General features: G+C 37.8%; 1 protein-coding gene and 1 long non-coding RNA gene across 17 annotated transcripts; one reads left to right on the top strand and one right to left on the bottom strand.

The window, feature by feature from the left end:
- Window positions 1-77,331: 77,331 nt before the first annotated feature.
- On the bottom strand, window positions 77,332-205,643 carry BIN1 (bridging integrator 1). Of its 16 annotated transcripts, XM_051985696.1 has the most exons (20): window positions 205,112-205,642; window positions 137,720-137,800; window positions 122,025-122,079; window positions 121,455-121,549; window positions 117,090-117,185; window positions 113,073-113,180; window positions 111,756-111,848; window positions 103,216-103,301; window positions 102,624-102,699; window positions 101,177-101,259; window positions 98,222-98,266; window positions 95,573-95,720; window positions 92,957-93,085; window positions 87,896-88,003; window positions 87,052-87,075; window positions 84,274-84,396; window positions 83,312-83,398; window positions 82,884-82,994; window positions 80,501-80,602; window positions 77,332-77,554 (listed from the first exon to the last, which is right to left on the bottom strand). In XM_051985696.1, the coding sequence occupies exons 1-20, from the start codon at window positions 205,193-205,195 to the stop codon at window positions 77,447-77,449; spliced, it is 1,842 nt and encodes a 613-aa protein (XP_051841656.1). In that variant the 5' UTR covers window positions 205,196-205,642; the 3' UTR covers window positions 77,332-77,446. The 16 variants fall into 16 exon arrangements, with proteins under 16 accessions (XP_051841656.1, XP_051841657.1, XP_051841658.1 ...); XM_051985697.1 differs by lacking the exon at window positions 98,222-98,266; XM_051985698.1 differs by lacking the exon at window positions 111,756-111,848.
- Window positions 155,506-169,915, top strand: LOC127554299 (uncharacterized). Its single transcript, XR_007951942.1, has 2 exons — window positions 155,506-155,737; window positions 169,699-169,915. It is a non-coding gene; the product is annotated as an uncharacterized LOC127554299 (long non-coding RNA).
- Window positions 205,644-288,358: the final 82,715 nt, after the last annotated feature.

Genomic DNA, 288,358 nt, shown 5'->3' with positions numbered 1-288,358 from the left:
ACAAAAGAAAGAGAAAGACAGAGAAACAAAGGCAGAGACAGAGGGAGGGAGGAACAAAGACAGACTATAGGAACCACAGAAACACGGTAAGAATCTATCCCTGTTCCTCTAGATTCAAAGATAAAAGTTCAGGAAAAGCCTTCTGAGAAATGGAACAATGGGCAAAACAAAGGATCCAGGGGGCCAAAGGTAGGATTGGGATGAGGGCTGAAAGTTGAAGAGGGAAAAACTGAGACCACAGCAAAGTCCACAATTTTTTCTTCCAATAATTCCCTCACCCTATATCCCGTGGCCTTGGTCTTAACAATTCATCAAAAGAGGTAAGATATGCAAAGTGTTTTCCAACCTTTATGGCATTATATAAATGCTAATTTGTTGTTATCTTCCATTCCTCCTCAGTCCCAGATGAGAGCAAATTGGGTCACCCCAATTAACTTTGGGCTTCTCACTGCTATATACCTCACTAACCTCATCTCCTTCTTTTCCTCAAATTCCCTAATTCTACATAACCTCAGTGGCAAAAGCACCAGATGTTACATCTGAGAACATAAGTTCATATCCTAACTATGATACTCTTGGATACCTGCGTTCTAATCCTACCCCTACCGCTAAATTCCTTTGAACCTGAGGATGTCATTTTAATTCTGGATCTGTTTCCATTTTTTTATAAAATAAGGAAGTTGAACTCAATAATCTTTAAAGTCCCTTTCAGCTCTCAATTTATGATCCTATCTTTCCTCTGAGCCCTAATTTCCTCATTAGTAACATTCAAAAGTACACATATTAAGCATATACTATGTGCAAGACACATTTCCTCATCTATAAAGTGGAGATAGCCCAATGTCACAAACTTCTTATAAGATTCAAGAGATGATGTAAGTAAAAATTTTTGAAAACCTTAGACTCTATACAAGTATATTATTATTCAATGATACTAAATTTGTTGATATATAAAATGTGGGTGATAATAATGCCAACTCTGCATATCACACAAGGTTGTTGAGAGAATTAAATGAGGAGATGTATTTAGAAACACTATCTAAGCTGCAGAGCACTCTACATATATAAGTGATCATTATTATTAAAATTAGAAAGCCTTTAGTAAGGGGTGGTTCATGGGACCACATAGGACAAATTAGAAGTCGTAACTCTCTAAAACTCACCCTTCGTCACACTATTTCAGAATTTCATGGGCACTTTATATTCCCCTTAAAGTTTCTATCATTATTCTTTACACATATTAGGAGACCTGTAAATAGTTTTTGAATTAATGAATGAATTTTTAAATCTTCCTACCTGCCTATCTTGGCAGCTGAGCAACACAATGGATAGATGGCTGAGCCTGGAGAAAGATGCATCTTCCTGAGTTCATATTGGACCTCAGACACTTACTAGCTGTGTGACCCTAGTTAAGCCACTTAAACCTATTTATCTCAAGTTTTCTCTTCTGCAAAATGTACTGGAAAAGGAAATGGCAAACCACTCCAGCATCTTTGCCAAAAAAAAAAAAAAAAAAAAACCCCACAGGGGCTCATAAAAAGTCAGACACAAATGAAACAATTGAACAATAATAACAACAAATTACCCTGTTCTGTATTAGGCACAGAGGGAGGATATAAAGAAATACAAGTTGCAGTTCTCATCCTCAAGGAGTTGGCAATCTGCACAGGACCATAAGATGCACATGCAAAATAAATAACTATTAGTTACATATAATCCCTTTCAGAAACGTAAATGCTGATTGCAAGTGACTGGTAGTGCTCTTGGCACAAAGAAGGCAAAAGCACCATGGGCTCTAGTTGATCTGGGAAGGCTTCATGTAAGAGGAAGAACCTAATATGGATAAGATTCAATTTAGTGAAGAAGAGAAAAGGCAGCAAAGAGAAATTAATCCTCCTGCTCTCTAACCTAACCTTTCTTACTACAAGGAGCAGAAAGATGTAGATGCCACTGAAAAACTGAATGGCAAAAAGGGGAAAGAAATTCACATTAGGCATGGAAGCAAGAGACAGCAAGTGTTTATTGCTGCATCAGCTAATGCTGAGAAAAGGTAAGGGCAGCCAAAGACTGGAGCAAGTTAATGGTTGCCAAAGGGATTCCAGAGAATAGCTGGGGGAACTTTTCTTAATAAATCAGGGGCTAGAGGAGAGGAAACAAGCCCAGAAATGACTGGAGAAGGACACATCAATGTGAAAGATGACTTTGAGAAAACGGGGAGGGAAGGAGCTCAATCCTTAAGTCTGCTTTAATTGAAAACAACAAAGGAGGAAGCTTGGCAAACAGAAAGCAATCTCACCAACATCCATCCAATATGTCACTGTGATAGTCCTGGTTGTGGCCCCTGAATAGAGGTATAGCTTTGGAAGCTAATGTGTGGCCAGCTGCCTGGCTACAACCATTCATCATTGCTGTAAATTTAAACCCTGACCCCCTAAAAAAAACATTCCCAGAAAAAGATCTCATTTCCCTTTGTCAGTTGTACAATTGATTCTCAACAGAGATGATACCTCTTATTCTGTGCTCCTCAGAATGCCTGCAGGTGCTTCTTGGGTAGTGTTTCCGAAAGAGAAAAAGGGATTTTAGTCATGGGCAAAGGCTGGTCTCCCTGAGTCCTGCTCTTGCTTTCTCTTCAAAGCTTTTGCCTCTTGCCTCAGGCATACTAGAGCTCTGTGAGGAAGTAACTCCCTAACAATCCAAACTAGTGGGCATTTTCTGCAAGCCTACAAGGTGTTGTACATCTAGGGTCATCTCCAATCATCCCAGTCTATATCTTGCCACTGGACCCAGACAGCTCAGGGGGAGGGAGGGAAGCAAGGCAAGTGAGCTCGTATAGCCCTCCCTCATTTAAATCCAGTACACTTGCATGTCATGGTATCACCTCCCTAATGTTATGGTCCTCTTCCAGAACAAAGGACAAACAACAAGAGGATCTTGCTAAAGTGGACACACTGTGTGATGGCATTTTAAAGTAGGAATCTAGGGAGGCTAAGGGAGCCATCTAGAAATGAACTTTATGGTGTCAACTATGGCTGTGAGTGATTCAGAAACTGCCATCAAGCTGTCTTCCAAGCAAACTTCTGGTCCTTTCCTAAACTAAAGATATTATAAATCAGAGTACCTATCAAGAGAAAGTGTCTTAGTAGGGAGAATTGACTGACTTAGGCATAGAGTAACAAAACCTGGGAAACCAAGGCAAACTCAAGGGGGAGGTAAAAAGAATTTATTATGTTATGTGTCAAGTCCTGTGCCAGGTGCTTTACAAATATTATTTCATTTGATCCTCACAACAACTATGATGGTTTTGTTGTTGTTCAGTCATTTTCAATCATGCTGATTCTTTGTGACTCTGGGTTTTTCTTAGAGACACTGGAATGCTTTGCCATTTCTTTCTCTAGCTCATTTAACATATGAAGAAACTGAAGCAAATAGGGTTACATGACTTACTTAGAATCACTTAACTAGTTTTGAACTCAGAAAGACTCATCTTTTTCATCCAGGCTCACCTAGATGCACTAGATGCTATTATTTTTCCTATTTTACAGAAGGAATTGTGACCCAAAAAAATGTCTTGCTCAAGGTCACAAGCCAGATTTGAACTGAGGTCTTTCCTAACTCTGGGTCCATTGCAGTATTCACTGTAGCCACTGTACCTGGCTACCTCTTTTAAAATCCCCAACAGTAAACAAGATCTAGTAAAATTTCTGGACCAGAAATTCCAAGATCAAAGAATGTGGTGCTCATAAAGGTTTCCCCTCCTTCCTTGGGGAGGTCAATATTTCTAGAGTAATGAAGGATAAGGTCTGTGGACTAGACAACTCAACTACTAAAGCTGGAAGGGACTTTGGAGATCATCTAAGGCAGTATCCTCATTTTACTATTATTTAGCTAAAACAAACAAACAAACAAACAAAAAATCCTGAGGCTAAAAGAACAGCAATGACCTATCCAGGATCAAATAGGAAGTTAATGATAGGGCCAGTTTTTCTCTAAATCCAGAGCTATTCTCTTTACATCATGCATGCCTCTTCTGAAAGAGAAGTGCCAATACCTTTAAGATCTATGTATCTTGAGCATTAAAGAGATTGGAGGCTGAAGAGCTGACTTGAATGATATCTAAGGAGACATTGAACAATTGACAGGCCAATAATTCAAAATGGGACTGCAACAAAGACGAAAAGAAATTATTTTTCCTGATTGAAACGGCCCCATTAAGAATGAAAAGGAAAAATTGAAAAATAGAGATTGTAAGCTGAGTGTCAAGAAAATGGGCCATTAAATAGAGAATTGTGATCAGCTTTTTTCCATATCCACAAAGGACATGGGGAAGGGAGGGACAGACGAGAGAAATCTAAGAAAGTTATAAGGGACAATATGTTGACTATGAGTTTCATTATTTCATTAAGCAAGTCTCTATTAGATACCTATTATGTGCCTAATCAGTGCAAGGCAGAGTAAGGAGTTCAAGAAAAAGAAATGTAATTCCTGCCTTCAAAAAACTTATTTATATCTAGCTGGGGAAATAGGACTAATTCACATGAAATATTACAGGCAAAGTCCAAAAGTAATCAGATTCTGTTAATTGAAAGTGTGAGAGGTGATGCCTTGTGGTTCATTGTCTAGATGTGGCTTCTTGGGGAGAATGAATAAATAATATTTCAAGAATCCTTTCAGCTCACTTTTCTCCAAAGGAAACTTTGATTCCAGCAAGAGGGGAGTAGGAAGTTGGGCCAGACACTAGTTACTCTGCTTTCCCCAGAGAAAAGTTCTACAAGGATAGAATTATATTTATGTTCCCCTAAAATATTGTTTGTTTAGGAGAAATAATTTTTAGCTTCAAACTGAGCTCCTGATCACTATCCCTTAATGTGGAAGAAATGCAACATACATCGAAGATTTGACTCCCTTCTCACCAAATGCCAGTTACACAAATAACACATATATTGAATAGCAAATAAATCCATTTATCCAAAAAGATATCAAGTGAAAATAAGAGAAAGCATAGAGATGAGAATATATAACAAACAATATATAGGGGGTAAAAATGAGCTCTCCCATAGGGAGGGAAATATCTCAGCTCAACCATATTTTACCGAAATGGGAAAAGGTCATAATTGAGATGCCAACTTTTCTACAAGTCACCTTCTTCCAAGAGTCTTTCTCTTCCTTAAAAGAGGACCTAAAAAGGGATCCTAGAGGAATCTGGAACCCTCTCTTTTCTCAAAAAAATTAAAGCCAAATGACCAGGATTTTCTTTTCATAAGCTCTTGAGACACTGCCCCTCAAATAGGCTTGGAGCATTGACTAATCAATTTCCACCAATGAGAAGAGTCTTATGCAAATGGATTTTAAGGTCTGGATTACAATAAGAAATGTCTAAAAGCTACAGTGTCACCAGTGCTAACATCTACTAATTCCATCTTAAGTACCTCAGATAGCCACATGCATTCAGGAAACATAATCATGAGGCAGTCTAAATCCCTGATGTGTCAAAAGAGCCCTGGAAGTCAAGAGATTTGGTTTTTATTTCTAGCTCTACCACTTAGTAGCCGTTTGATCTTTGGCAAATTACTTTGCCTCTCTCTGAGACTCTTTCTTTAAATTATATTAATGACCTCTACCCTTTATTCCAACTCTAAAATCTTATGATTCCAATACACATTTGTTCGTGCTTAGGTGCAGGTCCATTTCAAATAAGAAAGCATCCTACTCCTTTCTGTACTTTTTCCTGCTATTCTAGAAAATTTCCTTGTAAGATAAGAAAACTTAATTTGCTATATTCAGTGCCATTCTATCTTTTTTTGGTGGGGAGAGCACTTAGAGCTCTTCTGTGGAAATCAGGACATAATGTTATTTCTCTATTTTTCCAATTTTTGGGGGGTGGGTTGAGGCAATGGGGTTAAGTGACTTGCCCAGGGTCACATAGCTAGGAAACATTAAGTGTCTGAGGCTAGATTTGAACTCAGGTCCTCCTGACTTCAGGGCTGCCACTCTATCCTTTAGCTGTCCTGCCATTCTATCGTTAAATCTGTTTAGAAGACTTCAAATATGATGACACAGTGATCATGCCATGAAATAGGAGGATTATGATATGGTTAGCCAAAAAAAAGAGGAAACTTGGGGAGAAATGACATAGGAAATAATATGCTGCAAGGGAATGAATTTAAAATTAAGGAACCTGGGATCAGGTTCTCTCATTTGTATAAACAAGATTTCTCTGGTCCTTAAATTTCCTCATCTGTTCAATGAGAAGTTTAGACTAAATGACCTTAAAGATTCTTCTAGCTCTAAGTCTGTGATCCTATAAACATATACAAAGCAAACTATATATTTCATCTAAATTATAAATATGCATGAAAAAATAATGTATTCACACAAGTTGTCATGTGTCTGAACACAATTAAAGGTTTTTAAAAGTGCAAAAAACTATATTTGAATATTAGAAAAGTTGTCACATTGCACAGGAATTAAATTTGTTCTCCTTGGCCCCGTGAGCACTGAATGAAAGCTACTTTTAGATTGCTATTCAGTATAAAAAAAGATTCCTAACAAGTGAGTTATCCAACAAAGGACTGGACTACCTTGAGAGGGAGGCAGTTCCATATCTCCAAAGGTTTTTATCCAGAAGTTCAACAGGGGTCAAGGATATTACAGAGGGTCCGTGTTCAGTTCACTGAGATTCTATGATCATAAAGCAATATCTCTTCTAGTTAAGGTCCAGGGCTCTGTCTAACTTCCAAAAAACATCAATGCTAGCAATAAAACAGGAGTAAATAAAACACTATGACATGAATGCAACATGAAATAGAGATTCAGGAGTAAAGTATATGGGATCGACCATAAAGCATGGCTGATAATTAAAGGCATGAGAATCTGAATCAACTCCAATGCTAAGGAACAACTAGCTAAGATGGTGGTTGATTGTGTTATTCAGAAATATGGATAGGAAAGAGAGAGTCACCCATATGATTGGAGCTGAAAAACTAGTCTTTTACCAAAGAACAGGATGAAGAAAGCTATAAAGCACTGGCGTTGGAGGCAGCCTAATGAAAGCATGTTGGGACAAAATAAGGTTTTTAAAATTCAGTAAGGGAGGCTTCCACAGCAAGGAGACTATGGCAATAGTTTTTCCTGATGCAGGCCCTCTTGTCCCCAAATGGAAATATATATAGAAGGATATAGTGAGGCACACAGTGACTAATGTAGCTTTTAGATATCAACCACTCCTGCAACCAGATTTTTTAGGCTTTTAGGTGACCAGGAAGCTGAATCTGAAAACCCTGTGGTCAATCAGGTTCCCAGCAACCTTTTCTTCTTTTAGGGAAAGCTAATTCCTCGTTGGGGCAGGGAGGGGAGGAAGAGCATTAGGAAAAAAAGGAAGAGACTGGGGGAGGGAAGGGGAAGGAGACACATCAGGAAAATGCTGTCCCTATCACAAGTATAGAACTCAGAACCCTATCCAAATATACTGCCCTCACTAATAACCTAACCCAACTTTCAAGAATGGATGAATAACTAGCACTGAGAGTGTGGCTTATTAAAGAAGGAAATTTCTTCTCAGAGGCAGAGAGAATCTTACACTTCCTAGGAAGTAAGGGAAGTGTAAGTCTCCTCAAGTTGGAAGGAAGAGACCCAATTAAGAGGTTTTAACTAGAGAGATTAACTCAAAGTACTAAGTATAACCATCAAATGGCACTAGTAACCAATAATCTGATTCATCAGGAAGGATTAGGGACTGGGTGAATCCCACATCCACCTCACAGTTCTAACAGAAATGCTGGGAAAGCACCAAACTCTTTGTTTTAATTCCAAGACCCAGATCTTCAAGTCGAATCTTTCTTGGTATCCATATTAATTTGCTCTCTTCCTAGGAATTCTGGATTAGCATGAATTTATCCTATCAGAAGCAGCTCCCAAGCCCCCTGCTCTAGCAAATTTCCCCTGTTCCTTGAACTTGCTCTAGTCACATGATGTAGCCATAATTGAGTTAACTCTCCTAGGAATAGACAGGCATGATTGAATATATTTCCAGTGTTTTACTCTTTACACCAAATCAATAAAAGCAATACAACAATACATAATAGAGCCAAAAATAATACATAATAAAACCTCTTTTTTCTAGCTGCCAAGTGATTTGAATGCTGGTCTTCTAAGTCAAGAGCCAGTGGTTTTGCCATCATGACATCATGTTTCCCTACAGTAGCTTTTTCCTTCACACATAAAGTGTTCCCTGAGACAGAGACAGCATCATTCATCTGTCTTCTTCATCAGAGTAGGATACCTAATAAAGGCAACTAGGTGTTACAGTGGATAGAGATTTAAAAAAAAAATCTTCTTGAGTTTAAATCCAGCCTCAAACACTTACTAGCTGTATGATCCTGGGCAAATCATTAACTTTTCCTAAATTTCCTCATCTGTAAAATTAGTTGGAGAAGGAAATAGTAAACTATTCCAGTATGAAGAGTAGAACACAAATGTAACAACTGAACAACAACCAAAGGAGACTTACCTAATATATGCAGATTTTGTTGGTCTATTTCTATTAAAACAAAACTTCCATTAACCAATGTTCAGGATATCTAAGATTATGGTGAATTGGAGTCTCTCCTTCCTTTTTATTTTTATTTTTTGCTTCTTCAATTGCTAAAAATCTCTCATAATCTGTAGCACTGAGATAATTACTAAATAGCATTCAGTGTAATTGAAGAATTGGAAAAAATATGAAAAAATAACTAGCAATACAAAACAAAATGCACATGATATAATTTTGGAGTTTAGGGGAGGGAGGAACTGTTGTGAGCTGGGGAGATAAGAGAAATCTTCCAGGATATCAGCATCTAGGGTAAATAAAGTCACAGAGGAATTAGTAAAAGGCACAATCCTTGTATAATCATAGCAATATCATATCAAGACAAAGAATGCATATGCAAATAGCAATAACACTCAGAATAGCTGAGGCCTCTACCTCTAAAAAAAAGCATCTAAGGGATGCAAATGTTCTGCCTCAGTTCCTTTAATTGTTCTGTCTCAGTTTCCCTTAATTGTTCTGCCTCAGTTCCCCTGCTTGCAACCCCCCCATTCCTTTTATTAGAACTGAGATAATTAAGGCTGTAGAGATCTGGCATTCCAAAAGATAAAACTCCAGATGTCCTATCTCAGATACCTGATTGGCATCCTCTACTTCTGTCTCTCCAGACTTCTGTCTCTAGCTGACTACCACTTTCACTCCCAATTTATCAGAATTTACAGTCCTACCCCCAACCTGTCAAAACCAAATTGATGGTCCCTGCCTGGAAATTCCCGCTCACTAGTGTTCTGACACCACCCTTGCCTTTGTCTCCCCTGATCACTAGAGTCCTATAAAAATCCTTGGAATCTCACATTTGATTCTGAATTCTTTGAGAGGAAAGTTCAATTCAGCCCTGGGGGAAAATGGATTCTGATCTGCCCCCCATCTCTCACTCTCAGAAACTCAAATAAAATATTTAAAACTCTCTAATCTCTATCTTGCCTCAGTTTCTCTGACATTACACCAAAAAACCAAGACGTTCTTCTGTTGCTTGTGATCTGGTCAGTTGCACTAGCATGAGCAAGGGTAAAGTTATTTTATATATTTTTCTACAATACTCCAGAAATTACTGTACCTCTGGTGGTCAGGAGTTTTTGACTCTGCTCCCCAGTGTATGAATTTATAGATCTCCTGAGGTTTTCACCCATAGGTGAAAGGAGATGTTTTCTGTTTCTAGTGCAAAGCTCTGAGTAAAGTCCATTGATCGGTATTCATTTGTACATAGATTACAGGAACCAGGGAAACAGTCTGGACTAATCAGGACAAACCCTTGATGAGATCTAATCTGCAAAACTACTGGGTAAGTATGTGACTGATGGTCTGAGGGCATCCTATAGTCTCATTCTTAAGAAACATTCTCATGGTTGGAAGTACTTTACAATGGAGAAATACGAGTTTGGCCTTAAAAGGATAGGATTTTATATTTTAGACCAGACTTATACACTCAAGGTGTTGGGAATTTCTTAAGTGGAAATTCCCTACAGCAATGTAGATCAGCAATTCATCTGTAACTTGTCGTCTTAGAGGGTCTTCTAGAAGTACTGAATTAAGTGATTTATTCATGGGTACATGACAAATATAGGAAAGACCTAACCCTAGTCTTCCTCATTCCAATGTCAGCCCTCTCTCTATTGTACTGCACTGTAAGAAACCTCTGAAATAAGCCAAGAAATAAAATGAATGTATTCCAAATGATCACATTTGGATAGAATAGAATAGAATTACTATTCTAATGATGTGAGCTAAAGAAGGGAAGCAATAATACAGTGAAGACAAGGAAAGGTTAAGGGTACATTAAAGTAGAAGGACAGTAATGAGGCGATACAAGCAAAGAGGGAATAGGAGGTAAGACTAGAAAAACCAGATGAGACCATTATATTACAGAGTAATGAATGTTTGGCAAGGAAAGACCTTTCCTCTATTGGTAGTGGAAAGCAACCAAACATTTTTTTGAGGCAAGAAATCACATGTACTAATGTTTTAGGAACAGAAAATGACAGTCACATACAGGATAGCATCTTTATATGTGCTTAGGACAATCTATTCTAATGACCATAGTTTACTCACTCTTTGCTGATAGAAAATCTTGAAAAACTTCTATAATCATTCTGTGGTCATTTTCTTCCAAAACACTTAGTAAAAATGAAGAAGGCATAGACAAGACTGAATATAGCCTGAATTCTATATACAGCATAGAAGCTGCTTTTTCTTTTTTTTTTTGGTAGTGTCATATTTTTGTCATTTTTCTTATTTCCCTTAAAGTCTGTTGCTAAGAGAAGGAAAAGAATGCTTCTATTGTCAAATGCAAATCAGTAAATATTCATTAAGCACTTTAATAAAAAGCACATTTCTACCATGCATTGTGTTTAGTACTGGGAATATAAAAACAAATGAAATAATCCCTACCCTCAAAGAGCTTAAATCTATTGTAAAATGCAAATGTGTACACAAATAATTAAATACAAGGTAATTTGAGGAGGAAGATTACACCAGCAACTAAGGGAAATGATTCCTTTCCCATCCAAATAGTTACTAGAATCGTGAGGGAAATAGTTCTCAATAACATAAAGTTCTGGACTTAAGAAATACTTGATTTGAATTCTGGTAAGGCGGCTTCTCATTAACCAAGGTGAACAAGAAGAAGGAAGAGGAAGAGGAGGAGGAAGGGAAAAAGAGGAGGGGGAAAGAGGAGGAGGATACAAAGGACAGGACAAAGAACAAGAAGGAAAAAGAAGAAAAAAAGGAATACCTGACGTTAAAATAGCACATTAAGGTTTCCAAAGCACTTTCAGTATATTAAATGAATGGTTGTTGCAGAATCGCCAAATACAAATATAATTTTCTCCATTTTACAAATGAGAAGGTGAAGACGCAGAGACTAAAATTACCTTTCAACGTTTCTAATAAGTGATAGAGCTAGCTCCCAAATATTGTATCCACACTTACATGACATGAATATAATAATTAGTAGAAGGAGATTTGATCAGGGGAGCCTTTAATCAATTTGATGAGTTCTCCAATCAGCTTAGTGAGATTGTCTGAAGTCCATCCTTCAGAAGTAGGGATATACTCTGATACTTTGCCAAAAGAATAGAGACAATTTCTTCGGTTGGTTCCCAGTGACTGTGGGGTGATTTGTGACTCCAAGATGATTTGTGACTAAGAGCTTGGAGAGATGGGACTTCTGTGCAAATAATCACCCTTCTCATATGTTTGAGAATGGCATATAGTTGAGCAGAATTTTAGTTGAGGTAGTGAGGATAAAATTCTTCCTTTCCCTCCTCACCCAAATCAAAAACCATAATAACTAGCAAGAGGAGTACAGAATAGTGATGGGTATACTTCTCTACAATCTGTGAGGGAAGTTGAAAGACAACTTGAACCTTCTTGAACCTCAGCCTACTGTGTGAAGGCATCAGAATGGGTCTATTTTGAATTACCTAAGCAGAGTGATCCAAAATCTAGCCTTCTAGAAAAGGAAGATTTCCTAAAGAGCACCAGTTTTCAAAGTTAAGAATCCAAATTTGAGAACTCTTAATTTCAAGAGTTCAAGCATGGCAAGGTCTGACATCCCGTGGGTAGTGGGAATTCCAATAAACCTTCAGGTCTCCAGGATTTTATATGCCTCAGGTGACAATGAAGCCACATCAATAAATACTTTAAGCCCTAAACCAACCAAACCCCAATAATGATTCCCTTGCTACCTTATTGGGAAAGCAGCCCAGCTCTCCCTGCTATTGCCATGAGTTGCTGTATAGACAGTATAGGTCCAAGGTGAAGAGGAATGCTTATTCAGCAACCTCAAAAATGTCCTTACCCTGTAGGGGAAGTCTCGTGGTCTGTTTGTGTGTTTTGTATTTTTGTATCTATTCATGGGATCCTATGAATCCCTTGCAGCTTATGAATTTTGAGAAGGGAAAACTTCAAGGTTATCCCAGCCTCAATACCCATATTAAACATCGGGTGTCTTACAGGATATTGAGATCACAGATTTAGAGAGTGAAGGAACATCAGGGAATTATTTAGTCCAAACCCTCATTCTGTCAATAAGAAAACTGATTTATATTCTAAGTGTCTGAGGTAGAATTTGAACTCAGATTCCAGTTCTCTATCCATCATGGGGAACTTAGCCAAAAGCCATAGATAAGCTTTGTTTTGGTGAGTTATCCAAAATAAAACTCTGATAGGTCTGGGATAGGTCAAAGAGAGAAACCAACCCTTTTTAGGTCAGTCCTCTAAAGGTCAGCCTTGGTCCTAAAAGACCCTGGTGAGATCTTGGGTTATATCTGTATGATAGCAGAAAAATGTCTACATTTCTCTCATATTTATTTAGTGCTCCTCAAGAGCACTGAGAGAAGTAGCAACCATAGCTGGAGAGAGCTGGGGGTGGGGGATGGGGTCACCTCAACGATAATTTACAGAATATCATTTCAGGACAGTCTGTTTCCAGTATTATGTGCTAAGTTACCCTATTCTTTCCCAGTCACTGCCCACCAAAAAATAGGGGAATGGGGACAGAGTCTGATAAAGTGAACAAGGGAATCAGTGAAGCCGATTTGTATGACCTGAATGAGACTTAGACCTTGGAGTAATGAGGAGGGAACACTCCCTCCTCTCCCCTCCTCTCCACAGTGCCTCATTTGACTGAAATTTAATTAGAGTGTAATGTAAGCAAGAATGAGTGAAGACTCTTAATTGAAAATTACACTTCCAACTCAATCAAAGCTCACAGCCATGATGCTATTAAAGGAGCTTTAAAAATAGCTGAATACCAGGCTAGTTTTAGAATATTAAGTGTGCCCCCTCCCCATTCCAAAGCCTGTACTCTGCAGACATATCACCCACTCAGGGAGAAGGGGCTGAAAGGACAATTAATATTTAGTAGTAGTCCTTCCATAGGATTAAGGTGGGACAGTTTCAGGATATATTAGGCCATAAGACCAGCTTTCAAGCACAATTCAGGCAGATTACAAATTGCAGCATTTATTAAAAAGAATTCCATTCTCTCCATCTGATATCTAGCTGAGAGGACTTGTTGATCTAGAAATCTCTATTGTACATAGTCACAACTACCTCTCCAAGAGAATAGAATACAGTGAAAAGAACACTGACCTGAGTTCAAATGCTGATTGCTACTTGCTTCCTGTGTCACCTTGGACAATACTCACTGTATGCCTTAAAAGTTTTTGCTCATTCTTGTTTACATTATCCCTTGCACTCACTTCTATTAAGATTTTTCCCCTTCCTCCCTCCACCCCCTCCCCAAGATGGCAAATCTTGTTAAATAGGTTACAGTATATCCTAGATACAATATATGTGTGCAGAACCAAACAGTTCTCTTGTTGCACAAGGAGAATTGGATTCAGAAGGTAGAAATAACCCAGGAAGAAAAACAAAAATGCAGTTTACATTCATTTCCCAGTGTCCTTTCTTTGGGTGTAGCTGCTTCTGTCCATCCTTGATCAACTGAAATTGAGTTAGATCTCTTTGTTGAAGAAATCCACTTCCATCAGAATACATCCTCAAACAGTATCGTTGTTGAAGTGTATAATGATCTCCTGGTTCTGCTTATTTCACTCAGCATTAGTTCATGTAAGTCTCTTCAGGCTTTTCTGAAATCTTCTTGCTGGTCATTTCTTACAGAACAATAATATTCTATAACGTTCATATACCACAATTTACCCAGCCATTCTCCAATTGATGGGCATCCATTCATTTTCCAGTTTCTAGCCACTACAATCAGGGCTGCCACAAACATTTTGGCACATACAGGTCCCTTTCCCTTCTTTAGTATCTCTTTGGGGTAAAAGCCCAGTAATAGCACTGCTGGATCAAAGGTTATGCACAGTTTGATAACTTTTTGAGCACAGTTCCAAATTCTAAGCTAAGATCTTTAACAAGTTTCAGTTTGATTGAAGTAACTGCCCATTCAATGAATAAGGTTAGGTAAGAAAGAAAGCAAGCAAAGAATGACCTTTTTACCTAATAAAAATGCAAAAAAAGAATTAATTTAGAAAAGGAAAATCCTTGGGGTTTTGGCCAAAATAGCAATAATTGCTATTTACATTTACTCTGAGCTAATCAGGGCCTAAACAAGGACCAAGTTGGGCTTTTGTGATCTTTTGTTGGCCAAACAATGAAAGCCAAAGTGATTTGGGTTTAAGACATGGTTCTTAAAAAAGAGCCCCAAGATATGAAGGAAATAAAGGGAAAGGAAAGAGAGATGAGGGGAAAGGAAGAGGGAAGGAAGGAAGGAAGGAAAGAAGGAAGGAAGGAAGGAAGGAAGGAAGGAAGGAAGGAAGGAAGGAAGGAAGGAAGGAAGGAAGGAAGGAAAGGAGAGAGAGAAGAAAAGAAAGAGGGAGAGAGAAAGGAAGGAAGAAAGAAAGGAAGGAAGGAAGGAAGGAAGGAAGGAAGGAAGGAAGGAAGGAAGGAAGGAAGGAAGGAAGGAAGGAAGGAAAAGGAGGTATGTCTGATCCTCACTGTGGCCAGAAGTTGTGGCTGTCCTTTGTTCTCAAAGAGAACCCTGACATCAGGGATATCACTTATACTCTAAATTTCAGTCAAATGATGAGAGGAGAGAGTGCTCCCACCTCATTATCCGAAGATCTTGTTCAGGCCACACAAATAGGTCAACAAACTATGCTAAGTATTTTACAAATAGTTCCTTTGATCCTCACAAGAACCTTGTGGGTGGGATAGGTGCTAGACCCCTTACCCAAAGTGACTACTCAGAGGTACTTTCTGAGAGTACAAAGAGGAAACATTTATTGGTACTTGCAAGGCAGGCCCAAGCACTCCAGCTGAGCAGACCCAGAGCCTCTCAGCTCCCATTTCCTAGCATTGGGCCTGGCCTACTGAGCGGGAAATAGTGAATTCGCTTCAATAGCAAAAGACCCAAATCTTTTCATCAGATGGACTGAAAAACCATTGACCAATAGATAGCAGTGCTGTCTTCTTCTTGTGGGTCACTTCACTTCCTGGAATTTAGGCCTTGGGTCTGACCTTTCCTGCCCTACAGACCTCTGGGAATGGGGATCATGTGATTTAGTGTAGTGTTTTTCTTCTTTAAAATAATCGTTCTCTCTGGGAGAAAGCAGGTTTCTCAGGGAGGTTTTCTGGAGGCAGCCTTAGTTGCAGTTGAAAGTAATAATCACCCAAATGCAGCCAGGCAATAAAAATGCCAACATTTATTTTCTCCTTCCAAAATAGCCCGGTTAGTTGAGGCCTATCTCTCTGCTTGGTTCTAAGAGCTCTTGCAGCTTTGTCCTTTGCTTCTGCCTCTGCTTTCTTCAGTCTCCAGCCAGCACTAATGTGGAATGAATCTCCTCCAAGAGTGGGCTTGTGGGCTTCCTCCCAGAGTGCTCCTCTCTCAATCTAATTCAGCTGGGCTCACTGAAGCTCTATTTATGCTCCTTCTTCAAGAGAGAGGGATTGTGGGATGTGAGAAAATGGGATTATGGGTTTCCTCCCAGAGTGCTGTCTGGCCCTAAGAGCTTCAAGAGAGGTGTGAATTCAGATATCTCATACTAAACCCTGAAATCTCCCAAATGTGTGAACTCCAATGAGTAAAGGTGTGAACACAAGCATTGTATCAATTAGTTCTACTTAGTACCTTGTTTCAGGTTCTGGCCCAAAACATCTCCTTGTAAGATCAGATCAATCATACTGAACCATGCTAAATTAGATAATTATTGTTCTATCAGCTATAATGACTTAACAGTTTGTAAAGATTCCAACAATTTAGGTCTAGGGCCTACCCTAATCCATCTCATAGATTTTTTGGGAAATCTTCACCTGGTCCCATACACTTGGGAATATTATTCTCATTTTATACATAAGGAAACTGAGACAGAGTTGCTTTGCCCAAGGTTAAATGGCATTCACAGAGCTAGTGAATGTCTGAATCTGGATTTGAACTCAGAACTTTGTGGCTCCAGGCCCAGATGAGAAAATTTTTACCATAATCCATATGAGAAGTAACAATGTAAATTCATCTATATCTGCCATTATTCTTTGCATCATTCATTTATTCATTTTGCTGAATCCACATTTGTTAAGCATCTACTATGTACAAAGCATTCTATTAAAGGCACTGGAGATGTGCAAAGTTTAGATGCCACAATTTCTTCCCTCATAGAAATTAGAACATGGTAAAAAAAAAAAAAAAATCCACCTATAGTGCTATCTAACAGGAGCTCAATAAATATTTTCTGAATTGGCCATGTGATACTGGATGAGATGGTGATGTTAGTAATGGTTATATAGCGCTGATAATTTTGTTTTCTTCCTTTAATCAAATTAGCTAATGGCTTATCTATTTTATTAGGTTGTTGCTGTTGTTTTTGTAAAAGCAGCTCCCAGTTTTATTTATTAATTCAATGATTTTTTTGTTTTTTCTCCAATCTTATTAATCTCTCTCGATTTTTCAGGATTTCTATATAGTGTTAAATTGAGGGGTTTTTATTTATTTTTCTAGGTCTTTTTTGTTGTTGTTGCATGCCCAATTTACTGATCTGTTCTTTCTCTACTTAATAATCATTTTGTGGAAATGGCAAGTGACAATAATAATGACAGCACTAATGGTGATAATAACCATGAGTATGGTAATTATTGAGTATTGTAACAAGGTAATAATATTGATGGTAAGGCTGGTGTTGGTGACAGATATAAAATCAGAAGCTATGAATCAGATACAAAATCAGAAGCTATGAACCAGAAGTCATTCCTTTATTCTCTTTAAAAGCCGCTTTGACTCCATAAGCCTCAGATGAATCTCTTCCATTTGTCAGTGCATATCTCCTTTTTTCTTTCCTCTTGAACTGAGTTCAGCTGAGAGTCATCATACACTATCCTAGGAAGGTGAATGAGAGTCCATCATTTGTCCTCTGCCTCTTTGAAGCCACTAGTAATGAAATGTTGTCTTTCTTGCCCTTGCAATGTTCAGATAAACTCACCAGCACTCTAAGGGGAGCAGCAGGAAGGGGAGCACAGCAGAGATGGAGCTAAACAATGTCTGCTCAATAGCCAAGTTATTTCTATCATGCTTAGAGATCCTTGGTATTAAAACATCTCATAAAATAGAATTAGAATGTGAAATCCACTCTTTCTGATGGCAGGGAAATAAAACTCCAAATGTGCATAGGAATTACCCAAAAAATCTTATCCAAATGCAAAAGCTATATGGAATATTTACCCAGGCAAGGAAGCAAAAGGAATAAAAGAAACATCAATCAATTGATATCATGCACCTTTTACTAATTAATCAATTAATAAATATCCATTGAGTGCCTACTATATCCCAAGAACTGTGCCAGATCCTGGGGATAAAACAAGAAGACAGTTTCTATTCTCAAAAAGCTTACCTTCTATTAGGGAAAATATTTGCATAAAAGTAAATATAAAATATATACTAAGTGACACAAAGTATATAAATTACATAGGGAATGTACCTATGATTTTATTTGATACAGGGAACTCCCAGATGAGAAAACTCCCTCTACCAAAGAAGGTCAGCAGCACCTGGAGAGCTGAGAAGCTACACAAGGTTAAAAAGTTTGCTTGTTGTGAGAGGCTAGGCTTAAACTTATGTTGTCTTTCTGACTCTGAGACCAACTTGATAACCATACCATGACCCTGTCCTAAAATACATAGAAAGTAATTTCAGGTTTTTCAGAAACTGAAGAAAACAGGAAGAAATGGAACTTGAAAACCAGAGAAAATTGGAAAGGAGAAAGCGATGACTCCAGCTATTAAAAAGAGAGGCAAAAAAGGCCTCAGTTAACATCTCTGATGCATAATTTTGCCTACCCAACCTTTTCTTCTGCTCACTGTTCCCCAACTCTAACTTTCCACTTCAGACAAGAAGCTCTCTTTGCTGTCCCTGATACATAATAAATGACTGACAGACCCATACTCATACTTCTTTTCTCTTCTGCTCCTTCATGTATCTGGTGTTCCTTAAATGAAAAATCCTCTCTCCTCCCGCCAGTCCTCCCACCAAAAAAAAATTCTGGTTATATTCTACTGACCTTTAAAACTAAATTTAACAGGCATTTTTTCTATGAAGGCTTTCTTGACCTCCCTCAATTCACAGCAATGTTTCTTTTCTCTGAATTCCTATCATACCTCCTCTAGTATCCTCACTTGGCATTTAGCATATGTTGCTTTGTGTTTTTCTGCTTTATATTTGGGAGATGAGTATGAATTAATGCTCTAGATGAATTCTAAACCATTGAAATACAGGAGCCATGCTTTCTGTATCACCTCCAGAGACATTAGGACTGAGCTGTTTAGTAGGTATTTAGTAATCATAAGATCTAGAGCTGAGAGGACCTAAGTTCAGTCCAACATTCCTATTCACTTTACAGTTAAGAAAAATGAAGCCTAAATAATAAATGGTTTTTTCAAAGTCACACATAAGTTAATTTTGTGGGGAAAGAAATGGGGCATGGAATTCTTTTTTTATGTTCGTGATTATTTATTTACAAGTGACATGTAAAACATTTCTATATTAGTCATTAAGAAAGACTTGAATAAAAAAATGAAAGAAAGAAAGTAGCATGCTTCAGTCTATATTCAAACAATATCAGTTCTTTCTCTAGGAGGTAGATAATATGATTCATTATTAGTCCTTTGGGATTGTCTTGGATCATTGTATTGCAGTGAATAGCTAAGTCATTCACAATTCTTCATCAAACAATATTGTCACTGCTTATAACATTATTCTGGTTCTGTTCACTTTGCATCAATTCATATACAGCTTTTCAGGTTTTTCTGAACCTTGTCATTTCTTATAGCACAATAATGTTCCATTACAGTCATATATTGCAACGTGTTTAGCAATTCCCTGATTGATAGATATCTTTGATTTGCCATTCTTAGCCACCACAAAAAGAACTTATATTTTTGTAGATCCTTTCTCTACCCCACTTCTTTATTTCCTTCTTTCTTTTTCTTTCTTTCCTTCCTTCCTCCCTCTCTTCCTTCCTTCTTCCCTCTCTTCCTTTCTTCCTTCTTTCTTCCTTCCTTTCTTTATTCCTTTTTTTTTTTTTAACATCTTTGGAAAATAGACCTAGGAGTGATATTGCTGAATCAGAGAGTATGCAGTTTTGTAGCCCTTTGGACAGAGTTCCAAATTGTTCTCCAGAATGATTGAATTAGTTCACAACTCCTTTAGCAGTATATTAATAGGTCAGTTAAGTGGCACAGTGGATAGAGCACCAATCCTGAAGTCAGAAAGACCTGAGTTCTCAGACACCTGCTAGGTGTGTGACCTTGAACAAGTCACTTAACCCAGTTGACTAAAACAATACATTAGCATTCCACTTTTCCAACAGCCATCATTTTTCTTTTGTACCATGTCAGTCAATCTGCCAGGTGTGAGGTGGTACCTCAGAGTTGTTTTAATTTTTATTTCTCTAAACAAGTTTTTTAAATCATTTTTTCATGTGAAAAAGTCATGTTTCTGAACAAATTGCAAAGATTTTGTTGTACTCATAGAGGTCTGAACTGCCTCAAGTGAGGAGGCTCAGTGAGTGTGCTCAGGTACTTGATTAGAAAGGAAGAGAATGGACTATTAGACAGTGTCAGGAGCATGGCAGTTCATGCATTATCTCACGTAACATGCTAGCTTGTGTGAGACTAGGAGTCAGTTGCCTTTTTGCAAGATCATTTCTTCAGCTGGCTCAGTTTGTTCTTCCTTGTGCAACCTGGTGGGATTAACTTCACCAGAGCAGGAAGGAGCATGGCCTCTAGGAAGGGAGATAGTGGAGATCCAGGGTGGATGCTATTGATAGGATGATTAAAGGGAGCTTCCACAACTTCTTCGTTTATTTTAAAAACTCTTTCAAAAAGTAGCATCCTTATCTTATGTTCCAAGAGCAAACAGTTCCAAGTACCAAGTCTGAAGTCAAACATATATATACACACATACATAATAAAATGCCCTCCTTTGAGTCAGTCCAGGGCAGCACTCTGCCTCGTGGTGATGAGGTTTAGGAGAGCACAAATGTTGAGGTTTGGTCATGTGAAGAATTAGCAATGGCCATTCTCCGTGACAAAAGATGGATTTATTAGGAGAAAGAGCTGTAGACAAAATGAAGAATATAATAGATGCCATGAATGGTAAATGTGAAATAAGAATTGAGAGAGCATATAGTTAGAAGAGGGGGGGAAAAGTAAAAAAGTTCCCCAGAGAAACTTTTCACAATTAACAAGAAGAGAAATATTCTATGAGGTGGGAGAAAGCCATTGCCTAGTAGATTAGATTAACTAGAATTAGATAGAGCTAAGGAAAATGGCACCAAGATAGAGTAAGGAAGGCACCAAGAGGGAGAAAAAGAAAGAAACTCACAGTGAGCTTAGTCCTGAAGTGAACTCAGCCTTGGAGTTCTTCAGAATGAGAGAAAGCAATCCCAAAGAGAAAGGGGCAGAAACCCTAAGGAATTCAAAAGGTAAATGATGGACATAGATACAATAATCAGCCATACCTAATTATTACAAAGTCACTCTAAATGAATGACAAATCTAAATTGGTAACATTTTTAGAGAAGTACAGTGCTTCTTTTTTCAAGGACAGGCTGTATTCATAACTCATAACTGGGTTAAATCAGTACCTCAGTCTATTTTAATGAAGAGGAAAAGACTACTAAATATTTGATCACTTCTAATGGCATTCTAACTAGATGCTAAAAGCCTTCCTTTCTTTTCTAGGTAAGTTCAAATTCACCCATGTAATGTCATTCAAGCACATTATCCATTTGCTCAGTGAGGTTATTATTTGTGAACAAAGAAAAATGAATTGTAGCCCAACTGACGTATAATAGTATAGTAGAAAATTCTCTAGAGTTAGGAGAACTGGGCTCTAGTCAGGGGTTGTCTGAAACAAGTTTATATGAGCTAGAGTCAAGTATTAAATTTTCAGTGTGGATATTATGCGGAAATTAGCAAATACTACAGATCAGTACTTGATTTATCATTTTATTGATTATCCAAACTTAAGAAACTGAGAGAGAAAAATGTTAATGACACAAGTTAAATTGCATAATTTTGCGTGGTTATGTATATTGGTTTTTGAAGAATCAATTGTTAAATACATTTCTAGCTCTAGTCCTAAATCTTCCAATACTTATTGTTCATTTTCCCCCACTTAATAGTATTTTATTTTTTCCAAGTACATTTAAAGATAGCTTTCAATATTCATTTTTGTAAGATTTTGAATTCCACATTTTTCTCTCTCCCTCCCTTTTCTCTATCTTTCCCAAGATAGCAAGCAATCTGGTATAGGTTATATATGTACAATCATGTTAAACATATTTCTGCATTAGTCATGTTGTGAAAGAAGAATCAGAACAAAAGTGAGAAACCTTGAGAAACAAAAAAAGTGAAAACAATAGGCCTTTATCTGCATTCAGACTCCATAGCTCTTTTTCTGAATGTGGATAGCATTTTCTATCAGAAGTCTTTTGAAATTCTCTTGGATCATTGTATTTCTGAGAAGAGCAAGGTCAATCAAACAGTTGATCATCACACAATGTTGCTTCTACTGTGTACAACATTCTCCTAGTTCTGCTCACTTCACTCAGCATCAACTTATGTAAGCCTTCCAACTTTTTCTGAAATTCGTCTGTTCATTGTTTCTTATAAACACAATAGTATTCCATCACATTCATATACTATAGCTTGTTCAGTCATTCCCCAATTGGTGGGCATCCCCTTCAATTTCCAATTCTTTGCCAACACAAAAAGAGCTGCTATAAATATTTTTGTAAACGTGATTCTTTTTTCCTTTTTATGATCTCTTTGGGATATAGATCAAGTGGTGGTTTTATTGTATCAAAGGGTAAATTTGGTTGCCCTTTGAATGTAAAATACTAAGTTTCTCTCCAAAATGAATGAGTCAGTTCACAACTCCAACAATGAATTGGTGTTCTGATTTTCCCATATCTTCTCCAACATTTATCATTTTCATTTTCTGTCATATTAGCCAATCTGAGAGTTGAGAGGTGATGTTGCTGTGTATTTTAAGAAAATTATTTGCATTCTCTGCTCCTCAACTGCCTCATCTGTCCTTCCTTGCTTGCTTCACAAGACAGTCATTTTTAAGGCTCAAATGACATCATGAAAGTAAACATCTTTTACTCAATATAAATTGCCATAAAGATTTTTTTTTTTGTTTAAGCAATTGGGATTAAGTGACTTGCCCAAGGTCACACAGCCAGGAAGTTTTAAGTATCTGAGATCAAATTTGAACTCAGGTCCTCCTAACTTCAGGGCTGGTGCTCTATCCACTGCTCCATCTAGCTGCTCTGCCAAACAGATTTGAGGTTAGTATATAAAGATGACTAGTAATATGATCTATGCAATTGATGTATTCCTAAAAAAACTAAGAATTAACCAAATGATGTTTAACACACTTATTGAACCAAAAGAATATTGCATAAAGTAATAATAATATTGTTTTAAGAACTTTGAGTGACCAAGTCATTTTCACTATTATATAATACCCAGATTAACTTCAAAATAGGAGCTGAAAATATTATAAGCAGCAAAATAAAAAATGAAAAACTAAAATATTTGTGTATATGTGGTATGTTTACATTTCCATTAGTGCTGTTAAGTATTACACTACTTCCCAGGCTGCAATCAATTGTATCTGAAAGAGGTACTGCTGACTATAATTCACCTGGATAAGATGAAAAATAAAATTATTGGCTGCTAAAATCACTTCAATATATTGCTTCCAGAAACTTTCAGATGCACGCTGAGAGTAGCTGGGACTCCATGTGTCTATCCCTTCTCATCATGGGGAACACTGGGGATTTCTGCCCTTTTGAGAAGCCTGAAAAAACTTGAGAGCAAACTACAGAAGATAAAATGAAAATATAGCCATCAGAAGAAGCCAAGGGACTTTAGAGAGTCAGTTTCTAATCCTTAACCTTGACCCTGAATCAGAGGGATACATAAGGCCCTTTTGTCCTACATTTTTTTCCAACTCTGGAATTGGAAGCCAACCTCCCTTGCAGCACTACATGCATGAGAACTGATAAAGAAACTGGGCTGAGACCATAGGAAAGTGAGCAGAATGGATAACAGGAAGCCATGCTATTCAAGGATCAAGGGAAGGAACTGAAGATGTTTAGCCTGGAGAAAGGAAGATTTTAGGGAGAAAATAATTATTTTCTTCAAGTATTTGAAGAATTAGCCTCATTCTGCAGAGCCTGGAGGATAAAACCTAAAACAGGTGTAAATTATGAGAAGTAAATTGGGTTTACTTTAACAGAAAACTTCCAAACAATTAGCACTGTATTCCCTGGGGAGGTACCAGCCTCACCCCCACCCCCAGCCTCCCACTAGCTCTTCGAGAGGAGGCTGAATGATAACTGGACTAGATTGCCTTTGAGCTCCTTCCTGACTCAGATTTTAAGATTCTATTAAATCAAAGGTTGTCTGTCTTATCAGCTTTAGTCACAGATACTAAGACTTCCTTCAAAAGTCTGCCCCTGAGAAGTCTTTCTTGATAAATTCCTACATCTCTCATTCCATTTTGCACTGGCATCCCTTCAGTTCTTTGTACAATTGGGAAGGACTACATTTTTGCTGTCTTGATACTTTAGATCTTGAATTCCGCCACATTTGCTAGTTTTAAATCCTTCATAGATTGTAAAATATAAGTGACAATTGGTGGTGAAGTGGAAGAATGCTGGACTTGGTACCAGAAAGATCTGAGTTCATAGTCTGCCTCAAATACCTACTGACTACGTGGTATTAGGCAAGGTCTCAAGCTAACCTATCTAGCCTCAGTTTCCTAATCTATAATATGGGAATAATAACAGAATCTAACTCAAAACCCCACATGGGATCACAAAGAGTCAGACGCAACTGAAAAGACAACAAGTACTTTGCAAACCATAAAATACTTTATAAATGCTAGCTATTATTATCTTGCATTATTATCACTGTTATTGTTATTATTATCTTGCATTTGTCACAACTTCTGGCACAGGATTGCATATAGTTGCTTCATTAATGCTGATAGGACAGATAGTCAATAAATGAGTGAATAATTGAAAAGAAAATGAATGAATTAAGTGAATAAGTGTCATATCGGTCATCCTTTATCCACTATGTTCCTTGTGTTTTGTAAGAGCCTACTGCCTTAGGGCAGTCCTCTTGAAAGGCAAGAAGTTTCTTTTTCATCCTGAAATCATCCTGGATTTTGTGCCTTCTCTGCTTGAATGGAAAAGAAAGGGGCAGGAGGGAGGGACTGACCATTCATGGAAAGGATGACTCTGCAATGATGCTGGATGAGCTAACTCTGCCCTGTTTTCCTAGGGCTGTTTGAGAGAATGCCCCTCAGTAATGTTTCCTGAGAAGTATGTCTTTTCTCTGACCCTTACTGTAAGGAAATGTTAGCCCCTCTAATAAATAAAATAAAGAAACAAATAAACAAAAAAAATAAATAAAATCCTATGAGGATTTATTCTTCTTTATGCCCTTCACACAGTAGGGCACGAGAAAGGTTCTTTACATGTAATAGATATTTAATAACTATCATATGATTACTTGATTATTATGAATCTAGACTGAACTTAACCCTGAACAGAGACTATTCAACAAATCACAACAAATAATCCAAAAGATCTAGCCTTTAGCAAAATTCCAAATTAGGTAAGATTTTTCTTCAGTGCCCTCCCAGTTCTCTTCCTGGGCCTCTACTATTTTTTGATTAACTCCCTCTTCCTCTCTACTCGTCCATAGAATACTCATGGACTTCTTACTCTTATAACCTCCTTTGCCATGCTAGTTCTCTTTCATTGGGCCATAATAATAATTCACGTTTTAATAGCACCTTAAGGTTTCACAAAGTGCTTTTCTCACAATAGTATCAGATTGGGAGTTGTCATAATATCTTTTTTTCAAGCAATCAGAGTTAATTCAGAGTCACACACAGCTAGTAAATACCTGAGGCCAGATTTGAACTCAGGTGTCCTTGAGGCCATAACCAGTGAACCACCTAGCTGTCCCAACTTGCATAGTGTCTTAGAAAGAGCCCTGGCTCCAGAGCAGGGGTGGGACAGATTTTCTTGACAAGGGCCATTTGGATAACATCATTTGCAAGCCACACAAAATATCAAGTTATACAACTTAAGCAAAAGGAGGTTGTTGTACTAGTTTTCAGCTCATCACCTGCAGTGATGTTAGCAAATGATTTTGCACACTTTATACAGCCTATTGGTTGGATATTTCCCTCCCTTGCTCTAGAGTAGATAACCTGGGTTCAAATGCTGCCTTTGTCACACAGAGTTCCCTGTGTGTCCTTAGGCAACTTAAGCTCCCTGGGCCTCAGTTTACTCATCTGTAATACAAAAGGGTTGGACCAAATATAAACTTGAAGTTTCATTTCCACGTCTACATTTGTGAACCAATGAGAAAGGCAAGAGGAGTATTATTATCCTCACTTTGCAAGTGAGAAAATGTTGCACATAGAAATTATCACTTACCCACTCTCATAGCTAATAAATATGGAGTCTAAGAATAAAATTCAAATCTCCAATGTTCTTTCCATTACACTATAAGGTTGATGTTAATTGAGAGCTGATAAACTATAAGCAGTTAAAATATCAGAAATAAGATTTAACAATCTAGGAAAGGGAATTTCAGGTTGGAGAATGCAAAGCCTGAAACAAATAAGGATATAGAAAAATTCAGCATATACCATTTCAGTTCTCCAAAGATACATCTCACTGTTTCACTTCCTCTAAAAATTACCAAAGAACTCAAGTCCCTCCTGTGCTTCACTGAGTTTCTTGAGAAAATGATAATGATCCTCTATACAAAGATCACATCTAGAGTATTCTACAGCCCCCATTTTAGGGAGGGCATTTACTTAATTAAAGCATGTTAAGGGTAGAATGGCCAAGTTGATGAGGAAACTGGAAAGCATGACATACTTTAGAACTACAAGTCTAGATTTACACAGATCAGATTCAATCTTAGAGACTTTGCAACAATCATGCTCTTCGGCTTGTGCCCCTATCAAGGCATCCTCTGAAATTATCAGCATCTTTTTTATGTTAATAGTTTCAAAAATAACAACAAAAAGGTTTTGGATCCCATGCATTCACTCAGACTGACAAGTGATTTTTTTTTTAATTAGGCTTATCCAACTCTTTGTGACCCCATTTGGAGTTTTCTTCTCAAAGATACTGGAACAATTTGTCATTTTCTTCTCACTCATTTTACAGATGAGAAAACTGAGGTAAACAAGGTTAAATGACTTACCCAGGGTCACATAGCAAGTAAGAATCTGAGCTCAGATTTGAATTCAGGAAGATGAGTTTACCTGACTCCAGGCCCATCATTTGATAGTATATGCTCTCTATCTGCTCTATAATTGAAATACAGGATAGACTTTCTATTTCATCCATAAAACATTCATACACCTATAATAATAAACAGTCAAAACAATTTTCTTTACCTCTCAAATGAACTCCTATCACCCAAGGACCTACATGAATCTAAGGCAAAGAACTTGAATCAACAGAAAATTGAATTCTTTCTCTCCAACCTATCCAGTCTATGAACTAAGTACTATTGAAGATTCAAGTTCATACCTTCCTTGGGATTTTGTGAGTCACTGATCCTCAGTTCTAACTCCAAGAAATTCAGAAATTTCTATTCTCGGTCCAGGAACTCTTCTGTGAGATCCAGAAGGCATAGTCCGAGAACTCCTCTATTTATTCCCTTTGCTCTCATTCCTGAAGGGCCATATGGATTGCAGACATCCTTCCAAGGAACCCTGTCAGAGTTTTTATTTCGTTCCTTTCCCCATCCCTATTTGTCTCCAGTTTCCAGGAATCCATATGTCAGCCCCTTTCAAAGGTCAAGCCTAAAAAATGCTCAGCTATAAGAACTAGCTGCGCTTTTTAAATTATTAATCTCCACTGTCAATAGGATATAATGGGAAAATAAGAACCAAGGATGGAGCAAAGAATTACCACCTTATCAAAGCCAGAACAGAAGCTTCCTTGGGAGGGGGTGAGAGAAATCAAAGACTTTATACCTTGCCAAGGAGATACCATCTAAGGCAGGAAAAAAGGCTGCTTCAATAGAGTCTTGACATAGCAATCAATGAGGACTTAAACTGATAACTGAGTATACCAGCAAAGACCCCAAGGGGACATAAAAGAATGTCTTTAAGTATTTAAGGGAACTCTTATAGAAGAAGGGTTTTATTTATTTGTTTGGTCCCAATAGGTAGAACAAGGAGCAATGGGGAGAAATGAGAGATATACAGAATTGGCTGAATATAAAGGAAAACTTCTTGATCAGTAGGTGTGTCTTGAAGTACTCAAGAAGGGAGTGCTTCCAAATACTCTTAAGTCTATATAGCAATAGATGACCTTCAGTTAGAAAGGTTTTAGAAGGGATCTCTGTTTCAAGGAGAAGTTGGACCAGATGACTTCTGAGTTCCCTTGCAACCAGTAGTTGGGGCTGTAGGGGCTGGCAAGAGCCTGTGTAGGGGATGACAAGGCTAATTGTTAAATTTTCAGTATGAGCATGTACATCTTGTAAATTGGCAAATGCTACAAATAAGGATTTATTTTTTTATTTTACATTATTATAATAAATAATGATTTATTGTTTTGTTGATTGTCTAGACCTAAGAAAATGGTGGTGTAGAAAGTGTTAGTAATACAGTCTAAACTTTAAAGTGTGTTAAGCATAAAGTTTTTCCTCTAAGAAGTGCTGCTTGTTAAACATTTACCTGTGCATCCTGCTTCCAACCAACTGATTCTGTAGTCTGTATTTTTAAATACTCTATGATGCATTTCTTCACACATACTCAAATCCTATACAGAATTCATTCTAATTTCTTCCCATCTAAACAACTCATAGTCATTAAAATTCATACTAATTAATGCAGTAAACTGAAAACAAATCTAACACCTGCAAGCTAGAAAGTTTCAGCAATTAGCGTAATTCCTGCAGCCCCTCTGAAACAGGGCCAACACTTTAATAAATGAAGTTATATGTTAGAGCATGTATATACACATGCATACATTTCCGAGCTAAAGCCCCCAAAAATATTTTGGCTAGCTTCCTTTTCTTCAATTAGCTTTGACACATTACTCTCTTTCATTCTCTATATCCAGTCAGTCAACAAATCCTGAAAATTCTTCATCTGAAATGACTCTTATTTGAGTCTTTTCTTTATTCCCATGGCTAACTCCATCATTTCACATCTGAATCATAGCAATATTCAAGCTACTTGTTTTCTAACGGTGTTCAAGACTCTTCTAATCTGTCCTGAATATCACCATCAGTGGATTAATCTTCTTAATTTATAGATTTCATCATATTCTGCTCTTGTTCAAAATTTTAAATGACTCCCTATTTGTAACCCCCTGATGTCTAAAACTCTTCTGCTTAATTGTAAGTACTGCCCATATTCAGCCATCTTACCCATCCAGCCTTAACTTCATCTTGTAATTCTCCCCAATATGCACCTTTCACTACAGTCAGACTGATCTCCTCCCTGTCTATAACACTGTACCACTTTGTGCCATTCCCTTCCACCTGAAATGTTGCCCACTTTTCCCTCTACCTTGCTAAATCCTACTCATCCTGCCAAGTCCAGATCAAGGATTTTGGCCATAGCCTGGTCAAAGACACTAAACTCTAACATCACAAAGTTGGCATTGGTTGTTCAACCTCCCTTATGGATCATCTCATTACTTGACTTATTCCCACATTTAATCTTCTCATTCTAAACACTATAATAATTCAGTGATTAGTTTGATTATATTCTTATTAATGAATTGCATTAATTATCTCAATACAGTTGCAGATTCTTTCTCAATATTGTTGACTCAACATCCTACCCATCCCTGGTTGTCAAATATTACTTACTAAATGACCTGAATAAACCTCCTTTCATAATAGTAACTACTCATATCTCTACACATATATTAAATCTCTTAATCTTTTATGACTAAATTTTGGAATTATTAAATATATAATTTTAAATTAATATTAAAATATATATATAATTAATTATAATAATAGTTGCAAATATTTATATACCTTTAGGATTTATAAAACATCTTTCCTAGGTCAAATCTTAATGTCACTTTAAACCCTATAATTTAAAAAATCTTAATAATAAAAATAAATATAAATACATATAATTACCAATTATCAATCTTCAGAGGTCACCTTTGAGACACCAGCTCAACAGGACTCATCAGACATCAATGCTATGTTTTGACATGAACTTAGTTGTATCAATGATATATAGGAATTCAGCTAAGTTATGACCTTAATATCCATGCCTATAGAGACTTATCTGGCATAAAAGGATGGGGTGAAATTATGTTATCAAAGTAGAATTAAGAAAATGCTTGTATGTTTATTCTTGCTTTATCTGTGAAATAGGCATCCTTTGTAAAAGCTGTCACAATCCCTCAGATTAACACCATAAAACCCAGCTTTTTCAATTGTGGATCGTCATCCCATATAGGGGTCTTATAATTGAATGTGGGGATTGTGAAATTTATAATTTATTATCAGTAATTATTTGATTTGCATATCTATTTTATATATCTATATAACTAGGGTCACATAAAATTTCTTAGGCAAAAAAGAGTCATAAGTGGAAAAAGTTTGAGCTCTACATAGAACTCCTAGGGAAAAGATACAACTTGTCTGGCTCTGAAAAATTGGGATTAGAGCATGCTTGTTATGAAATATAAGAGTTAAAAACAATTCTCTTAAGAAGTTTCCTCTTAGAAATGAAAATGATAATTATTCTGAAGTTTTATATCACATGCAACAAATTAGCAAAGACAAAAAATAGTTCATCTTTGAGGGCCTACAGAATGACAGTTATACTGATGCCCCTCTGGTTAAATATAAACTTGTCTAATATTCAAGAAAGTAATTTAGAATTATGTTGGAATCCTTACTAACTGCTAAGTAATTAGAGTTGATCTAATCTTACAAGAAGTTGTTTTGGCCAGAACCTGAAACAAGGTACTAAGTAGAACTAATCAAGACAAGGCTTGTGTTCCCACCTTTACTCAAAGTCCACACCTTAAAGCTCTTTGGGCCAGAGAGCACTATGGGAGAAAACCCATAATCCCATTCTCTCAGAAGGTTCAGATATAAGGCGAGACAGCCATTCCAGAATACATTTTTTCCTCTTGGCTGGCTGATTGCGCTAGACTCGAGAGAAACGACTCTGCTGCAGAGAACACTTTTGACGGACTTCAGTGGAGCTACGCCAGAAGCCCTCTCTCCGCGGCAAATTGGTGGCTGGGCCCCCCAGAAGGAGATAAGAGAGATCTTCCATCTCTGTTGGAGGCAGAAGAAGGCAGAGGCAGAGGCTGAAGGACAGAACCTTTGGATTTGGAGACATCCGAAGGGCTCTAAGCCTCTAAACCGGCTGTCCTCTGAGAACAAACTCCAACATTTGAACTCTAACATTTGGCGCCCAAGCGTGGGAACCAAGGACCCTACTTTCACTGAAGAAGTCTCCAGTGACCAGGAACTGAGTGAGTACAACCTTTTTTGGCTGAAATGGGACAGATCCTAGGTAAAGATTCTCCATCCCCCACCCCAACCCCCCCAATCCCAGCCCCACCCAGGAGTGGTGCTATAGAAAGCCTGCTTAAGCTGATAGAAGATCAAGGGCTACTTGTAACTTGGGGACAGACAGCTAGACTTCTGGCTACATTAAAACGCACCTCCCCTTGGTTCTTAGAGGAAAAGCAAATCTCTCTAAAAAACTGGGCATTGGTTGGTCAACAGATGTCTGCATATAACAATGAAAACAGTCCTCATTCAGTTTCCATTGCAGTGTTCTATTTATACAATACAATACAGATGGCCTTAAAATACCAGGATATCCAAAGGGGGAAGCCTGAGATAAAGGAGGAAGACAAAGAACAGATTAATGGCCATATCCCCACAGGGCAGGGAGACTTAAGTGAGGCTCAAGGGTGGGGTGAATCTGAGGCAGCCTCAGCCCCACCTGAGGAGCAGGTAATTGACTCTCCTTCATCAACTCCACCCTCCGGGATGGAGGGAGGAGGGGTAGTGGGGGGGGGCAGTGACAGCACCAGCACCTCCCCCCCAGCATCTAGCACCTTCCCCCCAGCATCCAGCACCTCCTCCCCAGCATCCAGCACCTCCCCCCCGGCATCCAGCACCTCCCCCCCAGCATCCAGCTGCTCCTTTGAGTAGATTGCAAAAGGGACTAATTAAGGCCAGAGAAGAAGGGAAAAATGTATTAGAATTTCAACACCACATTTTTCCTGTAATTCAACAGTTTAATTCTTCAGGTCAAGAAAGTAGAAGATACTCACCTTTTGATATAGAAATCCTCAAAGACCTGAAAAAAGCTTGCACTCTTTATGGGGCTACATCAGCTTATGTTAAGATGCTATTGCAAAATTTGTCTTTTGAAATCTTGACCCCTAATGACTGGAAATCGATAGCAAAAATATGCCTAGAACCTGGACAGAACTACTTGTGGCTTTCTGAATATAGTGAGCTCTGTAGGATACAAGCCCAACAAAATATTCAAAGTGGAGTTCATACTGCAATCACCTGTGACCTACTAACAGGTACAGGTCCTTATGCAGATGTCGCAGCACAAATTGGTTATTCTGTAGCAGCATATCAGCAAATTGCTGATAATGCTATCAAAGCATGGGCTTCTCTTCACAATAAAGACGACAAAGGGGGGGCCTTCACAAAAATAACACAAGGGCCAAATGAACCCTTCGCTGACTTTGTGGGACGCTTGCAGACAGCTATCATAAGAACAAATGGAGAAAATGCAATAACAGACATCTTGATAAGGCAACTTGCTAAGGAAAATGCTAATGAGGTTTGCAGAAGAATTATACTAGGACTGCGCAAGGATGCTCCTTTAGAGGAACTCATAAGACGCTGTGCCACAGTGGACACAGGTGCCTTTTATAGCCAGGCTATGATGCAGACTTCCCAAAATCCAAACATGGGAAGACAGAGTCCCTCTTGGCAAGGGACTTCCAGAGAGACTCGTAGATGCTTTCAGTGTGGAAAAGTAGGACATCTGAAAGCTCAATGTTGGTATAGAGATAGAATGGGAAGACAAGGTGGGAGAACAAGACCACAAACCCCATGTCCAAAATGCAACAGAGGCTTCCATTGGGCCTCAGAATGCAGACAGATTCAGGGAAACGGGATGAGGGGCCCAGCCCCAGGGCCCAAGGCAAAAAACACTTGGGGCATGATGGCAGCCAATGGTGCACCCAGAGAGTGCCTAGAAGTCCAGTACCCAGACATGACCAATCAACCAGAAAGCCATATGATGGGAGAAGGGGATTACACAGTCAACCAGCCAGGAAGCAACCTGATGGCAGAAGGGAATTACAATTGGGGAGAATAGAGCTGTATGCAGCTGGGACAACTGAGATACCCCCTGGAGAGGTGAAATCTGTTCCTCTCCAGCCTATGGATCCCTTACCTCCAGGCACAGTAGGCTTGACCATTTCACCTCCTTGTATGTACAAAACAGTGTCCATCCACACACTGATGTGGGAAACTGGGGAATGTGTAGATAATATCCCAGTCACTAATACAGGTAGTCAATGTGTGACTTATCACCCAGGAGACGTAGTAGCATCAGGTTTACTCATACAGGATCCTAATAAGCAGCCTCGTGATAGTCACCCAGGTTCTGACTCCAGACCACAAAAACCAGAAATATATTGGACAGCAGCAGTAACGGCTGACTGACCTATGCTCACTATCTATATAAATGGCCTACCATTGGAAGGATTGGTAGACACAGGTGCGGATCGTACAGTTATTAGAGGTGCCAGTTGGCCCAGTCACTGGCCAAAGATTAAAGCAGATACCTATATGTCTGGAGTAGGAGGATCAATAGCAGCTGAAGTTAGTGCTGCCCCTATGAGATGGACTTTTGAAGGCAAAACAGGAGTTTTTACTCCTTTTATAGTTGAAAAAATCCCCATCAATCTGTGGGGAAGAGACATTTTACAACAATTGGGGTTAAAAATGAGTACTTCGGTTTTTTAAGCAGGGCTGCTGTTGAAGGCCTGCCAACACTTTCACCTATTCCTATCCAATGGAAAACTGATACACCAGTGTGGATAGAACAGTGGCCCTTAAGTAGCGATAAAATTCAGGCCTTATTAGATATAGTACAGGAGCAGCTTGAACAAGGGCATTTACAACCTTCTCTAAGTCCTTGGAATTCACCAGTGTTCGTTGTAAAAAAGAAATCAGGAAAATGGAGGATGCTCACTGATTTAAGAAAAGTGAACGAACAGATGGAAACTATGGGAACTCTTCAGCCTGGACTTCCATCTCCTACTCAGCTTCCTAAAGAATGGCCTCTTTGGGTTATAGACATCAAGGATTGTTTCTATTCCATTCCTCTGGATAAGGAGGATATGAAGAGATTTGCCTTTTCGGTGCCCAGTGTCAATTTAGCTGAGCCTTATAAAAGATATGAATGGACGGTTTTGCCACAGGGTATGAAGAACAGCCCCACTATGTGTCAAATGTATGTTGCTGCTGCTCTTGCTCCAATAAGAAAAGCATTTCCAAAAGTTATGCTATTACATTATATGGATGATATATTGGGTTGTGCACCTGAGGAACAAATTCTAGAAGCATGTCTACAAAAAACCATAGAAACACTAAGATACTACAAACTTCATATCGCTACAGAAAAAATTCAAAGACATGCTCCTTTTCAATATTTAGGATATGAAATATATCCTAAGGCACTTACACTACAAAAACTGTCTTTAAGAACAGAGAGGTTGAACACCTTAAATGATTTCCAAAAATTAATAGGAGATATCCAATGGATGCGTCCAGTATTAGGTTTAACTACCAATCAATTGCAACCCCTATATGACATTTTAAGGGGAGACACTGCTTTAAATTCACCACGCCGGCTTACAAAAGAAGCTCAAGAGACCTTGAGAGAAGTTGAACTGGCTTTATCCAATGTAGTTGAGAGAGTAACTCAAAAACCCTTGGAAATATCAGTTTTTGCTACGAAAGAAGCACCCACAGCAGTCCTTCATCAAGGAGACAGTGTGATAGAGTGGGTGAACCTCCCAGCACAACCAGAACAAAGCCTTACGCCTTACCCAGTGCTTGTGGCTAGAATTCTATTAAAGGCCATTAAGCGAGCAGTACAATTATCTGGGACAAGACCTGACAAGATATATACCTTCTATACAAATGCACAAATTAATGTATGCTGTGAAACCATCCCAGAGTGGCAGATTTTATTGGCCATGGCTCCAAATTTTGCACATGGATCTCCATTAAAGATAACCAGACTACTGCATAATTGGCAATGGATTTTTGAGGAGAAGGTTTCTAAGGTTCCTCTTGAAGGACCAACCATTTTTACAGACGCAGCCAAACAAAATATTTGTGCTGTATACTCTCATGATCTAACTGTAAAAAGAGTAGTCAGAACTCCTTTTCAGTCCACTCAGCAGAACGAATTATATGCGATCATGCTAGCTCTCACTTATTACCCAGGCGACATAAATATAATATCTGATTCAGCCTATTCAGTAGGTGTGGTACAAAGAATTGCCACAGCCCAAATAAAATTTGCAGCTTCTAATATATATCAGCTCTTTAAGGAACTTCAAGAGCAAGTGAGAAAGCATCCAGGAAAGATTTATATCTTGCATGTCCATTCACATAGTGGACTTCCAGGTCCTATTTTTGATGGAAATTCAAAGGCAGATAGCCTTTTAACTATGTTGGCCAGTACGCCTTTATTTCAGGAGGCCCAGGAATCCCATTCTAAATACCATCAGGCTGCTCGAGCTTTGCGTTTACAGTTTGGGATTACAAAAGAAGAAGCTAGGAGCATAGTGAAAAGCTGTACAGCTTGCCTTCCCTTCCACGCTCCTACACTGCCTCCAGGGAAGAACCCTTGTGGTTTGAGACCCAATGAAATCTGGCAAATGGATGTGACTCATTATAAATCTTTTGGTCGTCTGTCTTTTATCCACGTTGTGGTAGACACCTTTTCAGGATTCACTTTTGCCATACCAGCAGCAAAAGAGACAGCCCGAGTGGTCACTGAATTCCTCATTCAAGCATTCGCAATTATGGGTGTGCCACAAGAAATAAAAACAGATAATGGACCGGCATATACCTCCAAACATTTTGAACACTTTTGTGCACAATATAAGATTCTACACACTACTGGCATACCCTTCAATCCTCAAGGTCAAGCAATAGTAGAAAGAAGAAACAGAGACATTAAGACACTCCTCCAAAAACAAAAGAAAGGAGGAGCCACGGGTAACCCTAGAGAACTTCTAAATTTAGTTCTCTATACCATTAATTTTTTAATTTTTGATAAAGATGCACTGGCTCCAGCAGACAGGTTTTATAACCCACCAGAAGAGCAGTGTCCAGTGCGAGCAGCTCCACTATCTTTAGATAATCGCCAGGTGATGTGGAGAGACCCAGAAAGTGGTGAATGGAAGGGACCAGATAGACTAACTGCTTGGGGGAGAGGATTTGCTTGCATCTCTACAGGTGGAGAAGGAATCAGATGGGTGCCTACGAGCCGCATTCGCCTTGTCCATCGCAGAAAGATGGAGCAGACCCTTGAAACAAAGGAGAAGACCCAAGAAATATCGGGTGGTTCTGTTGCTGATTGTGCTCATAAGAATTATTAGATTCCTGGCACATGAACTAATGGACAATGGAATCCTATTGGACTGTTTCTAGGACTTATGGACATGTGTAAATTTTCAGATTGATTCTTGTTATTTGTTACATTACTACTAGCCTGTGTTATATTGCTATGTGCTCATGTAAATTATGTATAATGCCTCCCATATTGATGGATTTATGTATACCATGTATATCTGTTACAAAGTTCTGGCCCATATTGATGGATTTATGTGTACCCCCTCAGAAACCCCCTATGTTTTAAAACAAAAGAAAGGGGGAGATGTTGGAATCCTTACTAACTGCTAAGTAATTAGAGTTGATCTAATCTTACAAGAAGTTGTTTTGGCCAGAACCTGAAACAAGGTACTAAGTAGAACTAATCAAGACAAGGCTTGTGTTCCCACCTTTACTCAAAGTCCACACCTTAAAGCTCTTTGGGCCAGAGAGCACTATGGGAGAAAACCCATAATCCCATTCTCTCAGAAGGTTCAGATATAAGGCGAGACAGCCATTCCAGAATACATTTTTTCCTCTTGGCTGGCTGATTGCGCTAGACTCGAGAGAAACGACTCTGCTGCAGAGAACACTTTTGACGGACTTCAGTGGAGCTACGCCAGAAGCCCTCTCTCCGCGGCAAATTGGTGGCTGGGCCCCCCAGAAGGAGATAAGAGAGATCTTCCATCTCTGTTGGAGGCAGAAGAAGGCAGAGGCAGAGGCTGAAGGACAGAACCTTTGGATTTGGAGACATCCGAAGGGCTCTAAGCCTCTAAACCGGCTGTCCTCTGAGAACAAACTCCAACATTTGAACTCTAACAGAATTATACTTTTAAAAATAAATAAGTAAATAACTATAATATCCTATCCTCTGACTCATAGAATCCCTGAAGATTTCTGACAAAAAAGTTAAATAGATACCAACATATTTATGCCAACAGAAGAAAAACTGAAAAGAAGTATACAGTACATAAATATAACAATATTGTTGATCCATTAAAAAATACTGACTTTGAAAATTTCATAGAAAGGTAAGAAAACATGAACTGTTGAAGAATGAAATAAAACAAAATAAGAAAACAATGTACACAATAATCACAAAATTTTAAGTGGAAAGTGTAAAATGATAGGGAGGCTTGTGTAATGGGACTGTAGAGGTCCCAGTTGGAGACTAAATTATGATACTATGACATGGGTAAATTTATTAAACTTTTTTTCTTTTTCCCAATCTTTAATTAAAGATATAAATGGTTGAATGGGGAAGATATATTACAGAAGAGAGAAATATATTATGAAATGAATGTCAATAAAACAGAAATATGGTAGTTGGAGAAAAAAAAAGAAATTTCCTCTTAACTTCTTTCTCTTTCTTTACCATACTTTATCTCATTGATCCTCAAAGATAAAAGAAAAGAAAAAGAGAATCACCTCATAGCAAAAACATTTATAAAGCACCTACTATGTTCCATGACAGCTGTTAGGTGGCACGATGGATAGAAGGTTGGACTTGAAATCCAAGACCTGAGTTCAAAATCTACCTCAGATGCTTATTAGCTGGATGACCCTGAGCAAGTCACTTAACTCTGTTTGCCTCAGTTCCCTCGAGGAGCTAGAGAAGGAAAGGGAAAAGCACTCCAGTATCTTTACTAAGAAAATTCCAAAGAAGGATCACAGAGTCAGACACACCTGAAAAAAGCAACAATAATGTTCCAGATATTGTACTAGAGAGTAGAGAAAAAGACAACATTGAATTCCTGAATGTGGGATAACCTTTGATGATTTGACAGTCATTCTGATGGTCCCAGATAATAGCAAATAATGCTATAGAATGGCTGACAATTCAGACACTGGTCTCAGACCTGTATGGCTGTAGGAAAGGGAGAGACACAGTCTGTTACCTTCTTCAATAGAAAATTAATTCCTAGTGAATGCAGAAAAGTAATCTAAGAGTTGTCAAACCCTTATCTATGGGTGTAATGCTTCAACTCTGCTCCAAGATCATAGAAAGACTAGAGCCATGATTTCATTAGTATAAGGAAGCCCTGGATAAGAAAAGTTCCTCTTCCAACTAATAGTCAACTTCTCTGTATAACAGTGCCCATCTTGGTCCCCAGTGCCTAGAAGTCAAGTACATTGGGCATTACTGCCCATGGGTTCTCCACTACCCTTAAAAGGGTTGGCACAAAGTAGGATGAGAGAGACAGTGTCTAGTCTCCTTGCTATAGTTTGAACCCTGCTGATTGTGTTTCTCAATCTGAGGGGTCTTCTGCAATTAAACTTGGATCATCCTGGCTCAGAGCCCAGCTCTCTGCCCATTTTACCTTGCCGCACCTCTAATTAGTTATTAAATATTAAAACAGATTATTTTGTTTGCTAGGTTTTCATCCATCAACAAGAATTTATTTAATGTGCCTGGCCCTGATCTAAGCATGTCTGTTTCTCTCTTGGTTTGGGGATTTTTTTGAGATGAGTAGAATGTCCAGATTATGATTTCAATGAATGAAAACAACTCAAAAGGTTGAAACTCCATTCTGCCAATAAGGATCCCCAGCTCACCCATGACTGACTTTTAAGAGTTCTGTCTGTGCACATAAATGATTAAATGACTTACTTCTGGCTACCAGTTGATATTTAGCAGAGACTCCTACCCCAAATCTTCATGATTTTTCACAAGTCTATGTTCTCCTTGAGGGGTAAATGTGTTCTGTTCGTGGGGGAAAACTAGAGAGCTTGAAATTTTCTGACTTACTCCACCATCTTCCCAGAATCTTCCCCCACACTCACAATATATAATCAACTATGTACATATGATCTCTATTTAGAATAGATAGAAAGTAATCTCAGAAAGGAAGGTATTAGTGGTGGGAAGGATCAAGAAAGGGTCCTGCAGAAGGTGGGATCTGAGTTGTCTTGGAGGAAGCCTGGGAAACCAGGAGACAGCGAAGAAGAACAAGAAGCTTTATATTAATATGAGGAATAGAGACTTTGAACTGCAGGGATACACCTGGATAATCAAAGACCTAAAATGGAAATTGATATTCTTAGGGTCAAGAGGAACATCCATAGATGCTCTTCACAAAAAGTAAAGAAACATTCCAGATTTGCATTATAGACAATTCTGCAAAGTTCTCTCCCTCTCTTTTTGTTTTGTTTTATTATATAATCCTCTTAAGTTAACATAGTATTGTACTCCAACAATCCTGTGAAGTAAGCAAAGAACATTCATTAAATTCTTATAATGTTCTAGATATGAACTAGGCACTGAGGATTCAAAGACAAAAGTGAAAGATCCTATTGTCATAAAATTCACATTCTAAAAGAAAATTATAGAAAATCTTTTTTGAGAAGGGCTATATCCACTGAGCCACCCACCTGCTTCTATCACTCTCTTCATTTCTTTTAAATATTCAAACTGCTGTTGTGTTTGTTTAGATCAGAAATTGTTAAATCATTAAGTGTCATGGATCCCTCTGCTATTCTGGCAAAGCCTATGAACCCCTTCTCAAAATGTTTTTAAATTCATAATATAAAACACATAGAATTAAAAAGAAAACCTATTGCATTGGAAATATAGTTATCAAAATATTTTTAAAACAATTTCAAGGAATTAAGAAGAGGAAGATTCTCTTTGGAGAAGGGAGATAGAGTCTGAATAACCTTAGTTGTTGTTTGTCCTTCATTCTTGAAAAGGACCATGACATCAGAGAGTTCATGCCATGACAGGATTTAAGTGAGAAAGGGAGGTGCAAGATAACTTGCTTCACTTTCCCTTTCAAAGCCACTTGGGTCCAATAACTAGATATAGATCAGGACAATTTCCAATCGTCCTGGATACAATGGGAGATCTTTTTAAGCTAAAGTTTTCAACAGATCTCAGTCAAACTGAGATCAGTCAGTGATTAAGGCTAGGTAGCAATTGAGACAAAGAATGGCCTCTTTGGCTTAGTCAAAAAAAAAAAAAAAACTAAATAAATAAATTAATCTGGGAGGGGAAGATCTTCAGAGTTTCTGGCCAAAGCAGAAATGACTGCTATTTACATTCAATTTGAGTCGATCAGGACTCAAAGATGATCAAATGGGGCTTTCTGGCCACTTCAGTGGGAAACCAACTGCACAGTCAGAGAAAGAGGTAGAGACTAGATCCTGATGATGGAAGTGAATCACACTAGTTACTGATCACCCTGCTGTTCCCCCAGTTTAAAGTATCACTTTTCTCCCACCTTTCCACTTCTGGATGCTAAGATTTTTTTCGTACCTTTATCTCCACCACAGCTTTGGGCTGCCCACAGTGAAGAGAGGAGTTGCTAATCCATTACTTTAAGAACTGTACTTAAGCTCTCTCCAAGTGTTACTGTTCACACTTAGGAAGCATTTTATTTTTGGCTCCTCTCCAAATTTCAAATGGAAAACAAAACCCAGGAGGTAGAGATTTGGTCACATTCCAGCAGCCAGATTGTCTCTTCTGCAATCAGGAATAACCTGGCACTCGTGGGAATGAATCTGCTTCTGCTACTCTGTGAATCCTGTCTTTCTTGAGGCATTTGGTGCAATGGATAGAGATTGGGTCGTGGAGTCAAAAAGACCCAAGTTTCTGAACTTATTTTTTGAACTAATATAATCTCAGACACATAAAGTGTGACAACCCCCACCCCACCCAATTTATTTATTCTCTATTTGCCTTGGTTTCCTCACCTGTGAAATGGAAATAATAATAGCAAAAGATTATCCAGATCTCTTGACATTGTATAAACACCAGGGAAGCATGGAGGCTGTCCACTGGCTATCCTTCCTAATTTTTTTTCCATTCATGCATCTCTCCATTGAAAACTTCTGTATTATTTTTTCACTTGTAATATATTGCATCCCTATTACACTCATCCCATATCATCCCATTGCCCATTAGATAAGGGTGACATACAACTTACATTCTTCAGAGAATGTGGTGACCTTTCATCATCACAAAACATCACTGAAAGAATATCATTGCTATTTTTTAAAAAGGCTTTAATTTCAGGGAGAAGCTTGGGATCATTAAAAGCTCTGCATGGAGGTTTCATACAGAATCCTCCTCTTTTTGTGTTCTGTTAGTGTATAGAAATATTCTGTTTTACATATTTAAGTTCAGAATGAAATGCAATTTTTAATTTTTAATAATGGCACAATTTCCTGATAGCAGCCCAAGCTGTTCTACTCTTCTATTTAATTCTAAGCCCAGCTGCAATTTCTACCAAAGATTTGTCACTGGTAGTCTGGCCCTTTGAGTTGTCTATTCAACTACATAAAATTATATGTTTGATTATCATCCTTCATCAATCTAGTTTTGCTTATGTAGATACCTGGGTCAAACTCTTTTGAGTGATTATGAATAATAACAATTAAAAAAGGATGTTGGGACCACTACAAATGATTGCTATTTATGGGCCTTCATTTTTTCCCCTTGAATCATTTTTCAGTCTTATCTGACTCATCATGAGTCCATTTGGGATTTTCATGGCAAATATACTAGAATGATATGCCATTGCCTTTCCTCATTTTACAAATGAGGAAACTGAGGCAAACTGGGTTAAGTTACTTGCCTAGGGTCACACAGCTAGTAGGTATCTGAGGTCAGATTTGAATTCAGAAAGTGAGTCTTCCTGACTCCAAACTTTGTGCACTAGCTGCACTTTGCTCTTCATGGTAGTCTTTTCATTTATCTCTGATTGACTCCATAAACTTTCTAAACCTGAATTCTGAATTCTTCTAATAGACTTATAAACCTTCTGTCTCATTAAACCCTGATTTGTTCTCAAGGTCCTTTCACAGCAAATGCTCTCAGCTCTTACTTTCCTGAGAAAGTATTCTAAAGTTTCTTCATCACCCTTCTGTACCTTAAAACTTCTTCATCATATTCATTCATCTTTTTTATCCTTTGTTCTAGTCTTAGCAAATAAGTTGTACTAATGAAGTCAACTTCTTGTGCCCAAGGATAAGACTCTAAATTTATCCCCGTTCAGTCTCATTCTATTTGGTCCAATCCTAAGAAGATGAGATAAAATACAAATTCTAACTCAGTATTTCAGTCCTTCCACAGTTTAACTCCTCTCTACCTCAGCAGCTTCATTTCACACCACTCTTCTACTTACTTTCTAAGCTTCTGACAAACTGGAACTCTAGCTCTTCTTTATTCTGACTATCCTATCTTCACACATCCCCTAAACCTGAACTATCTTCCTCCTTATCTCTCTCTTTTCAAATTCTTTCCCTCTCTTCAGACTCCTCTCAGCCCCTAACTCCTCCAGAAAACCTTTCCTCATGATTTCAGATAAAAATGATCCTTTCTACAAAAATGAATCGGGATCTCTCCCCTGATTTTTTTCTTTTTTGGCCTTATTTTTGATCCCCAATGTTTAGCATAATGTTTAGCCTGGCACATAGTAAGTGCTTAATAAATGCTTAATTTACCTGACTTACTACTATCAAATTCCCTTTAGTATTCTTCTTTGTATATGCTCCCTATTTTCCTTAGTAGATTATTAAGTCCTTGAGAGCAGATGCTATCATTTTTTAATCCTTATATCCCACTCACCTAGCATAGCATATTGCACATAGTGGGCATCTAATGCTAGCAAATTCATAATTTTCTGGAATTGAATTGAATTTTTCTCATTCTCTTGTATCATCCCCTGTATCCCTCCCACTCCATATCATGTAGCACAGGGCAGACCACAATTCAGTGCAATGTGACTCTACAAAGACTCAATAAATACAGGTTGACATGACTTGAGCCTACAAATCCCAGGAGTATTTGGTATTCAGAGTTTTGTCTTCTGAAGCTGAAGAGCTTGACCCAAGCTGACCCATTTCCCATCTGAGTTTCATTAGGCGTAATAAAATGGTAAGTCAACCTGAACGAAAAGTAATTGAGGAAGCCTTGGGGAAAAAGGAAAGAGAGAGGAGAAATAGCTTCCTTAGGAACACATGATTGTGAAGGAAATAACACCCAATGCAAATGAGTGGCCAGTTGTTGATTTGAGTCTTGATCACTAGTCTTGAAGGTATTAGCTTCAAAGAGCTAATATTTGTAATCGGCAGACACTGTGATCACATTAAAGTATGTAATTTAACAGCTTCCAAAAACACATCCTCTCTTTGTCTGCTGTTATCTAAGGAGCTGAAATAATCCCACTGTGGGGAAAAGGAATGAATAGCCACATACCCGTTTACAAATTCATTGCAGATTCTACACACAAACCAAGGGCGTTACCTTTTATCTCTGCAATTATTTGTGCAATCAAAGGTGGATGTTACAGTGGCTAATGTTCACAGCACTGGAGAAATCAAAGAAAGAAAGCTGAAGCAAGATTTGTGATCAGCAAGAAGAAGGAGGCTGTTTTGAGGGGCACAAAGAGAAGACTCCATTTCTTGAAGGAGACTAGGCAGAGGACAGGTATGGCACCATGACTATGCAGAAAATGTGCCTTATTTACAGAGATGTGAAGGATGGGATGTGCCCAGGTTCTAAGAACAACTTAAGGACAATTTAGTTCAAAAAGAGATTAATGCAGATAATCAAGTTATTTCTGATTAGAGCTAAATGAATAAACAAACCATCCAGTTATACTAACAGATCTAAATCTAGAAGGATTTTATATATGATTTTTATATATGAAAAAACTGAGTCCCATAGGGAGAGAATTGACTTATCCAAGATCATTTAGGTTGTAGCAAAGTTGTTTTCTAATGCCAAATCCTATGTTCTTTCCACCATCCCAGCACTTGTGAAACAAAGACTGAAGGATTTGCCAGTGTTTAATGTTTACGTATGGCTCCTTGAGGTTTCTTTTACATTTTATATTTTAGTTTTTAATTTTATTTTATATGAATTTATTAATATATATTTATTATTATTGTTATACAAATGCTTCCCTCACAATCCCCTGTGATATTGTAGTGAGCCTGGTCTGATTCTGGTCTATCCCAGAGTTCAGGTATAAGATTAGACTAAGAGGATTCACTCAGACCATCTGACAATTAAGAGAGTGTTACTTAACAATAGCATGGAAAAGACATGCAACAATGCATGTTGCTCAATGCTCAGAGGTCTGAGGGCTGTGACCCCTTCTAAACTTCCTTTTGTCTTTAGACTACCTGGAAGTAACTTTATGGGCTTAAGCCTTAGATTCCTGGACCAATTAAGTCTATAAAATACTTTTACTACTTTTGAAGGGAAAAACTAGTCTAATCTATGTAACATAAATGGTATTCCTTTTTTTTTTTTCATAACTGGTATTCCTACAACATCCTACCCCTTGGTGACAAGATCCTAAAGGTCTTAGAGACTCTTTCACCACTTTTATGGACTTAGGGCTATAACTTGACAACCTATAAATATTTTTACCCATGTAGTCCTTTTCCCTTTTTCATAATCTCTTTGGGATATAGACCTAGTAGTGGTGTTGCTGGATCCAAAAGTATGCACAGTTTGGTGCAAAAAGTATGCACTCCAGAATGGTTAGATCATTTTACAACTCCACCAACAATGCATTAATGTCCCAATTTTCCTATATCCTCTCCAATATTTATTTATCACTTTCCTTTTTTTGTCATATTGGTCAATCTGATAGGTATGAGGTGGTACCTCAGAGTTGTTTTTATTTGCATTTTTCTTAATCAGAAGTGATTTAGAATAATTCTTCATATGCTTATAGATAGCTTTGATTTCTTTCTCTGAAAACTGCCTGTTTGTATCCTTTGATCATTTGTCAACTTGGGAATGGCTTATATTCCTATAAATTTGACTCCATTCTCCATATATTTGAGAAATAAGACCCTTATCAGATATTGATATAAAGATTGTTTCCCACCTTTCCTGCTTTCCTTCTAATCTTTGTTGCATTAGTTTTATTTGTGTAAAAGTTTTTTTTAATTTAGTATTATCAAAATTATATTTTACATTTCATGTTTTCTATCGCTTGTTTAGTCATGAATCTGTAATTCACTTCTCTTTTAAAAATTTGAATACTATACCACTGGTGCATATATGTTTAGTATTGATATTACTTCATTGTCTATGGTACCTTTTAACAAGATGTAGTTTTCTTCTTTATCTCCTTTATTTAGGTCTATTTTTGCTTTTATTTTGTCTGAAGTCAGACCTGCTTTTGCTACCTCTGCTTTTTTTTAATTCAACTGAAGCCTAATATATTTTGTTCCAGCCCTTTACCTTTTATTCTGTGTATCTCTCTGCTCTATGTTTCTTGTAAACAACATAATGTAGAATACTGCCCTCTCTTCTGTCATTTTCAACCACTACCCCTTACTCCTGCTGCCTTTCCTTAATTTCTTCCTTTCCTACTTGCCTGTTCAGTAAAAAAGATTTCTATATTCAATTGATTGTGTATGTTATTCCCTCTTTGAGCCAATACTGATAAAAGTAAGATTCAAGTGAGGCTTGTATCCCACCTTCCATCTTCTCTTCTACTGTGAGACAGAGGATATGGGATATAAGGTGAATTTGATGGAATAACATAAAAAAATTAAGAAAGGAGAAAGAGAAGTATACCTGGGAGCAGAAGGAAGGGAGAGGTAGAATAGGGTAAATTATTTCACACGAAGAGGCACAATAAAAAGTGAATTGGGCATGGAGTTAGAAAGACTCAACTTTCTGAGTTCAAATTTGGCCTCAGACATTTATTACCTGTGTGAGACCTCAGGAAATCACTTAACTCAAACAACAAAGTAAGTGCTTTAAAGACATTATTTCATTTGATCCTACTAACAACTCAAGGAAGTAGTTATTATTTTATCCTCATTTTACAGATGAGGAAACTGAGGTTTAGAGAGGTCATGACTTGCTCAGCATCACATACTTATTAGGTGTCTGGGGCAGAATTCAAACTCAAGTCTTCCTAGCTCATTGACTAGCATCCTATTAGTCAAGTCAACAAGCATTGACTCAGTAGCTACCATGTGCCAGCCTCTAAGCTAAGCACTGGCCATACCAAGAAAGGCAAAAAACACACTCCCTACCCTCAAGGAACTCATCTTCCCTTGGACAAGACAACATGTAAATGACCATGCTGAAATAAGATATAGATGTTATAAATTGGAGATAATGTATAGAGGAAAGGCACTAGCATTGAGGAGTATCAAGAAAGGCCTCTTGTAAAAGGTGAGGCCTTGGTTGGAACCTAAAGAAAGTCAGTTAGCTGAGGGATTGGACTTGATGAGGGAGAGCATTCCAGGCGTGGTAGACAGCAAATGAAAATCTCTAGAAGAAAAAGTGATGATGTCTTGAGAGAAGAGCAGCAAGAGCAGAAGGACGCTGGATTGAAGAGTCTGTAAAGGGGAGAAAAGCTTAAGAAGACTGAAACCAAGAGTTTTGCATTTGATCCTTGAGGTAATAGGGAATCACTGCAATTTATTGAGTAGTTGAGGGATAACATGATCAGACCCACTTTAGGAAGATCAATTTGAAAGTTGAGTGGAGGATGAACTGAAGTAGGAAGAGACTTGAAGCAGATAAACCAAATATCAAGTTATTGAAATAATCAAGAATGAAGTAATGAGGATCTGCGCTAGGGTAGTGGTAATGTGTATACTCTGTGCTTGATGATTTGATAATATAATTTTTAAAATATTTAACTCAGTTCTATAACCTCAAAGATACACAAAGCTTTATTTTTCATACCTTTGTGATGGCTTTTTACTTTATAGACATTTATCCTTTTTTGCTATTTATTTTTAAAAGTTTCTAGAGTTTTCACAATTTTCTTCAAACCTGGATTGAAGTATCATAATTCATATTATCACAAAATTCTTTTTAATGTGTTACCCATTCTAATTGTGCTAAACTATACATCCATTTACAAGGAATCTGTCACAATGAAAATAAAAACTAAGCCAATCACACTACCAATTCAATGTGCTTAGAAACTACTATTAAGTCTTTTCCATAATTATTTCTTAACCCATTTTACTCCCCAGACATTTCTTAGCCAATAACCTTGCCTTCAGGTCCAGCGTCCATGTCCTAGATGATTTAACTTCATGTCCAGATCTTCTGTGCCAAAGCTATGTTATTCAGATTAACTATCCTAGAGAGGCTACAATTTCAGATCAAGCGCCTTCAGTCACACCCTCATTTTTATTTCCTGACTACCTTCTTACCAGTGGCTTTGCCAACTTGTACATATACTCATGGTGACCTCATCCCCTTTCCAATCCTGGAATCAAAAGCAAATCTATGCTGTTATCACTATTATAAAGGGTATGTCAGATTACTCCCCTATGACTCCATTCATCCCTGTAGCTTTCCAAACCAGAGTATGTTTCCTTAACCACCATTTCCCTGTTTATGTTGTCTTCCCTATTTGAATTTAAGTTCCTCAAGGACAAAGTCTCTGTTCACTTTTGCATTTGTATCCATGGCACTTAATTAATGCTTATTCAATAATTTACTTATTCTATTCACTGTATCAGAATGCCTTTATGTCATCGCATCTTATCCTACTGATAATACACTAGGACCTAGCAAGGTTATATATATAGCATTTAAAAAGGTTCAAGAGACATAACTTCTGGGAAATTTAAACATTTTATTAATAATGCCAAATAATAAAAGGATGGTCATTTGGCTGTCTCTCAGACCAAAGACAATCATGGTAGGTGGATTTAGTTGTTATATCCTTCTGGAAGGGGAGTGTTCAAAAGGATGGCAGTCAACTGTGATTGGCTGACAATGAATGAGAGGTGGACTTTGTAAAGAAAGGTTAGTCTACTCCAAGAGGGACTGAAAGTGATTTCCTATCACCCTTGGACAGAAAGACAATCTCTTTATTCAGATCATCCCCAGCCTTGAGCAGTTTAGAGAAAAAGCCCTGTCTCCACCAAGTTTGATTAAATAGAAGTCACCCTGGACTAGACATTCCTTCTAAGGTTTGGTGGGGTCAGGATGTGAGGATCCACAGTAAAGATCCCAAAATATTGGGATTCCATATTAGCATCATGAGATGTCACAAAAGAATTTGCAGGCTCAGATCTATCTTCTAATCAAAGGGCAAAGTTTATTATAATTGTAACTCCAATTAAAGTAGGATAAATTCCAAAAGAAATTAGCAAAGAACCAGGAGCAAGAAGCTAAATTTATAGGGAAAAGTTAGAGAAACTAAATGTTTCATGTCACTGATATGTTAATTTTATGGCTGGGGAGTGAAAGGACAGAGGTTGGAACTTCGAACTTTCTGGAGGTGTGTTTTTAGGCCTTAAATATCATTAAGTCAAGTGGCAGACACCCAATTTTGTTCTATGCTTGCATCAACTTCAAGCACCTCATTACAATTGCTCATTAGTCTCAGAAACCCTGTTATCACTGACCAATAGGCTGTTATCTGACAGCCAGCAATATTTAAAGGCTTAGCATCCTAGTCATTTAAAGCAAACTGGGGCAAATTAGCCTAAGGAAAGAAATACATCATTTCTAACTACACTGCCAAGGTGCTAAGGATTTAGGGTTATTGCCACACCTTCCTAAGGGATGCACCACATCAAGGATAGAGGAAAGCTCCTTAATCTGTGGATCAAGTAACTGAATGTGGGGAATCTCAATAATCTGGCAACAGCAAAAGGTATCAAATATTCTACTAAGATTCAATTCTTTATGTAACAATAAATAAGCAATCTGTCTCATTAGCATGCAAATTTGCTTTCCTCTTTAATAAATGGTCAAATTATGTGTATACCAAAGAATTGTTTTAAAATAAATTTCTTTATGATTCAGTATCAGTTAATGTTTGATTTATATACTTAAATACCTGGGCTCCTATAAAAGTTTCATAAGTGAAAAGGGATCACAAGTTTAAGAAGCCCTGAGATAGAGAAGGCCAGCCAAATCTCCAAAGACTGATGTCTTGAAAAGAGGATAGAGATAAGAGGGAACTCTTTCAATAATCATTTCTCTGATATAGCTTTCCCAAATAGTTTAGTTACAAAGTTAGAACTAAATTCAGGGCAGAGTTCTTTGCACTATATCATAAAATTGTACTTTTCCACCCTGAGTGTCAATAAAGCAAAAACAGAAAAAAAAATTGGGGGGGGGGAGACAATGTTCCTTTATTTCTCAGCAAGATTTTATCTCCTTGATTGATGCCAGTTCTAATGATCTTGTGATGAAGAGAGCCATCTGCACCCAGAGAGAGGACTGTGGGAACTGAATGTGGATCACAACACAACATTCTCACTCTTTTTGTTGTTATTCACTTGCATTTTGCTTTTTTACTCATTTTCTTTCCTTTTTGATCTGATTTTTCATGTGCAGCAAGATAATTGTATAAATATGTTTACACATATTGGATTTAACATATTTTAACACATTTAACATATATTGGATTGCTTGCCTGATAGCGAAGGGCATGGCGAGAAGGAGAGGAAAATCTGAAATACAAGGCTATGCAAGGGTCAATGTTGAAAAATTATCCATGCATATGTTTTGAAAATAAAAAAAAACTTTTAATTTTTTTTAAAAGACTGCATCTCTTGATTTTTTAATGTCACCAGAGACAAGTGGGAGAAATGAAAACTATGACTGAGTTGTTAAAAAAATAAAACAACAACAACAACAACACTTGGGTCCCTACACTATGAAGAGAGGTGAGTTTTGATGCTCAGAGACTCAAATATCTCAAACCCTTCATGAACATGTTCCCTCAACTATTTGTTGTTACGATAAGCTGGGCCATGGTGAAACTAGATTTCGGGCATGTTTGTTTAAAAGTGGTTGAAGAAGAAGATGGAAGCTTCCAAATGGCCCTAAATAGATCTCCCCAAAGTGAGATTGTCTGACTAATTGTTAAGAGTTATAGAAGAAATTAATTTCTCAGCTTCCCTCCATCTCTCTGAGGTTCCATAATTGAATCTTTCATTGTCATCTGATACCTATTTTCTCCCACTCTCAGGCAGGATCCCAACACTGATTGGTATTGAAGCTTTAATCAGTTCCATTTTTCCTACTTGAACTGGTTTATCCTCCCTTCAGCAGCCTGATGGACCTCCGGGTGAGGATGGGAAAGAAGATGTGGCTATCATATTAGTGCTGGACTTTGTACAGACACTTAATCAGTTCGCCTTACTGTAACTCAGAATTCCCTCACTGAAGAGATCTGCCAGCCAAAGATGAGAGTTGGGATTACAGCTGTATACTATCATTTTCTCCTAGGTAAGAAATCTTAAGAAAAAGTAAAGAGATTAGTAAGAAACATTTCTTAGCCAAATTCTACCACAATGCTTCTGCTCTTCAGCCTTTGCCTTATGGTTTCCCATCTAATCCCTCAACTAAAATTGCTCTCACCAAAGTAACCAATGACCTTACCAATCTGGTCAGCCAGGCTCTAGGCCAGAACTTTTGGAGATAAAAGAGTAAAATCTCCAGAGCATGGACTCTGGTTCAGAAAGCAAGGCTTCAGGCCAAGAGATGTCTGTGGAATTTAAAAATGTTTGTGGAAAAGTAGTACTTAACAATTGCCAAATCTCATGTCCTTTTCTCAATTCTCATTCTTTGTGGTTCCCAGTCAATAGAAAGATGCTTATATTGTTTCCAGTTCTTTGCTACCCCAAAAAGAACTGCTCTAAACATTTTGTCATAGGCTGGCTTAGTGTATATGCCTATAGCAGTGGAATCTCAGTGTTAAAAGGAACATGTGTCTACTTTCTCACCACCCACTTTCTCCTCAGCTCTTTATAACCTAATTTCCTATTTGGCCAAACAAATTGTGGTACATGAATGTAATGGAATTTTACTGTGCTGTAAGAAATGATGAATATAATGACTACAGTGAAAGACCCAAACTACTTACATGAACTGATTCAAAATGAAGTAAATGGAACCAGGAAAATAATATACACAATGACTACCACAATGTGAAATGGAAGGAATAGCAACAGCAAAACAATCAAAACTGAATGCTACAAAATGATAATAACCAAAGTTGATTCCAAAGAAGTTTTATCCTGCTAGTCCTTTGAATTTTATGAGGGATTTTTTTTGTTTATTTGTTTTGCTGAAATTTTTTCTTCCCTTTTAAAAATTCTTTATCATAAAGAATGTTCTCTAGAAAGCAGTTAGGGACAATGGGAAATTTAAGAGATATAAAAACAAAAACACCAATAAAACTTTCCTTTTTAAGTGTTTTTTTTAAAGTTGCAGCATAGATAATATATGGCTCTTTCTAAAAGTTTAACAGAGTGAGGAGAGGGTTCAGGACAGAAATTTAAGGTAATGTCAAGGTTTGATTTGGGGGTTTTATTTTTATTCTTTAATGAGGCATTTGCACTTGATAGTAAGAGAGCCAGTAAAGGTGGAGAAATTTAAGGTGTTAGTAAGGTGATGATGCGTGAAATAAGCTCTAGAAGAAGACAGGTAAGAAGCATGGAGAGCAGCTATCGAAGGGTTAGCCATGGGAAAAAAAAAGAAAAAGAAAAAGGACTTGCCTCATCCTCAGAAACTAGTGCAAAGGAAGAAGAATGAGGAAAAAATGGAGAAGGCCTGCATAAATAGTAAAACAAGTGCTAGAATCATTCTCAAACCAACTCTGTGTGACTTTGGACGTGTCACTTCACCTCAATTTTCTCATCTATAAAATGAAATCAAATGGACTCTGAGGTCCCAGTTCTAAATCTGTGAACCTATGAGGTATGAAGGATAGGAAGTGAGAGATCTCATATTGAATTATCTTAATCTTCTCAGTAATTAAGGAAACAGGATTATTTGATTGGAGGATTGGATTGTGGATTTAAGAAAAGAAAAAGAAGTTTGAGCCATTGTAGAGAATATGATATCAATTCAATCGGAAATGTAGAAAAAATTTCTATGAAGTGGCAAAAAGCCAATTAAGTTTGATAAGAATTGTGCCTGGATCAGATTACAATTTCTGGGGATCCAAAAGCTTCCTGACTTCTGCCAGAAGCGTTTGGTAATTTAGGAATAGAAGTGAAGAAGTCAGAACTACTGAATGTCAAGATAACCATGGGTCAATATTTGGAAAGAAGATAAAGCCTGCATAGGGGTTATGAATAAGAAAACAGAAGGAGAGAATGGAAGATAAAGCAAATGATGAAGACAAAGAGCATGCACAAGAAGAGTGGGACAGTGGAAAAGGGAAAAGAGCAAGAAATTCTGATGGAATTCCAGAGTTCATGATCAACTGGGAATGCATTTGGAAGTAATAGTGAAGTCTAATATGGGAGCGCCCTTATTAAGGCAGGTTGCAATTAGTGGTGATCAGGGTTGAGAAGAATGATGAACTGAAAGCCCAGAGTGACAGGAAATATCATCAATATGTGTATTGAAGTCACTCAATAAGGTAGGTGAGTGATTTAGATGTCATTAGATCATGACTACAAGAAACTGAAAAGATTGATAGATTTTGAGGTCTGTGAGTCATTTATTTTTCTGCATGCTATAAAACACCAGATCAATTAAACATTTGATATGATTAAAAGAAGAAGATAGGATTTTAGCTGGGACTTACAGGAAGCACAGAAGCAAGAGATGATGAGGAAGAAAATTTCAAGCAGAAAAGACAGCCAGAATTGCCCAAATTAGGAAACTGTACCTTATGGGAAAAACAGCAAGGAAATCATCAATGTCACTGAACCCAAAAGTATGCTTTGGGGTATAAAGCATAAGAAGATTGGCAAGGTTGGAGCTGGAAGAGATTATGAAGGACGTGGAATAAAACTAAGGATTTTATATTTGATCCTGAAGGTAATAGGAAGCTGCTAGAGCTTATTGAAAAGAGAATGACATAAATCTGCATTTTAGTAAAATCATTTTGACTGCTGAATGGGGAATAGATTGGAATGGGGACAGACTTGAGGTAAGGAGGCCAACTAGCAGGCTATTGCAATATTACAGATATGAGGTGATGACTGCCTACATTAGGCAAAAGAGAGAAAGTTTTGTAGCCAGTAAAATCAACAGGCTTTGGCAACTGGATATAACAGGTGAGAATGACAAGTGGATTTTGAGCCAGGGATAGGTAAATTAGAAAGAAGGGAGAGAGAGACATATGGAAGAATCATGAGTTCAGTTTTGGATATGCTGACATCCAATTCCAGGTGTTTAATAGGTATTTGGATATGTCAAGGGATAGTAGAATGTTCAGGGTGAAACCAGTGTTAGGAGATGAAAGGTTTTGAAAGAAAAGAGCTCAAGAATTAAGGGAAGTTTGTTAACAAGGCAGTCCAAGAGATGAAAAGACACATCCAGTCTGAGATAGCAGTGGAATATCCAGACAGAGAGATGCTTGGAGCAATTAATGGTACAAGTGTGAAGCTTGGGGAAAAATTCAGATGTATATATTGAAATTTGAAAGTCTGCAACATAGTGGTGATAGCTGAATCACAAAAATAGATTAAAAATGCCAAAGAAATTAGTATAGTATGAAAACAGAAAAAGGCCAAAAGCAGAATCCTGAGAGTAAAAGCCAACATTAAGTGACTGGAAAGAAAATGAAAAGCTAGAAAAAGAAACATAAAAAGTGGCTAGAATGCTAGGAGAAGAATCAAGCAAACATAGTATCTAGGAAGCTAAAGAAAGAGATACTGTAGTCAATAGTTCTGAAGAATTTCTTCAGAATCCTCCTTTTCTTCACCTGCCACATTGATCCCTTGAGAAATCTCAGCTCTAGAGCCCTTCTTTTCTCACCTGTTACTTTCTCCTTGTGACCAACAGTTTAGAAAGGATCCCAACCATGCTTCACCATACTCATGACTGAACTCTCTCCAGAATTATTCTTCTGCTTTCTTCCTTCTCTTTCTCTTTCTTTCCCTTCTTGTTTACACTACTCCTCCTTTGCAGTTTCCCTTTATGTCTCTGTTAGAACTTAAGCTTTCTGAAGGACTATTTGTATCCCCAGCACTTAGCACAGTGAAAGGAAATTCTTCTTTGGAGTTTAACCTTGATTAATGAGACAAAACTCAGGACAAAGAGAATTAAAAGGATTTTATCATAAATACATTAAGTTAGCAACATACTGATAGGCTGATTACTGAAGATCAGCCATGGCTTCAAGGTGATAACTTTAAAATAATCCAGATAGGTCTCCACAAAAGAGATTGGGACAAGGCAACTCAGTTTCATGAGGCAAATCAACCTCATGATTTTTTGCTGTTGCTCTGCAGATCTGAAATTCACTACCTGTCAATAGGCGTTCTTGGAAAATCACTATCATCTGACCCTTCCTTTCCTACCTTCCATTTACTGAGGAAAATTATGAACTCTGGCTACTATAAACTTATTGTGAGAAACTCCAGTTATATCCCTGCTGCTACTCTACAACCTCTGTTTATTCCTTATCTCATTTTCCAAAGAGAAATTTTGCAAGTCTTATCCTTTGTTTCCAAGTCCCTTAGATGTTCCCAGCATCCATGAGAGGATTGAGACCATTTGAAATCCTTTTTAGTTCTCTTACTCCACTACTGAAAAATTCTCTTCTCTTGCCTCATAAAAAGGCACCAACCTTATATTCCTCACTAAGGTTGCTGAACTCACCAAGGAAATAGAGAGTGTGAATTGGAGATTCATAAATAAGAAAAGGTAGTGTAGGAGAAAGAAGGGTGGAAATGGCCCAAATGAGAAAATTTATGTCAAGCACTTAATTTTTTTTGTTTATATCACTGAAAATCCAGGATGCCACTGAAAACCCTGTGATTGGCTGTCTTTCACCTATTCCCCAGCCCTTCTGTACACAAAGAAATGTCCATAGGGAGCATTTCATTCAAAGGGAAGCAAAAAGGGGGACAAGGATTGTAGAGGCCAACTGAAAAAGACAGAAGACAATGAGTGAATTGCTTTCCATTTACCTCTGAAACTTTTGACTATAAAAGCAACAGGAGTGACAGGAGCAGCAGGTTTAACTACCAGGCCCCATGCCTGAGTTCAAGCAGCTTCCAGTGGTTAAGAGCAAGTTGGCAGCTCTCTATTAAGGTAAATTTAAAAGGAATAAAAAAAGGAGAAGCTATGGAAGTTTAGTGGCCTCTATAAAGATGCCTGGAAAATATTTTTCTTTCATTTGCTTATAGAATCAAAAGTTTGATTAGCATGCATGCTGGTTATTTGAAAAATTCATTTTACTTAGAACAAAAGTAGTTGCACTGAGTAGACGCGTCCCTAATCTCCCCACCCCCTGGAGAGATGCTGGGACCACCTGGTTATGTTAACTAATGTGACAACATTGCCATCTAGTGATGACTGCCCCAAATTAAAATCATAGAGTGACCCAGATCAGTACTCATTCGTCTCACCCAGACAGTACAGCTAGAAAACCTCTCTACAGAGACAGTTTTGATATCTGTAAACCAAGGAGAGCAAAATTAGAGAGAGGGAGCAGGTCATAAACACATTTATTCCCTTATTTGCCAAATATCTATGGAACATCTACTGTGGGCAAGGCACTTTACTATTATCTTGTTGACACTGGCATCTTTGCCATTTCATGAGCAAAACATTCAATCTTTACTCAAAGCGTTTCCTTAGGTTCCCCTCCACCTGGAATGCTCTTCCACTCATCTCCACTTCCTGGCTTCCCTGTTCCTTCACGTTCCAACTAAAATCCTACCTTCTACTTGAAACCTTTCCCAATTCTAATGCTTTCCTTTTCTTAATTATTTCCTATTTTTCCTGAACATAGCTTCTTTGTACCCCATTGATTATGGGGTTTCCCCATAGATGAGGAGTTCCTAAATCTCTTTCACCTTTGTATTTCCAGAATTTAGTACAATGTATGATACAAAGTGGGGACTTGGTAAATGCCTATTGATTGACCAATTGTCTATATGTCTATCTTCCTACTAGACTAGAAGCTCACTGAGGGCAGGCACTGTATTGTATGTACACTTATGTGTAGTTAGTACTTTCCTTCTCACCTGATTCTGTGCTGTGCACAGAGCAGATCCTTAATAATCATTCTGATTGAATTGAATCTATTGAAAAGGAACATATCCATATAAACCCCATCAAAGGCTCTCCTTTACCCTAATTGAAAACTATTTGGTTACCCTAAAGCACTCCCAAAGCTCAGAGGAAAAAGAATGCTCTAAGCATATTAGCTAAATATTTACCCACTGAAACAATCCCTTTCCTTCAGTGTTAGATTCTTCAAATACTCCATTCCTTTGTATTTGCTCAGCCAAATTAATATTTCCTCTCCATCCATCCCCTTGGCTCCTTAAGCCCTTCTGTATCTCTACTCTGAACTCCCTCCTGTTCTATCCTCCTATCTAAACTACACGCAAAGGACCAGCAGAGGAATTCCAGGCATTTCCCCTTCAAACCAGACTCTGTGACCACAGGAAAGCTCTTCAGCTCATCCAACCCCCTTCCTCCAGAGAGACTGTGTCCAGAGAATCCCCACAAGCTAGGCAGAAGTTATTAGTCAGTATCCCGAGTAACAAGATTCCTGGTGGGTTTTTCTCATTACAAAGGGCTAGAACAGACCTTCTTTGTTTCCAGAAGGGGTAGGGTCCATGTACATAGAGACAACTAGATTGACAATAAATATCCAGAAGTGCAAACTAATTTCAAAAGATTCCTTCCCATTTTTTGATTTAAACTCATCTGATTCACTCATGATGGGTGCACTGGTGAGAAGAGCCATTCCAGCATCTCACCAACCATAAAACTGCACAGTCCCTGAAATCCACAAGCCAAATGTAGTCAAACTATCTCTGCCTGGATAACACTTGCCAGCCTCCCAGGAACTGTTACATATACAATGTAGCCAAACAAATATGGTATAAGGACTATAGCAGCCTCACCAACTCTGGAAAGCCCAGAAATCCCTACAAGGGAAATGGAATCACCCTGTCAGAATAAGACCAAAAGTAAAAAGCTCAAAGCCCCTTTTTCCTCTGCTGGAAGTTGAAATATTGCTGTCATTATTCAGTCATGTCCAACTCTTCATGATCCCATTTGGAGCTTTCTAGGCAAAGATACTGGAGTGACTCATTTTACAAATGAGGAAACTGAGATAAACAGAGTTAAGTAATTTGCCCAGGATCACATAGCTAATAAGTGTCTGTGGCTGGATTTGAACTCAGATCATCCTGACTCCCGACATGGCATGGAATAATCTCCACTACCCCAGAAGCCTACCTTCCACCAGCATGAACTAGAACCAGTTCCCAGGTTCAGACTCCCTCCTCCCTTTCCCCAATGCTTGGTCCTTCTTCACATTCAGATAAAAGCCCTATAAAAACCCACTAGACAAATCAGTGGTTTGGGAGATGGTTCTTTTTTGCATGAAGGCAGGCCCACTTCCAGCAGGTGTCCAGCACACCTGAATCTATCATTCTCCCTGACTGCTCTTTGACTTGTATCTCCCCCCTAATAAAATTGGTCTGTTTTGTTGTCTTGTGGTAAGCTCCACATTTCTTTATACTGAGCCTTTGGTATGTTCAACCTTCCTAAGTCTGTGTTAGGACAGGTGGCTACTCAGTGGGTGAGAATCAAACAGACCAAAGTTGTGTACGCGTCTTCTCATATCCCTGTTGTATGAAGGAGAAGTCTAGGTGGTCTGTACATTGTCCGATAAACCCTGTAGTTAGATTGATGTGATATGAGGCTTTGTGTATGTTCCTTGACAGAATGAACCTGACTAGCACAGGTATTTGCAAATGGAACTTATCTAATAGGCTTTTAGAAATGATCCGTGGAGAGAGAAGAGTAATTTGCAAATACCTACACTATGCAACTTTCATTTAGATTCCTTTTCTCCTGACTAATTGGTTATATGAGCTCTGCACTGATTAGCTCAGGAAAATGCATTTGCATGTCACTAGTTTCATGCAAATGCCTCACTTTAAGTAAAACTGATTTGGAGATAGCAAAATTTATGAAGGGAAAATAAATTTGGCATTATTTAATTTTCAAAATATTTTAAAATTATTTTTAATGACTTACTGAACGCTCAGAGAAGAGCTCCCTCTACCAATGTAAATTGGCACTTCTCTATAGTTTTAAAGACTTGCCAGAGGCACTGAGCTTAAGTGATTTGGCAAGAGTCAAACAGCGAGAATGTGTCAAAAGAGAGACTAGAACCCAATTCTTACTGATTGAGGCTATCTCTCTAACCACCACTGACTCTCACAAAAGGATTCTCCACTTAATGTAACTAGAGGCCTCTATGAAATTGAAAAGGTCCCAAGTATATTCAAAATATAATTTGATCTGTCAAAACTTGATTTGCAAATAGCCTTTCAGGAACATAGAAGAAAATGAAAGATAGCTATATTTCATTTCAGGAAGTCAGGTGCAGTAATAGACATTCTAGACATACCCATACTTGGGTAAATCAACCATTTCTTAGTAATTGAATCTTTGAGAAGATTAGCCCCACTGCTGCCTCAAGTGTCTGGTTCAATTCTCTTTTCTCTCTAGGTAGGATTCTATTTATCAAAGTCAGCTTATTACTGATAGAAAGTAACTTTAATTATTCTCTTAGGTGGGATCTATTTTTTAACTTGATCACCTACCTAATTCATTAGATGATTTTGCTTGTTTCCAGAAATGAAGATTTTTCTATCATTGGCAGTATTAAACCAAAATCCTATGTCAGTGGCCCTGAAGGTAATTACAAAAGAAAAGTTCAGTTAGAACCAGTGTTCAGTCTCCTAAGGTGACTACTTTGAAAAGATAAGACATCCATTTGTATTTTTAAGTTATGGTGCATTTATTTTATAAAAGTTACAAAACTTGATAATCACAATTCAACAGATGGGGTCCTGGTCCTTAAGAATAGAAATAGGAATAGGAAAGAGGAAATGGGTCTTAAATCTGAGGATCTGCAATCAAAGCTTACTACTATTATTTGTAATCTAAACCTCATTTTTTTTTTCATCAGTAACATGAGGGAGGTTATACTAAATCAGGGCTTCTTAAACTTTTTCCACTTGTGGCATCTTTTCACCCAAGAAATTTTTACATGACTCTAGGTATATAAAAGAGATATACAAATAAAACATTTACAGATAATAATTGACTTATAATACTGATAATAAATCTTAATTTCATGACTCCCACATTTAGTTACAAAACTCCTTGTGGGATTGCAACCTACAATTTAATAAGGGCTCTAGAGATTAGATTCTATGGCCTGAGACTACATTTCCAGGAAACCTGAAGAAAAAGAGATGCCATAAATACAGTCATTATTTGAGGGGAAAAGGATAATCATATGCAAATTTGTCAAATTTGTCATTTATTTTCTTTGGCCTTTCACTAGTTGGTCCATTTACTAGGCCCTAGGATACAAAGATAAACATAACCCAATCCCAGTTCTCAGGGGGCTTTTTTTTTTTCTCCTAGGAGGATACAACATAAAAGAAAGGGAGTAAATGCAAAATAGATATGCATTAATACAAAGTAGTTTTGAGACAAAGTGTTAAGAACTGTGGAGAAAAAGAAAAGGCCTCACATAGGAAGGGGCAACCAAGACAACCAAGAGCACACAGCAGGCATTCAAATAAGACCTGCTGGAGATAATTAACAACTGTAAGAAAAAATTTTAAATGCTTCAAATCACTAATAAATGGAAAAATGCAAATTATTACCTCCATAAAGTTTTTGCCTTACCCTCAAAATGCCAAAGATTATGAAAGCTAGAAATAGTCAATGTTAAAGGAGCTATGGGAAGAAAAGTATCCTTATATATGGTTGGTAGAACCTTTTCAGAAGACAATTGGTAATTAGGCAAAAAAAAAAAAAAATGCATATCCTGAGAGCCATGGAGCCCACTTCCAAGTATAGGTTTCAATGATACAAAGATCTCATATACATCCCAATATTCTTAGAAGTATTTTTGTGACAGTCAAAAACTAGAAACCAGGTGGGTGCCTACTGAAAAGGAAATAAATGGCTGAACCAAATGGGGTATTAAAATATAACAATCCTATTATGCCAAAGGGATAAAGACTGGACCTGTGATCTCATTAATATAATGAACTCTTAAGTGAGAGGACAACCTTCACCAATGAATATCAGGCACCTTCTCTGCAATTTGGGAGTCCTAGAGAATTGCTAATAGGTTAAATGACATGCCCAAGATCACACAGCTAGCATATATCAAAGGAAAGACTTTTTTAAAAAGTGTTTCTAGATGGCTCCCTATCTGTTATAACAAACTGCCTCTTAATTATGCAATAAGAAAAAAATAAATATGAAGAATTTAGAGAAACAAGGAAAAGCCTGTAAGAACTGATGCAAAGCAAAAATAAAAGCAAAAAAAAAAAAAAAAAAACCAGAACTGGAAGCAAATGAAGGTGGTCTAGCTGTACCAGATCCAAAACTATATTAAAGCAGTGGTCATCAAAACTGTTTGGTATTGGCTAAGAAAAAGAGCAGTTGATTAGTGTAATAGATTAGATTCATAGGACAAAATAGTCAATGACTATAGCTGTCTAGTATTTGGCAATCCCAAAGACCCCAGCTTTTTGGATAAGAATTCACTATTTGACAAAAACTGCTGGGAAAATTGGAAATTAGTATGACAGAAACTAGGCATTGACACACACTTAAAACCTTATACCAAGATAAGGTCAAAATGGATTCATGATCTAGACATAAAGAATGGTGTTATAAACAAATTAGAAGAACACAGGATAGTTTACCTCTCAGACCTGTGGAGAAGGAAGGAATTTATGAACAAAGAAGAACTAGAGATCATTACTGTTCACAAAATAGATAATTTTGATTATATTATGTTTAGAAGTTTTGTACAAACAGAACTAATGCAAACAAGATGAGAAGGGAAATAATAAACTGGGGAAAACATTCAAAGGTTCTGATAAAGACCTCACTTCTAAAATATATAGAGAATTAACTCAAATTTATAAGAATTCAAGCCATTCTCCAATTGACAAATAGTCAAAGGATGTGAACAGATGATTTTCAGATGAAGAAATTGAAACTATTTCTATTCATATGAAAAGGTGCTCCAAATCACTATTGATCAGAGAAATGCAAATTAAGATAACTCTGACACACCTGTCAGATTGGCTAAGATGACAGGAAAAAATAATGACGAATGTTGGAAGGGATGCGGGAAAACTGGGACACTGATGCATTATTGGTGGAGTTGTGAATGGATCCAAAGATTGTGGAGAGCAATATGGAACTGTGCTCAAAAAGTTATCAAACTGTGCATACCCTTTGATCCAGCAGTGTTACTACTGGGCTTCTATCCTAAAGAGATCTTAAAGGAGGGAAAGGGACCCATATGTGCAAAAATGTTTGTGGCAGCCCTCTTTGTAATGGCAAGAAACTGGGAACTGAGTTGTTATAGACCAGATCTTGAAACAAGGTACTAAGTGGAATTGATGAGACAATGCTTATGTAGTTTAGCATAGTTCAGTATGACTGATTTAATCTACAGCAAATAATGGTTTCCTAGTGATATAATGATTGGTTTATACTCAGTGTAGAGCAAATAAGCTGGGAGTGTCAGACAGGATTCTTTTGGAGAGATTCAGAGGGCAGAGAAGGAGGCAGGAGCTCAAACTCTCAGAACAAAGGAAAGAGATAGGCTTCTAAGAAACCTAACTAGACCCCAGGAAAAGAGACAAGACTTTGAAGGAGACAGTAAAGGATTTGGATTTTAACACCTGGCTGCACTTGTGGCGATTACTGAACTGACACGAAGTCTGCTCCCAGAGATCTCCAGAAAACCAAATCAAAAGAGAACATTACACTGAGTGGATGCCCATCAGTTGGAAAATGGCTGAAGAAGTTATAATATGTGAAGGTTATAGAATATTATTGTTCTGTAAGAAACGACCAGCAGGATGATTTCAGAAAGGCCTGGAAAGACTTACATGAACTGATGCTGAATGAAATAAGCAGAACCAGGAGATCATTATACACAACAACAAGAAGACTATATGATGAACAATTCCGATGTATGTGGCCTTCTTCAACATTGAGATGATTCAAACCAGTTCTAATTCTTCAGTGATGAAGAGAGCCATCTACACCCAGAGAGAGGCCTGTGGGAACTGAATGTATACCACAAGATAGCATTTTCACACTTTCTGTTGACGTTTGCTTGCATTTTTTTTCCTTCTCAGGTTTTTTTTCTAGATCCTATTTTTCTTGTGCTGCAATATGACTGCATAAATATGTGTATATATATATATGTACATATATATATATACACATATATATACACACATATATATAGGATTTAACATATATTTTAACATATTTAACATGTATTGGACTACCTGCCATCTAGGTGAGGGAGGAGGGGAAAGGAGGGAAAAATTTGGAACAGAAAGTTTTGCAAGGGTCAGTGGTGAAAAATTATCCATGCATATGTTTTATAAATAAAAAGCTTTAATAAAAAAATAAATAAATAACCCAGAAAACAGTGTTCGTGACTATGGAGGGGGAGCCCCCACTGGTATTAACCTTGACTCTTTTCCACTACTATCCTCCTACTCTAGCAGATGAGAACATATCTCAATCAGATATTAGATTAAGTTCAGAAATTATTGAATGAACTGGAGTAAATGATGACAAGAAGTCTGTTTCCAAATTGGTGAAGGAGTTGTTCACAACCTGGAGGCTTGAATAAAACAAGAACTAGTTCAGAACCCAAGGCTTTTTAACAGATTTATCAGACAGAAGAGAATAGTTTTGGCCAAAAACCTAAGAAGGAGTTGTTTAGAGAAGGGGAAAAAAAGTGAGCCTCTTCAATGGCTTTGGTCTCCCCACCCCCCTCAATAAGAGAAGGGCCTTATAAACTTCATAATATTGGAGAATTTTGACTTTTTCATCAGTATTCTAGTTCCACCAATATCCCCAATAGAACTAATAAAACTTCTGCCTTTGGAGCCCAGAGAAAACTAGACATGATGAAGAAAAGTAGCTTCAAGATTCCACAAGGAACTCAGCAAAGAAATTACACCATTTCTTAAGGTGGAAGAGGTCTTAAGTACCTCATGAAAGGGAGCAGAAAGGACATCCAAAAACTATGATTTACCCCTTTGCCACACATGGGTTCCCTAAACTAGAGTCCACTTTCCTTAGGATTCCAAATACTTTTGGGAACTTATACTTCCAATTTGGGGAGACATTTTATACTATACTATGGAAGCAAATATACATTTCTAAAAGCTGATTAAAGCTGACTAATTGATATCAACTGATAATCATGAAGGAAGGACTGAGATGAGCTGTAGTATCAGAAGGATGCCACCCAATTCTTCAAGGCTACCCCTGGACCCCAAAGAAACAAATAGCCCCTGAGATCTAGAGACCTAAACTGCTAGTGAGAGTGACCGTAAGCAAGTAAATGCAGGATTTTATGGGTGTTACAACTATAATAATGAAATTGAAAATAACCTTAAAAGATGTCAGAATTCAAATTAAATGCAGTTAACAACGTTAGCTCCAGAGAATTAGTGACAAAACACGTTTCTTCACTAAGTGGACAAAGAAGAGACTATAGGTACAGAATGTTATGAATGTGCCCACGTTCTTTTAGTTAATTGGTTTTCTTTGTAATAAGGAAGGGTTTGATTTGAGAAGAGGAATTATTAGAAAATGACTGTGGTGTAAAAAATAAAAGGCATGAATAAAACTTTATTTTTAAATAGTGAGCTGCTTATTGAGTGAGTATCCAGGTGTGAGAAGCTTAAGAAAAATGGAAGTAAGAAACAGAGGGAGTTTTAATGGTTTGGGGGTGGGAAAACAAGATTAGAACTTAGGAAATGAATAGATTCTTTCAGAAACCAGTAAAAGGGACATATCTCAGAGGGCTGAGTAAGGGCTTGAATAATGAAATAAATTATTTCTTCCTATCCTTTTGGAGCTCTGCATAAAGACAATAAGAGACAAAGAGATGTACAGAGAAAAACACACAGAAGAGACATAGCAAGTAATAAACTTAAAGAAATATGCAGAGATCTGAGCTAAATGAAATTCTGTGTCTCTGTCTCTCTGTCTCTGTCTGTCTTCTTTCTCTGTCTGTCTCATTCTTTGTGTCTCTGTCTCTCTGTATATGCATGTGTCTCTCTATCTCTGTATCTCTTTCTGTCTCTCTGTCTGTTACTCTCTCATTCTCTTCCTCTGTCTCTATGTGTGTGTCTCTCTGTGTCTATCTCTGTTTTTCTCTGTCTCTTTCTGTCTCTGTGTGTTTGTGTGTATCTCTCTGTATCTCTGTGTGTCTCTGTCTCTGTCTCTGTCTCTCTCTCGGCCTCATTCTCTGTCTCTGTCTCTCTCCGTGTGTGTGTGTGTGTGTGTGTGTGTGTGTGTCTTTTTTCTCTCTATCTCTGTCTCTCCTTCTCTCTCTCTTTGTCTCTTCTCTCTCTCTCTCTCTTTCTCCCCCTCTCTGTCTCTCTCTTCTCTATCTCTCTCTCTGTCTCTCTCTCTGTCTCTGGCTCTCTCTCTCCCTCTCTCTGTCTTTCTCTGTCTCTCTTAGTCTTCTCTCTGTCTCTGTGTGTGTGTGTGTGTGTGTGTCTCTGTCTCTCTGTGTCTCTCTCTCACTCTTCTGTCTGTCTCTCTTTGTCTCTCTTTCTCTGTGTGTGTGTCTTTCCATCTCTATCTCTCTCTGTCTCTCTCCTCTCTTCTCTCTGTCTCTCTTCTTTCTCTCTCTCTTCTATCTCTCTGGCTCTGTCTCTCTTTCTGTGTCTCTGTGTGTCTCTCTCTATCTCTGTCTCTGTCTCTCTCTTCTCTCTCTTTCTCCTCATCTCTGTCTCTCTCTCTGTCTCTCTCTCTTCTCTGTCTCTGTCTCTCTCTCTTTGTTCTTTTGTGTGTCTGTCTGTCTCTGTCTGTCTGTCTCTCTCTTTCTCTCTATCTGTCTCTGGCTCTCTCTCTCTCCTTCTCTCTCTGTATCTCTCTTTCTCTCTGTGTCTCTCTGTGTCTCTGTGTGTGTCTCTCTGTCTCTGTCTCTGTGTCTCTCTCTCTCTCACTCTCCTGTCTCTCTTTGTCTCTCTCTCTCTGTCTCTCTCTCTCTTCTCTCTCTCTCTGTCTCTCTCTGTCTCTGTCTCTCTCTCTGTGTGTGTCTCTCTCTCTGTGTGTGTGTGTGTGTGTGTGTGTGTGTATGTGTGTCTCTCTCCTCTCTCCTCTCTGTCTCTCTTCTTTCTCTCTCTCTTTCTTCTGTCTCTCTGGTTCTGTCTCTCTTTCTGTGTGTCTTCACTGTGTCTCTCTGTCTGTCTCTCTCTGTGTCTCTCTCCCTCTTCCTTTTCTCTCTCTCTGTCTCTCTTCCCCCCCTCTCTGTCTCTGTCTCTGTCTTTCTGTGTATCTCTTTCTCCTCTCTCTCCCTCTTCTCTCTCTCTCTGTCTCTCTCTCTGTCTCTGTCTCCCCCGCCTCTCTCTGTCTCTCTGTGTGTCTCTTTCTCTTCTCTCTTCTCTCCTCTCTTCTCTCTCTCTTTCTCTCTCTCTTTCTCTCTCTGTATTTATGCAGCCTTTGATGTTTATGAAGCACTTCTTGCTGCTATCTCATTAGATCTTCACAAGAAGCCTAGAAGGTAGGAGATATTATTAATTCCATTTTACAGAAGAGGTCATGATAGAAATTAAATTACTTAGCCAGGGGCACAGCAGTTCACTAGCATGCATCTGAAACAAGAGTTTGAATTCAGACCTTGCTGACTTCAAATCCAATGATCTGTTAAGTTCCCTGAACCAGTCAGGTAGTACAGTGGGTAGAGCCATGGTCCTGGGGTCAGAAAGACCTAAGCACAAATCTAGCCTCAGACACCCAGTAGCTGTGTGACCCTGAGCAAGAACTTAACCTCTATCTTGTTTCCTCAATTTGTAAAAGGGAATAATAATAATAGCACCTACTTCACAGGGTTGTTGGGAGTATAAAGTAAGATAATATTTGTGGAGTTCTCACTACAAAGCCTGGCACATAATAGCTTTTTAACAAATGCTTCTTTCCTTGCTTTCTACTTTAAAATCTGTAGCTGAGACTGAACTACCATGAAAGCCTCAGGTTGAATTTTAGCCAGAGAACCAGCAAATGAAGAGCATCTCATTAGCCACAATGGCCTCTGTAACCTGAGGGCTACATACACAATCTTCTCCTTAGAGACATCTAAGTGGCACAGTGGATGAAGCACTGGGCCTGCAGTCAGAAAGAAAGGAATATAACTCCTATCTGAGACCCTTATTGGCTGTGCAACATTGAGCAATTCATTTAAACTGCTTGCCTCAGTTTCTTCCACTGTAAAATGGAGATAATAACGAGATTGTGTTAGAATAAAATAATATTATGACTGCCAGATAATAGGCCCTACATAAATGCTAGCTATTATTATCAATAATTAGTTATTATTATTATCCTCTATATAAATTGGCGAGTTTGTTCCTGTAATGTGATTGGATGTGCCCTATTCCTTTTTTATAGCTTCAAGTTATAATAAGCTCTCTCCAATTCTTGACTAGAAAAAAAGGAGGAAAAATAACAGCTTTGAATTTCAAAAAGGACAAAGTGTATCCCAGAAAGTATGGAATTCCATGCTGAAGATCTCTAGACCCTAGGACATGGAAGCTTTAAAATTTAAGTTTCTATAGTCTCTTATATGCTAACTGAGTTGAGGGAAGTCACAGAAATAGCATAAAGACCAAGAATGGACTTTATTTTTTTTTTAGGATTTGTAATCCAATTATTAAATTGCCCTATAATTTTGTGCATTGATGTATAGAAATATAAATGTTTTTGAAATATAAATACATAGTTTTTTCACAAGATCATATAGTTTTAGAATTGAAAGATTATCTAATCCGATCATGGAAGCCATTCTACTGGTTCTGAATTTATTCAATTTCAATATTAATTATTATAATGAATATTCTACATTGAGGAAGAAACAGAGAGGGAGCAGAGAGGGAGGGTGAGAATCTACAACATAAATTATTTGAGGATGCCCTCTGCTGGGCATTTGAGCTTAATAACTAAATCGTGAATGCAGAGAATATAGGACAAAAATGAGAAATGTCTGTGTATATACATATATGGGTGTATGTATATATACATATATGTATATGTATTACAGATATATGTGGGTATATACATATATATGTCTAGATATATAAATATATATAATGTATCAATATAGAAAAATAATACTGATTAAAAACTATACTCAGTTCTTTTATACAAGAGACAGTACAGTGTACATTCAGATTTTTGCTTAATTAAAGGTACTTTGGTACTTAATTTGCCTAATTAAAGGAATTTTCTTTCTTTGGGGCTCTCAGCAATGTTCCAGATAAAGAATTCTGCTAAAGTGACCTCTAACTTCTTCAATGTTGCTCTAAATTCAGTATGAATAAAAAGGGTTTTTTATTCCTGTACCTTACCTGGGTCTGCCCTACCTAAAAACCATTTGCTCCAGGACTTTCCTTTTTTTCTATTTCAAAATACACCTGTCTCTTGGCTATTTTCTTAGGACTTTCTTGGACTAATGGTCAATAATGAGTTAATAGGAAACCTCTAAAGGATATTTGTCTTTTAAGAAAGTGGGGAAATACAGCATCTTAACCTAGTAGGACTATAATAAGTGAGCAGAGGAGTTCTTTTTGAGCTGAGGTTCGTGCCACAGTGTCCCTTTTTCTGTTTATTCACAGGACCATCTCACCTCAGCTCAACCTCACAAGGTGTTCACATCCTTGATCTTGCCATCATTCACAAATGCACCACTTTTATCATTCCACTGATCCTTCTCTCCACAGTTACTAACAATCTCTTAGTTATCAAACCCAGTGGCCTTTTTTCAGTCTTCTTTTTCCTTGACTTTTCTACGGCTTTTGGCGCTGTTGCTCACCTTCTCCTCCTTGATCTCCTTTGCTTATTACATCAGATCACATCAGGGATCTTTCTGAACCTTCTTCTCTTCTCCTATATTACTACTCATCAGCTCCCATGAATTTAATTGCCATCACTACACTGACGATTTTCAAGTATATCTTTCCTATCCCAGTCTCTCTGCTGACCTCCAAATCTTGCATCTCCAATTGCTTTTTAGACATCTAGAACTGGATGTCTAGAAGATATCTTAAACTTAAAAAATAGAATTCATCATCTTTTCCCTTAAACCTTTCCTGCCTCCTATTTGTAGACAAAGAATAACACCACCTTCCCCATTCCTTGGGCAAGCAACATAGGAGTCATCCTGGATTCCTTACTATTTCTCATTCCCCAAAGCCTGTCAAATTTTACCTTTGCAACATCTTTTATAAAGGGCCCCTTCTCTCCATTGACACTGCTATCACTAATGATGCTAAGAGAAGTGAGTAGACCAAGAGAACATTGTACACAGAGACAACAAGATTTTAATGATCAAATCTGATGGATATGGCTCTTTTCAAAAGCAAAGTGATTCAGGCCAGTTCCAATGGCTTTGTGATGGAGAGAGCCATCTGTACTCAGAGACAGAACTATGGGGACTAAGTGTATATATCATAACACAGTATTTTCAAAAAATACTTTTGTTGTTTCTTGCATTTTGTTTCTTTCTCATTTTTTCCTTTTTGATCTTATTTTTCTTGTGCAGCATGATAATTGTGGAAATATGTATAGACGAATTACACATATTTAACACATATTGAATTTCTTACCATGTAAGGAAGAAGTAGAGGAAAAGGAGGGAGAAAAAAAAATTGGAACACAAAGTTTTGCAAGGATGAATGCTGAAAATTATCTATGCATGTTTTGAAAATTAAAAGCTTTAAAAAAAAAAGAAAGAAAGAAAGAAAAGGTCTGATCATAATACATTCTCAATATAACTTCCTATTGTCTCCAGGATCAAATACAAAATGCTCTTTTTGGAATTCAAAGCTCTTCTTAATCTAGCCCTTTCTTACCTTTCTATATACCTCCTACACTTTATTCCTAGACATATACTCTTGGATACATGAATACTGATCTCTTGATATTCAATCTCTGGGCTCTAAACACCTTCTCTGGCTGTCCCTCATTCTTGGAATACTTTGCCCTTCCTCTACTCCAGTTAATGACCTTCTCAGCTTTCCTTGTTGTTCAGTCACTCTACCCAGTGAGCTACTTAAAGCTCTTTAGGTTTCCTCTAAGTAAGTTCCAGTTAAAATTCAACCTTCTACAGAATGCCTTTCTCAAACTGTCTTAATTCTAGTGCTTTCTCTCTGTTAATTTTTCCTATATACCCTTTTTCTTTTGTTTGCATGTTTGTCTCCCCTATTGGATTGTAAACTCCTTGAGGGCAGGGATATCAACTCTTTTTGTATCTTGAATATCTGGCACATAGTAATCATTTGATTAATGTTTATTGACTGACTGACTTACTGACTGACTGCCCACATGAATGGACAAAAAGGGGCAAAGCCAGATTTGTCCTCAGTTTAATACCACTTCTCATCAGGGAACTTGAAGAGAGAGAAAATGTAGAACGTAAATGATGATGTGTCTAAAATGACAAAATGTATAAAGCAAGACTACCTGAATACGAAATACAATTGCAATGTATAATGTAAAAAACACCAGTTCTCATACAGAGAATCTGAATTTAAATCTTTTCTTACACTTATTATCTATGTGACTTGAGCAAATTATTTAACTTCCCTAGTTCTCAGGGCCTTCTCTTTCATCATAAAATTGGTTAGGCTGAGTTTAATGACCTTTCAGGTCCCTTCTAGCTCTGTATATGACCTTATGACTATTGACTAAAATGTGTTCAACAAGGATCCTGCATAGGATATAAAATGTGTAAGACAAGGGGCATCTGAGTTTCATCAGCCCTTGTGTCATCCTTCCTAGATTCTCACAGGAAGAGTAGAAGGGACTTTGGACTTTGGATAAGAAGAGATCCCACCAAATCCTACTATTATATGACAACTAGCAAGTCACCACCACTCAGAGACAGTTTTCTCATCTGTAAAATGGGTTAAAAAAAAAAGTGATACAAATCTCAGAAAGTTGTAAGAATCAAACAACATAAGGCATATAGCTATAGAAACATCAAGTTTTATTATTTTCTTCAAAAGAATACTCCACTCACCATTCCTTCTTCCTGGAAAATCCCCTAAAGAGATCAGTTTTCATTACAGAATGAAGATCAAAATGATATTGTAAAGGGTGGATCAGTTCAAAACCACTTTGGGACATTTACTCAGATACAAATACACAGAAATACACGTTTGCCAAATATAGACAGTCACAATCATGCTATGATTTCAGAGACATACACTGATCCTTCTCTGTCCCCAATCCTTGATTCATGTCTGGCCCTATCAAACTCCCCAATCTCTCTCCCTTCCCCCACCAATTACTCTACCTGCTTAGAGACTGGAAGCCAGAATCCATGGAGTCCAAGAGCTGGACCCACAGAACTAAAACTCCTATCCAATAGGAGTGGCTCAATTCTGGGGTTAACAGTTCCCTTGTAGATCATTATGGAAGTTACCTGCCTTTCTCTTTTCCAATATGGAGTGGGATGAAATCAAGGAGAAAGAGCGGAGACTTAAATGTATATCTTATGTATAAATGTGTATATTTGTATACATATACTTGTGCATATACTTGTATGTAAAGACTTGTGTAAACATGTGTAGTCTGCCTGAGTGTTTCTTGTCCATTGATGGAAATAGATAGGAGAGGTGAACTAAGCCTTTGAAAAATATATTCTTTTGCACGTGTTTAATTTATATTGGATTACTTGCTGTCTAGAGAAGGGAAGAGGTAGGGAGGGAGGGAGAAAAATTTAGAATACAAGGTTTTGCAAAGGTAAATGTTGAAAACTATTTTTGTATGTATTTTGAAAAATAAAGAGTTATTTCTAAAAAAGGAGGGGGGGAGGAAATATGTATTCTTGAGTAAAATAGAGAAAATAATCAGGGAAACTTAGCAGGTAGGAATGTATCTGTAGGAGAAATAACTGTGAGTACATCAAGGATCAGTTCTCACTAAGGTTCTCTGATCTTTCCTTTAGGAGAAAGATTAAACATATTACATCCTGATCTCTTTATTTGGGGATAGCTAGGTGGTAAAATGGATAGAGTACTGGGCTTGGAATCAGGAAGACTCATCTTTCATGCATCCAAATCTGGCCTCAGACACTTACTAGCTCTCTGACCATAAACAAGTCACCCAATCCCTTTTGCCTCAGTTTCCTCATCTGTAAAATGAGTTGGAAAAGGAAATGTCAAACCACTCCAGTATCTCTTCCAAGAAAACCCCAAATGGGATCATGATAACTGAGCAACCTGTCAATCTATTATCATTCATTCATGGATGTAGTCTACAGCCATTGGCTATTCCTAGTCTTTCTGGTGCTGTCAAGATCAGGTTCAGAGCAGTGAATAATGGCTTTCATAGCCCAATAGTTGGAGAAGAAATATCTCCATTCCCTGTTAAGTTTAGCTGTTACCTTTGAGGTGTAAACTCCAAGAAATCATAGTTCTCTGCATTCAAACTAAGTGTGGAAAGAGTGCTATTTGGAGAGACAGAATACATAAATTCAAATCATGTTTCTGATCTTTACTGTTTTATGTGAATTTTGGAAAGCTGGCTAATTTTCCTGGATCTCAGTTTCCTCTTCTGTAAAATGAAGGGTGAAGGGATAAAGGTAAAGGATTGGAATAGATGGCCTCTAAAGTCCAGATCTAGATCTATGATCTCAAGTTATATGAGTAAACGTAGGACTTTGAGCCAAGGACAGGAAAAGATGGTGAATGTTACCTTAATAAGAAGATAAGGCTAGAAAAGTCTGAAAAATTCAAATGAATGACAAGATATTGTAGAATTATAGAATGAGGCAAAAATAATACTATAGTATTCACATTAGGAAAGAGTGACAAATTTGAATATGTTTGTCTAGAGGTCCATGAGGATACTGTGGAATAAAGGACATTTGGCTTGGAAAAGAGCAAACTTGGAAGGGAATGATATCGAAAATGTTCCTATGTGGAAAGAGATTAGATTTCTATGTTGCTGACAGAACAATAAATGGAAGTTTTAGAGAGATGTTTCAAGTTAATATAAGGAAGACTACAGTTGGTCCTAAGTGACCCATCACTAGAAAGGCTAGATAAGCATATGGCAGGAATATTATCCTACTTGACCAGGTAGGACTCGGTCCTCTAAGGAAAACAGAGGTTTTATGTTTTGCTCCAGCTTGTATAATTCTTGACAGGACCAGGACTAGGACCTGAAGCCTTTTGACCTGAGTCCTATTATCTATATAAAACCCCTAATTATTGCACTCTTTTTGTGTGGGAGGGGGACAAAAGAGATAGAATGAGGAAGAGACAAAGACAGAGAGAAAATGGTAGTGATGAATAGGGAGAGGTGTCCAGAAGTTAGGGACAACTCACCTAACCTGCTACATCTAGCTGGGCCCAGACTAGTCCATGCTTTCCATCCTCTCCAAAAGTCTTGGTCTTCATGCAAACTGGCCCTGCTTCCACCCATTAAACTCATTCCTTTTCTCCTGCTGTTTTGAATAAATAATCAAAGCTGTACTATTGCTTCTGGAAAGCCCCTAAGGAACAGGAACATTCCTGTGGCTTATCAAAACCAAGCTCCTTTTCCTGCTCGCAACTTCCTTCATATTGATTTCACTTAGTAGAATGTAAGTTCCTTGAGGGGAGGTAGAATCTTGTTTTGTTTTAGGGTTGTTTTTTTTTTTTTTCATATTTCCAGTGCTTAATCTGTGCCTAGCACACAGCAAGTGCTTAATACATGCTTCTTGATTTATGTATTCACTCATTCATTCATTCTAGGAAGAAAGATGGCTCAGTGGATACAGAGCCTGGAGTCAGGAAGCTCTGAATTCAAATCCACTCTCAAACTCTTCTTAGCTGTATCACTTAATCTCTGTCCTCAATTGTAAAAGAGGGATAATGATGGTGTATCCCAGACAAGGCTGTTGTGAGGTTTAAATGAAATAAGATTTGTAAAAAGCTTAGCACAGCTCCTAACATATAGCAGGAGTTTAATACATGCTTATTCCTTTCCTTCATTGATTGAAAGAGCTACATATATAATAATTACTCCCACATTTGGAGGGTTTTTTTTAATCAAATATCATTTGTTATATGAGAAATATCAAAAACAAGAAGAGCGCTGCTCTGATAGGATTTATCATTTAGTTTAATGCAGATACTATTTAGCAAGATGATCAAACACACCAAAAAAGTCACACAAGAAATTTGAGGAATCTGGGAGAAGGGAATGATGTCTGGTCATATTTCTCTAGCATTGATATGCAGTAACAAAGCATTTTCCTTAGGACATCCTGTGCAGGGGGCAGTCAAAATAACTCCTATTTCACATAAGTTTTGAGAGGCAAAGTGATTTCCCCAATGTGTCAGAGTTCAAAAGACTCATAGAGGACATAGTATTTGAGTTAAGCTTTGAAGTACAGGCAGTGTGAATGAGCATAACAGGAATGGCCTTAAGGGAAGGATAACACAGTTGAACAAATACGGGGTGGCAGGAGAAATATAAGGTATGCTCTGGCAATCATCCATGGTGAGTTCTTCTAATCTTTGTCCTGTTCCCCATCATACAACTACCATGTGGACTCCAGAAAAACTTTAAAAACTGTTGTTTGTTACTCTCCCCTACATATTGCTTCCCACTTCCAAGACACATATCTTAACAAAAACATGTTCTGACACCAAAAATACTTGCATTTATGTTAAAAAAAAATAGTTAAGATGTCTCTTGTGTTCCTTCAGACTAATGCTGCCCTTGGGGCTTCTGCCTCTGGATGAGATTCCTTTTTGAGAATGGATTTTTGGTACCCTGTGATCTAGGAAACTCCTATTAATTAAGTCTAAAACAGACCTAATTTTATAATGAATTCCCTAACACAGGGAAGAGTGTTGAATATAAGAAAGCAGTAGGGTATCCACAAGAAGACAACAGTTGTGATTCCCCCTTTAACTTAAGGAAATCAATCCTTGGTGAAATAGGGTTGCTTGCTATTGGAGCTTTGAGGGCATCTCACATTTTGTCTCCTATGATTAACACATCATAGGTGCTAAATATTTATTCAATTATCAGGATAACCTGAAAATAAAGCCTTTCACCCAATCCTTCTTATACCAAGTTCACTACCACCACCCTCAAGCAACAGTCTTGACCAGGAAAGCTTGACCCAGCTTTCTATTATTAGCATTTACTTTCCATATAGATTTCTTTCAAGCTGTTGTTAGATTGATTAGAGTGGAAAGGACCCCAGAGACTAAATCTTTCAACTCCTCATCCTTACAGATGAGGAAACTGTGCTTCAAGGAGGGCAAATCACTTGCCCAAAGTCACACAGAGATGGGCTTCATCCCACTGGCAACTCTTCGGAACATATGACCCAGAAAGAAATGGCATATGGGGGAAAAAACTGTTCTTTTTAGAGACCCAGTGACCCATAGCACTGGAGTGAAAGCTACTGGGAAGTGTCAGCTCCTTCTTATCTCAATTCCTCATGCACTGATGGTTCTTTGTTGTAGATAGAGCTAATTGTGTGCTCATCATAGTATCCCAACTATATACTTTAAGCTTTTTCTTTTATTTATTTATTTTTTTAATATCCACCACAGGGACAGGAGCAGAAGAGGAACTCAATGTTTATTGAATGAAAGAAATTTGATTATTTGGTTTCCATTCTGGAAATAACTTAAAAATTAAAAAAAAAAAACCAAAACATTTCCCCAACCCCCCCCACCAAGGGTCTCTCTGTTTGACTGTCTACAGCAATATGTACTGCACAAAGATTTGCTGAAGTGCCAACCAAACAAATAACCCCAGGAGAATACTCAGAGGATGAAACTATAATCCTGCTATCTTTTTAAAAAAAAAAGTCATAAATTTTGCATAAAAATAAACAAATTTAAGCTAAAATTCTGGCATTAACCCAATTCACTTGCTTTACTCTGTTATATATTTATGTAGATATATATTTTAAAACATTGCTCTGAGAAGATTCAACCAGGTTTACAAATGCATAAAAATAGAGTTTCACATGGATCGATCAATACATTGTTCAGATTTTCCAAAAGAGAAACCAACATCACTACTTTTTTTTTCAACTAACAAGGCAAACACACTGTAACATTCTAGGGAATGACCATCACATAACTAAGTCAGCCTTGCAGATAAAGTACCCAAACCAGCCGCCCATAGAGTTTTCCCAGCCCACCCTCCCTGAGAACCCTGGGGCATACCACCCAAAGAAGCTGCTTCCACAAGCCTGACAGTTTGCTGGCCTTTGTCCCTGGGCAAGTTGGGGGGAGGGAGAGGTGGCTATTTGCAAGACTGCCTTACTGCTGGATACTCAAGTCATCACAAGGTGTTCCAGCCAGAGGCAAGCTATGAAGGCCATCCATGAAAAAGTAGAGAAGAAAAATCATACACACCACATACACACACATACATACACACACATACACGACAATGGAGTACAGGTTTTTGTTTCATTTTGTTGTGTTTTTCATTTAAAAAATAAAACACTGAGCAAAATGCAGAAGATGACTCTTTCAAGTGAAATCAATCCACCCTAGAACACAAGGCCGGCTCCAGGATCTCCTCCTCCCACCCCAATACCCCTACTCATCATCGGAGCAAGGACAATAGCTCTACCTGCAGCCCCTGGAAGCTGTTTCTGCCTGTGTAGGCAAAATGTGCTATTTTGTTCAGACTGGCTGAAGCCTGAGCATGGAGGCCCCATATGTTCTAAATGGAGTTTTCCCAAGAGAAGAGAGAATGAGGGGAGAGGGAAAGAGAAAAACCAGGAGAGAGAACAGGAGGGAGAAATGGTATTGGTTGGTTTCTATCTATGTTCAAGTATCCTTAGTTATGACTAACACAAATCCCTTCCCTTCTGTAGAAGCCAGAGCAAAGTCATGGAGAAATGGGAATGCCTGCATTCTCACACCTTTCACCTCTTCCAAAAATCCCCTTCTTCTCTGAAAGCTCCTCTCCCCCAACGGGATAAGAACACCATGAGCAATATTAAATAGAGTTTTAAAAAGCTCACATGGCTCTGACCCTAGCCAACAACAGGGAAAGGAAGGGAGCTCTAACACTAGCCAGTCTGCAGAATTCTCCATGGAAAAAAAGTCAACCATTCAATACCAACAAATAAAGGGCACATCAGTGTTCCCAAGGGCTGCACTCTGCTACTAATAAAAAGGTACAATTTTGAAAGGTTATTTAATTTTAAGAAAACAGGCTGCCTCCATCTCCAGTTTTGCCTCCTTTTCCTCAGCACGTTTTCTGCTCCTTTTTTTCAATCAGTGGTCATTTTCACATTAATTTGTCCCCACTCAGAGGGCAAAACCACCAAGTGTCAAGCTTCAAATGGGAGAAGGAAGGTTTCCCTCTGATTAAATGTAGGCCTTAAGTAAACTTGCTTTAACTTTTCCTTCATCACAGTTTAAAATCTCAAATCACAGTCAACTTACACTTATTTGGGGAAGAAAGAGGGAGAGGAGAAAAAAGAAACGTACAATTTGTTTTGGGTTTAGTTGGTTTGCTTTTTTTCTTGTAGTTTTATGGTGGCATTTTTGTTTGTTTGTTTTCATTTAACACTGTATACTAAGTTTATAATCAAACAGCACAACAAATGTCCTGGTCACTGGGGTTGGAGAAAGATCTTTGGAGCCAAGATTAGGAGGGGCTGCCTGTAAACACCCACGCCAACAGCAGCTGCTGGGAAAATGGGTGCATGGTGTTCACCCACAGTGGCTCGCAAGATAATGGTCTGGGTATGCCCTGTGGAGTGTCTCCAACAAGGTTACTCTCCCCTCCAAGTGGGTGTTCCCTAATCAGGGCTCACATGCTACTGAAAACTGAACAGGGGTAGCTCAGCCCTGGAACTCAACTATAGAGATACATCAGCTGCAAAATAACACTTTTAAAACATCATTCTGACAAATTAAAATTCTGGTTGTCATCCATTTTGTTTTGCGGCTTCTGTTCTTCCTCTTCTTTCTCCTTGTTTTTTTTTTTTTTTCCTATGTTTTCACCAACAGCAAAAAAAAAAAAAAAAAGAAAGAAAGAAAGAAAGAAAGAAAAAAGAAAAAAGAAAAAAAAAAAAAAAAAAAAAAGCCCAGAAAGACATAATTTTTTTGGAGGGGGGGAAGGGGGCGTCACTCCCCTTGAAAGAAGAATGATGACTCCAGCTCTCACTGGACTTTCTCCGTGAAGTTCTCAGGGAAAACACCTCGGCATTTCTCCAGCTCCTTATGCTGGTGCCAGTCACTTTCCTTCACACCCATCAGCCAGCCTTCATCCTAGGAAAAAAAAGCAGAGTTAAGTGTTTTAGGTCCTAAGGCAGGTGATCCAGAGATTCTCCCCAGCTCTAACTCTTTTTCTAGCTTTTGGGAAAATTTCATTCCCTCTACCACCACTGCTTAGGCCAGTCTTACCTGTTTTTCAAGGCCTGAATCAAATCCCACCATTTCTAGGAAACTTCCCTGATTGTTTCCTCCCCAGATGATGTCTGACCAATTGTGATTCTGTCTTTGTATAAAAGTGGGTAACAACACACTTACCTAGATTGAGAATTTAAGGTGAGAGAGAGATAGACAGGCAGAAAGAAATAGAGAGAGATAGAAAAACAGAACAGAGAGACAGATAATGAGAGAAACAGAGACAGAGAGAAAGAAAAAGAGACAGAGGCAGAGACAGAGAGAAACAGAGAGAGACAATGAGATAAACAGAGACAGAGAGAGAAAGAGACCGAAAGAAACACAGAGAAAGAGAGAAACAGAGGCAGAGACAGGAAGAAACAGAGACAGAGAAAGGGACAGAGAGAGACAATGAGAGAAACAGAGACAGAGAAAGAGACAGAGACAATGAGAGAAGCAGAGACAGAGAAAGAGACAGACAGAAATAGAGACAGAGACAATGAGAGAAACAGAGAGACAGAGAAACAGAGACAATGAGAGAAACAGAGAGACAGAGAAACAGAGACAATGAGAGTAACAGGGAGACAGAGAAAGAGACAGAGAGAGACAATGAGAGAAACAGAGAGACAGAGAAAGAGACAGAGACAATGAGAGAAACAGAGACAGACAAAGAGACAGAGAGAAACAGAGACAGAGAAACAGAGACAATGAGAGAAACAGAGACAGAGAGAGACAATGAGAGAAACAGAGACAGACAGAGAAAGAGACAGAGAGAAATAGAGAGGCAGAGAAGCAGAACAGAGAAAGACAAAGAGAAATAGAGACAGAGAAAGAGACAAAGAAACAGAGGAAGAAACAGTGAGAGAAACAGAGACAGAGACAATGAGAGAAACAGAGACAGAGACAATGAGAGACAGAGAAACAGAGCCAATGAGAGAAACAGAGACAGAGAGAAACAGAGACAGAGAGAAAGAAAAAGAGACAGAGAGAAATAGAGAGGCAGAGAAACAGAACAGAGAGAGACAAAGAGAAACAGAGACAGAGAAAGAGAGCCAATGAGAGAAACAGAGACAGACAGAGAAAGAGACAGAGAGAAATAGAGAGGCAGAGAAACAGAGACAATGAGAGAAACAGGGAGACAGAAAAAGAGACAGAGAGAAACAGAGACAGAGACAATGAGGGAAACAGAGAGACAAAGAAACAAAGCCAATGAGAGAAACAGAGAAACAGAGCCAATGAGAGAAACAGAGAGACAGAGACAATGAGAGAAACAGGGAGACAGAGAAACAGAGACAATGAGAGAAACAGAGAGACAGAGAAACAGAGACAATGAGAGAAACAGGGAGACAGAGAAACAGAGACAATGAGAGAAACAAGGAGACAGAGAAACAGAGACAATGAGAGAAACAGAGAGACAGAGAAACAGAGACAATGAGAGAAACAGGGAGACAGAGAAACAGAGACAATGAGAGAAACAGAGACAATGAGAGAAACAGGGAGACAGAGAAACAGAGACAATGAGAGAAACAGAGACAATGAGAGAAACAGGGAGACAGAGAAAGAGACAGAGGGAGAGAAACAGAACAGAGAGAGAGAATGAGAGAAAGACAATGAGAGAAACAGAGAAACAGAGACAGAGACAATGAGAGAAACAGAGAGACAGAAACAGTGAGAGAAACAGAGACAGAGACAATGAGAGAAACAGAGACAGAGACAATGAGAGACAGAGAAACAGAGCCAATGAGAGAAACAGAGACAGAGAGAAACAGACACAGACAGAGAAAGAGACAGAGAGAAATAGAGAGGCAGAGAAACAGAACAGAGAGAGACAAAGAGAAATAGAGACAGAGAAAGAGAGCCAATGAGAGAAACAGAGACAGACAGAGAAAGAGACAGAGAGAAATAGAGAGGCAGAGAAACAGAGACAATGAGAGAAACAGGGAGACAGAAAAAGAGACAGAGAGAAACAGAGACAGAGACAATGAGGGAAACAGAGAGACAAAGAAACAGAGCCAATGAGAGAAACAGAGAAACAGAGACAATGAGAGAAACAGAGAGACAGAGACAATGAGAGAAACAGGGAGACAGAGAAACAGAGACAATGAGAGAAACAGAGAGACAGAGACAATGAGAGAAACAGGGAGACAGAGAAACAGAGACAATGAGAGAAACAGGGAGACAGAGAAACAGAGACAATGAGAGAAACAGAGAAACAGAGACAATGAGAGAAACAGGGAGACAGAGAAACAGAGACAATGAGAGAAACAGAGACAATGAGAGAAACAGGGAGACAGAGAAACAGAGACAATGAGAGAAACAGAGACAATGAGAGAAACAGGGAGACAGAGAAAGAGACAGAGGGAGAGAAACAGAACAGAGAGAGAGAATGAGAGAAAGACAATGAGAGAAACTGAGACAGAAATAGAGAGATGGACAAATTATCTTTTTGTCTTTTGAGACAAAGAAGGGAGCAAGAAGGAGACTAGAAGTAAGAAAAGAGTGGTTGTGGGGAAACCTATAAAAGAGGGGAAATGAACGACAGCAAGAACTTTTTAAGCTCCAGGCACTGTGGAAGTGCCGGAGATATAAAGTCAAGAGAGAAAAGGAGAGACGGGAAAGAAAGGAAAGGGGGGGGAGAAGAAAGTAAAGTGGAAAGGAGGGAGAAGAGAAAGACAAGGGGAGAAAAGGCGCGAGGAACAGGAGGCGGCAGTCCTTCGCTCCCACGGCGCCCTTCTCCCTCAGGCTCTCGGGCTCGCTTTCCCGGGCCTGTGCTGCCCCCTTGTGGCCGCGCTGCCCCACAGCCCGAGCCGCCCGACGGCCGCATCTCACCTGCTCCTCCGGGTTCTCGAAGGGAATCACCAGCACCACGTCGCCCGCCTTCAGCTGCAGCTCATCGCTGTCGGTGGCGGTGTAGTCGTGCTGCGCCTGGACCTGCGGCGGGAGAGAGCGTGGGTGAGCCGCGCGGCCTGCGGAGCGGCGCGGTACGGCCGGAGAGTTTGCGGGGAGGGGGAGGGGAAAGGCTGTTTTTAATCCCGCCGTAACCAAAGGCTCGCCGGTGGGGCATTCTAATTAGTCTTTGTTCTTTCTTCTTTTTGGAGGGAAAGGGGGGCAGGAAGGGCTCTTGTGCCTGGACTTGAAGAAGGGGCTTTCTCTGGATAGTACGGCCGGACTTTCTCAATTCAAAACCGCCCCATCTCTTTTTAATGACAGGACCTTCTAAGATGGTCATATCGAGTTTGGAAACCAGAGAACATGTGTGTACATGCATGGGCTTATACACGCGTACATATGTACACATACATTTGCGTGTGCGCGTTTACGTGCATGTTTTCGCCTCCAGCCCTCAGACTCCCTGTCAGGAGATGAGAGTACTCTTTAAAAACTGCCGCTTTAGTGGCTGTGTAGCAGAAGCTGCATCTCTTTCTCCCTTGCCACATATACACCTAAGTGGTAAACTCACAGAGGTCCCAGGAGAGAGTTCACAAATTAGACTTCTGAGCTGAACTAGAAGGAACCCTTCAGGCTGCCTAATTCTTGAGTTAATAATCTAATTCATTCTTTACACAGGAATACTTGTATCCGGACGTCTTGATTTGCTCAAAATGATCTCAATTTATTGAAATTATTTTTTAAAACAGATTTATTTGCATGTTTGTATTGAGAAAGAAATGTCCTTGAAAGGGGATAGGATTAACAAGTCCTCTCCAAACATTAACCCCTTCTTTTTCTTCAGAATTGTGATAGTATTTTATTTTTCCAAATATATGCAAAGATAGTTTTCAATATTCACCCTTATAAAACCTTGTATTCCAAATTTTTCTCTCTCTCTCCTCCATTTCCCTTCCCAAAACAGCAAGCAATATATATGAGCATTAATCCCTTTTTTGTTAACAGAACCTGCAAGATAATCATCTTTGCCTATTGACTTTCCTGGCTTCTTTTAAGTATCAACTAAAATTTTATCTTCTTTTTTTTCCCCTTGATCATATTTCCTCATTTATCATGCTGCACAAGAAAAATCAGATCAAAAGGGAGAGAAAGGAATGAGAAAAAAAAAAAAAAATCAAGCAAGCAAACAACAACAACAACAACAAAGGTGAATATATGTTATAATCCACATTCATTCCTGATAGACCTCTCTCTCTGGGTGCAGAGGGCTCTCTCCCTCATAAATCTATTGGAATTGGCCTGAATCACCTCATTGTTGAAAAAAGCCAGGTCTATCACAGATGATCACACAATCTTGTTGTTGCTGTGTATAATGATCTCTCATTTCACTCAGCATCAGTTCATGTACGTCTCCCCAAGCCTTTCCAAAATCATCCTGCTAATTATTTCTTACAGAACAATTATATTCCATAATATTCATATACCACAATTTATTCAACCATTCTCTAACTGAGGGGCATCCACTCAATTTCCAGTTCCTTGTCACTACAAAGAGGGCTGCCACAAACATTTTTGCACATGTGGGTCCCTTTGCCTCCTTTAAGATCTCTTTGGGATATAGACCCAGCGGTAACATTGTTGCATCAAAGGATATGCACAGCTTGATAACTTTTTGAGCATAGTTCCAAACTGCTCTCCAGAATGCTTGGATCACTTCACAATTCCACCAACAATGTATCAGTGTCCCAGTTTTCCCACATCCCCTCCAACATTTGTTATCTTTTCCTGTCATCTTAGCCTTTTTGAGAGGTATGAAGTGATACCAAAGAGTTGTCTTAATTTGCATTTTTCTAATCAATAATTAAAATTCTATCTTCTACAGGAAGCCTTTTCTAGTACCTTAAATCTAGTACCTTCCTTCTGTTATTTCTTGTTTGTTATATATTTATTTGCAAGTTGTCTCATTCACTAGATTGTAAGCTCCTTGAGGACAGCGACTCTTTTGCCTCTTTTTGTATCCTCAGGACTTAACATAATGTCAGGCACAAAAGAGGAGTTTAAGAAATGTTTACTGACTGATTGATTGTTTTGTTAAATGAGGTTCAACCCAGTATAAGGCTCCATTGGCTTTTTCCTAAGAGATTCCAAGACTTTTTCCACTGGGAAAGGAATCCCTTGCTGGGGAGTTAGTGGAGAATGTAGAGGGCTGTTGACCATGTCAGATATCCTGTAAGCACTTTCCTCAGAAAAAAACTAGTCCCTTATTACAGTTTTTTAAGCTAGGTACTTAGGAGATAAAGGGCTTCTTCCCCCTCTCTCTCACCTTGAACATGAATCCTGGAGGCAAGTCAGACCTCTTAGAGGGAGTACTGCCCTCCACAGTTCCGTTCACAGTGGCTGGGAAGGTCTCGACCACCACAGCAGGCAGGGAGCTCTAAGAGAGGAAGAGATGAGAGGGTCAGGGAGTTGCTGTGGAAGGCTGACCGGACAATTGAGGCAGGGGTAACAGAAGACAGCCCCAGAATCCACCTTGGCGGTCAGTGAGGGTCACAGGCTGGCCCATCCAGGATCCTCACTGGCACCGGTGTGTGGGTCTGGCTTATGGGGCAAAGGGCTCAAAGCACTGGACTGGGGTTAAGCCTTAAATATTCACACGCCAGGGTGGAGTTGGGAAAAGAAAGACAGAGACAAAAGCAAAGAGAAAAAGACAGAAACAGACAGAAAAAAGGTCTGTCTTCCCTGTGGTCTTACAGAGGCCCCGTCACTTGCCGCCGTCTCATTGGCTCCTTCAGCTACTGCCACTGGTTTCGTCCCTCCAGCCTCTGTCACATCTCCTGGCTGCAACATAAATCCCAGAGCCAGGTCAGATCCTGGCCTAGCCCCAATATATAGGAACAGGCGGTTGCTTCCCTCCCAAAGAAGAATACATCAGACCAGAATCAGCTGATACTTCCCCATCACCATCAATACCCCCCAAAAGGGCCATCATCTTCCCCCCCTTCTTTACCACAGTATGTAGGCGCCTACCTCTTAGAACCTTCTCTCTTTTACTCTCCCTTCTTCCTTGATAACCTTAGTTCCTCCAGAATTCACACTTAAAAACCATAGGCTACGGCGTAAAGAACATAGACTAAGAGCCAAGGACTGACTCAATCACTCTTCCTCCACTTGATCCCAGGCAAAGGCACCTAAACTCAATGGATCTTAGTTTCTTCATTCATCAAAGGGTGATGCTAGCCTTGGTTTCCCTATCAGAGAGTCATTGTGGAATCAAATGAAATAATGGATGTCAAAGTGCTTTGAAAACCATGCAGGTGAAAATTATGTTACTATAGAGTCCTCAGAAGGATGAATAAGAAGTCAAGGTCATAAACAGACCTGAAGAGCTGCTTTGCCCTCAGTCTGCAGAGCACTCCTGCTGCTCCCCTTCCCTGGTCCTTTGGATGCAGCCCTAGAAGGACTGTTAGGACATAATTCATTCCCACCAGAAACAAGTGAGTACTGTTAGGTTAAAGGCATCAACAAGTTCAGGAGGCAAGTGACCTTGCCTACAGTCTGACCTTGAGAACCACCGAGCTCCCCCAAAGAAAGGGCAATGAGTGCGCTCTCTCTCTCTCTCTCTCTCCTTAACTCAGTGTTCCAGCTTCTCCTCCTCCTTTTCTCCTCCATGTGGAGGGCACAAGGACAAGTTGGGGAGTGGGGTGGGCACTTACTTGGGCTGGCCCAGGCTCTGAGGTCTGGCTGGGCCAGACCACGGGAAATGCGCCCTCTCCGATGGCGCTATCAGCAGGGCCCTGCTCCACAGACTGCAGGCTGCCAGCTGGACTCTCTGCAGCCTAGGGATAGGCGTGGGCAGAAGGGGAGGAAAAAGAGAACAGGGGAAAGGAGAGGCGAGGGAAGGAAGTAGTGGTCAGGACATAAGAAGAGAAAAGAGACATGAGCAATGGCCGAGAGAGAGAAGGGGGGAGGGGGACACAGAGGCAGATGGAATCCAGGAGGCAGCATCTGGACCTGGCAGAAGGGGAGAGTCGGGGACTGTGCTTTTTGCCTTTTCATCCCCAGATCCTGGCACATAACAAAAGCTTAATAAATACTTATTGACTATCTATCCCATATATTCTCCCTAAGTCAGAGGTAAATAATGACAATTCACTGATGGGCTCCTCACTGGACATGATTTGTGCCCAAAGTCATTTCTAATCTCAGCAAAGCTGCCTCTAGGTTAGAGATCCAACTTTCTCCCAATAAGCTAATTCCAGAAAGCACGTGGTCAAATTAGAGGTGGAACATCATTCTGCTGACTTGAATGTGCAGAATCCTCCTTGTGAAGGATTTTGCTTCAGCAAAATCTTATAAACAAGTTATCCCTCTTCCTCATCTCTCTTTAAGAAAAATGATGCCATCCAATTTCCTTATTTCTCCCATATAAGTGAAAGTTAAATCATCCTATTTCCTTTTTTTCCTCAGAGTCCTAAACAGATCCCCAAATGTCCTTCTTAAAAGGATCCAGTTAAAGCATCATATCAAGAGGTACCATTTTTCTGTTCTGTGGTTTCTCTTTTTTTTTAAATAACAACAATAACAACTCCAATTGCCTCAGCAATAATAATAATAATAATAATAATAAAGTGTTTTCAATGACCTTGCAAAGACCTGGAACATTTATTAATAAGGTCTTATCCTGAAATGGGAGAAAGAACTCATAGCTGAGTTCCAACTAGGAACCAGTACCACCCCCTCCCCACTGTAGTCTAAGGAAAACCAAATATTTTCCCATACAAACTACCACCCACTCTGCGAATTCCAGATAAATCACTTTTACTGCCCTGGTCCTCCCAGGCCATGCTGCCATGTACATGCCTTCTCACAGGCTTTTCTGGAATACCTTTCCCTTTACTGAAAAATTAATCATCCTTCAAGGCCTAGCTCTTCTCCTTTCTCTGTAAGGACTTCCTTAACTACTACAATTCCTATGATCTTTCTGGTCTCCATATTCCAATTGCATGATTGGTTTAAACCATTCTCTGCTTGCAGAGACTACTTTCCTACATTCCTACAGAACATTCTTATCTGCAATGTAACCCTATCTCAGCATACACTTTTCAGAATACTTCAAGACTTAGACACTACCATCTTCTCTATTTACTCTTTCCTGATTTCCCCCTGGATAAAATGATCTCCCTTCTCTTCCTCTCAGATTTCCCTAGAGCACTTTGCCTTCAATTTCTTCTTTACTCCCATCACTCCCTGCCTCATAGTATCCTGATTGCTCTGCCTTCAAAGATTACAAACTCTTTAAGGAAAGATACTGTGTTGTTTTTCTTCTTTGTATCTCTGGTCTTATGAAAAATAAGGGTTTAATAAATGTTTTGTTGAACCAATGTCAACCAACTTACATAGGGTCAAATATTCTTCTGTGTTCCTCATAGCATCTACTATACAGCTGGGCATTTCACAGGTAAGAGTTTTATTGATGAATAACTTACTGACAGCCCTGCTGTCCCTGGACACCTGTAGTAGAGTTGAATAATTGTTCAAACAGGTCTGACGCTCCTGATACTTTTAAGATAGGAGTCCAAAAATGAATGCAGGGAATGTTTACTCTTCAACTTGCTATGTCTTTGATCTGTCCTTTGCCTTCATAAAAGAACATGGAGGAAAATGGCTAGAGTATGAGTGTGAAAAATGGCTAGAGTGTGAGTGTGAATATGTGTGTGTATGTATCCAGGAGGAAAGAGATGGACAGTAATTCATGGGACCAATCAGATGGGAAGCTAAAGTGACGAGAGCAACACAGTATAATGGAAAGAAAATTAAGCCAGGTTTAATAGAGGACCTGAGTTCCAGCCCTGCCTTTTAATTCGCCTAGGTAATCACTTCTCTTTCTGGATCTTATATGTTCAATGAAGTGGTTGAACTCAATGATCATTTACATATCTAACATTCTATAATTCAGTAATCTTTAGATCAGGAATTTTTAACCTTTTTTTTGTATAGACTTCTTAAGCACTCTGGTGAAACCTGATGGAACCCTTCTCAGAATGTTTTTAAATTCATGAAATGAGATATATAGATTACAAAGGTTAGTAAAAACTAAAGATGCAATTTATTTTTCCTATCCAAGTTCCCAGACTCCCTGAAATCTGATGGACCCCAAAAGGAATCTAAGGTTTAGAGTCCCTGCCTTAGAATGATATGTACATTCTACTAAATCAGGATGTTAGTTGTTATATAGAGTAACATATACCCAGAGAGTGTTCTGGGTAGACTTTCAATAACACCAGAAAGGGTGGCGGCCCTCAGAAGGGCTGGATCTGGGGAATAATTACACTAGGCAAGCAGGCAGAAGAAATGACAGAAAGACAAATGAATTTTGTTTCGGAATGAAAACCAGGAAAATAGCACCAATATGGACAAAGCAAGAGGAGCATACTGAGTTCATGCAATAAGGGAATAATGAGACACCCGAAAAGGGGAGACACAAAGCTTACCTCCCAGAGATCCCATGGAAGTGACTAAGCATGTTAAAGTGTGATAAAGAGAGAGTTAGATTTAGGAGGTTAGTAAACAGAGACAATTAATTACACCCACATGAGCTCCTTTCTACGCCTCCCCTGCACCCCCAACATCCCAACTTCAATGGTACTATGTCTGCAACTGAGCAGGGCTAAGTTTGAAGTCAGAATCATCAAAGGGCTTGAAGCATGGGGACCCATGGATCTTCAGTAAGATCTGGGACCTGGCTCCATACTCGAGGAGATGGCCTGTCACTGACTCTGACCACCCAATGCAGGGTGTCCCCTAGGACATCCCTAAAATCCTTTTTACCTAATCAGTAATAGTTGCATAAAATTTATTCACAAATGATTTGCATTCAGCCACATGAGCTGGAGTGCCTAATGGTGGATAATTAGACAAATTACTAACAAATTTTTTTTCAATTTCTGATAAAAATCTTTTTTAAAATAATTTTTTTCATTGATCAAAAAATACATCTCTCCTCTCTATCCCATATCCTTATTCTGACAAAGAAAAAACAAACAAAAAAAAAAAATTTGCCAAATTGTCTGAGTCTAAAAAGTCTGCCTCAGTATGGACCCTAAGACCACCACCTCTGTGTCAGGCAGCGGCACATTTCCTCATGAGTAATCTGAATCATGACAACAGTAAATCTCAAAGTCAAAACTTGCTTGTCTTGATGCTCGCTACTCCAGAACCCTCGCCCAGATGGCTGACAAAGGTAGAGCTAAGTAAGCCTGGAGAGCTCTGCTGGAAGGTCTTTCATGGTCCTAGGGCGGGATTCTGGGAGCCACAGCAGCCAGCAGACAAACCAACCTGACCAGAGGGCGTAGGCGCCTTCACAGGGCTTGCAATTGGTGGGATGGGATCAAAGTCCAGATCCAAGAGGCTGGCATTTTCCTGGAAAGGTCCAGGGGCATCAAACTTGGCAGCAGGAAAGGAGGAAGCAGTTTGCATGTTAGACATCCGCGAGAAGGTGGGAGCACGTGGGGACACGTGCACACTCCCCATCATCTACACATACGAAGGCACCTGGACAGGTGCAGACAAAACCCACTGCTGGGGTCCCCTCCTCCACAGGGAGTCCTGACATGGGCTGCAAAGGCCTGATAGCCAACACTTCCAAGATTATAAGGGCTAACTTTATGTAGCACTTTAAGTTCAGCTGTCATTCCCCATGTGTCCTCAGAGTTAAGATGACTGCCACACTTTGACTTTTTCCCCAGGTTCTCCCTCTCTTTATCACAAAGTTTCCTCTTATTCTCCCACTATCTGACAAAGGCTCAGTGTCTCCCAAACTACCCTCTCCCCATCTCGTAGCCATTGTCCACAGGACTGCCACATTATCCATTCGGGGAGTCTGTCCCTGATGGAGGGAATAAGGGATGCTTTGGCAGAAATAGAGAGACTCCTAGGTGCTTTCATAGATAGATGATTGCACTTTGGACAGGAAGCCTCATCTTCCCGAGTTCAAATCTAACCTTTTGTAAAATAATAATTAAAACACAAAATTTTAGCCAAATTATAGTATGTCCACTGATGTATTATCAGTTATCAAGGTTTAATTTGTATAAATTAAAATAGGAATTTTTTTCTCTCATGAAATTTATTTTTATTATTAACCTATGGTTGGGCTTGGGACCAGGAAGGCTCATCTTCCTGAATTCAAATCTGACCTTTTTTAAAATTTTAGCCAAATTATAGTATGTCCATTGATGTAATTTCAGTTATCAAGGTTTAATTGTATAAATTTAAATAGGAATTTTTTTCTCATAAAATTTATTTTTATTATTAACTTATGGTTATATAAGCAGTTAGGTGGCACGGTGGATAAAGCACTGAGGCTGGGACCAGGAAGCCTCACCTTCCTGAGTTTTTAAAATGATAATTAAACCACAAAATTTTAGCAGAATTACATATGCCCACTAATGTAATTTCAGTTATCAAGGTTTAACTGTAAAAATTAAAATAAGAACTTTTTTCTCTCATGAAACTTATCTTTATTATTAACCTATGTTTAACATAAGCAGCTAAGTGGCACATGAAGAAAGCATTAGGCTTGGAACAAGGAAGTCTCATCTTCCTGAGTTCAAATTTGACTTTTTAAAAATAATAATTAAATCACATAATTTTAATCAAATTATAGTATGTTCACTGATGTAATTTCAGTTATCAAGGTTTAACTGTATAAATTAAAATAAGAACTTTTTTCTCCCAAGAAATTTATCTTGATTATTAACCTATGGTTAACATAAGCACCTAGATGGCCTAGTGGATAAAACACTGGACTTGGAATTAAGAAGACTCATGTTTTTGAGTTCAAATCTGGTATCAGAAACTTTTTAACTGTGTGAATGTGGTCAAGTCACTTAACCTATTTGCCTCAGTTTCCTCGTTTATAAAAAAGCTGGAAAAGAAACTGGCAAACTGCACCAGTATCTTTGCCAAAAAAAACTCCAATGTGAGGAAATGAATAGTCAGACACAACTGAAAAACGACAGAATAACATTGCAGGAATGGATGTGGTAAGCTCCAAAAGCCAGGAATACAAGCCAAATACCCTCTAAATAGGTTTGCTATTTGTGGATGATGAAAAGATATGACATGACCAAGAATGTGCTGCTCAGAAAATATTAATAATTAAACTTGATTCATTTCATTTTTTCACAAAGCATAAAATTCCACATAAGAGGTTATAAGATTTACTTAGGCTAGTATAATCCTACATTTTTCAAATCACAAGTATCTCTATAATTAGTGTCAGTCATTTTACATATTAGTGTGAGTAAGTCCACACACACCCAATGCTTTTCTTCCCAACACTTAGCCGAGATATTTGCATTGAGGGAATGAGAGTAGGAGGGAGAAGGAAGGATGACATTTTGCATCATGGAACACTTTAAGACTTTGGGCATGCTTGGAAAGGGGCAGGAGAATGCTACACTAAGGGAGTCAGGGTAAGACGTTTGTTGTTGCTATTCAGTCATTTCAGTCATATCTGACTCTTCGCGACACCATTTTCTTGACCAAGTTTTTGGAGTGGTTTGCCATTTCTTTCTCCAGCTCTTTTAATAGGTGAGGAAACTAAGGCAAACAGGATTAAGTGATATGCTCAGAATCACACCATTTGTAAGTGTCTTAGGCCATATTTTAACTCAGAATGATCAGTCTTTCTTACTCTAGGCCCTGCAATCTATCTACTGTGCCCAGGATACTATATGAGCCTAGAAAAAGGGTCAGAAAGAATCAGAAGGATGTCTAAAAATAAATCAAATAGGATAACCATTGATTCAGAATGTCAATAAACCTAATACAAAAAGATATTTAAAAGACATAAAACCTGACAAGCACATCAAAGAGGGAACTCCTGAGAAGTTACTCCTTCCCTTACCTCGAAGCAGGAAAATTCTACTCTACGAGTAAAGGCGTCCTGGTTTGCCCCAGAATCCCTTGTGATGCTGTAAGTTTCCCTTGGGCATCGACAGTGACAATGATGACATCTCAGGTCAGGGAGGCTAGATCTTCCCAAATCCCTGGTCCCACAAACCCCAAAGACCCATCCCCTCTGTGCACCAAAGGGGAGAATCCTCTGGATGGAGACCATGCTTGGTCCTCAGGCTCCATGAACAGGTTTGGATGTATTCATCCAAGTATACCCTCAAACATGAAGGATATGTAGAAGGAAGACGGAAAGAGAAAAAACATGCAGAGAGTTATGAGGGAAATAGCAGGCTTGGATGGGGTAGAGAAAATAAAGGGGGAAGAAGATGAAGGCCATTTGCAAGCCTGGAGCTTTGGGAGTTTTCCTTTCTCCTAATGAAGCAGGAAGGCAGGTACAGCAGTCCCTTGAAGAGGACATGTCTCTCCTATGAAGTCCAAGTGGCCTAGCACTGGCCCTGGAGTCGGGAGGACCGGAGTTCAAATTCAGCCTCAGACTCTTACTGGCTATGTGACCCTGGATCAGCCAGGAAGGATTTTCCAATTCTGAGATGCTCAGAATAAACCATAAAGGGATACAGAATGCCACTTGTAATCCCTGCACCTAATGAATGAGGCTGATGGATTGCAGGGTTCTGAAGCTCTAAGCTGTCTAAGTAAGTATGCTATTAGTTGTCCACATAACATCAGTATGGTAAGCTCCCGATATTGGGGCCAATGGGAGGGAAGATGGACAACCAAACTACCTAGAACAGGGTAAAAATTCAGGTCAGAAATGGAACAGGTCAAAGCTAACAAATGTGACAAACTCATTACCAAAAGGGAGGGGAATTCATAAAATAACAGATTCTTAGAGCTGGAAAGAACTTTAGGAATCACAATCCGGTCAATATCCAAGTCAAGGATTCCACATTGAGCCTTTGCTTAAACAACTCTACTTGGGGAATTTACCGCTTCATACAGCAACCTATTTCTTATAGAATGTAAGCTTGAGGACTGAGCAAGTTTTCATCCTTCTATTTCCAAAACTTAGCCCTTCATACATCAATATGCCAAGGACCTATGATTTCATTACTGTGGGAACCTCCCTTCCCCAATGCAGAAACAATCCATCTCTAATTTACAGTCCAGGAGAGTTTGCTGAGGCTCATGGTCCCAAGGCTAATAAGTGACAGACAGGTCTTCCAGGATCTTACAGTAGGAGAGTGGGCCAGGATCTGAGTTCAAATTTGGCCTTAGGCATTTAACAGGTGTGTGACCTTGAGCAAGTCACTTAACGTGTCTGCCACCCTTTCCTCACCTGTAAAATGGAGATAATAACAGCATCTACCTCCCAGGATTGTTCTGAGGATAATATAAAATACTTATAAAGTGTTTAGCACAGTGCTTGGTACCTAGCAGGCACTCTATCATATTAGTATTATTACTATCCCTAACTCCAATCCAGAATTCTAGTCATTATACTCCAATGTCTCTGTGTCTTGCACACACTAGGTGCTTAATAAAAGCTCACGTTTCCATTGTGTTTTAAGGTTTATAAAGGTCAGATAGGCAATATAGACTGCATTTGCAGAAAAGGAAATGAAGGTTAAATCAATCATACCTAGGGTCACATAGCAATTAAGTGTCAGTCAGCATTCAAATCCAGGTCTCTTTGGACCCCAAGCTCAGTGCACTATTTGCAACATCACGTTCTTCTCAGTCAAGAAAAAGTGTTTCCTAACTCTATTCCTCAAGCCGCAGAATTCCAGCCTGCATGGCACCCATTTGTCCCCAGCAACAAGACAGGCAGATAAGAGAGAAGGATAAGGCTGAGAATGATAAGACTTGAGTTCTGGTCTCAGCTTTGTCACTAGTTGGATGAACATGGGCACGTCACCTCATGGGGCCCAGTGGATAAATCTGTGATTTTCTTTAAGGTATCAGTTTCTTCATTTATAAATGGAAGGGACTGCACTAGGTAATAAGGTAATCTGTAAATGTCTCTTCCAGCTCACAGTCTATGGTTTCAATGATCAAATGAGATAATGTTTAAGTGCTTAGTACAGAGCCTGGCACATTGTAGACTGTATATAAACATTTATTTCCTTCCCCCAGTGAGCAAAAGTACCAAAAAACAAAGAAATGCATGCAAACTTTGGTGGGAGAAGTGATAGAAAACGTAAAAAATAGAAACATAAGCGAGAATAAGTACTTGGTCCCTTAGAACCTCGTTTTGTAATAAGGGGTTTATCAATGCATATGCTATGGACAGTAAGTGCTTATGATTCCCAGCTCACATTCATTTCCATGCCTTTCTCCCCCCAAGCTGCCAGCACATGCTCAGAACCCCTCCTGTTCCTTCCTCATTTTTCCTGGAAAGGAATAGGGGGAAAGGATGGCAGATGATAAAGTAAGAAAGGAAGTCAGAGGAGATGAATGAGGATGGCCGTGGCTGACCTGTGAGGGGGTGGTCACGCTGATCTCGGGGACAAAATTGTCATCAAACAAGCTGATAATGTGCTCCTGCTTGATTTCCTTGGACGGAGTGTGTTTGGGAGGCGGTGGGACTGGTGGGCCTTTTCGAAGCTGCAGGCAGATAAGGGTAGGGTGCGACCGGCGACGACGGGGGGACAGGGGACCACACGGCAAAACATGTTGGGGCAGAGAGATGTGGACAGAGACAAAGACAAAGCTCTGGTTAGTCAAACCGCAGACCACGGACAAGGAGCACAGAGCAGGAGACGCTGGCCCCGGTCAGGAAAATGGGAGCAAGTGGCTCCTCCTCCCAGCCTAGTAGCTCCTATGCAGAGAAGGGGAAGCAAGGTGCAAAAATGAGCGTTACATAGACTCCAGAAATGCAGTTCAGTCTCGGGGATGGAAAGTCAGAATAGTCAAGCCTCAAAATATTGTCCTGGGGAGAGAAAGAAAAAGCCAACCCATCTAACACCAGCCACGCTCCCTCCCTAAGGAAGGGACCCACCTGCACAAAAAACCAGCAGCTTGAGAAATAGGACAACTCAACTTAGGCTTTCGCGGCTTTCTGTTCAGCTCCTCCCTGTCTACCCTCTGAAGGTGAGAAATATGTCTTCTACTATCCAAATCCTATCCCCATCTTTACCATGGAAACTTTCTAGATCACTACAATGCACATTGGTATGTTTCCCGACACTATCCCCAGCACCAGTCACGTGTGAATAAGACTCCTCTTAGTCAGAAACTACATCCAGGGCTGATGTACCCAACAGGCCCTGAGCCCCTTCAGGAGAGGGAACTCAGTTGTGTGCTGGGACACAACTAGTAAAATGGGGGGAGAAGAGATAGCAGAAAGACTGACATTTGACACTGAGAAAGACACAGTGAAGCTTAAGGAGAGAAGTAGGGGAAAAATGAAAAGGGAGGGAGGGGAAGAAAGAATATATCCTTAATAAGCTCTTGCCAAATTCACATAGGTGCTTAATAAAGCCTTGCTGAATTCAATTTAATTACCCTGATTTGGTCAAATTATACTGAATTTAACTGAAATGAAAAAGTGAATGAAATATCTGACTTAATGTGGTGTATTTTCCCCTCTCGTTCAGAAAGAGGAAGGCTTTCTTTCAGTAACTAATACCCTTTCCCAGCTTCTTCCCTTTCTTGTTCCCTTATAAAAGGTTTTTTTAAAATTTTTTCATTTGCAATTCCTTTTTTCTGAAATTTTCTTTAACAAGACCCCAGGTATATAAGTATATACAAATCGAACATTTACTGATGATAAATGATAATTGTGCGACCCCCACATTCAGTGAGTCTTAGTTTAACACCTGATCCAGTACCTCTTGGTTGGGGAAGATTGGCATGCAGTGAAGCATTGAAACCACCAGATGGTGCTGGGGTTCCATCGCAGCCATCCTCCACCTCATTCCCTGGGGTCCAAATCCAATTAGTTAACTTTAAAAAAAGAGGGGAGGTTGGGGAGAGGGGCGGGGAGGGAGAATGGGAGCAGGCCCTTCTACTGGTTTCCTTAAAAAGGAGATGATGAGGAATCTGGAGCTGGGAAACCTGTCTGTTTCCTACCCTCCCACCTACTTACCAGGACATTCCACCTGCCTTCCTCCCTATCCCCTTTCACTATCTTTTCCTCTTTTTTTTTTCTGGTTTCCTTTTCAGGAATCTTCTCTCTGTCGCTTTTCTCCTTGAAACTTGAGCTAAGCTAAATGATTTTTCCTTAAGCCATGAATGTTCCCCATTTCCTTCCACTCCCTTCCCCATAATTCTCCATCCTTAGTGATCACCAACATTGAGTATAGGAATATAGAGGAGATCCTGGGGGAAATCTCAGAGAAAACTCAAAGAACAATTTTTATTTCTTGAAGGTAGCACTTGATCTGGCAGGAGAGGAAGGAAACAAGAGAAAGGCAGTAACACATACTTCGAGGATGCCCTGGGAAGACCCAGGAAAAGCCCCATGCCCTGGACCAGACCGAGGGTAGTAGCATGCAACAGAAAAGGGTGGGAGAGCCACAGTAAAAGGCAGGGATAGGAGAGAGGAAGGAGCTGCAGAATCCAAAAGCAGACAGAGAATATATACCATAGGAGCTGCTGGGGCCTTCAGGGAGTGAAGGGGTAAGGCTCTCCAATAAAACCAAAACACTCCACTAAAGGAAGGACTGGAAGGAGTTGAGCATGTGGGGTTGGTCACTGGAGGCAATGTAGAACATCAGAGCAGTAACAGCAGTGGGTGAACAATCCGAGGCTCAAGAACATTTTAAAGGTGCCCAGACTCAGACTTTGAGGATGGGTCCTCAGGGACTGGGATTCTATGGAGACTCTGATAAGAATCATCCCTCCAGGAATAAAATTGGCCTCCAAGACTCCTTTACAGACCTCCTCCATAACCTCTAGTGCTTAACCTTTTATGTCAGTGGGAAAAGGAGGGCATTCCCTCACTTAGAGAAAGAGGAAAAAGAAGGAAAGAGAAAAAGAGAAAAGGAAAAAGAAAAAAAAAAAAAAGAAAAAGCAGAAGGGGGGAAAGGATGAAGAAAGGAAAGGAAAATAGAAAAGGGTAAGGAAAGGATTATGTGGTCAAGAGGGTACCTGAGACGGTGACTTGGGGATAGCAGCCCCAGGAGTGTCCAGGCTGGCTGGTTCAGGCTCATGGTTGACCTTGATCTCAGGGGTGCCAGCTGGGGAACCATCGGGTGGTGGTGAGGGGCTCTTGTTCCCTTTCGTGGGGGCATTGTCGCTGCAGAAATGGAGACAGAGATGATGGGAGATAGTGAGCAGGAGCTGTTAGTCATGTTCTCTAGATCAAGGCACAGGGCCCCAGCCCCACAGGAGAGAGAATCCTGGGAAAAAACTCCACAGTGGACTTTGCCTGGAACTCCACTCTGAGGCTTATTATAAAGGGAGTGAGAACATCTGTGAGCATGAAAAAATGTGGATGTGCACAAATGAGAGTAGAGATGTGCATTCAAGTATGAATGTGCCTTCTGCATGACTGTGAAAGGAAGCATGGATGAATCTGTGTAACCATGTTTGAATGCTTTAGGGGCAATGACAGATATAAAAAACAGAAAAGATTCTAAGATGTTCCCAGAATACTCCTTACCCCCAAGATCACGATGAGCGGTAGGAAACAGACAGCCAGAGCACCCCAATTCCTTCACTAACTCACTCCTAAGCCCTCTCTGGGTCTTTGTGATAGCTCTGGGGCCAACAGCTATCCTGGATAGCCTGGGACCTATCCCCAAAGACCAGGCAGGCTGACCCCAGCCTCAAACAAAGCCACTGTCCCTCTAATGCTCTTGTGGGTAAGCAGCATGGTGTTCAAAGCTTATTCTCAAGTATACATACAGACAGGAGGCAGAGGTAAGTCCAATAAGTTACTTATAATTTATATTCTAAAACTGAATGGGGCTTCTTGCTTCTTTCAAGACCTATGAGAGAGAGAGAGAGAGAGAGAGAGAGAGAGAGAGAGAGAGAGTGTGTGTGTGTGTGTGTGTGTGTGTGTGTGTGTATCCTCGCTATTTTTGTTTTTGTTTTGTCTACTCCATTAGAAGGTGACCTCTGTATTGCCAGAAACAGTTGTTGGCACATAGTTAGCAATAAATGTCTGCTGGCTGTCTTTTCCTTTCCTCCTGCCTTTCTTCCAGAAAGGAGTGGCTACAACACAAGGGAAAGGGAGAAGGGCATCAAAGAGCATAGATAATCTAACCAACCCCTGAATAATTGAAAACTGAGAGCAGTGAAGGCCATCCCCAGCTCTCCTCCTAAAAAAAGCTACCTACAGGCCCCCTCCCTTGCTAACACCCAACCCAATCCTAGCTATCTCATCTTTCTGGCTTCTGATTCTACACACAAAAGAGAGGATGATATTCTATTAACCCAGCTAATAGAACTCAAAGATCTGAAGATAGAATGTGATGTTTGAACAAAAGTCCAGTGTCTACTATATGAGCTTCCCTAACTCCTCCTTGGTGCATTCCTTTAGGGCCTAAGCATTTGGGGTCAAGTAGAAATTAGTCCCAAAGAAATCCCTAGTGAAGAAACAGTCATGGACAGCACTGTTCTCTCTCTCTCTTTGTGTCGTCTCTCCAAACATTGTCGAATAGACCCAGTGGTTCCATCTGGACTCTCTCAGCTTTGATGCTCCTAGGAAGGTAAAGCTTAAAAGGAAATTAGAGATCATCTAATCTAGTTTCCTTATATTAAAGGGTAGAAAATGGAGGCCCTAAAAAGTCACTGAAGATAAAATGGAAAACAAAACTAGAAGGAGCTGAGTAGTTGTTTTGTTACTGTTTTAAGACTAATGGGAGAAAAGAAAGAAGAAAAAAGAAAATTTAAGACAAATTTGAATTAAAAAAAATACAAATCACCTCCCCCTCAAAAAAAAAAAAAAAAAAAAAAAAGACTGAGAAGGAATTGAGTAATAATTACTACTATTAAGCATAGTAAAAAAGTAACTGAAAAGAAATAAGGAGAAACCAATTAGGTGAGTCAATAGCTTCAGGCCACAGAGTTCTAAGCCTGCCAGGCCAACTGAATATTCTACTTTTGGGGTCTTTCCAATGGAGTCAACTTGAGGAACCACAGCAGACTTGCAACTGGATCTGTCTGGGATTGGTTCTGGCCCCTAACAGGAAATGTACAAGAAGCTTCCTGGGCAAGTCTGATGGTTACATTTAGCATCAAGGTCTCCTAGCTGCTGGCACTGTCTTTACTGCCCAGATTACTCACCTGGGGAGTAGCCAACCTCAATGCCCCGCTTTCCAGGGCCTAGGGCCTGCCTCCCTGGTTCTGCCCCCCGTCTTGCTCTGACTTCTCTGGATGATCCTTGCCTCTGAAGCCTTCTCTTGATTCAGAGCCTCCAGTCCCAACTTGACCACCAAGTTCTTTCTATGGACTCATCAGCCTTGGTTCTCACTCCTGCCTGGACTGTTTCATGCCTTGGCTTCCAACCCTTGAGTACTCAAATGACCACCCGTGCCTCTAATTCTCTGGGATGCCTTCCCCAGTTTCAAGGATAAACAACATTACACACACCAAGGCAGGTTATTGGGTTAGTTCTGTCCTTCTCCCACCCCTTCCCAGGTAGGGGACACCAGGCCATGCACGGGGCCTGCGCTAGACCCCACAAGGAACACACGACTCCCCTTGCACACCCAGGTTATCATGGGAGGCCACACATTTGTTTTTATGAGCCCGGAGGGCCTTCACACAATGCAATTCTTGGTATACTGGTACCTGCTCTTCTTTCTCCGAAGCCTGGAGAACAGTTTAGTTTTCTTTCTGTGGGGGACCGGATGCAAATGGCTTTTATTATAGAAGGGAAAATAAAAGTCATCTGTCTCCCTTTTCCCCCACACCTAGTGTAACTCCAAGATAGACAGAGTTATATACGTCTACACCAAACCAGGCAAAGCTCTCCCCTTCAATGAGCAGGAACACAGGGCCTAGCAAGAATCCTCTCCCTTCACCAGATTCTCTTTACAGCCCCTCCAGGATGCACCCGGGTTCAGCAATTCATTTTTGTCTCTATTCCTCAGGCTATAAAGGTACAAGTGACTGTCCACCTAATGGGAACTGGGACCTAGCGTGGGGAAGTGATGTGTCCAAAGTCACACAGGAAGCCTACATCACAGCTGGCCTCCTATCTTCCAAGCCACAATTTTCTAACAAGGAAAAAAAGGATAATTTAATACAAAACCAAAATGTTTGGGATTTTTCTCTCTCTTGTAAAGTAAAGATGGTAATAACTTTGAGAGATGAAGAGGAGGAAGGATGGTTAGAGTACATTTGTATAATGTGGTTGAAGGGTGAATCTGTTCCTTAAATCTGCCAGACTAGAAAAGCTTTCAGGCAAATGTTTTTTAACCTCATCAACTTCCAATGTACTCTCATCAAAGTCGGGCTGCATGTACACCTTTCTCGTACTCAAAAAGATATACTATACCTCATCCCCAATGGTATGAAATATCTTAATACTTAGTAATAAATATTTGTAAAAATGAAGCGAGGAAAGGGGGAGTGGGAAGCAGATAAGCAATGTAAGAATAATGCTGAAATCTCATACTTACATAATTCTGAACTAATTACTTTGGGAGATAAGTAGTTCATATTCCTGCTACCTCCCATTTTACAGATGATGAAATGGAGGCAGAAAGATTCTAAATCATCTGCCAAAGCTCACAAAACTAGCACGTAAAAGAGGTGGGACTGAAATGCAGAATTTTTGACACCTGGGACCAGTGCCTTTCCTATCACACTATATTGTCTTTCAGAAAACATAGGATTCACACTAGAGCTAAGAGCCACATGGCACTGATTCAATCTGGAGCACAGCAAGGTTGCCTCCTTCTTTCCTGAAATTGTCTCCAGTCTAACTTTTCCCTCTCCAACTTTAAATCCTTTCTGAAGTCCAAGATTCAGGAAATGATTTCCCTGGAGGCTGTTAAACCTCATTTCTTCTCTCTTCAAAAAAAAAAAAAAAAAAAAAAAGGAACTTCTCTTCTAAGAAATGAGAGCTGTTTAACACAGACTATTCCCCAGCTTACCCAGCTTGTTCCTTCCATGCTACTCAAGGGGACGGGAAGGGATTGTATGGCAGAGATGGATGCTGTAGTTGTCTCCCCTGTCACAATTTCAGCTTCTTGAGACCAGAGCCATAAGACCTACAGGCCTTATCCTATCATCAGTGCATACATGTGCTCTCTTTCTCCTTCTCTCTCTCTCTGTCTTTCTGTGTGTGTGTCTCTCTATCTCTCTCTGTCTTTCTCTCTTGCTGTGTGTCTTTCTCTGTCTCTCTGTGTGTGTCTCTCTATCTCTGTGTCTCTCTGTCTCTGTGTGTGTGTCTGTGTCTCTCTCTGTCTCTGTCTCTGTTTCTCTGTATGTGTGTGTCTCTCTCTCTCTTTCTCTCTCTCTCTCACACACACACACGAATTTATACATGCTTTTATGATTCCTAAAAATGAAACTCCAAGCAAAGTTCTTGTTCCTACAGATCCCCAGACAGAGGGAAATTCGCCAAGTTTCCTCTTTTCCCCCTAATCCTGTCACAAGAAACATTTAGGGAAAAAATCTAGATTCTCAAATTCCCATTGGATTGTACATGATTTATAAGAACAGGATTAAAGGATGGGGGGAGCATCAGCTCCGTGATTGGGCTGAAAGCAAGACTAATGCAGCTAGAATTCACTGGCACAACAGCGAGGGAACAGACTTGGCAAACATTCCTGCTCAGCTGGCTTGGAGTTGTACCAATAATAGCAATAACCTCACAACTCTAGGGTGCCTTTTATTTCCCAAAACACTTTGACTTCCATTTTCTCATCTGGGTCCCACTACAACCTGTGAGGCAGGGAATAAAAGATTTAACAGGGGGAAAAGAATCAAAAGAATGGTCATTTGGCTGAATTGTCAGCTAGGAAGTAAGGAAGCCAGGTCTCCTGACTCCGACTGAAGAATTCTCGCTCACAGATGTGATGGGACTTACACTGACTCTCAGTTTACTATATCAAGATGCAAGGAGTGGGAAGAAGCGTAGGGGGGGTAAGAGTCATCTAGCTTTAGACTTGATTCCTTGGATATGCTAAGCCTCAAATCAGCTTTATAGGATTTAAGGAAGAGGGGTTCTACATCTTTTTTTATCCTCCTCTGGGAATCTGGCTTACCCTTCTCAGAAAAATATCTTTAAATGCATAAAATAAAATATATAGGATTATAAAGAAAATCAATTATGTGAACTACAGCTATCAGAAAAAAAATTTTTTTTTAAATTCATGCACTCCAGGTTAACAGCTCCTGATCTAATTGAACTTGTTTTACTTTGCAGATAAGAAAAATAATTTGCACAAAATTAACCTAACTATTTTGTGCCAAGGCCAATACTAGTAAGAACTCAGGTCTCATGGTTTCCAGCTCATTGTTCTTTGCATTTCCCCAAATCTTTCTTCTGTCTACTCATTTGCAGGAAAAAAGAAGGGATTTGTACTAAAATTCTCACTTCTAGCCCCCATTTTCCCACTGGCCTGATAATAAGGATATAGCTAAGTCTAATCTCCCTACACACACACGCACATACTTCCACACCCCTGCTACCTCAGCACCAGCAAGCCTGCTCTTTCTTCAGTAAATATTCAGAGCTAACCCAGTCTTCCCTCAGCAAGGAAAATAAGCCCCCCACTCTCCCAGAGTACTGACCTTGGCTGGGCCTTGACAGTGAATGTGTTGCTGCCATGTTGTTTCTCCAGGCTCACCAACACATCATTCAAGTTTTGGTTCAGCTGTGGAGAGAAGGGGGAGGATGGTGAATGGGGTGGGTTTGGGAGTATCCAGGAGAGAAAAGACAATAATCCAGAGAGAAGGTTTTGCAAGGGTCAATGCTGAAAAATTCCCCAATGTTTTGTAAATAAAAAGCTTTAATAATAATAAAAAAAAGATACAATCCAGGTTTTGAGACTTCTTAGGAACCCACGGCTAAAGCCAAGGTCAGCCACCTGCAGTGCCGTCCTATATTGGGCCTACCTGTGTTTTCATACTAACTCACCCAGACTAGTGGGTCCCCTGAGCTCTCCGACTTTACACTCCCAGAATTCAGAATAATGGTCCTCAACTTCTCCCCACACCCAGCATAACCCAGCATAACATGAAATGTAGTGACATTAAAGACACTGCAATTACATAAATATGAAAAGGAGGGGATTTTACAAAGAGCTCCTTCCATGAACACAGATAGCCCTCAATCCATGATATTTTGTAAAGACAAGGGGACAGAATGGAACAGAGGTTCTCCCACCTGTGCTGTAGAGTCTGATTCAGTATGAATTAATGCAGCTCTAGCTGTTACTAGTCCAAAAATGTTCATTTAGGACAGGTACATGTCCAAGGCAAGGACACAGGCAAGAGGGCAATTTCTCCTACTCCCTCTCCCTCTCTGACCTCCTTGAGGTCTTATCACACAAGGGAGCCAGTCCAATACCACAACTGGGGCAGAATAAAGTGCTAGGCAAGAGATTTTCCCTCTGTCTGCTTTCCAGGGTTGTTATACAAGTTATAAAGTCTCTTTTTTTAACCAATTCTAGATAGGGAGGTAGAAACAGAAGAGATTCTCCAATGGAGCACAAGGAGTAAACAAAACTGAACCACCCCAATATTCACAAGGATCAAAAGCGGGGAATGGGAGCAAAGGATCATGGGTTCTAGTCCAATCCCCTCAATTCACAAATGAGATGCTGAGGTCCAGATTTACTGACTCACCTAAGGTCACAGAGGTGGTAAGCTCCAGAACTCAAGACATCTTACTTCAGAATTCAGTTTTCCCTGTTCCGTTTAGTTATCTCCAGTCCTGTCTGATTGTTCATGACCCCATTTGGGGTTTTCTCAACAGAGACATTGGAGCAGTTTGCCATTTTCTTCTCCAGCTTATTTTACAGATAAGGAAACTGAGGCAAGCAGGGTTAAGTGACTTGTTAATAAGTGTCTGAGGTCAGATTTAAAGTAAGGAAGATGAATTTTCCTGACCTTAGTCCTGGAATTCTATTCACTACATCATCAAGCTACTGGATAATGTCCCATAATGCATCATATCTTAGAGGGTCCTGGAGTAGGGGTAGGGTGACAAGGCCACAAAAAGAAAGGGGTTACTTACCTTGCTCATCTCCTTGTGGAAGTTCTCCTCCAGGCCAGCAATGCTCTGGAATGTGTTGACATAGAAACCAACACGACTGAAATGAAAAGAAAGGAGAGATGGTCAGATGGAGGAAATCCCCTAGAAATGGCTCAGGGTAGGTCCATAGTACAAACCCTTCAACACACAATTAACACTCTCTGCCTAATAACCCAGCCAAAGGACAAATGATTAAAGAAGCTGCTTCTTTTAGTACAAGGTATGGCTTCAACTTCTCTGGACCCCTGTTTCCCTTTTTGAAGAATGAAAACAAAGAAAAAAGTTTCTTTTACCTATCACTACTTCTTGTATATACCTATCTCTGGGTATGTTGGGAGAAGGAACGTAAAGGAACATTGACTAGACATTGACCTTGGGAAGAATACTCCAATTGTGTTTGGAACTGTAAGATTTCTAGATAAATTTATTTTCCTGTCATAAAGCCAAATGCCTATTTGTCCCTTCTCCCAGAACAAGGGTGGGGACTAGATTTCCCCAACAGACACTTCCCAATAGTGGGGAGGTCCATATCTTTTCCATTATAACTGGAATTTCCAACTTCGGGCCCACTCACCTATTCCACAGAGATGGTAATTCTTCCTGCAAGTCAACATTCATCTCCTCAAATACCTTCTGAGCTTTGATGAGCTCCTCCTCAGCCTGGACACAGAGAGGACATGTTAATTTCCTAATCTGACTGATGATCCCCTCACAATTCCTAACATCCCAGGTCCTGGGGCTCTCCCCAACCACTCTAATATTTCCATTCAAAACCAGAATTGATAATTGGTCTGAGGCCTAAATCTGATCCTATAACCCTCACTCAATATTCACCATTTTTGGTCTAATAGTTCATCAAATTTACCCTCCCTGGCTTCTTCCTCCTCTCTCTTCCTCCTCCCTAGATGACCTTCTTTGTTCCCCCAAACCACATCCACCCTCTGGGCATAGACAAAACAGGAGTTCAGAGTTAACATTATTCATTCTAGGCTTTCAAGAATCATAAAATCTGGAAAGTTGAAGAGACCTCAAAAACTAATCCCACACCAATATCCACAAATCACTATCTCTTCATCACTTTTTGGAAGTTCCTTTCTTAGGGGATGAAACCTTTCATTCCAATTCAGAGTTAAGACTTAGAATGTAAATCCCCCAGGGAGAAGAAAACCAAAAACCAATTCCTACAGAGATGTAAGTGATAAATAAGAACTATGGAGGCTATTAGCACAGTAGATGAAAGGAAAACTGGAGTCAGACTCCCACCTCGGAGTGTTGTTGTGAGGATCAAATGAGATAACAAATTAAAACACTTTGAAAAATCTGTTATATAAATACTAGCTATCATGACTGTAAGATCTCGTCTGGTTGGAGGAAAGGCACTATGATAGTCAGGTATTCACTACATCTTATATTGAATTCTACTGTAGAAGTTTCCATGATCCTAAATATCTACAGGGTCAGAAGCCTGAGGTTAGAGATTCACTAAAGAAAAGGAGCCTATAGTATTCACACATAAAACCATCCCCAAATCCCTTGACAAATCTGCCAAGTTAATTGGAGAGGAGGAAGCCTTCATTTAGCTTCTTACTCTCTTCCTCCTCCCCTCATCCAAACGCAAACATAAATCTTCCAAAGCACATTTCACACATACCAGAGACAGTGGGGAAAAGCCCAAAAATCATTGGATCTAGAGTCAGGAAGCCTTGGGTATAAGTCTCGCCTCTTTTAATTGGATTACCATCTGAAAACAATTAACTTCTCTAAACTTAGTACAACTCCCTAAATTACAGATTGATATCTGCATTGGGGAAGGACATTTCCAAAGTGACAAGATCACTGATGCTTAATGGGCTGATTATTTACATATACATATTTATGCTGATTTTCAACTTATATTAGATATTACATTATAATATCTATATTAAATTATAAGATCTTAGAACAAGAACCAGGGTGCTTTTCAATATTTACATTCATCCACCACTAGACTGCTATGGTGCAATGGATAGATAGTGCTAAGATGGTATCAGGAATACCTGAGTTCTGGCCTCTGATACTTATCAGCTGCATGACCTTAGGCAAGATAAATCACCTCAACCTGTTTCAGTTTCCTCAACTGTAAACATTGTACTTTGTAATTTTTATAATACCTCAAAGTGACATATAGATGCTAGTTCTTAGCTATTATTCTCATCCCAGCTCTGATACTAGATGATCTGCAAAAAGTCACTTAACTAAAGACTCAGTTTCTTTATCTGTAAAATGAGAAGGCTGGACAAATCTCTAAGATCTCCTCCAATACTGAATCCTATAATCCTATGGTCCAAGTGTCCTTTTCAATCACTGTTAATGCTCCCAGGGGTATTAGCAGTTTCAACCTAGTCCGAGTGTGGAACGAAAGATTCTGACCCCAGCCATACTTTTTCTTCCATCCAGGTATATTAGTAAATGGGGGAGAAATACTGGCCATACCAGGACTCTGGAAAGCCCCATTCTCAGCCCCACCCCAAGCAAGGTCCTTGAATATTGTTAGCCAATGAGGCCTCAGAAATAACAGCGAAAATGAAATGAAGGCACAGGGAAGGGCCTTGGGAAGAGAACCCTATAGGATCATGCTTAAGATCTATGAAAGGACCTGGAAGGGCCATCAAGAGATCTTCTGATTCAGCCCCTGATTTCAGATATTAACCACAATCTACCCAAGAGGTGGCTGAGACCCAGAAAGGTTAAGAATTTTGTCCAAGGTCACAGAGGAGAAGTGGCAAGGACAGGGAGGCAAAAGTTACCAGAATTTCCCTCTTTTGCTTCAGATTCAGTGTGATTTCTACCACACTACCTTGCCTTTTCATATTATCTCTAGTTATTATCATGTTCCCCATAGCCAAGCTTAGAGACCCCAAAGAAAAACTATGGCTACAAAACTATGCCTGAATTCCAATAGATTTGGGATGGAAAGTGCCATCTGTATCCAGAGAGGAAAACTATGGAGACTGAATGTGGATCAAACATAGTATTTTCACTTTTTTTGTTGTTGTTTGTTTGCTTGGTTTTTTTTTTTAAAATCTTTGTTTTCCCCTTTTGATCTGATTTTTCTTGTGCAGTATGACAAATATGGAAATATGTTTAGTAGAATTGCACATGTTTAGCCTATATTGGATTGCTTGCTGTTGTAGGGAAAGAAGAGGGAGGGAAGCAGAGAGAAAAAATTGGAACACAAGGTTTTGCAAAGATGAATGTTGAAAACTATCTTTTTAAAAAATGCTACTAAAAATTTTAAAAAATATTTTAATTTTTAAAAATTATTTAAATTTATTTTTAAAACATTAATTTAAAAAATAAATTATTTTAAAATTTTTAAATAAAATACTACTAAAAATAATAAAATGTTTAAATTTTTAAAAAATAAAAACTGGTCTGCCTTCAAGGAGCTGCTTTCAAAACAGGCAGCCTGAAATTCAAGAGCTCATTTTTATAATGAGAGACAGTGGATTGTTGGTTAAGAGACCTTGTTTAAAGTAGTGGTTTCCATTATTTAACATGTTACCATAAACGAGTCACTTAAGACTTCTAAGCCTCAGTTTCCTCACCTATAAAATGAATATAACACTGTAATTATTTACCTCAAAGTTTGTTGTGAGGAAAGTTTTTTGTAAAGACATTAAGTGCTATGAAAATGAATTTTTTTTTAATTTTTAAAAAATTCTTCTACCATTAAAAAAAAAAAAAAGGTACTTTATTTGGCAAAGGGAAGTGCCCAGAGTAGAGTCAGAAGGGCTGTGATTTCTCAGAGCCAAGCTTATAAAGACTAATCTGATTCCCTTTCTCTACTAAGTACATTTGATATTCTATCTCCATGACTCCAAGACTCCATGACCTGAGATTTCCAGCCTAAACTTTAGTCTAAGCTTCCTTCCTGTTACCCCATCTTTGGAACCCTCCATTTCTCTTTCCTCATTCCTCTGTTTAGCTATTAAAGCCCTTCATAACCTAGCTATTTCCTATTATTCCAGTCTGCTTATACCTTCTACTACTCCATATATTCTGTGATCCAATATCAGTGGACTCCTAGCTGTTTTTCTCATAGGATGTTCCACTTCCTGATTCTAGGTAGGTTCACTGGCTCTCAAGGATTGTTATTATTATTATTATTATTTGGTTTGAAGATTTTTGTTGGGTTTTTGTCTTTGTTTTTGCCTTTCTGTATATCCCCCACTCTTGGTATAGTACCTGGTACATTTACTTATTGCAAGTATTTAATGACTGATCCACAACAATTCCAAAAGACTCATGATGCTATCCATATCCAGAGAAAGAACTGATGGAGTCTGAGCACACAGTGAAGTATACTGCTTTCACTTTCTTTATTTTTTATGTGGGTTTTTTTTTTTGACAAATTGTTATTTTTTTCACAACATGACCAAAATGGAAATGGGTTTTACACGATTGTACATGTATAATCCATATTAAAGTGCTTACCACTTCAGGGAGGGAAAAAGGGAGGAAATAAGGGAAGGAAAAAAATTAGAACTCAAAATTTTATTAAAAGTCTATGCTAATATTCTTTAACATATTTAATATATATTGGACTACCTGCCATCTTGGGGATGGGGTGGGGAGAAAGAGGGAATAATCTGGAATAGAAGGTCTGGCAAGGGTCAAGGTTGAAAAATTACCCATGCATATGTTTTATAAATAAAAGACTTTAATAATAATAATAAAGTCTATGTTAATGGCCTCAGACACTTAATACTTCCTAGTTGTGTGACCCTAAGCAAGTCACTTATCCCCAATTGCCCCAGGGGAAAAAAATAGATAAGCAAATAAGTAAATAAAGTCTGTGTTATAAATTGTCTTAACATGTATTGGAAAAATATAAAATACTACTAAAAAATAAATAAATAAATAAATAAATAAATGCTTTTTGACTCTGAGTCAATCAAACCTGATGTCAGCCAAGTATTCAAAATTGATGCAACAGTTGCAAAAGTTTCAAACACAGAGGGGAGCTACAAAAATTACATTCATTCCATCCTTGTGAGGAGGACAGAACCAGCAGGTAGGGGTGGTTAATAGATCCTAGATAGTGAAATATCATGAAGGCAGATGGGGAAGGCAGCTAAATCAGCCACTCAGATATCAGAATTATTCAATCTCAGACTTGCAAATGACTATAACAAAGGAAGTGGTCCCACTCCCAGGAATAGGAATCTGTTCTTCAGCATCCCTAAAGAAGGGAGTCTATTCCTGAGTACCTCAACCCATCATTCCAAGATGTCACTGTGAGTCACTGCCTGCCCAAGCTGCTCCCCAGGCTACCCCCGACTCCACTTCAAAGACATCATTCCGTACTATCACAGTGACTCACGTAAAGGCTGCAGAATTTCTCAAATTCAAAATGGCATTTTTGGGTTGTTGTTCTCCACCCTCCCACCCCCACCCCCCAGTGATCTTTAGCCAACTATCCAAATAACGCAATCTCATTCTAGGAGACTGGTTGCTCCAGAAGGAAACAGGCAAAAAAACCCCTCCTACCCCCCCAGCACCATTTTTCTCCCTTTCTCCCCAGTCCCCAAGTGTAGCAAGTCAGCCCTTCCTCCTGTAAACAAACCAGGTGAGAGAATGAGTCACTCACTTCCTGGGGACAGGAGAGAAAGGCTATGAGCTCACAGGCTGGGGGGTGACTCAGGGATCTGGCTTCTCTGAGTCATTACATAGGACTCTGCTGTGCCCCACCCAAGAAGAAAAGCCAGCCTTCCCACTCTCCTCTATCTGGCACACACGCTCAAGCGCTAGCTGGGAGGTAAATATGTCTCTCAACTCGTGATTCCTGGGAACCCAGCCCACACTGGCTCCTGCCTCCGACACCCTAAAGGTCCGCGCGCATCTTCCGGGGGTCCCTGCTGCCCCCACTGAAGAGAAGGTCAGACCTTGGCTGTGAGGGCCGGGTCAGCCTTAGCATTTCAGCACATCTTCTAGACCAGGGAAGAGACGCTCCTTCCATCCCTAAGACACTGCCCTCTCCCACAATTCCTTTCAGCCTAACTATAAATCCATCTATCTCTCATGGTCCAGCAGTTATGGACTGGCCAGGTCCTTGTGAGGAAAGTACAAAGTAGTATATAAATCCAGAGAGAGCCCCAAAGACCTGGATTGTAGTTCTATCCCTCAAAACAGACCGGCTATGGGACTCCAAACAAGTCACTTAACCTTTAGGCTAATCTCTAAGACTCAATTATAGAGGAGGTACCAAACTGCACATCAGTGGAATCATAGGTTTAGCCCCTAATCCTATAAATGAGAATTATTATTATTATTATTATCTTTTCTCCTCCTCCTTCTTACCATTTAAGCCCACACTAACCTTTTACTTTTTTCTGAACTCTCAGCACACAAGTTATCAATACCATTCATTTGGGCACCAGGTCATCCCCTAATCACTCCCAAGTCTCCCTCCCATAATACCTACCAGAGGGCCTTGCATTTCATTGATCAGTAAATATCTGTTGAATGAAGGAATCGTGGGCATTCCCACCCACCCAAAACAACAAGCTTCTCGGCCCTGTCTGGTGATCCCTTTTGAGAAATATTGTTCTGAGCTGGAAGACCTTCTGTCTGGAGGCCCTTTCCAACTAAGGGAAGAGGATGTCCTAGTGTTGGGCTGCCACAAACTTAACAGGCAATTCCTAATGATTCCTCTGTGAGTTCAGAGACATGAAAGTAGGTTGCTAAAAAGGAAGCTGCCTGTCACCTTTGAAGAAAAGGGCCACCGGAGTAAGCATGAGGTCAGAGTCTCTGCATCTGTAACCTGTACTAATCCCCGGTGGATGCCAGCTGGATGGTGAGGGAATCTGAATTCAACAACCTTAAGAGTTTCCTCACAGGAAGTCAGATTTCCTCTGGACCAACCCAGGGGTCAGGCTGGAATTGCTCGATGGCTTTGAGTTGCTAGAATGTCTAATTTCAGGCAACCAGACACAGAAGGGTTAATTACAAAGGCCATCTAGACTCCACAGATTGGGGGTGGGAAATGTGCTCTGGTTAAATAAAAAACAGATCCAAATAGGACAGCCAATTTGGCAGGGAAGCACAACATCTGTAACAAGGCATAAGTAGGTGTGTGTGTGTATGTGTGTGTGCAGGCAGTTTGGGGGAGTTTTTACTGGGGTCACTTGTTCCCACCCTCGGCTCTGACCAACACTTTATGCCAGAAGTGAGAGTGAGTAGTAGGGCAAACCCAGCTAAAGGACCCCAGTATAACCATACTCATTATGACAGCAGCAATGAAAACAGGTCAGAGACACTCCTCCCAGCCTCTACCCTAGGGACGACCCGCCTCTTGGCGAGCTCTCCCCAAGAATCCCTCGCCACAGGTTACGCTGGGAAGGTCTGGCCACTAGCCAGATGCGTTTCAGGAAAAGTTAAAAGAAAAAAAAATCTGGCCCTGTGTCAGCAGTGATTGTTTCTCCAGCCCCGAAGAATACTCTAGGAGTTTCTTGATTTGATTCAGCCAATAAGACTGTCCTCTCATCACTTCCCCTCCCTCCTATTCCCAAATGACATGTATTGATGGAGTCATAGACAAAGAATGTGCTAGAAGGGACCACCTAAGCAAGTTACTGCCCATTAATGTCACCCTGTCATCCCCCTGCCTCCAGACGAAGCTGGTGACATCAGTGGAGAAAAGAGATGACGGACTGGTTTACATTCTTCAACCTCTCTTCCCAAGGCTTAACTATCCAGTTCCTTTAGAGTTATCTCCCACTTGTATTTAGAGCAGATCTGTGAAAATCAGCCCTGACTCTTGAGCCCCCAAGTATATAAGAGATCAAGCACTGAGACTCCCAATGAGTATTCAATAAATTTTTTTTAAGAGAAGAATTAGGAAATCAGGCAGTAGCAGACTGAATGGAAAAACTCAACAGTGGATTAAATGAAAAATCTGACCTCCTCTTTTTTTTTCTCCTCTTTTCCTTTATTTTTCTATTCTATTCCCACCCAACGCATCCCCAGGCTGAGTTTTCCCTGAATGTTTATAACAAAACATAGCAACAACATCAGATCTATCATAAAACCAGGGATGTAGTAATCTGGAAAGAAATCTTTAAAGTGATGGTTGAGGCAACTTGTTAATGATGTCTCTTTGCTTCAAGGATTTTTTTTTTTTTTTTAATGTTGAGAGGTAATTACCAAGAGATGGGGGGGATGCGATTATGGAAAGGGAACAGGGACTTGACTAGATAAATTTTTGCCAATATTCTGGAATTCAAAGGATTTTTGTACTCTGCTCACTTTTGCAAGCTTTTGATTACTCTATCCATCTTTTATGGCTTTGCTCAGATCCTCCTTCTCTGAACAGCCTTCCAACACTACTTCAGACCAAACTGATTTTAATTTCTCTGAATTCCTATAGCACTTCCAGTCTAAACCACACACATACACAATTCACAAGGAATGGTGCAAGATCTTGCACTATTCTCTACTTGTTTGGGGTTGATTAGCCTTACATCTGCAAAAAAAAAGCTCACTGGGGCAAAAACTTTAACTTCTCTTTCTCTATCCAGTCCCTTCTCCCCCACTCTAACCCCACAACACTTAGCACAGGACTGCACACAAAGACAGTATTCAATAAATGCTTATTTCTAAGTTCACCTGTCTGAGTAGATTCCCCAAATTGACTCAGGGTCCTTGAAACACTGACTCTTAACATTGGAAAGGACCTCTGAGGCAAGGAAGAGTGAGATTTCAGGGAAGAGAAAGCGGAGCAAGAAACCACTCATAGAATCAGGATTTGCCAGGCTGAGTGGAGAGAAATAAGCAGGCTAAATATCTCAGTTTAGTATTCAGAGTAATTTTTGTTTTAAATAAGCCAAGGTTAGCAGGGGAGAACTGGGCTGAGAGTCGAGAAGTTTGGCTCCTGACTGACTGTGCGATTTCAGGCAAGTTTACCTAACCTAACTTTGGGAGCTTCTTAGAAGAAGGAGACAGATGAAATCACAACCTCGGAGGGCGCAGGGAGAGGCAGAGAGGGCAAGAACTAGTGACATGGGACCTCAGAGAAAAGGACAGGGGGAGGGCAGCCAGAAGGCAACTCAAGCAAGGTTAGGAAGCTATCACCTGATTTCGGAGCAGGTTAGTTTGAGCTACGAGATGAGCCTGTAGTTTCCCTTGGCACCACTGGGGAGCAGCTTTCTCAAGCAGCGAGACAGGCTGAGGGGTGAGGGTAGAATCAAGGGGAGTGGAAGGCACGGGGATGGGGGGAGTGGGACATGGTGGGAAGCAAGGTCAAGGCAAAAAAAACAGGAGAGGGAGAAAAGGCGAGGGTGAGGGAGAGAGAAAAGAGACAGAAACACGGATTTTAGACACACAGATCCAAACACAATGCAGTTACAGACAGTGATCTCCACCGGGCCACCCCAAACCTCCAGCCAAACCCGCGGGAACCGCGCAGTTAGGGGAGTCCTCCAGCTGCCCAGCTTAGGGGAGGATTAATTAAGACTTTGGCTTGGGGAGGGGGTTATGAAGAACTCCAGCTAGAGAAAGCCAACACAAGTGTGGTTAATGGTGGAGGAGAACTGGAGGGGGTTACTGGCAGTGAGGTGGGGGACTCAGTCCTGAATCTTCTCCTGCAGCTCCCCATATGAGAAAGCTACCACTGCGGACTTCCACAGGCTTGCCCAGGCCACAGGAGGGCTCAGTCCGGAGGGCCATAAAGGGCAGTATCAAGTCACCAAGACAGAATTTCTCTCAGGACAGAGGGCAGGGCACCATGGGCAGGTTCCCAAAGGGGAGTAGGGGGGAAGGGGGTGACATCTGGCTCAGTGAAACTGGAGCCTTGGGTCACTGTTCTTATTCAGGAAAGTCACTGCAGGAGGGATCAAGGGGACGGGGAACCAGGACTCAAGCTGGGCATTCTCCCAAAAAGGGAATGGGAGAAGATGCTGCCACAGAGAAGGGCAAGCAGCATGGGGGAAGAGGGGAGGGACAGAGCCCAGCCCAAGATTACAATGTCCAAACTCCTCAGGGGCTGGGGGACTCAGATTCTCCCCCAGCTCTGTCACTCAGAAGCTGGAAGAACTTGGGCGGGTCCCATCCTCTCACCTTTAAAATGGGGAATAAAACACCTACTAAACAGGCTTCTTGGAGAGTGGATGGGAAAACATTTTGAAAAATTCAGAGCTATTACAAATGGATTAGGATTTCATACGGAAGGGAAGGCTTCTTTTGAGGGGTTCAAATCAGCACCTTCCCTCACATCACAGGGCCCAGCAAAACTCAAGGCCAGGCTACAATTCTCTTCCACTTGTTCCCCAAAAGAATACACCTCTCTCTCTGGGTGAAAGATGGGGAAGAGGTCCTGGGCTTGCCGATTCAATACACACTGGTCACCTATCCAGCCCCCACCCACCCCACCCCCCCAGTCCCGGCCTTTACCTTGGCTATTTTGGCTTCATCCTTCTTTTTGGCGGTCTGAAGAGACTCATAATGGTGGCGGGCACTATCATAGTCCACCAACTTCCTCCCACGCTTAGCAATTCGAGACTGTGGAGGGAGCACAAAGTGAGAGAAAAGAAAAACTTAACAGGGAGTCACAGAAGAACTCTGCAGCCTCGGTGACCCCAGCCAGTTTCACAAGGGTTATTCTATGGGCAAGAAGTCTGCAGATCATTACCAAAAGCCCCTCGACCTTCCTCCTTCAGGTTCATGCTCTATAAGGCTGACCAAGGTATTATCATTACCAGGATGGAGCAAGAAAAGAGCAACCATGTTCTCTTAGAAACAAGATTCAATTTCCACCTCAGGGCCTTCACTTAGCTGCTGGAAAATGCTTCTTTTCTGCCTACCCATCTCTCAGGTTCTACCCCCCGAATCCCTGTTTTTTCACTGGTCATTCCCCATAAATGGAAGGTTCTCCCTCCTCCCTCCAGACCACTGACTTTCTTCTAGATCCAGTCCTGCATCTACTGGGTTATCCTACCTCCACTTCTAGGGGAGTCTCCTAGGACCTGGGTGAGTCCTGGCAAAGTGTCACTGGGGATAACCCTGGATTTGTCCAAGTGATTGATGCAAAGCACCACAGGTTTGTGTAAAAGTACAGGGTCATCGAGTTCTGTGACAAACTTCCGAGTGGAAATCCTCCCCATTTTCCTCCTTGGGCTCCAGTGCTCACTAGTACCAAGAGACTCTACAGCCAGTATCTCTAGGTTTGAGATATCAGGAGCTCAAGAGATCGCTCTGAGATCATCTTCTTACACTACATATAGTTTCAATGTCCATAATTATTTACATGTCTCCTTCCCAATCAGAATGTGAGCTCCTTGAAGACATAAATTATTTTTGCCTTTCTTTATATCAGCAGCACTTAGTACAGTCCTGGCACATGGTAGACATTGAACAAATGCTTGCTGACTGACTCAAACAACTCCCACTGCCTCGTGAAGACTCCTCTGATGACTAATTCACACATTTCACATCTTTGAACTAATTCCTTTTTCACTGAGTGCTTAACACCCAACTTAACACCTGTGTGTGTATGTGTGTATACATATATATGTATATATATGTGGATGTCTATATATGCATCTATGTAAATGGAGGGAGAGAGAGAGAGACAGAGGGAGAGAAGAGAGAGACAGAGAGAGAGAGAGAGAGACAGAGAGACAGAGAGAGAGGAGAGAGAGGAGAGAAGAGAGAGAGAGAAAGAAAAGAGACAAAGAGAGAGAGAGAGAGAGAAAAACAGAGAGAGACAGAGAGAGAGAAAGAGACAGAGAGAGACAGAGACAGAGAGACAGAGAGAAGAGAGAGAGACAGAGAGAGACAGAGAGACAGAGAGAGAGAGAATCATACACACTATCATTCTTATTTCATTTATCTGTCTGATTTGTTTCCCCAGCCTTCCTCATTAGCTCCTTGAGAATGGCCTGCAGGTATACCTTGTCCTTTTGTATCCCTCCTAGTGTTCAGTACCACAGACAGCTAGCTGGTATTCGGTAAAAACTTGCAAACTTTGAATGGCTGAATTCTGGGGAGGCTTTACTTGCTGGTCATCTAAATTACATTTGCCAAAAGGTCATTATTGCATGGGTGCCCTGATTATAGTTATCCCATCTCCACTTCTATGAGAGTTCCATGGGCTCTGGGTGAGTCCTGGCGAAGTATCAGTGGGGATAACCCCCCTGGACTTGTCCAAGTGACTGATTCAGTGTTTTAGGGGTAAATGTAAAAGCACAAGGTCCTTGAGTTCTGTGATTAACTGCAGAATGGGAATCGTCCCCCTTTTCTTCCAACAGGTTCCAGTGCTTACTAGTGCCAAGGGATTCTAAGAACTACAGCCAGTGCCTCTCTCTTAGGTCTGAGGTAAGAAAAAGGCTGTACCAATGGGACCATTTTAGCAGGAGGTACAGCTGGATCATTCAAACATGAGGTGTATTAGCCCATTTCACCAGCACTTTAAGCCAGGACTGGGTGGGGAAAGAGGGAGGTGTTAAGACTGAAGGGAAATCTGTTCCATGAACCTGACCCTATGAAGTCCATGCAATAATTACTAAACTAATTAACACAAAGCAGAGGTTCCAGAGATACTTAAGAACTCTGAGAATGGCTCAGCCTTTGTAACTGGAGAATTCAGTGCTTACCATGATCCCTTGAGCAGCCAATAGTTAGCCTACATAGGGCTGATGCCATCCTACTAATTTACCTCATTTCTAGAGTTTGAGCCTAAGGTGAAAGGCTGGGTTCAGACACAGTCACTAAAGGTCCAAGGAACCCATACCTACTGAGAGAAATAATTTGAGAGTGCAGGGAAGAGTGAATGACTAACAAAGAAAGACAGAGAGAAAAAGAGAGATAATAGAATCAAACTGTAAAATGAAACATTTATTTTTGGATACAGACAATTTGGGATCTTTTTTTTTTTTTTGCTTGTACATTTGTTAAGGGATTTTATTGGGGTTTTTCCAATGAGGAACGATTGGAAGAAAATAAAATAAATTGTTCTTAATTTAAAAATGCAAATTAACTTTAAAAGATATATAGAGAAAAATGGCCAATGATACAGACATTTAAAGAAATAACATCTATGCTAACATAATCACTTCAATTACACTAATTAGGCTGAGGAAGTCAGTACTAGAATATGAGGGGGAGAAGAATAAACACTAACTACCTTTGTCTCATCTCCACCTTCCCCCCAGTCACTCTGCAGAGAATCCAATTCACTCTTCAAGCTAGCTAATAGGCTTTTCTCTGAGATAGTACCTCCATTACTGTTTTAATGCCCATATTCCCACCTTTACTTCCAATACAGACACACACACCAATACATACACAGATATGAAGGTAAAAACCAAAAGCTCAGAGAGCCAGCTGAGTTCAAATCTCCAATAGTTTTCATTTTCAAATTATACCAGGACATTGACTTTCTATTTCTCTCAATTGAAAGATCCAGGCACAATCCGTTGAAAAAAAGGCATATAATTAAAAGCTCACAGCAAATACACCAAACAATTTTTAAAATGCCCTTGTCCAAGAAGTCTTTCTAATCTAACTGAATGAATGATGGCGATGTCTCCTCTTTATGCAAACTCCTAACTTTCCTAGACCCTTGTATCACTCAGTGAATACACTGAAACTTATAGAAACTTGAAATGAATATGAAACTTGATGTGAATGTATTGGCTTAATTGTTTGAAAAAGAAGTCAAAAACAGATTGAAAGAATGAGAAGAGAAAGAAGAAGGCAAGAAAGCACAAAAGATGGGAAGAAAGAAAGAAAAAAGAGGAGGAAAAAAGAAAAAGGAGAAGAAAATTTAGATATGGATATTAGAGAAGAATAGAAAGGACAGAGGACTAGGCTGAAGTACATATTTACAATTTGGTTAGAATTCTTCCTGGTCTGCCTCTTTATTTCCTTTAGACTTGTGCTAATTTTCAGTCTCAGGCTAAAGGCAGTAACAGTATAGGATTCCTGGCTCCATTAGGCCCAGCTCTTATAATTCTGAATTGTTCTACACTAGTTTCCAAGTAATACTCTTAACTTTTCCCCACACCATCCCATTCCCTGCCAGGACTATGATACTAATTAAAGAAGGAGGACCAACTTTCTCATTTGAACTATCTTTGTCCCACCTTAAAATACAGTAAACCACAAGTTCCTTCCCTCCAATTTCAGCTAAGTTTATCAGGACCTTCCATGGACATTAGCATTTTTGGAAGAAATTAAGCACTGCCTGAAGGAACAAAGAGCTCCACATAGCACCTGGAATCCTAGTCCAGTGGTTGAAGAAGGAAAAACAGGCCCTTTCAGGTTTCATGTTCTCAAGTTGGAGGAAAGGCAACAACTGGTGAGCCAATGGGATTCCCCACAAAGCTACGGTTTGTTTTCCCTCTTCCCACTCTCTCCACCTCCGTTTCCAGAAACAACAGCAATTTCAGATCAAGGTGGTCTTCTTACTTTGATGTCCGGAAACTGTCCTAGATAAGTATCCATGGTCAGAAGCGCCTGGTCCACCAGTTTCTGATGATAATCCATCCATAATAGATCGTTGTTCTGTAACATGGGCCAACAGACACAGAAGTGGTTAGAATATGCATCCTGTCAACTCCTCACTACCATTTTGGTCATCAAGATTATTCATGGTATGTAAATGTATTTTTAAAAATTATTTTTATTATAGTGAATTGAAAAATATACACACATAAGCAATTAGTATTCTTACTGATCCTGGTGAGCTTTGGGTAAGTAGGTATGGGAAAAATCACTCATACAGATTAAGAAACTAAAGTCCAAGAGAAGTAGTCTCCTGTGAGCTGGGAAAAGACTGAAAACAAAAAGACTACAACAATGTAAACATTAACAAAATTACAAAGAACAAGCATGGCTGGACAGTAGAGCTTTGAGAAGAAATCCCTATTCTATTCCTTTGTAGAAATAGGAGGTTTTTGTGTGTAATGCATTGCATATGTCTTCAGACTTTTTTATATATTAATATTTTCTGGGGTTTTCTTTTTTTTTATATTATATGGTATTAGATTGCTTGCCATCTAGAGGAAAGAATAGCAGGAAGAGGGGAGGGGGGAAATTTGGAACACAAGGTTTTGCAAAGGTTAATATTGAAAAATTATCCATGCATATGTTTTGAAAATAAAAAGATTTAATAAAAAAAAATACTATATGGGAATGCTCTCTGGAATTGGGAGAGAGAGCAATACTGGAAAAATCTTTGTGATGTAAAAAAAAACAAAAGACATCAACATAAAGTTATTTAAAATAAAACATTAAAAAGAAAGAAAATGGACCACAGGTAGAGAGGATATTGCATATATTATTTTTCCCCTACATACTGATTGCTTTTGCTGATTTCCCCTCCCCCACCCCTTTTTCTTATTCTTCTATAAAGGAGGGTAAAGGAATCAAAGGAAGGAAATTAGGTGATTATAAAAAGAGATGTCAATAAAAAAATTGTTCGGGCAGCTAGGTGGCACACTAGATAGAGCACCAGCCCTGAAGTCAGGAGGACTTGAAGTTCAAATGTGACCTCAGAGACTTAACACTTCTAGCTGTGTGACCCTAGGCAAGTTACCAATTGTCTCAGCAAAAAAATAAATACATGAAATAAAAAATTAAAAAATAAAAAAAAATGGACTCCAAAGCTTCTTTATGCAGACACAGTACCAAGAACACAGGAGGTGTTTAATAAATGCTTGTTGATTCTACTTATAATCAATTGTTGATCTGTGTATGGTTTAGGCCAAAAACAGAATAATTTCAGTTTAGAGAATGGAGAAATCAGTGTAGACTAGAGTGGTCAGGGAAGACATCACAAGATGGCACTTGAAGGATGAATGCTATTTGGAAAGATGGAGGAGACAAATTCTGATCTGGAGAAAGGAAACAAGACCTTTTGAGAAGTTATTTTGAGAGATTATTAAAATATTCATGGTGATTTTTGCTTTTATATTTTTGATCTTATGCTCTCTCCCAGATGTGTTTCAAGCTTTTTTCCTTTTTAGAGTATGTCAGACAAGGTCACATTGTAAGTCAGTGACTGAGAGAAGACTAGAACCCGAGCCTCTAGCCACATTAAACATTATGCATATTCACATTTCACGATGATGTTTCACGAGGTTTGCTAGCCCAGAAATTGCTAAATGTCAAGAGCTTTGCAGGATAAAATCTTCAATCTTAGTTCCTCAACTGATAACTCCAGAAATTCCAGTTTTTCTGGAAAACTATTCCTGACTAACCTAGAGTGAGGAGCTGGTCCATTCCCAGATCTGTTTTATGCAGGCAAGAAGCCTCCATGTTTGACTTTCACATTAGTTGCAGGGGCCTTTCTATAGGGCAGCCTATCCACCTTGATTGGGAGTGAGACTCCAGAGTTAACAGGGACTATAGAGACACTCAGGAAATCTTTCCAATTCTATACTGCAACTCTTTTTTTTTTAATTATTTTTTTTAATAACTTTTTATTGATAGAAGTCATGCCAGGGTAATTTTTTACAACATTATCCCTTGCACTCACTTCTGTTCTGATTTTTCCCCTCCCTCCCTTCACCCAGATGGCAAGCAGTCCTTTACATGTTGAATAGGTTACATATACAGCAACTCTTAACTGAGAGACTCCAGGAGTCTGAAAATGGGCTTAAGTGAATAAGAGACTAGAAAGAGGGAGATGGTGTGTCAGAATTCCCCATGGTTGTACTGGAAAAACAAATGTACACACAGATATGTTTGCTACAAGTTTCTGTAATACAAACTCTCATTTATGGATGCTTTAATAAAGCACTTTCTTTACAACTGCTCTATAAAGTGTAGTACATGTTTAATTATCCTATAATCTTCTCACATGGATTCTCCCCAGTAAAGATAAGGAAACAGAGAGTAAGAGAAATATAAAGTGAACTGACAAGAGTCATATAACTAGTGAGGATGGTATTCAAGATCTTGGAGCCTTACCCAAGTCGACTAGTTCCAATATCCAGTAAGTACTCTTTCCATGACATCACACTACTTCTATAACAATTTTATATTTTAGCTAAAGATGCAACAGCAAAGAGCAATTAGCAAATTCATGACATGGGGTCTCATTTATACTTTTATTCTATCCTGTTTTAGATTTGAGTAAAACCCTGGACCTTGATTTTTAAGGGCTTATATTTGAGTTCTGCTACAGAAATGTCAGATCCATCCAATTCAAATACCATTGTAAAGAGGCAAAAACATTATTGTTTATTATTTATTGAAATCACTAATAAATAATAAAAGTTTTAGTTAAAACTAACAATGACAAAAACAACAAAAGCAAATTAGGCCTGGTCATATCAACGTGCAAAAATCCCTAATGATGAAATATTCTAACTGCTTGGAAGGACTCTTGGATCCCAGGCTAGCCTTTGGAGCAGTAACATCCAAGTACCAAGAAGAATCAGGGCTGACAACAATTTAAAACTGTAATGTTGAGTTGGCAGTTGAGATAAAACAAAAGCATCACTGATTCCTCTCAAAACAATTGCCCTTCTTTTTACTATTCCCACCTGGGAAGAGATGGTTTGGGCCTATGAGTAGCTAAAGACAATCAACCATGGGAGTCATCTCTAAGCTCATGAAATAGGAAGGCCGAATTGCTTTTAGATAACATTTGCATTCAACCAAGTATGAATTTTAATTTGTCTTGGAAACCATTGAATCTAATCACTTTATTTTTATATTTATATTTTATATTCTTAGGCCATTTAAAATTACATACACACACACACACACACACACACACACACACACACACACATACATATATAGGATCAGAAAGAAACCCCTATCTATCATTTACAGAGAGGAAGCTGGTAAAGCTAAGGTTCCTAATTCCACACATTAAATGATAGCAAATTCCACCCACATATACCCAACAGAATTAAAAAGAACCTTAGAGACCAACTAGTCTAAACCTTCCATTTGACAAATGAGAAAACTGAGGCAAGAGATACAATGACTTGCCCAGAATCACACAGCAAATAACTTACAGGCATATAAGAAGCAAAAGAGTTATTTGCTCTCTGGAATTGGGAGAAAGAACAATACTGGAGAAATTTTTGGTGATGTAAAAAAAAACAAAAGACATGAACATAAAGTTATTTAAAATAAAACATTAAAAAAGAAGAAAATGTATCACACGTAGAGAGGATATTGCAAATATTGTATTTTCCCCCCTACATACTGATTGCTTTTGCTGATCCCCTCCCCCTTTATTTTATTCTCCTTTTTAAAAAAATTCTTTGTTATATAGGATGGCTCCTCTGAGGAGGGTAAAGGAATCAAAGGAAGGAAATTAGCTGATATAAAAACAGATATCAGTAAAAAAAAAAAAAAATTGTTTTTTAAAAAAGTAGACTCAGGCAGCTAGGTGGTACAGTGGATACAGCACCAGCCTTGAAGTCAGAAAGACCTGAGTTCAAATGTGACCTCAGACACTTAACACTTCCTAGACCTAAAATTGAGATCTCTGGACTTCCAGTCTAGTGTTTTTACCACATTTCATTCCTGACCAGGTTTTATTTTTTAGTTTTAATTCCTTCTTTCTTCCCCTTTCAGAGAAAAGAAGATATACACTTGAGAGTCAGGGCAGGAAAAATGTGGGGATAAATATGTTTTCCCTGATAGGGAAATAAAGGCATGGCCAGCTGTTTCTCTTTCCTTGACCAAAATGACTAAGCCTTTTAACTCCATCTTTATCCCAGGGCAGACTCTTCCATTTTTAAAAATCATTTCCTTTCTCCCTTGGCCGCCACTCTCCCACTCCCCAGCCCCAGCCCATAGTCTTACTTCTGCTATTTTGTTGGTCTCCTCTCTCCCGGGCCAGTCTGGCTCATACACTTCTTGCAGACACTCCGTCAGCTTCTTAGAGGCTTCGTGCATTGCTGAAATGGATACAGAAAAGCTGGATGCAGAACCCCAAGGGGAAAAATGGGGGGCTCCTCCTTCCCTTCCTGCCCACCAGCCTCAGACCTTTTCCCACAGAGTCCTTCTGATCCCACCCCTCAAAGACCCGGTTTCTGGCGGTGACCAGTCCTAGTCGTGATTTCTACCAAAAGGAGAGGAGGGGCTGTCCAGGGAGGGCCTGCTGGACCACGGCCATTTGCCCACCCTGGCTGATGCTTATTAGAGGACCAGGGTCAGCAGCAAACTTCATATGCCTTTCCCTTCAGGCTGTCCTCCCAGATTAGCATTGGAATTAAAAATAAACCAAAACTGAGCCAAATATATCTAAACCAAAGTACCCGAGTTCTCTCATTCATCCATCAAGAAATATCAGAAAAGACAGTTGGGCCCCAAGTCATTGCCAAGACATAGGCCATACTGATGGCTGGACCCCCAGGGAAAGTCCTACCTTACCTTTGACCGACGCCAAATAAGTGCGGAGATCCTTTTGCAGCCTGGTCCCTTCCGTCTGCAATGACAAACACAAATCCCTGGTCAAAATCTCTGCACATCAGCAAGATACTTATATAAATATGTATGCATATATTGGATTTAACACATATTTCTACCGTGTTTTACATATATGGGATTACTTATCATCTAAGGTAGGTGATGGGGGAAAGGGTGGAAAATTGGAACACAAAGTTTTGCAAGGTTTAATGTTGAAAAATTATCCATGCAGATGTCTTGAAAATAAAAAGATTTAATTTTTTAAAAAAATCTCTACACATGGATGAGCTGATTCATGTCCTTCCTATTTATTTATTCATTCAGTCTTTATAAAATACCTAATATGTGCTCAGCCATGGGAAAGGTACTATGGGATATACAAATAAGTATAAGCATTCTCATCCTCATGGAGCACAAAACATGCACATGAAAAGAGAATGGCAAAGGATTACACAAAGAAGTGCAGAACCAAGTGCCTTAGGAAGAAGAGGACGGGATTAAGTATTTGCACAATGCCTACTATGCACTAGAAACTGTGCTAAGTACTTTTTACAAATATTATTATTCTTTATATATTTATATTTAAATATAATATATAATAAATATATCTATATATTTATTATATAAATATGTGATAGCTGTATTATATTACATATTATGTGATAATATATAATATATAAATATTATTTCATTTGATGCTCAATCTTCTAAGTAAATGCTATTACATGAGGAAACTGGAAAACAGAATAAGTAATTTATCAGGGTCACAAATCTAATTAAGAGTCTGAGGTCAAATTTGAACTTAGGTTTTACTGACCTTAGGTCCAGATCTTTAATATGTAACAATAAATGCAGAAAAAATGTCACAGACATCACATGGTTCCATTATGAAATGGAAGGACAGGTCAAACCTGAATCAGGGGGTCACTCCAGGAATTACACTGAGCAATAACACAGAGACAATGTTGCCCGTGGCACGTCCCAGGGACAGTGTGTCATGAAAGAAAGGGCCCTAGGTTCCAGATTCACAAGATTGGAATTCCAGAATTTGTGCCAACTATTCCCAGCTATTGGGCTTTGGGAAAATTAGTTCAACTCATCTATAAAATGAGGATAATCATAGCCAAGTCTGCCTACATTACATGGCTGCTGTGAGACTCAAATGAGATGGAACAGGCTTGAAAAATTATAAAGCACAAATGCAAGATTAAAAAAAAAAAAAGCCCACTTTTTTTGGGTTGTTATTAAAGCACAGGCCAGTGAGGGTGCCAGTAGATGTAGCAATGGATCTGAAATTAGAAGGCATGGCTTTGCCATTTCCCAACTATAGATTCATCAGCAAGCCATTAATTTATGTCTCAGGTCCCTCATTTCAAAAACTATTATAATCAAACTGTTTTACTTACTTTATAAACTGTTATGGAGAAGAGGATAAAAGGGGCCAAGGGGAGAATGGAACACTGTGTGCTTCTAATAGCCAAGCCTGGACCTAGATAAGCACTGAAAAAATTTATCTCCCTCCTTCCTTTGCATAGTTACAGGACTAGGGGTATAGAATATCGCACCTACTATGAGACATGGTCAAAGCGTTGATTAGTTTCGCTGTATTGGTTTTTCCCCTCTATATTTTCTAATCTTTGTTAGAAGGAATGGATCATTGGTAGGGAAGTGACCCCAAAATAAAAGGCAGCAAAAACAAAAAACAGAAATGTTCAAAAGGAAAAAAATATTAATACTGGACTCATAGCTAGGAGACCAGAGCTTGTCAGTTTAGGGCAAATTCACTTCAGTTCCTAAGGCTTTACTACTTTAGACAAGTATTTTGCAAAGCTCACAAGGGTGAACTATCCTTCTACAGTATCCTAGTTATACACTACACTGGCCCATACCTCTGAGGGGCACTGGCTGGGCTCACCAGAGTTTAGAGACTGATTGACTTCCACTGCCAAACTGATCCAAACACGGGAGTTATTGATTTGCCTGTATTTTGTCCAATACTTTAATGTAGTTAATCTTATTTCAAATGCACAGAAATTCTTACAAATCATTTTTCCTCTCTCATTTCCTCACATCCTCTCCCCCATTATCCCATACACAGCCTCTGTCCCTTTTTCCTTCTCCTCTGACCTTCTATCTCCTCAGGTCTTGCTTTTCTGTGTATCAGATTAAAGATGGCCCAACTTGAAAAAATAATGAGCAAGGCTCCCCTCCTGATACTCCAACTCCTGCCCTATTGAACGGAGTCCAGATGGTCCCATTCTTCCTCATCCATATAATGGAATCTAACTGGGTTGTTGTAATCTCAAATATAATGCATGTAAATGTTTCACAAACCTCTGTGATGATTGCCCCCCACAAGAGAAGCCCCCAACACAATGGCCTCCAAGCCTGTGGTAGGCGCGCTCCCAGACCCATTGAAGGGGCACACTGCTGCCTCACACTGAGCTCACAAGGAGCGGGGAGCCTCGCGGGCCTGTACCAGGGCCCATCACGTTCCTCTTGTGCTCGTAAACAAAGATCTTCTGTCAGCAGGAAACAGATGTGCAAGGAGACCCGGCCTGAGGATTCCCCTGAAAAGTCAGGGCCAGCTGCAACGCTCTCCCCCAAGTCAACCCGTCCAGCTCTCACCATGAGTTGATCACATCCAACCCCCAACTTCAAGCAGGGCAGCAAACAATCCAGCCAGCTGTATCTAAATAGAGCACGCTGTCCTCCACAACACACCCCTCTGCTCCCTAAATTGCCCTAGAGTCAAGTCTAGATGGACCAGTTTCTATTGAGTAGCTGTTCAAACTCAGGGCCAAGAAGGCCAGCATTCTGCAATCAGCCTCTGAAACAATCTGGATGAGGTACAGAGACAAGGCGGCAATTCCAAAGCCCCCTGGCTCCCAATTATCTCTAGGATCAAGGCCAAACACCTGGAGATGAGCCTCCAGACTTAGCCAGCAATCTCAGATCAGCTCTTCAAAAGATAGCGACTAGATCTTCTCCAACGCCCCGTGAAAATCCAAAAAGCCCTTTCCTTCTTGCTGAATTAACCTACCTTTAACTAATGTCCCGCCCAGTAATGGTTCCTTCACACAAGAAGGAAGATTTCCCAAAGCACAAAAAAAAGCCTGATTCATCACCTTCTAACCCTAATAACACGGGCAATTTTCCTACATAGACCAGAGCCCTATGAAGAATGAACCCTTAACAAGCTGCATCACTGATCTCCAGCTAATGAGCAGTTCCCTCAGGCTTACAGCCAAAGTGTTTGTGTCGTGGACTCTGCTGGCAGTCTTGAAAAATCTATGGACTTTTTCTCAGAATAATGTTTAAAATGTATAAAAATAGAATTACATTTTTATAATTAATTCTACCATTCATACTACGTACCAGGCACTGTGCTAAGCACTTTATAAATTATTATTTTATCTAATCCCCACAACAACCCTGGGAGATAGGGGGTATTATTATTTTATCTCCATTTTACAAATGAGGTAACTGAGGCAAACAGGAATTAAGTGACTTATCCAGTCATGTAGAATTCAATTAGATTGAAATATAGTTATAAAAAATAAAAATTTTAATACCTCTATAGGCTCTATGTTAAGAATTTTTGGTTTAAAATGTTTGTGGCAGCCCTGTTTGTACTGGCTAGAAGCTGGAAAATGAATGGATGCCCATCAATTGAAGAATGGCTGGGTAAATTGTGATATACGAATGTTATGGAATATTATTGTTCTGTAAGAAATGACCAGCAGGAGGAATACAGAGAGGACTGGCGAGACTTACATGAACTGATGCTAAGTGAAATGAGCAGAATCAGAGATCACTATATACCTCAACAACGATACTGTATGAGGATGTATTTTGATGGAAGTGGATTTCTTTGATAAATAGAAGATCTAACTCAGTTTCAATTGATCAATGATGGACAGAAGCAGCTACACCCAAAGAAAGAACACTGGGAAATGAATATAAACTGTTTGCATTTTTGTTTTTCTTCCCGGGTTATTTTTACCTTCTGAATCCAATTCTCCCTGTGCAACAAGAGAACTGTTCGGTTCTGCAAACATATATTGTATCTAGGATATACTGCAACATATCTAACATATATATAGGACTGCTTGCCGTCTATATAGGGTATGGAAGGAAGGAGGGGAAAAATTGGAACAGAAGTGAGTGCAAGGGATAATGTTGTAAAAAATTACTCTGGCATGGGTTCTGTCAATAAAAAGTTATTATAAAATTAAAAAATTTAAAAAATAATAAATTTTAAAAAAAGAAAGAATTTTTGGTTTAAATTTAGTGGAATTCAAAAAAAATCCGTGGAGGTATCTGAGAATATATAGGAGGTAACCCTTGTTTTAACAAATAAAAGAAGGGGGCTTTCTGAACTGTCCTCCAAATAATTCTCTTAGACTTTCTAAACTTGGTAACCTCTCTGATATCCCTTGTTCTCTTTCAAATCCCTCTACATTTCCTTCTCACTAATACATTCCTAAGACTGCAACCAGGAGGTTGAAGAAGCATTGGTGTGTGTAGTAGGGAATAAAGAACATTAAGGAGCAGCTAGGGGAAAAAGTCAATAGAGCACCTGTATGGAGTCGGGACGATGGCTTGGGACTAAGATGGACTCTGAGATTCTTTCACACTCTCACAATTTTGTCCTTGCATCTTATGTCTACATTTATTTTCCTACTCTAGCACAAACTCTGTGATGACAGACAGTATGCCTTAGCCAAGTTTGTATTCTCTGGGAAGACTTGTATGAACCGATGCAGAGTGAAACAAGGCAATGTGAGGCAGTGTCATGGAAAGCATGCTGAATTTGGAGTCATGGGACCTGGGTTCAAATCCCAGCTCTGCCGCTTAAAAGTGATATGATCTTAGACAACTTTCATGAGTTTCTGGTCCCTTGGGCTATAAAAGAAGCAGATTGGATTGGATGTCTCAAAATCTGTGATGCTATAAGCAAAATTATATACAGTATGTTCGAGCAATATAAATGAAAAGATTACTAAAAGGAAGAACTATGAATAATAAAGATTCAGAAAAAAAGATGACAACAAGAGAAAGGTGGGAGCCTACTAAATCAGAATACTATGCACATCATTGAAAACCATGTTTCTGTAGGATTTTTTTTTTTTTTTTTTTTTGCTTAATTGTTCTTTTTTATCTTAAGGGAGGGTTCAATCTGAATGGGGATAGTAAATGATTGTGGAATAGGTTTTATCTTGTTTTTACAAGTTAAGAAAAAAAAAGTCAGATTGTCTTTTATTAACCCTCGAGCTAGGCCCTTGATCTTGCTAAGTAAATATTTATTCTAGTTCATCATAGTCTCCACAAGTTGACATTTAAGGATACCAAAGTGTGGCGTTTGATTAGAAGCCCAACTATTTGGAGGCTGCTGACCTGCCCAAAGTCAAGTCTATGGTACCCAAAGACTCTAACCTAACTGGGGAAAGGAAATAGAACTCTTTGATTATGTAATTATCAAATATAAGGAAGTTTTCACAAAAAGCTTTCAACTTTAAAAAGGACAAAGAACATCAATAAACTATATTTTGAGGTGAGAACCCTCTTGTTCTTTTAAATTCTTAAACAGTGTTCTACAGACAGCAGTGCTTATTTAATAAACATTTGCTCATGAATGGATTTTTACAAATGGTTCCCAAGACAGATTAAGTGACTTTCCAAATTTGTCAGTAAGAATCAAATTTTGTCAGTAGGATCAAAGTGTCTTATTTTCTACTCTAATGATCTTTCACCAAACCACACTAACACTAATAAGAATTTAAATTCTGATTTCCCCAACACACGTCAAGCTTTACAAGAAAGCCTTGAAATGGCCTTATTCTTGGGTGTAGGGAAAGGGAAGTGTCTCTCCTTTCAAGAGCCTACCAAGTTCTATGGGAATTGATGGGGTACTATTCACATTGCTGGATACACTACCTAAAAAGAATCTCCCCTTAACTCCTGACAAGTTTGTTAGCAACCCTAGAAAATGATTAGGATATCTCCTTTTCTCCATCATTTCTTTTCTTCTAGAGGAACCCACTCCATCTCTCTCCACCCAATCCCTCAGAGTCAGACCCACAAGATCCCTTCCAAGTGAGGGGGAAAATTGTGAATGATGTATGTCCTCATGCCAAAGGAAGGGTCACAGAGTTCTGTGTCCAATCCCCACATCTTCCTCCAGATTATTTGCCCACACACCCTGCTGGACATAGTTCTATCTCCCTCTAGTCCATCATTCCCAAAATGTTCTGTGCCCCTTGAACCTATACATAGCCATAATGGCTGAACAGCTCAGATAACCAGTCCCACACCCCTGCCCCCCTGCACACACAGACACCAGGTGGTGGAGAGCTACAGCCTGGCACACATGAGAAGCAGTCATTCAGCTAACTTTAGCCCTTGTCTCACTGTCCCACCCAGGACTGCTCTGCACGAACTTCACCCCTTCCCCTGCCACCGAGGATCAAATGTTTCTGTCTCCTTTCAGGGGCATGGATGATACTGGTTCAGCATTCAAAGCCTAATAAGCAACTGAGGTAGCCCAATGGAAAGGGGAATGTGCTTTAGTTTTATTAAAAGCCCTAATACTCGGACTCCCTACAAAGGGAGAATAAACACTGCTATACACAGGGAGCCATGAGATTATGAAAGAAAGGGGGTGGGCGTGTGTGTGGAGGTTGGGGGGATCAAAAGCAAATTCCAAAGACCTCATCTAAAACCCCAGAAGTGAATGTAGCTCTGACCCAGGCTCGGCAGCCAAGCAAAAAGAGATATTATTTTGTGTCCCTGTTGTCCTGGGGGGAAGAAAGGGTAAGGGGTACAATAGTAAAATGCTAGAATTAGTGGGAAAACCTATACTTGAGTCCTGTAATAGAAACTTACTAGCTCTGTGACTTTGAGCAAGTTACATAGTTTCAGTATCCTCATCTGTAAAATGGGGATAATTGCACCTACCTCCCAAGGTGGCTATAAAGATAAAATGAAAAATAATCATAACTAATAGCTAACATTTACACAGCACTTCAGTGTCAGGTACTGTGCTAAGCACTTTACAATTACTTTTTCAATTTGTCCTTACAATGAATTTAGATTTGACTCCAGGTCCAGCTCTCTATTGTGCTACCTACATATAAATCTATATCTACATAAATACTATCATTATTATTGTTGTTGTTATTGTTATTATTACTGGTCTGGGAGTATAATCTCTATCCTTCAAAAAGTTGTTTTTGGGGAGCCTTGCCTCCCCGATAGCCCCCTTTTATTCCTCCATCCTTCCCCTATAAAAATCCAGTGTTCTTATTTTTTTTTTTTGCCAGGGTCCTCCTTTTGGAAGGAAAGGAATTTTAGAAACTTATCCAACCTGAGATGTCAGGGCTGTCCCTTATTACTCACTCCCCAGGAGTCCTGGCATTTTAAACAGGAGCCTGGATAAGACAATGTTTCATTGGAAGGAATGAATCGCTAATAGTGGCATTTCAGGCCCTGTAACAGGTGGCGAGGGCACCTTCAAATCCTACCATCTGGACAACCGCCTGCTCCACCTATATGCAAGGTTGGTTATACCTGACTCTCAAATGAGAACTCCAGGAAGACTTCACCAGCTTCCTTCCCTCCTGTGCTTAAATCACGTAACTAGCAAAGAAATCAGGACTTTGTCCCAAGAATTCCTTTTCCTGAACAGCCAATTTTTTACCACATCAGCAAAAAGCAGAGGAGTAGCAATCTCTGAAAGGACTTGAGAGATTCAAATGACCCACCCTGAGTTATAGAATACCTTTAACAGGGTCTTCCTTACACAAGTAACATTATTAGTGCCTTGCATATAATAAGTACTAAAGAAAGATTTGTTGAATGGAATCAAAAACCTCATGAGTCGCTGCCTCTTTATACAATATCCAGTAAAGCTAAAATGTCTAAACCAAGGATTCTTAACCATTTTTGTGACAGAAACTTTGGTAGTCTGGAGAAATCAATATATCCCTTCTTTGGGGAAAAAAATATTTTTTCAATGGGATTTTTAAAAAATTATAAGATTGCAAACAAAGAAAGCCAAAGTTTAGTGAAAATAAAGGCAAAGTTCAATGACTCCTCTCAGAAATATATATCTAAGATTTCGCGCTAAAAAACCCTTCTTTACCTTTACAGAGATTTACTTAAGTAAGTGGTCGTTACTTAAAGTCAGTAATTTGACTTGCATGTAACAAGGTACAAGAGACCAAGAAACTGCCGGACAAGGGGACTGAGAAGTTGAGGAATAACAGATTCAAGGACAGGAGTCTGAGAAGTTGCTCGACACTTCTTAAGAGTGACAAGAAAACCCTCCAAATACCACAAAAGAAAACTGGCCTTTTCCCAGGGGTACTCCTCTTCCCCATCCCCTTCCATTTTTCTCTTGGTTAAATTTTGAATATTGTTGCCTTTTTAAAAGTATTATAGCATCACTTAGCAAGTGTAAATTTCTTAAGTAATTTTATATCCATGTTTGAACCCCAAATTTGAGACCCCAAAATACTCCCATAATCTAAGCACAACAGAGATTCCTGAAGCTACAGAGAAGTTGTTATTTACTCAAGATCCCATCCATCCTTCCATCTCTAGGCCTGGCCTCTCTTGGCAGGCAGAGAGGGGCTGCAAATGATCCCCATGACTAATGACTTTCTCTATGATTATGTTTTTCAGAGATAGTTAAAAGGAGGTATGAGGCTAAGGCCATGATCTGCTTATTAAAAGAAATAGGAGGATATCTATTCTTTGCTACAAGATCTCTGGGAAAGGCAGCTCAATAGCAGTGACTTTGAGGAATATCAACACCCCTTGGGGTCTAAAAGATTTTTGTACCTCATTTCATCCTGTTTTTTCTCTTTTGTGCTTCTTCAGGAAGCCTTTCCTCTGAGATGACCATCCATCTATTCTGTATCTTACATGTACCTAAATTAGTGTACCTAATTTTTTTTTTTAACAGTACTTAAATTTTTTTAACATGTCTCCTCATTCGTGTTTATATTTTGTCTCCTTGAAGGCAAGAACCCTGTATTTTTTTACTTTCTTTGTAACTCCACTATTTAAAAAAAATAATAATTGACTATAAAAACCAGATTGCTTATGCCCAAAAAGATATCAAGTCATTTCCAAATTTTCCCACCTTAAATCTAATTCTAAGCCTTCAAATAGGGATAGTAATCTTACAGTTTCACTCTCCTTTATCCACCATAAAATGACTATGTCTGGCCAGTTAGATGACCTTAAGGTATATAGCAATATATATGGACTATAGAAAAAACTAGAAAGTAAACCAACATATGGTAGCAGCCCTGTTTGTAGTGGCTAGAAACTGGAAAATGAATGGATGCCCATCAATTGGAGAATGGCTGGGTAAATTGTGGTATATGAATGTTATGGAATATTATTGTTCTGTAAGAAATGACCAGCAGGATGAATACAGAGAGGCTTGGAGAGACCTACATGGACTGATGCTAAGTGAGATGAGAAGAACCAGGAGATCATTATACACTTCGACAAAGATATTGTATGAGGATGTATTCTGATGGAAGTGGATTTCTATGACAAAGAGACCTGAGTTCCAATGGATAAATGTTGGACAGAAACAGCTACACCCAAAGAAGGAACACTGGGAAACGAATGTGAACTATTTGCATTTTTGATTTTCTTCCCGAGTTATTTTTACCTTCTGAATCCAATTCTCCCTGTGCAGCGGGAGAACTGTTTGGTTCTGCAAATATGTATTATATCTAGGATATACTGCAACATATTTAACATATATAGGACTGCTTGCCATCTTGGGGGGGGGGGGGGGTGGAGGGAGGGAGGGGAAAAAAACAAAACATAAGCGAGTGCAAGGGATAATGTTGTAAAAAAATTACCCTGGCATGGATTCTGTCAATACAAAGTTATTATTAAATAAAATAAAATTTAAAAATTAAAAAAAAAAAAAAAGAAAGTAAACCAACATATATAGTTCAGCCTAAATAAAGGTGCTAAAGTTAAGAAAATCTCTTTTCCTTGGCAATAGAGTACTCCCATGTACTCACTTCTTCCCTTCCATTCACCTCCAATTTGTTTTTTTAAATAATAGCTTTTTATTTTTCAAAATACATGCAACAATGGTTTTCAACATTCACTCTCACAAAACCTTGTGCTCCATATTTTTCTTTCTTTCTCCCTCTCTCTTTGCCCTAGACAGTAACTAATCCAAAATAGGTTACATATGTGCAATTCTAAACATCTTTCCACATTTATCATACTGCAAGAAAAATCAGATCAAAAGAGGGAGAAAAAAAGAAAAAGAAAGAAAAAACAAGCAAGCAAACAACAAAGGTGAAAATACCATTTTGTGATTCACATTCAGTTCCCATAGTTCTCTCTGGATGCAGATGGCTCTGTCCATCATAAGTCTATTGGAATTTCACCTCTAATTTAGTTAGATGTCTGAACCCTAATCAAATCTCTCATCTCAGTCAGTCAGCCCCTCAACTCCTGGGAGAGAGAGACTGGCCTATGTGCTGTTAGGGGAAGGAAACCTCCATCAGTTTTATGGAAAGATACTGAGAATAAAGGAGGAGAGGGAGCACCCTTCATTGAGGCAGGCTCCTACTGAGGAGTCCTGTGTGTTTTTGTGAGAAAATGTTGAGAATCCTGGAGTAGATAGGCGAGAGGAGAGATGATCTCCCTCTTGGTTCTCCCAAGGAAATGACATGGGAGAAGAAGGCTATTTGTTCTACTAAACCAACAGTTCTGAAATCATGGTCAGGGAGCCTGTGAGGATCCCCAAGACTCTTATGGGGGATCATAACTATTTCATAACCATACAAAGATATTTTAATTTCTAGTATTGTAAATATCTATAGGAATAATCCACACAAAAGTTCTTCATGGGAGAGGGTCCTTCATAATTTTTAAGAGTGTCCTAAGGGGTCCTAAAAACAAAAGGTTTTTTTTTTTTCTTAGAACAATTCAAAATCAGGATTTTTAATTACATAGTTGTTCTTTTTCCTCCAATTTTTTACTGAATTTTCTTTTTAAAATTACTCTTAAACTGACAAATAAGAACAAATGCAAATATTTCCTCATACAAAGAAGAGAAAATAAAAATAGTTTATGACAATGTAATCCCTATAATATATAGCTGGTTTATTTTAAGTATATATTACATTTAACATGGATTCTTGCAGTTTTTCTAAGAATAGTCTCTTTTGCGAAGCAGGGTTACCTCACCAAAATTCCATAGTTATAAGGTCCATGGAAAGGGTCTTAGGCTAAAAATTAGGAGACCTCCATCTAGTCCATGATCTCACATTTGACAGTTTTAACCAAACCCCTTTGGCTTTCATGACGCTATGCGCTCCAAATTCTCTTTCTACCTCAGACTGACCCTTCTATGTTTCTTTCTCTGAGTCATCATCCTCATGTCTAATGGGGCACAGCTGAGCATGCTCTCCAACATTTGGTCTTCAGATCTCTTCTTTCTCTAGGCGATCCTCCAAACATGTTCCATTGTTAATGTCCCTGTTTCCATTAATAGTATCATTATTTCCCCATCAAAACCTCATCTTTCCCACCACTCTGTTCCTAAGCTCCCAAATTCAACGGGTGACTAAATTTTAAGTTCTCTCACTTCCCCATCCCACTACTATCACTGGATTTCAGTCCTTCCCCACTCCACACTGGCCTCCCAACTGGCCTCCCTCCCATCCCAAGTCTCTCCTCTGTCCAATCTTCCTTACATGCTAAAATAAGCCACTTTCATCATGACACTCTTGCTCCCAAACTTTCATTGTCTACAGCAATCATCCCTATTTAAGGGTTTGTGCTAAAAATTCTCCATCACCTTAAGCAGTAAAGCATATTTTAATATATTAAATGGCACGGGGAGTTCATTTTATTGTTGTTGTTAGGAGTAGTTTGAGGAACCAAAAAATACCAGGAATCACCGGCTCCAAGAATTATAAATCTCTATCCATATATCTGCAGCTAAGGGACAGTTAGTTGCATGGTGAAGAGAGTGCCAAGCTTGGAGTCAGACAGACCAGAGTTCAGATACAGACATAGACACTTACTAGCTGTGGGACTCTGAGAAGTCACTTACCCCACCTGCCTCATCTGCAAAGTGAGACACAAAAGGAAGAAAGAAGAAAGAAGCTGTATTCCTCACTATTTCCCTTCCCCTCCAAACAGACTGGGCCACTCACCACCTTTTGGCCACGCATCTCTGTTCATATAATTTCATCCTCCCTTCCCTGATTCTAGGAGAGCCTAGAACAAAAACTGATGACTGATTGTTCCCAGCCATCTATTTCAATTCAATAAATGCATTTATTAAACATTTATTTATTATTTATTAAACAATCTCTTTCTATCTCTGCTCATTTCCAGACTTAAAAACCATGCCTTGGTTGCTACCTCTTTCTAGAACTTCCCTCAGCCCCTAGGGTCTCCTCATCCTAAAACATGCAAACACCCCTGAAACCTTCCAATGCCAGGCAAAGTCTCTCTCCATCAGACCAGCCTCCTTCTCCCACTACTGAGTTACTCCTAGGCTTCTATACTGCAGAAGGGCCCAAGCTGTTCAGCCTTCATTCCCCTTCCAACTCTGCACTAAGTAAGCTATATACAGTTTAAATATGGATCATTAGATAACTATTTTTTAATTGCTGCATAGGCTTAAACTTTTTTAATAATCAAAGCTATTTTTTCAAAAACTTTAATTTAGATTTAATTTAATTTAATTTAAATTAAAACTTTAATTAAAAAAATCATTTTTCTTGTGCAGCATGATAATTGTAAAAATATGTAATTGCACCTTTAACATGTATTGGATTACTTGCCATCTAGAGGAGAAAGTAAGAGGAAGGGGGGAAAAATTTGGAACACAAAGTTTTGCAAGGGTCAAGGCTGAAAAATTATCTATGCATATGTTTTGAAAATAAAAAGCTTTAATTAAAAAAAAAAAGGAAAGTCTTTTGGTCACAAAAACAAACAAACAAACAAACAAAAACTATGTAACCAAAATTCCTGTTTTTGAATTGTTCTAAAAAGAAAAACCTTTTATTTTTAGGACCCCTTAGAACACTCTTAAAAATTATGAAGGCCCTTTCATAAAGAGCTTTTATGTGGATTATTCCTATAGGTATTTACTATACTAGAAAGGGTCTTGGGGATCCTCACAGGCTCCCTGACCATGATTTCAGAACTGCTGTCTAGTAAAACAAATAGCTTCCTTCTCCTATATCATTTCCTTGGGAGAATCAAGAGGAGGATCATCTCCTCTCACCTATCTGCTCCAGAACTCTCAACATCCTCTCACAGAAATACACAGGACTCCTCAGTAGGAGCCTCAATGGAGGGTGCCCCCTCTCCTCCTTTATTCTCAGTATCTCCCCCCAGAATTCTTAGTATCTTTCCAAAAAATCTTAATTGGTTTGAGACCAATTTTAAAAAAAACCCTCCATCTCCCTTTACCTTCATCTCTCTTCCCACCTTCTTGGTTCCTTTTTATGGCTTGTTTTCTACCATTAGAATATAGGCTCCTTGAAAGTGAGGGTAGTTTCTTTTTACTTTTATATATGTATATGTGTGTATAAGTATGTATATTTATTTGCATATATGTATATATACATGTGTGTATGTGTTTACATCTCCTCAATGCTTAGTACAGTACCTAGCAAATAGTGAGCATGTAATAAATGTTTGTTTCTTTCTTTTCTTGCTTCCTTTTACTACTTGTAAGCCACTGCACTTGGCACTGGAAATACAAAGACAAAATCCATCTCCTCAAGAAGTTTATAAGGTAATAGAGGAAAAGATCCATTTTAGAAATACGACACAAAGTGGATTCAAAGAGAGCAAAAGACAAAACAATCTGAGGAGGGAGAAATCACTTTCAAGTAGTACTGAGATAAAATAAGAGAAAGCTTTCTGGAGGAGATGGCACATGAGCTGGAAGGAAAAGGAGTTCATTAGGCAGAAATATGGACAGTTTATTCCAGATGCAGAGTGTATATAAATACAAAAGTGAGAGAACACATAAAACAAGATCAGGGAACAAATAGTAGTCCACTTTGGTTGGAATATCGAGTGTGTGAAAGAGAATAATATAAAATAAGCCTGGGCATAAAGGTGTACCAGATTATAATAAAATCTAATAGACAGATTTTTAAAATCAGGATCAGACAGTCAGACCTATGCTTCGGGGGAAAAAAATTGCAGCTGTCTGAAGGATGAATTAAAAGGGACAGGGAGTCCAGTTAAGAATCTATTACAACGGTCCCTGTATGAATGCTTATGAATATGAAAGCCATGTGAGTATAGAAAAGGGGCCAGATGAGAGAGATGATCTAGAGATAGAATCCATGGAACTTGGCAACTGTTGGATAAGGGGAGTGATGGAGTCAAAAATGACTCTGGGGTTTCAAACCCAGAAGGCTGGGAATATCATGATGTCATAGACAGAAATAGGGAAGCTGAAAGGAAGTTCATTTTTAGGGGAAAGCTGTATAGAAAACTGGTCTCAGAGCCAGGAAGACATGGATTCAAATCCATCTTCTGACATATTTTTGGTTATGGGACCATTTGCAAGCCCTTTTATCCCTTAGTACTCTAGGCAAAGCAAGTCAAATTAAATTAACAAGAATTTGTTAAGCTCATACTATGTGCTAGACCAGACACTGTATTTAAGTGCTGAGGGTACAATTATACGCAAAGGGACAGCCCCTGAATCCAAGAAGCCTGCATTCAAGAGCAGGAAAGCTTGGAGTATTAAGGGGGAGAAGGAGGGAGGAGAAGTAAGCAAGCATCCATGGTGATGAAATCCAGAAATGAGGAAGAGCTATTCTGGGCCCTTCCTCAAAATGGAAGCTCCAGGAGGAAATCACCAGTGGGAGAAAGCGGTCATGAGGTGGAGGGAAGAAGAAGCTGAAACATGGTGGAAAATCCAGGAGAGTGAAAGTCTGGGCCCTCCCTGAAAACTCTCTAAGCCAAGGCTTTAAGATTGGTAGGAGAGGAATTTCTTCACTTGGGAATTCCCAATACAATGAAATCACAGGCCCAACTTTTATCCCTATTCTGTTTTGAAGGTAATGAGTTTGAGAAAGTATCTAAATTTATGTCCCCAGTCTTTTCACAAAGTTGTCCCCAGCCTAAGGAGATCTCTCCTTACTCTGAACTACCACAGAACCTAGTCTCTATATAATTTATTCAACACTCATAATAATACCTAATTTCTCATCTCATTGAGAGGGATTAGACCTGTAGATGTCATTTCTATTGGGAATTCCTCAATGAGGAAATTCCTCCTAGCCATTCAAGTCCACACTTTCTCTGAAACTCTACACTTTTTAGAGAATTACTAATGGTACTAAGTGACTTGGCAGGGTCTCACAGCCAGTAGATGTATTTTCTTGAATCCAGGTCATGTTACCTTGGGGAATGACTCTATCCATGAATCCACACTGTTTTCCAACATTGCCTGGTATTGTTAGTTATGTTTTCATGTGCATATGGTTTGCCTCTGCTAGTCTTTGAAGGCAATAAACAGACGGCACCTTCTTCTCTTGCATCCCTCACAGCACTTAGCATAGGGTGGGACCCAGAGTGGGTGCTCACTGATATTCTGTAGCATGGTTAAATGAACTTACCAGCTGTTTATTAAAGTTCTGGACACACTGCTCGAACTGCTCATCCTTAGTCTCATCTGCCTTCCCTAATTTCTGTAGGACCTAGAAAAGAAAAGAGGAAAAGATGTTACACCAGCAAAAAAACCCTGAGGTCCAGATCCTGTCCTTTAAAACCTCATCCCCCTCCTCTAAGTCCAACCCCAAGAAACATACTCCTCCTCCTCCTCAGCCCAAAATGCAGCCCTTCCTATGGGCCTTGTGATTCCAATACTGGCCCAAGGCAGTCCCCCTTCCCTTGAAGCCTGCTGGCTCCCTCCTTGGCCAACTAGCTCTCCTGGCAGAGAGAAGACCCTAAGGCACCCCAATCCATGAGACTGCAGCAGGACTTCAGAAAGGTCCATATGACCCTCTCAGAGCTCCATCCAGCCTATGTTAAGTACTAGGCAAGAAAGATTGAGAAGGACACAAACTGTCAGCACTCTTGTGTGGAACCTAAGAGAATTAGGTTCAAACCAGTTCCAATTGTTCAGTAATGAAGAGAAGCAGCTACACCCAGAGAGAGAACTATGGGAAATGAGTGTGGACCACAACATAGCATTTCTACTCTTTCTGTTATTGTTTACTTGCATTTTGTTTCCTTTCTCAGGTTTTTTTCTTTCTTTCTAAATCCGATTTTTCTTGTGCAGCAAGATAACTATATATATATATATATATATATATATATATACATATATTGGATTTAACATATACTTTGACATATTTAACATATATTGGACTATCTGCTATCTAGGGGAGGGGGTGGGAGGAGGGGAAAAGTTGGAACAGAAGTTTTTGCAAAGGTCAATAATGAAAAATTACCCATGCATATGTTCTGTAAATAAAAAGCTATAATAATAATAATAATAATAACAACAAAAAGAAAGGAGATCTAGGGAGAAAATAAGTCTGGATATTTGAGGTAACAATGAGAGTGCTGAAGAGGATAAGGATAAGATAAAACTGACTCATATGGTCTATTCCTTCACTTTTATGACCATAAGGGTAGTTCCCAAACTTTGGAACTTGATTTTTTAAGGCTCAACTGGCAACCTCCCCACCCTTCAACGAGCATGAGTAAACACACACTCTCTGTCTCTCTCTCTTCTAAGTCTCAGCTGTCTGGCCCTCAGCTGTTTCTTGACCAAAGAAAGAGAAGAGTGAGAGACGTAAGAGAGAGGAGAAAAATAAAACAAAGAGACAGTGACAGAAGACACGAGGTTCTGTGTGAGACAGGGGGAGGTAGAGGCAGATGGACAATTGTCTTCTGCAATCAGCAAGCTTCTCTCAGGGGAAACTGAAAAAGCAACAAAGACATTTTCAAAGCAGGGCATAGCAAAGGAAGTGGTTAAAAATAGCCCTGAGAGGTAGATGACTATGGATGTGGAAGACTGCATGTAATGTCAGGCATGGTTAAAGTGTTGGCTAGTTTTGTTGAACTGGGTTTCTCCACCCCATTTTTTTTTTTTTTTTTTTTTTTTTTTTTTTTTTTTTTGCCATTTTTGTTATAAAGGATGATTCTCTGAGAAGGAAAAGGGAAGAGGTAAATACTGGGAAATGAAAATTATGTTTTGTGTTTGTTTGCTTTTTTTAAAGAAGGGGCATAAAATGTAAATTTATAAAATACTTCTAGAAATGACCATGAAGATTTTCTTGATATGTGGCAAACTCTGGGGAGAACATGGACCCTTTTGTCCAATGGCAGGTATGGATCTATACACAACAGGCAAAACCACAAATGCATCTGAATACTGTAGTATCCTTCTCCCATCATCCTCTACAGATTAGAAAAGCCTAATGAGACCCTCCCCTAGCATCTCAGGCCCATCATCTCCAGGCAAGTGAGGAAGAGCAATGGCTAGAATACAGAGGAGTCTGGGCAGAGGAATAATTTGAGCTTAATTAGAGAAGGAAGTCAATGACAAAGGAAGATAATAACAACCTCCAGATTATGAGGCTCAAATGAGATACCAGACAGGAAAGCATCTTAAAACATAGAAAATGGTTCTACAAATGCAGAGGATTATTAATATTAAACCCCTTTTTTTGGGGGGGGTTCTTTTTTTGTTTATTTGTTTATTTGTTTTGCTGCTGAGGCAATTGGGGTTAAGTCACTTGCCCAGGGTCACATAGCCAGGAGGTGTTAAGTGTCTGAGGTCAGATTTGAACTCAGGTCTTCCTGACTTCAGGGCTGGTGCTCTATCCACTGCTCCACCTGGCTGCACCATTAAACCCGTTTAAAGAGGTTAGAACAGAGGTTAGCAATTCCACCTCTGTGCCATTCTTTTTCTCGCTCCTCCACAATGTCATTCCTTTTTCTGTCTATGGCATACCTACCCTTAATAACTCAATTCAAGTTCTACCTCTTCCATGAAGTCTCCCTTGACTAGTAATTCCAACCCACAGTGTTCCAACAGTATTCCATCCCCTACTCTACATGAATCCAGTCTCTCCAGATGATACTTCCAGAACTGCCAGATTTGTGTCTGGAGCAGGGGGAGTGTCTCTTGCCAAAACTGCAGAAATGTTTACCTTAAAGCCCCCCCCCCTTTTTTTTGGTTCTTCAGACCCTTCTTGCCTCCATATTCAGGATCCCTCCAACCACACATAGCTTTCAAAGCAGGACTGAGTATGTGTTGAGTGGAACTCCAGATAAAGAAAGATGGTGATAAATTTCCTGCCAAGCCGTCTGACCAAAAGGGCCTGCTGGGCTTCAGGCCACAGCTTCTGACTCTCATACATAGGAATCAGCTACCCCTAATCAACCACTTGAACTCCCCTCAAAATGAGGAAGTTCTTCTCATTAGCCCCTCTTTGTCCCTGATTTCACCAAAGCGACATGCTTCTTTGCTTTCACCACCAGGCTGCTATCACACACCCTCCTGCTCCCCCAAAAAAATAAATCTTGAAAGTAACTTAATCTGATAAATATAATGGATGGTACTGTGATATAAGAAATGACAAATATAAACAATTCAAAGAAGCACTGTAAGCTCTATAGAAATTTACCTAAGAGTGCAATAAGCAGAATCTATATCATATATTATTCCACCTCTGTGCCTTTGTTTTTCTCGATCCTCCCCTCCACAATATCATTCCTTCTCTCTATGGTGTGCCTATCCTTAATAGCTCAATTCAAGCTCTACCTCCTCCATGAAGTCTCCTTTGACTATTTATTCAAACCCACAGTGTTCCAACATATCAAGCAAAACCTGATTCCACAATATTCCAACCCACAATATTACCCACAGTGATGTCTGTCTTCTGGGTCTGTACCATTCATTTGGCACTTAGCCTAAATACTCATCTATGTGCATATTCTGTCTCTACCTAATTGGAGTATATATGTGTGTATATATATATTTATATACATATAGATAGATAGATAGATAGATAGATAGACAGACACACACTCTCACATCCCTCCTTATTTCTTAATATTTCCAGCACCCAATCCTTATCAGGGATCAATAGAGGTTTTTGATGAGATAAGGAAATAGAGGGCTAGAAAGGTTAATTAAGTAGTTTGCTTTAGGTCATCAAAGCCCTTTTGGAATAGAGTCATGACTAGCATTCCTAGTTCACTACTTTTTTCCGAACACATTAACTCAGACTTCCTATCTACATTTTGAGAAGCCTGCTGTTCAGATGATTTTCAGTTTTCCAAATATTACCATGCATCTCTATGAGCCAAATCTTTTTAAGTACTATCTCATTTTATCAGCACAGATTGTTTTTTCTTCTTTCTTCTGACATTCTGTTACTTGAGGGAGGATGCAGAAGCAACAGATATTTATCACCTTTATGCTATAGATATGAACATTGGAGGCCAGGAAGTCAAAGTGAAACTTATCTTAACTAAACTCTGTATCTACCACAGACCTAAACCTAGGCTTCTGAATTCAGCAAACATTTGTAAAATGCAAGCTGAATTGAATTGCAGAGGTCACCGTGGGACCAGAACTCAGGTCTGCTTAACTCCCAAATTGGAATTTATCCTCTCTCTCTTGTCTTTCTGTCTCTTTGCCTGCCTCTGTCTTCTCTGTGTCTCTCTAGGAAGAGGTGAGAGAGAGAGAGACAGACAGAGAGACAGAGAGAGAGAGAGAGAAAGACAGAGAGAGAGAAGAAAGAAAGTCAGACAAAGAGACAGAGACAAGAGGGCGACAGAGGAGACAAGAGACCGAGAGGATGTGTGTTTGGGACATAGTATGCACTTAATAAATGCTCACTGACTGACAGAGGAGCCCACCAAATATTTTTGCTGCATAATCCCTAAGTCAGACCTCAAATCTGTGGGAGGCTGGTATGAAGGCTCTCTTTCCTGAAGTCAGACTGTGTTAGTCCATATCCATTGCCCATACTTAATACATATTACTTTGTATTCTTAATCATCCTTTCAAGCCCAAACTCCCCAGTTTAACTGTTAGTCCCTTGAAGGTAAGGACATCATTTTGTACTTTATGTTCCACAGGCCTCTAACACAATGTCCCAAACACAGAAGACAGTCTATGACCTTCATTAGGCCCCTGTGGGCTCTAATCCTGCTTCTTTCTGGCTGCTAAATGAAAAGCAGTCTTCTAAGCCATATTCTCTGAGCCCACCCACTCCCTTAGTGAGTCAGCTGGGGAAGGTTGCTGCCCAAGCCACATTTCCTCCTCACCAGCCTGTAGCTCCTCTCTACCATCCCCCTACATGGGCCTGTCAGGAGAGATCAGGATGGCAGATGCTACAGCAGCTGAAGGAACACAAGCTCACAGGCCCAAACGAACACCTATGTACAATATGTAATCACACACTACATATAAGCACACACAGGCTCCAGACACCAAAAGGCCTTTTGTTGTTCATTCTCTTTGCAGGTGCACTGGAAATTTCTTTGGCTGTAAGTCTGGGGCTTGTGTTCCAGTCTGTGCTCTACCCATGAGTAGCTGTTGGAATCTTTATAAACTGCTAACTCATTAGAGTTGACAGATTATTGATCTGATCTTACAAGGAGATGTTTTGGGCCAGAACCTGAAACAAGATACTAAGGAGAACTAATTGATACAATGCTTGTGTTCACACCTTTACTCATTGGAGTTCACAAGTATGGGAGAGTCACAAAGAGTAGCTAATTATCTCTGCTACTCATTAGGTGCCCAAGTGATTGCTCTCTCTCTGGTCTTCAGTTTCTTCATCGGCAAAAGACTAACTGATCTCTTGGGGCTCCCCCAACACATGAGTTATAAGTTTGTGCGCTTTCCCAACCATATGGTAAACTCCTTAAAAGTAGGGACCGTGACTTTTTGGTTCCACACAGTCCTTAGCTAGGAGACACAGTAAAAACCTGCTGATTTACGGATATAGGAGGAACAGATTGCAATGCATTTGGACAGAGACTGGAATGCTGAGACTCCTCCCCACCCACACATTTCATTTTGATAAATGACTTTATTGCCTTATCTCTCTCACAAGAAAATACCGGGACTTTCTGTTCCTCTAGTTTCCCCCCCGCCCCGTGGTCCATAACACAGTGCTCTGAATTCAGAAAGTACTCAGATATGCTGGCTAAGTCAATTCACAGAATCATAGATCTAGGCTGGAAGGGATGTCACAGACCACCATTCAAAACCCCTCATTTTACAGGTGGTGAAACAGGGAAATCATAATAAGATCACAGGTTTGGAGCCTAAAGGGACCTTAAAGGCCTATGAGTTCAACCTCTCATTTACCCAGGAGGAAACTGAGTCTGAGAGAGGTCAAATACTGGCAGAGCTCACACACCTATTATGTGTCTATTATAGAACTTGAACTTAAGACATCTTAATTCTTGGGCAGTGGACAGAGTGCTAGGACTGCAGTGAGGAAGACATCTTCCTGAATTCAAATCTGGCCCCAGATACTTATTAGCTGTGTGACTCTGGACAAGTCATTAAACCCCATTTGCCCCAGTTTCTCCTTCACCTATAAAATGAACTAGAGAAGGAAATGACAAAGCACTCCAGTAAAGTTTGCCAAGAAAAGCCCAAATGGAGTCATAAAGAATCAGACATAATCTTAACAAGATCTTAATTCTAACGTCACTATCCAATCTAAGCCACTTCCTGAAAACTGTTCACCATAGCCTTACTCTCTGACCATCTGCACCTGGGAAATTCCCTCTCAGAGCTCAGAACTCTGATATATAAGTTTTTGCATTATCGTGCAGGCTCCTAGACCTCCAATTCTACTTCCCAGAAGTCTTCCCACTGTGGCCCTAGAGGTATCCCTCTTTCTCCCTTCCTCCCTCCCTCCCACCAACCTGTAGATGTTTTAACTTTCCTCATCTGAACATAAGCTCCACAAGGACAGACTGGCTTGCTAATTTATATAAATTGGCCCAAAAGTTTGTGTAATCTCCAGGATTTCATACAACACCTGGCACATAGGAATCTTTTTAATAAATGCCTTACTGATATCTTATCTACTTGATTCCAAGTCCAAACAGTGCCTTATCTATTTCAATTAAGTTACTTGCTCAGCATGGCTCAGGAATCAAGAGATGAAATCCTCTGACTCCAAGGCAAGTGCTCCTTCTACTGTACTTTTTATTGAATTCAATTCAGTGGCATAAACATTTATGAAATACCTCCAAAGAGCAAAGCATTAGTCTAACAGATAGGAATACAGATACAAAAATTAAACAATCCTGTCGTGGAAAAAACATACTTTCAAAGTAAGTAATTACCAAAAATCCTCCAATTCTCCAACTATCCCTACCCCCACTGTCATTGACACAACTCTTCTCATCAGCTGCTAATGAGAAAAAAAACACTTCAAGGGCCCAGCTCTTGAGAATGGCAATCTAGCAAAGTGGATTACTTAGTAGATATAAAAATGATAACATGCCCAGTTTAAAAAAAAAAAAGTTCATAAAGATTCCTCCCTTGTCCATCCCATTTTATAAATCTAAACCCTCAGAAAATCTGACAATCTCTGATGTCCTCAGAGGAAGCCACCAACCTTTAGCATCTTTTTCATCCCCTTTCCAAGTGACTTGTTTCTGGAGATCTTGGACAAGGCAGAAAGTACAACAAAGATAACTGAATTGTGGGCTCTCACTATCATCTACTGTTAAATAATTATCACTTCCTCCTCCCCAGGGAAAGGATGTCAGCTCAACATAGTCTGCGGTCTGAGAGGACCACAGAAACACAGTGGCACATAATCAGAGAACAAATAACTTACCTACATCCTATCCATCCAAAACATATATGGAGACATGGCAAATATTCACTCAAAAGACATACTACTATGTACTACTTTGTACCAGCCACTATGATTCTAAGAGACAAGATCTGTCTCTAATCTGTCACTAATTAGGGAGAAAAACTTAGATGAAAGGCATCTTAGGAGATCATCTAGCCTAAACCCCTCATTTTTATCTCTGAACTCATATCAAAGGTTGAGTTTTTGCAGAAGGCAGGACTTATATTATACAGGAGAATATGTAAAAGTCTAGACTAGGAATTGGGAAACCTGAGTTCTAGTCTTCCATCTGCCACTGGAATGCCAGAAAACCCTGTGCAAGAAACATTTCAAATCTCTATTTTCTCAGCTAGAAAATGAGTATAGCAATAACCCTACCTCATGGGACTGTCATGAGGAGCCAGTGAAATAATGTATATGGAAGCACTTTAAAGTGCCAGACAAATGGAACTCAATTTCTTCATCTGTATAATTATGAGAGTTGGATTCAATGACTCGTCCATTCCAACTTTGAAACCTATTATCTGAATATAAATTGTCTTTATAATTTGTTGTTATATGAATTGTTCACTTGCTTCTAAGTCACTACATTTCATCAGTTCATACAAGTCTTATTTGGTATAATCTAATTCAATTATATTCACATACTATTATTTATAGGGAGGTGACATAACCTATCTTATTTTCAAAATTAAGTTTGATCATTATAATTACATAGTGTTTACCATTTTTTAAAACATTCTTTCCATTCCCATGTAATAATTTTGTATATTTAGCCTATTTTATTTTATATCAGTTTATAAAAGTCTTCCAACCTCTGATTCTCTATGATTAAAGTCTCTGGTTTTTTAAGGTTGTGGACAGTTATATAGTTTTAAAAGCACCACTGAATTCTCAAAATTGGAAGGGGCTTTAGAAGTCATTGATTGAGTCCAATTCCCATAATTTTACAGAATTATGTATTTATGTATTATGGCCTTTGTTTGCCCTCACAGAATCAGAGACTGAACACATGGCCTAAGAAACTAAGCCCCAAAACTTGATCCCTCCCCATACCATCCTCTCAGTTTTGGTTTGGTTTTTTAAAAATCTATTTAGTACTCAGAAGAAAAGGAAAGAGATGATAAGAAGACTCATTATCCCTTGACAGTTATAGTGAATGGTTGAGAATCAGAGGAAGAGAATGTCTTTCAATTATTCAGGTTCTCCTTGTACTCCTCACACCTGATCAGTGAAGGTGCTTTATGACAAATCTTGAATCTAGTCAAGAAAATATTGATAGGAGAGGGGTCTTTCAGGAAAAACTCAAAGGAGATTAGCAGAAGGAATCAGGGCAGAACTAAATCTCTTTGCCATGTACTATTAATTTTATTACTTTTAAACTATCTCTTCTGTCTAAATTCTGCTTCTTTCATTCACAGTTCTTCACACTTAATCATTATCCTTCCAGGCCTTCTGACTGAGACCTGAATCTCCAGATCCTGAATCTCTTTATCCAAAGTCTGATTTTACCCATTCTGAGACCTGGAGAACCACATAAACTCTAGAAGTTGGTGGCCCCTAGTAGAAAATTTAAGTATTTGCAGTATGATGTGGGTTAGCAGACTAGTTCAACCCCATCTTTTGACAAATGATAAAACAAGGCCTAGAAAGATGAAGAGACTTGGTCACACAAGTAATTTCTATCAGACTTTGGAAAAGAGAGAATGCATTCTCTTGATTCCCAGATAATTTTTTTTTAATCGGGCTCCCCTGTGCTTTAGCTATGGGAATGAGCTAGGAGTTGTCCGTCTTGAAAGATAAATATGCCCTCACCAGGGCTCTGACAATCAAAATTTAAAAGTATTTACTAAATGCATACTATATTCCAAGAACTGTGCTGAGTAATAAAGATACAAAGACAAAAATATAATAGTCCTCACCCTCAAGGAGCTTATATTTTATCAGGGTACATGTAAGGATTCTGTGATTTAGCTATAAGCTAAAATGTGGTTCGATCCACTCTGATGACTATGATGTCATCCCTCTCAGACAGACAAATATTTTTAGACATATGAGCCACCCTCAGGTATTTTTCTCCTAACGCTGAATGGTACATCTAGCATCATGGTTACTCCCTTTCTTGAGCACCTACTATGTGTCCCAAAGAGAAAATGGTTTACAATCTAAGCAAAGGGAAAACAGACAAAGATATATGAAACACAGCAATATGAAACCATGGTTAAGAAATTGAATGCTATAGGAATTCAGAGGTAGGAAAGGTCCAAGAAAAATACAACAATAACAAAAATGTTATTCTTATTATCATGAGAAACAATAAATATGAAGATTACAGGGAGCCAGGGGAAGACTTTTATAAACTGATATAAAATAAAACAGGCTAAATATACAAAATTATTACATGGGAATGGAAAGAATGTTTTAAAAAATGGTAAACACTATGTAATTATAATGATCAAACTTAATCTTGAAAATAAGATCGGTTATGTCACCTCCCTATAAATAATGGTATGTGAATATAATTGAATATGATTATACCAAATAAGACTTGTATGAACTGATGAAGTATAGTGACTTAGAAGCAAGCAAACAATTCATATAACAATAAATTATGAAGACAAACAACTTTGAGAGTTTTAAGGACTGATCAATTCAATGACCAACTAGAATATCAGAGGGCTGGTAATAGAAGCAGGCATGCTACCCAACCTCCTGGCAGACATAGGAAAGATTGGTGGTGCAGAATGAAGTGTACATTTTCAGATATGAACAACAAGATGGGAATTTGTTTTGCTTACAAGGGTTTTGCTTTTGTTTTTGTTCTTTCAATGGTACTGCATAAGCTGTTATACTTGTTTGTTGTATTGGTTTTGCTAAGCTGTTTTGGTTTTTTGGAGGGGTATTTTTTTGGGGGGAGGTATGATAGGAAGATATGAAGGATAACTCTGGATAGGAGAGAGGGAAAGAACATATTAGAAAGCTAAATTGATATAAAAGCAAATAGTATTAATAATTTTTAAAAACACAAGGATGTTTGTCCAGAAGTGACTATGATGTTAAAAAAGAAAAACATATCAATAAGCTGTCTTTCTTAAGAGGAAAAAAAAAATGTCATCACTCACAGAAGGCCCCCTGAAAGAAGCAAGACTTAAGTTGATTTTTGAAAGGTAGAAGGATTTGAGGGAGGGCAGAGGAGGCAGAGAAAACAGGGAGCAAACATGAAGAGTCCAAAATAAGACTGACCCATCGTAGGAGAGAGTGAAACAGTGAGGAGACGAGTCTTGCTATAATGTTATGAAATAAATAGAAAATCTCCCAATTGATACTCAGGCTAGTCCAAGACAGATGGCTGGTGAGTTTTGTCTAGTCAATCCCTCTACTCTAATGAAGACTATTTGAGTGTTTGACTCAGAGACAGAAGACCACTCACCTCCTGTTACAGACCTGCAGCTGTCACTGCCCCACAGTCACAAAAGAATCAAAGCAACTGAGGGTCTCACCTTTCCCAGAACCTCAGTCCCCAACCCTGACCTAGACCCCAAGCTCCAGTTCTGCAGTCTGATTGCCAGCATATTGCTCAATCCCTGCTAAAAACCTTGGCATCCTTATACCAGCCCAGAATGAGTGTCTGTTCCTTGCCAACTCCCATCTGACTCCCCCTTCTCTTCTCCTCCCCTCAAATTCACCAAAGCAAGAGCATAAAACCTATTCATGGTGGATGAAGTGAATCTGCATCCCCTATAGGTCAGAGAAGGATAAATTGATAATAAGGGAGGGGAGAGAGGGAGTTTCATTTGTTGGGTCAATATTTATAGCTTTCTCAAATTCACAGAAAGCTATCCCCCCATTGTATCTGTCTTTTTCTCTACAAGATATATTCTAGAATTCTACATGTTTAACCTATATTTGGATTACTTGCTGTTTAGGGAAAGTGGAAAGGGAAAGAGAAAAATATGGAACACAAGGTTTTGCAGTGGTAAGTGTTGAAAATTATTTTTGCATGTATTATGAAAAATAAAAACCTATTACTATTTTTAAAAAGCACTTAACATGAATTATTGAATTTGATCCTCACAGCACTTCTGTGAAGTGGGCATATTTATTATCCCACTTTGCTGATTAAAAAAAAAAAACGAAGCCAAGAGAATCACACAGCTAATAAGGAAAGGTCTGGAATCAGATTCTAATTTAGGTCTCTTAAAAAACTTACAAGCTTTGATCATTGAAATGAGGGTGGATGGTGAATGCTGCTCCTCCTTCTGACAGAGATGATGGCCTAAGTATGCAAAATAAGACACACATTTTTTATTTTATTTATTTTTTTAATTAACAAATACTTGTAGATTTACTGATATCCTAGGAAAGTTTATGATCGGGGAAGGAGGACTGTATTGTAGAAAGATTCTGGCAGAAGGTATGATGGAAGGGAGGAGAGACTAAAGTTGGGGAATCCAATTAGGAGATTCTTGCAATGAGGTAATAACGGCGGGATTGGCAATAGAAAGAGAAAAGAAGAAATAAATGAGAAAGAGTTTGAGAGAAGCCCTTAGTGATGCATTAGATATAAGGAATGGGGAGAGGAAAAAAAATTAACCTCCCTCCATACCCAGTCCTGGTCATCTAGATTTGAGAACGGGAAAGCTATGTCTAGCCCCTAAATGCCCTCCATTTCACTGGCTTTCTAGGTCTCATTGTAGAAAGAAATCAATCCAGGTTGAAGTAGATTGGGGAACTTTTTTGGGATAATGGTTCTAGGAAGGTTCCCACTTAACCCTAATGCTCATTAATCCTGGCTATCCATCTTCCTCCTCTCATCAAGATTAGCTATATCCATTCTGGCATATTGAAGAATTTGAGAAGGGTTTTCATCTGCTTTCCTTTTTTTACAAGCTCTCTTTTTATGGTCAAAACTCAAGAGTTCCAAGGTATTTGATAAACACATTTACACTAAAGCATCAAGGATTTAACGTGTTATCCTTTTGCAGAGGCAACGGTTGAGGTCTTTGGTTAAGACACCTTTTAATCCAAAGAAATAATCTCTAATGGTGTGATCAAGTATAATCAGGCAGAAATGATGCTTTGGGATACAAGAAAAGACTGCTGCCTTCCTGAATCCCTCAATTTATAGCTAGAGGAGCTGGCTATTCCTCTAAATCAGGAGCCCAACTTTTTTTGTGTCATGGACCCCCTTTGGCAGTCTGGTAAATCCTGTAAACCACATCTCAGAATAATGTATGTAAATGCATAAAGTAAAATAAATAGCATAAGAAATTTTTTTCTCATCCAAGTTCATCAACCCCCTGGAATTTATCCACAATCCTTGGGGATACATGAACCACAGATTAGGAATCCCTGGCCTAGGGATTTTCAAGGCCCTGCGTGTAACACTGAAAGTCAATGGCTAAAATTCAGAAGAGAAATGGAGAAAAGGAATTGGAGGCTGGGAAACTGAGGAGAAAGATTCAGCCTTCCCTAATAAACTATGTCTCCCCCTGCTTCTCAGAGCCTATAACAGTCTTAACCTCAAGGGTAGGATAAAGGAGAGAGAAAAAATGAAGTTTCTTGCTGGGAAAGTGCTCAAGATCTGGCCCAGTGAACTTAAATGGGAGAGAAAAAAAACAAAAACACAGCAGAGGAGCTCCCCACCAAGAAACCAATAAATCACCCCTCTTCAGGGGTAACACAATTTGATGAGCATCATGTTTTGCCTTGAAACTTCTAAAAAGAGCCAGCAGCAGCAAGATGGCTCCTTGAAAAAAAATAAATTTTGAAGCAGCAAGCTCAGGAGAAGGCCAAAGACAACATTTCACCCATAAGAGGATGAGAAAAAACACACATTTCCTTCACAAAGGCACAATAGTGCACATAAACACACACAGTCTCCCACATGAACAGTTGGGCACTTGTACAATATTTTAAATCATTTTTTGCTTGCATTGTATTTCACTAGCTTCTCATAGAGGCCCCAAGAGGCAGATAAGCAGGAATGGCATTATAGCCTCATTTTACAGATGAGGAGACTGAAGGAAACAGAATGTCTTGCTGAAGGCCCCACAAGGTTCAGAACTGATGCTACATCACACATCTCCCTGACCTTGATCCAGGAATCCAGATCCCATACTGTATCAAAACAAGTCCTACTTCACACTAAAAATTCTAATCCCAAAGCCATTTCACAGATCTATCAATGCTTTCATATACATGTATATTAAAGAACACAATTGTAACAAAAAGTATAGTAGACTGGGCAATCAGAAACCCATATTTGGCCATTCTATCTCTGGCAAGTGTTGGGGTCCCTCACCTGAAAAAGAAAGGCTTAGATTAAACTAGGGTTCTTATGCTACAAGGCATAAATTTGTTTCATTTTGTTTTTTAGTAATATAACTGGTTTCCTTTGAAATTATCTAATTTGATTTAATGCGCTTAGAAATGTTATGAGGAGCCCAAAAGATTCCTTCCAACTCTTAATGTCCTAAAGATTCTCTGATAAACTCAAATGCATACTTTCACATGCAAACACAGAAATAAAAAGAAAGACTGAAGCTATTTCCCATCATCCTAAATGGTTGCATTGGATTTGTGTCCTTCCCTCCACACCCCCGTCTCTCTCAGTTACTTTTCCCTTTGATTTTCCCATCTTTTTCCAGGTTCTGTTTCTTGCTTGTTATCTGTCTCTGATAGTGTCTTTTCATTTCTTCATTTATATTATTATGTTGCCTAGACATTATATGAAAGGAGACTCTTTTCCTTATTTGTATAACTTTCCTGGGTCAAGGGGTTGCCTCCCTTAGTTTTCCCCTCACAATTCTCACACTGTAGCTACAGATACCACCTCAACTTCCCACTCAAAGTTCATGATATTTGTGGAGGTTAAAGAAGAGAGATTCTCAAATCATGAGGGAAGGGCAAGATATTTAAGCAAGAGACTTGAGTTTCCATCCCTAGTTCCCTTGTCTGATCAGCCTTGGAAGCCAAAGAATTTTATTACCAAGGTCTGCCAGAGTGTCCCCTTGGGTAGGGCTGGGGGGGTTGGAGGAACAAATTTGCTGATATGAATAAAGTCATCAGCCCCCAGCTGAGCACAGAAGTCTATTGTTCTCAGAGGCCTCTAAGGGCTGAGTCAGCCACAGGACTGAGCTCTGGGGGGCTGCCTCTCTCTGCCTGCCTGCTTCCCTATAGAACATACAAATCTGACTGCACCCCTCTTTTCCTTCAGGCAATAGACAAAGACACCATCCTAAATTGTCTCTGCTAATCTCATTCCCATATCTTAAACAATAAATCAAAGTCTGGTCATCCTTTTCTCCATAAACCAGCTGGGTTAACTTAAACATTTCCCCTTTGAAATTTCCCTCACCTCCTCTCAAGTTCAACATAAGAAATGGCAGCATTCCCCCTACTCTCTTTAGATTTTCTGTCTGAAGGAGGACAAATGACTTAAGGGAAGAGGCAAGAAACCTCCCAAGTGTCAAATGAATCCCAAACTCCCTAGACAAAAGAAGAAAAATACTTGGGCCTGAAGAATAATGTCCTTATGTCCAGGGGACCATTGGCAAAACTGTGAAGTAATACTCAGCAACCCTTTTTTTCTGAACCCTTTCCCACAATCAGAAGTAGACTCTTTTTTGCTTTTTTCAAGGCAATCATTATTCCTTCATTAGATAATTCTTCTTGTGTCTTATCAGCTTTTCAGTTTTCAAAAAAAAGTCCTTCATCAATATGCAATTGCCCTCTTGAAACAATTTTTCTTAACAATTAGTAACTCAACTATTGGGCTTGTACCCCAAAGAGATACTAAAGAAGGAAAAGGGACCTGTATGTGCAAGAATGTTTGTGGCAGCCCTGTTTGTAGCGGTGAGAAACTGGAAAATGAACGGATGCCCATCAGTTGGAGAATGGCTGGGTAAATTGTGATATATGAACGTTATGGAATATTATTGTTCTGTAAGAAATGACCAGCAGGATGAATACAGAGAGGACTGGCAAGACTTAGATGAACTGATGCTAAGTGAAATGAGCAGAACCAGGAGATCATTATATACCTCAACAACGATACTGTATGAGGATGCATTCTGAGGGAAATGGATTTCTTCGACAAAGAGATCTAACTCAGTTGCAATTGATCAAGGATGGACAGAAGCAGCTACACCCAAAGAAAGAACACTGGGAAATGAATGTAAACTGTTTGCATTTTTGTTTTTCTTCCGGGTTATTTCTACCTTCTGTATCTAAGATATACTGTGACATATTTAACATGTATAGGACTGCTTGCCATCTGAGGGAGGGGAAAAATTGGAACAGAAGGGAATGCAAGGGATAATGTTGTAAAAAATTATCCTGGCATGGGTTCTGTCAATAAAAAGTTATTAAAAAAAAAAAAAAACTTCTTTAGAAAAGTTAAAAAAAAAAAAAAAAACAATTAGTAGCTCAGCGGGGATTCATTCCATAAATATTTTCTGAGGAAAAGGGAAGAAAGATAAAACAATATAATCAGAGAGCAGTTAGTTCCCTAAGAACAATGGGATGGTATTTCATCAGAATAAATAGGATCTGGTTATAATTTATCACCAACATCACTGCAATATGACATGCTGAGGCACTAAAATATGTAAGATAAGCTTATACAAAGAATTACAAAGTATATGCTTCTACAATAGAAACCAGGTCTCTGTCTTAAGTTTACACTCTAGTTAGGGGATGGTATACATGCCTTCTAATACAAAGGAGTTAGGAATCAGTAAACAGAGTCTAAATGGCTGGACGAAGGGCTACAGGGCCAAAGGAACTCGGGTGACAATGTCAGACTAAGAAGGTTTCATAAAAGAGACAAGCAGAGCCTTTCCTTAGAGAGAAAAAAGATGGGAGAAAGAATCTCAAGACAGGAAAAAGAGTTAAGAAAGATGCAGAATGTTTAACATATATTGGATTACTTGCATCGAGGAAAAGGGATGGGGGGAAAGGGAGGGGAAATTTTGGAGCATCAGGTTGTTAAGGGTGAATGCAGAAAATGATCCATGCATGTATTTTGAAAATAAAAAGCTTTAATTTAAAAAAAAGAAAAAAAGAAACATAGAAATAGGATTAGATGGAGAATTGAAGTAATAGGAAGAAAGGTAAGAGACAGAGGCATAAGTATGTTGAAAAGAGATTAAGATCTTGAACAGGCTGTATTTATTAAATTTATTCCCTTTGGCAAAGATCTGATGTCACTTCCTTGCGCAAAAATCTTCAGAAGGTTCCTAGTGTTTACCAACTGAATTGCCTGGCATTCAAAGCCCTCTATAATAGGATACCATCCAACCTTACCTGCCTTAACTCATAGGATATCTTCCAGCTACTCTATACGCCAGCCAAGGAAGACTAGCCTCATGGGCTTTGCTTACATTGTTCCCTATGCCCTGAATGGCTTCCCTCACCATTCTTTAAAACCTTATTAAAATGCCATCTTCTTTAAAAAACAACCTCAGTTGTTTCCTGTTACTCCAGCCTCACATCTGCATTTTATTATGTAATGCAATTACAATAAATCCTGCATTTATTTGTGAATTTGTTATACCCCCTGACTGGAAAGTGGCTTATCCAAACTTTCTCTCTCTTAGCTCGGTGCTTATAAACATCTGTTGGACTGAATGTCATTTCTAACCTTTCCAGCTGTCTAATAGAAAGACTAACAGAATAAGAGAAAAGATATGGAAGCCAGAAGAGAACAGACATAAAACACTTCATTAATTTTGCAAATGGCTTGTAGGCTGGGTCAGAATCAGAATCAGAATCCTGCATTGAAGGGGCCAAGAAATTAAACTTGAGTCAGTAAGCATTTATTATGCACTTAGTCTGTCTCAGGTACTGAGCTAAGAGCTAAGTATATGAATAGAAGCAAAAAGTTCTTGCCCTCAAATATCTTCTATTCTAAAGGGAAAAGTGACGTCTGAATGAAACAAAGAAGGGATTGATCAGGAAATGGGATGTGCAGGGAAATTATTAGTATATCTGGAGAAGTCTCTAGAGAGGTAACCTCCTCATTTAAAAAATCAAGAAACTGAACTCCAAAAAGGCGAAGTGATTTGCAGAAATCACAGATCATTAACAAAAAATCTAGAACTAGAAGCTAGTTGTCCATAATAACGCTTTGGTCCCTCCCATCGATAACTCTTCCCAATCTCAGCCCAGAAAGTCTTGGAGGAAATTTTTTAAAGTGACCTAACTCAGCTTGAGAAGACTACCGAGTCCTGGGAAGGTGACTGTGTCAATTCCATTGTCCATAATAATGCCTTGGTCCTTCCCATCGATAACTCTTCCCAATCTCAGCCCAGAAAGTCTTGGAGGAAATTTTTAAAAGTGACCTGACTCACTTTGTTAAGAGACTGACACAACAAGACAAAGATTAAGGGTAGCCCTTAAAATTTCAAAATGTTTTAGCTTCCTGTCTGCCATAACCCAGCCCTGCCTCCTCACCCTCACCAGTGACTGGCAGCTCTATTATATTCTCTTAGCCTCTCATAGCCTTAATGAAGCTCTTTCTTCCTCCTATAGAACTCACTGTCCCCACTGCTCACCTGGCACTTGGCATCTACTGTTCTATGTGAGTCATGCACCCAGGCTGCTGGAAAAGAAGCTGGTCTTATAGATGGAATGTTTTAAATTGGATTTCAGGACGAACTTCTTAATTTTTGAGATGATTAAATGAGAGAATGAGTGAAGAACAGCAAACAGGCTAGCTCAGCCAAATTTCCCAGAATACTGAAGGAACCAAAGCATAAGAAGCCTAGAAAGGTAAGCCAGAACCATGTTGCAAAGAACTTTGGACTGGGAGGGTTGGAGGGGGAAGTATTTATCAAGCACCTCCTAGGTGCCAGGTACTGGCTAAAGTACTAAGTTCTTTACAAGTATTATCTCTAAGGGATAACTTTATATTTCATCCTGTAAGTAACAGGGAGTTACTAAAATTTACTGAGTAGCGGAAGTGACACAGGCAGAACTATGACTTTGGAACTTATGTAGAAGATAGATTGAATTGAAGAGAGATGAGGTAAAGAGACCACGTGAGTTCAAATCCAGCCTCAGACACTTAACACTGTGTGGCCCTGGTCAAATCACAAGCCCGATTGCCTCCCCCCAAAGAAGTAAAAATAAAAATAAAAATAAAAAAGAAGTTACAATTACAAGAGAGCAGGCAAAAAATGAGAAGAGCATAAATTCTAAGGAGAATAGAGAAAACAGAGGAGAGAGAATATAAAGCTGGCAGTGCTAAGATTTGACAGCAGCTCTAATGTGGTTTCGTGCCAGTGAGAGAGTCAGGGGTAGCCCCAAGGTTCCAGAGCCTGGGGGAGGTGCCCTTGACAGTAATAGAGACGTTCAGAACAAGGGTGGGTTCAGATGATGAGTTCAGCTTTAAATCCATAATCCTGTGACCTTCACTAAGAATCAGCTCCAGATCATCCAGACTGTCCCGCTTTTCCCAAGTTCTAACTCTCCCCAGGGTGGGCTTTAGCGTGTGTCTGCATGCATAGCAATGTCTCCTACACAGTCTGTTTTTAAAAGGCACACCCCACTCTTGGGCCACTCTGTGCTGAAGCACCTGTCCAGAAATGTCAGGAGAGGCTGCCCAAAGGCCAGTGGGTCTGCCTGTATCACTGTCCCTCAAAGACTGAGAAAAGCCAGCAATGATGAAGCTAGCCACCTGTCAGGAGCAAGTGTGAGAGCTATTCTCAGACACAGTACTCTGGGCCTGAATCATAAAACACAAGGCCTGAAATCTATCCCAGGGCCTAGAGCTTGGTCCGATTCCACTTGCCCACCCTTCCCCAGCCCCAGGAGGACAAGTCTGCCTTCTAGAACAGCTTGTGCAAGTACAGCAGAAAATCTCCGCCTCCCACGTACTGCCCTGGGGGCCCACACCCGTGGGGACCAGCACTTGGGGCTGGAGCAGTGGTCTGTGAGAGATCAGATAAAACCTGAAGGAGGCATTTTATACATAGAGAAACTGAGGTCCCGAGGTAGAGTGACTTTTGGAAGGACGCTCAGAATCAGGACTTAAATTTCTAGACTCCATCAAGTACCTTCCTTTAACCCAAGTGAGCAAAACAGACTTCTAACCTCCCATCCCTGGCAAAAGGATGACAGTTCAAGCTCAACTTTGAGAGGGTTCCATTTCTTCCTTATATGACTGACCCTTTGTAAGTTCTACCTGACACTATTTTTCAATATGCAGTTGGAATAAAGGGATCATTAGAGACAGGAAAAGTACAGCACCAAGCCACATCCAGGATCATATATCATGGGATTTTACCCAGGGGCAGGGGCAGTCCTGCACTAGCCCCCATCCCACTGATTTCTCTTTCATGCTCTCTCAGAATTTTTGGAAGATCTGGAAATAGGATAAACAAGGTAAAGTCCCATGGTAAACAACTGCAGTCTGCTGCATCCAAGCTCCTACCATGCTCCTGAAAAGAAATGAGAAATAATTTCCAGAGGAAATCAAAGCACATTTCCTTGCACTGTGTGGCACATAGCAGGCACTTAACAAATTCCTGTTGATTGGTGAATGATTGATTATCTTTAGGAGAATGTAAGTTTCCTGGGGGCAGGAAATGGTTTTCAGTTTCCAGCCTTACATGAACACTTAAGAAATGATTTTTGGATGGAATTTACTGAAATCCTTCCACCTAATCAAATTCACTTAATCCCACTTATCCCTTTCCAAGTAATCAAATCCAGCCTTCAAGACTCAGCTTGAGTCACAATTCTTCTATGGGGTATGAATGGAGAAAAAAAGCAAACCAATACTACCTGCAGCAGTTGAAAATCTGTTTTTAGAAGATGTTTAGCTAATGGTTACAATTGGAAAGGAATTACAGACTGCCAAAAACGGAAAGGACTTAGCGTCTTGATAATTTAGTCAAAACCCCTTCATTTTAACAAAAAGAAAACAGGCTTGAGGAGAGGGGGAGAAGGTTGAAAAGAGGGGAAGAGGGAGGAGGAGAGGCAAAGTGAAAGAATAATGATATGTTTTGCCGGAGAGCTGAAAGGGGCAAGAGATTTCAATTGTCCAAAAGGGCTATCACTAGAAGTCTTCCCTAACTACTTCAATTTCCTGTTTCTTTTCTCTGAATTCCTGCAACATTTACAATCTGAACCATACAGCCTAGCCCTTGATTGTATGCTATCTTGAATTGTTTCCTAATTATTTTATGTGTACTGAATCTGTCTCCCCAACCAAACTAAAAGGATTCTCTTAACACTTAGCCTTAGGTTGAGCATATAACAACTGTTTAAGAACTCTGTTTAATTGAATGGTCTCAAACTCCATATAAATTCAAATAAATAAAATCTTTTTAATCCTTCCTAGTTCAATAAGGCTAGGAATAAATCAGTCCCAGATGGATGGATGGATGGATGGAAGGAAGGAAGGAAGGGAGGAAGGAAGGAAGGAAGGAAGGAAGGAAGGAAGGAAGGAAGGAAGGAAGGAAGGAAGGAAGGAAGAAAAAAAGGAAGGAAGGAAGGAAGGAAAAAAGGAAGGAAGGAAGGAAGAGAGGGAGGGAGGGAGGGAGGGAGGGAGGGAGGGACAGGGGAAAGAATGGTCAAGAATAAAGTGTTTTGATCACTGTTAAATTCTACATAGAAATAAAGATAGGTGGGGGCAGCTAAGTGATGCAGTGGATAGAGTACCAGCCATGAAGTCAGGAGGACCCAAGTTCAAATCTGAGCTCAGACACAACACTTCCTAGCTGTGGGACCCTGGGCAAGTCACTTAACGCCAATTGCCTCAGCAAAAAACAAACAAATAAATAAATGTAAATAAATAAATAGATAAGGGTGGTTGGAAAAAAAAAACCACTAAGAGGTGAAAAACAGTTAAAATGAAATCAGTTAAACTTGTTTGGCTTCCTCCCCTACTAGTTGCCCTTCAGACACACAGATCAGAAGCAAAACCCTCTGGCTTTCATTGCAACTTCCAGTTGATCTCGGTGATACGCGGTTCGATTACTGAATCATCATTGGCAGAACATCTCAACCTAAAACAAAGTCAGTTTAGTGGCCCTTGTAAATTATAAACCCATTGAACTAGGGATTAAAGGACCTAGGTTCTAATCTCACCTTTGCCACTGACTGGCTGTGTGCTTTTAGAGGAGCCACTTAAGTTTTCTAGACTTCAGTTTACTTATTCCTCAAATGAGAGCAATATCATCCTTATCCGTACAATCTTCGTGTTTGTTATAAGAATCACAGGATAGAATGAATGTGAAGCAGAAGCATATTGTAAGATATAGGAAGGCAAAGACAGGTTTCAGACTATTTTTGTATCTTCTCTAAACATAGCATAGTCCACTGTATTTAGCAGCTGTTCAGGAAACAAATGAATGAATAGTATCAAGTATCATACAGATCAATCGATAAACGCTATTAAACACCTATTATGTGCCAGGCTATGGCTAAGGATGCAAAAAGGGATAAAAAACATTCGTTGTCTTCAAGGAACTCACAACCTAATGGGAGAGACAACAACAAAACAAGTATATACAAATATATACAAAATAAAAAGGAAATAATTAACCAAGGGAAGGCACTAAGAATTAAGAGGGTTTAGGAAAGGCATCTTCTAGAAAGTAGGATTTTAGCTGGGACTTAAAGGAAGCCAGGGAGGTCAGTTTTAGAAAAGAGATTTTCAGGCATGAAGATGTAAGAGATTCATATATATTAATTCATTATTATAATTACTAAAACGAATCCCACAAAAAGCCTTTGAAACAAAAATGGGCTACAGGGGCCTTTTCCCAAGAATAGACTAGACCAGCTGAAAAGAGAAGTGGTTAGGGGTGGAGAGACTGACATCTCCTCCTACCCCATTAGCTCAAGCTCCTTTGATCACAAAAGCATAATAAGCAATTCTCCAAGTGCTTTTAGTCACTGTTGATCCCTTATCCCCAGGAGAGAGTCTGTCAGATCAAAATCCTGGTCTCCAGAGGCCCCTCTGCCCTCATAGGGAGGAGAGGAGAGGAGAGGAGTGGACTCTGAAACATCTCCCCCCACTTCTCTAAACCTCCCATAGTGCCTCTAGTCCAGATGTTCTCAAAATGTGATCCAGACAGTAGATATCCAACTTGTTTGTTGGGGGTAGAGAAAAGGAAAGAGAAATATGTTCACAACACATTCAGTGCAGTTTAATCTGCATTATTATTAACACTTTCTCCATTACTTTCTCAAATTGAACAATCAATGAAACAATAAATCAAACTCCAAATTGTAATATTTTCAGAGGAAGTGGCTTCAACACATAACTAAGTCTAGAAACCAGATCCTTTCAAAGGATCCTATAGGTCAAAACTATTTTCACAATAATTTTAAGATGTTAATTCCACATATAATAAATCCAGATTAGATATAGCCAATATAAAAGCTCTTTGGGGGAATCCTCAATAAGTTTTAAGAATGCAATCGGGTCCTGAGATCAAAAAGTTTGAGAACCATAGCTCTGGTTTATATCATGGGACTTAGCACTTACTTAATTGTTTTGAGGTAAGGATCCAATCTCCTAATCTGCCCAAATTCAGAAACTGGAAATGTAAACCTCAGATAGAATACAAATTGTGTAACCATGAGCAAATCACTTCCCTAAGCCTCAGTTTCTGTTTCTAGTCAAACAAAAAGAACACTTGGACTACTCCCTCTCAAAGGAAAATTTCTTGATAAAATGAAAACCATAAGCACTAAACAAATATCAGTTATTTTTATATTGTTTCATATGTTTAGCATAGTCCCTGGCATCTGTTATTGTTGTTCAGTCATGTCTGACTCTTTGTGTCACATTTGGAGCTTTCTAAGCAAAGATACTAAAGGAATAAGACAAACAGCTTAAGTGACTTACCCAGAATGGTACAGCTAGTAAGTGTCTGAGGCCAAATTTGAACTCAGGAAGAAATTTCCTGACTCCAGGCTCAGGCATTTTAATCCACTTCACCATCTAGCTGCCCATCTGGCACTTTACATATTCCATACATAAGAATTTCACTTACTCTTCTCAAACTAGACCACCTCTCCAAACTAGACTGACTACACTTGAAAACCTTACATTTTTGTAATTCTTTCCAATGTATATGGTGCTTTCTTATAAATTAAGAAGCATATAACTATAACAATATCTTATATTTTATATTGCTTTACAATCTAAAAGGTATTTCCTTTCCATAATTTTATTTGATCCTTCCATCCCTGAGAAGTGATAAATAGATAAACTCTTTTTTTGTTATTGTAGTAAGTTTGTTTATTTTTAATACACATTGCTTTGTGAATCATGTTGGAATACAAAAGAGGCTCTCTCTTTATTTCCATTTTTTCAATGAGGATGCTGAGGTTCTAAGTTGGTAAAGCATACTGTGAAAGGCAAAGGGTTCTAAGTTTCAGAGTTAAAAGGGGTTTAAGAAATCATCCAACTCTTTCACTTTACATGAGAAAACTAAGAACCAGAATAAATAACTAACTTCAAAGGCTCATAGATCTGGGAGGCCATCTTATTCAACATCCTTCCTTTTTTACATCTGAGGAAACTGAGTTCTCAGGAAGTTAAGTGACTTGCCCAAATCACAAACCATTATCTAATCTCTAACCGATAACCAACCATTATCTAACACTAACCACTAACTAAAGACTAACTCTAACCCTAACTCTACTTCCAAAACTTTAAACCTAGATATTTAAGAAGGGGAAAAGGTACAGGGATAGGATTAAAGTTAAATTTAAAATTAGAAAATTCCACTAACTAGGATTCTAAGATTCCAATTGAGGCCCTCAGATTGTAAATCTAGTGCTCTTCCCATTTAAGTCACATTGCCATCTCAAAATAAAATGTTACCTTGCACAAAATAAAATTTTTCAAATCAAGGACTAGATCTTAGGGCTCTTCTCTTCATACTTCCTTCACCATTTTACCCACAGCTAGAGCCCACCTAATTTAACCCAATTTTTATTGTTTTCCACCACGACTCCTAGGATCTATACACAGTCCAAAGAATACATTTTGTTCTTTCTTCCACCCTATACTCTCCCTACTATTCTTCCCATCCAATCCATCACCAACCCTTCTGTCTTTCTTCAAACTATCTAAATAATGGCAGACCAATGAATGCAACTCCAACTCGTTCCCATTTTATAATTCAGCTGGTACAGGACAGGGATTTAATCTTTTAATCACACATTCTTAACAGATTCAAAATTTAAACATATACATGTATATGCATACATACACATGTATGTGTGTATAGGTACAAGAGATGTCTGTATATACATATATCAATATACACAAATACATGTTTATTGATTGATCTAAACAAACCTCATTGGGGAGGAATACACCAAGAATCACCCAATGAAGAGTTGGAGTAAGGGATGGTAGCTTGGAAGGGAGAAATCCCTGGATGGAGGGACTAAGGAGAAACCCTAAAGACAAATTGTCTGCAGGAAAGAAATCAGAAAGCTTTGAGCAATCACCAAATTGGAGATGCTTTGTGCAGGCAGAATGCTACAGATGTGGGGATGACTATGCTGGATGGGGAAGAGGAAGCCTCTGATAGTGCTAGGGTCCAGCTGTGTCCTCAGGGAGGTTGAGGGGGGTTTTCCTTCCTGCCTCTCATAAATGTCACCTTTCCTGTCCCACAGAGAATGAGTGTTGGAATGGGTCAAGCCTATTAACTTATTATCTTCTCAGTCATTTTCTCCTTAGGACCATGACTTTTAATACCCTAATGCTCATGTAATTCCTATCTTCAGATAGCTAAGTGGTACTGTGGCTAGAGTCCAAGACCTAGAGCTGGAAAGACCTAAATTCAAATCCAACTCCAGATATTTATTAATGTGACCCTGAGCAAGTCACCTAAATGTTGTCTGCCTCAATTTCCTCATCTGTAAAATGGGGATAGGGCAGCTAGGATAAGTCCCACTAAGAGGAGTCCCCTTTAAAACTCTTCTGCTTCTTTCTCTATTAACTATCCATTTCTGTGATGATAGGACCCAAAAGGACCCAAGACCCAAAAAGCTAGTTATCTCTTGCAGCCAATTCCTGTATTCAGAGCTTTAAATAGCACCAGTTATTGCCCTGACTACCTGCTACTCAGGAACACACTATTACTTCATTAGTAAATTTCTTCAGAAAAAAAAGATCAAATATAAAGAAATACTAAGAAAATCCTAGTATAGCAAAACAAGGGATTGCAAATCCCAAACAAACCGTACATATCATCAGCTCCCCAGCCTATACTGAATTTGACATTTTTCAATTTACTTCTAAATTTTTGATCTCCTTTGATCTTCATAATAATCTTATAAATTAAGGAGAATAGGACTTATTCATTTTGAAAGAAAAAAAAAAGAGAGAGAGAGAGAGAGAGAGAGAACACCCAAAGAAGTCATATTATTTGCTCACTGTACCCTGTCAAAAAATGATAACAAAAATAATAGTTCACATTTATATAGCTTTTTAAAGTTTACAAAGTACTTTACAAATATCATATCTTGTTTTATCCTCCTAACATCCCTGGGAGATAGATGTCATTATTATATTCATTTTACAAATAAACAAAAATGAAGCAGGCAGTGGTGAAATGACTTGCTCAGGATCAGAGAGATGGTAAATTCCTGACAATTTCAATAAAGTAGGGATGGAAAATGCCATTCATATCCAGAAGGAAAACTACAGAGACTAAATGTGAATTAAAGCATACTGTTTTCACTTTGTCTTTTTTTGTTTTTTGCTTTTTCTTTCTAACGTTTTTTCCCTTTTGTTCTGATTTCCTTTCACAACATGATAAATATGGAAATATGTTTTAAATTATTACACATGTATAACTTATATCAGATTGCTTGCTGTCTTGGGAAGGGGAAAGATAAGAGAGGGAGAAAAAATTTGGAACTCAAAATTTTACAAAAATGAATGCTGACAACTATCTTTATACATAATTGGAAAAATAAAATTCTATTGAGAAAAAAAAAAGTAAATATCTGAGACAGAATTTGAACTCCTGATTCTAAGTCCAGTGTTCCAGTTTTTGTGACACTTAGCCAGCTCTGGGCAGATTCTGGGATTCAAATTTAGATTTTCTAACTCCATCCAGTGTTACATACACCACCAATAATAGTTAACAATTCTATATCACTTTAAATAAATTATTTGATTTTCATAATAAACCTGAGAGATACAGGTATTCTTATCTCTCTTTTATAGATGAGAGAAATGAGGCCCTTTGTAATGAAGTGACATGTCCAAGATCATAGCAAGACCTAACTCTGAGATTTAAGAGAACTCAGAGGCTTCTAGTTCAGCCAGATGACCTGAGAGCTGTTTAATTGAGCCTTGGATACTCAAAACCTTTCCAGCTTCCCAATTTTCCTCCCTAAGGGCTGTTCCGTGGAGCACTAAACTCTCCCCAAAGCTTTCTTTTAGAGAAAGCAGGATCTGGACTCTCCAGCTCACTCTCTACTTCCCTTTTACAGTTCTCCTTGGTTTGAACCTCAAGGGATAGAAGACCAGAGGTGGCCCGAACACATCCCTTTCCAGCTTCCTTTCATGTACTGACTTCCCCCATTAGATTACAAACACCCTGAGGAGCACTGGGACCATTTTACTTTTTTCTTATTGGTCCCTAGGGTTCAAGCAGAATACCTAGCATATAGGAGTTCCTGATAAACTTTTATTGAATTGAATTGTACCTACTACCTTCAGATCAAGTCAATAAGCATTTATCAAACCTCTACAACATGAAATTCATAGCATTAAACCCTGGGGAAAACAAAACTAAAACAAAGCTGTCTCAAGCTTACGTTCTACTAGGAATGGCATTCATTAGGTGCCTTAAGATTTACAAACCACTTGACATGTATTATGTTATGTGAACTTCACTGTAATCTTGAGAGGTGAAAACCATAGAAATTGCCTCTACTTTATAAAGAAGGAATAGTAACAGATCAGAGAAATCGGGTGACTGGTTCCTGCTCAGAGAATTAGGAAATAAATGGCAGGGCTTCAATCATGGGTCTTCTGGACATCAAATCCAGCCCTCTACCCACTACCCTACAGGATTTCAAAGTAGTGGGAATGGGCTGCTGTGGGCCCTCTACCCACTACTCCATAGGATTTCAAAGTAGTGGGAATGGACTGCTGTGGGCATCTAAATAAGCAATAAAGTTAAATGGGATTTGAAATCAAGCCTCTGGACCATCCTAGTCACCATCTTGTGGAAACCATATGGAAGAAAACAGAGCTGTAGAATAAAGTTAGACTTCGAAGGGTTGAAGAAAGAGAGAGGGAAAATAATTGTGACCACTGTAAACATCAAGCCCAGCACCCTAAGGTGCTATGGCAGCCCTTACAAGTGATCATACATTCTCTGCTTGAAGGCCTTCTGGGATAAGAAACTCACAACCTACTAAAGTATTCTGTTCCACTTTTAGACAGCTCTAATAATTAAAAGGTTCTTTAAAGTGAGTCACCAATGTCAATGCTACAAGAGACCATCCGATACTCTTTCCACTACACTATACTACCCCTGGATTGTTACTTTTCCAAGTTCTTTATCCCTATCCCTATCCCTGTCACTTTCAGTCAATTTGATCCACCTGCTTGTTTCCCAGACCAATCTGATTTCAAACTTCAGACTTAGAGGGCCTCCCTAATCTGGGCAGTGGAAATGATAAGGTTTTCTGGGCATAGTCCCACCAGATAACCCTGCTTGGAGGGCTGGGGTAAAGTGGGTGACTAGAGAGAGGAGCAGGGCCATCTGTCCTCCTCACTCTGGCAGTGGGAACATTCCCAGGGAATCAATCAACTAGATTTTGGGCAGATGCCCACAGCAGCCCATTCCCACTACTCTGAAATCCTGTCCACTTTGGAAAAAACCAGGACTGTAGCCCTCCTCCCTCCCCCATCCTAATCTCTAATTAAACTCTCAGGCTAGAGAGGAGCAGGGCTGAGCTGGTGTGTTATTTCCTCTCGGTAATCCAACACTGCCCTCCTCCCCGATTGAGTGGCGGCTCTGCATTAAAGAAGCATGAGGGAGGAGGGAGAGACCATACTCTAGTTACTGGCTGGCACTGCAAAGACCATCTTGGGGAAGGAAGAACTAGGGAAAGTGGGGGGAAGAGAATCCTTGTACAAGAAAGGAGATGGGGAAGGTTTAGCATGAGCTTTAAGAAAGATAAGAGGGAAAGGGGGGAATTCCTTTACTCCATCACTGATTTGCTAGGAGCTCTGGCCAAATCACTTCATTTCTCTGTACCTATTTCCTCTGCTATAAAATGGGGAGAATAACTTTTGCCCCACCTCTACCTTAAAATACCTAGATAGATTTAAAAGGAAACAGAACTAGAAAGCCCAACAGAAATGGAAGGATTATGGTGATTACTATATGATCAGCCATAGAAACTCAGAACTTGAGATACCTAGAATGCAAGCAAGTTTTACGCTGAGGTCCATAAATTTGGTTTGTTTAAGTATTTCTGTAACTGAATTGGTTTCCGTATTGTACTGTATTATTTTATTGTGTTTAAAAACATTCTTCTGAAAAGGAGATCTTATGAGACTGCCAAAGCTCCTTATGACACATCAAAAAAAGGTTAAGAATTCCCCTGCTTTAGGAAATGGAAAGTGATCTTGTCCAACCCTTGGTCTTCTCTAGAAAAGCCCTCTCTTTGTCCAAATTAGAATGATGATAGAGAATTTTAGAATTTCCTAAGTGGTTTCCCCCCAACAAGCTGGTGAGGTAGAGAATAATTATTATCTCCACGTTACAGAAGAGGAAACAGTTTCAGAGAGGTAAATGAAGTGACTTCCTCAGTCACCCAGCAAATTAGGTAGCAAAGGTTAGCCTTGAATTCCAGAATAACCCATTGCTCTTTCCACTAGATATACCATATTGTCTCAGAGGTCAAGGGTGAACAAAACATTCCTCAGCCTCTCTCAAACAGTCTCTGACATTGCTCACCTAACCCTCTGCAAGAGAGAAGCAGTCTGACCCTAATTCCTCCTATTTCATAGCTCAAGCCAGGTCTCTCTTTGGGGGAAATGGGGAAAAAAAAAAAACAAAAAAAAAAAAAAAAAACAGGTCACCATCAAAGGAATGCAGTCTGCTCTTTTCCAACCTAAGCTATCTCTATTGTTTTGTTATTTATTTTGCATGAGGGCCAACTTTGGCACCTCTCCCTCAAAGCCTTTTACCATTGTTACACTTAACTCCTCTAAAGCCTAAGAGAAAGCTGATGGGAGAATCAAAACTCTTACAATGTTAGAACTGGAAGGACTTCAAGCAATCATCTAATCTAGAGATTATCAAACTCATGACCCATGCACCTGCAGAATTCTGAATGTGGCCAGAATTATATTAAAATATAATTGAGAAATATTTAACAAACTGAATAAAAAAGTGTAAAACTAAATAATATTAATTTCTGCTTTTCTAAGTTAATGCATCTCAGTTTTACATGAGGAAACTGGGATCCAAGTAGTTGAAGTACCTTGGACAAAGTCAGCTAGCACTCTTGTGACTGTAAGCCAGTATCCTTTCCACCATACTATACTGTCTGGAGAATCTAACAAAACCCCCCTTTCTATACTTAGGATTTCAGACTATGAGCTTTTGGAGGGTAGGGACACAGATTTATTTATTTAACTTTGTCTTTCCTTGAGGGCTTAACATACACTTCAATTTACTTCAATATCACCATTTCAATTACTATTGCTGACACTGTAGATTTTAGGCCCAGCAACAACATAAGAAGATTGCTTTGATATGTCTCACTGAGAAATATCACCCTATGGCCAGCTTTCTGCCAATGCACCAGATAACAATAAGCAGCCTCATTAGATCCATACTTAAGGATGATCCAGGTTCTTAAAAGTTGCAAGAGCTTTTGAATACTCTTTAAGAGACCACAGTTACTTCCATTCCATGATGATATAGAAGTCTAAAAACAGCAAAAGTGTTGCATTGACTAAAACATCCACTAAGGAAGATTCAATCACTGAAAACGGAGGAAGAAGGATCTAATAACGAATTCAGGCAGAAAGTAGAATGAAACAAATGGTAAATTTTAGAATTAAAGGGGTGGGACATACGACTTTTAAGATCACAAGGATTAATACATATAATCTGTGGTCTCAAACCAACAATAAGAATTGACATTTACATATCACTCTGAGAAGTAACAAATTCTTCACCTCCTTACCTATCCTCATAACAGAATTGAGATAGTTTTACTAGTCCCATCTTACAGATGAGAAAACTGAGGCTCTAAAAGATTAAGTGATTGCCCAAAATCACATAACTTAATCAGTCTCAGATGTAAAATTGAAACCCAGCTCTCACCTGACTAAAAATCCAACACTCTTTTCACTATATCATGTTGTCTGTCTATTTAGGGCCCTTCTTGTAGCATCATTCCCCCTGTTATGGTCAAAAAGAAAATGTACATGACCTCTTGGTCTTTTCATTTCTCTCATCTTGTGCTTAGGAGAAAAAAAAAAAATGAGAAACACCAGAAGTCTTTTCTTTTCTTTTAATAAGAGTGAAATTTGGAAGTGGAGAAGAAATGCAGAAAAAGGAAGAAAAAGGTCAGACAGACCAAGGAGCAGTTGAGGTCCCCAAGGCAGATTTATTTACCTTTCACTGATGATGATCAGGGGATGAAGGGAAAGGGTCATTGAGAGCTCAAGTCACAAAGTCAGAACTAGGGGCATGTCGGGCTGAAATGAAGAGAGAGTAGAGCTCCTATTGTGGATGACCAGCCTCTTACAGAAAGAGAAAGAGCTCTTGCTACTAATAAACCACCAGTCATAGAAAAGGTAGGATGGCTAAATCAGCCTATGAAAGAGTGATTGGAGGAAAACCAACTTCTCTCCTCTCCTTTCCAGCTTTTTTTTTTTTTTTAAAAACACCTCTTCCCCCATCAAATTGTAAGCTATTTAAAGGCAAGGATTGTCTTTTGCCTTTCCCTGTACTTTCCCAGTGTTTAGTGCCTGGTATATAGTAGGTTTATTGTCTACTTCCCAAATCCTATTCATATTTCAAGGGCCATTGCTTTCAGGATGCCTTCTATTTTTACCCTAGTCCACAAGATCTCTCTTTTTCTAATGTCTCATTCTGCTTTTTGCCTAAATCACAAAGTTCAACACAATTATTACATCATTATTAACCAAAGGGGAATAAAAAGATTTATGATGGTTACTACCAGTATATTGCCAAGGAAGAAATATGGAAAAAAAAAAAAATCACACAATCAAGGATTTGTATGATTAGGAAAGGATAGACCAGTCACATAGCAAGAATCAATCAATAAACATATATTAAGCACCTACTCTGTGCCAGGCATTGTGATAAACACTAGGGATACAAAAAAAAAAAGACCTTAACCTCAAGGAACTCATAATTTAATAGGAGTTGACAACATGGAGACAAATATACACAAACAAACTACAATGAGATAAATAGGAAATAATTAACAAAGGAAAAGTACTAGAATTGAGAGGGAACAGGAAAGGCTTCTGGTAAAAGATGGGATTTTAGATAGGACTTAAAGGAAATGAGAAAGCTGGGCAAAGAATGGGATAGTCCAAGAGATGGTATCCATGAAATAATCATTTATAAATATTTATCTAGTACTTTGAGCTTTGCAAAGAGCTTTATAAATATGATCTCATTTTATCTTTATTACTACCCTAAAAAGTAGGTACTATTATTATTCCTATTTTACAGATGGTGGAACTGAAAACTGAGGAAGTTCCAGTCCACTGGGTGAATCCTATATGGAGCATTTATGGAAAGACACAAAACAGAATCAGAAAGCACTGGAATATTAAAATCTATCTTAGTGAAAGAAGTTCCCACCAATGAGATCACATTGAAGTCTTAATCTCCAGCTGTTTTGTGTTTATTGGTCTTAACCTGCTAATTAAACTGACAACTCCTCAAAGGCAGGTATTTTCTTCATGGGTATTCTCCTACAATGCTACCACTCAGTAAAAGTTTACTGGACTGATTTTTACATAGTGGTCTACAATGGTCCTGATCCAAGTAAGCCCACTTCTGTGTGGGTCCAATTTTGAAAAAGCACTGATCTGAAAGGGAGTCTTTGAAGTCAGTTTTCAATTTTTCCCATTTCAGAAAGCTTTGCTCAGGTTTCTCATCTATAAAATGGTTAGTATCTCACCTACCCCATCCTAGGCCCACTAGGATCAATAAGAAAACTACCCTTTTATATTGGCATGTTTCAAATAAATTTTCATCAATTATTATGTATAATATTCATATAGAACTTTATAATTATTCCCATGGATCCTGACAACAACTCTCTACTCAGGCAAACCTGGGCTATTCTCTGCCTTTCTGTAACATGAACTGCATTTTCCCTACCCCCCCCCCCTATTTTTTCTTACATTGTGCCCAGTATTTATTCCTTCCCCAATCCTTCACATTATGATCTTTAAAGCCCCTGTAAATGCCACCTTCTTCATAAGGTCTTCCCTCTTATTCCTTTCTTTAATAAAATCCTTCCCTCTCTGACCTTCCAGAATACTTTGCTTCTAAAGACTAGATTATATCTAATCTAAATTTTATATTGCTCTCTTCTCCTCCAGTAGATCAGTGAACAACTAAGTTTAAAAATAATAACTATTTTCCACCTTTTATAGATGGTAAAACTGAGGTTTGGAGTACTTTCCACTAAAACCTGACTAATTCTCAGAGAAAAGGTTCCAAACCAGCTTTCCCACTTTCTACATGTGTATCCTTAGACAAATCAGTCAACTTTCCTAAGTCTGTTTTCTCACTTTTAAAATGAGGAAGTTAAGTGAAATTATTTCTGGGGTCTTCTTTGAACCTCACAATAACTCTATAAAGCAGGCAGGATATGGACATCATTATTCTTTCCAACATATAGATGATGAAACTGAAGCTCAGAAGTGATCTGTCCAAGTTTAAATAGCCAGGGAGCTTTAGAAAATTTTCATCATTTTGTCCAAGATTGGAGAACCTATTAATTTATCCCACATTTGAAATTTACTGTTTTATATTGAATCCCCTATATATGGCTTGCTGTATATATGGCAAATTTTTTTCTTATTTTGTATTTAATAAAATAAAATAAAAATATCTACAAAAAAATTTTAAGGATGCTAAAAAAAAAAATTGTTCCGCTAAAATGCTTGGAATGAAGAACCAAGCTGACTAGAAACCAGAATAGTGGAGAGAATCAGAGGACCTAGATTCAAATTCTTTCACTGATAATACAATTTATGTGACCTTAAACATCATTTAACCACCTTAGGTTCCTTCGAAGCTTAGATTTATGGTCCTATTGAACGAGATGAGGTGAGATCTTTCAAGACAGTTGTGAAAATCGAGTAAGGCTTCATCTACTTCAGAGTTTGAGTAGGCCTGAAGGACTTTTGAGCATTGAGTCAACGGCATTCTTAAGTCCCCTTCCTGCTATCCTCCCATGACATCATTTTCTCCCTAGTTCAGTTAAATATGGGCAACTATGTACTTATTGGTCAAGTTCAATTTCTTGGGTAGTTCCTGCATTTAGAATGTAAGATACTCAGCCAATAAGACAGGGTCAGTGATGGGAGAGGGTATTTGCCTTAGGGATTAAAAGTGTTGAGCCTGCCCCCCACAGGGCTTCCTCCCTTCTACTGTCTGCTGGATGGGTGGGACCCCCTTCTTGCTAGAATGTATAATAAACTTTGCTTTGCTTCTAAAGATCTCTCCAGCTTTTTTTATTAAAATGGTGAACCCTCACCACTTCTGAACCACACACTATGGAGAGATTTTTCTCCACAATGCCTCCTTTTACTTTTCACCTCTTCTTTTCTTTCAACTCCTTTTGTTATTGTTTCCATCTTGTCCAATTCTTTGTGACTCCATCTGGGGTTTTCTCATCAAAACTGCTGGAATGACTTGCCATTTTCTCCTTTGGCTCATTTTACAGCTGAGGAAACTGAGGCATATGGGATTAGACTTGCTCAGGATCACACAGATAATAAGTGCCTGAGGATAGATTTGAACTCTAGAAGGACTCTTCCTGACTCCCCGTCCAGTGCTCTATCCACTGTCCTTCCTAAAGGAGACTGCAAAACAATTCATAGCATCACAACGAATGGCCCAATAAGAAATGAAAGGGCAAAGTCAGGCTACAGAAGAATCAGTTCCAAAAGCAGCTTCTGAGGCAGGATGATGGGCTATGTTTTGCCAAAAGAGAAAAATACAATACAGCTGATGCAGCAATAACAAAATCCTAGGAGCTAAGCAAAGCAACTCCTCAGTCATCCTCTATCTTCTCCTTCAGGCAATATCTTGGGAGTTCTTGCCACACAAAGGGTCAGGAATGAGAGAGAGAGTTCTCCTTCCCCAAAAGTTGCCTCATCCTCCAGTCAGCTTAAACCAAGGAAGAACAATTCTATTCTTAAACATCATTCTCACAGATTCTCCAAACTACCAAACTCTATTGTCTCGTAATCAGCAAATACTGATTTGGTACACAGAACACTTTGATTTTTGGAGTCCCAAAAAAGTTCAATGTCGTAGAATATTAACCCTGAAAAAGGCCTTAGTTATCTAATTCCTTCATTTTATTAATAGGAAAACTGAGCCTTAGGGAGGTTAAAATGTCATATAGTAATAGAGGTGGAACTCTAAAAGCCAACTTGAGTTTTATTGCTTGTTCATCACATTCCTGTCACTTATTGGAGTTTTTGGCTTATAGCTTTGGCTCAAAACTTTGTCCTTGATTCTAACCTTGTTCTTCAGGATATAGTCAATGCAAATGCATTTCCTCTAATAGTAAAATCCTCTGATCCGGGGGAAATGGGTAGAGGAAGATCCTTTCAAAACTGCACTTTCCAACCTTTCATTTCCTAACTAGTTCCTGCTTTATCTCCATTCCATTCCCTGGGAGTGTCAGCATCCCAGGTAACAAAGGGTTTTTGACTCCTCTTCCCGCTCCCATCCTCTCTTACACAATTTCCGCTTTTAAGAATTCTCAATACATATTGCCATTTAAAGGAAATCCCCAACACATTCCATTAAAGATTTAAAAGATTTTATGTTTATATTTTAAGTGGAGAGTGAATTACAATTTCTTTTTCTTGAGAGCAAGATAGAAGAGGACATGAAAAAAGCAACAGAAAACATTTAGCCACAGCCATAAACCAACACCTACATCAAAATAACCTCTTGGCAGGCTTGAAAGTTTCTAAGGAAAGCATTCTGTAGGTATCCCTCATCCTGCTCCACCTAGTTCCCAAACACAGGGGAAGCCTCCCTCTCAGATCTGAGAAACTGACCAGTCATGCAAAGCCCCCTGAGAAACAGCTATTTAGAAAAGTGGTTGAATTCCGTTCTTGTTTATATCCCCTTGGTTATACTGCCAAATATACTTCTTTCTAATATTGAGGTCAAGGGAGACTCCAAAAAGATTGGGGTTCCAGATCAGTGTTATGATATCGCAAAAGAATTTGCAGACTTGGACACAACTTTCTTGTCAAGAGATGAAGTTTATTATAATTGTTACGCCAATTAAAATGAACTAAGTTCCAAAAGAATTTAGCAAAGGACCAGAAGCAAGAAAATAAATTTATAGGAAAAAAAAAAAGAGAGAAAATTCAGGGGTCCTCAAACTTTTTAAATAGGGGACCAGTTTACTGTCCCTCAGACTGTTAGAGGGCCAGACTATAGTAAAAACAAAAACTTTGTTTTGTGGGCTTTTAAATAAAGACACTTCATAGCACTGGGTGAGGGGGATAAACGTCCTCAGCTACTGCATTTGGCCCACAGACCATAATTTGAGGACCCCTGGAATAGGTGCTTCAAGTCACAAATATTCTAATTTTCTATCTTGGAGGTAGAATTGAGGAATGGTCTTAGAGGTAGAGTTGAGAAGTAGTCTGGTATGCATCTTATTACAGTCTCAGAAACTTTGTTATTACTGACCAACAGATAGTTATCTGACAGCTAACATTGTTCTGCAGCATGTCCAAGGCCAGGTGGCCTTAGGATTAAGACCAGATAGCCTTAGATATTGCCATACCTTCCCTAGGAGCTGTCCTAGGTCACTAATCTCCACTCCCCACTAATCTTGGGTGAAGAAGAAGTTTGAGAGAAAGCTTTTAAGACTCACTTCTGATTCAATTCAATTAGCATTATTGATAGGATAGAATGCTTTGATGCTGGGTATTTAAAAAAAAAAAAAAAACTCAAGAAAATCAGCCCTATTCTTCCTAGCTATTGACCTTACCAAATCTTACCTTTAATTTAAGTTTTTCTAATACTAAGATGTTCAAGGGATCAGTGTTGTCAAGAACTTTAAAGAATGAGAGTATATATTTATTTGCAGATACTTTGCAGACCTTAAAGCCTGGAAAAATGCTAGCTATGTCTCCCCCAACAGAATGTGAATTCCTGGAGGGCAGAGGTGGTTTGGAATTCTCTGTATTCCCAGCATTCAGCACAATAACTGGCACACAGTAAGTGCTTAATAAATGCTTGTTGATTAAATGGTTCTGGTCTAGTTCTACCCAAAGCAAGCATCATAGAGATGGATTTTAAAAGGGTTCCTTCCTTATAGGTTAATTCTCTCACTTTCTAAACTAAGCCAGACCCAACAAATAGTTCCCCAGGCTTTCTTGAATAACTCATGACTTACCTTCCAAGGTAACAGCTCATTCCACTTTAGGACAGCTCTAAGTATTAGAAATTCTAATTCTCTAGAAGTTCTTCATGGCACTGAACTAAAACCTGCTAAGGGTCAATTTCCATCCATTGACACTAGTTGAAAAAAAAAGGGGGGTGAGATAGGTAGAGGGAGCTGGAGGGGGGGCAGAGAGGGGAGAAAAAATCCATCTTAAGCTACATTATTAGAACAATCTAGAATGAAGCAAGTTAAACTTCTGTGGTCAGAACACATTTGAGAAGAAAGAAAGACATGGGACTGGTTCCAGAGAAGAGTGACTAGGATGATAAGAACTCCAAACCTTCCCATGGAAGTATAAAAGGAACAAGGGATATTATTCCTAAAATAGACTTGAAGAGGGTGGACTGCCTTCAAATATCGAAAAATTATCATGTCGAAGACTGGATTTGTTCTGCTTTATTCCAGAAGACAGAAACTACCTAGGCAGGTTTCAATTCAATATAAAGGGAATCTTTCTAACAATTAAGCTGTCCCAAACCAGAATGGATTGGCTTGGGAAGCAGTGAAGTTTCCTGTCACTCACTGAAGGTGTTCAAGCAGAGGTTGAACTTCTCAAAGATGCTACTAAGAGGATTCTTCATCAGGTATGATTTTAACTACATAAGATCTGAGTTTTATTCCAGATCTGAGAGGCTATGTGTAAAAAAATAACAACAAAAATTGAAATTTTTCTCACTAAACTGTGAGATTCCCCCCTGGGGCTTTATACTTTTAAATATCTCAAGCATGATATTTTTACAGACAAATCAGGTAATGGATTTATTTTTTATATTCCCCAATAATCAGGAATCAATTATTCTATTTGAGCTATCTTAAAAATAAGTATTATACATACTTCAGTATATCTCAAAATTTCCATTCTTTGTCTCATTCATCCTTCCAGCCCACTGGCCCAGATTCAATAACAAAATACCTATTTGTTCTCTTGGCCTTAAAACTAGAAAATGCTTTCTTTTAAGGACATCTATAATAATAATGAAAATAACTAACATTTATGTGCCAGGCACTATTTTAAACACTATACAAATATATAATTTGATCAATTTTTCCAGGAAGTATATGCTACTATTTTTCCCATTTTATAATTCAGAAACTGAGATAGATACAAATTATGCTAGGAGTTACAAAGCTAATAAGCATCTAAGGCCAGATTTGAACTTGTGTCTTTTTGACAATTCAAGAATAACCATTCCTGAAACTTCTTTTATCACAGATAAGGTTGCAAGCCTAGGACTAATTTGGAATATAGACTTCTTAATAGCATAAGGATCACTTTAGTTAGCAATCAGTTCAGCAAATTCACCCCCAATCTCAGCTCCAAACTCCCAGCTCCATCCCCAAGGTCATTCAGATTCCAAATTGAAATGAAGGAGGTAGAAAAACCATCACTTCAATATTAGCTGTTCTGCCTCCTTACCCTCAAGCTTGGGTCATTAGACATACACATCAGCTCATCTCTCTTACCCTCCAGTCAGCCCCTGGCACTTTGTTTATTGTTGGCACAAAGGGCATTTTACATTAAGTCAGCTTCACAATCACATCATAGTGTATAGTTCTTGATGATCACATTTGTCCTTTTCTGCCTTCCTTTTGTTTTGTTTTTTTCAATTAACAAAAATCTATTCTAGGAGAGAAGAAGCAGAAAAACAAAATCTTTATAAGTAAATAAGCACAGTCAGGCAAAACAAGTGAAAACATATACCTCATTCTATACCTTATGTCTACCACTTCTCTATCAAGAAGTTAAATAACAAGCTTCATCATCAATTGTCACTCAGTCATTTTCAGTTGTTCTGACTCTTCATGACCCCATTTGAGGTTTATAGTCAATAAGATCACCATTTAGTATACTTGCATTTAATATTATCATATGAAAAGTAATTTTGAAAAGTGTGGGCTGCTATAGTCTACACATTAGCATTCGTTTCTGACTACTAGATTGAATAATGAGACACAAAGAAAGTAAGCAATTCCCTGTAATGTTCCACAGCAATCAGTCTCGGAGCCAGAATTAGAATAGCCCATACCTTAAGTCTATATCATCTGAGAATCAACCCACTCCCACTGTAATATTCATTTAGATATTTCCTAGCACTATTGTGCTTCTCAAGTTTCTATTTTGGGTTACTGGGCTGTCATAAGAAATTATTTTTCCTACAAAGAGTTGAGCTTGGAACTCTGGAGATTAATTGAATTCTCTTTCATCTTGAATATAAGAGTGAGGTATTACCATGATGTCCCACTTAAGCATCCTCATTTTGAAAAGAAAAAATCCAATTCCAAGAGTAGTGTCAAATGAAAAGAACAAAATAATTTAAACTATATCCTACCACTACCATCTTTAGCATACTTCCATGATGAAATTGAGAAGGAAAAATGGACTGGAAATCAAGAGATCTGGGTTTTTAGACCCAGTTCTACCAATAACTATCTATATGACTGTGGAAAGCAATTTCCCCCTCTAATCCCAGTTTTCTCATTTGTAGAATGAGAAACTTTAACTAAATGATTCCTTTTATCAAATTCTATTTCTTTTTTCTTGAGCATAGATCACCTGAGGTTCATGGGATCACAGAATGGAAAACAGAAGGTACCTAGATCAGAGTTCATTTAGTTCATAAGAAACTCAGAGATTCTTAGCCTAGGGTCTGTGATCTGATTTTTTTAAAAATATATTTTGATATGTTGTAGTATATTACAGTAAGGGAATACTATTGTACTAAAACAAATGATGAGCAAGCAGATTTCAGAAAAACCTGGAAAGTCTTAAACAAATTGATACAAAGTGAAATAAGCAGAATCAAGACATAGTACATAGTAACAGCAATATTGTGTGATGATCAACTGTGAATGACTTAGCTCTTCCCAGCAATACAATGATTCAAGACAATCCTAAGGGACTCATAATGAAAAATGCTGTCCACATCCAGAGAAAGAACTAATGCAATCTGAATGCAGATCAAAGCATACTATTTTTCACTTTACTTTTTTCATATAAGGGTTTTTTTTTTTTTCATTTTGGTCTGTTTCTTCTCTTACAACATGACTAATAAGGAAATCTTTTACATGCCTGCACATATGTAACCTTTATCAAATTGCTTAATATCTTAAGAATGGAATAAGTACACGAGGGAAGGAGAAAATCTGGAACAAAATTTTTTTAATTGAATGTTAAAAGTTATCATTATGTATAATTGGGAAAAAATAAAATATATATTGATAACTATATTTCAAAGTAACTGGCTTCCTTCCTAATTCTATGTATTTTACTTTATGCATTTAAAAAATTATTCTGAGAAGGCATCCATAAGTTTTGCCAGACCGCCAACACCTTGGTCATGATTCAAAAATCCATGATACAAAAAAGGTCAAGAATCCCTTCGTTTCATAGATGTAGCAAATAAGGCTCAAAAATGTCAAGTGACTTGCCCAAAATCATACATATCAAAATTGAGAGAGTAGGAATTAGTTCCTCCACACTCTCAACTCCAGTTTATCAAATGCATTTAAACTTGATTTCTTCTACAATATGATGCTATCTTTTATGACAAAAACAAACACACTCTTCCCTAAAAAGCTCCAAAGCAACCCCACCTTCCCCAATAATGAGAGATTACACAAAGGAAGAAAAGTAACTGTTCGTATTATTGATATTTTCAATTTCTCAAGGCATTTTACCTAACCTAATATCCACTCCAGAGGAGGTACTCACTTTATATTTCACAGAAGCTCCTCTTATCTCTACTATTACTTATCTACTTATCTACCACCGATTTATCTCCTCCATTACTCAGTGGTCACCAGAACCCTTAAGAATCCAGGAAACTCAAGGTAACCAAGAGCATCCTGCTAAATCACTCCAATCTTAGAAAGTATCCCTAGGACTTTGGACACCTAAGAGATTATTACTTTTTTTTTCTTTTTTTGCATTTAAGTGTATGTATTTTTTCCTCCCTTCCCCTTCCCACCTCCCCTAGAGGACAAGTCATCCAATATATGTTAAAAATGCAATTCTTCTATATTTCCACAAATGTCATAGCATACAAGAAAAATTAGATCAAAAAAGAAAAAAATGAGAAAGAAAATAAAATGCAAGCAACATCAACATAAAGAGTGAAAATACTATGCTATGGTCCACATTCAGTTCCCACTGTCCTCATTCAGGGTTCAAATGGCTTTCTTCATCACAAAATCATTGGAATTGGCCTGAAGCAGGAGATTTTCACTTTCAAAGAACACAATATCTTAAGGCAAATGCCTCTCCAGAAAAGGAAAAGTTAATCAGTAAATTACTCAGTCTTTTTTTCTCTCTTCCCTTCCCACCAGTATTTTTCTTCTTTCCTTTAATATAATTAAGGACATAGCTTTGTGGTATCTAAGTGCCTTAGGAAATCCAAGAAAGAAAGAACTGAGATAAAAGATTGCATATAATAGTAGAAAGAATACTTAAAGTCAAAAAGTTATCTGTGTTTAAATCCCACTATTGACATTTGCATCGTGAACTGGGCAAATTACTTAAACTTTGAGCCTCAATTTGCTGATCTGTAAAATGGGGATAATAAATACTTGTACTTATCTCATAGAACTGTTACAAAGATTACATATCTCATTTAATTAAGTATGTTAAGTACTTTGGAAACCTTAAAGCATTATATAAATGACTGTATATAGTCATTATTAATAGTATGGAAGTTAAAAGGAAAATCCATCACACAAATATCACTAAAATCTCTCTTCTCTCTCTGCTGCCTGGACCTTAGCCTGCCCAGGTCTTCCAAGGCCAAAGCAATGTCAACATTTCCAAGGGCCTTGAGAGCTAAAGATACTCCTAAGCCCTAAAGTAGACTAGTAAAGGACAGAAAAGAACATTATTCTAATAAAGCTAGTCCCTTCCCAGACAAGAAAAGCAGGGAGAAACTTATAGGGAGCAAGCAGGATAGATGTCTTCAAGCCAAGGCAGATTCCCTGGGCCTCAATCCCCAGGGTCCAGCTCCCCCTCCCAGCCCAGGAATCTTGGCCAGAGCCCAGATAAGAGGGCCAAGCAAGCAAACCCCCAAAGAAAGCAGGAGCAGCTGTCGAGTGAGGGCGGGTAGGCAGCAGGGAGGGATATCAGGGGGTGGAAAGGGAGAAAGAAAATGCTGATCTAAAATCTGGGCATAGTCAGACCTGCCCCACCCACATCACAAGGCCAAATTCCCCCACCAACTAACCTCCCCAGATCTGCCTTAAGCTATGGCTCTTACTCCCTGGTCATAAGATCGATTCCCAAATTAGTTTCAATGACTTTACCTCTCAAGGCCTCAGTTTCCCCTTCTGTAAAAAAAACAATGGGGAGGGATCATCTTTGTCCACCTTCAGGAGACTTTGGGGGGAGGGAAATATGTCATGTGAGTTCCATTAGAGTAAACAATCTTTATTTAAGGCCCAACTGTATGGCCAACCCTGTACCAACTAAACTGGAGGACAGAAAATTATAAAATAAATTTCCTCTTTCAGACAAACTGAAGAACAAATACTAATTACTGACAATAAAGTGCTACAAGAAATCAAAGATAAGAGTTATTGATGTGGGCTGCAGTAATCAGAGGAGACCCCACTGAGGAAGGAAATAAATGAAAATTATTATTGTTGTTATTGTAATTCAAGAAATTCAGGGAACATACTTAAATCCTATTTCTGTTTTTCCTCTTCTAGGGATCTGCTTCCCAGATCCCTTTTTGTTGTGACCCCAAATCATTGTTCAATGTACCTACAACCACTCCTTACCATCCCCCATCAATATACACAAAAATTCCAAGACCAACACCACTCAGAGGGCATCAATCACAAAAGAGAGTGGGAGAGAGAGGATTTGAAATAAATCCCAATGGATTAAATTTATCCAGCAGATAAATTATGGAGCCATGATTCAATTCACTAAAGAATTTTTTGAATGTTTAGGATGATAGGATCTTAGAAGAAAAAAGAATTTTAGACATTTAGTCCAACCTATGCCTTTAATTGAGGAGGAAACTAATAGAAACAATTTTGTCTCCTCCACTAAGATCATTTGTGACCATCACTTTAACTCAAGAGGAGTAGAGTGATTTGTCAACAGTCACACAGCACAGTTAGTATGACTGACAAAAACCTGACTTACCACCTTTTCCCATGTACATTTCCCAAATTCCCTTGTACTTTCTCAAGGATGAGAGAGAGAGAGAGAGAGAGAGAGAGAGAGAGAGAGAGGAGAGAGAGAGAGAGAGAGAGAGGAGAGAGAGAGAGAGACAGAGAGAGAGAGAGAGAGAGAGAGAGAGAGACAGAGAGAGAGAGAGAGAGAGAGAAGAGAGAGAGAGAGAGAGAGAGAGAGAGAGAGAGAGAGAGAGAGAGAGAGAGAGAGCTTTTCTTTCCATCCTCCCTTCATCCTGCCCCATGGATGGATGGCTCATCTTGGGCTCTGCTACTTGAAGCCAGAGCTCCCAGAAGGAGAGTCTTAGGTCTTCTCCACCAATCATGAACAAGGTCCAAGGACTGGAAACTAGCATGGGTCTAAACCTGTTTAGTCATGTTAAAGAAAGGAAAATTTCACTCCAAACCAGAGACATTTCCAAACCTCCTCTGATTTCTTAACAATACTAAGGTAAAATTCAAAGGAACTACAGTAGAATTATCTTGAATATGAAAGGCTAATAAAACTGAGAATGGTTTTCACTTATGTTACTCTCAGCACTTTATGCTCAAGATAAAGCATCTTTCATTTACTTGCCAAAAAGCCATCCATTTAATAAGAGTGAAAAAATTTAAGTATTATCAGATAGGCATGTATTATCATTCCCAGTTTTGATTCAGGTAGGTGAGGTAGTGAAGTGATGAGCTCGGAGTCAGAAAACACTGAATGCAAATTTTGCCCTAGCCTCTTACTAGCTTTATGACTCTGAGTATCATTTTCATCTCCCCCACTCCACAGTTAATAGGCTCACCCCAAATTAAAAAATACCTTCCCTTAGTGGTACATCTGATGTCCTTTGCTCAGAAATAGACAAAATATTCAACTCTCACCTTCCTGCCCTGGAGCCTATTTTAAGGACAAGCTGCCAAGTAGGATCCTATTTCCTCCCATAGCTGGAGGCAGAATAGAAATAATCTCTGATTGCTTTTTGGGCACAAAGCTATTTCCATATGTGGCTGTGGGTTAACCTCCTGATCCAGGCTTCTGGTTACACTGGATGAGGCAGATAAACGTGTGTAGGCACATGTACAATCAGTACAACTCACTTTAATCTCCTGTCAGAAGGACAGTTACCTCATTCTCTGCAATAGGAACAAAACCAAGTAGATCTCCAATGATGAACAGTTCACAAATTGTGTTACATGAATGGGATGGACCTGCCCCATTAGAAATGTTGAATATAAAGACTTTAAAGAAGTCTAGAAGACTTATGTGAACTGATACAAATTGGGTAAGTAAACAGAATCAGGAAAAGAATATATACAATCACAACAATGTAAGTCAATCAATAAGTACTTATTAAGGGCTTACTAAATACTACCCAACATTGTAAAAGGTCTGGGGATACAAAAAAGAAGCAAAAGATAATCCCTACCCTCAGAGAAGCTCACAATCTAATAGGAGATAAACAAGTAAGTGTATATATACACACACACAAGCTAAAAAAGAATAAGAAATGATCAGCAGAGCAGAAAGCACTAGAATTAGGAGTGGTTAAAAAAGACTTCTTAAATTGTGGAAAAAACTAGAAACCAAAACTTATGGCATATAATTAATTATTTTGAGCAAGATCAGTCTCAAAAGGAAATATAAATGAATGAATAAATGAATAAACCTCTATCCTTTGCAATAGTTGGAGAGATCTGATTGGCTATAAAAAGTTGCATACACTATCACACTAGATTGATGTATCAGTTCAGATAAATTTCATTTTTTTTTTATTCTTTATGAAGAGGTATCCTAGGAAGGGAAGGGAGAGCAACATATTTGGAAACAGAAGGAAGTAAAATTAAAAGCTACCAATACAGCTTTTTAAAGCAGCTTATTTAATGTAAAAGAAGGAAAGTCATAAAATGGTCCCTCTCCACGTTAGTGTGGTGCAACTGAAATGCTACTCATTGCCTATGAGACTTTGAGTTACCCATTCTCTGAGATGAGGGAGCTAGACTAGAGACCCCTTCCAACTTTTAGATTATACAATGTTTCTGTGAAGGCAGAGGATGAGAGAACATTGCCGGAGAAGCTGCAGTAGAAAAGATAGGAGGAAACACTCCGTAATAGCTAAGGGTTTGCTTAAGTGACTAACAAAAACAGAAATCTCTTTCCTTGAAGATCAAGAGTTGTTATCGATGCAATATTGTTATATACCTCTGGCTATATTCAATTTAATAAATATTTATTAAACACCTCTGTACAGAGTACCATGTACTTTATTGGGAGGAGAGAAGAGAAAGCACAAGATTGGAGAAGACTTGGTCTTCATCCCAATAAATTTAGGAGAGAGATAGACACAAATACTTACAATAAAAAGTAATGCATAAGTACAAAAAAAAAAAAAAAAAAAAGATGAAAAAGAACCATGTGACTTGGAGGGAAACATTAGAAACAGACAGTTTCTAGAAAAAAGTCATTTAAGAATGGGTGAAAATCAATAATCAACAAAAAGTTCAAAGGACTTGAGACTGAACATAGTATTTACCTTGTGATAAAAGTGATGGATTCAGAGTACAGATTTTGACATGAACGATACAGGAATTTATTGTTTGACAGTATACATATTTCTAACAGGGTTTTGTTTTGTTTGGCTTTATGATTTCTCAATTAGGGATAGAAGGGATGATAAGAGGGTCCAAAAAGCTATATAGAATGAAAGAAATTTGGAAAGGGAGGTTGCTTTCAGAGGGTAGAAGATCTTGAATTGAATGGCAATCTAAATATTTTTAACTTTACTCCACAGGTAAAAAGGAGAGCCTAGGCAATAACACAGCACAATAGATAGAGTTCTAGTCTCATATATACTTATCAGCATTGTGACCTTGGACAAATCACTTAAATTGTGTCTCAGCTTCCTCATTTGTAAAATTGGGATAATAATAGCACCTACCTCCAAAGACTGCTGAGAAGATCAAATGAGTAATAATTGTAAAGTATAAAATTAGCACACTGTCTTGCACATAGTAAACACTACATATGTTGCTTATTGTTATGGGAGAGTTTTACACAGAAAGATAATGTCTACAATAAAAAAGAGTCTAGTCTAGTAGTGGCAAGAAAAATGTATCAGCAGACAGTAAAAAAGTGGGGCTAATAAGCAATTATTAAGCACCTACTATGTGCAAGACACTGTGCTAAGCACTGAGGATGCTAAGAAAGACAATTAATAATGTCTGTTCTCATGAAGCTCATGAGGGAGTCAAGCAAACAACTATATAGAAAATAAATCACACAAAAGTAAGGATAATCAAGAGAAGGAAGGCACTAGTATTAAATGGGATCAGAAAAAGCTTCTTGTAGAAAATGGAATTTCAGTTGGGGCTTGAAGGAAGTCAGGAAGTGATTATAAAGAGAAAGAACAATTCCATATATTCAGAACAGGAAGAGAAAATGTAAGGCAATTGAGTATGGTGCTGGAGAAAGTTAGTATCACTGGATCACAAAATACAAGAAGAGTAAAGTGTAAGAAGACTTGAAGGGCCATGGGTACAAATAATGATGAATTTTGAATGGGGAAAAAGAGGATCTTATATTTGATCCTGGCCTTGAAGGGGAACCAATCACTGAAGCTTATTGGATGCAGGGTAAAAATGACATGGTTTTATACCTGTACTCTAGGAAGGCAGCAATGTCACAAAAGATGTATTATAGGATAGTTAGAGAGCAGAAGTAGAAAAACCAGTCTCAAGGCTACTGCAATAATTCTAGCAAGCAGTAATATAATCCTGCACTAAAATGGCAGAATTGGAAAAGGAAGAAGAGCAAACATTTAAAAGATTCCAGTAAGGTAGAATTGAGAGCACATGATAACTAATTGGATTGGTTAGGGAAAAGAATAAGAGTCAAAGTTAAAAGTCAGATTATATTACATCAAATACAACTTCTCCTGAAAGCCCAGGCTTATGAAAAAACTAAGTATTGTGAGAGATAATAAAACATGCATCCTAGCTCACTGCATAGCTGAAAGGAGAAAACGATTCAGTTTCATATGACAATAACAGCTAACATTTATATAGTACTTTAAGGTGTGTAAAGTGTTCTACAAATATCTCATTTGACCTTCAAAATTCTGAGATAGGTGCTATTATTATTCCCTTTTTCTTACTCAGTCATTTTTTAATTGTGTCCAGCTCTTGAGTATCTTGGCAAAGATACTGGAGTATTTTTCCATTTCCTTCCCTAGCTCATTTTACAAATGAGAAAACTGAGGTAAACAGGTTAAGTGACTTGTCCAGGGTTCCACAGCTAATAAGCATCTGAAATCAGATTTGAACTCATGAAGTTCACATCCTGTTCTCTTACCACTGAGCAAACCTAACTGCCCATCCCCTCTTTACAAATGAGGGAACCAAGATTGAGAAAGATTAGGCAACTTTCCAGGCCATATAGGTAGTCAGCATTTGAGACAATTTAGGTCTTCCTGACTCCACATCCAGCACTCTGTTCAGTTTGGAACCTAGCTGATATAAATAATACAGATTAAAAGAGTTCAGAGAAGAGAAAGATTGCTTCAAGCTGGCACAGCCAGAGAAGGCTAAGGAAACATCTCTATCTGATTGGCCTGTGGGAGATATACAAAATGCCCAGACCATGACACCTACCTAGAAAACCTTAACAACTCAAAAACCCAGGTTGCAGCTAGGTTCCCAATAAATTCTGTCCCCGTGTGCCTTTCCTGTAAACCCAGCATCAGTCAGCGTGTCCTTTTTCAGTCCTTGGGGCAGCAGCCAGTCGGCCCCCTGCCTGCCTGACTGGGGCTCTCTGGCCTCTTTTGGCAGAAGCAAACTTTGCTTCTAACACGCAGATTGCAGAGGCAAAAATATCTGCAATGTGGCTTCCCTTCCAAGGAGCTGAGTGCTGACCTAACTGGGGAACAGAAGTCCCAGGTTCCAGCGCCAAAGTGCTCACCTAGGAGGGCTAGGAGGAGCTGGGAAAAGAGACTGAGGTAGGAAATACTTGTGAAATTCTTAGTGGGCTTACTGAGTCTGGTTTTCCAACATTCTGGCAAAGGTACCTGGCAGAGAATAGCAAAGGTTGACAAGCTGTATTTTCCCATCCCCCATCCCTTCCCTCTACATCCTCTTCAACTTCTTCCTTCTCCGTGTCATCTCTCATTCACAGGGGTTCTAGGTCAGTGGACTGGGCAGGGAAAAGGAGACAGAAGCAAAAGACCAGGGAAACCTCAAACGTGGATGACCCCAAGAGCAATATGGCAAAATATGAACATATCCAAGGGCTAAAAAAAAATTGGCCTTATACATGACAAGTAATTCTATTTCACTCTTGGGTATGACACCTTCAAAGCCATCTCCCAAATTTTCTGCTACCCCAAATGTACTGTATTCTCTAAATATCAACCTAGATCAGAAATTCATAGATCGAAGGGGATTGACTGGGTCTTTTTCCCCTGGACAGAGAAAAAATAAGGCCAAAAGAAATATAGCAGATCACCTGCTATCACAATGGGAATGTATGACAGATCCAAAAGAGGAGGTCCGGGACCCCTCAGTGACAACAGCCAATCCTCTTTATTCCTATCCCCATTAAATCTCCTTTGGACTGGACTTGTGATTTCATCAACATAAGTAATTCCCACATAAGGAAAACTCTCTACCAATATAAATCAGCAAGTATTCTGAAACTTTTAATCTTAGGGATTTGTCCAGAATGAGGAGGAAGGGTTTAGCTGCTTGCCCAAGAACACACTGCCTGTCTGTGTCAGAGGCCAGATGGGAAGCCAGGTCATTCACACACCAAGGCCACCTCTCTCCTAAAATATCTGTGTGTTTATCTCATCTTTATATATTTCCCAGTGCCTGGCACGTACATCACACACATATACAGAATGTCCCAAAAGTCTTAGGGCTAGTTTAAAGCTATTAATAGCTATTTAAAATTTTTAATTAAAGCTATTAAAATAATTTAAAATTATTAAATACTATTATTAAAACCATTCATAGCTTAAAACCTTCCCTCAGACTTATGGGACAACCTATACCTCAAATCTGATCTCCTGATCATGGTTAGTCCATCCATCAATACAAATGGAAACTTAACAACATCCATTAACCCTAATTCTTGACTATGATTTTCTATAAATCCTCAATCTCTCCAAATGCTGTTGATCTCTCTCTAGTTCTGTTCATATTTCATAGATGTCAATGCAACAGTTCCCTTTCATTCACACTACTCTATTGATTGCTCCACCTCCTTTTATGGCCATCCATGTCCTTAATGATGTTTTACCATTCATATATCATCCTTGGCAATAGACTATCTCCGATTTTCACTCACCTTTCTCCTGCTTCAGTAGGCCACCTAAACCAGTGATTCTGCCAAGAGCATGGCATTCTCGAACCAAAGGCATATGGCACTAAGAAGAGAATCACTAAGGTGGCAGCATGAATAAAAAGCACAGGACCTGGAGTTCAAATTCTGCCTCAGATAATTACTAGCTGTGTGACCCTAGCCACATCACTTAACCTGTATCAGCTTGGGAATGATAATCACTTACCTCTTTATCTCAGGACTGCTGTGAAGATAAAAGGAGATAATTTTTGTAAACTGCTTTGTAAACCTTAAAGTGCTACATAATGCTGGCTATTATTATCATTACTATATATAGGTATTTAATAAATTTATTGAACTGGATTACTAACATAATCCATTAAGAAATGGATCAATAACAATACTATATGATGATCAATTCTGATAAATTTGATAGAACATCTCAACAATGAGATGAACCAAATCAGTTCCAATAGAGCAGTAATGAACTGAACCAGCTACAACCAGCGAAAGAACTCTGGAAGATGACTATGAACCACTACATAGAATTCCCAATCCCTCTATTTTTGTCCACCTGCATTTTTGATTTCCTTCACAGGTTAATTGTACACTATTTTAAAGTCCGACTCTTTTTATACAGCAAAATAATTGTTTGGACATGTATACATATATTGTATTTAACTTATACCTTAACATATTTAACATGTATTGGTCTACCTGCCATCTGGGGGATGGGGTGAGGGGGAAGGAGGGGAAAAGTTGGAACAAAAGGATTTGCAATTGTCAATGCTGTAAAATTACCCGTGTATATATCTTGTAAATAAAAAGCTATAATAATAATTTAAAAAAAAAAAAAGAGGGGGGAAAAAAAAAAGAAATGGAGTAATAGGAGAGATGTCAGAAAATCCTCAATTCTAGTCCTGACTCTAAACTAACTTGTTGTGCCTCTCTGATTCCCTGCTAACTACAACATTCTATACTTCTCTAAGTTGAATTCCAGAAACTTAAGGGTAAACAAAAGACCCTGAGTGGCTGGAAAAGCTACTCCCATCTGTAACGCCATAGTGCTTACTGTCGCTTACTGTTGTCCTCTCATTCTGTCATCTGCATAGAGCATCTGTCAAATTCAGAAAGACAGTGTGGGCAGGTCTTTGGTTCCAATTCAGCAATGACGCACAATTATCAGACATCACCACTGATTCACATGGCCAGTGTCATACTGTCCCTGGCAAGCCAACCAACCACTCCCCAACATCTTGTTTCTGTTGGTGAGCTAAACTATCTCCCTTACTATTCTACCCTTGCAGACCCACTCCCAATAATCTGAAAAAAAAAAAATGTATCAAAAAGTAAGAATCAGAACTGAAAAGGAAAATGTGGATGAAAAACAACACCAAAAATCATTCCTATCCATTTCTAATTAGGTATCCTAAAAGAAAAATTCCTGGCCCTCATTCTCTCCTCCTTTCTAAGCTGCTCCATTAGCCTTCCAATTTGTCTCCTTGCCTCTACTATTTTCCTATTCCCATCCCTGCTCCTCTCAGCTGCCAAAGTGATCTTTTTTAAAACATACTTCTTCCCATGTTACTCTTTCCCCTGCTTCATTAAACTCTAGTTGCTCTCTATTACCTGTAAAATCAAATACACAATGCTGTTTGGTTTTTAAATCTCTTCATAATCTGGCCCTCCCTACCTTTCCAGTCTTCTTAAACTTTATTTTATTTTAAGAACTCTATGAATTAAAAGAAGGGAAAGGACCCACATGTGCAAAAATGTTTGTAGCAGCTCTTTGTGTAGTGGCAAGGAATTAGAAATTGAAGGAATGCCCATCATTTGGGGAATAGCTGAATAAGTTCTGTTATATGAAGGTAATGGAATATTATTATTCTATGAGAAATGATGAGAGGATTTCAGAAGAGCCTGGAAAGACTTATATGAACTGATGCTGAGTGAAGTGAACAGAATCAGGAGAACGTTGTACACAGTAAACAAGATTATGAGATGATCAACTATGTTAGACTTAGTTTTTCTCAGGAATATAGTAATCCAAGACAATTCTGACAGATCTGGAATAGAAAATGCTGTCCATATGCAGAGAGAGAAGTATGGAGACTGAATGGATTGAAGCATAATATTTTCACCTTTTTGTTTGTTTGCTTGCTTTTTCTTCCTCAAGATTTTTCCCCTTTGGTCTGATTTTTCTTGCATAATATGAGAAATATGAAAATATGTTTAAAAGTATCATCTATAATCTATCTCAGATTGCTTATGGTCTTAGAGAATGGAGAGGCAAGAAAGGGAGGGAGAAAAATATGAAACAAAATCTTATAAAAATGAATTCTGAAAACTATCTTTACATATATTTGGGAAAAAAGAATACTATTGAGAAAAAAAAAAACACAACTCTATGATCCAACTAAATTGACTTACTCACAATTCCTTGAGTATATTGCCCTCTCCTGTTTCCATATATTCTCACTACCTGTTTCCCCATACTTGGGGTGTCCTTTCCATCCATTTCTATCACTTGGTCCTACCATTTTCTGCCTATTAGAACATGAGTTCCTTGAGGGCAGGGACTATCTTTTCTTTATTATGGTATGTATATTCCCAGATCTTTCACACAGTTTCTGGCAAATAGAAAGATCTTAATAAAAGCTTATTGCTCTAGGAATGAATTGAACCAGCTATACCCAGCAAAAGAACTCTGGGAGATGACTAAGAACCACTATATAGGATTCCCAATCCCTCTATTTTTGTCCACCTGCATTTTGGATTTCCTTCACAGGCTAATTGTACAATATTTCAGAGTCCAATTCTTTTTGTACAGAAAAATAGCTGTTTGGACATGTGTACTTATATTGTATTTAATTTGTACTTTAACATATTTAACATGTATTGGTCAACCTGCCATCTGGGGGAGGAGTGGGGGGAAGAAGGGGAAAAATTGGAACAAAAGGTTTGGCAATTGTCAATGCTATAAAATTACCCATGCATATAACTTGTAAATAAAAAGCTATAATAAAAAAAAGAAGTTTATTGCTCTGTCTGGCTTTGTATCACCACTATCTTAGTATGCACATTGCCTGACACATATAGTAAGCACTTAACAAATGTATAATGTCTGACTTACTAAGAAAGAAGTTGGAATTCCTATTTGAAGGTGGGAACAGAGAAACTCAAATAGTAATAAAAGAAATGCTAAATACCAAGGGACAATGTCAAAACTGGTTGAAATTTTCCTTGATTGTAGGATCATAGAGTTAGAACTAAAAGGAAACTCAAAAGCTATTTAGTTCACTCCTTCACAATGCTAATAAGGAAACTGAAGTCACACAAGCTACTAAATGAAACAATGGACCTTCCAATGCATGATGCTGAATCAGATATTATTGCCACCATTAGAGATTTACATACCTCCTCTAGAGGTTTTCCAGAGGGCTACATCCAAGTATCCAAAGAGGGATAAAACCTGAATTTGCCCATCACTTGCATATATCTCTAAATATCTGCCCATCATTTCTTTATGCTTCTGCTGAAGGATATAAGCCTTTACCACAGAATCTTAAGGCATTCATTTATAAATTATTTCATTAGAATTATAGAACATAAGCAGGACAAGAAGCCATAAGACCATGGTGTCCCATCTTCTCATTTTAGAGGTAAAGAAACTGTATTAGTTAGGTTCCTTAATGCCCACACAAAGTCACTTTTTAACATGTCAGAAATTTAAGGAATGAAAATGATACATAGATTGGTAGAGACCAGCCCACACAGATGACCAAAGTCATTGTCTGGACACCCTGCCTCCCCAGATACTTTCTCTATGTCTCTGTTTCTCTTTCCTTTTTCTCCACCACCAGTTAAATAGTGTTTGGGGACAGTAGAAAGTCTGAATACCTGTCTACTGGGGGAAAACAGGCCACCCTCTCTTGGCTTCAGTTTCTTATCAATGAAATGAAGGGATTTGTATTAATTGACCTCTGGAAATCCTTTCAGCTCTAAATAAATGATCATTTAATAATCTTCCCTCAAAGCACTACTATCAACTAGTTACGCATGAATTAGAATTGATTCTCCTTTCCAAAGATATGTACATATTAAAAGGGAACAAGAAGACCCAGAGTTAAGCACTAATAGCGGGATTCAGGCATAGCAGCAGTACAGTGAAGGAGATATTTTTTGTGCTTTTTTAATTGTACCCTAAAGTATTCTACCTATTCTGCCTCCACATGTGGCCAAACCTGCTGGATCTGTGTTTCCACAGTCTGTACCAGCAATAATGCATATTTGCCTCCCACCCTCATTTCTCACGTACTTAGAATTCAGGAAGAAACTGTAATCAGATCTGAATTGAGAAGGAGGAAGGGTAAAAAGGAAGGAATGAGTTAAGGAAAAAAAAATGACAGAAGGTCAGACACTGTGAAAAGCATAAATTTGCTTTCCAGTTTCTCCAGCGTCCCAGCTGCATAAACACTGCAATCCCTGGGAGGTCCAGCCTGGAAACACAGCAGGGATGGAGTTAGCAGTGACCGCTTCTGGAGACAGTCTTAGGAGTTCATAGCCTTGGCCTTGGCAATGACTACCAACACCACCACACTATTGACCTGAGTCCCAGGATCCTTTCCTAATTTCCATCTCATTGAACGGCCCCAAAGCGTTGCAAATGAGGGGGGAGGGAAGGTAAAAGTGAGATTACTCAGACCCAAGGTCACATATCATGTCAAAAGTTAAGGCTGAACAGGAAACGGAATTTGCTTCCCCAGCAACTCAGCTCCATTCACTAAATTACGCTCTTTCTGTTTGGTTCTTCATTAATTTAATGTTTTATAATAGATTTTTCCTTCCACCATTAATACTGAAAGATTTTGACAAGAGATATGTTTTTGAAAAACAAACACAAAGTACAAATGTTGATGGTCCAAGAAACAAAAGCCCTCAGAGAATCACAGAATCTCATAGTTGGAAGGGCTCTTGTGGGGGAGGAAACCCCTACCTCCAGCCAGCAGATCAGCAACCTTTCAGATAACCAGCTTTCAATCACTTTCAGATAACACTTTGTTAGAAAGATTCACCTACATTCCACTGAAATCTACCTAAATGCAACTCCCCCCACCCACCCACCCCCATCTTCCCCACTGCTTCTGGTAGTTCTCTCTGGAACCAAGTAGGGGAAATCTAGGTTTTTTTTCCTTCCACATACTAACTTCTAAAATAATTCTTTATATATAGTTTTTTCATGTTGTCTCCACTTTAGAAGATGAGCTCCTTGGGGCTGGGATTATGCTTTTAATTTTCTTTGTATCCTCAGCACTTCATTAACTAAATTAGGTACTCTTAATCTGGGGTTCATGGATTCCCAAGTGTGTGGTTCAGAAATGGTGAGGGATCACCATTTTAATAAAAAAAAGCTGGAGAGATCTCTAGAAGCAAAGCAAAGTTTATTATACATTCTAGCAAGAAGGACGTCCCACCCATCGAGCAGACAGTGGGAGGGAGGAAGCCCCGTGGGGGGCAGGGTCAACACTTTTAATCCCTAACGCAAATACCCCCTCCCACCACTGACCCTCATCTTATTGGCTGAGTATCTTACATTCTAAACGCAGGAACTATCCAAGAAATTGAACTTGACCAATTAAGTACATAGTTGCCCATATTTGACTGAACTAGGGAGAAAATGATGTCATGGGAGGATAGCAGGAAGGGGACTTAAGAATGCCATTGCCTCAATGCGTCCTTCAGGCCTACTCAAACTCTGAAGTAGACGAAGCCTTACTCGATTTTCACAACTGTCTTGAAAGATCTCACTTCATCTCGTTCACAAGGGATCTGTGAATCTTTATGGAAACAAAATTATATATTTCATTTAACCTTTAACTGAAAGTTAATATTTCCTTCAATTATGAATATAGGTAACAAACATTATTCTGAAAAAGGGACCCTAGATTTCATTGCCAAAGGAGTCTGTGATACCAAAAAAAAGGGAAGGAAGTCTAAGAACTCTTGGATTCAATGAAGAAAATAGTCACATTTCCCATAAATCTTGTCTTCCTTCACACTAAATATCCAGAACGCCTTCATCCTAACTTCTGTAGGAATGACTGAGGTCCTTCACCATTACCATCACCATCATCATCAAAAGTTCTTCACCTTATTATCGATAGATTATAAGATTTCTGAGGAGAAAGCCTACTTCATTTTTGTCATTACTAGCACTTAATAAATGTTTGTTGATTCTCAATGTCCTTCCTAAAATTGGCTCCTAGAAGAGAATATGATTTATCAAGTCGTATTATCTCCCATGTAGATAGCCTATCTTTCTTAATGTTGCCTAAAATTGAATTAACTTTTTTGGCTATCATACGTCATTGATTCATATTAAGCTTGCAATTCACTTGGAATCTTTTTTTCAGATGAATTATAATTTAACCAAGACTCCTCTATCCAGTGTTGTGAAGATAATTTCATATCATTTCTTTATACGTGAAAAAACTTTTAAACCTTCTTTCAGAAAAAAGGCATATCCAATCATAGCATCTCAACACTAGATGAATTTTGAATACAGTAAACATTTGGTATATATTGGTAGAACTAAAAAATTCCCTTCTTCTAAGCAGAAGACAGGGTAATCCATGATTCTCCATCTCCTCCGGGGATCAAAATAAAAAAGCAGCCCAAAGATAAGCAGGAAGAATTTGGACCAGAGCCTAAGAAGACCACTCGACTTGGAAGGATCCTGCAACAATACACAAAAATTGAGGAAAACTGTAAAACTCCATAAATCAATAAAAGGTCTCATCTATCTAAGGCAACTTAGGTGTGGTTGAGTCAGAAATGCAGTTTTAATCATAATGTTTGAGACCTTTTCTAATTGTATTTTTTTTCTATTCTTACTCAATTGCTCAATTTGTATTTCTCCTAATCCCTCCATTTTATAAATGAAGAGGAGCTAAGGTTATAGAAAAAAGATAAATTCTCTTATCTTAAAGATAAGGGAAAGTGCCCACATGTACAAAAATGTTGATAGCAGCACTTTATGTTGTAGAAAATAACTGGATACATATTGATTCAATCCAATTCCAAGAGACTAGTGGTGTAGAAAGCCATCTGCACCCAGAGAGAGAACCATGGAGACCGAATATAGATCACAATATAATATTTTCTCCTTTTTTGTGGTTGTTTGCTTGCTTTTGGGTTTTTTTTTCCTTTTTTTTCCTTTTTGATCTGATTTTTCTTGTGCAGCATAATAATTGTGGAAATTTGCATAGAAGAATTACATATGTGTAAGCTATATTGGATTACTTGCTGTCTAGGGGAGGGGGTAAGGAAAAGGAGGGAGAAAAATTTGGAATACAAGGTTTTGCAAGGATGAATGTTGAAAACTATCTTGGCACGTATTTTGAAAATAAAAAGCTATTATTTAAAAAAAAAAAAAGTAGGTACTTATCAACTGAGGAATGGAAAAATAAACTGTGGTATAGAATGTAATAGAATATGACCGCATCATGAGAAATGATGAAGTCAGGGGAAATTTGTATGAAATGAGCCAATCCAGAAGAATAATTTATACAATGATCATAATAATGTAAAGGGGGGAGAGGAGAGGAAGAAACTTTTTTTAAGGAGCATCTATAGGTAAAAGTATAATACCTTTTATAGGCAGAGGGAGGAAAGGGAAGGGAAGAGAGACTGGGAGGGAAGGAAGGAAGAAAGAAAGGAAGAGAGGAAGGAAGAGAGGGAGGGAGGGAAGAAGGAGAAAAGGGAAGAAGGGAGAAAGGGAGGGAAGAAGAGACAGAGGGAGGGAAGGAGGGGAGGAGGAAAGGTTAAGAAGAAGGGAGGATGGAAAGAAGGGAAAGAGGAAGGGAGGGAGGAAGGAAGGAAGGAAGGAAGGAAGGAAGGAAGGAAGGAAGGAAGGAAGGAAGGAAGGAAGGAAGGAAAAGAGGAAGAAATCTTTCAACTGACCAATTCCAGTTTGTGGGTCAGCTTTATTCACAAAGATTGTAGTTTTGTCCTTCATTCTCAGAAAAGGTCATGTCATCAGGGAGGTGTGAGAGAGGTCTGTGCAAGGTCACTTGCCTCACTTTCCTCTCCAGAACCATCTAGGTCCAGTGGCAAGATGTCGATCAAGGCTACTGGAGATGGCCCAAATTTTTTTTTTCTTTTCTTTTGCACTTCTGAACTTTTCAAAGATATCTTGGGGTTTACTGGCTATATCTTTTTCTTAAAGACCAGCCCTTAAATAAAAACCAATCTGGTTCTCATTGACCAACAGGCAAAATCTCATTTGGCCATTGTTTTGAGTCCTAATTCATTCAGATTTAATATAAATAGCAGTCATTTCTCTTTACTCATTTGGCCAGAAACCCTGAGGAGTTTCCCCTAGATTGACTGATTTATTAAAATGGGGGGGGGGGGGGGGAGGGGGAGAGAGACAAGAGGCAGGGACACTATTTAAAAAAGAAAACTCTTTGCCTCAATTGCTACCTAGCCTTGATCATTGATTGGGTGCAGACTCAGTTAAACTGAGACCTACTGAAGACCTTAGCTTTTAAAAAGGCCGGCCAAGTTCTCCCATTACAACCAGGGCCATCTTCAGTTGTCCTGATCTATATCTGGCCCCTGAGGGGAAAGTGAGGCAGGGGGACCTTGCCCAGCCTCCCTCACTTAAATCCAATTCATTTACCTGTCATGGCATCATCTCCCTGATGTCATGGTTATCTTCAAGAAAGAAGAAAAACATGTAAAAGAAATCAGTTTCAAAGACTATGGTACTCTTATCATTGCAATAATTTTGGAAGACCAAAGATGAAGTATATTTCCCACTTCTCAACAGAGGCGATTGATGGATTAGAGAGTATAGAATGAGACAGACATTTTCTGATAGGAGAAATGTATTGAATTGTTTTTGCTCAAAGAAAGAGCTTCTAAGGGAAAAGGGAGGAAAGTAATTTAATAAGTAGTAAGCCATACAAATGAAATGAAAAAAGAGCATCAGTATGACATTGTAAAAAGTATACAGAAGACAAAAGGGCAATTTTGTTTATTACTACCAAATTTGATACTTTTTTAAAAAGCAAAATGAATGCAACAAACTCCATGTTTTGTTTCTCATATACAAAAATGTGCTTACTGAAGATTAAGTCCATAATAAAAGAGAAAATATTGTAAAGGTGAAAGGATTTGTCCTTAGGCATACAGGTAATAGAAAGAGAACAAAACCCAAGCTACATATGGCTGGGGAAGAAGGTCCTACACTCCAAGATGAGCTTAGCAACGATCTGAGATGGCATCTGGAGACTGGATTAAAATAGCTCCAAAGTTGGTCAGAGATCCATAACTGTGTTGGAAGGAAAATGTAGGAGATAGAAAGATAAGAGTGTCAATCAGGTAGAGATGATTAAGGCTGATGAAATCCCAGAGATAGCAGGTACTTCTTTCCTTCCCAAAGCCTGGGCAATTTATCTGATTTTCAAAACCATCCTGTGATGCTGGCAGAGCATTCTTTTTTTTTTTTTAATCCAATCAGCCAAGAAACATTTATTAAGACTTTTTATGGGCAATAAAATCCAGGCTATGGACTGAGACAGTTAAATAAATGAATGAGTTAAATAAATAAGTAAATGAGTTAAATAAATGAATGAATGGACAAATAGTAAACAGACAGACATAAGAAATAGCCCCTGCCTTCAAAGAACAAATATTATTCTACCTTCCAGTTTCATAGTTTTTAAAAGGAACTCCTGACATGGAAATTCTCTTTCCCAATCAAAATTTACAACTTACTGGAAACAGTCTTGGATAATTGCTTTGAATGTGGAAAAGTTAAGTGACTTGCTCTGAGTGATAAAATTAGCATGTATCATCATCACAGCTTAAATTGAAATCTTCCTAACCCCAAGACCAGCTTTTCCATTTAATAAATAAATATAATTCACCAAACCAACCAAATCAACCAAACGTTATGTCTTTATAAATGACAATGCTGGGACTAGAGCTGAGATCTCCTGACTCCCAGTTAAGTGTTCTGTGCCTTGGATTATGATAACAAATTGGAGAAGGCAAGGAAAATAAAATTTAGAGAAGGGAGGAAATCACCAACTTCCAGAACAAACTGCCTGAGGTGCAAATTTTCTCTTATCTGCCTTCTCTATGAAGCCAAAGAGGCAGGGGGAGAACTTTCAGAAGAGAACATATTTTGCATAATTTTATCTTTATCATGGGTTTTATATTTCCTACTCTCTCAATGGGTAGAGGGGTGCTGAGGGAAAGGAAAAAAATTGGAACTGAAAATAAAATAAAATAAAATTGAATTTTTAATTAAATAGATAAATCTAAAAAAAGGAAACAAATTTTGGTGGAAAGAGTCAAATCCAAGTCAGGCCATCACAGACCATTGACACAGTTATATCAAACCAGACCAAATCAACTGAAATTCCCTGGGCCATTTTGTTTTTCTTCTCTCTCCTCCAAGCATATATAAATATCTCTCTATTCAGTACTCAGCAGCTCCTCTGCAAGAACTCATTTGATGAAATTCAATCCCATACCTCACCCACACCAGAAGTCCATATACTTCAACACTGAGCAATCTGTTCTAATGCCCTTCTCTACAATGTGTGGTTTCAAGTTATCAAATGCATTACTCTTTGCATTCTCTATATTTGGTTCTAAGGATATAAATACAAGACCATACCAGTCCCTGTCTTCAAAGAGTCTACATTCCACTGGGACATACAAACACGTCCACAAGCAAGTGTAACGTGAGGGAGACAATCCTAACAAAGAAGAAAGGAAGGATAGAGAAATTAGGGAAGCTTTAAGATGAAGAGGAGGCCCTAGATGAACTAAGCCTGGAACAAGATAAGCTTTTTAAGAAGAAGGTGAGGAAGGTATGCATTGTAGACATGGCAGGTGACCTACTCACCAATTTAGCAGATGAAATATTGAATTTGAGGTTCTCTAGTGCAGTTTGAGTGAAATACAGAATGTGTCAAGAGAAGAAATGTGAAATAAGACTAGAAAGGCAAAGGGGTGCCAAATTATAAAGAACCTTTAGAGTTATAAAAGTAATTAGCTTTTCACATAATCCTTTAAAGTTTGCAAAGTGGGTTTTTTCCATATATTATTTCATTTAATGCTCACAACAAATCTAAGGTGTGTGTCCTATCACTATCCCCACTTTACAGATGGGAAAACTGTGATATAAGTGGACTTGTTCAGGGACACACACCTAGAATATGCCTGAGGTAACATTTTAACTCAAATCACCCTGACTTTAAAATTAATGCTCTATCCACTACACCAAGTAGCTGCATTTTGCTGAGATGTTCAAATTTTACCCTGGAGACAACAGGAAGTCTCTGTAGGCTTTTGAGCAGGGAGTTCTATGATCCAAACTATGCTTTAGGAATATTATTTTTGACACATATTGGGAGGATGGATCAAAGTGCGGAGAGAAAGCACAGAGGATTAATTAGAAGGGTGAGACAATAGTCCAAGCAAGAGACAATGGGGGCCTGAATTAAAGCAGTGAGTAGTCACATAGGTGGAGAAGACAAATGGGAGAGATGTCAAGGTAGAATCAAAAATTGAAATATGTAGGGTGAGGGAAAAGGGTGACTTCAGGCTTATGATCCTGGATAAATAGAAGAATGCTGGCACACTACACAGACATAAGGAAGATATAGAGCAAAAAAAAAGTTTAGTGAGGAAGGTGATGAATTTTGCTTTGCACTTGTTGAGTTTGAGGTGCAACTAAAATGTCAAACTGAAACAATTTAGAGAGCAGTTGGAAATATTTCACAAAAACTAGCCTAAGATGTGGAATGTCACATGTGCTATTGAATACCATGAGCAAAGTTTTTTTTCATCTTTTTTTTTTTTTAAAGAAAAGTCTTACCAGATAGTAAAAAGAAGGGAAGAGAAGAATATATTCAGAAATCAAAATGATATAAAGTTGAGACAATGAGACAATTTGTAAAATTAAATTTTCTAAACTAACTTAACAAACTATCAGTTGGTTCAATCATTCTGGAAAATAATTTGAATTATTCAATTAAAGTCACTAAATAATTCACATTCTTTGACTTAGCAAACCTAGTGTTGAACATCTATTTGTAAGGAGGTCAAAGACAGAATGAAAAATTTTACATGTTTCAAAATATTCACAGAAACACTTTTTGTAACAGCAAAAAAGAAAAGGAAGAAAGGAAGAAAGGAAGAAAGAAAGGAAGAAAGAAAGGAAGGAAGGAAGGAAGGAAGGAAGGAAGGAAGGAAGGAAGGAAGGAAGGAAGGAAGGAAGAAAGAAAGAAAGAAAGAAAAAGAAAGAAAGAAAGAAAGAAAGAAAGAAAGAAAGAAAGAAAGAAAGAAAGAAAGAAAGAAAGAAAGAAAGAAAGAAAGAAAGAAAGAAAGAAAGAAAGAAAAATCTTGAAAATTAAGATGGCTGTCCATCATTTGGGGAATGTCTAAGCAAAGTGCTATACATGATTATAATAGAATACTTGTGATTTAGTCTAAATGGCCTGTTGTACATATATATTTCATCCCTTTTCTTTCCGCCTTGGAATTGGCTATCCTCTTGTGCCTAAAATATACTCCTCCCTCTTCATTCCTGTCTCTTGGAATCCCTATCTTCATTTAAAACAAGTCTTCTACTGTGAAGTCTCTTATGATCTCCATAAGTGCTGCTGTTCTCTTTTTCAAATAACCTTGTATTTAACAGCTTTTTATTTATTCACATTTATTTTCTTCATAATTCAATATGAAGGAACAGTATCATTTATTGGATTTGTATCCCAGCACCTGATTAGCTTGGAATGTAAATAACAATTGTTTCTATTTTGACCAGAAACCCTGAGGGCCTTCCCCGCCCAGATTAATTCTTTATTTTTTCTGACTAGGTAAAAGAGGCCATTCTCTGCCTCATCTCTTACCTATTCTTAATCACTCACTGATTGGGCATGGGCTCAAACTGAGACCCGTAGAAGACTTTAGCACAAGATCTCCCATTTCATCCAGGGTCATCTCTAGTCGTCCTCATCTATATCTGGCCACTGGACCCCAGATGGCTCTGGAGGAGAAAGTGAAGCTGGTGACTTTGCCCAGCTTCCATCATTCAAATCCAATTCACTTGCTTGTCATGGTGTCACCTCTCTGATATAATGACTATCTTTGAAAATGAAGGACAATAGTAGGCACTTAATAAAAGTTTACTGATTAACTATACCATGGTTCTTCCTTTATTTTTTAAAATAAAGAATAGCATTTTAAATAGATATTAAACTATGTTGAATGAAAGATTCCCAAACTATAGAAACTTAGGGACAGAAATCAAAACAATATGAGAGGAACAAGATGAAAGAAATACATATCATCTCATCATTCTGACTGCTATTAGAGCTGTCCAGAAGATGCTTTCTATCATAGCACTTTTATTCAATTACAAAAATACATTCTTTTATCCTGCAAAATGGTCTCAAACAGAAAACATAAAAGAAACACAATAAACATTTAAATATATGGTAGACTATTGCTTGTCCAGAATGGTTTGTAATGATACATTGAACTTTACAAATTACTAAGGCACTTTCCTTGCCACAAATCTGGGAAGCAAACAATTTAGGAATGATTATCCCCATTTTAGAAAGGAAAACTCTGAGGCTTAGAAGAATAAAGTGATTTGACCATACTCATTTGGCTAGTAAATGGCAGAACTTCAATGTCATTAAGTCCAGAGCTCTTTCCATTTCCTTTCATTTCATTTTCAAGCACCCATGTTTCAGCTCCTTGAGAAAAATCTGAAAATACTTTGATTGTTACATATTTTGTTCCTTCTTTTACTTCATAACAAGTACTCCCTGGCTCAAAAAACATGAATAGTTCCCAATGTCTTCAGGATTAAGTCCTTTAACCTGGCATTCAGAGTCCTCCACATTTAAGAAGATATTGTGAGGAACCTTATAAGGAACTGAACTCTGCAGCTTCAACCTGGATCATCCATAGATGATACAGACTAAGAAGCGGTAAGGATAAGAGGTCAGGTTCCTTTGTTAATATATTCAGTAAGGAACAGGAAGGAATGAGATAACTGAGGCAAACAAGTTAAGTGACTTGTCCAAGATCATATAGCTTAATGTACATCTAAGGTTACCTTTGAACTTCGGTCTTCCTGACTAGATTTCTATTTCCTGTATCACCTAGCAGTCTCTATTTATACATTCACATGTTTCCTAGCATATTAGAGGTATCTAGAAGTAAAAAGGACTGCTTTCCAGAGTAGAATCATAATAACCATAATAGTAGCTGACATTAATAGGGAACTTTAAAATTTGCAAGGTGATTCATATACATCAATTTCATTTGATCCTCACAATAGTCCTGAGGTTTTGTGTTTCCCTAAGTAGAGGTTTTATAGAAACAGCTGAATGATCATTTGTCAACAGTAGGATTCTTTTTCTTGTACTGGTTGAAGTAAATGGTGGCTTGGGTTTCTTTGAATTCAAAATTTTTGATTCTGGTTCTTTGACATTCACAGAATGTTATTTAGATGTGTTCAGAGAGACAGAGAGAAGAGACAGAGAGAAAGGAAGGCAGAGACAGAGATTCTATCCCCTGGTCCAGTGCTCTGTATGTATGAATATGTGCATGTGGTCTTGTGGTCTACATCATACTATCTCTCATAAAAGTAAGAGTCAGCTAGAGGAATTTAGAAGAGAGAGAAAAGTCACTGAAGATATCACAGAAGAATTAATTCGGGACAAACAGAAAGGATGGGAAAATAAGGATGCAAGAACACTATATACTAGGAACCTTGCCCAGTAGAGAAGATGTCTCAGAACTACTCCTTGTCCCACTTCTTCACCATTGGAAAGGAAGCAACGTCAGATGAAATATCACCTCCTTAGCCTTTCAATGAAGATCACCTCCAACTCAAACACAGTGAGTTGTCCAGGATTCTATTTTAGTTTAGCTTCTAGTTTCACCTCACAGTTGTGAACAGATTTTTTTTGGCAGAGGTAAAGGTTTGAAGGAAGAACATACCCATTTACCAGCCCCCCTGACAATTTGATCTAATCACTATTGGTCAGCTGATAGAGGGTCCAGTCTCTGAAAGCCAAGCAAGGTTAGAAAGAAGAGTGAGAAGAGTTGGAAGTAGGTAGAGAATGATAACATGTATAATGCTTATGCATATAAGACAGTTACTTATTTCCAATGAAAAAAGTTATACATACTACAGAGAATTATTAATGAAGGCAAAGAATAATCAACCCAATCTGAGCTGAGGCCTCGAGGTGGAGATCAAATTGAAGGAACAGAACTTGACAATTCTTCTGGCCATAGCTCAGAAGAAGGATCTGGCTCAAGAGGAGAGCTACTATTAGAACATCTGCTTATTGCCCAGTAATGTGCTTTATGGTGATATTTAACAGGTACAACCCAAGGAGAGGGAGCTGGAGAAAAAGAGAAGCCAGCCTGTCCTAGCCCTTCAGACAGGTCCTATATTCTCCTCATTCCCACTAGGGAGATGGATGAGTCAAGGCCTTCCAGGCTAACAATAGCTTTCTATAAACACATTAATCCCCCCCCATCAGTTGGGGGAGGGAGTTGTTAGATGGCAGGATGAGCTTTAGAACATAGAAAATAACACACACACCCCAAAACACACTCGGAGGTCTCCCTTCTTAAAAAAGGCTTATGCTCAGGGAGAAACAAATCATAGAGGGAGGGAAGAAAATAAACAGAGATAATGCTATTCCCACCCCTAAATCACATGGCTAGAAAACATCCCTAGGGAGTAAAGATTTCAAGGCAAGTCAGGGAACCACAGTGGCCTCAGCTGCAAAAGTCATTCGTTTACAAACCAACCAATTGGCTGGAAAAAGGAGCCCCCGATGGTGAAGGGAGTTGATTTCAGACTAGTCCTTCAGTCTTTACAGGCAAGCTAGCAGATCCCTCACCATGGGAGGGATGAGAATGGGGGTAGGGGAGGAGAGAAAATATCCTTTCAAGAAGGGAAGGCAGGAGAAAGGGACAACCCTGCCTGCTCTCTTCCCAAAGATTATAGGACCAGACCGCACTCCCAGGATTTCAGAGTCAAAGCCGGCAATGGGAAGTTGCGTCAGCAGGAGCCGTGCTCCAAATTCTATGAACCTAAGAGATAGCCCAGAATGCTACACACATACACATACACATACACACAGAGACACACGTAAGCCCCCCCCCACCAGTCTTTGGATTTCCCGCATTCCCTGAGCATGGCCCCTGATAGTGGATGGATTTGAATATGGTTCAAGGCAAGTCATTGGGGAAACCCTTAGCTCCCACCCCTCCTGGAACTTGTCTATCCCCTCCAAAGGGGTGTCTGGTTCTTCAAAGACTCTTAGACACAATCAGCAAGGACAGAAGGGCTCAGGGAAGGACAGGGTCAGGGTGTGTCATGAATTTCCAAGAGTCAGCAGTTTTTAGAGGCCTTCCCGGCTTTCCCCTCTCCCTTACCTTACCACAAGCATAGACAGACCCTTACTTCCCACTGCTTCCTAACATCGAATACCCAATAACTTCTAAACGATAGCCTGGAATCCTTCCACCAAGGAGGTATCTCCAAACCCCCTGCTGCCAATTCTCTTTCCCTTCTAAGTGTGGGACATCCAACGATACTATTTGGGGAGCTCGGCTGATGTGGAGGAGAAAGGAACCCTTCTTAAATTAGCTTAAATAGCTAAAAGGGATACTTCTTATTTAGTGAAAGGATCATGCAATAAAAGGGGAGCAATATGCGGGATTTTCCCTCATTTACCGTGCGGCACAATCCTCCCGTCTTCAGAAAATTAGGGAATGAACAGGAAGCTCGAGACGCCGCAGAATTCCTGTTTTATTTGAAGCTTTTAAAGAGGTGAAAAGAAAAAAAGGGGGAAAGATTTAGGGAGTGAAAGGCTAGAGTACCATCTTGCCTCTGGACACAGAAAAATTATTGCGAATAAATGGAGATGGTTAGGGAAATCCTTAAATAGGGACTGTACAAGGGGGAGCTATGAGCTTCCTCCACCTAGCTATCGTGAATAAATGTTATCCTGCGGCTGAAAGAACTGGTCAGTCCCCCACACTGCTGTATCCACTTGAGAACCCCTTTTATCGTGAAATGTAGCCACTTGCCCGGGTGTCAGACCATTCAGCCCTCACCCGGCTGGAGGACACAGAGCTGGTCACCATTCACCACTCCGCCCTCCCCTTCTCTCTTCTCCCTCCCAGTGGAGGTTTCGGGGATTCCCCCGAAAGGAATCAGAGAGAAGAGCCCCCACGGACAACGAGAAGCTAAAATGCTCAGAGAGAAGGTTTTTGGGGATACTGTGCAGAGCTTGGGGAGAGGAAAGAGCTGCAATCCCCAGGGAAGGGGAAAGGACGAAAGATTTAGGGGAGCACCTGGTGAGAAGAGCTCAGGGATGACGGATCGGGTCAGTCCGGTGCCCAAAGCTCTTTGGTGCCAGGCCATATGGTGGCCCGATTCTCGCCCTACCCCCTCCAAAGGACTCCTGGAGCCAAGGGGACGGAGGGCAGGGGTACCCTAAACCCTTATTACAATGACAGGACAGATCTGGGGGGAAGAGGAAACACGGAAGGGCAAACGGGGAATGCAGGAGGGATCTTCTTAAATGACAGATACGCGTGCACACAGATACACAGGGCACAGCCCGGGCTGCTGCTCCCCTGGCAAGGAAGACATCAAAGCCTTCGGCGCCCCCTCCCCCCAACACACACACACACACACACACACACACACACATACACACACTTCTACATCTGCAATAACTGCCCAGGTTGCTGTTAGTGCAAAGGAGGTGAGAGGATGAGCAGGATTAAGGAACCCTGCCAGTCCCCACTAGAATCGCTGGATCCCCGACCCCGGCCTCTGGCGACCCCGGCGCATCCTTTACCTTTTCCTGAGCACGGGTGAGTTTCTTCTGCACGTTGCTGGCTATTTTCCCCGCGGTCACTCCCTTACTGCCTAGCTCAGCCATCTTGTCCTCCTGCCTTTCTTTTCTTTCCCCCACCACTAGTTTAATTGCCAATTAAATCTAGGTAGGTGTGCGTGTGCCCGGGAGGCGGGTGCACCAATGCAGCGGGCAAGAGCCTACATAGAGCTCCGCGTCTCTGACGCCGCGCGCTCTCTCGCAGCCTCAGAGCCCGAGAGGGAGAGGGAGAGAGCGAGGCAGGGAGAGGGAGAGAGAGAGGGGGGTGGAGAGGAGGAAGAGGGAGGAGGGGGAAGGGCGGAGAAGGAGGAGAAGGGGAGGGGGCAGAACCACCACAGCCAGAAACAATGGTCATCGACGCCCCCCTCCCCCCCAGCAGCTGCTGGACAAGATACAGCCTTTTAAAGAGACAGTGCCCCCGGGGGCCAGCCACTAGGCCGACCTTAAAGGAGCCCAGCCACCGCCACCTCCCTGCAGCCCTAGGGAAGGAGGTAAAGGGCGGGAGGTGGAGAAAGAGGAGGAGCTGGGACTGGGATGGGGGCGGGGGGGGAGCGGGAGAAGGGGGAGGGAGAGGAGAGGGGAAAAATAGAGAGAGACTCCCTCTAGAGGTTTCAGGCGACACGGGCCCCCCAGGGTGAGGGGTGAAATGGTGGAGGGTGGAGGCGGGAAGGGGGAGTTGAGAATAAATAAATACATACTGTAAGTCATCATCTCTCTTCCCACGCGACTCGCTTCTTCCTTTCTTTTTTTCCCACGTCATCATGTTCACCCCCTACACACACACACACACACACACACACACACACACGAAAAGAAACCAAAAGCCAAAATTCGGTGACTTTTAAACGAAGCGTAAAGGGAAAGATGTTGTTTATTATAGAACCTCAGAACCCTCAGGCTGTACGAGATTTAAAAGCTGAGAGAAAATCTGACGTGATGGACGTCTCTGGACTCTCCGCTCCCCCCTTCTTTGCCTGGATGAGGACCTTGAGGATAAGAAGAGATAATAATGCAATTTTGTTAATGGTGAGAGTCAGCGTGGAATGGAGGACAGAGGATCCGACCTTGGAGTTGGGAAGACCTGGGAACAAGTTTTCCCCCAGGGATGCTCGCCCGTCTCTGTGGGCAAGGCATTTAACCTCTCAGTGTCCAAGTTATGGAAGACTTACATAGCTTCACAAGAAGAGTTTTCTCATGTCGTTCTCCTTTTCACCACTAAAATCACAGTTCCGAAATCACGGTCCTCCCACTGTTAACCTATTGAGCCAAAAGAATCCAGACTATTTTAATGCATCGGCCAAAGAGTATTTTTCAAATAATTAGTACTACATGCAAAGTTCATTATTAAATTTAGTGCGCAAAAAGATTTATTCATAGCTTACTACTTGAAAGATGCTGTGCTAGGATCTGGGATAAAAAGAAAAAAAAAAAAAGACAGTCCCTATCCTCAAAGAGCTTACATCCTGTTGTGAGGATACAACAGATATACAACTAAATAAAATATAAGGAAATAGGAAAAGGAAAGAATCAATAACAATAGGAGAGGGTCAGGCAAATTGGTGACATTGCAAACCTTCCACAATCTAGCTCCCACATACATAGCCCCGTGTTGTTGTTGAATTACTTCCCCTTTTTCTATTCCAGTAAAACTAGTTTCCTTTCTGTTCCCCCTAAACCACCTTCCATATTCCCTTGCCTTTGGACCACAGCTTCTCAGAATTGCTTATTTCCTTTCATATTCAGTTCAGGTGCCACCTTTCCTGACCTCCCCCTTCAGAACCAATTGTTATTATTCATTCTAGTTAACCATACCAAGTTATTTTTTTATTTTTTATTTATTTATGTACAAATTGTATTTTCCTCCTCCACCCCCAAGGTCCAAGAGGGCAGGGATCTTACCTAGGCTTTGTCTTGGTAGCCCTAGCATCTTGCACTACTCATTGCATACAAAATCAATAAACATTTGCCAAACTGAATTTAAAATGAATTAAATTTATTTATTCCTAAGAGGTGGCAAGCAAAGCCTCAAGATAAGAATTCTGAAGACAGGAGGAGAAGTATAAACGTCCTTTTAGGAACTTATACCTTACACCAGAGAAGTTGCTAGAGGATTGATTGAAAGTCTTCCTTCTCTGACCTTGCAAAGTTCACAAGGTCCTCTTCCTCAGGGAGTGGGTAAGGAGAAAAGGACACCTAGTCAGAGGCACTCCCCGATCCCTTGGAAGCTTCCAACTTTTAACATACTAGATATTCATATTACTAATTCCAAACTAACTCAAAGGTCTTATATAAGTAGGATAGACTATGATTGATAGGGTGAATAAGACCCCAGCAAAAAAAAAAAAAAAATCCTTGGTAGGCAGTTGGGCCATAGAAAGGGGCATTGACAAGAAAAGACCTTTGTGGATATGGTGATATAATGGTTCTACAGTTGGCACATGCTCAGTTGCTGTAGTGATGTAATCATACTGAGGTATTTAAGGGCTGAGAGAACTGGAAACTGGGAGTCTCACTCCAGACTATCTTTCACCTGCCTCATGGTGGCTCTCCTGCCTTCATCATGTCAAGGCTCATCCAAAAATCCTCCAGAGAGCTAGCTCAGACATTACATTAAACCAACCCAAGTAAATGTGTAATCATTTCAATTCATTCAGTGGCTTTATTGGACTTTTAAATTTATGGGCTGTGTACTTTTCCCGCAGTTACTATAGTGTTGAGAGAGGTCCAGTACTTGTCCATAACTAGTTCATACCTCTGCTTGATTATCTTTTCATATTGCCAATCACTGTAAGTGGGATTCCTAAGTGATTGGCTCAATCTTCCCCTGCCCTTGCATTTATTGCCCAAAGTCACAAAACTTTTAAATAGGAAAGCCCCAAATCATCTGACTCCAAATAAAGTTCTTTCCTCTATATCACGTGCCATTCATTTGAAAGGTGAGTAGACTGAGAACTCTTAAGGTTAAAAAATATTATCATACAGCAATTGGAATGAGCTGCCTTATTTATATGAGGTAAGTTGCCTGTCACTGGGGTATTTAAACCAAGAAAAATGTTTTAGAGTAGCTGTAGGACGCAGGGGTCCTCAAACTTTTTATATAGGGGGCCAGTTCACTGTCCCTCAGACTGTGGGAGGGGCGGACTATAGTAAAAACAAAAACTTTGTTTTGTGGGCCTTTAAATAAAGAAACTTCATAGCCCTGGGTGAGGGGGATAATCGTCCTTAACTGCTGCATCTGGCCCACGGACCATAGTTTGAGGACCCCTAGAAAGTTATAAAGGAAATCAGCTAATTTGACTTTCTCATTTTACAAATGAGGAAAGTGAGGTATAAAGAGATAAAGTTACTTAATATCTTAGAAGTCTACTACTTAACTTCCTATGTAATTTTAAGCAAGTTACTTTATTTTCAGTTTAATATTCTATAAAATAATGGAATTGAAATAAGTCATTTTTGACAGCCTGTTCTATTCTGTTCCTCTGAATCAGATAAAGAAAGATTATTCTAGATCCTTCCAATCTAATGGAAAGTAGAGAGAATCAGGCTGCCCATTGAATAAACGATCTTTCAGGACCCCTCCTGTTCTAAATCCTCCTCTTTTATGAACCCAGATCCTCTTACTCCAAATTCATTGCTCTTTGCAAAGTATTCCTATGAGAGATTGGATCTAAGAGATCATTTCAAAGAGTTAGAATTCTGGCAGTTGAATTAAAATTTAGACCCAAGTCTGTTTACCTACCATAATGCTACTCTTTTAAAATTATGTTTCTAACTGTATAGAGCATATTTCTTTAACTAAAATATAAGTTCCATAAGAATAAAGGTCTTAAAAAAAAAAAAAGCAATACAATGAAAAAAAAAAAAGAATAAAGGTCTTGTGTTATGCCTCTTTGTATATCTCACCCCATTTTTCAGTTTGTTGTTGTCGCTGTTGTTGGAATCAAGTGGTAACCTAGACTTCCCCTCCGAATATAGTCAGTGAGATGTATCTTTCAGCCAGATCTTCAGTAATGTCTAGCCTCTTATACACCACAATTTTAGCATCTTAGAGGTGATTCCTTAGCCTCATATTCCCTAGCTCTTTCTTAGAAAAATCAACAAATCTATCAATAAATATTTATTGAGTTTTAACTGCATTCTATAAGCTGTGTTAAATCACAGAAATATGAAAATAAAAAAAGGAATTATTTCTGCCCACAAAGAATATACATTTTATTAAGAGAAATATATATCTATATCCAGATTGAGAACTACTTACACTAAAGCAGGTCATCCTCTCCCACTAAGGGCAGGGCCCCAGCACATGTGTCTAGAACCCTTCTTTGCTTAGACGTTGTTTTGGTCACTTTGAAATTAAAGTTCTGAACTGGGATGCTAATGCATTGTTGATGGAGTTGTACAATGATCCAACCATTCTGGAAAGCAGTTTGGAACTATGCCCAAAGGGCTATAAAACTGTGCATACCCTTTGATCCAGCAGTGTCTCTATTGAGTTTGTATTCCAAAGAGATCATAAAATAGGGGAAAGAACTCACATATGCAAAAATGTTTGTAACACGCCTGACAATGAACTGGAAATTAAGTGGATGCCCATCAGTTGGGGGATGGCTAAAAAGTTGTATATGAAGGTAATGAAATATTATTGTTCTATAAGAAATTTTGAATAGACTGATTTCAGAAATACCTTGAAAGACTTACATGAACTGATGCTAAGTGAAATGAATAGAACCCAGAAAACATTATACACAGTAAACAATAAGATTGTGTGATGCTTAACTGTGATGGACTTGGCTCTGTTCAACAAAAAAGTAATTCAAGGCAATTCCAATAGACTTGTGATGGAAGTGCCATCAATGTCCAGAGAGAACTGTGAAGATTGAATGTTGAACAAAGCATAGCATTTTCACTTTGTTGTTGTTTGCTTTTTTTCTCTTTCTCATTTTTTCCCCTTCTGATCTGATTTTTCTTAAACAATATGATAAATATGGAAATATGTTTAGAAGAATTGCACATATTTAACCTATATCAGAATGCTTGCTACCTTGGGGAGAAGGGAAAAAAATTGAAATTGTGTTTTGCAAAGGGAAATGTTGAAAACTATCTTTGCAGATATTTGAAAAAATAATACACTACTTAAAAAAAAAAAAAAAAGAAAAAGAAAAAGAAATTAGACTTCTGTTTGATTCCTGACTCTTTTGTTTCTAGCCTGCTCTGTTCAGTTCCAGCCATCTACAAATTAGAGGCCGTTTTGGTTCAGCTGACATTAATTGGTGTCAGAAGTGGGATTGAACATAAAACTGGGCCATTAGAATAGGAATGGGCTAGGTGCCATAGGAGATTTATTTCTTCAGAGTCAGACCCCCACCCTTAGCCAGGACAACAGTGAAACCTCTGCTCTTATGACTTCTCCTGTGCTCCTAGGTAGGTCCTGCCTTGGCTGGACTTCACTCTTCTTTGTGAGGAAAACTCAAGGACCCCTCTTATGACCAAGTTCATCTCAGCTCAGTCTGGTAAAGATATACTTTCTTAAACTTCATGCCTCTATTAATTGACCCTTCAGCACACCTCTGTAAAGTTAAATTGTACATCTTTATAAGTGTGCCACTGTATGAACTGTCTTGTCATTTTGTCTATGTTTCCATCTTTATAAAATGTATAGTGTCTGTGTCATATTTGTGTTGTTTGTAGATTCTGTTATCTTGAAAATTTTAAATTCAGCCAGCCAGAAAAACTTATAAGGGTTGTAGTCAAAGAGTTTAGAAAACTGGGAAAGATTAATGAATTTTCCTACTTGAAGCAATTGTCTGAGTAACTAACTTTTACTTTAAGGCTTTACCCAGCACATTCGTTTATAAGAAGAAAAAAAATTGCCAGACACCCTTTTCCCCCGCTGTCCTTTCAGCTTTGTTTAATTTGGAATTGCAGAAATAAAGTCAGATGGTGAAATTTATAGAACTGCTAAAAACATCTTTGAAGATTTTGGAGATTTGGAGATTAATCATTTTAAGATTGTGAGGGAGAATTCCTGAGAATCTACTGCTCCTTCTGAACTAACTTTGTAAGTTTGGGGGTATCACTTTGTGGAATTTGTTTTAAGGAAAAATAAGAATTAAATTTTATTGAAGTTAAAAGAAGATGGCATTTTCACTTGAAGATTGATAGCTTCATTCTTCTAGAGCAATGAGGAAGGTCACAAGTGTGGAAGTAATTTCAGACTGAAGGGAAAAAAAATAGGTAAATGGTTTCCATTTTATAGTAACCTCTTGTTAATCCTTCCTTGAACTATTTGTGACTCCTTGTTATTCTGTTAATTCCTTTCATCTAAGATTAGATTTCCAAATAAATGTGTATAAAAAAAAAAAAAAAAACTGCTAGAAAAATGTAAGGAAACTTGAATTATGTTCCAGTTGCAGAAACATATTAACTGTGTAATCTTTAGCAAGTTATCTTATCTCTATTTCTCCAATATCCTCTACAAAAAAGAAAACAATAATGGTACTCTTCTCCCAAGGTTGTTGTGAGATCAAAATAATGATTGTAAATTGCTTAACACAATGACTGGTATGTGCTAAACACTACATTATTTCTTTAATTGAATGTGATTGTTTCCATACCTGATAATCTAATGTGCTTTTAAAATGCCAAAGGTAATAAGATTAATGATTTTTACAGATGATGATTTAGAAATGAAATTAGCCAGTGTCCCAAAGTTTTGTTTCATGTTTTAAATATGTATTGTTGTTTGTGTTATTATTGTATTTCTAAATTCTCTTTTATTCTGAATTTTGAGAGAAATACTGTTAAATAAAACAACTTTTTAATCTGGATGTTGGTACTCATGGCTTTTGAAAGGATATGATTAAAATATAAATATTTGAAAATAGTTAAACATTTAATGAAGCATATTTTGTCATAAAGCATATATATGAAAAAAAGTCATTCAAAATTTTTGGCTATTATAAAAGTGCATATAGTGGTTTAAAGATGTCATTTCAACATATCACTGATGAGTCAATTATCAGGTAGTTTATGTATATATAAAGCCCCAGAATATGAGTAATTTTAATTTACAAATAAAATATGAAAGAAATTTTAACAATTAAGGAAACATCAAGAAATGTATTCTGTAATGTTCTTCTCTAAATTGTAATAATCTCTGGGAGCAGGTTTCTTGGGGGGGCTTCTGGGAGCAGCCTTAGTTTCAGTTTCGAGTAATAACCCCGAATGCAGCCAGGAGTTAAAGTCCAAATCCTTTATTTTCTCTTTCAAGTAATGTCTCCTTCCTTGGGCCTGGTTAGCTTTCTTAGAGGGCTATCTCTATCCTTGGTTCTGAGAGCTCTTACCACTAGTCCTTTGCCTCCAGCCAGCACAAAGGTGGAAAATGGAATGAATCTGTCTCCGCCTCCGAAAGTGGGCTTGTCCTACAGTGCACTCTCCCTTATATATGCTCTTTTAAAGGTGTGAATCTTGTGGAACTCTAATAAGTACTAAATATATTAGCGAACTAGAGAACAGTTAAGTACCATGCTAAATTAGATAATTATTGCCTCTATCAATTCCAGTGACTTAGCACTTTGTAAGAATCCTAACAGCATTCAAACCCTAACTTGTAGTTAGTGAAATTTTGCTATTTAAGGTAAAAAAAAATTATGGAACCATAATTTACTATCATTTGAGGCATGATTCCATACCTGAAATCATACAGAGCTAAGGGAGTTTTTCCTCCTGTTGTGATATAACTATGTCCTTTTCTTTTCTTTTATAGCAATTTTCTATTATCAAGGAATATTACAAGTACAATACTAATTCTATTAAATGATAGGTTGATACTGGAATATCCCTACTATAGTAGGATGCAAGTATGAACATCTTACTATTTTAACCAGTATTTGTGGTCAAAATATAATACAGGGATGATATCCCCCTAAGGAAGAAGTGATTAGATAAAATAATAAGGCAAACATGTAATGTAAAAGCTTTCTAAAGAAATGGAATAACATATTTTGAGAAAGCAACAGAATTAGACTATTTTCTCTAAGCACTATATATAGATGTATATTATTAGTTTCCAAATTTATCTATTATGGAGATTCAGGCTTTGAATATGTTTTAGTAATAAATTCTCAAAATTGCATTAATGATTTTATACAAAAATTATATTACTCTGATAATATTAAATGACAGAAGAGTTCATTTTATGGTAAGATGATGCTGTGAATAAAGCCTATTGTCCAAGAAAAGATATCTTGGGACCAGATAACTACATAGAATATCTGGAACTCCAAAACTGCTGATTAAATGGACATTGAGAATGGTTTAGTAGGATACAAGAAGACTTGATATTACTTAATATTGGTGATAACTATTGCTTAGGTCTTTTGTTTTAAGATGTTTATGTTTAAATTTTCTTAGTTTCCTTGGTGACATGTAAATCTCCATTTTCAAAACTAGTTCATTGTGAGCCCTCTAAATAGTTTGAATTATAATATGAATTATAATATTTCATTGTTTGAAACTAGCCATTTCTATATGACCTATGTTATGCTGACTAGAAACTCAGATCCAAAGACTGATGCAAGGAGTCTTCTCTAAGGACTCCTACCAGGTCCTTCTGCCAAGCTTGTGGGTATGTATTCCTGGATCATCTGAAGAATGATGGCAGAACCCTTCAGGGACCTCAAGGTTCATCTAGTAGGGAACCCCATGAGACAGCTGTCCAAGATTCTGGACAAGGTCTGAGAATACTGTTCCAGTTTTTTTTTCCCCCTCTTCCTCTTTGTTATGTGTCAATCAAGATCCCAATTCAGGCCTGTGTTGGCATTTTCTCTCTGTTGCCCACTCCACTACTTTGCTACTTGCAAGTAAACAATGGCTGGCAAGACCTATTACTCTTTTTGCTCTATTGGGAGTTTTGCCATGATACCTGGGACACACTTCCCCAGTAGGTCTCCTCAAGGGGATTATCAGTAGGACTCCCAGCCAATATCTCAGCTTGGATCAACTGGCCTCTCATGGCCTTTCCTTTGTTGGCCAGAAGGATTAGGGTTCGCCTTTTGGCCAAAAGAGGGAAATGTCCATAGGTGTAAATATTGAGATTTGCCTACACTAAAGCAAGTCCCCTCATTAGGGGCAGGGCTGCAGTACATGTGTCTAAATTCCCTCCATGCTTGCAAGCTGTTGCCCTCACTTTGAAATTAAATCTCTATTTGATTCCTGACTCTCCTGTCTCTTGCCTGCTCTATTTGGCTCTGGCCATCCCTAAGTTAGAGGTGGGTTCAGTCTGGTTGACACCTGCCACATATCTGTCTGACCATATGCTTTTTCTCAGTTCTTTGTTGGGTTCTTCATCCATGTAACTCCCACTAATCATAGGAGTCGTCAAGGTTCTATCCTGGGCTCTTTCTCTTTTCCCTCTATATCCTCTCACTTGTTGATCATATACTTCCTTAAGGTTCAATTTCTATCTCTACATAGATGATTCCCAGATCTACATAATCAGCATAACCATAATCCAGCACAGTTTCTCTCTTGGACTATAGTCACAAATCATTATCTGCTTTTGGATATCCCAAAGTGGATGCCCAGTAGGAAAATACAAAACAGAATTCATTATCTTTTCCTCCTCTTTTCTAAACTTTCCTATTACTTCCAAGGTTGCCACCAGCCTCCAAGTCACTCTTACCATGAATCCTCAGCTACTCACTCATGTATGTCTCATGTAGCCAGTCTTTTGTCAAATGTTGTCATTTTTTTTTAATCTTCAAAACACCTTTCATAAATATCCTCTTCTCACCATTTACACAAGCACAACCCTTGTACTTGTCTGGACTACTGGAATAATCTTTTTTATGTTTAGTTTAAATTTAATTTTTTCCCAGTTACATGTAAAACAATTTTTTATGTCTGTTTTTAAAACTTTGAGTTCCAGATTCTCTCCCTTCCCTTTTCTTTCCCTCCCGCATTGAGAAGTTATTAAAAAAAAAAATTAAAATAGCCTTTTAATTGGTCTTCCTGCCTCAAGTCTCTCCCCACTGATTCATACTTCTCTCAGCTGCCAAAGATTATTATAAAGAGAAAATCTGGTTACATCATCTCCTTGCTTAAGGAACACTCCTGGCTCCCTATTACTTCCAGAATAAAATATAAAATCCTCTTTGGGGCATTTAAAGCTCTTCACCACCTGGCTTTCCCCTACCTTTTCAGTCTTATATTTTATTCCCCTCGAAAATTTTAGGATCCAGCTCTGGGCACCATCTGCAGTTCCTCCAATATAATACTTCATCTCTTGACACCACATCTTCACAATGGATGCCCTCATGACTGGAATGCCCTTTCACCTCTGCTCTTTGGTTTAATTGACTTCCTTCAAGACAGCTCAAGTCTTATCTGCAGAAGGCCTTGCCTGATCCTACTAATTGCTAATCACTTCTGTCCCAGATCGTCATCTATTTATTCTGTATATATCTTAAATATGTCTAATTATTTATTTATTGTCTTAAGACTTAACCATTAAAATATAAATTCCTTGAGGGCAGTGACTATTTTTTTTTGTTGTTGTATTTCCTATATTTAGCAAAATAGTTCACACATAGTAGGTATTTAATTAATATTTGTTTTTAACTATTGATCATATACAAAATAAATATAGGGGTTAGAGAAAGAGATAGTAGCAGTTTTGGAGGCTAAAGGGAGAAGAGGAAGGAGAAAGTGGCTTTAAATTGAGGTTTGAAAAAAATTTGGAAATCTAAGAGGCCAAGGTGAGGAGGAAGTGCATTCCAAGCATGGAAGAACAGCCTGTGTACCTTGTCCCACATGAATGCACCTGAATCCCTTCGGAGGTCCAGTAACAATTCCTAGAAACTCTGGACCATCAGGAAGACAGAGCTTAATGCTCTTACACCAAATGATCTGGAAGGACAGATTGATACTTGTAACCATAATAAAGTCAGACATGTAAATATGGTCTGAAAAAGTGAAAAGTAGTATGCAAATGGTATAGAATTTTATTGTTAACTAACATTAGTCCATAAATTATGAAAACAAAATCATAGTAAGCAATATCAGAAATCTTAGTTTCAAAGGGGCCCTTTTTCCTAAGAGCTTATAGCATTTTCCTCTTAAGATCTATTTATTAGTAACATTTTTTAAAAATTGTTAAACAAGAAAAACTTCCTATTGGAAAGAGTTGGACATTATTTTCCATCATCTTGTGAGAAAGTGTGGGCATGGGCATATGTAGAATACCATAATAGTCAACTTCTCAGAATAGTCAACAGTCTATTCTGTTTTAGTAGAATTTACTGATAAAAAGTACTGCCTGAAATTAGTCAGCAAATGGGGGGAAAAAAAAACTTTTGGCAGCAAAATGAAATAATTATGACAGCCAGAATATATAAAAAATTAGTTTATGGCTGTAAGACTACCACACTCCTCTCTCCCCTTCCTGCACCAGATCAATAGTCAAAGAAATTCCATTGATGTCTTTTATTTTTATGTCACCCTCATTTCCTATAATACTCATCTCTCTGCTACCCAAAGAGTTATTTTTTATTTTTTTTTTTAAATTAGGGGAAAAAAGATGGAAAGCCATTCAGGAAAGTTAATCACATATCAATTAAATCCAACAGTATAGAATGTATTTCACCTCTATGTGAAGAATTTTCAAAGGAGAAAACACCAATTTAACTAACACATGAATACTTATTTTAATAATACCAATTTAATAAATATACATATATGTACCTAAATCCCCCTCAAAATACAAATCAAGACAGTCTTTTTCCCCCCCTGAGGCAAATGGGGTTAAGGGACTTGCCTAGGGTCACACAGGTAGGCAGTGTTAAGTGTCTGAGGTCAAATTTGAACTCAGGTTCTCCTAAATTCAGGGCTGGTGCTCTATCCACTGAGTCACCCAGCTGCCTCAAATAAAGACAATCTTAAGGCATCTCCCTCTCAATCAGGAAAATGGAAAAAATGATGCCAAATAAATAAATAAAAATGCATTGTTGGTAGGGGCTTTAGGGAAATAGGCACTTAATAAACAATTATTGAGACTGAGAAGAAAGTTCTGGAGAAAAATTCAAGAATATACATTATGAGTCACAAAACTGGGCATAATTTTTGACTCAGTGATTCCATTGTCAAAACCTGATCCTTTAAAAATTAAATATCTTTAATATATATTGGATTACTTGCTTCTATGGGAAAAGGTGGGGGGAAGGAATGGAAAAAAAATTTGGAACACAAGGTTTGCAAGGGTGAATGTTGAAAACAATATTTGTATGTATTTTGAAAATAAAAAGCTATTTTTTTAATTAAATGAAATATATCTGTACATAGACATCAATAACTTCAACCTTTTAAAAACTTTTTTCTATTTGTGATCTCTTTTTAGCTCAAGAAATTATTATATGACCCTGGGTATATAGGTATATAAAATAGGTATAAAAATCAAACATTTACTGATTATAAATCATAAAGAAATTTATTTTAAAACAATTGTTTGGTATATATATAATTTTACCATTTATTAAAAACAAAAGCAAATTTGCATACTAATAAGATGGATGTGCTTGTTTATTTTTACATAAGGAATTAAATCTTGTCAGAATATCTGATCCTAAAAGATATGGAGCATTCAGGCACCTTATGCTATTACCAAATTTTTTGTAATTCCCACATGCAGTTATCCATATGAGATCACAATCCACAGTTTAAGAAACTTTCCTCTAAGGCAAGGATTCTTACCCTTTTTGTGTGCCATAGATCCCTTTGGAAGAATGGTGAAACCCAAGACTCCTCAAAATAATGTTTTTAAATAATTGAAGGAAATGCTAAATTTCAGGTAGAGGTTAATGAAAAAAAATTTTTTTTTTCAAATCCAAAATCACAAACTCTCTGAAACTTACCCATTCCCCTTGGGATTCCCAGAGGTAATGAATCTCTGTCCTCAAGGTTACCTTCCATCTCTTTTGTATATATCTTGTGTATAAATACCTGTTTATTTTATGTTATGTCCTCCACTAAAGTATAAGTTTCTTGAGGATAGAAACTATTTTTCCCTTTCCTTGTATCCCTAATTCTATTAGTACAATCCCTGGCATATAATAAGAAATGCTTATTCAGTACTATTTTCACCCTTTTTGCATTTTTTTCTTTTGTGAACTTTTTTTTTTTTCACAACATGACTAATTTGGAAATATGTTTTACAGGATTGCATACATATGACCTATGTCAAATTGTTTACTGTCTTAGGAAATGGAAGTAAGAATGAGAAAAAACAAGAAACTCAAATTTTTATTTAAAAAAAAAGTCAACATATAATTGGAAAAATAAAATACTATTTTTAAAAAAGAAATGCTTATTGATTAATGTCCTGCTTTATTTTTAAAAGAAAAAATTGGATTGGAGAATGAATCAATTATCATATTAACATATTAAAACAGAGTCATTAAAGCAATAAATATGAGCAATCAAGGAAACCTGGAGAGGTTTATAATAAGTGATGTATTGTGAAATCAACAGAATCAGAACAATGCAAACATTGGCCTATGATTTCATTAAGGTAAGGAATTCTTGATAAGGAAATTCTCTTACTGCCACAGATAGCCAGTTGTTCTACAATAAAAAGAGCTGTTTAGAGGAATTGAAAGATTAAGTGATTTGCCAGAGTCACATGGCCAGTTTATCATTAGTAGGAATTGAACCCAAGTCTCACACACACAAACACACACACACACACACACACACACACACACACACTCATTCTCTCTCTCTCTCTTTCTCTCTCTCTCTCTCTCTCTCGCTTGCTCTCACTCTCTCTCTCTCTTTCTTTCTCTTTCTCTTTCCATTGCGGAATAATTTCAGAAGAATCTGGACCAAGACACAAAACATATTTTTTTGTTTGTTTCCTTGCTGCCTGTGTGTAGATAGAAGCAAAGGAATATAATGATAGATCCTTCGCCAAGAAAATCCCAAATAATAGCACAGTATCAGACACAACTGAAAACAATTGAATAACTACAAAAAACAAGTCCCAGGACTAGGATCAAATTGTTTCCAAACCCTTCAATGACACTGACTATATGATCCCAAACAAATCACTAAGTCAGCTCCCTAAGATTTACCTACTAAGTCCTGGACAGTTGTGGTCTGCCAAGTGAGGCAGCAGGAATTGCCACTGAATAATGAAATCATAGGTCCTTTGGATAGCTGGCCTATTAATTCTTTGATTTTGCTATATGAAATGTAAGATTTTATTCCTTATTTTGTATCTTTATTTGATTATTTGTCTTTAAATATAATTAAATTTATAATGAAAACATCTTTGAAAGAAACCCCTCTACCCAAAAAATGAGGCAATTACTCACTAGGGCTATTAGTAACACAAATCAAATCAACAATCCTGCACTGAGTACCTACTATGTGAAAGATACTGAAAGATTTTTCATTGTGGTATACTATGATTATGAGATTTGTCCAGTATCATTTATTACTACATGAATGGACAGCATTCTCTGCCTCTAAACTGTTCAGTGTCTGGAGCTCTGGACCAACCTGGAGTGAGGATCTGAACCTGACTTCAGACTCTTAGTAACTGAATGATCCTGGGCTAGTCACTTAACCCTATTTATCTCAGATTCCTCATCTGGGAAGGAAATGGCAAATCACTCCAGCATCTTTGTCAAGAATACATCTTTGTCAAAATGGGGTCATGAAGAGTTGGGAAAAACTGAAAAATATCAAAAATATCTTGAAATTTTGTGAAGCTATGTGCCCCAAATCTCTCTGATTACTGTTTCTCACATCAATAGACAATGTCATTCTAATCATTTTCAGCTAGAGGGATTTGCATTCTTTCCATCTTGATTACTTAGCAATTCTGTCAATCTCCACTCATTTTACTGTCTTCTATAAAGCCCTGCGTTGTTCTGGCTAATTTGTTTTTGTTTCTGTGTATCCAGTTTTGAAAGTTCTGCTTGGTATCTTAATCCAAGGGAATAGACTAATGTGGTATGTCTCAAGAGTTAGCATTTATATACTGTTTTAAAGTTTGCAAAGTACTTTATAATTTATAAATATTGTCTCATTTTATCCTCACAATATCTCTGAGATGTGGGTGCTATTATTTATCCATACGATGAAGATTGAGACAATCAGTGAAACTGAGACAATTTGCCCAGGGTCATACAGCTAACAATGTCTGAGGTTGGATTTGAACTCAGGAAGAAGTTTTTCTGACATCAGACTAGGTACCCTGTGCACTGCCCCTAGTTCTAACCTAAATCCTCTCCACAATCCCAATAAGGAAGAATTATATAAAAAAGAATTCAGGGAAGCAGAGATATGAATGTGAAAGTGGGAAGAGGAGGAAATTCTATTTTCTTCCCTTCTAACCTCTCCCTTTAAAAAAAAAAAAATAAAATAAAACTCTTGTGGTAAACACGCATAATCAAGCAAAAGAAATTCTTGCATTTGTCATGTTAAAGAATGTCTCATTTTGCACCTTGTATCTATCATCTGTCAGGAGGTGGGTAGAATGCCTCATCACTGATTTTCTGAAATTATGATTGCATTCCTAAGCATTACATATTTTTCTTAAATATGTAATGTATATATAATATAAAATATGTTTATGGATATCTTTTTTTAAGATCATCTTCATTTTCTGAATATGTCCTCTCTCTCCCTCCCTTATCACTATTATCTAAGATCCCTTTCAACAAAGAATTTTTTAAAAGAAGGGAGTGGGGAAAGCAATTAAAAAAAAATAAGCCAAAATTCCAATTGACTTGTGATAGAAAGTGCCATCCACATGGATGCAGGGTGGGGGGTGGAGGGAGGTGGAGTCAGCGAATTATAGAGACTAAATGTGGATCAAAGCATAGTATTTTTACCTTTTATTGTCGTTTGTTTGCTTGTGTTTTTTGTTTCTTGTGGTTTTTCCCTTTTGATCTGATTTTTCCTGCACAGCATGATGAATATGGAAATATCTTTAGAAGAATTGCATATATTTAACCTATGTTGATTACTTGTTATCTAGGGGAGGAAGAAGGGCTAGAGAGAGAAAAAAATTTGTAATACAAAGTTTTACAAAGGTGAATTCTGAAAACTATCTTTGCAAGTATTTGGAAAAATAAAACATTATTGGGGGAAAAGATTAAGTCAAGTATAATAGTAAGATTATATAATGAGTGTACTGGACTTAAGAATAAAAAGGACTTCAGTTAGAATACTACTTTTGATTCTTAATATTTTGGTGACCTTAGAAAAGTTATTTAATATTTTTGATATTCACTTTCCTCATCTAAAAAAGGGAGATAATATCACCTTCCTCAAAAGATTATCTTGGGAACTTAAATGGAACAATATATCTAAAGCAATTTGTATACCTTAAAGTATCATGTAAATGTTAGCTATTATTTTAACATATAATGTTATTCCTCATCTGGGAAGGAGAAGTACATTTTCCCATCTCTTCTTCAGAGACCAAGTTTTATTATATAATTAATCAGCATTTAGTTAATTTTGCTTGTTACTCTTTTTATTTGTTGGTTATATATTTTTTCCTGGTTGTGTTTACTTCACTCTTCATCAGTTCAACATAAGGCTTCTGATGCATCCCTAAATGACTTGTGCAGATTTTTTCTTACATGACAGTAATATTCCATTACATTCATTTAAATTGTTTAATTAGTCTCTAATTGTTGAACATTTATTTTGTTTCCAATTTATTACTACCACAAAAAACTGTTGCTGTGAATGTTTGGTATATATGAGAACTTTGTCTTTGACCAAATCAAAGGGTGTGAACGTTTTAGCCATTTTTAGTATAACAATTCATTTTTCTGATTCAAAACACATTTTTAAAGTACCTACCAAATAATAAAGTTGATACTAAAGATAAAGAAGACTTCACAATTTTATCCAGTATCAAATCTAAAACTGAACATTTTTTTCAATTCTACCACTTAAACATCCTTCAGTCTTTTCTCATTTTTATATATCTTATTTGTGCTTATTTGCAAACATGGAACATGCACCCAGTAGACTTCATACTAATCAATGCAGTGATTGATCTTTTTTCTTTCTTTTTTTTTTTTTTTACACTTTTTTTATTTTATTTTTTATTATAGCTTTTTATATACAAAACAGATGCATGGGTAATTTTTCAACACTGATCCTTGCAAAAACTTCTTTCTGTTCCAACTTTTCCCCTCCTTCCCCCCACCCCCTCCCATATATATACACACACATATTTATACAGTTATCTTGTAATGCAATGATTAATCTTGATTCCAGATGATTGATAAGGAAGCATACTGCCCACCTCCTGAAAGAAGAGAGATGCATCAATATGTAGGATGTGTCACAATTTTGTAGCTTTTTGCTTGACATTGTTCATTGTTATTAAGATTTTTGTTTTGATGGGTAGTAGGAGTAAGAGGGAAAATAAATGTGTGATAACTGAAACAATAAAATTAATATGACTCTTGACAGGAGCTATTTTGATTTTATATTTGTGTCTCCAATACTTTGTATACTGGGAAGACTTGTATGAATTAATGCAAGATGAAGAACTAGGAGAAAAATTTATATAATAAAAATTATATAATAAAAAAAATAATAACAACACAATGACTAGCCACAATTCCATAGGACTTAAGATGAAACATGCTATCCATCTCCAAAGAAGATATAATGGTCTCAAAGGTCAGATTAAAGCATGTTTTTTGATTCTTTTCCAGCAGAGAAAATTGTTTTGTTTGATTATGTGTTTTTGAAATGGATCTTGTTTTTCTAGCTTTCTCAGTTCGGGGAGAAGAGGGAGGAAGAATTTTCAGACCTGCGAATAAAATTAAGTTAAAAACATACTTAGTATTTTTATTAGTAGTTTTACTACTATTATTACTAGTAATATTTAGTAACAATACTAAATGCTTGTCATTTGATTATAACATTCATCAGTGCGACAGCACACAAGCATCTTACCTGATTTTTAAAAAATATATAATAATAGCATATTTATCAAAATACATGCAAAAATGATTTTCAACATTCACCCTTGCAAAACCTTGTGTTCCAAATTTTTCTCTCTTCATCCCTACTTCCTCTCTCTTCTAGACAGCAAGTAATCCAATATATTACAAAATTCTTTTGATCCTATTTAATGACTCAGATTTTTAACTTGGGGTGCCCCAGATTTGACAGAGTTTAATAGTAACTTCAACCGCAAAATCTACTGCCAGGAAGGAAAAAGGAAAATATCAAAGAGTAGCTTACTTACAGAAGCCACCAATTATCCCATTAATTTATTATATTTAAAGGAAACTAATTCTCTCCAAAAGAAATTTTTACCTTTGTAACAGACCTAGGGCTATCAAAGTCATCTTTTAAAGATGACAATCTTTTTTCTTTTTACTATATCTTGAGATCAGTATATCTGAGTGACCTGTGTATTATTTCTAACTAAACTTTAAGTTTCTGATAGGCAAGAATTGTGACTTTTAATTAAATCAGACTTGTGCCTAATAGCACTATTTGTTCCCAGAAAGCACCCAGACCGGTATACAGTTAGTGAGAATGGACTGCCCATTAGACATTTTTCAAAGGTGCAAACAAGTACAAAGAAGTAAATAGTTTTTATAGGCCTTTATCTTGAGAGAAACCAGGAATGCCTTTTGGACAGTGCCTCTTCTCTTCTGCTTAAATAGTACTTCAATAAAACTCATTAATTGGGACCTTATTAATTGGCAATTTGCAGATAAAATGACTAGCTATGAAAAATGTTTTATTTAGCAAATATTGAGACTAATATTTTGAAAGTTTGGATACATTAAAAATAATTGTTTTCAAATAATTTCAAAGCACCATTTATAGAATAAACAATGTACTTCTTTGACTGGTGCTTTCAAAGACTTGTTAAAATCTCAGGGAACTATTCACTGAAGCAGGACTTCCATTTTGTTCTATTTTATATTGTACCTAAAGTAATAAAGGCAAGTTAAAAAAATTTTATTAATATTTTTCACTGATTAAAATTGCTCTCCATGTTTCCCTAATTGTTTTTAATTAGAAAGGTTTGATGATAATCTCTTTGTAGAGAGAGTGATACATATAAATACATATTAATCTGTATCTGTTGATTTTTTTTTTTTTTTTTGGTCACAGGCATTTTTTTCCCAAGAAGTTTGTAATATTTTCAACAGGTCCTTATGTAGCATCTCCTATCTGCAAAACAATGGTATTAGGTTTCCATTGGTTGGGGGTTGAGGTGTTAGGATACAAAAGAAATATAAAGCATAGTGCCAGATTTCAAAGAATTTATTTAGTATTTAGTTGAAAGAACTAGGGCAGCTGTGTAGTGGCTAGAAGCTGGAAAATGAAAGGATGCTCATCAATTGGAGAATGGTTGAGTAAATTGTGGTATATGAATGTTATGGAATATTATTGTTCTGTAAGGAATGACCAGCAGGATGAATACAGAGAGGACTGGCGAGACTTACATGAACTGATGCTGAGTGAAATGAGCAGAACCAGGAGATCATTATATACCTCAACAACGATACTGTTTGAGGATGTATTCTGATGGAAGTGGATCTCTTCGAGAAAGAGAGCCTTAATTGATCAAAGATGAACAGAAGCGGCTACACCCAGAGAAAGAACACTGGGAAATGAATATAAACTGCTTGCATTTTTGTTTTTCTTCCCGGGTCATTTGTACCTTCTGAATTCAATTCTCCCTGTGCAACAAGAAAACTGTCCGGTTCTGCACAAATATATTGTATCCAGGATATACTGTAACCTATTCAACATGTAAAGGACTGCTTGCCATCTGGGGGAAGAGGTGGAGGGAGGGAGGAGAAAAATCGGAACAGAAATGAATGCAAGGGATAATGCTGTAAAAAATTACCCTGGCATGCGTTCTATCAATAAAAAGATATTAAAATAAAATTTAAAAAAAAAAAAAAAGAAAGAAAGAACTAGGGCAGGACCTATACTATATATATAGATCATTGAAGACTATACATGATGTAATATTCCCAACAAGTCAATCAGCCAGACTTTTTATCCCTGTCCTAGAAGAGTTTACATTGTATCAGAAAATGTGTACGTATATAAACTTAGGCAAAATAAATATGATGGAATTTGAAAAGGGAAGAAAGGTTTCATGTAGAAGCTTTATTTTCTGCAGAAAGAGAAGTTCAGAGAAAGAACTAATGGTCTTTTGCAATCAAATAAGGTTTCATGAAAGAGATTCAATTTAACTGAGTCTTGAATGATGGATGAGCTAGCAGGACAGATTTGAATAGCTAGATTGGATGGATGAGGACATTCCTGGTCAAAGAAATGGCATTTTAAAAAAGAGAGAGAGAAAGAGAGGGAAGGGAGAAATGAATAGACCACTCTGCAGATCAAGGGAAGAGTGAGAGATATAGCTAAAAAGGTAGATTAGAACTGCTTTATGAAGGGCCTCACACCTGATTGTAAACTCTTCCAGGGCAAAGATATTATCCCTTTTAAAAAATCTCTTCCCTGTAATCCTCCCATCCTTCCCTGTAACCTCCTCCAACTCATGGAGGTATGTTAGAGAAAGTTTTCTGGATCAAAAATCAAGATACATGGATTTTCAGATTATTTGGTTTTTGAGATACCAATAAGTGTAAACTAGAAGCATGGTGACAGCGAAAAGAAGACTACAATTCAGAGTTCAGAAAGGGCAATATTGTACTTCCTTTTTCTGAAAGGGAATTCACTGATTAGGTGACAATTTCCCTTCTGGCAAAACCTGGAGCTTTGAAGTGTATTTCAACTGGAAGACCTTGGAGGTAGGTGTTGTGGCTCTGGGCAAATCACTTTCCTTTGTTAGGAAAATGAAACCAAAAATTGTATCTTGGTAATAACCACATTTGTCCCCACATAAGAGGTAGGAAAATTCACTTCCCTTTCTTCTTTACCAAGATGGGAACTCTCAGTGTTTAATTTTCATACACTGTCAAACTCAATTAAAATGTTGGTTAGTTTTTCTGAATTGCTTTTTAAAATTCCTTTATTTTTTTATTCTTTGTGACAAGGATGGCTTCCTAGGTAAGAGAAGGGAGAGGGATACATACAGAAATGAATGTGATGTAAAACCAAAGACATCAACAATTTATTTCAAATAACTATATTCTCTCTAGATTCCACAACTTCTAAATATCATGATCTGTTTATGTCTGACTTTTTTTTCCACCAGTTAAGTAGACACATGGGCATGGTAACATAGGCGTAGAGCTGCAACGGATCTCAGATATGGGTTTCTTTTTACAAAGAAAGAAACTGAACCCTAAAGTTACATATATTATAAAAGGCAGAATTTTTACTCAGGTCATTTTATCTACAAACCAGTGCTGCTTTCCACTGTTTCTAAGTGATTCAGATAGGTTCTGAGGACAGCCTGCAAACTTGTGCTTCTCAGAAAAAAGGGAGAGTAAGTAGGAGGGAGAAATCAACAAAGCTATAGTCACGGCTCCCTATAACAATAATGTAAATAGTTGTTGCTATTATTCCTATTTCACTCCCTCGCCGGAGCTTGATAACAGATGGAGACCTCATTCAGTCCAGTTCTCCATTATAACACATCCATCATTTGTACATATATCATTCTAGTTGCCTCACCATTATCATGACTAATATTATTAATCTTGCTGAGCTCTTGTCTTGAACCTGTGCTTTCATTGGTGTAATGAACTCCTGGTGAGAAAATTCCTAACAATGCAGACAGTCAACCATTCTCCAATTTTTTAATCTTAAGTAGGACATCTGGGGACACAGAGATGAAATGATTTGCCAAGAGTCACACAGCTAGCACATCTCAGGGGCAGGATTGAACCCAGATATTCCTGAGAAACTGGTTCTCTGTCCAGGAAGAAAGGCTGCCTATTACTGTTACTATTATTATTATTATTAATTCTATGCCTTTTTCTTCTCCCCCAACTAGTTTACTAGTAGAGGTGGGGCAGGGGGGAGAGGGGGAGGAAGGGGAGAGGAAAGATTGCTTTAATATAATATTTCAGATCCTTTTGATTTTGAAATATTTTTGTTTTGAATGCTTCTCTTTTTTTCCTATTTTTTCCAGCTCATGGAAGGTTAGAGCTGAAAAAAATAATTTAGAGATCATTTAATATGATTCCTTATTTGACAAATGAGAAATCTGACACTGAGAGTGGGGCAATGACTTCTTCAATTTTATTCCTCTGTTATTTTACTAGTTTTTTCAATCTGAATGACTTCTCTATCATTCTAAGAATTTTCTCCATTAAGTTGAAGAATTATCCATTTATTATTATTTCATTTTTAAATTTAAAAAATGTATTTTACCTAAATAATTTAGGCTTAAACCAAGTTTTGCTTGAATTAATCAGACATATCAATTAAAAGTTCTCTTCCTTCTGAACTCCACAGACATAAACCTTAGTTCTATATGCTGATTAGATAACACACTGAGAGGATTAATATGGCTTTATTTCTAAGAGACAAGTTGGATAAAAAGGTAAAGTTTTTCACTGACGAACATTAGAAATGCCACTTGTTTAATTCCGTGGTTCCTCCCAATAAAATTCTCTCTCAGATAGGGACACAGAGGGATACTTTGAGTGGGGCTTTGATAATCCTTCCTCAGAAATCCTTTATGTCAAAGGTGAGGAACAACCTCAAAACCCCCTAACTTCCCTCACTCATCTTTTATAGATCTTCTCTTCATGAATTCAACTCAATTTAATAAAATAAATCAACAAATTAACTGTGAATCTTTTTTTTTTAATTTATTTACAAATTGAAGCAATTTAGTCAGAGAGGAGTTCCATGAGTTTCAGTCCTATTCTGAGATAAGATTGCTGATTTTTTATTTGCTCTAAAATTACCTAATCATAAGATTGACTCCTATAGTCTATTATTCTTGTAGCTAATTTTACAGGTAACAATAAAATCTTTATATGAATTGTCTAAGGACATACATAAGGATATTTTAAAAATATATATCTGGGATTTGAATCCAGGTTTTCTGACTCCAAATTCAGTGCTCTTTCCACTGTAATGTACTTAGCACTGCGTCTGGCATATAAGTGTGTGTGTGTGTGTGTGTGTGTGTGTGTGTGTGTGTGTGTCTGTCTGTCTGTCTGTGTGTTCCTTTCTTTAATCAGTTCAGATGAGAATGAAGTTCAAGTGTTGTCCTCTCTTCCCTACTGCCACATCTTGTTGTATAAACTTCTTTTTGTATACTGCATTTATGAGAGATTCTTTTTCCACTCTTTCCTCTCTTTTCCCCCCACTTCCAGTGCATTCTTTTCTCTCTTCTATTTTTCTTCTAAGATTATCTACATGCAGTAGAATTATAACAGACCTTCTATTTAATTAGATTCCTTCTAGCATGGTAATGATAAAGTTTGGGGGAGTTATATATATCATCTCCCCATATAAGATTATAAATAATTTAACTTTATTTAATTCCTTACAATTTCTCATTTATGTTTACATTTTATGCATCTCGACTCTTGTATTTGTCAGATTTCTAGTGAGCTCTAATCTTTTCATTAGGAATGTTTGGAAGTTCTCCATTTCATTAAAATCCTTTTATTTTCCTCCTGTAGAATTATGTCTAGTTTTGCTATGTAAATTATTCTGGGTTATAAATGCTTTGCCTTCTTGAATATCATATTCTCTGCTTTCTGCTCCTTTATACTGATGGCTGCTAAATTATGTGTTAAGCTGATTGTGGCTTCCAAGTATTTGAAACATCAAAAGACCATCTCATCAAATTTGACCCTAAACAAGAATCCCTTTTACAATGTATTCATCTAGCATATCAACCTCCAGTGAGGAGAAACTCATTATTCCCAAACATTTCTTTCTACTTTTAGTGGATCTAATTGTTAGCAAGTTTTCCATTTCTTCCACTCCCAAGTTTGATTTTTTTTCAAGCATCTACTTATTCCTAATTTTATGCTCTGAGAGTGAGCAGAAAAAAAATGAGTTCTCTTTTTTATGAAGATCCTTCAAATACTTGAAAACTCCTCATCCTTCCCCTCTCGAAGCTAAATATTTCTGATTCCTTCAACATGATCCTTATATGATATGAAAAAAAGAACTCAATATCTTTCACCCTGAACCTTCCCCTTTTCCAAACCACTTATTGTCAAGGGCACTACCATCTTCCCAGTCACCCAGATTTACAATCTCAGTACTATGTTTGACCCTTTACTTTTACTCACTCTATATATCAAGCTATTGCCAATTCTTGTACTCTTCTATTTTCCCTATGTATCTCCTATACATCTCCTTTTACCTGCTCATTTACTGACAACTATAGTATAGCTCTTCATCAATACCCACTTGGACTCCCACTGCAATACATTTTTCTCTCAGCTATCAAGGAGAATTTTCTTTTCATTTTTATTTTTCAAAATACATGTAAAGATACTTTTCAATACTCACCCTTGCAAAATCTTGTGTTGCAAATTTTTCTCCCTCCTTCCCTACCTCCTCCCTTCCCTAGACAGCAAGTTACCCAAAATAGGTTAAATGTGAAATTCTTTTACACATACTTCCACATTTATCATGCTACACAAGAAAAAATCAGATCAAAAGGGAAAAAAAATGACAAAGCAAAAAAAAAAAACAAAACAAAACAAAAAAAAAAAAACACCCAGCCCAACAAGCAAACAAACAACAAGTTGTCTTTTCCATAAAAATATATCTTCCATGAGGGTAAAGGCTATTTTTTTTTGGCCATTCTTTGAATTCTTGGAACTTGGCACACTTTCTGGCATATAATAAATGTATTCATTAATTAATCAATAAACATGTATTAAACACTTTTTCGTGCCAGAACTGGCTAAAAAGTGGGGATACAAAAAGAGGCAAAGATAGTACCTCCCTTCAAAGAGATTACAGTAGAATAGGAAATTTATTTAAATTTCATTTTACTTAATTCAGATCAACATTTTACCCTATTCAGATCTTGGGGATCATGAAATAGATCATCTTAATTTCAAAGTCATTAATAAATATGTTAAGTAGCACAGAAGCATACAGAGATCTCTAGAAATCTTCCCCAGAAAATTACAATAATTCCAATTTAAAACCAAACATTATTGATTGGTTTTGGGTCCAGGTATTTAACTAGTTCTGAATTTACCTGTGGTACTCCCTTTAGGCATACTCGATTAACCTCTTTGCTAAAAGAAGTTGAGTATTTTTCCTCTCAGGGTATTAGGACTAACCCTATGGGGTTAGAGTTTCAAATAGCATTCAATTTATTAATGAGTTAATATGGGATAAGCATTTATTAAATGCCTATTATGTGCTGGGCACTGTTCTAAGTGCTTTATAAATGTTATTTTCATTTTATATCACTGAGCCTTATTTAATTAGCTTTCACAAAAGGCTATTTACAAATCAGGTAAGCAGTTAGGTGGCACAATGGATAGAACACAAGGTCTAAGGTTAGAAAGCCTCATCCTCCTGAGTTCAAATCTGGTTTCAGACATTTATTAGCTATGTGACACTCTATGTGACTATGTGTTAGTCGCTAAAACCTGTTTGTCTCAGTTTCATCATGTATGAAATGGAGATAATAATGGTAGTATTTATCTCCCAAGAGGTAATAAATGAGATAATATTGTTAAAGTGCACAGTGCTTGGTAAGGTCTATGTAAATATTAGCTGTCTTTGTTACTATTAGAATTGTTATTATTAGTCTTTCTTGTTCTTCAGCCTAACAGAAGACTTTTCATTATCATGTTCCTCAGAGCAGGAAATTCTCATGGCAGAGAATTGTTTACCAAAAGTTCTACTGTTAGATCGAAAGCACACAGACTGTGCTTTGTATAACCCCCAGGAAGGGCAAATATATCCAGAGAATGGTGGTTGGTTCATAGTTGGTGATGCTGTAAAAACTGGAATCTCATTGGGAAACCTGAATGTTTCCCATTCTCTCTATCTTGCTATCAAAACAGGAAAGACATTTTCAACTGCTTTGCAAAAATCTAAATAAAAAAGATATGTATTCAATTTGTTTTAGCAAAGATTTACAAAGCACCATCTGTCAAACATTAATCCAAACCTTGGGGAGAAAAAACAATATGAAACAATCTTTGGACTTGAGAACCTTACTAATATAAACACAATGTTTTGGGTTTGGTTATTATAATTTTACCCCTTTTAGTTTCTATTGTTTGATAGCTGTTTCCATTTACATTGTTGTAGTTGTACATATTATTTTTCTATTTGCTTACTTCCTTTTGTATGAGTTTATATATATCTTCCTATTCGTCATTGAATTCATCTTAGTCATCATTTCTTATAGGTATATTGAAGTAATTATTAAGCCCAAGAGCCCCAGGAGTGGCAACACTCCCAGACTACCAATTCTCCTTTCATGCTAGCCCCAAAGCCATCATCTTGCAGAGCAGTCCTTGTAGGGAGAGAACCCATCACCAGCTATGAACCAATCCACCATCCTCAGGCAAGCCAGCCTCACTGGAGCAGCTGGGCACCCTGAAAGAGAGACAGGCGTGGCAGCACCTGCTAGACAAATTAAAATACCACCACCATCTCCTCTTGAACCCAGAGGAAGACAGCTCAGAACCCTGAGTCCAAGAGCAACAGGAATAGCAACACCTGTCAGATCATGAGCCCTACTTCTAGACCAGCTGCTGGAGCTACCATCTCAGTAATAGCAACTACTATAAATAACCTGGCAACTGCTTCTGCAAGGGACTTCAATCACAACTGCTGAAGACCCAGAAACGAAAGTTCTCACCATCAAAGTCCCTGACCCTATCACATATTCAACATTAGAAACTGATGTGATATTATCAGTGGAAATAAAGTTAAAGATAATTCTTTACTATCTAATTTGCCTCTGCATCTTAAGAACCATGAGATCTTTCCATCTGATTTGGAGATGAAACCTTCTTTATGTATTCTCTTCCCCACTGTGCTACAGGAGACTTGAGAACAGGGACTATTTTATGCAAGTGAAGTTGTCCAACATACAGTTACAGAAGCTGGAGAGGAACTAGAAAAGACTAGGACTAGAAAAGAAATTTGAGGATTAGCTATGGAAAGTAGTTGTACTGGTTGGTATCCCAAAGAGATCATTAAGAAGGGAAAAAGGTCCACATGTACAAAATGTTTCTAACAGTTCTCTTTGTAGTGGCAAAGAATTGGAAATCAAAAGGATACCTATCAATTGGGAATGGTTGTATTAATTGTAGTATATGAATGTAATAGAATACTATTGTTCCATAAGAAATGGAGAACAGGTAGATTTCAGAAAACCATGGACTTAATATGAATTTATGCTGAATAAAGTGAGCAGAACTAGGAAAATATTGTCCACAGTAACTGCAATGTTGTTTGATGATCAACTTTGATAGACTTTGTTCTTTTCAGTAATATAATGATCCAACACAATTCCAAAAAATCTTATCATAGACAATACTCTTCATATCCAAAAAAAGAATTATGGAGTCTTAATGAAAATTGAAGCATACTATTTTTACTTTTTTTGTTTTTTTCTTTTACATGTTTTTTCCCTTTTGTTCGAATTCTTTTTTTAAAAAAATGTATTTCCACATTTATCATCCTGGGGGAGAGGCGGGGGGAGGGAGGAAGGGAGGAGCTAATCAAAAGGAGAAAAATTAGGGAAAAAAAAAACCCAAGCAGAAGTGAAGTGAGCAGAATTAGAATATCATTGTACATAGCAACATGTATGCAATGCACATTCTTCTCTCAGCTGTCAAGGAGAATTTTCTTTTCTTTTCATTTTTATTTTTCAAAATACATGAAAAGATACTTTTCAATACTCACCCTTGCAAAATCTTGTGTTGCAAATTTTTCTCCCTCCTTCCCTACCTCCTCCCACAACAACAAGATTATACAATAATCAATTCTGATGGACAGAGCTCTTTTCAACAATAAGATGATTCAGGCCAATTCAATGATTTTATGAAGAGAGCCATCTGCACCCTGAGAGAAGACTGTGGGAACTGTGAACCACAACATAGTATTTTCACTTTTTTTTTGTTGTTGTTGTTTGCTTGCATTTTGTTTTCTTTCTCAGTTTTTTCCTTTTTTGGTCTAATATTTCTTGTGCAGCACGATAATTGTGGAAATACATATAGAAAAATTGCACACATTTAACATATATTGGATTACTTGCCATCTAGGGGAGGTGATAAGGATGAGGAGAAAGGGAGGGGAAAAATTTGAAGCACAAGGTTTTGCAAGAGTCAATGCTGAAAATTATCCATGCATATTTTTTATTCTAGCTTTTTATTTACAAAATATGTGCATGGGTAATTTTTCAACACTGACCCTTGCAAAACCTTCTGTTCCAACTTTTCCCCTCCTTTCTCCCACTTCTTCCCCTAGATGGCAGGTAGTCCAATACATGTTAAATCCAAGATATGTATACATATTTATACAGTTGTCTTGCTGTACAAGAAAAATCAGATCTAGAAAGAAAGCAAAAAAACCTGAGAAGGAAAACAAAAATGCAATCAAACAATTACAAAAAGAGTGAAAATGCTATGTTGTAGTCCACACTCATTCCTGTAGTTTTCTCTCTGGGTGTAGCTGACTCTCTTCATTATTAAACAACTGAAACTAGTTTGAATCTTCTCATTGTTGAAGAGAGCCACATCCATCAGAATTGATCATTGTATAATTGTGTTGTTCATGCATATGTTTTAAAAATAAAAAGTTTTAATTAAAAAAAAACCAAAGAACAACAATAATAAAAATACTATGCTGTGATCCACATTCAGTCTCCATAGTCCTCTCTTTGGATACAGACGACTCTTTCTATCACAAGTCTATTGGAATTGCCTTGAATCACCTCATTGTTGAAAAGAGCCAAGTCCATGTCCATAATCTTGTTGTTGTATCCAATGTTCTCTTGGTTCTGATCCTTCTTTAACAGCCTAAGTAATATGGAAATGTTTAATATGATTATACATGTATAACATATCAGATTGATTGTCATCTTGAGAAAGAAGGATGGAAGGATTAGAAGGAAGGAGAAAAAAATGGAAATTAAAATCTTATAAAAATAAATGTTGAGACCAAAAAATGTTCTTTAAAGAATTTTTTTTAAAAGATCAAAGGGAAAGAGCAAAGATAGGAAGGATCTATATGAACAAATAAATGAGCAAGTCAATGGATGAACAAAAGAAAAGAAAAGAAAATAGATGGACTTACCAAAGGAGAAACTACAAAGGGAGAAGGCTCTTTAAGGACATCCACATTTAATGAACATGAGAAAAATTAGCCATGGAGTTCAAGAAGGAACAGACAGACAGATAGGAAGAGAACCAGAAAAAAATCAGTATCACAAAAGTCGAGAGAGGAAAGAGTGCCAAAAAAGATGGGATGGTCAACAGTGTCATATTATAAAAAGAGAAATAAAAGCTAAAAAGTCATTTGATTTTGCAAGTAGGAAGTATTGGTGATCTTATAAAAAAAAAAAAAAAAAAAAACAGTTCCAGTAGCAAATTTGAGAAAGAAGCAAAATTGAGAAAGATTGAAGCAATTGAATGAGAGGTGATGGTGGTCAGTCCTAAGGATTTGGAAGAAACAAAAATAGACTATTCTTTTTTGAAGGTTAGCAATGAAGGAGAATAGGAAGCTAAGACCACAGCTTTGTGGAGCCATTCTGGTACCTGACCACACTAATAAACAATGAGAAAGTAGTTAATAGAGGTGAGGTTGAAAATGAGAGATAGGGAAAATGATTATTGGAGAAAAATCCCAAAGGACATATGAACATGTTTCACAAACACAAGTAGAACTTTAGCAAGCTCTAATCCTATGATGCCTCATTTCTTACAAGATTCTATGTGGATATGCTATTTTAGATCAACATCCAATGAATCAGGGTCAGACCAGACTAGATAATACATAAAATCAAATAAAATGTGTTTAATTAAAATTAAATAAGTTTAATTAAAGTAACATGCAAAGTAAACAGGAAAAAAATAAAATGTATTTTTGACGCTTAGTATAGAAATTCCTATCTGATTAAATTATCTTTTGAAATTCGAGAGACAGAGAGAGAGAGAAAGAGAGAGAGAGAGAGAGAGAGAGAGAGAGAGAGAGACAAAGGGGGGGGGGAGAGGAGGAAAGGAAAGGGAAAGGGAGAGGAGAGAAAAGATCTTAGTTCCAAAGGACTCAATCAAAACATGCTATCTACTTTCAGACAGAGAATTGATGGGCTCAGAGTATAGACTAGAGTATATTTTTTCTCTTTCTCTTCTTTTTTTTTCAAAATAATATGGCTAATGCAGAAATGTGTTTTTCATGTATGCATGAATACATATATACATATTTATAATTTTTTCAATCCCCAAAGGAAACTGCCTTTACCTTTTCCACCAATGTATGACATTGCCCCAAAGTACTTTTAATCAGGAAATTCTAAATGCCATTCCTGGATGTAAATACCTGGAATGTAAACCCAGTCTGATAACCAACATCCTGACCTCAATGGATAAGACTGGCTGCTCACAGCTGGTTATTTGTTCTTTGGATCATACTCATGCAAATGACTGCAACTTTACAGCTTCTCATTAATAATGTTATCACATTCTCAGATTAGCTTCCTTTGAGCTTCACCTTCTCAATCATTGCTTAGCTCTTCTATGTAAAAGAATTTGAACTGAGAATAAATGTAGAAAAAAGAAGAAAAGAACAAAAAGAAAAAAGAAAGTCAAGAAAGAAAGAAAAAAAAGGGGAGAGAGAAAAAGGAGAGAGAGAGAGAGAGAGAGAGAGAGAGAGAGGATAGAAATGGGTTCCAGAGCTTGAAGAGAAGGCCTATTCTAGGAATGTGCATTTTGAAATCCATTTAATAAAATCATTAATGCCATCATCTGTGTTCTGAAGACAAAAGGTACTGTGTAGTGCTACAGAGGTGATAATTATTTACTGTTTGTAAATGTATATCTTAGTTTTTTTTTATCTCCCCTCTTAAGCAAAGCTCTCTTACTCCTTCAGTCTTTGTTTCAAGGGAATTGTTTCCTGGAAGGTCTTCTTATCCATCCTGCAGCCAAGGAGCAATTAACCTAAATGATGTAAGTGGTAGGAATATCCCTAAGCAGAGACCTTTGTCTTTCCTGTTTTAGAGGAAAACTGTGGATAAACTGTGCTTCCTAGGATATTTGGGACCTTGCTTCACTTCTAAGTGTGAATACTAAGATATTGTATACTAAGATAAGCAAAATAGGACTCTGGAGAAGTCCAGGCTTAATCCAAAGGAATTAAATTATTGTGTTATAATTTCTTCACCACTTTGGTACTCCCAGCTCTCATGCCTCAAGAGGAATATGGTTTTTATTGTCATTCAGTTGTTTTCAATCATGTCTTATTCTTCATGATCCCATTTTGGGTTTTCTTAGCAAAGATAGTGGTGTGGTTTACCATTTCTTTCTCCAGCTCACTTGACAGATAAAGAAACTGAAGCAAAATGGTTAAATGACTTGCCTTGGGGTCACACAGCTAGTGTTTGAGGCTGGATTTGAATTCAGGTCTTCCCAACTCCAGGTCCAAGACCTTCTAGCCACCGTGTCACCTACCAGTACATATAGTACATTATTCCTGATCTGTGGTTGATTTCCAGCACGTAACTCCAAAAACAGGATTCTTTACCTCCCAGCACTATTCTCAGTTTTTCTCAACAGTTTTCTAGATCTCTCCCTAATTCAGCTCACTCCTACCTACCACAACTTCATTACCAAATTAAACTATTTTTCTTTAATTCTACCTCTCCAATCTCCCACCTCAAAGTAGTTACCCAATTCCTCCCATTCAAAATTCTAATAGAATTCCACCTTCAGAAATAATAACAATTGCTTACAGATGTTAAGTACTTTTCAAGACTTTCAAATTCTTTGTCTCTTTGCTCTAATTAAAAACCAGGTGAGGTAGGTTGGCTAATTTTATCCCATTCCACAATTTTAGAGCTGAAAGGGGGTATCAAAGGTAGTTCTAACCATTTTATCTTCTAGATAAGGCTTTATTTTCATTCAGCTTTTTTTTTTTTTTTTTAGGAAAAATAAAATTAGTCAAGTAAAAACATATTCTACTATTTACATTAATTGCTAAAATAATTATATTTATCTAAAAGAAACACCCATATTATCTAGGATATACTGTGACATATTTAACATGTATAGGACTGTTTGCCATCTGGGGGAGAGGGTGGAGGGAGGGAAGGATAAAGTCAGAACAGAAGTGAGTGCAAGGGATAATGTTGTAAAGAAATTTTTTTCAAGAAAAAAAGAAAAGAAACACCCATAATAGTAAAGATGCCAATACTTTAAAAAAAACTTATTTTATTGATTTATTTTGCTGAGGCACTTGGGATCAAGTGACTTGCCCAGGGTCACACAGCTAGAAAGTGGTAAGTATGGGAGACCACATTTGAACTCAGGTCCTCCTGGCTTCAGGGCTGGTGCTCTATCCAATTGCACCACCTAAAATTTTATTTTAGCAGTGTTTTATTTTTCCAAATACATGCAAAAATAGTTTTCAACATTCACCTTTGCAAAACCTTGTGTTCTAAATTTTTCTCCTCCACCCCCTTCTCCTTCCCCTTCCCCTTCTCCCCACTCTCTCTCCTTCCCAAGACAGCAAGCATTATTCAGCTTTTATATAGTTTCAGCTGCCAAGTTAGTTTAAGGAGTTCATGAGAGGTTTTCGGAAGGATTCTGAAATACTTGAAAAACTTTTCAAGGCATAAGAATGAATCCCTAGTGCTGCAATTTCAAGCTGCATGTCAGGGTAGTCATAGGAAATCGTCCAATCAACATTTATTAAGTGCCTTCTTAATAGGCACTGTGCTGGAAATTGGAAAAAGCATTGGAAATCACACCTTGCCTCAGAAATAGGATCTTGCTTAAGAAGCTCTTTCTAGTCCTCAAATTGATTTCTTTATGTTTCTGTTGCACTAATTAAGCATTTCTTAGTGTAATAAAGGTTGTGTACAACATATAGAAAGCAATTGGAGCTAAGAAATATGACTTTAGGGGGCAACTAGGTGGTACAGTGGATAGAGCACCAGCCCTGAAGTCAAGAGGAACGAAGTTCAAATCTGGTCTCAAACACTTAATACTTCCTTGCTGTGTGACCCAGGGCAAATTACTTAACTCCAATTGCCTCAGGAAAAAAAAAAATTACTTTATGAATGGATAAGAAATATTTCTCGTTTAAAGAGAAAACATTTCTATTTTGCTCTTTTTTTCCCCTCTGGTTTCTCTTTCATCTTTAGTGTGGGAAAAAATGTCTCCGGAGAAAGTAAAGCAAAGAGAAACAGGAAACTAAGGACGGAAAAGAAAGAGGAAAGCACTCTTCTCATTGTGGGAAGATGAGTAAAGGGGTGGAGGGGAAGGAGAGTATCAGGGCTAGAGTCTGGAAGAATTGAAGTACAGAGATTCAGGAAAAACAGTCCACATAGACTCTGAGTAGCAAGTGACAATTTATTTCCTATCTAAATACTCTGGACTCTTGGTATTGCCAACCCTGACTATTCATCCTGATAGCGCCTACAGAACTCCATCTCCACATTTGCTGTCATTGGGAAATGACTGGGCCTGGAGAGTAAGGGGAGATAGGGGAAGGGCAGGGAGGAGGAGAGGTGATATCAATTTCCTCTTCATTCAGCTGACTCATCCCAAGACTTGGGTGACAGCTGCCCTTTTCTTTATAAGGCTTTTGGAGAAATTAACTGGGAAGAGTTGCTGCCTTATATGCCAACTGACACCAGAAATGTTATTAACTGTCAGTCCTCACTAAGAAGCTCCTTCTAGCTACTTTCCAAAGCAGGTAGCTACAGATAACCCTGATTTTTCTGAACCAGTTATAAAGACAATCACTTATTGAAGATGAGGTTCATGGAAGCAATTGAGATGAGGATACTTGTTTTACCGTAAAGTGCTTAGACTGGAACCATTTATTCTCAAATATCAAAAAGCTGCACACATCCCACTTACCCTCAAGTTCCCCTACCACCATCACGAGGCTAATATTGACAACAACTGTAACAAAAACACCTACTTTCATTATGTTTAAAGGGTAAAAGGAGGATCTATTAAAGGAACTGAAAGTGTTAAGCCAAGAAAAGAGATTTAGTAGGAACAGAGATCATATTCAAGTGTCTGAAGTAGTTTTATTAGGGAGAGGAATTAAAACTGTTCTGTTTTACTCCAGAATGCATCAATAGTAATGAGTCAAAGGTATAAAAAATGTCAATTTAACTCTAGCATTATTGGTAGGATTTTTATATAAAATATGTTTATGTATATATTATTCCTTTTTAAAAAGCTTTTTATTTTCTTTTTTTATTATTATAACTTTTTGACAGTACATATGCATGGGTAATTTTTTACATTATCCCTTGCACTCAGTTCTGTTCTAACTTTTCCCTTCCCTCCCTCCTCTCTCTCCTAGATGGCAGGCATCTTACATATGTTAAATATATTATAGTATATCCTAGATACAATATATGTTTGCAGAACCGAACAGTTCTCTTGTTGCACAGGGAGAATTGGATTCAGAAGGTAAAAATAACCTGGGAAGAAAAACAAAAAATGCACACAGTTCACACTCATTTTCCAGTGTTCCTTCTCTGGGTGTAGCTGCTTCTATCCATCATTGATCAATTGGAACTGAGTTAGGTCTCTTTGCCAAAGAAATCCACTTTCATCAGAATACATCCTCCTATAGTATTGTTGTTGAAGTGTATAATGATCTCTTGGTTCTGTTCATTTCACTTAGCATCAGTTCATGTAAATCTCGCCAACCCTCTCTGTATTCATCCTGCTGGTTATTTTTTACAGAACAATAATATTCCATAACATTCATATATCACAATTTACCCAACCATTCTCCAATTGATGGGCATCCACTTAGTTTCCAGTTTCTAGCCACTACAAACAGGGCTGCCACAAACATTTTGGCACATACGGGTCCCTTTCCCTTCTTTAGTATCTCTTTGGGGTATAAGCCCAGTAGTAACACTGCTGGATCAAAGGGTATGCACAGTTTGATAACTTTTTGGGCATAATTCCAGATTGCTCTCCAGAATGGTTGGATTCGTTCACAACTCCACCAACAATGCATCAATGTCCCAGTTTTCCCGCATCTGCTCCAACATTCATCATTATTTTTTCCTGTCATCTTAGCCAATCTGACAGGTGTGTAGTGGTGTCTCAGAGTTGTCTTAATTTGCATTTTTCTGATCAATACTGATTTGGAACACTCTTTCATATGAGTAGAAATAGTTTCAATTTCATCATCTGAAAATTGTCTGTTCATATCCTTTGACCATTTATCAATTGGAGATTGGCTTGATTTCTTATAAATTAGAGTCAATTCTCTATATATTTTGGAAATTAGGCCTTTATCAGAACCTTTAACTGTAAAAATGTTTTCCAAGTTTGTTGCTTCCCTTCTAATCTTATTTATATTAGTTTTGTTTGTACAAAGGAAAAGCTTTTTATTTTCAAAACATATGCAGAGATAGTTTTTGACATTCACCCTTGCAAAATCTTGTGTTCCAATTTTTTTCTTCCTCCCTTCACGCCATCCCTTCCTCCAGATGCAAGTAATTTCCAATATATGTTAAACGTGTGCAATTAATTCTTCTATACATATTTTCACAATTATCATAGTATTGTTGGTATTGTTCAGTTGTGCCCAACTCCTCGTGCCCTTGTTTGGTGTATTCTTGGCAGAAATATTGGAGTGGTTTGCCATTTCCTTCTCCAGATCATTTGACAGATGAACAAACTGAGGCAATCAAAGTTAAGTGACTTGCCTAGGGTCACACAGCTAGTAAGTATATGAGGCTGGATTTGAACACAGGAAGATAGGCCTTCATTCAACTCAGCATTCTATCCACTGTACTACCTAGCTCTAGCATCAAAACTGCCTCAAAAAGCAGATGCCTCAAAAGGCAGAGAGGTTCATCTCTCAAGGGAGATTTTCAAGTAGAGTTTGGATAACTAATCAATCAAAAATTATTTATTAATTGAAAATTATGATATATTTGGCTAAGCGCTAGAGATATAAAAACAAAAATTAATTTCTTCCTGCCCTCAAGGATTTTACCTTTTGCCAGTGAGAAACAAATACATTTTATGAGGACTTAACCTACTGAAAAATCTAACCAGATTTTTCTCTCTCTCTGATCTTTTCTAATTGTCATTCATTAGAACCTTGACTATTCATACCCCTCAGATGATCAAAGAGTCATCAGCTGCAATGCTTCTGATTAATCTACCCTGCAATCATGTTCTCTGCCCCACATCTATACCTTCCAGACCCTTGTACAGTGCCATTTGACCTGATAATACTTCTAGGAGGCATAGAATGCCATACCTGAATTCAGGAAGACTCATTTTCCTGAGTCCAAATATAGCTTCAGACACTAGCTGCATGACACTGAGCAAGTCATTTAACCCTGTTTACCTCAGTTTCCTCATCTGTCAAGTGAGCTGGAGAAGGAAATGGCAAACTACTCCAATACCTGTGCCAAGAAAACTTCAAATAGGATGATGAAGAGTAGGACAGGACTGAAAAATGACTCAACACTATTGCTACACTCTATTGCTATACTCTAACCACTACTGGATCTTTCTTTTTGCCCCGAAGATGATACTTTTTATATGTGCTATTTCCTTTAGTTAAAATATAAAGTCCTTGAGAGCAAGAATGACGTTGCTTTTCTATTTCTATCCTGAATGCTTGGTACAGAATAAATAGTATTTGTTAGTAATAATATAATAATAATAGTATAACAAGTGCTTTTCCATTCCTAAAAATATATTTTAAAATGTGTACAAAATAAACACAAAGTAATTTTTGTAAGGAAGCACTGGCAGCTGGGAAGATCAGAAAAATCCTCTCTTTGAAATACCCTCAAAGCCAAATTTTGAAGGAAGAAATGGAGGGGAAAAGGGAGCAAATTTCAGGCATGGAAATAGAAAGTGGAATGCCAAAAATAAGGAGAAGCAAGTAGGCAATTTTGATTTTTGTTTTGTTTTCTAATTTAATTTTTATTTTTGGTTCCATATTCTTTCTGTCTCTGCACTGTTTCCTTCACCCATTGAGAAGGCAAGAAATATAACGCTCATTATACATATAAAGCCATGCAAAACACATTGAAAAAGACAGTTTGACTAGATCACAGTGTGTGAAGAAGTTAAAGACAGATTGTGAGGAACTTTAAAAAAATAAGTTTTTATTGATATCTTTAGGGGAAAAAAATCCCTTCATTTTCCATAATATTCTCCCTCCCACTCCCAGAGAGCTATCCCATGTAGCAAATGGTATTTTTTTAAAACAAGAAAAAATAGAAAGAGAAAAAAATTAGAATAAATGATGAATACATTGAAAAAAGTTGAAAATAAATGCAATGTGTAATACCTTCTATCTCTGTGAAGTGCTCTGTTTAGAATGTTTCTCATATCTCTTCTTTCCAGCCATGCTTAGGGTTAGTTTTCTTTGTTTTATGTTTTTTAATTTTGCAATATTCATTTTGATTTACATGTATGTACATATCTCTCTGTGTGTATGTTAATGAGGCAATCAGGATAAAGTGACTTGCCCAGGGTCACACAGCTAGTGAGTGTTAAGTATCTGAAGTCAAATTTGAACTCAGGTCTTCCTGACTCCAGAACCAGTACTCTATTCACTGCACCACTTAGCTACTGCTATATCTGTTCCTTCCAGTCACTCATGAATATTGTTATTCTCCATTCTGTTTATTTGGGGAAAATTTTAAATGCTAAACAGATTGATCCTGGACAACAGGGAACCACTAAAGATAATTGGGTAGGAGAGGGACATAATCAGACTTGGACTTTAGCAATGATACTTTGTTAGCTATCTGCAGGATGGATTAGAGAGGTTAGATACTGGGATCAGAGATACCAGTTAGGAGATATTTGCAATAAGGATCTGAATTAGGGTGGCGGTTGAATGAGGGAAGAAAGGAGGATAGATATGATTAATTATAGTTAAAATAGAATTGATAAGACTTAACATCTGACTATATATGTGGAGTGAAGAGCAAAAAGTCAGCTCCTAGGTTTGAAACAAAGTGATTACAATCCACAATCTGGAAAGCATTCTTTTCCTCCCTCTCTCTCTCTGACTAAATGGCTCCTCTCCTAACCTCCATTTAAGAAGGGTATCCAGGCCAGCCATATTTTGTCCTCCAGGCTACCCTCATGACTTCTTCCACCTTTTGATTTTCAGCTCCCTTTTGTGTGATGTCTTCTTGCAAATAGGTCCTTTCTTTCTGCTTATGTTTGTATTCCCAGCTATTAACAAAAGGCTAGTTGTCACCTTCAGTAAGGCACTTTAATTTTTTGTTTCCTCATCTTTAAAATGAAGGTGTTATACCAGAGCAAAGTTTTTTTTTTAAATAAAGCTTTTTATTTTCAAAATATATGCATGAATAATTTGATAACACTGACCCTTGCATAACTTTGTGTTTCAAATTTTCTCTCCCCTCCACCCTCGCCCCAGATGGAAAGCAATCCAATATATGTTAAACATGTTAAAATATGTTAAATTCAATATGTATAAACATATCTATACAATTCTCTTGCTGCAAAAGAGAGATCAGATCAAAAAAGAAAGTAAATGAGTAAGAAAACAAAATATAAGTGAACAACAACAATTAGAGTGAGAATGTTATGTTTGATCTACATTCAGTTCCTACAATCTTCTCTTTGGGTGTAGATAATTCTCTTTATTACAATATCATTGGAACTGGCCTCAATCATCTCATTGTTGAGATTCATCAGAATTGAACATGGTATAATATTGATGTTGTCATGTACAAGGCTCATTTCATTCTACTTATTTCACTTAGCATCAGGCCTTGTAAGTCTCTCCAGGCCTTTCTAAAATCATCCTCCTGATCATGTCTTACAGAACAATAATATTCCATAACATTCATATACCACAATTTATTCAGCCATTCTCCAATTCAGTTTCCAGTTGTTAGCCACTACCAAGAGGGCTGCCACAAACCTTTTTGCAAATGTGGGTCCCTTTCCTTCCTTTAGGACCTCTTTGGAATATAAACCCAGTAGTAACACTGCTGGATCAAAGGGTATGCACAATTTAATAACTTTTTGAGCATAGTTCCAAATCGCTCTCCAGAATGTCTGGAGAACAGTTCCACCAGCAATGCATCAGTGTCCCAGTTTTCCCACATCCCCTCCAGCATTCATCCTTGTCTTTTTCTGCCATCTTAGCCAATCTGAGAGGTGTATAGTGGTATCTCAAAGTTGTCTTAATTTGCATTTCAGAGCAAAGTTTTTTTTTTTTTTTTTAAATTGAGGGGCTGCATAACTGAATGTGGGAATTGTGAAAAATTTGGCAGCAGTAAAAGATTTCTGAATTTAATGATCAGAAATTAACTCAAAAGCAAATGCATAATGAATCTGAGGTGTTTCTGGCAGTACCTGTCCATATTGCATCTTGTGTGATTTCTGCAGCCTTGGTTCTGAGAATATAACATGTACACTTTGCACTATACAAGAATGCTTCCAGAAACACTTCTCACATTCAAGATGAGATCATGTAAAAATTTGGGGGGCAAAATGGAATTAGAAAAAGATTTAAGAAAGCCCTGGACTAGAGAACCTTGAAGGTCCTATCTAACAATGGCTTTCCACTAGAGCAAATTCCAAATCCTCAGTTTTGATTCCTTGAATGGGCTCTAAATTATATTTTTCCAATCTTATTCTTCATTGTTTCCCTAAGTAGTAAACCCCCATTCAAGCAGAATGCTTGTCTAAGACACCATATTCATTCTTGCTTCTGAGTCTTTATTTATGTTATTCTTTCTATCTGCAATGTCTTGCCCAGTCTTCCCATCCATGTAAATACAACCCACCATTCTGGGCCCCAGTTAAGTGTCATCTTGTCTGTATTCAACTTAACAAACATTTATTAAGCACCTGCTATATACCAGGCACTGTACACATGCAGTAAGACAGGAAAAAACCAGTTCCTTTCCTCAAGGAAAGAAACAAATGTTCATAATTAATTAGATAAAAACTATATTGGTCAGGACCCATGATTTCATCTGGTTTGGGAAATTCCCAGAGTGAAAACTCCCTCTAACTGAAGCAGGTTAGCAGTCCATCTTAGATAGGGCCTTGATATAGGTTAAGCAATTTAATTGTTGTCTCAAAGGCAGTATGGACTTTTACCCAGGTCTTCCTGATTCCAAAACTAAACCCTTATCTAGAAAGGAGAAGTCTTATGCAAAGGGGTGTCTTATGCAAGGAACAGAAAATAAGCTGGGTATAGCTAGATAATAGGATTTCTGAAAAGGACTAATATGGAAGAAGACTAGAAAGATAGGAAGGAGCCAGGTGGTAAAGAGTTTTAAATGTCAGAGGATTTTATTTTTGATACTAGAAGTAATAGGAAAGTACAGGAGCTCACGGATCGGGGAAGTAATGTGGTCACACCCAAGCTTTAGAAAAGACATCTGATCAGGAGAATTAAGGATGCATTGAGGAGAGACTTGAAGTAGAAAGACCCAGTAGAAGAATAATAACCAGATAATGAAGGCCTGAACTAACATAACATGTTAGCTATTGAATGGAGAGTAGGGAATATATAAGAGAGAGACCATGAAGGTAGAAATGATAAGATTTGGCAATAGATTTGGACATAGAGGAGTTAGTGAGAATGACCCTCACAAATCAAAGCTAACACTGAGATTCTCAGCTTGGGGGATTGGCAGGATGGTAGAGTCCTCCACAGCAATAGGGAAGTTCAGAAGTAGAGAAAAATGAGCTCTCTTTTGAACACATTGAGTTTGAGATGCAATATGGACATCCAGTTTTAGATATCTACAAGATAGAGGGAGATGGATGATTTTATCTTAAAAAGGGATCCTCACACTACAGAAAGTTGAGGACCTTGCCTTAGAGGGTAATAAATAAATCTTGATGAGCTTTTTCTTAGAGTCAAAAGTCTGCTAACTGTTGTCCTTTGGCTTTTGGCTCAGCACTTCATATTTTGGCCTTTGGAGCTTCTTGGCATCAGAGCCTGTCATTTCAGCCAAGCTTTCTTCCCCACCCACTTCCAGGTGGTGTCTTTGATTACCAAGTTTAAAAAAATTATTTATGTTCTTTTTTACATCATCTTTACTTCCCAATGATTCTCCCCAGCTAAATAGAACCCTCTCATTTAACAAATAAGTACAATTAGATGAAACAAATGTGGCCAAAAATGCTTCAGATATGTGTGAAAATGTATTCCTCATTACTTACCTATAATTGGCCACTTCTCTGCCAAGAAATGAGAGGAATGTTTCACTGGCAATTCTTTTAAGTCAAGATTAAATACTACATCAATCAGAGTTCTAAAGTCTTTTCAAGTTGCCTTCCTTTATGTGATTGTGGTCATGATGTAAGTTCTTTTCCTGGTTCTGCCTACTTTATTGTATTTTAGCTCATACTAGAATTCTCAAATACCTCTAAATTCTTTGCATTCATCATGTTTTTTTTTTTTCGCAGTGCAAAAAATTACATATTCCACAATTTGTTCAGTTATTTCCCAATGTTCATCCATTTTTCCCTAATATTTGCCATATACATACATATGTATACTACACACCTGTCAATGGGAGAGGAGAGAAAGGGAGGGGAGGGAGAGAGAGAGAGAGAGAGAGAGAGAGAGAGAGAGAGAGAGAGAGAGAGAGAGAGAGAGAGAGGAGATGGAAAGCTATCTTGTCATGTGTGTGTGTGTGTGTGTGTGTGTGTGTGTGTGTGTGTGTGTGTTTATGACCCTTTTCTCTGCATTTCATGTCTTTGGGGATTCTACCAGACTTTTCTTATTGTCTTTAGAAAATCTCATTGAGATCATTATTATTTAGACATTTCAGTAGGGTCTAATTCTTAGTGATCCCATTTAGATTCTCTCTGCAAAGAAAATGGAGTTTGCCATTTCCTTCTCCAGCTCATTTGACAGATGAAAAACTGATGAAAACAAGATAAAATGACTTGCCCAGGGTCACACAGCTAGTAAGTGTCTGAGGCTGTATTTGTCCTCTGGAATATGAGTCTTCTTGACTCCAGACCTGGTACTTTATTCACCATATCCCTTAGCTACTTCTGTGTCATTGAGGAAAGTGTGTTAAATGCTTTTATGTCACTTGTAACTGCCCATTTTCAGCTCCCATAGCTTCCCTTGTGTTTTTAAGTTCCTTTTGTACCAATGATGCAGCTTGATTCCAAATCTTCCAAGGAAAGGACATATTTGACCTAAGTTCTTAGCTAATGGCCTGGGTCATCCTATTCTCCTCAAGAGCAGAACTGCCACTGGGGGAGAGAAGAAAGAGACAAAGGAATGCATCCTGTTCCTATCTGCTGCCTGACTCTTTAGTGACAGACTTTTTATCAATCAAACATTTCTTTGTTAGTTTACTTGTTTGCTCCTTATTCTCTATCCTAATAGATAATAACATAGTGCTAAGAGCATTAAATCTATTTCTTTACTGAGCTATAAAGCACATCACAGTTTGCTTGTGCAAAAGTGTCCTTCCTGGATCACGGAGGCTGGTCAAGTACCCAGGACAAGAAGAATCAATCCAATGTGTGCCCAAAACCAGATAACTAATGGAGCAAGCACAAAGTGGAGAATCAGAATCACCTCCACTTCAGCAATGGGAAAAACAAAAGTACTGAAAATCAGAATTTAGCAGGAGGCCAGGAGTTAAGAATGAAAGGAACAAATGGTGAGGTTGCAAAAAGAGCTATTATTTTTAAGTCAACTACACCTGAACCCTGGAAAGTGCTTATGAGCTTCTTTATCCAGAGCTGTCCTCAGGGTGTAAGTGCATCTAATAAAATGTGTTTGTCCTTGACCTGTGATTTTATCAGTATAGGGAATGTCCAGTATAGAAAATTCCCCTAAGAAGATGGACAATTGAAAGTTCTTATAACCCTTGAGAATTTAATAACCATCCCATGGTCACACAGCTAGTATGTATCAGAAGCAAGCCTTGAACCTTGACTCTAAGGCCAAGTTTATTGCCTTTTTTGGAAAGGATTGTGTTGGCTGAAATATGTAGATTGCCTTATCATTTGATCTTATGAATAATTGAGTGAATTAAGTAACATAGATAGTGTTTTCCTCATTTTATAAAGCAAACAGCCTCAGAAAGTTGAAGTAACCTTGTCCAAGGTTGCACAGCTAGCAATGGTCAGGAGTTCCTACCTCTTCTGATGTGAAGTTCTTCTCTACATTATGCTAATCCCATGGATAGTGGACACAACTAGACTCAGCTGCTGAAGTGAAAGAGAGTGACAGAGAGACACAGGAGAAGAGAGACAGAGATAGATGAAGGGAGTGAGCAAGAGAGGGGGAAGGGGGAGAGAGAGACAGAGACAAACAGAGACACAGAGACACAGAGATACAGAGAGAGAAACAGAGACAGAGGAGAGAACTAGAAGTGGCAGGGGGGGGGGGGGGGGAGAGGAGAGGAGGAGGAAGGGAGAGGAAGAGAGCAAGAGTGAGAAAGCCAGTATGAGAAAAAGAGCCAGAGCCAAAGAAACAGGAAGAGACAAAGAGAGAGACAGAGGAGAGAGCTACGGGGGTTGGGGGGAGTGAGAGAGCAAGCAAGTGAGAGGTGGGGGGGAGAGGGAGAAAGAAAAAGAAGGAGGGAGAGAGACAGAGACAGAGACAGAGACAGAGAGAGACAAAGACAGAGACAGAGACAGAGACAGAGATATAGAGATAGAGAGACAGAGACAGAGAGAAAGAGAGGGAGAGGGAGAGGGAGAGGGAGAAGGAGAAAGAGAAGGAGAGGAAGAGGGAGAAAGATGGGGGAGGGGGAGAAAGAGGAAGACAAATGAAATACCTGAAAAACATTTCTTAAAGGGCTATAACTTTTTTCTTAACATTTCAAAACACAATCCAGCAGACCAGTGAATAAAATAAATAAACAACAATTTCCTCACATTCCATTTAGCAGTATAAGGAGATTGGCTATTTCCAAGGTTTTCATGTTCAAGGACTTTATTCCCTCATCCTCTTGAACCAGTTGAAAAACTATGTTTCAACCTCTTTTCCCCAGAATCTGATATTTTGAACAACTCTCCACTTTGGAAGCATAATTAAAATTCACATTTCTTCTCAGTAGAGAAAGCAATTTCTTTTGTCATCTGAAAATGGTGATAATAATGTTTGCACTATTTCACTGGGTTACTTGTTATATGTGCTTTGCAACTAAGAAGCAACATGTTATTGTGAATTGTTACTAATATTCTATTTTACTGAGTTTGAAGGAACTTCCTTCAGGAAGTTTAGATGGGAGAGCTCCTCAAAAAGAGGGACTTATCTTTTGCTTTTCTTTGTATCAATGCTTAGCTCAGTGCCTGGGTATAACAGGCGCTTAATAATGATTTACTGACTGATTGGGATGAAGGACCAGCTTAATAATGGTTTACTGACTTATTGAGATAAAGGACCAGGAGGGAAGACTGGACAGGATGAGCCTTCCCTGTAAGGTATATAGGTCCAAAGAGTCTTACATGCTGATATTCCCTGGCTCGGTGAGAACTTTTCCTGTGAATCACTAAAGATCAGTTCAGAAGAAATCTACAAATGCTTTCCATTTTTTATTTGCTACCTTCTTCTTTGATCTTCTGCGCAGGGTTAGGGCCAGATGATAGGCACAAAGCCAGAATTTTTGTCTTGGTGAAACTCACGAAGGTCAATACATCTCCACTCAGTGGTGTGCAGAAACAGACTCCACTTTGGAATCTTGAGCTGCACCAGAGAAGAGAATTTTTTTTCTTACTCAGGGTAAACCAACAAGGCAGACAATAGATCCAGCCAGTTAAAATTTGGACCCAGCCCTTCCCTTGGCACCAAAAGTCCCCCAGAGACCATATTGCTCTGGTAAAGAAAGCAGTCCTTCCATAATGTCAGAAAAGAATGCTAAAAACACAGACGAAACAGTCTTGTAAGAAGTACACTTTGCAAACAGAGGAATAGGGAGCTCCCTTCCTTTTTATGCTAGTCCAAAAATAATTTAAAGGACAAACTCAGTTAACCAACTAGTGTTTATTAATCACTGACTTTAAAAGATAGGAGAAGTAGATTTTTATTCATTAAGAAAATGAAAGCTGGGGGCAGTTAGGGGGCACAGTGGATAGAGCACCAGCCCTGAAGTCAGGAGAACCTAAATTCAAATCTGGCCTCAGACACTTAACACTTAACTAGCTAGCTGTGTGACCATGGGTAAGTCATTTAACCCCAATTGCCTCAGCAAAAAAAAAAAAAAGAAAAGAAAATAAAAGAAAAGAAAGAAAGAAAGAAAGAAAGAAAGAAAGAAGGAAGGAAGGAAGGAAGGAAGGAAGGAAGGAAGGAAGGAAGAAGGAAGGAAGGAAGGAAGGAAGGAAGGAAAGAAAAGAAAAAAAAAGAAAAGAAAGAAAGACAAGAAAAAGACAAGAAAAAGAAAAAAAAAAGAAAATGAAAGCTAATGCACAGGTGGGAATGTGAGTGTGTGTGTATATGTGCTTTGTGTAGGGGAAGAGTGGGAGGGTGAATGGGTCTGAGAAAATAAGGAAAAGTCTGAGGAAGATGGAAGAGATGAGTTAGAGTAATAATAAAAATGGTTTGGGATTAGATAGATAGGATTAAGTAGATTAAGGCTAGATTAGGATAGATTAAGATTATGGAAGTTCTTGAAAAGCAGAAGAATTTGGATTTGAGATTTTAGGCAGTAGAGAGATATTAAGTTTGTGATGTGATGAAAGTGGGATTTTAGGAAGAGATGTCTAGTAGCAATGTATATATTGTGGCAGTCACTAGAGGTAATTGATGTGATTAATCTAGGTGTTAGGTAGTAAATTTGAAGTAAGGCAATATAAAAGATGAGGAGAGGTAGCAGGGTACAGGATAGAGTACTGGAGCCAGGAATTTCTGTTTTTTAAACTCAGGAATTAATGATCTGAGCAAATCATCTAACTTATTTCACTGTTAATTCCTTTATCTATAAAGCAGAGTTGTACCTACTTCACATGTTGTGATAATAAAGTGAGATAACAATTGTCTGTATGTGCTATTTTTTTTTAATCTTACTTCAGACTCTATATGAACCTGAGCAAATCTCTTGAATGGATCCTCAGTTCTTTGTCTATAAAATGAGGAGTTCAATTTGCTAATCTCTAAAGTCTGTTACAACTCAAAATCTGTGAATCATACAAATTATTTGAAAAGAACAAGTGACAAAACTTGGTGGCAAATTAGAAAATGAAGTGTCATGCTGGGTAATACATCTAACCAACAGCTAGTTCCATCAGCAAAGAATGGTTCATATTATAATTTCAATTTGGCCTGAAATACATTTACATTTTGTTGTTGAATGTGTCACATTAGGGGTAGCTAGGTGGCACAGTGGATAGAGTGCCAGGCCTGAAGTCAGGAGGACCTGAATTCAAATTTGACTTCAGACACACTTATTGGGCAAGTGATTTAATCTTAATCACCTCATTTTCTTCATCTAACAAATGAGCTGGAGAAAGAAATAGCAAACTTACTCTAGTAGCCAAGAAAATCCCAAATGGCATCGTGAAGAGTTGGAGTAGACATTACTGAAATGACTGAACAGTATAAATGTGAAAGAGGTCTAGAAATCTAAATAGGAATCATACTGCAGTTTCTTGAATGCCAGGGAAAGGATAAGTTCATTTAAAGTCATGAGGGAACCTGAATTTTTTTGTTGTTGTTTTTAAGTAGGGAAGCAACATAATAATCCTGGCTGATTTTAGGATAGTACTTTTAGAATCTGTAAAACACTATATGCATTATTGAATGTGATCCTTACAACAACCTTGGGAAGTGTTTTGGATATTATCCCCATTTATGTATAAAAGATTTTTTAGAGTCACATAGCCTATAAGTATTAGAGGTGGGATTCAAATCCAAGGCTTTCAACTCCAAATCTACTACCCTCCTATTTTATGGACTTGTGCTTTAGGAAAATCATTTTAGCAGCTGAAAAAAGGCTGGAATGGAGAGAGGATAGACTTGAGGCAAGCAGACCCACCAGCAGTTTATTGCAGTAATCAAGACATGAGGTGATGAGGATACACACACACACACACACACACACACACACACACATACACACACACGAGTGTGTATAGTGGAAAGAAGGGGGCATATATAAGTGATGTTGCAAAGATGAAATGGACAAGCCTTGACAATAGCTTGGAGATGGAGATGGGAGATAGTGAAGCATCCAGTTTAACTCCTAGGCTGTGAGGGACTAGGAAATTTGTGTTTTCTTGTACGGTGATAGGGAAGTAGGAAGTAACAAAGGTTTAGGGGGAAAGAAAATGAATTCTGTTTTGGGCAAACTGAGTTTAAGATACCTGAACATCCACTTTGAGATGTCTTAAAGGCAGTTGGAGATGTAAGATTGGAGGTCAGAAGAGAGATTGAGGCAGGAAAGTTAGATTTTAGAATCCACATTATAGAGATGCTAATTAAATTTATGGAGCTGATGAGATCACGAAGTGAAATAGTATAGAAGGAGAAGAGAAGAGGGCTCAAGACTGATCCCTGAGGGAGACCTATAGTCAGAGGATGTGATCTCAAGGAGGATCCATCAAAGGAGACAGAGATGGAACAGTCTAATAGGTAAGAAGAAACCAGGAGAGAGAATAATGTCCTGAAACCATAGAAGAAAATATGGAGGAGGAGAGAATGATCAGCAATGTTAAATGGTGCTGAAAGGTCAAGGAGAATGAGGATTGAGACAAAGCCATCTTGACTCCCCCATTAGACTGTGACCTCCTTGGTATCTTTTTCTTTATATTCCCATCACTTTATAGGGCACATTCAAAAACTGCTTATTAACTAATTGACAATATGCTTGTGGATCTAAGGATTCTAGCATTACTTGGAGACTATATAGGGGTATTTAACAACTGGCTTTCCCAAAAGGCATGGCATACATTAAAGTTTAATGTGCATTATCAAACATGATTGCCATCACTTTCTTAAGTCTAGACAATCAACAAAACATAAATCAGGCTTTCTTGAGGGTGAATGCACACACTGAAAATTTAACTATCAGCTCAAGCTAAGTGGTTTGAACAGGCTCTGGTATATCTCTGAGATTATACCTAAACAAACTAAAACTATTTTTTAGAATTTCCCAGATAAAAGCAGAAAATTAGAAGAGAGAATGTTATGGCCATTCTTTTAATCCTATCCTTGGCATCAGGTGAAGGTTAGATTGTTATATATAACAGATAATATTTTTAGATAAACATTTAGATAATTAATAATTAAGTATTTTTATAAATCTTAAAGTGTTATATATAAATATCATCCCTATAAGATCTCCTAAAATTTTTAATAAGGGTGAGCCAAAAGTCTTAGTGGAGTTTTAAGCTTTAGTAGCTTTATTAAAAAAAAAAATCAGCACCCTTTATTTTAAAATTAAACTGTAATTTCTTTTAATAATAATTATTAATAATTTTTTTATTTAATTAAATAATATTTAATTTAATTAAAATTTAATCTAATAATTAATTATCCTTAAAGTGTGAAGGGAATTTAACTTTCCAATTTATGAGACTGGAAGCCAGAGGAGAGATGAAACAGGAAAAGTAAATTCAAGTATCTGCAGTATAAAAATGGTAATTAAATCCACGGGAGCCAATGAGATTACTAAATGAAATAGTAGAGAACAAAGCTTCTTAATGGATTGCAATCCCATATGGGGTTGCTTAACAATTGCAGATCGCCAAAAAAAAAAAAAAAAAAAAAAAATGGCAATAGAAAAAGGTTTCTGAATGCAATAACTAAAAATTAATTCAAAATCAAATATGTAATAAATATGAGTTTTTTTCTGGTAACACTTGCCCATGTTGCAGCCTTGGTTCTGAACACTCAACGTACACACTTTATACTGCACATGCATGAACACAAATCAGATTCAAGATGGGGTTGCAAAAAATTTTCTTGGGCAAAAAAAAGTCAAGAGTAGAAAAAGTTTAAAAAGCCTGGGTATAGAGTGAGAATCTTTTCTAGGACATCCCTGGCAGGTGAGCATTTAGATTATCTTTGAACCCTTCCAGTCAAAAAGCAACTCATTCCATTTTAAATTATTATAGTGGTTGGAAAGCTTTTCTTTATATTGAACTGAAATCTGCACCCTTGTAGCTTCCACATGCTTATCTTATCTCTCTCTGGAACAACAAAAAACACATGACACCCCATCAAATATTTGAAATCAGCCCTCAGGTTCACCCTTAAGTTTCCTTTTCCTTTCTTTACTCCCACTCCAGAATAAGCATCATTGTTCCCTCATTGTCTCCTCATATGACATAGTTTTTGGACCACTCACCTCATTCACTATGGGAGTTACCTCTTCTGTATGGTGTCCAGTTGATCAGTGCTCTAGTGTTCTCTTAAAACAAATTATATAATCTTGAAGACAATATCTCATATATGCTCTGGCCAGGGAAAAATAAAGAAGGAATGCTACTTGCCTCTCTTGTTCTAAATACTATGTTTCTATTAATATCACCTAAGACTGCATGAGCAATTTTGGGTAGCCACATTACACAACTGATTCATAACAAACACTAATTATTTTTTTTATATGAACTGCTATTAATCAAGGTTTCTCCATTCAACCCATATGTGGGACAATTCATTTATTTAGGAGGCAGTGTGACCTTGTAGATACAGTGAGACCTAAAATCAGGAAGACTGATTCTGCCTCTACTCTTATGTGATCCTGGGCAAGTGTTTCAATTTCTTTATTTGTAAAATGGGGATAATTATAGTACCTACCTCATAGGGTTATTAGGAGGCTCAAAGGAAATAGATGATATGTTTAGATAAATATTTAGATAATTAATAATTAAGTATTTTTAATAAATCTTAAAGTATTATATGTAAATATCATCCCTATATAAATATCATCCCAAAAGTCTTAGAGGAAATTTTAAGCTTTAGTAGCTTTATTAAAAGAAATCAGCACCCTTTATTTAAAAATTAAACTTTAATTTCTTTTAATAATAATTTTCTTTTTCACTTTTTCTAATAATTCCCTTTTTATTTAAAAAAAATGTTATACCAAATGTCCCAAAAGTCTTAGTGCAGTCCTATGCAACTAAAGTTGAAAATTGTACTAAGACTTTTGGAATACTCAGTATTAAATTTATTTTTTTCATTCAATTTTACAACTAACTGTCTCTCCCAACTTCGTGTCATTTTCAAACCTGACAGGTATTCTGCCATTTACTTCTTCATTCAGGTTATTGACTTAAAAAAAAAAAAAGTTCAAAGGATACATCCAAAGACAGACTATAGCACACTATTAGATACTGGCACTATCTACACTATCAATGGCATCTCTCTTAATCCACAAGTGGGTGTTCCTCAACATTCTTAGAGTCCTTTGCCTAGAACTCTCTTTTATATGTTGTTTTAAATTATAGTTGTTTATCTACACATCTTCCCTTATTCTAATTATATGATTAAATCATAATCTCCTTGATTTATGAAGTCTGTGTCATCTCATCTTTGTATCTCCAATGCCCTGAACAGTCTCTTACACAATCTTTTAATGTGCCAATGGTTCTGGAGTTTTATTAATGTGGATATTCCCTCCATTAATTCAGATTGTTACCCATATGGGTCAACCTCCTGTGTAAAGCTTGTCTATGTTCCTCCATAACTTAAAGAAGGGAAAGGTCTACACAATATGCTGGGGTCCTTCCTTAAGTTTTTTAGATATCCAACTTCTCTATTAATTAACTCATTCTAATAAAGTGACGGGCTCTTTAACTGCATTGAACTAAAGGGGAAATAACCTTGAATGTTTCTTTCAGTTCTAAAGTTATAAAATTCTCATACTTTCCCATAAGTCAAGAAAATTTAAATCAAACTCATACTGTAGGTATCCTGTAGGAAATTCAATTACATTCTCATGTACTTGGGCAAATCAATCTCTCTGAGTTTCAGTGCCCTAATTTGTAAATGAGGGGGTTGAACTCGGTAGCCACTAAGGCCTCTTTCAGCTCTAGATAAGAACATCTAATGCCACACTGACTTTCATGAAGCAAATAGTAGAAACCACAGGGATGAACCTAAGGCAGAAGCTGATCTTCACTCTTCTGGCCTCTGTGGGCATATTAGACAAGAACAGTGTCTAATCTATTAAAATCAAGAAAACACTTGGAAAACTCAGTGGGAAAGAAAGGAATCTGATGTTTGCCTTTGGTTCTGCTGCTGAATCTGGTTGAAAATTGAAAGCCTCTTTAAGAAGAAAAGAAAAAGCTGTCCATATTCCAGATTTAATTTGCACCCAGACTCTCCTAATGTGAGCTAAAGACATCACTCATATACCACCTCCTGCTGTTCTCCTTTTGAGAAATGAAACTCTGGGTCATAAAAATAGCTCTCTCTTGCAGTTAAAAGGGAGAAAATGAAAAGAGGGAAAGCAGAAGGAAAACTGTATGTCGCCAGCTCCTCTTTCAGACAAATGTCTGATCAAGATGGCATTTGAGAATTGAAGAAACTTCAGATCACAGCTATACAAGACCCATTTGCCCTCTGTGAACAGGAACTTACATTTTTTTCCCTGAGGTTTGTTTTTATAGATGGCTGCTGAGAGCAAAGATTAATTTTAGAACAGAAATTCTAACTGGCTCATTCCGAGATCCTCTGAAAATAATCAGGTCCATTTCAAATTGGCTGATCTTTCAGAAATCTCGTGATCCACTGGTATCTGGCCAGGAGCTGGGTAGTATGGGAGGTCACTTCTCCACCAAAGAAGGCTTCTTTGAGAACTGAAGCGGCTTCAGTTGGCAATCAAAGTTGGCAAGATCATAAGAGAACAACCAAAAGAGTCTCTGATATCGCATCCAAACTCCAAAACCCTCTGTCACTGCCCAGCACATTCCCTGCTGAGTGTGTGTATATATTGTCATTCAGAAATTGTAGAGTTATAGTTTCTGAATTGGAAGATACCTTAAAAGAGACCATTTAATCTCATTTACAGATGAGGAAACTGAGGCAGAGAGCAGGAAAGTGACTTACCCAAGTCTATGAAAGTAGTCAGAAAGTAGCAGAGTTAAAATGAACATTACAGATATATCTATATCTATGTACAGGTAGGTTTATATGTGTGATGTGTGTATACACACATATTTACAATACATATACATCTAAATTAGAGATGACTGATAAGCCATTTATTTCAGGATCCATTGAATTCTGTCAGGATAGTTCAGCAAAGTTGCATATGAATGGTGTTAGTAGTCACCAATTAATCAGCTAACCAAAGGAAAGATTATCTTTCAGAAGTCTAGGAGCCATTATATGAAGGATACTGGCCAGCTTTTCTTTATGTCCATTGAGGATGGAACCATAGAAAATGAACTTAAATTGTAGCAGAGAGATATAAAAGAATAATTTGTTGCTCATTATCCTTCAATTGCCTGGAATACAAGGCTGAACTTCTTTTCCAACCTCATCTAATAACATTCTCCTTATACTGTGCACTCTGGATAAAGTGAATTAATTGTTATCTCACATTTTACAGCCTCAGTAACTAGCACTGTTCTATCAGGAATCTCTCTGTCCTGATCTTCCTCTGTGCCTGTTGAATTCTCACCCATCCTTTCAACCCAACTCAGCCAACATCTGTCTCAGGAAGAGTTCCATGATAGTCCCAGTAGACCTTGTCCCTTCTGCCCCGCCTCTACCTTCCTTCTTCTACCTCTTGGATGCACTTAACATGTGCTATTTTTATTATCAGCTAGGTGACAGAGTGGATAGAGGGCTGGGTCTGGAGTCAGGAAGATTCATCTTCCTGAGTTCAAATCTAGTCTCAGACACTTACCAGCTGTGTTTGCCTCAGTTTCCTCAACTGTAAAATGAACTGTAGAAGGGAATGGCAATCATTCCAATATCTTTGCTTATAAAATCCCAAATGGGATCACAAAGAGTTAGACATGACTGAAATAGCTGAACAAAGATATACCTTCATATTATATTGTCAGCTGTGGGACAGTGTCCCCCGAATATCTGCACATAGCCTAATAGGCTCTGCATAAATGCTTATTTTATTAAACTAAATTCCTGGGAATTGCAAGACTTGGAATGAAGATACTAATCCATGTTGGAATTCAATCCATAATTAGAATATGTCATCAGGAAGTGTTTTTTGAAAAATAATTTGTATTTTTATTATTAGGAACATGAATGTAGATAAATAAAACCAAAAAAAGGGGACTTGGATCTCTATAACACATAGCTTTTTTTTTAAAGTATATTTTAAATTAACCACAGTATCACCAACTGCTCTGCTTGTCTCATCTCTCTCTCTTTTTTAGGGTCCAAAAGGGAAGAATGGTTAACCTCCTAGAAATCCTAATGTCCTGGCTCAAGTCAGAGGTCTAAGAAAATGGTATTTAAAAGCACACTAAGTTAAAGATGGGAACTTTTTGTGTCCTGAATAGTAGTGAAACCATTAACCTTCTGATAATCAATCTGAACAAGAGGAATGATTTCCTGGCATATTTAACGAATATTTATGTCCATTGAGAATGGAACCATAGAAAATGAACTTAAATTGTAGCAGAGAGATATAAGAGAATAATTTTGCATATTTAACGAAGACAAGGTCTGATGGGATTCAGAATGCATGTGAATCAGAGCCTGTCCACTTCTATTTTAAATCAGTGGTTCTTTGCTTTGGCTCATGCCTCTTCCTTATGCATATATTTCCTTACTAGTTAAACCACTTCCTTCTCTCTACAACTATTCATAAAATCAGTCTATAAGGGCCTCACAAGCTCTTCTAGACAATTCCACAGCCTCCTTTCCTTTAAATGGCTTCAAGGCCCAGAGAAGTTACTCAAATTGTCCCTGGCAGAATTGAATGGAATCTCCCTGGGCTAACAAACCTCATTATTAAGAAGTCATTTTATCTAACCTAAGCCCTCATGTTGCAACATAAGAGCCCACATCCTGCTCTTCTATTTTCAGTCTTCCTTAGGCTTCAACTTTAAAGATATGGAAGGTTTGAAATAGCCATAAAAGCCCCACAGACTAATCAGTCAGACACATTTACTGAAAATTCATTGTATTCAGAGCCTTATATCCAGAATTATAACTAGGGCAGGGCAATTAGAGTTTTGTCCAAGAGTGCCAAAACTTAAAGGGTATTGGTTAACATTTGTATTCCTTCAGCAACTAGAAGCAACTTAGTTTAGACACTTAACAAAATTAGTTAAAATAAAATATACAAAAGATTAAAAAAATAAATTTGAGAGGCCTCTTATGCTGTTCACCCCAAACTACTTTTGTGTAGTGCTTGTCTTAGACACCAGAATCGCCATTTAGGGTTCTGCCTGTATTAAGTACAGGGAAAAGAAATATTAGGATTATTTATCTTGCATTTCCAAAGCTTTTTGGTGGGTACAAATTAAATTAATATTCTATAGTGTGAACAGTAGCACTTAGCATACATATACAAGTGTTGAAAAATGGAATCAAAGGAGGGACATATTTCCTGGAGGAAGGTGAATTTGGGATTAAATAGAAGATCCAAAAGTTGATTTGTTTGCTCTTTGTGTTCTAGGTAAAGATGCAAATACTCCTGACTCAATATCCAGATGCATACATACTGTATTTCTTCTATTCATAGCTACATACCATGGGTAAGCCAGAGCTCTAGGGATCACTGAAATTACACACACTCTGCCTACAAAGCAGTTCTCTAGGGAAAGATGAGATGATCTGATCATCAGCATTGCTTCCTCCAGTGAGCTTTGATTACTCCCACTCCCTGGGAGTTCCTGAATTCAAGCTGAGGGCTACCAGCAGGTGAAGCTTATAGATGTACATGTGTATATATATAGACATATATCATGTATAAAGCATTTATTATTTCAGTCAAGGGTTTTATATATCTGTATATACACAACTGAAATACATACAAGTAAAATATATACAAATGTACAAAATATTATATACATAAGGATTTATTTTAGTTCAACCAGTAACTTCATCAGCATATAGAACCCATGATGTGGAGACCAATTCCACTGATACAAATCAATTACATATAGAGCTTAAATGACTTCCTTATTTGATCTTACAGCTAGTATATTTCAAATGCAGGGCTTGAATCCATGTTTTCCTAATTTTAAACCCTGTTCCCCTATCTGCCAATGCCAAATTGTCATGAAGGGTAAAAAAAAAAAATGTATATTTTAGATATCTTGTGCTTTTTTAGCTATTCAAGGCTCTCCTTAAGAGAATTGCTAATGAAAATATATAAAATGAAAAACTAACTCTTCCTATTTCTCCAAATTACAAAACCATCTTGGTTCTAGAGATTCTCATTAAGAAGCTACACAGAAGTTAATCTTTTAGCTTTAAATATACTGATTTTAATGCCCTTTGTCATTTTGGGGGTGGGATTGAGGGGAAGGGACAAGAGCAGATCTGTAATTTCATCAGAATAAGAAACTTCTTAGAAGAACATTTAAAAAAAATAATAGCCTTTTATTTTCAAAATACATGAAAGATAGTTTTCAACATTCACTACTGCAAAACCTCCTGTTCCAAATTCTTCTCCCTTCTTTCCCCTCACCTTCTCCCCTAGACAACAAGTAATCCAACATATGAAGAAGAAAACTTAAAAAAAAATTTTTTTTCAGCATTTACATGGGACAATGTATGGGACAATGACCATCAGAATCGAAAGTTTGGATTATGAGTCAGAGATCAGAAAAGATCTTTATTCTTTTTCATGAAAAAGGACACATCCCTCATCACTCAAACAGCTATAACCAGGGAGTGCTGAGTGCAGAAAACTCAAAGGCTTCCTTTGTCCTAATCCTAATGCTAACCCCATCCCTAACCCTCTGTCTCACCTCACCATTTGCTGGTAAATCGAGCTCACAACCTTCATGTTAGTGCTAACCAATCAAAGCAAAGCAAAATTAATCCTTTATTACCCTAATTATTCATAGCTAATCTATAACCAGTCAAAACACTATATTTTGCAAAACCTCATTATGCATTTCCTTTCACCAAATTTGGAAACATCCAATTGAAAGAAGCTAGTATGGTTCCCCTTGAACATTACCTCATCATGGGATGTAAAGCTCAGCCTGTTTGTAGAGATAAGAGTGTAGCAATAAGGAAATTTCATTGAAGGTCATTTCTCACACATGTAAAAACAATTTTAGCATTCTTTTTTTCAATTTTTGAGTTTCAAATTCTTTCCCTTTCTTCCTTCCCCCTATTGAGAAGGCAAGCAATTTGACATAGGTTTTATATATGTTATCATGCAAAACACATTTTCTTATAAGTCATGCTGTGAAAGAAAACGCAGACAAAAAAGGAAACTAAGAAAAATTTAAAAAGTAAAGAAAAATAAATTTTCATCTGCATTCAATCCCCACAGTTCTTTCTCTGAAGATGGACCTTTTATCTTAAGTTCCTATGAAATGTTTTAGATCATTGTATTTCTGAGAATAGCTAAGTTATTTATAGCTAATCATTGTACAGTATTGCTGTACAATATTGTACAATATACAATACAATTACTGTATACAATGTTTTCCTGGTTCTGCTCTTTTTACTTTGCATCAGTCAGGAGAAAAATGAGGAGAATGGCTATACCTGTTTTGCATCTTCTAATTTTAGAAGTACTTTAAATTAATTGGCTTACCCAGAGTCACATAGTCACTATCTTTCAGAGGCAGAACTTCCATCCGGTTTTTTGGGTTCTGAGATTGGTTCTCAATTGCCTTTTTACCCTCAAATTAAATACCTTTTTTATGAAATGCTATTATGAAGAGTTCCACCAATGAATGACTCTGTGTTTGTGTGGTATTCTATATAATGAAACTTTAGCTTAGAAAAAATAAACTTATTCCTTAAAGTTCTTTGTAATGGGATTGTATGTCTGTATGAAGAATTCCTATCTTCTAATGGTTAGACAGCTCATTTCTGGCTATTTAAAACCAACTAAAGGAGAAACATATTTTGACATCAAATGATAGGAGGAAAATATCTTTTTATGTTTGGTAGTTTACTGTTGCAATAAATCTATGTATGTCTATAAAAATCTATCACAAATCAGAAATTATTAAGTTTTAAGCACATATGCATACATTCTTTCAAGCTATAAGTTAAAAAAGCATTTAAAATCATGTTTCCTTTAGTGTCATAAAGTCGAACAAATTCTAAAGGTAAACTAAATCAGGTTATAGATTATACAGCACACAGAAGGTTCACAATGGGTTGACTGAGAGGGGAATTGCATCCTTCCACATGGCTAAATCACTTTGGGAAGCTCAAACTCTACTTTGCTTTCTTATCTGAGGAATATCAAAAAGTCTTCTTTTGATATTATTATTGCATGAGTCATGTTTTAGCTAGGTGGAGTTAATATTAACAGAAAACAGGCTTCTATTTAGCCTAAAACGTTCTAAGGCATATTATTAATACAAATTAATAAATTTAATACATAATAAAATTAATACAAAGGAAATAAAAATGAAAAATTATCATAATGCAAATGACCTCTATTATTTAAAAAAAAATAATCAAATAATGAGACCATTTGAAGATACCTGGAAAATATTAAGGCTTTGCTTTGATAACCTTGAAAGGCTAAATATGCTTTACAATCTTGGCATTGAAAAGGCTCTCTATAATCTGAATCCCACTGATCTGAGATTCTGACTGGGAAACTGATCCTGTTTCAATTCATTTATTTCCATTTTATATATTCTTCAACCCAATCAGACTGATCTACTAACCCTGTCCACAACATCCTATCTGCTATTTCCCTGCCTTTTCATGAATAATCTGGGATTGTATTTCCCTGCTTACATCTGCCTCTGAGAATCCCAGATTCCTTAAAGACATAGTTGAGTGTCATTTGCTGTACCAGGACTTTCCTGATTTCACCCAAATATTTTAATATCTGTTAATGTTCTCTTTTGAAATTATTTTATATTTATTTGCCTCCGTACATCTCATGCCCCTCTTCCAATCAGAACATCAGCTTCTTGATGACAAAGCCTATTGCTTTTTTTGTCTGTATTACTGAGGACTAGCTCAGTGCCTGACCCACTTTGAAAATTAATAAATGAATGTTGATTTGAGAAGAATTGAACTAAGTTCTCAGTATAGAGAAAGGGGTTCTTTTAGTCTATTTGTTTAAAGTCAAGGCTAATAGCCCCAATGACCTTACATATAAATGGTTTTAAAAATCTGAACAAAGTTGCCCTGGCTTTTTTAAAGCAGCATCTTTCCTTCAGTGTCCAAAAAGACTCAAAAAATTACACTTCCTATTGAAGTGAAGTTCCTTAAAGTCTTTATACGGTTTGGGCTATAACTGTCCCTCACTAGTTCTTCATATTTTCCTCTGGGGCTGCAAGAAGTTAATTTTGAATCATCTTTCTTCAGCGGCTTCAAACCACTGTCTACACGTGTTATTTATGAGGATTTAAGTACGGTACTTCATAGTTTCAAGACTATTTTAAGGTGCTTCTCTAGCACCACTTGCCAGTTATGCTTACAGGAATAACTGTGGACGCGGAGAGAGGAGACAGAGGCAGATGTAGCTGCGGAAAGAGAAATAAATAGCTAAGTTGCTTACTAAAGAATTTTAAGAACACTTGGCAGTGACTGTCCCGGACTATGAAATACCTTGGGAAGCCTGCAATATGGCACCATCTAGTGCTAAAACAAGGTCATTGTAAGTCTCATCATGGAGCAACAGTTGCCACATCTATTTGATCCACTAGAGAAACTGCATTTAGTTATTAGGACCCAGGTACTAACTGTTCCATGATCTCCTCGGAGGTCATACACGGTATCCAACAACAAAGGTCCCTTGTTGGGGAAATGTCAATGACTATTCTCTGAGAGCTCCTGTCTTTATCTTTCCTCCCTTCACCCCCAACTCTGCTCCTTTGTGAATGATAAACTCATCAGTCCCGAAATGTGGATTTATCTGTGTGGATTTATCCAGTAAGTCTCTCGGCTCAACCCACATCCATTGGGAAAAGAACTCCGTCTTTCTCCTTTCCCTTACATTTCAATAAATCCCAAACTCTTGAGCATCACCTAATGAGGTATAGCACACAAGAATGACTTGGATATAGATACCATTCATTACCATAGAAGTAAAAGGAATAAACTAGATTTAATAGAACAACAACTTCCACATGACGCTTTACTCCTGTAGTTTCTTTCAATGCGAGTCTTTCTTAATAATTCTATAGATATGCCTCAAACCCAAGAGTTTCTGAACCTGATCTCAGATACTTAGGTCTCACCAGGAGATACAAGCATTTTCAAAGATAGAATTAAATATCTATTGGTGTTAGCATCCCCCCCCACCCCAGATGCTTTTCTATTTACCATTTCTCAAACAGTCAGTGTTCAGTTATTTGAGGGACTTAAGAGCCTGAGTTGTATCCACTTGATTTTGATTTCTCTTTAAGGGCAAGCACTGTCAACCTAGATGGAGATGCTGACTCCTTTGATGAATCTTGACTCTCATTTGTTTCCCTCTGGTCTACCATTTGCCTCATGAGTTTGTCTCCACTGGGAGGCACTGACTTATCATGGGGAAAAACTGAAGAATCAAACCAGAGACTTTTTGTGAATCTGCTTTTTTTTGCTTCTCCTCCTGTTCCCCAAGTTCAGACACCAGTTTCTCTTTTCATTATTTCTACTTTCTCTTTTCCTATCTTTTTTGCATCAGTTGAAGCTTGCTTTTACATCAGAAATGTTTGAAGGAACTAGGGTTGTTTTGGATAGAGAAGAAATTTGAGGGGGAACACCAAGGTTAATAATATGATATATAATGATATATAGTGGAAAGAGTTCTGTGTATTTGATCAAGGAATCTAGGTTTGAGTGCCAGAAGTGCTACTTCCTAAGTGTGTGACCTTGGGCAAGTTATTCATTGACTAAGCTCCCATACCTATAAAATGGGAATAATAATAATATATATCCTGTCTGCTTATAGATTTGCTATAAGAATCAAGTCTCTGTATACAAGGTGTATAAATGTTAGATACTCCTTTGATGATACAAGTCTCAAAAATTGGAAGAACCCTCACAAGGAAACAGGATTAGACTCACTCTGGTTTGTTCCAATCATTATGAGGGAACTTTTTGTAGTGAGCACCCCATCACTAGAAGACATTCAAACAGAAGTTATCCAGAATGATGTTGAAGGAATTTTTTCACTGAGAACTAGAAATTTCCTTTCATTTTTAAGATTCTAGAATTTTGTTGCTTAATGAAACTCATTACATATATATTTAATGTATTATTGATATGTTTTGTTCCTCTATCTTTTCAATCCACCCCACCATCCCTCATAATAAAAGATAACTAAATGAAAACATTTCATATGTTGTGACCCAACATATACAAAATTCTGTCCTAACAATCCTCTGGCCCCTGATGAAACTCACCATAAAAGCCTGAAGTACAGGTTTTCTTTCTAAGTTTAGTTACCTATAGCTTATTTTCCTAAATCTCTATAATCACTGTACAAATCAAAGGCATGCAAAGGGATTAAATTAAATTAGAATATCCAGAAAAAAGAAAGTATCACACGGTGTCTTGGCTCAATTTTCTCATATTTAACTATTTTTCTGTTAACCACAATTCAAAACTCTTGCACTACATCAAAATTGTGAATATCTAGGGGATTTCATAAAGGAAACCTTATCATTATAAATTTATTGAGATCAGGAATTTTTGTCTTCTATAGTAGGTGCTTAGCAAATATCTGCTAGTTAATTCTTAGATGACCTTTACTTAACCTATAATCGTCCTTCATTCTTATTTTTAATAGACAACAATAACCCCTGAACTAGACTCAGTGCATTCTAGCTCTGATGCCAGCATGCTATAGGTATGATCCAAAAGACCATGGGCTCAGATTGGATGCAAGTGGATACTAATGAGACCTTCTACTCTGAAAGGAGGCCATATGAATGGTGACAAAAAAAAATAAAATTACATGGACTATTAGTGTTATTATTAGTGTTTAGTTTGTATGTACTTAAATGACCATATCATTCTCCCCAGTAGGATGTAAATTTCTTAAAGGTAAGGCCATTTCCCTCCACACCTAACACAGTTCTGGTACATAGTAGGCATTTTCTAAATACCTGTTGAATTGAGTTGAAATGGGCAAGAGCTTCCCTGTTGTGCAGTATGATTTTTTTTCTTTTTAAAATTATCATAGCTTTTTATATACAAAACATATGCATGGGTAATTTTCCAACATTGATCCTTGCAAAAATTTCTGTTTCAACTTTTCCCCTCCTTCCTTCTACCCTCTCCCCTAGATGGGAGGTAGTCCCATACATGTTAAATATGTTAAAGGATATGCTAAATACAATATATGTATACATTATACAGTTACCTTCTTGCACAAGAAAGATTGGATTTAGAAAGAAGGTAAAAATAACTTAGGAAGAAAAACAAAAATGCAAGCAAACAGTAACAGAAAGAGAGTGGAAATGTTATGTTTTGGTCCATATTCATTTCCCAGTGTTCTTTCTCTGGGTGTAGCTGGTTCTGTTCATTACAGATCAATTGGAACTGATTTGGATCTTCTCATTGTTGAAGAAAGCCACGTCCATCAGAATTGATCCTCATATAGTATTGTTGTGTATAATGATCTCCTGGTTCTACTCATTTCACTTAGCATTAGTTCATGTGGGTCTCTCCAAGCTTCTCTGTATTCATCTTGTGCAGTATGATTTCAAGGAGCTTGAGTTCCTTTATTGCCTCTCCAATCCTCCCACCTTCTTGCCAAGAAATCTCTATTGATTCTCTAAACAAATTCCCCAGAATTTCACTGCACAATTAGGAATAATCTTAAAATGCGTAGAACACTACATAAATGACTGAGAACAAGTTTTTTAGGAAAGTAATGGCAAGATACCATCGGGCATCTGAAGCAGGGTCAGGGCTCGTCATAATAGTGATAATAGCTGACATTTATTACATTTTAATTTGTAAAAAATGATTTGCAGATGTAACAGCAGACCAGTGTTGGTCCAATGGGCTGAGGGTATGCTCTCCCTCTAATGGGCCATGCTTAAATTAGGTGTGATTCTTGAAGAGCCTGACTTATAAAGAGGAAGGTCAGGCTCTTTTCTCATTGTCCATTAAAAACCAACTACCTCAACTCTGCAGGTTCTGTAACAAAATAAAGTTTAGATTTGGCTCATTTCTAGAATCTCTTCAAAAGAAGATTTTAAAATAGCAATTTTCATCTTTTTTGTTGTTGCTTTTTGCTTTCTTTCTCATTTTTTTCATTTTTGATCTGATTTTTCTTGTACAGCATGCTAACTGTGGAAATATGTATAGAAGAATTGCACATGTTTAACATATATTGGATTATTTGACATCTAAGAGAGGGGTGAGGGAAAGTGAGGGAGAAAAAATGAAACACAAGGTTTTGCAAAGGTGAATATTAAAAGCTATGTATATATTTTGAAAATAAAAAGCTTCAAATATATATAGTGTACAGTTTAGAACAGGTGATATAGAATAATAAACTATTTCCTCCACACACAAAAGCAATGCTCAAAATACAAAAAGACTCATGAGAATTACATGAAATAGAACCCACAATTCATATTGTACTCTCCTATGGGGACAGCTAAGTAGGGCAGTAGATAGAGTGCTTGACCTGGAGTCTGGAAGACTCATTTTCCTGAGTTCATATCTAGCCTGAGATACTAGCTTTGTGACCCTAGGACAGTCATTTAACACTGTTTGCCTCAGTTTCCTCATCTTAAAATAAATTGGAGAAGGAAATGGCAAGTTCCAGTAATTTGTCAGGAAAATCCCAAATGGAGTTATGACGAGTCGGATACAACTGAAGTAAATGAACAATAAAAAACACTCTCCTGTGAAATTATTACTTTAAATATTAGAATTGAAGTATTTCAGCTTTATACTGAGGAGTAGGAAAAATAATACCAGGAAAGCAACAGCTTTCTAGCTTTTTTGCTGGAGCAAACTTCCTGATCCTCAAATGGGGAGAGAGGGAAAGCAGGAGGTTGTAAAAGGGAAAAAAGAAAAAACAATTAACTAGGACCTAAGTTTTCCTTTAAACTGTGCCTTAGACAACTGGAATTGGTTGAATAAATTGTGATATAGGAATATAAGGAATATTGCAGCATAAGAAATGACAAATGATACAATTTAAGAGAATTCTGGGTACCATAAATTGATTCAAAATGAAGTGAGAAGAACTTTGAGAGCAATTTATATAAAGACAACAATATTAACAACAATAACAACACATTGATAGACTTAAGAATCCAAATTAATTAATGACCAACTCTGCAAAAAACTTAAGATGAAACACATTATATACCTCCTTACAGAAGGGTGATGAACACAAGGTACAAAGACATACACTTTTACACCTCACCAATGTATGGATTTATTTGGTTTGACTATGTTAATTTGTAACAAAGGTGTTTTTTCTTTCCTTCTTTCTCTAGTTAAGGGAGAGATAGGGTGAAAAGTTAGCTATAGTTATGTCATTTTAAAAAAGAGGATCATTGTAATATTTTTTAAAAGTTCATAAATGAGGGGCAGCTAGGTGGCACAGTGGATAGAGCACCAGCCCTGAAGTCAGGAGGACCTGAGTTTAAATTTGATCTGACTTCAGACACATAATACTTCCTAGCTGTGTGACCCTGCGCAAGTCACTTAACTCCAACTGCCTCAGCCAAAAAAAAAAAAAAAAGTTCATAAATAAACAGAAGAAAGTTCAAGTAAGTAGTCAAGCAGGACAGTTTTGAAAATTATGTATAGAGTGTATTACATATCTTTTAAAGCAAGCAATAGTAATTCACAGCTTCATAAAAAATCCTCTTTTTGTGTTCTGCTACGTTAATAGAAATGCTCTTTATTGTTTGTATGTGTGTGGGGGGTGCTTTCTTTCTCCTTCTTTTCCTTTTTTTTTAAAAATAAACTTTAATTGGCATTTTCCATTTCTTTCATGACCATCATATTCCTCTCAGAGAGATCCAGAGAGCCATTCTATTTTGCAAAAAAGCACTTTTTAAGAGAGAACAAAAACTCAATACAACTGTCCAACGCATTGAAAACATCCAAAAATATGTAGTTAATACAAGAGGATTTTGATGATGACTATTTTGTAATGTAGTTTGAGATCTGGAAATGCTAATCATTCTTTATCCTTACTTCTTTTCATCATTTTCCTTAACATTCTGAATTTTTTGTTTTTTCAAATTAATTTTGTCATTATTTTATCAAGCTCTGTAAAGTATCTTCTCAGTAATTTGATTGATATAACATTTAAAATGTAAATTAATTTTGGAATTATTGTTACTTTTATTATATTGGCATGAACTAGCCATGAGCACTAAATAGTCTTTCAACCATTTGCTTTTCTTTATTTTGTTATTGAATCTATACAAGTCTTTTGTGTGCTTTGGGATGTTATTTTATGCATTTTGTAGAAATTTGTGATAGGATTTTCTTATCAGGTATTGCTTCTTTTGTTTTGTTATTATTACATAGAAATGCTGTTAATTTTGAAGGATTTATTTTGTAATCTAAAACTTTGTTAAATCTATTTTTGTCTCAGTATCTTTGCTAATTCCTTAGGGTTTTCCAAGTAAACCATCATATCATCAGCAAATAATCATGGTTTTATTTCATCTTAACTTATTCTCATCCTTTTATTTCTCTTGTCTTATTTCAAGCACGAGCATTTTTAGATCTAAATCAGACAGCGAGCACCCTTGCTTCACTCCCATATTTATTTGAAAAACTTAAATTGCAAAAGATTGCATTTTACATGATGCTTATCTTTTTAGTGAGACTTTTTATGATATTAGAAAAAAGAGTCCCTCTCTATCTATGCTTTTGCAGGATTTTTAGCATCAAAGTGTTATAATTTGTCAAAGGTTTTTCTTTTCTGCATCTATTGAGATGATCATATGGTTTTAGATAATTTGGTTTTTTAATATGATTAATTATGTTGATTCTTTTCCTAATTCTGAGCCATCCTAGCATTCCTGTATAAATCCCACTTCACCACAATGAATGGTTTCATAGATAAATCCCTATAGTTTGTTTGATAGAATTTGGTTTAATATTTTTTATTCAATGTTCATTAATAATATTGGCCTAAAGTTTTCCTTCTGTATTCTTTTTTCTCCTGGTCTAGGAATTAAATAATGCCATTTAAGGCATTTCTCTCATTAAAAGATTCTAATGAGTGACTTTCTCAATTTTTTAGAATAATTTGTAAAATTTGGGTACTAACTGTTACTTAAAAGCTTGATAGAATTTTCCTATGAATACATCAGGAGTGGGAGTTAGGGTTGTTGGATGTTTTTCCTCCCTGTGGTAATTCCATTATTACTGAATCTATTTCCCTTTCCAAAATCAGATTATTTAAGATGTATATCTAGTCTTCTAATACTTTGGGTATTTTATACTTTTGAAGGTACTCTATTTCTTTTGTGCTTTTAGTTTTGTTAGCAATGTAATTCCTCATATGATGTTCTGATTATTCTTTTTATTTCTTTTGGTTCTGCTGTGATTTCACCTTGATCATTTGATATTTTATTGATTTGATTTTCTGCTTTTTTAAAAAAAATCAGATTAACTAAGTTTTTATCGATTTTTCACAGTTCCAGCTTTTTAATCTTATTTTTAATTTCTATGATTTTTATTTCCAATTAATCTATTTCCTTTTCTAATTTTAATGGATTTTTGTGAGCTTATTTTAGGTTTGTATTGGTTTTACAAATTTGAAAAAATTCATATGCAGTTTATTAAATCTTATCTTTCCCTATTTTATTAATGTATAATTATAGGGTTATGATTTATCCCTGAAATTTTTAACATGTTGATTCTCTGATATAGTTTTTAATTTGTTCCATTCAATACTTGGGATTTCATTGTTGTCTCCGTTCGGATCTGTGTTTTGTATTTGTGGTCCCTGAATCAATTTTTATTTTTATTGCATTATAATCTATAAAAGATAATACTATTTCTGCCTTTTCATATTTCTTTACAGTATCTCTGTACCCTACTATATGATCAATTTTCCCAAAAGTTTCATGTGATATAGAGAAATTTGTATGTTCTTTTGTTGTTCCATTTAAAAGATAAGATTTTAAACTACTTTTTTTCAGAAATTTGTTCAGTGTAATATTTCTTCTTTTATTTATTTTTTGTTAGACTTATTCAAAAAGTATAGAAGGATATTAAAATCTGTCACTATTGTACTACTATCCTTTTTTGCTTCTTTCTTTTTACAAAAATTTATTTCTTTTTAACATTCATTTCTTTAAAAATTTGTTTTCCAAATTCTGTCCCTTCTTTCTACTCCTCCCCCATTCATTGAGGAGAGAAGAAATGTCATATCAAATATAAATGTGAAATCATGCAAAACATATTTCCATATTAGTCATGTTTCAAAAGAAAAAAAAGCCAGAAAAGTTAAGTGGGGGAAAGAAAAAACTTAAAGCTCAGTCTGTACACAGAGCTCCATCAGTTCTCTCTCTGAAGATGGATAGCATTTTTACCCATAAGACCTTGTTTTGCACTGATTAGAATAGCCAAAGTCATTCACAATTAATCATCATACAAAATTGGGTCTAAGTACAAAGGCCTCTTCTCTATTCACTTTTTTCTTTTTTATTAAAGCTTTTTATTTACAAAAATTTACAAAATTTTTATTTAATTTTTCAACAATGATCCTTGCAAAGCCTTCTGTTCCAAACTATCCCCTCCTTCCCTCTCCCACCTCCCCTAGATGGCAGGTAGTTCAATACATGTTAAATATGTTAAATATATGTTAAATCATATATATATGTATATATACATATTTATACAGTTATTTTGCTGTACAAGAAAAATTGGAGCAAGAAGGGAAAAAAACTGGGAAAGAAAACAAAATGCAAGCAAACAGCAACAGAAAGAGTGAGAATGCTATGTTGTGGTTCACACTCGGTTCTCATAGTCCTCTCTCTGAGTGTAGATGGCTTTCTTCATCACTGAACAATTGTAATTGGTTTGAATCATCTCATTGTTGAAGAAAGCCACTTCCATCAGAATTGATCATTGTATAGTTTTGTTGTTGTTGTGTATAATGATTTCCTGGTTCTGCTCATTTCACTCAGCATCAATTTATGTAAGTCTCTCCAGATTTCTCTGAAATCATCCTTTTGGCCATTTCTTACAAAACAATAATATTCCATAATATTCATATACCATAACTTATTTAGCCATTCTCTAATTGATGGGCATCCACTCACTTTCTAGTTTCTTGCCACTACAAACAGGGCTGCCACAAACATTCTTGCACATACAGGTCCCTTTCCCTTCTTTAGTATCTCTTTGGGGTATAAGCCCAGTAGTAGCACTGCTGGATCAAAGGGTATGCACAGTTTGATAACTTTTTGAGCATAGTTCCAAATTGCTCTCCAGAATGATTGGATTTGTTCACAACTCCACCAACAATGTTTCAGTGTCCCAGTTTTCCCACATCCCCTCCAACATTAGTCATCATATTTTCCTGTCATCTTAGCCAATCTGACAGGTGTAGTAGTGGTATTTCAGAGTTGTCTTAATTTGCATTTCTGTGATCAATAGTGATTTGTCACATTTTTTCTTATTATTGAATGTCTATATTAGTTCTATGTAATTAAACTCAGATTTACAGGATAATTCACTTTAGTTGAGCACTTTACATCCTCAACTCCATTGCTGTTTAGGACACATTATTGTATTCCCTTTTTCTTTTTTTCTAGTAATGCAGAATAGTCTTGCATTATTCAACTGTCCTTTCCTTTGTGTTTGAAGGTATATCTCTTGATAACTTGCAAAAGTCTTGCTGTTTCTGAATTGAATTGTTAAATGTAACCACTATGTATCTTGGATTTGTAGTCTTGGATTTCTTTTTTCCTAGAGTCTATTTGTAAATTCTTTCAACTGAAAATTTACTTCCTATGTTCACAAGTTCTGGACAACATCCTTCTGTTATTTTCTTTATTACAGTGTTAAAATATTTGCTCTTCTGAGGCCTGGAGGGACTTACACGAACTGATGCTGAGTGAAATGAGCAGGACCAGGAGATTATTATATACTTCAACAACAATACCATATGATGATCAATTCTGATGGATGTGGCCTCTTCAACAATGAGATGAACCAAATCAATTTCATTTGTTCAATAATGAAGAGAACCAGCTACATCCAGTAAAAGAACTCTGGGAAATGAGTGTGAACCACTACATAGCATTTCCAATCCCTCTGTTTTTGTCCGCTTACATTTTTGATTTCCTTCACAGGTTAATTTTACATTATTTCAAAGTCTGATTCTTCTTGTGCAGCAAAATAACTGTATAGATATGTATACATATATTGTATTTAACATATAGTTTAACATATCTAACATGTATTGGTCTACCTGCCATCTAGGGGAGGGAGTGGAGGGAAGGAGGGTAAAAGTTGGAACAGAAGGTTTTGCAAGGGTCAATGCTAAAAAATTACCCATGTATATAACTTGTAAATAAAAAGCTATAATTAAAAAAAAAGTATTTGCTATTCTGGAAGACCCAAGATCCTCAGTTTTCTCTTCATCTTATCTTTGAGATCCGTATGTTTTGCTTACTTTAGTATGTCTATTTCTTTAAATATTATTGTTTCTTGCTTCTTTTCTTCTAGGTTTTCCTTCACTTCTGTGTATCCGCTTTCCCAATCTATCATTCTTTCTTTTATTTCTTTTGTGCAGTTTGCCTTTGCAGATCAGTTTTTTTTTTTACTTTAGCTATACAGGCTATAAATTCTGCTCTCATGATTCTTTTTTTAAAATAACATTTTATTAATCTAAATACATGCAAAGATAGTTTTCAACATGCAAAATCTTGCGTTCCAAATTTTTTCTCTCTTCCTCTTTTCTTTTCCACAAGACAGCAACCATCCAATATAGATTAAATGTGCAATTCTTTTAAATTTCCATATTCATCATATTGCACAAGAAAAAATCAGATCAAAAGGAATAAAAAACAAGAGAAAGAGAGAAAAAAAAACAAGGTAAGAAAAAGGTAAAAATACTATGCTTTGATCCACTTTCAGTCTTCGTAGTTCTCTCTCTGGATGCAGATGGTACCTTCCATAACAAGTCTATTGGAATTGTATTTCTTCTTTCTTTTTTAAGATTACTCAGCAATAGTGTATTGTGGTTCCATGTTCTTGTCAAATTCCATAGAGTCTTTTGTCTTATCATGATTCATTTGTCTTTATTTTATAGGACTGATTCATAAATATTTGAACTCTATTGCATCTAGAAGCCATATTTCCTTCTGTTGTTAATGTTTTTCCTGTTAATTTATGTGTGTATGTTTAAAGTCTTTGAGTTTTATTCTTTAGTAATTGTATTTTTCTTATCCTTTTATTTTCTGTATCATTCACTTCCTGACCCTTTTCCCTCTGTGATTTCCTTGGTAGCTAGGGTTTAAAGCATCTCAGACTTCTTCCACATGAGGCAATTCATGGTTTATCACTTAGGACTCTGTCCCACCTGACTGTCAGGTGGTCAGAAGTGGTCCCAGGTAGGAGCAATGCTCTTTTCCTCAGGCTTGGTGAAATGCTGCACATCTCCCCACACTCCTGGTGTCCTGTCTTGTTCCACTCCCTGTTCCTCAGTTCTCTGATCCAGCATCAGCAATTCATAGCCAGCTTTTCCTGACACCAACAGTTTAGAGCTTTGCAGTGCTGGTACTACCCGTATATAGCTTCCAAGAGGCTTTTTGCTCTTAAAGGACTATAACCAAGTTGACTTTTAAGGCCCAAGCAAACTTACAAAGCCTAAGATGGGGTATTCATGACACTGGAAAGAGAGAGGCAAGACTGGAGTCCAGGGATGAGTTTTGTTGTAAACTTGTGTCATGCTCTAAGGTCTGCTGGTGGGGCATCACATGCCAGTGAATGGGAAATGAGGGATAGATGCTGAGTGATCTTGGATTCAGCAAATGTTAGTTCATAGGGTACTATGTAAAAAAAATTTTAAAATATATTTATAGATAAATATATTTATTTTTCCTTTTTTTAGTCTTCTTTTGAATTCTGGGTATTTTAGACCATTTTGACAGGTGAATTTGTTTTATCTGTGATATAGAATCTTCATTTTGGAGAGGTATGAGAGATTGTGAGAATCAGAAAAAATATCTAGTCCTCCGTGTTGTTGCTTATGTGGCTCAGATACTTATTTAATACTTGTGCTCTTTTCACAGAGCCTCTCATAGATCCCCTAACAATGGCAGAGCTGAAAATGTGCCCAGCTGTATGGCTAGATGACAGATGAAGATAATTTATGCAGGAGATTCAAAGAGGATTTGTTTTTAAATGTGAGGAAGAGAGAAGACCAAGCGGAATCCTGCTACTGGAGTCTGGCAAATCTATTCCCTCTGGCTACCTGGGCAGAACTTGAGATATCCTTAGACAAAAGCTCAGAAATATTTCAGGAGATATCCATGCAATTTATGCTTTGTGGCAGATTACTCAACGTTAAAGGGACAGAGACACAACTGAATATGCATAGCTACCTATTATACTTGGAGCTTCTCTGCATAATGCAGGCACTGATTGACTGCTGAAGTTTTTCCATGACTTAAATAAAACAAATCAAAACCCATGGGCAAGTAACCTCACTAGATCCCCACTATAAATAGATAGAAAGAACTAAACTTCTAGGTTTGCAGCACACCTGTTGCTAGCTTGGGCTGATTTTTGATCTAAGGATGGTCATGTACACTGCGGAGCCTATGATGGGTACTCTGCTTGTTTTTTATTTTTCATTCTAAAAGTTTGATTAAAAATTTACATAAAAGTATACCTGTATACAGACTTTAAGAGAAACCTATCAGGAGCCTGATGAAGGGAGGAAATTATCCTAAAGTAGCATGGAGGCTGAAGCATAATATTACTGGATAATATACATCAAACCCTAGACTAAGAAATAAAAGCAGCACTATCTACAAAAGAACAGAGCTAAAAGGTGATACCTGACTTTTGGAGAGGCTGATCTCTCACAAGGAGCTGGAATGATACCAGTGGGCCTGGATAGTGTATATCAGAGGGGTCCAGCACATTACCTGTGCATTGTATACAATTCACAGTACTCCCAAGAGTGACCCCAACAAGATTAAAATATAAATGGGCAGCTAGATGGTGCAGTGGATAGAGCACAGGTTTTGAATTCAGGAGGATCTCCGTTCAAATTCAACCTCAGACACTTAACAGTGTGAACCTGGGTAAGTCATTTAACTCCAGTTGTCTTAAATTATAAAATATATATATTTAATTTTAAATAGTATTTTATTAATCTAAACACATGCAAAGATAGTTTTCAACATGTATTTTTGCAAAATCTTGTGTTCCAAATCACATATATATATGTATACATATATGTGTGTATATATACATATATATAATTGGGAAATACTTAACAAAATAAATAAAAATACAATAAAACATAGATAACATTACATTTTTAAAATAATTCAATATGAAAAACTCTTATGTACAGATTAGTGGGCCTCTTTCTGAGTTTGATACCATTGGTGTATGTGACAGATGAGATAAACACTTGATTGATATTGCATACTTTGATCCTTCCAGCTGAATAAAAAAAACTTTAGCCAAGAGTTTCCTTCCTCATCCACTCAATTTCCAAAAGACACCAAAAAATGAGAAAGATGTGATAAAAATCAAGCTAATAGAGACTTCCATGGAAAAATTAATAAATAGTCCTTGTGCTTTTAAAGTTTAATATTGAGTGCAGATATTTTAAAAATCTGAAAATGGTATTTAATGGTGAATTTTCTGAGGTCAAGGGAAACACATCACATATTTCTACAGAACAGATTCTTATTTCATTTCTTATAAAAAATGAAAACTGGCTTCTATAAACAAAATGATCAATTGTGGCCTACCATGAGTAAACCCAAAGTTCATACCAGTTATGAGAAGAATTCACCCTATGCGGTATCAATTATTAATATCACTCTCATTTATTAAAATTTAATAGATTTGCACAAACCCACTGTGAAAACCCTTCAAATATGACAACTAGAAGGCATAAATTTTGTCTTCATGATTCTAATTTGCTTCACCCTAGAGCATCTAACACAGTTTTTGCATGCGCAAATTCAATAAATAATAAATACATGAATGAATGTGGTAAAAGGTAGTTGTGGTTTGGGGGTAACATTCTTTGTATCCTAATTTTGACCTCATTCCAGTTAATCATGAATTTTTCCAAAAGGTGTTATCATTTTTCTAGGTGGTGGTTCTCATCAATGAACAAAATGAATATGTAATACATAAGATTCCTCTAGTCTGATTTTTTTTATTATTATTGGGAGACTATCATTGGGTACAATGAAAAGGAACCTAAACTATGGCTTAAAATATTGCTCCAAAGATCCTAAGATCCTATGAGAACAGTGTTCAGAATGGAATGGAAAGGATGAAACCGGTTGAATCAGACACCATAGCCATATGCCTGCCAAAAGATGGTGAGAACAACAAAATGTTTCTGGCATTTTCCTCTTCCTGACCCCATTAGGGAGGAGAAATAGAAATAATTTGCTGTGTAAACACTTTGCTACTATTGAGTCATCTATTTATATAAATTGCTTATACGCTGACTATAGTTAGTTCTTTTCACTACTTCACCATTCTCCACAACATTATTTGTCTATCTCTTTACAACTGTTTTAAATGAAATATGGTATACCTTGGTTATCTTCCAAAATAAAATCAATTTCAGAGCTCCTTAAGGAATCCAAGCTACTAATAATCACATCAAAAATACTTCAAATCACTAATTATAAGAGACCTCCAAATTAAAACAACTCTAAAGTTTGACCTCAAACCCATTAGAATGGTAGACGTGAATGAATAAGAGTTATTTGAAAGAGCATGGGAATCTGCACTGTTGGTGGGGCTATGAATTGGTCCTGTTGTTCTGGAAAGCAAATCATTAAAATATGCACATCCTTTGACCAAATGATACCACAATGAAATATACATATCCAAAGAAATGAGAGGAGATAAAGGACCCACATGTATAAGATATTAATCATAGCTTTATTATGGCAAAGAACTAGAATCTAAGGTGATATAAACTTAGAAATTTATAATATATGAATTATATTATAATATATATTCTTATATATTATAACATATGAATTATAATATAATATATGAATATAATACAATATGATTGCACTATCAGAAATGACTATTCTTCTGCTGCCATTTTAAATCCAGCTTCATATAATGCAATACTGTTGTGATTCCTTCAGACTGGGTGACTGGCAGCTGCCTTGCCATAAAGAATGTAAACACAAGTACAGCAAAATGGAGGAATTTTCCAGGGGCCCAAAGTCAATAAAAGTAAGAATTAGTAGGACAATGACAAAATGTTTTTGGAAGAATAAGCTTGAAAACAAAACAAGAGAGATTTGACTGAAAATCTTTATCATTTTGGAGAGGTTGTAGATACATTATTAAAACAAATTTAGTAACTAGAACATAAAAGGGATGCTTTTAAAAGATACTTCTAGTATTGATAATGTCCTAGAACTTAAAGAACACAAACTGGATGGTAAATTGATAGACTGCAAAAGAACTAAAGCATTTAAAGGAAATGAATCTTTCAAAAAAGTATTTGTGGGTGGACTTTTTTATCTGAAGAACAAATTATAGAATATTTTGGAGCATTTGGAGAGAATGAGAATATTAAACTTCTTGTGGACACAAAAACAAATGAAAGAAGAGGATCCTGTTTTATTATATCTACAGATGAAAAACAAGTAAAGAAATTATTAGAAAATATATCATTATATTAGTTCAGGGGAAGTATGAAGTCAATGCTACACAGTCCAAAGAGTTTGTATATAGCAGGTAACAACAGCAACTGTGTACTGAAGCTAGTTGAGGTGTACTAGGGATCATGGTTAAGGTCATGGCCAAAAGTGGACACAGGATTTTAATAACTTTATGATAAATCATATGCAAATTATAAGCAGGGATCAAAACTACCATGGCTATGGGAAACATATTACTGATGAATTTAACTATAGGAACTATGGATATGGTTAGGAATATTGCAGATTATAGTGGTCAGCAAAGCATCCTGAAGGTCTGGTTATCACCAAAACAATTATCAGCCATATTTTTAAAAATAGGGAGAAAGCAAGTACAGATGCTACAGCACCCTATGACATTGAATGGAAATTGGTCTATTCATCTGATTATTTTTAAAAAGAATTTTATCATACATGATACAACTGTGTCCAAATGTATATAATGGCCAACTTAGTTTTCTGCTTTTTAGTTTGTCCTTTGCCATCTGTGTTATGACAAATGTGGATTTGTGTTTATACAAATGAATGTGAACAAATCATATACAAATGTGATTTCATATGCATCGATTCTCAAAAATTTGTGATTATTTTTTTGAAAAAGCACTTATTTTTTACTAAAGCTTTTATTTTTCAAAACACATGAATGGATAATTCTTCAACATTAACCCTTGCAAAATTTTGTGTTCCAATTTTCCCCCACTTTCTCCACCTTCTCCCCTACATGGCAAGTAGTCTAATATAAGTTAAACATGATAGAAATAGATGTTAAATCCAATATTTGCATACATATTTATATAATTCTTTTGCTGCACAAGAAAAATCAAATCAAAACAGAAAAAAATGAGAAAGAAAATAAAATGCAGGCAAACGATAACAAAAAGAATGACAATGTTATGTTATGAACCACACTCCCACAGTCCTCTCTCTCTTTGGGTGTAGATGGCTTTCTTCATCACAAGATCATTGGAACTGGTCTGAATCATCTCATTGTTGAAGAGAGCTATGTCCATCAGAATTTGCCATTGTATAATCTTGTTGCCATGTACAATAATCTCCTGGTTCTGCTCACTTCGCTTAGTATCACTTCATGTAAGTCTCTCCAGACCTCTCTAAAATCATCTTCCTGATTATTTCTTATAGAACAATAATATTCCATAACCTTCACATATCGTAACTTACTCAGCCATTCTCTAACTGATGAGCATCCATTCAGTTTCCAGTTTCTTGCCAGTACAAAAAGGGCTACCACAAACATTTTGCATGTGTGGGTCCCTTTCCTTCCTTTAAGATCTCTTTGGGGCATAAGCCCAGTAGTAGCACTGCTGGGTCAAAGGATATGCAGTTTGATAACTCTTTGGGCATAGTTCCAAATTGTTCTCCACTATGGTTGGATCCATTCACAATTCCACCAATAATGTATTAGTGTCTCAGTTTTCCCACACCTCCTCCAACATTCATTACCTTTTCTTGTCATCTTGGCCAGTGATTAATTTCTTATTAAAAAGAGACATGACTAAAGGCATGGATTCAGAAAAACCTGGGAAGTCTTTGATGAAATCAATGATGAAGTCAATTTAATGCAAAGTGAAGTAAACAGAATTGAGTAAACAATTCATATAAAAACTTCAACAGTTGTTTAACAAAAAAATAGAAGTTCAGAGAAAGGTAAGTTGACAGTTTTAAAACAAAATTGTTGACTTTGAGATTTACGTTTTCTGTTCTTTTTGTATGGAAATGTTCATGTTCAAGTTCAGGAGAACAAAAAATTTAAATTTTTTTTAAAAGTAAGTGTCACTGAACAAAACTTTTAGAGCCATGTGAGCTTGTTGATATTTTAAGTAACTTTTCCAATAACAAGCTCAGACCTTCTACTGTCTGTCTAATCTCACTGAGTGATGATAATGACTCATGTTACAGTGAGGGAAAGATAAGGAGACTGGAGGAGTCATTGAAATCCCAAGTTTTTTTTGTTTTTTTTTTTTATAACATTGCCATATATAGGAATGCTAATACAACATAGCATCATTTACATGGCACCTATTTTAGTGGATAGAGAATCATTTTTGAAGCCAGGAAGACCTGGGAGTTCAAATCTTGTCCTTGATACATTTTGATTGGAGGGCACCAGGAAAGTCACAAGCTCTCAGTGCTCTAATCCAGCAATTCAGGCCCCTGGACATCTCCAAGATCTGTTTAGAGAGCACGTGAGATAAAGACTTTCATAATAATATTAAAAACGTACTTGTTTTTTAAAACCTTTATCCCCTTTTCTAGTTTTGTATCTATATTATACTGATCTTAAAATACTTCAACTAAAATGACAGATTGAACACAAAAGCAGATATGAGCATCCAGCTGCCTTCTAACATCACGGAGATTTGCAAAAGATATGCAAAACTGTGAAAAATCTTCTAAATAATTTGTCTATTAAATATTGATAGCTGATCTTTTTTTGCGATGACAAAGAATGAGAAGTTGAGGGAATGATCATCCAGCAGAATATGGCTGAACAAGTTGTGGTATATGATTGTAATGGAAAACTATTTTGCTATAAAAAATGATAAGCAGGATGATTTCAGAAAAACCTTGAATGGCTTGCATGAAGTGATACAAAGTGAAGTAAGTAGAACCAGGCAAACATTTTACAAACTAATAGCAATATTTTATAATGATCAATTGTAATTGATTTAGCTATTCTCAGGAATACAATGATTCAAGACTATTGTTTTTGAATGCAAGTAAGAAAAATAAAACATTATAAAAATAATTTGTTTTAGAAAATATAGTTATTTTTCATAAAGAAGTTATTCATGGGGGGGGGCAGCTAATTGGTGTAATAGATAGAGCATCAGCTCTGAAGTCAGGAGGACCTGAGTTCCAATTGGCCTCAGACACTTAACACTTCCTGGCTGTGTGGCTCTTAAGTCACTTAATCCCCATTGCCTCAGCAAAAATTAAAAAAAAAAGTTACTCATGTTAACATAATGGGTTTATTTGCAATATTTCAAAAATAAATATTTTAATAATAAATATTTTAAAAATTTATCCATTTTAATTTTTTAATTCAGAGAATATCAACAACTATAACCCACATAAACAAAAGCTCTTTGGGGGTCTTTAATAATTTTTTAAAGTATAAAGATGTTCTGAGACCAAAAAAACCTGAGTATTTTAGTCAACCAAGAGTATAAATTGCAAAAGCAGTGCTGACCTGCATTGGTAGAAGGAATTTTTTTATCTTGGAGTTTCCTGTGCCAGACTATGCCTAATCTGAATGTACACAAGAATTATGGCATGAGAGAGACAGACAGAGAGAGGCAAAGAGAGAGACAGAGAGACACACAGAAAGCAAAGAGAGACAAAGAGACAAAAAGACACACAGAGATCTTAAGCAAGTCACTAACTGCCGCCTTAGTTTCCCCAATCTATAAAATGGGACTAATCTCTAATGTGCTTTAAACTCCAGATTTGTTCAGAAAAATATAATCCCAAAATTAGTAAATACCAACATTCTATTCCACATTAATGTCATTCTAGCATTATAATACATTTGCAGAACCATAATCAGGGCTAGGCAAAGAGGGATTTGCCCCAGACTACTTAATTGAGTATTCACTGATAGTGCTCATAGACAGTCAGTAATGGAGAAATAGCCAAGCTTAGCATCTCATTAATGAGAATGATTTATGAAAATAAGAAGATACTTGCTGTATACCATTCAGGGTCTGTGCTTCCCAATCACAGGGCCGTGCCCTACTCCATCTCCCAAAATGAGGGCAAGCCTTGTGCCCTTTATTCTAGATGCAAAAATTCCTAGTTAGAGCTCTGTATATTTGCGTTTATTTCTAATACTTACCGATGCAATTATAAATTTTTCCCATAAGGATTTCTATTCATTACAGTTGCTAAAACATTTCTACACCTACCAAGGTGGTACATCAAAGACAGAAATAACCTTTCAGCTGAGAACTTGAAAATGAAAACCAAGATTAGTTTTATGCATTATGCAACAATCAGATTAGAGCTTTTTTATAAAACAAATCCAAATAATATTTTAATGCAATATAATGGTTGGGATATTCCAGACTTTATTATAAAGTGCCCTCCAGGAATGAGAAATATGATTTCAGGATGCACACTCAGATGTATCCAAATGAAGTATTAAAATGATATTAAGCAAGATTTATTGCTAATTGGCATATGGCACAGGGAACTTTTAGAACTTTTCCCTTCAAAGCCTCCTGGTCAAGATTTGTTCATTATTCAAAGAGTCTCTCCTATGAAAAACTGGTGGTGTTCTTTCTTTGTTATAGGGGAAAATAGCACATATGAATGTTCTAGAAAAGAATATGAAGGGATGGAGCAAGGGAATGTAGGCCTCCAAAGAGAGAAGTGCTTCTCTCAACATTAATTTGGAATCCCTTCAAGCTAATACTCCAAGTTAGTACTTAAAATACTCAAAAGTTGTCACCAAAAGCCTATTCTTATTATAAAGCTTAAAATCAGCAAGTTGACAAGTCCTTATTAAGTACTTACTATGTGTCAGATACTGTGTTAAACTCTGAAAACACAAATAAAAACACAGTCCCTGAACACAAGGAACTCACCTATAACAGGGAAAGTAATTCTGAATAAAAGGGAGCTGAAAAGAGAAAAGAACATAGACAGGAGCTTAGTGAAATAAGGATCAGATATGAAGCCAGAAGAGAGGGAATGAACATGGCTAGCTTGAGTATTTCCTCAAAATGGAAGTTCCAATAGGAATTCACCAATTAGAAGATTGGGCCATAAAAGGTGGAGGCTGAGCTTAAAACAGCTTATGAGATCTTATTAAATTTTCAGCATGGGCACTTACACCATGAAATAGTTAAATCAAGGCTTTTATCAATTAGATAAACTTAAGAAAGTAATTTTTAAAAATCTTAAATTTATAAATGTGTGACACTTTTTTCTCCCAGAGAGCTAGATATTAAATATTTATCTCTGAGTGGAGGGATCTTCCAAAGTGAGAAGGCTGCTGGGACACATTAGAGACAATTTTAGGAAAATGGTAGGAAAAGGGGATGGGAATCACACATAATAAGTCCTAAAAGAAAGTAGATTTTCACATCTAAACTTGTCAGTTCATTGATATGCAGAGCAATTTCTGATGAGTTACTAAGGAAAAGGAATTTTTTTTTTTTATTTTCAGTTGTGATTCTATGGAAAAGAGTAATCTTTACCATCCTATATGTAACACATCAGCTACTTGGTTGCTGCCCAAGATATGTTACATTTAATGGGTATCTCTGTGTTTTATGATCATATACATAATATCATATCAAATATATACATAATAGATCATATCAAATCATATGTTCATTCAGAGTTAAAAAATAAAACAGATTCTACTTACCCATTCAACTTTATCCTATTTTTGTTACATTTATCCTCTATTCTACCCACATTATTCCAAAAAGGGAGTTCTTCCTTATTAATTCAATTTGGGGTAAGAAAATTTTAAAGAGCCCAATTGTGAAAGTTCATGATAATGTTACCCTGGAGAATCAACATGTTGGGTAACTTGCCTGGGACCTAAAGAACTGATTTTAACATAATATGGTGTTTGTGTGGGACTGGTCGGGTGCAAGACTCTCTTCCCAATCCAGTTAACTAATCAGAGACCTCTTCAGATACAAAGAGAAAGCATTTATTTAATCCCTGCAGGGAGAGGCCCATTCACACACCTGGAAGCCATCCCAGCTCCATGTGCTCCTGGAACCTGACCTGCTTCCAGCTAGTCCAGAATTTAAAAGTAAAAGACTCGAGCCTTCTCATTGGATAGACTAAAAGGACGTAATCAATGCTGACAAATACTTCATCCAACCAGTCCCATTCAGTGTCTAATTATTTTTTGGAGGTTCCACATTTGCTTGGGACACATGAGTTTGTTTACTTTCTTTTTGAATTAGCCCATTTGTCATATTGTGAGTTTTGTTCTTTATTTGGTAAACTATATGGTTTTGTGGAGATCCATTAGAGAAAATTGGGGTGCCCTATATGTTACAAGAACTCATTCAGTCTTCCATCTGAATTGTCCTATGAATTGGTAAGGAATCTATTAGGGAAATATATGGGCTTCTCTATGTGTGGAGAAATTTTCACCTAATATGTTGTTTTCTTATCAGAGGGAGAGAAGATGAATTCCAGATAATTCTATTTTTAAAAGCATATTGTTTTTCCAAATACATGCAAAGATAGTTTTCAGCATTTACCTTTATAAAACTCTGTGTTCCAAATATGGGCTTCTCTATGTGCTGAGGAAATGCATGGGAAAAATTTTCACCTAATATGTTGCTTTCTTATCAGAGAGAGAGAAGATGAATTCCAGATAATTCTATTTTTAAAAGCATATTATTTTTCCAAATACATGCAAAGATAGTTTTCAGCATTCACCTTTGTAAAAACTCTGTGTTCCAAATTTTTCTCCTCCTCTCCCCTCTTCCATTCCCAAGACAGCAAGCATTCTGATATAAGCTAAACATGTGCAATTTTTGTAAACATATTTCCATTATCTTCATGCTGTGAAAGAAAAATCAGATCAAAAGGCAATAAAAAACAGAAGGAAAAAAAACAACAGCAAAAGGTAAAAGTACTGTTTTTTAATCCACATTCAGTCTCCATAGTTCTTTTTCTGGATACACGTGACTCTTTCCATCCCAAATCCATTGGAATTGCCTTGATTTACCATTGTTGAGAAGAGCCAAATTGGTTACAGTTGATCATCATATAATTTTGTTATTATGTACAAAGTTCTCTTGGTTCTGCTTACTTCACTAAGCAGAAATTCATGTAACTCTTTACAGCCTTTTTCTTCCAGATAATTCTAAATCCCTAATCCCTTTTGGGAGAATTCTTCTGTTCTGAAAGCTCATTTTCTTTCTGTGAGAGGAAGCTCACTTTTTGTCTTTTTTTTTCTTTTTCTTTTTAAATTTAATTCTGCCTAATTTTAAATATTTTCTGATTTTAGAGGTTGCAAAAGATCCAGTACTTCCTTTATATCTGCACAAGTAGGGCCTCTATTCTGTGCCTCAGGGATCCTCAGGCTCTGTCTCCTCTACTTTGGAGGCCACCACTCATCAATAGCACCAAAAATCAAGATAAAAATGAAATATGAAGGATAAAGCAAAATAATTTTAAAAAATCATTCACAATCAAGCAAATGTTACCTACCTTAACTCTCTATTTCTTAAACAGAATTAAAACACTTTGGAAATTACTGCTTCATAATATAATTTGAGATCTGTTACTGTTAGACTCTTCCCCACCCCCTTTCTTTTTCGTTATTTTCCTTGAGATACTTGATTTTCCTTCCTCCAGAAGATTTTGTAACTTTCCTAGATCTATAAAGTATAAAATGATAAAGTAATCTTTTGAAAATTTGGGTTGTCACTGATTAATAAATAAAAATTTTTAAAAATTATTTTTATAAAGCTTTTTATTTTCAAAACATATGCATAGTTTTCAACATTCACCCTTGCAAAATCTTGTGTTCCAAATTTTTCTTCCCTCCTTTACCCTAACCCCTCCCCTAGATCAAGATTGTATTTATTTTACACTTTCAAATTAGCTAAAATGATAAAAGGGGGCAAAGTGACAAATGTTGGAGGGTATGTGGAAACAATGGGACATTAATATATTGTTGATAGTGTGATCTATGAACTGATCCAACCATTTTGGAAAGCAATCTGGAATCATACCCCAAGAATAATTAAAATTGCTTTTACCCTCAGACCCAGCAATACCACAATTAAATGTGTTTCCCAAAGTGATCAGGGAAAAAAGGAAAAAAACCTATATATCCTAAATTTTTATAGCAGTCCTCTTTGGGGTGGCAAAGAATTGGAAATTGCAGGAATATCTAATATTTAAGGAATGGTTAAACAAGTTATTGTATATAATTGGGATGGAATATAAAAAGTGAAAGAACCAAAAGAACATTGTATATAGTAGCAGCAATATTGTTTGAAGAACAATCATGAACAACCAAATTTTTCTGAATACTATAGATATTCAAGTCAACTATAAAGGACCTAAAAAGGAAGATGCTATCTACCTACAGAGGAAAAAAATTGATAAATAGAAGTATAAATAATATGATTTTCAATATATTTATAGTCAAATGTTGGTCTTCTCTAATATGAGGTGGAGAGTGAGGAAAGAAGAGGAATAAAGAGAGAACAAACACACACACACAGAGAATTTAAAACCTAAAATGGAACAAAATAAAATAAATTTTTAGAAAGATCATGTTTGTATCATAAAAGGAATTTGATAGAAATGTTTTCTATTTTTTTAAAAAGCTTTTTATTTTCAAAACATGTGCAGTTTTCAACATTCACCCTTGCAAAACCTTGTGTTGCAAGTTTTTCCCTCCCTTCCCCCACCTCCTTCCCTAGATGACAAGTAATCCAATACATTTTAAATGTGTAATTCTTCTATACATATTTCTACAATTATCATGCTGCACAAGAAAAATCAGATCAAAAAAAAAAAATGTTTTTTCTATTTTTTCAAACAGCTTACATTGAAATTAATTGGCTTTGATTGTTTGATAGAATTTGTAAATTCATTAAGTATTGGGTTGCTTTCCCCTTTTGCAAGCTAATTTATGACTTTTAAGTTTCCATTTCTGAAATTATCTATTTCTTATTTTGTTTATCTGAAGCACTTTATATTTTTATAAATAATAATCAATTTAGTTTTGTTATTGATATGTAACTAGGCAAAATTATTTCTAATTTCCTTTATTTCTTTTTTTTTGTTGTTGTGAATTTATCTTTAAAAATTTTGATACTGGTAATTTGATTTTCCTCTTACTTTGAAAAATTAAATTAGCTAATGATTTATTTTCAAAAACGAATTTCTTAATTTTATTATTCAAGTGTGGTTTTTATTTTCTTTCATTTTTATTAATCTCTTGATCTTCAGGATTTCTATCTTGTCATTTAATTTTTTAAATTTTGTCTTTTAGGATTTTTGAGTTTTAATTGCACACTCAATTTGTTGATTTCTTACCATTTTTTGTTGATGAAGTGTTTAGAGATAAATTTGCCTTTTAGGACCACTTTGGTGACATCCCAAATTTTGATATGTTATCTCAAAGTTATGG

This window comes from Antechinus flavipes, chromosome 3, assembly GCF_016432865.1.
Source record: "Antechinus flavipes isolate AdamAnt ecotype Samford, QLD, Australia chromosome 3, AdamAnt_v2, whole genome shotgun sequence".
In the NCBI taxonomy this organism is placed as follows: Eukaryota; Metazoa; Chordata; class Mammalia; order Dasyuromorphia; family Dasyuridae; genus Antechinus; species Antechinus flavipes.
This window is presented reverse-complemented; position numbering and strand designations above follow the sequence as displayed.

Coding starts and splice junctions, on each gene's coding strand:
- BIN1 (XM_051985696.1), bottom strand. CDS start 205,195: ATGGCTGAGCTAGGCAGTAAGGGAGTGACCGCGGGGAAAATAGCCAGC. Junction 98,267..101,176: donor ACTGTCAAGGCCCAGCCAAG/GTCAGTACTCTG, acceptor GGTCCCCCACAG/AAAGAAAACTAAACTGTTCT. Junction 93,086..95,572: donor TCCCCAAGTCACCGTCTCAG/GTACCCTCTTGA, acceptor ATCTGCCTGCAG/CTTCGAAAAGGCCCACCAGT.